Source organism: Talpa occidentalis, unplaced genomic scaffold (genome assembly GCF_014898055.3).
Source record: "Talpa occidentalis isolate TD23 unplaced genomic scaffold, MPIMG_talOcc4v2.1 talOcc4.8, whole genome shotgun sequence".
NCBI classification, from domain to species: domain Eukaryota; kingdom Metazoa; phylum Chordata; class Mammalia; order Eulipotyphla; family Talpidae; genus Talpa; species Talpa occidentalis.
The window spans coordinates 109,450,805-109,701,440 of record NW_023605194.1 but is presented as its reverse complement, the minus strand read 5'-3'; the positions used below and the strand labels follow the sequence as shown (position 1 = coordinate 109,701,440).

Sequence of the window (250,636 nt, the reverse complement as noted above, 5' to 3'; positions counted from 1 at the left end):
ATCTGATTTTTTAAAATAAAATGTCATGGTTTATCATACATGTACATGCCTCACCACAGCCACCACCAACTAGTCCCACTATCCAATTCTTATCTTGAATTCTAGTTCATTTAGAGAAATGCTATGACACCCCCCCAAAAAAAAGAACCAAACTACTATTCCCGTTCCACCTGCTCCCCCATAGCTCCTTCTTCCCCAGCCCAGAAAATGGGAGGGGCACCCCGCCAGTTTGTCACCATTCTTCCCGCATCTTCAGGGTCAGACACACTTGCAGAGACATTCTGAGTCAACCCTTTGTTTGTCAAGGGCAGCTGGAGTCCATGGGTTTGACTTGAGGAAATGAACACGCTCCTGTTAACCGTGATCTTGAAGGTCCTCTGAGCCCAGTTCAGAGAAGCCCCTGAGGGGAGTGAGTAGGAATTGTTAACTCAACCTGCAGCACTTATTAAAGTACAAAGCCAACACACATTACAAAAAGGCAAAAGACTCAAATGTAACATCTTAAAATAGCATTTTTGTTTGTTTTGTAGGAACAGCTAGTTACAGAATTGTTCAGCAAATCATTTCTTGGAGGAAAAAGAGGTTTGGAGCTAAACACACATTTAAGGGAAAACAACAGAAAAACAATTGCCAAGAAACCTTAGCAATTGGTTATTTAATAACCACAGATCAAGGATGGGGGAGAGTCTTAACCTTTTTACGTTCAGAAACTATTTCTGATATTTCTAATTAGTATCCCTCCTTAGGAACAACCATTTTGGTAAATCACAACTTAAGGCTGAACTATCTCACTGTCTGGCTGTCTGAACTAATTTGCTGTTACAATATTTGTTTCCTTAAAAAAAAAAAAGGCTAATTAACAACAACAAAGTGGGTCAACAAAGTGGTAAATATTTAAACAAGTGTCACATTTTATTTGAAAAGTTATTTGGGAAGGGAATAAGATAGCTCACCTCTCCCTGTTTTGCACTTCCAGTATTAATCTGTGATTCCAGCTTTTCTGGAATGCACACTCTGTGATTTGAATTTATTTCATCCAACCTACCCCCCTCTTTTACAAGTAGTCTGTGGCAAAGAATTTCTTTTACGCAAGTAAAACTGATACTGGGCAAAACCTCAGGCACCAGAACTGCTATTGGACGAAAACAGGGGGTGCTCCAGGACCTCAAACTGTAACGGAGAAACCCATATACCCTGTTCTAAGGGTTTGTGCCACCCAGGAGCATAAAAGCAAAGTAATCAAAACCAAGTGTGCGCGAAGATATTTAACTGGTGAGATGCTCAAAGGTAGTAAGAGAGTGGGAGAGTAGAAGAGAGAAGAATTTCAAAATATAGACCCCCGATCAAATACCAAATTCAACCATTCTCTGGTGGGCACCAGTTCAGCCAAACAAGCAAGGCTCAAGAGAAGTGCTGCCAGGGGAAGGAATAATCCAAGGCATCTCCTGGCAGGAAACACAAGTAAGAGGTTAGGCAGGACGCAGAGTACTAGGAGAGAGCAAAAGTTCAGAAGATACTGCCCAGGCTGAGTCTGCCCGAGGGCCAGAATGGCTGCTGCTGTATCGAGCCAACTGCCAGAGCACTAACGTTGCAAAAGAGAGGAAAGACCCAGAGAAGCATCTGCCCACATGGCTTCTGGCCCTCTCCCCAGTTCAACATGGCCACCCAGCTCCTGCCTCCTTCCCAGCAGCCCCCCACCCAGGAAGTCCAGTTCAAGGCCTGCGGGGAGTGCCAATGCTGAGTGCCCAGATATATGCAAAGTCGGAACTGTTGCTTACTGCGGAGGCTGTTCCCTCATTTCGGTCTTCCTGCTGGGCCGCTGGCCCTGGGACTGCCTCCTCTAACAAACTGAATTTACACGTTTTTTAATTTTTTTAATTTTATTTTTTTAAGATTTATTTATTTTTATACAAGAACTGGGGCACAGGCCAGAGACATGGGAGGGTGAGAGAATTCACCAGAGACAGAGCAGGGAGCAGAACAGGCAGATCTACTGAAATACACTGCTGAGGGGAGCAGCGGGTGAGGCAGGAGAGGTCTGCTGCGCCATGTGGGAATCTCCCTGGCAAGCCGGGAATCGAACCTGCACTGCGGAGGCTTCGGACAGCTTCACAGTGCTGCGCTCAACCCACTGTGCCACCGGAGAGGCCCTGCACATTTTTTTAATGGCGGTAGGTATAACTGACCTATAACTATATTAGTTTCGAGTGTCCAACATACAACAAATACTGGACATTTACATAGCAGACATTTTAATAATGTAAAATACAAAAGCTAGCGGACATTAATAAACTAAACACTGTGAGGGCCCTGAGGTTAAGAGGGAGGGCCAAGGGCAAGAGAACGAGGGAATACAAGAGATGGTGGTGAGGAAAAAATAAAGAAAATAAAAAATAAATATTGGAAATAACTCAGTGGCTTTTGAATTTTTATGTTTGCCAATTAGGTGCAAAAATAAAAGCTTTTCCCTCTGGTTGAAATTTGAGGAACTCCCCCCCACATCCAGCCCGATTCTCCACCTCGCTGTGAGATCCCAGCCCTGCCCGAGAATTTAGGGCTTCAATAAGCGCAGATTAAAAATTGCTCACAACATGGCGAACAAGGTCACAGTCAAACAAGCCTTGAGTCTGTGAGGGGGTGGTCCTCAGATCCCTCCCTCCCGTCCTGACTTCCAGCCCACTTTTCTTTCCACCACGCTTGCACCATCACTTATTTTCTCGGAGCATTTTGTGTGCTAGAGTGCCTGGGTTCCAGCAGAGCTCTGGCCTGAAGTGATGAATCCACAGCTGCCATTAAAACTTGTGACAAGAAGGGGCTGGGAACCTGGCCACCCATGGAAAGCTGGCACAAGACATGCTGGCAGGCTGGGGTGGGACCCCAAGGTGAGAAAGACATGACAGGGGAGATGAAGCCAAAGGACCTGGGTAGGATGGGCGCTGGCCGTCATCACCCCCACCCTCCAGCCTAGAGCCTCCATTTGGTTTCCAGCCACCATCTTGAATTCACCATCCTCCTTCCACTGGGCTCGGCATTTTCCTTCTTTCTAACAGCACTTAGGAGAATCTTCCCCATCAGCTGATGCTAGACGGCTTCTGCAAAGTGTTTTTTACTTTAGAGGCAAGCGGCTGCCTAGCAATACATTCCATTGGACATTAAAGAATGTATTTCTTGATTTATAGTCCGGCTAGGCAGGGTTGTCTGAACAGCATGGAACCAATGGGGGTATCCATTTTGACGAATGATTAATTATTATATCTAAAGTGATGTTTTCCTATCAACTGATAGGCTAGAAAAATAAACTACAGCTTGCTAGGTTAGCACCACGGGTCACAGATGTTGCCTCCACATTTTCAGATTATATTATCCATTACAGATGGCACCTTCTCGTTTAGGAACATAATTTGTTGTTCTCTCAGACCAAAAAAAAAAAAAACAAAAAAAAAACCTGACATTTCACATGCAAGTCAAAGATTAGAATCACTGCACAGGACCGCATGTGGAAGTACATTAGGCTGTGGTGTCCCGCGTCAAGGACACACGAGGCTGGCGCCCCGAGAGATGTAGGAGGCAGTGACTTCTGCTCTTTATTATGCAAATGGGCAGCCCGAGAGCCAGGCTGTTTAACCTCATCAGGGGAAATGTCACTGATCATTTCAAGCTCCCGATGTAGCACAAGCATTAGTACCATTATGCTATTATTGTTATTTCTAGGCCGCAGGGAAGCCCCCACCTCTGATGACGCTTTCCCAGCCCCTCTGGGGTGGAGAATCAACTCCTCCTTGACAGCACAAAGTGAAGGAAAATAACCAAGTCTATGCTCACTCTTTAATGTCTATGGCCTGGGCAATCTCCAGATGCGGAAATGCACGAAGTGGGGAGAGCCTCGCAGTGTCCAGTTTCCACCCTTGGCTACTTGACGACAGGCTTCTTTCTCTCTGCTTCAGCCTTTATGCCATGGCAGGGGTGCTTCGAGAAAGCTTAGAGAATGACTTGGGGCAGGAGAAGGGACAGGTCTGGCAGTGGAAATGCGGAGGATTGAAAGAGAAACATGCTAAGTGTGGTTAGAGAAGGAAGGGGCTGGACAGGGGCTCCTTATTCATGATCCTGGTCATCGCCATCCTTCAGAACTGCAGAAAGCCCAGAAGCCTCCCCGGTCTGAGAGGTGGAGACACAAAGAGCTTAGAAGCAACAAAGCAGAGAAAGCCAATGAGAAGGGGAAAGTCAAAGGCAGGTGAGTTGGGCTCAGGTGAGAGAAGGTATCTCTGAGCTGCAGACTGCATGACCCAACTGGCCAGCTCCTCCTTTCAGAAGAAAAGACTCCAGATCTGAGAATTGACACAGGATGCTGTCGAGTCATTCCAGAGGAAACAAGATGGAGTCTTTTCCTCCCAGAGCCTGTACTTTAGTACGAGGCTAAGGAGGGAGATGAGCTCATGAAACTACTCAAAAGACTAGGAGTTTCTTTACAAGCCCTCAGCATCCCTCACGTCTGACCCTAGGTTCTTCAGGTATAAACTCTGATATCAGGATCCTAGTTCAATTAAATCTGACTTCTTGGGAGTAGGTCCACGTTTGTAGATTTTTTTTTATTTAAATATTCATTTATTTATTTATTTATACAAGCACTGGGTACAGTCAGAAGCGCAGGAGGGTGAGAGGATTCACCAGAGCCAGAGTGGGGAGCAGAACAGGCAGACCGACAAAATACACTGCTGAGGGGAGCAGTGGGCGCAGCGGGAGAGGTCTGCGCGCCATGTGGGACTCTCCCCTGCAGCTGGGGATTGAACTGGCGCTGCAGAGGTTGCAGGCAGCTTTGCAACCCAGCGCTCAACCACTGCGCCACCAGGGGAGGCCCCACGTTTGTAGATTTTAAACTTCTCAGACGGTTTGAAGGTGCTAGATGGGTGCTGTAGACGTGAATGAATGCAAATCTAACTGTTGAGATTCTTATTTTCTACTGCAGCCCCAGAGTCTACCACAGTGCCCGACATACGGCAGAAATTGAATACAGATTCACTACCTGAAAGAATAATGGGTGAAACCAGGCATTTCTGCAATAGAAGCAAGTCAGTATAGATTTAGTTAGTCACAGTGTCTGGAGGGGAGTAACCTCCCAAGCCTCTAAGAACCACACTGGCAGGGGCACATTTGTCCCTTGTGCTAGCAAGAGTAGAAATGCTGTGTGTTCTCAGTTCTTTGATGTGAAACAGGAGTCCTACTTGTGGCACCAGTGGTTGTCTCTACAGAAGAGCCCAGGAAGGCAGGCTGACGTGGCCGAGGCCACAGCTTCCCCCTCCATGGGCTGTGCTTCCCCTCCTCGGGCTGTGCTCCCTCTCCATGGGCCATGCTCCCCCTCCACAGGCCGTGCTCCCTCTCCACAGGCTGTGCTCCCCCTCTACAGGTGCTGCTTCCCTTCTATGGGTGTGCTCTCCTGCCACAGACAGTGCTTCTTTTCTAAGCTTGAGGAAACCCCCTTGGCCTTATCTCCAACCCTCTCTGGACGATGCTCAACACTGGTTTGGAAGATGCAGAGCGCAACATCAGGGAATAAAGGAATAAAATCGGAGGGTTTAGACTGAAAAGACTGAAGAAAACAAACTGAGCTGGAGACTGAATTGAAACCAAGTTACTTTAGGTCGCTGAGGTCAGAGCTGGGCGCACAGGCTGCATGGGTTTGTGCCGTGGAAGGTCATGAGGGAAGCAGGCTTGGCTGCTCCTGGATGTAGGGGGCCCACAGCAGGGTGCTGAGGTTATCTGATGCCAGAGTGGAGCCTGAGGGCTGAAGCTTTGTTCACCTAGCCCGGCCCCCTCACCCACCCTCCCACCCCAGCCCCAGCTCCAGAGTCTCTCTTAAAGGAAGCCCAGTAAGTCCTCAGAGCAGAGAACAGCCAGGCCCAGCTCCTACTCCTTCCCATAGTTGTGCCTCTGTTGCTCCTCCTCAAAGTGCTCCCTGAAGTCCTGGGGCCGCAGGCCCAGGTTGAACACCCCTGTTCCGAGCAACCTGTTTAGTCTAGATCCAGGATGGTTAGCTGACACCAAGTCAACAACCTTGTCCAGGTTGCCGGGCCGCTAGCCCTCTGTTCCCGCGGGAGAACTGTGTAATGGCGGGACTTTCAGAGGGAGGCCCAGCCGCCCTCCTGCTGTCTGCCTGCAGCCCGCAGGGGCTATTGTCTTTCCCCACAGCAGCCGAGCAACAGTCAAGGGTCATTCCTGGTGGCCTTTTCTTCCTTCCTACTCCTGCTCCAGGTCAGCCCTTATGAGTTCTGCATAAGGGGAGGGGGCCTGCGTGCTTGGCTGCTGGGTGAGAGGCGTCCCGGAGGGCAGCTGAAGGGCAGGCCTGGGAGTGGAAGTAGCTCTGAGGCAGTCCGTGGCCCCTCCAGGTGGGATGATATAGTTGACGTGGCAGATCCATGGGGAACAGTAGAGCTGAGGGTTGAGTTGTTTGAAATCTTGTGAAATTACTATTTTACTATTGGGCTCGGAGCCCTCCCCAGATGCAGACAGAATTTTCTGTATCTATGTATCCTCCCCCCTAACATGGTAGATATTGGATGCATAGTAGTTGCCTAACTGTAACCTCAGAGACCTGTCCTGGCCCTTGGTCTCGATACGTGCCCTTGCTACTCATGACACTCTGCTGGTCCCCTTCAGAGCATCAGAATGACATAGTTGCCTGTATATCATCTATCTCTGCTCCCGACTGTAATTTCCATGAGCTCAGGGCCTTGTCTACCTTGCTGGTCAGAGCCTCCAACGACGCCTGGGGCCCAGTAAGTGCTCACAATATACCTGCTCCATGGAGGAACAAAGGAGCCACAGCCATTTCATGATGAGGTGTGGTAGCAACGTCCACAAGAGGCGTGAGAATGAACCCAAACCCAAACATAGCCTTTGGGAAGCTCATCACAATGGCCGAAGCTCCTCAGAGGCTGCTGGAATTTCTTCCTCACAGAATCCACTAGGGAACCGAATGCAGTCTGTTTCCTCAGGCCTCCACCAGGAGGCCCTGGGAGCCAAATGGAGCAGAGTGAATGAGGTTCTGGGACTGGACAAGGGCTACCTGAACGCCTGAACTGCGGCAGCGGTGGTAGGTGGGGGTGGGGACCACACCCTCTCCCTGGGCTGCGCTGTTGAAAGGCTCCAGACAGCTCAGGCCCTGTGCCAAGCTTCTGGGTTCCAGTGGGAAAGCTGACCTTGGCCAGGAAGAACCAGGAAGAGGCACAAATGACTCATTGTCCCACATCCTCCAAGGTAAAAGCCCAGCAGCGTGTGTGGCCTCTGGGGTTGGACTTGATTGCAGCCTTGGCTCCCTCTGCAGCCAAAACAAAAAGCGCTCGGCCGGCAGTCCATGCACAGCCTAGGAACAGGCCAGCCGTCTCTCTCGCACCTAAAGTTTCCAAACACTGTACCTGGGGCATTATGATTTCTAAAAGTAGAGTGTAAGCAGCACTCTGAGAGCTTCAGGCAGCCTTCATTTCTGATCAAGGTCACTTGACAGCTTATGGACTTGCGGAAGAAATTTGATATGTTTTCAGATCACGTGGGAAGGTGGTTTCAGGCAAATGCGCTTTATTTTTATTCAGGAGCCCCGGATCCAAATCACTCACTTGTAGGACGTGTTGTTGCCTATAGATGTCCACTAGAGGGCACTCTTGGAAAATCTTTACAAATACTATTTTATTGCTCTGTCTAGGAAAGGCTGTTTTGAAAAGGAACAAAACCCAGCCTGTCTAACTTTCAGGGCGAGACCTTTGCCTTCACTTGGAGCTGTTCCTGATCCTCCCAGAAGCACAGCTAGAGAAGGAAGCTGCGGGCAGCTGCTTCCCTTTTGTCCACATAGGATGCGTCTGACCGACCAACAGAGCCCCAACCCCTCCACTTCCCAGGGGGGCAGCCCTGGCTGGCCAGGAGAGCTACCTTGGAAAGGGCTGTGGGATGCAGAATGCAGGGGCATCTGACTGGACTTCAGCCTTTGCTGAGAGCCCCTGCAGGGAGTCTGCTCTTCTGGCCTTCCCTCAAAAGCTAGCAGAGGCCGGAAATCCTCAGAAAAGTGCCAGGAAGGGCCAACGGGGTGACGGGGTTGTCACACAATTAAAAATAGAGTTTCCAGGCAGGCAGCCATGGAGATCTGCTTTATATGTAAATACGTGTAAATAAGACCAGCTCTAGGGGTGAGAATGTTGCTGCGTGCGGTGTGTGTAGCTCGGGCTGCCTGGGTGTCCCAGCATCTCTTTCTTTTTCCTTTCCTTTTTTTTTGCTCATAGCCAAATTTAGAAAAAGAAAAAATGTTTCCACCCAAAAAGAAAGCAGCTCCAACGTGTTCCACTGGTGGTGGGCGGTGAAGGAAGAGCTGATTCTTAAAACTTGGATTTCTCTGCTCCATGAATAGAAGCATGTCAATGGCTACATTAAAACTGCTTTTTAGCCATGAAACCCCGTAATTCTGGAGCTTATGTGGTACACGCGACACGCCCGCTCCTGAACTCGCTCACCCTTTGGAGCTGACAGCAGTTGTCCAGGGAGCGACTTGGTTTCACTACTGAACAGAGCCTGAGGGGGTGAGTGTCTCACCACCCCGCTGCTGGGGAGGAAGCCCCCGCCAGAGGCGCTTGCTCTGGAGAAAGATGCCAGCAGGGGGTGGGGTGGGAGGCAGTGGAAACAGTTCACTGTCATCCACACGGGGCCTCACTGCGCACCTGTCACGGCCTGACGGGTGCTGGGTGGACTGGGCAGCTGCTGTTTGTGCTTCCTCCAAGATGGCTGCCCACGTGGCAAACCGAGCCCTGGGCCTTCCCTTGAACCCGGTCCAGAGGCGCAGCTGGAGGAGGAGGCAGGAGGCCCCTGAGGGAGCGGCTTCCTTCTGAGCTTGACTCAGGAGAGGAAGAGCTTAGCTGTCCTGGTGTTACAGGGTAACCCCGATATAAAACGGGTTGCCTGACTGCGGGTCCTCACCCGCGTGCTGAAAGCGGCCTTCGACGGCAGGCCCACACTGCAGGTTAACACAGGCTCATTTACCAGGGAAGGGGAAATGAGGAAACGTACAACTCAGGGAGAAAAGAGGGAGATAAAGTCTTAAATGCGTCCTACCCGTTCTGCCGACCTGGACTATGGCTGGTTTTATTTACAAACAGAGAAAATGGCTGCTTAACTCCACCCTTAGGTCCTGGCAACTTCCCTTTGGGGATCATGGGATTTGTGTTCCCCAGTGCCTTGATGGAGTGGGGGTGGCGTCCACAAAGTCTGTGTGGAGTGTGCTCAGGACATCCTTCCTCCCTAACAACTGGGCTGGGCATCTGTCCCCTCCTCCCTGCAGCCCCACCCCCTGGGAGAGCACCTAACGCGGCGCCCGAGATCCCAGCCGGCTTCAGGTTCGGTCTGGCAGGCAGCTGGTGCTCACCTTCATGGGGGCCATCTCCGTGGTGACCGTCCCACCTGCCCCCCTTCATGGGAGTCTGTGCTTGGGCTTCCCATTTCCTTTGTGCAAGGGGAGCCCAAAGGCTGCCTTTGAAAGCAGCCCGGAGGGTTCTGGAAGGAGTAAAGGGGTATGGCCGGCCAGTCCTGGAGAACGCGCTGGCCCGGGGCTCCAGCAGCTGCAGACGTCCAGAGGCCAAGAGCCCAGAGAATCCAGCAACGCCTGGCCAGGGCTCTGCGGATCCCAGTCTTCACCCCGGAGGCTTGCCACAGCCAGAGCGGCCTTCATCACGACACGCAAGCGTGGGTTGCCACGGCCAGGCTGGAAAGCACGGCTCGTGGATGGCGAGGCCTGCGCAGGGAGCACGCAGGGGCGCGTGGCACTCAGGACGGCATCGCGTCGGGGTCCAAACTGCAGCGACGCACTGTGGCTGCCTCCACGGGACACCACAGGCCTGGCAGGCAGTGGGAACAGAAAGAACACTGAGCTTTGGGAGTTTGGGGGCTTCCAGCCAACAAGAGTCAGTGAGCTTGTCTGGGAACTCCCGGCTCTGGCTGCCTCCTCACCAGCAGGCCTGGAGGGACACTGGCGGGAGAAAGTGGACTTCCCCAGACAGAAATGTGGCACCGGGCGCCAGGCTCCAGGCCCAGGCTCCGTGCACTTAGAGATGCCCCAAGGTCACCGCACTCACTTGACCAGGTTGCCTCAGCTGTAAACTCCACCCTCATTGCCACCCACCCCCCTCAATTTAGGTCCAGTCTTCTGTGATCTGGCAACTTTGGTCCACAGACAGGGTGATGCTGTGTGCTGCATGCTGGCCATAGGGGTCCCCAGACAGCAACCTCCTGTGGAATGAAGTTAAGCAGATGAGTGGGTTCCGTCTGTCCAGAATCTGGGAGTTGGACCCAGGAGGGGTGCACTCTGCAGAGACACCCCTCTTCCTGAGAGGCAGGAGGACACCTGTGACTAGGCTGGGCTGTGGACACACAATGCTGTCAGATTTTTGTGGCCTCCTGCATTTTCTGGAACAATCCAGCACGAGTGTGGTTTCCTCTTCCTTGGAATGGTGAAAAAGCTCAGTCTGGGGGTGTTTGGTAGACACTTCTGGGACTTGGGAGGGTCTGTCCATGCATAGGAAAAGAAAGAGGTTTTCTAAGCGTGGAATGCTGGCTTCCATGGTTCTTGGAGGGAAGAAGAGATGTGAAAATAAAATGCCATAGAGGGACGTTTCCCCCAAGGCCCTCATCCAGAGAGGGCCATGCCCCTCCTGCCTGGAAGCTCCAGCTCCCCGCTGGATACACTCAGAGCCAGCCCTGCCCTGCCCGCCCAGGACCAAAACCTTCTTTTAGATGTTTTTCTGTTGTGACTTCGGCTCTTCTTCTGACGCTGCAGAACCGGCTTCCCTCAGTTGTCCCATCACCTCGAACTGCTTGTTAACAAGGCCTTCGGAGAAAAAGCCGCAGCCAACTGGATGAATAAAGTGCTTTTAAAGGAGGGAGGGAGGGGGCCATCACACCCCCAGCTCAGGGAAAGCTGAAAGGCAGACACAGCCTGACCTCAGGGGCCTGCTGAGACCGGCCGGGGCTGCCAGCTTCTCTGGATCCTGCAGCGGGTTGCTGCTCAGCGCCAAGTGTGATGTGGACACTGGCCTGCTGGACGGAGACAGAAATTCATTTTCCATCTGTCAAGCTGCCTGACCCAGAGCCCGTAATGATTTTCTGTCAGGCGGGGGCCCAGCTGGATTTGAACCAGTGACCCAGAGGTAAAAGGCCTCGATGTCGGGCTCCCCCTGCACTAAGGGCCTGCCTGCACCCCGTGACACCTGACCCAGTGCTCTCTTGCATCTGCCCTTGCATTCTCCACGGCTAGTTGAGTTGAGTTTCGATTGGAGCCTAACTTAGCATGTGGGGCTGGCTGGGCAGTGTCCTGGAGGGCAGGTGGGGAGTGAGTCAGGGCCTTCCAGAATGGGGGAGGGGAGCAATTGAAGGGCACAGAGGCGGGGCCTGCTTGATTAGCTTGGGGCCCAAAGCCATGTGTTGCTCACAAGCCGGGTGCCTGTCCTTGACTTCAGGACCTTTGCACAGGTCAGGGAGTTGGCTCCCACATGAAGGCTGCTGCTGGGCAGGCAGGGGTATTGAGGTGTAGATTCTCTGAGTCGCAACCACTCTGGGTTCAAAATTGTCATCATTGTTTTTACTGATTGTTTTCATTACAAAAAATTCTAAGTTTGATTAATATGATGATTCCCATTCACCCAGTGATAATCACGAGTCACTGGCCAGTCTCCAAAAATAGTATTTCATAATTTGAAGATGTCTGTCCCTCAGGGTCAGGATTGCAACCCAGAGAGCCTGAAGGGCTATCCCATTATTCAATAAATACTTATTGAGGTTTCTCTTGTCTGACAAGTGTTCTGCTAGTTACCAGGGCTACAGAGATAAAACAGGAACCCCGATGAAAGAATGATTCATTTGGTGAGGGAGAGACATGTGGATCATTTTGCAAAGCCTGGTAAGTCATAGTATAGCAAGTGGAGACCTTGAATGGACGATTAAAAACAAGAACTGTGTCTTATGGGTGTGTGTGTGTGTAACAGTGAATGGATTGGGAGTGAGGGTTGCAGCCATGGAGGGGCTGCAGCCATGGAAGGAAGGTCGAGTATAGACCTGGGAGGGGACCAGGCTTAGCTACATACAAGCTCTGACCCCTGGCACTGAGTGTCCTGGAGCCTCCACTTTCCACTCTGTGAAGTGGGAATGATCACATCCATGTAAAAAATCCTCATGGGGACCAAATGGGGTACTCCATGTGTAGCATTTATTTATTTAGCAGAGAGCCCAGCATGTGACCAGCGAGACAGCCTAGGTAGAAGATTGCCAGCCTGCAGGATGAGCTGTCTGGACCACCTCCTGGCCTGGCGAGTCCCTTGGGTGGCCACACTCGCCAGGAGTCTCCTTGATGAGACGAAGCACCAGGTCCCGACCACTGATTAGTTCAGGTCTCCTGGAGTGTACCATCTCATGTGCTCTTGCGTGGCCCGGCCCAGATGCCCTGCCTGCTCTCCTCCCTGCCTCCTGGAGCGGCCCTTTGTCTCCCCCTTACCCCTTCCGGAGAGCCAAGTTCTATTCTCCTTTTCCAAACTGGCTCCTCATGTGTGAGTCTCTCTAATAAAGCCTTGCCTGGCAAAACCGTCTAGTGCTCTCTCTTGAATTCTTTCCCTAGAGGGCAAAGGACCCACTCTTCGGGCTTGAGGCCTTATAACATCAGCTAATGCTTCCTGGATCAGAGAAAGGTGTTCCCGGAGCAGAAAAAACACTAGAAAAGTAATTTTAAGTGAGTGGCAGTGGGATGAAGAAGAAGGTGAAGATTACAGAGAGCTTTCACAGTTCGAATCAAGAGAATTTGGTGACTGTGAATGTGAAAAGCGAGGGGCAGGGGAGGAAGCCAGTCTGGCGGCTCTCATGACATGAGAAGCTGGTATGGGGCGCGCCGAGTATGGGGAAAGAGGTTACCGTCTTCTCCTTCTTGCGGTGGGTTAGAGACACCTTGAGCATCCAGGTGGGAGGCTCCTAAGAATTGTAAACAAGAGCTCAGGTCTACGATAGTTTTCTGGTTTACAGAAGATGGCGGATGCTGGGCCCAAAGGGGCTCCAAAGCCGGGCGTCGTGGAAACATCAACATTAAAGGGGTGAGTAGGATAGGGGGCAGTGGAGACAGGCTCTCCAGGGCTATGGTGGCTCTCCACGCGGGGGTGCCAGGGATACAGTTAGGTCTCGGGGCCAATGAGCCATGTTTCCCCCTAACCTGAATGAGCTTAGTATCTTGTCACATTTGAGAAACCGTCCAATAGCAAAATAGGATTAGTTGGTTTGTTCAAGAGAATAAACTCTTAGAAGGTTGTGTGTGGTCTCTATGCAAACCAGCGATGGCCATGGTGTCAATAGTTTGCATCCAGTCTTCACGGTATCAGAACTGTCAGGGAAATCCTCTATTTCTTGTGTATAAAAAGTATTCACTAATTCAGATCAACCCAACAGACTTTAGCCTGACTTCCTAGGGTTGGCGGCTCAGTGACAACACACATGGAGCAGATTGTAGGCCTCAGCATACAGCCTCGCTGTGGAGAGGTGTTATTTATGCAACCATGAAGCAACACACCACCCCGGTAGCACAACTCAGCTTCGTGGTTTTACTCAGAATGGGAATTGTCATCAATAAGCAGTCAGTTTCCTGGGAAATTAGTGATGTCTACGTAGGGAAGAGTTCTTTCATAATTCAGAAGCTCCATGTCCTACCTAATAAGAACATGATTGGGAAGGTCCATGCAGAATTTTCTGGCCACGAACCTGAGCCAGATACTCTGCCGGGCAAAAGGAAAACAGGAATGTGGCCCATATTGGAGGAGAAAGAAAGGCAAAGGTGTCAGAGGACTGGCGGAGGAGTCTCCAGGGGTGGCGGCAGGAGGCAGCCCAGGCTGGCAGGGGAAGCAGGAGCCTGTGGAGGCTGCCATTTCAGTCAGCCTTCCAGGAAGAAAGGATTTCTAAGCCAGGACAACGAAACACCAAGGTATGGATCACAGAGTGTGGAATTCTACACGAGGTGACGTGCTCTTAGGGAAATACTGGGTTTGGAAAAAGCACGCTGGGGGTTCGTCTTTCCTACTCAATGAAAGTACAAGGGCACCTGAAATTCAGATCCCTTAAATCTTCCTCTTTGATTGGGTCCTCAGCCCTGATGCAGAGGAAATAAATCTCAGCAAACACACCAGGGCTGCTCTGGATGTTGACATGATGGCTCGGTGGAGGTATGGGCATGGCTAAGTGGGGTGATTCTGGAACCCACAAATGTTACATCACAAATCAGAGGTACAGGAGTGACTCAAAAGAAAACTACAGCTATGTGGGAGGTATTATGAGGTCACCTGAAATCAGGTTAAATATCAGCCACAGGTGCACTGGTGGTTTCTGAAACATCTCTTTGTTTAATCATAGAATTATTTTCATCTTCCATTCATCATAAATAATTAACTTCATTACTTCATCAATCCCTTTGAAAAAATTTGGTATTTAGCATAAACAAACACTGAACATTAGCCAGAGTGTATTTGTTTTAAACACAAGAGGGAAGAATTAAAAAAAAAAACCCTCAAAAAATGTAAAACTTAAAAGGGAACAGACGAGATTAACAATGTCACCCATTTTAAAAAAAATCAAATTTCATGACAAGTGTTTTTTAAAAAATCCAGATGGAAAAACGAGTAAACATAATCTAACATATTTCTTTCATAAATACATTTAGGCCTCACAGATGCATAAAACAAATGGCTTGATGGTATAAAAACAAAATAAAATATTTTAAGATATGAATAATTAAATCCCAATAAACATGAATTAAAAATAAATTGTAATTTTATTTTTTCTTCTTTATGGAAAAATATGCCACAGCATTTGTGTAAAAAAAGAAATAGGCACAAACATATCACTAAAGCCACCAAAATTCACTATGCAAAGACTATTTGAAAACAAAACACCTTTTTTAAAGCAAAATATAAAATGTTACAGCATTTTCTGTTAAATTTTATCCCATAATCACACCTACTGTAGGTGTTAGACAATAGAGGTAGATAAGTTGGGAGGAAAAAAAATCAGTTGCTAATGCTAGGAAGAAAGGTTTAGGACAGCTCAGACAGGCAATTCCATTTCCTAAGAAGTTCAACGAAAGCTGTAAGACAAAACATGGAAACTTTTTGGGTTCCATTTGAGAGTATCAAAAGTACAAAGCAGAATTGCTGTCGTTTCCGACACAGTGAAATTCTTGACAACAGAAATTCTCAGCAAACAATTTGCAGGGTTTGGCACAAGCCGCACCTTCTCATGGAGGATAACTCTTCTGGAACTTGGGAGGTTCAGTCACATTGAAATGAAACAGAAATGACACAGATGAGACCTGGTAGAAACAGGAATGTCCAGGTACAGTACTGAGCAACTTGGTACGTTTCTAAGGAATGATTTTTGTTGTTATTGTGGACAAAACCACAACAAAACCGCTGCTGAGAAGTGGGTGCATTTCAGCGTGACCCGGGGAGCCAATATTCCCCCAGACCTGGAAAGAGAGGATGCAGGAAACAGAGAACAGGGTTCCCTTAGTTCTAGATATTGCTTTATTCTCTATTGGGTCCAGGGAACACTTGTCCAGTCACAGTAGAGGCAAACATCATACACACCTTTGACAGATGATGCCAAATTGGGAAATAATTTTACTTGATCTTTTGTTTAATGGATGGTTTTATATTTCCTGTGTCCACTTCTGTCCTCCAGGGTGGAAAGAGTATGTACATGTAACATCGCTGGGTTCATGATTTTCCATGTTCATTTATTCATAAGAGCAAAGGGATTGATATTTTTAATAGTTGCAAACACTGGTCAAGTCCGCCGAGGAAATCCTCATGAACAACGGTTCTCAAATGCCCTGTGTGCCTAATCCCGGATGTAACAGTCTGCTCCGGCCAGCAGGAATGACCTGTGGCCAGCACACCTGTGTAACAGGTAACACACTGGGTCTCAGTGCTGGAATGTGAATATAATCCATGTTGAACTGTTGCAGCTTTTAAGCTGATTGTAACATTTTTGTGTCTTGCGTTTGGCTGTCGTCATGAGTTTGCATGTTGGCAAACAGGTAAGAAAGGAATTAGGCCAGAAAAAGGAAAAACCTATGAAATATAATTTTAAAAATCCTGACAATCCAACCCTCTCGTTTGTGTCTCCAAACTTCACTTATTTATTCCAAACTCAAATATCAGGCCCTTCTTTGGAGCAGTTTATAATAAATTTCAAGCCGTGATCTCTTAGAATAGGATTGTGGCGTTTCTATGTGGAATTAGTGAAAGGAATGTCTAAAAATATGATATCAAGAAAGCAGACCACTTATGCTTCTCAGCATCTCTAACTCTGACCCCTGCCGAGTTGATGAAGAAGAGGCGTGTCACAGTCGTAGGAAAAAAAAAAAAAGAATCACACAGTTAATCAAAGCATTTGTGAGTAAGACTTTGGAAATTTTCACTGTCGCTGGGAGGGCGTTTTCCTGATGGCCTGGCCTCATTTCCAAGGTACAGTAACTACTGTAGAGTTGCATCGCACGGAAGAGGGGAGGAGACAGGGTGTCTGCTTTTGTTGCTTAGGATGACTGTCTAGCAAAAAAAAGAAAATGACACGACTCCAGAATACTGTCCCGCCCCCTAGCAGTAAGCAACAAAGTAGGTTTTGGAAATAATGCTTTTGTCAAATACATTTTAAGGCACTTAAACAGTTATATCTTATTTTTGTGTAAAAAAATAAAATATGCATCGAAGCAACATTCACAAGTACAAGTCTTCAGAGTGTGTGTATGTACAGCCTGTACATATGTACACCCGGCGTGAGCGCCTCCTTCCTCACACCGTCGGCCTCGTCAGCTTCACTCCCTGTGAGGAAGGAAAAGATGCTTTTCAGAGTTGGGCAATATCGGGGCAAAATGAATGCTCAGTGAAACTAGATCACTGGCGCTGCTCGGAGGAGGAAGTCCATCCAGACAGCACACAGCCAGGGATCCTGGCCACCGGGGACAAATGGACCCGCCCGCCCAGCTCACTGGCCAGCGACTGGTCACCTCCCTGGGGGCCTGGCAACTGAGCCAGTGCCCCCATACTAGGTGGGGGGTGCCTGCAAAGCAGAGGAGATGAGGATACCCTTAGGATTGATACCTGATACTTATTTTGGGGGTCAAATGGGACACATAGATACTCCAGAGCCTTCTGGATTATTCTAAGTTAGCCAGTGGTCCTCCGGTTTCTGTGTAAAGGGGAGATGAACAGCGTTGTGGAATTTAGTCTCCCTTTTGGAAATGCTTCTGCTAGTGCGTAGAATAAATCTTAGCATGTCTAAACATTTAGAGGAAAATTTTACTTTGATGAATCTGCTGCTCACTATGACTGTATATAACACGGATGGAGAAGTAGGATTTTCAAATCCTTTTCTTCTTTGTCAACATTCAGCCGTGTAAATTCTGTACAGCCGTACACGATAGTAAAGGATGAACAACGAAAGAAAGGAAGGCAGTAAGATGCTCGCTCCTCTGCCGGCTCTCCGTGGGGGGAGCGGAGGAAAGTGCATCTCACCTTCTGCCTCGACACCATCCAGGACTTGATTGTCGGCACCAGCACGCTCCCCAGCAGGATCTGGACCGGGTGATAGATGAGCAGGGGCACGGAGATCAGCGACAGGTGCTCGTGGCCTGCAAACACTATCTTCAGCATTGGGATTCCTGAGGAACAAGAAGACAGAATGCTGAGACATGCACCGGGTCTGCCATCAAATCAGGGACCCGCCCCGTTAACACTGGACTCCGACTAGGTCACGGCCTGTTTCCCCCACGTGTATTCACAGCACTGAAAATGGAGGGTCTTGCGGGAGTCACCAAATCTTCCCTCTTTCTTTCATTACCTCACACTCAAAACTCTAATGAGGACAGATTCACACTGAAAAGGAGGTCCGTGATTTGAGGAAGCCACTACCTCTTGCAGAGCAGCAGTCCCTCTAGGGAGAGGAGAGGAGACAGTGTGGGACACAGTTGCTTGACGAATGATGAAAAAGACAAGCCAGGCAAAGGTTAAACATGGACCTTTTCTTGCTTAGGATGAAGCTGTCTGCTGGTCTGGAGGGAGGCCTGTCAGGCACCACTTCACAGTCCCAAAGTTCGCTTTTGAGAGTCGAAAGGATAGGGTGAGATGATGTGGAGCACACACTGCTCCACGTAGGAGGGTACTTTAGCCAAGTGAGCATTAATGAAGGCATTGCATGTTCTCCCTTGGCCCAGGGTGTCCAAGTGCTTTTCCCAGTACTGGGTATGGCAGGTGAACTCTAAGATCAGTGCTGAATGTTTAACCCCAGAATGAAGGTCTTAAAGGAACTCAGGTAAATGAATGCTGAATAATACCCACCATTCTGTTACACAGCAGGCAAAGTGCACGCGCTTTGTAGGCAGCTGTCTACAGTGGGTCCCTACGAAGCGTCTATAATAGAAGACATGCTTGACGTTTGATGATTACAACCAGTTGTGTTAATATGGCCCAGCTGCCGGGGTTGCTGTGCACAGAAGACAGTTTTTCCAACAGAATCTCTTGCATAGCTTCGCTTTCTTGTTCCTCTGAGAACAGAGTCTGATTCAGGAGAACAGTCTCCTAAACACGCACGATGATGGCACATAGTAACTCGCTATTCTAACCCTGTGGTTTTTCCACCAAACCTTTATGCCAAAGTGTATGTCCTGGCTGCTTTCTTCATTATAGCCTCACGATTCATTGCCATAAACTGAAAACGTTCGGCTCCTCCCACACATTGCTTCCCTCTACACGCTTAGACTTTTGCAGTTTCCGTCTTCTTGCTAATACAAAAAGCAAAAGTGCTTGCTTTTAAAAAAAATACCACGCTTTTTTGAATGCTGAGTAAAGATAAACACATGCAATTTGCAGCAACATGGATGGCGCTGGAAGGGATCATGCTCAGCGAAATAAGCCAAAAAGAAAAAGAAAAATACCAGATGGTCTCACTCATAGCAGGAATCTAGAAAACCTAAATAAGGGACCAGGAAAATGAGTAACTATAAGAAAGTGAAAATCAAAATCAACAAAAAACTATGAACCAGAGACACTTTTTGGGGGTGGGGGGCGGGAGGGGAGGGATTGGGGTCAGAATTGGGGGGTTGCAGTTGTATGGGGAATATAAAAATAAAATTTATTATTTAAAAATAAATAAATAAATAAAAATAAAATAATAAAAATTCACAAAAAAAAAAAAACAAATGGTATTGGGAAAACTGTACACCTATGTGCAGAAAAATTAAAATAGGCAACTCACACCACACACAAAAATTAACTCAAAGTGGATTAAAGACTTGCATGTAAGGCCAGAAACTGTACAATATATATTTTTTAAAGGCAAACATTTCACAACATTGACTTCAGAGATGTCTTTTGGGACTCAACTCCAATGACAAGGAAAACAAAAGCAAAAATAAACAGGTAACATGGAACTAAAAAGCTTCTAGATGGAGAAATAAACTATCATTAAAACAAAAAGACACCCACTGAATGGGAAAAAATATTTATACATCATAGATCTGACAAGAGGCTAATAATCAAGATCTACAAAGATCACATAAAACTCAACAAAAGAAAAAAGAGCCGAGCCCAAGTAAAAAATGGGCAGAATGCCCAAAAATAGATGACTGGATCAAGAAGATGTGGTCTATATACACCATGGAATATTACTCAGCATTCAAAAAAGATAAACACATGCAATTTGCAGCAACATGGATGGCGCTGGAAGGGATCATGCTCAGCGAAATAAGCCAGAAAGAAAAAGAAAAATACCGGATGGTCTCACTCATAGCAGGAATCTAGAAAACTTAAATAAGGGACCAGGAAAATGAATATCTATAAGAAAGTGAAAATCATAATCAACAAACTATGAACCAGAGACACTTTATGAGGGGAGGGGGGTGGGGGGGAGGGATTGGGGTCAAAATAAAGGGGTTGCAATTGCTTGGGGAATATAAAAATAAAAAAAATTAAAATTAAAAAAAAATACAGTATATTTTTGGCAGAGAAACTAATCATCATTTAAAAATCAAAGTTTTTGTCACTCAATCAAACAAAATTCATATAAGCTTGTATGTTGAGATTGGTGAAATAAATGTGAAATATGACATAAAAAAAGAATAGAAAACTAAAAAAAAAATAATAAAAAATAAATCTTTTTTTAAAAAAGCTTTTTCTGCCTGTACTCTCATCCCATCCCACTCACCTCGCTGAGGTGGGACCCCACCTGTGCACCCTACCACAAAAAAAAAAAAAAAAAAAAAAAAAAAATACCACGCTTAATCCATTTAGAGTTGAAAAGCAGCGTCTGGTACTGAGTCCTGGAAAGCTGTGACCGTGAGAAAATAAGCAGGCCCGGACCTGCCCCTAGTGTTTCTAGGAGAGTACTTGGCCCAGAGGAACTAGAAGGAGCTAGGGGGTGACGGGAAGGGACCTAGAGCAGAGCCCAGAGGGAGCAAACACAGAAATATGATGTTTGTCCCTAAAAAATGATCAGGGCAGGGGTTTCAGACCCCAAATCAAGGCCCATGGTGCCGGGCTGCATCCCTGGGATTCTCCTGCTGAGGCTGTGGTGCTGTCGGTCTTCACGGGCCTACGTGGACTCTGCGGGGAGCCACAGGGCATCACGGGGGCTGTGGCTACACTAAATGAGCAAAAAATTCTATGGCAAGACACGTGAGGTGTCTTAATGTAAACGACAGAAAGTCACTGGACTGCGACGGGTCCGGCAGGCAGAGAGAAACTGCGATGAGGCTACAGTGCGTCCTCGGGCTGCCGTGTCTAGGGGAGCCCAAGGGAGAGCGAATGAACCTCACAGTAGCCCGGGGGTGCTGTCACCCTGTCCACATGGCACTGATGAGGCAATGGAAACAGCTCGAGGTCAGGAAACTTGTCCTGGTGGCGGAGTCTGGGTGGAGACACGGCAGCTTGGCTTCGGGGTCTCCATGTCAGGCTGGGTCTGACCGCTGAGGTCTTCGGCTCTAGATGCGTGACGTGGAGGGGGTTCTGGTTGGCAAGAGTTCCCTGGTGAAGTCCTTTGGGAGCTTCTTCCCTGGGCCTCTCCCAGAAGCACCCCCAGAGGCAGTGACCCTTGTCAACCCCCTGTGGCCCACACAGGATGGCCCTGAGAGCTCAGATGGTAAGAGGCGAAGCAGCTACTAGGAACACCCCACAGAAGTGTTCCTAGGACTCTGCGGGGAGCCACAGGGTGTCACGGGGGCTGTGGCTACACTAAGCACACAGTGGAGGGGCGCCGCCTTCTTTGGGCCCTGATACCAAGGTGCCCGCAGGCCTCTTCCGGCCCTGGGCCGGTGCTTCAGCACTTACACCTCATCCTACTTATTTGTTTTATTTTCCTACTCTTTCATGACAACCGCATTACACTGGACGTCCTCTCTTACTCTCGGCTGGAAACTGAAAGACTAACTTTCCAGATGGACCTTATGTGCGTGTTCTATTACATCAGAGGATAAGCAAACACGATGCAAGCACTGCCTAGTTTACAAACACAGCTTTGCAAAGAACCTGTCCTCAGGAATGGCCACGAGCTGTCCCCACGCTGGCTGAGGAAGAGCAAAGATCATTTCGAAAGAATGTGGATTCTGAAAAAATAGGCCTTGGGGTACATGTTGTCTTCAAACACACCCTCTGCATTCTGTTTCATGATGAGGTTGGGACCCTGCAAACATCACTTCTCGTCAGCAGCTCCTGGGCAGCTCTGCTGATGCAGGGTTGGGGGGCACTAGAGGAAGGCTGGACAGGGAGAGGAGCTTGGGGTTCTTGCAGCAAACACCCTCTAGGGGCGGCAGAAGGTGGCTCCAGCCTGTTGCTAAAGCTCTGAGGCCCCACTTCCAACTTCCTCCCTCTGTTCCCCCAACTCTGGCCACTTCCTGTGGTGATTCCTCTTGTTTCCCTTCACTGTCCCTCCTTCAGTTCCTGAACACTCTAGTCCTCTATATTATAGGTGAAAAAGAGAAGGATCCAAGAAGGCTTTGAGCTTCTGTAGACACCTGTCCCATTGAACAGGGACTTCTCACCACGCCATGTGTCTGCGATGCCTTTTTGTTCATCCTTCACTACATTCCCATCACACCACCCCGAGCAACCAATGCTAAAAATATGACTGACAATAACACACAAAAGGGGCCTCCCCGGTGGAGCAGCGGTTGAGCGCTGGGTTGCGAAGCTGCCCGCAGCCTCTGCAGCGCCGGTTTGATCCCCGGCTGCTCCCCGGCCACGGGAGGAGGGTCCCGCATGGTGCGCAGACCTCTCCTGCCGCCCGCTGCTCCCCTCAGCAGTGTACTTCGGTCCTTCTGCCTGCTCTGCTCCCCGCTCTGGCTCTGGTGAATTCTCTCACCCTCCAGCGCTTCTGACTATACCCAGTGCTTGCATAAATAAATAAACAAATAAATAAATAAATAAATAAATAAATAAATAAATAAACAAACAGACAAACAGACAAATAAATAAATAAAAACATACACACGAGAGGAGAAAACTGAGCTTGCAGAGACCCCAAGTCCCTTTCCCGTGTCCCTGCACGTCCCCCTCACGTGATGCACTTGTGGCACACCTGCACTTGGAAGGGAGGGGACCACGGAGGAGTCCTGGGTTACTATGTTACATGTTATTTGTTTTCAGAACCTTTGTTCTCAGTACTGAATTCTACCTCACTTTTCAACCATTTCATCATCCACTTTCCTTTTCAATGACTCGTGTCTCTTCCTAGTCCATTTATCTCAGTCTTTTTCCTCTTTCCGTCAGCATCTTCTCCACCTCCCCTCCACACAGCACACTTTTATTTTCTTGAAGATCAGAGGAGAAGTCGGGAGAAGTGGAGTGAGAGGTGACGTGGCCACACAGGCGGCCCTGTATTCTATTCAGAAGCGGCTTCCTGGAGGCCATCCTCAAGGCCCCCTGGCTGCCCCCCAAGGCCTCTGCTCTAGCCGACCTGACCCGGCTAAGCCAAACTAACCCCATGCTCCAGCCCAGCCTCGCCACACGCAGCATCACTGCCTGCATCCCTGGCTGAGCTGCACAGAACCTTCTCGGGCTCTTCTAAGATCCATTTCAAGAGCCCAAGGGCCTGTTTCCTCATCTCTGAGCTCGTGGGGGTGCTCAGGAGCGTGCTGGGTGAATGGATCTGCGTTTGCTCAGATCCGTCCTAAAGCCGCTGAACAGACCTCTTCATTTTCACAGGCCTTGTAACGAGGGGAGGAAAAAAGCAATCATTAAAAACAAACTCACTAGAAACAACTTTCTTTTTAAAGTAAAATTTAAATACAGGACTCTTTTCATCTGGCTATCTCTGCCGTCCTGCAAGTGAAGCAAATTAATTTTAATGCTCCCAGGTACAGATTCCGTGTCACCCTGGCTGACAGGATGCAAGCAGACTCTACGAGATGGCATCTGACGTTATGGAAGTGAACACCACGCACACATTTACAATTTTACAGGGACTTTTAGCTGTCATGCTGAAAACGTTTATAAAACATTAATCAAAAAATGCCTCTTTCATACAATGTGCCGTCTGAACGATGTTCGAAGGCTCAGATTGTAAATGGCTTCTTTTTCTGACGAAAGTAATTTCCACCAAAAGCATCTCCCCGCTGCCCTACAAGTACACCGTGTGGCTGGATGAAGAGCCCTTTCTCTGCACATGACTACCTGAGCCAAACACTTGGGAAATCACTCATGTACAGCACGCCGTAGTTCCATGTCACACCCGACACATCCGTCGAAAATTATCCAACAGGGTTTGACACTCGGCAGATTCCATGAGCAGAGCTTTCAACTGACAGCTGCCAAGTAGAAACATCAAGTAAGAAATTTCTTCTTCTAACAGCAAGAAAGAGGTTTCTTTTATCCTCTGCCCAGGACAGAGAAGACAAAACGATACCTACAAGAATATGGCTTTTTGGGTCCCGTTTTCAATATGTTTATTTTATGTTCACGCCATTAGAAAATTCCCTTTGTATCAGTGTTTAAGCTTCAACAGCCACTACTTTCTATTGGATGAACAGCTTTCCACTTTCTCTTGAGAAACAGACATTTTTCTTCTGTGATTAAATATGGACTTTTATTTAATCCTCACTGCAGTCTGCTTTGTTGTACAGAATCTTAAAAGGACTTTACATACTTCAAGAGTTTACTACTTTTAGGTGCACGATGCTGTCACCATTATATTTTTTCTTTAATCTCCATCTGTCCATCCATCCATCTGCCACCTATCTAAAAAATTACTTTTTGGGTCTTTGCTACCTGTGAGTTACTGCTTGCGGTACTGGGGAATATAAGGAGAAAAAGAGAGTAAGTCTTTGTGTTGGTGGGGCCTGCTTCTAGTTGTTTGCCCTGACCACACCAGCTTGCTTTCTCTCTAACCCCTTCTGTCCCTGGCTACCCAGTTTCCACAACTCAAAGTTTGGGGAGTCATCAATGACTAACCCCATTTCTACCTCTGCACCAGGTTACCAACTCCTGTGGACATGGCCATTCTCTGGCCCCCTCTGTTTTCACTGCCACCTGGGTAAGTGCGCTCCTCAGAACCTTGAGCCACGATTTCTCTTACAATCCCCTGACATAACCCCGTCTTCAGATCTGCCCTTCATCAATCCTACAAACCATGGCCAGATTAATCTTCCTAAGACCCACATTAATTAAGGCCAGTGCCCTGCTCAAGAACGACAGTGGTTTCCGGTGCCCATCCATCACGTCCGCCGCCTATTCAACTTCAGCGCAGAACAACTCCCACTCTACCCTCGTGCAGGGACTTCCGGCAGCAGCCCAGTGAGGTAGGTGGCGATTTTCCCACTTAAAGATGAGGAGGCTGAGCTTTAGAGCAGTTGGGTGTGTTGGCTGACAGCACACATCTGGCTGACAGCACACACCTGGCTGGCGCAGAGGCAGCAGGGGACCCCAGTCTACCTACTCTTACTAAGCTGTTAATTCCACTGAGTCCAACTTTCAGTTGCCAATTGCTGCACTAGCTCAGGCCTCTCACTTTTTTGTCTCTGTAAAAGCTAAGCCAGGCCTGGATCCTGTGCTTCCTCTCTAGGGGCCTAAGCCCTATGGCATCTCGGCCTCTGCTTCCCCATCCCTCCGCCGTGCACCCTTCCTAGCACTCAGCCTCGGTGCACCGATAGCTTAGCATTCAATTGTGTTGCCTTTATTTTCTTCTGTGTACGATGTTTTTCCCTGGACACAGGCTAAGTATTCTTCGTTGCCTTTACTCTCCCCTAGTGTTCAAGCATGGGAGTCGTGCCCAACACAGAAATGATTACTTGGGAATCGATGCTAACGTCATGTTTCCTGAAGAAAGAGACAGGATAGGAACAAACACCAGCGCTTCACTTGACTATGCGGACAATCCTTTCACCCACCCCTCTGGACAGGGCTAGACTGCACACGGCAAAACCATATTCGATATGGCAGAATCGAAAGAAACTGGACCAACTGCAAACACAAAATTTGAAATGAGTACTCCAGTGTGGCGCAGGAGGGGAAGATGTTACAAAACACCCTTTTGGTCTCCTGCAGTCTAATATTGCACTGACCTCCCCACTGAGCTAAGAGACAGGACACTCCCAGCACCTGGGTCACTTCCTGTCCTTCAGAGCCTCCTTCGCCGGAATTCACACGATTTGTTTTCCATTTAAATGCTTTCTCAGACTTTTCAGTGAGTTCTGGAGAGAGACACTGGCCAATCTGGAGTCCAGTTGCTTCTCCAGTTGTCATGGTGACTTCCTACTTTTGTTTGGTTTGCTCTTAGTTGGAAACATCCATAAGTTTACTATCCAAATGTCCTGCACATTGTTAGTGGATTCCAATGCTTCCTCCTTAGCGAGTCTCTCAGAAGAACCCACTCTTGCTGTTAAAATTCACTGGGAGAGAGATTTTCCCCAATCAAAATGTAGCTCTTTTAGCATCACTAATCACTAAGTGCCAATCTCTGTGCCCCTTTCTCTCTGTCTCACACACCCACACAGAAAATCTTTCTTCAGAGACAAAAGCTGAAATCACACACGGATTTATCTCAGTTGCTAACCAAAGAGGGCAATGACATGCCACTTCCAGAGCATTACATGACACCATGACGAGGTGAAGAGTAGTTTTGGGATTTGCTCAGAACAGGCTTTAGGGTTATCCTAGAGCAAGCTAATTTTCAGTAGTAATTGCTGTCATTTCACAGTGTTAACTTCTAACTGACGGCATCCAGCCGTGTGGCAGTGGAGAAGGTGCCGTCCTGGGTCGGCTGGCCACAACTACCACTTACTTCTTGTGTCACCTTCGTGGGACAAGTTATTTAACCTCAGTCTCCACATCTGTAAAACGTACCTACTTTGTAGTTGTTTTTTTTTTAATAGACAGTGGACAAAATCAGACACAATGTGCGGGAGGTAGCTGGTCTTCATTCGCCATGGCCCAGGCATTCTTCGGGGTGCAAGTGAAGAAATGGGCAGAGCCGCTGCCTTCCTGGAGCTTGCGCTTCTACTCACTTAACAGGTAGGGAAGTTAGGACCACGCCAGCGCCACGCAAAGAGCAGCTGCCACCGGGGATAAAATCCGGGCCCCGGCAGGGAGAGAATTTGCTCTGCTGGGTTAGGGAAATGTTGTCAGTGGACACTCAGGTTATTCTAATTTGTTCCTCGTCTGGAGGGGGTAAAAAGAAAGGTCACTCACTTCCAGGTGATGTGTGCGTGGTGTGCTGTTCATCAGAGGCCCACTAGGAGGGTCAGGAGCGGTCCTAACGTGTGGCCCCTGGAGCAGGCCTTGATTCATCTGCCCAGACCCCAGAATTCCATTCTGGTCATGATCCTGCTAGTGCAGGACTTCCCTCCCAGCCCACTGGGAACTTTCCTTTATGCAGATTCCCTGAGGAAGGGGGACAGAAAGTCACGGATCAGGTGAGTTGGTCTCATTCACTCCCTCCTAGGTGACTGGTCTTTCACTCAACTCCTCCAAGGTATGTTAATATGCAGATGGCACCACCTTACCCTGGCCCATGATTTACATTTCACTTGCTTCCTTGTTCTCTTGCTGTCATTGCCTCTTGTACTGCAAACTCCTGCTTTATTTTCTTACCACCCCACCACAGCATCAGAACGTGATTGTTGCTTTACCAGACAAAGAAACATTTCTGTCCTTTTGATACAAAGAGTCATCCGAAATGACAAACGCCAGTTAAGAGCTCCCCCATCCCTCGCTCAACCTGCCTGCTGGTTCATGGACCCACAAGGATGGGAGCATTTCTGAGTTGCTGAGCACAGAATCCCCGGCCCCTCTGGCAAACCCCCTTTAGGCCTCTGGCAGAAAAACTCAATAATCTAAATCAGTTTAACAGATATGTACAAATGGAATTTTAATTTCCAGCCACTGAAGCCTGAAAAATAGCATCGGGTTCTCTCTAGACAGCAGAGGGAAGGGGAGGGGGCTCTGACATCCACATCGGCTGAGACGCCAGTTGCTTCACGAAAGACTCAGACATTGTCTCAACTGAACAGCTCTCCCCACGGGCCCCCACGATTAGAAGATGGTAAGGCTGTGGTTTCCTTCTTGGGTTGGTCAGGAGTTAGCTAGCTATGCTAAAAAGATGTTTAGGTAACACTTTCCTAAGAGATTTATCCTTCCTCCTCATTATTTAAAACAACATTCAACATTTTTCCTTATCTAAATCGGATATGTCGACCTGGAAGGGCAAGAAAATGAGCCAATGATACACTCAATGTGTAAGGTGAGTTAAAGAAAGGAACAATCTTTTCAGTAATCAAGAGCTTCAGGGAAAAAGGTGGCAACATTCATGCTTCAGCCTTTCAGCGGGCCCTCCCCACCCAGGACGTCAGGCGCCACAGCTTGTGTTCAGCTTGTATCGTTGCTTGTATGTGGAAGGCAGACTCCAGAGTGGAGATAATTGCCAAGATCATTGCCAGGACTGCCTCAGTCACGGCTCTGACAGCATGCAGATACCAGCTCATTCACTCCTCACCTCTTCAGTGTGAATCAAGCCTCCATTAACATCTCCATTTTCCAGATGAGCAAACTGAGGCAGTGGAGGAATGAATAAAAATGTCCCCAAGGCCACGCACAGCAAGTGACAGGACATAACTGGGATTTGAATACAGACAGGCTGGCTCCAGGCTCTGTGCCTGGAATGGTAATTTGTCAAGGGACTTAGGAACCCCAGAGAAAAGCGCTGCTTGATAATGTTAACATTGCATAATAGAGGGCGAAAAACCTAAGGAAAATAATATTGACCCAAGAAAGGTCTGAAGAGAAGAGACGGGATTTCCACAACCGAGCTCTGTGTCGGGCCTTCTGCTCGCCCGGAATACAAGTCACTGATGACTATTTTCATTAGGAGAATGAAAGATGGTGCTTGAACCTTCAGCTACCTGGGCTGTAACCCCATCACTCTGCTGAAAGTTTCATGTACGTAAAGATGCAAGAAAAGACCCATAGGAGCAGCTGGTGTTTTTCTGTTTTGAGACAGGTACATTGTGATTGGAAAGGATGTTTAATGAATGGCATGAGCCGCTCACCAGATGCTGACAGTGAAACACTTAGCTCTTCCAATGGAAGGTTTCTGCCTCAGAAGATTAGGCACAGCCTCACCTGTCTGACAGTGTTGTCGGAGGGGGAATTTAGAATGAATGAAAGAACTGAGCCATGAGCCTGCATTCCAGTGCAGTCTTCTGGGAGGGGTCACCTTATTTATGGAGACCAGCTGGGCGGGGAAATGGATGAGATTACTATTCTCCTTTTCTAGATGGTAAGTGAAGAGTCATTCATCTTCTAATGAGGAGATCTGGCTAATATTTACACTTATAGGGTGTAAACACATCAAAAATAGAACGAGCATTTCATAGGACATAAATAACTCCAGGTCATCAGAATATATTTAACTCGGTCACAACGCAGGTCTGGCTCCATCTGACTCTGGAAAGCCTTGTCCGAGTTTACAGAATTTTTTAGATAAGTGGTAAAGGTGTGTAAGGTGAGACCCAAATGCACATTATTTTTAATACACATTTTTGTTTTGTCCACATGGCTGTTTGTCACCCTCTGGCAATAATTTTCTTGGTGAAAATAAAACTCAGGAGAGATCTTCTGAGACCAAAGAAGATTTTTGATTTGGGGACTAGAAATCAAAGTTATTCATCCTTAAATCCACTCTTAAGTAGGTTGACTCAGGTTTCTGTGGTTTCACTTGCTTAAATGAAGTCCTCTGAAGCTATGCCTGCCATTAATTTATTCTCAATGATATAAGATTGGGGAGTTAAGGCCTCATTTACAAGAATAGGAGTGAGAAGAAGAAATTAAGAAGACCCTGGAATCCATTTCTGGAAATAACGATGTTTTGCTAATCCCCTTGGTTTTCTTTAACCTCAGAGCACATAACAGATCTACGCATAACAAAGAGAAGTGTGATTTTCACAAATTTGTTCAAATATCCAATTTTATGAATAAATGAGTAGATATAACCTATCTTGGATTCTTTTTGGAACATGGTTGTGCCTAAGTGCTTGCAAACACAGGAAGAGTTCATTGCGGTGGCTCTTGAGCCCAGCTGTGCGTTGGAATTACCTGGGTGATCTTTGAAAGATGTGACGCCTGCTCTATCCTGAGAGATTTGGGTTTCATGGGTGTGGGAAGCAGTCACAGCACCACTGTAGTTGGACAACCCAGGTGATCTAGTGTGAGCCTTGCTGGGCTGAGAAGCCAGGGCTCGTAAGAAGCGGGAACAGGAGGACATCGGAGCATTCTGGAGGGTTCTGGAGGTAGACAGATGGTCCACTCTGTGCCAGTGCTTCCTGTTCACTTCTGCACTCACTGGCTTGTTCATCAGTAGTAATATTATTATTATATCAGTTAGCAGACGTGCTCCGGCAGTACTGAGTACCAGCACTAGAGTAAGCGGGACTAGTACTAGAGTAAGGCACGAGTGCAAGGAGGAAACGTGCAGCAGAGGCGGGCTTGGGCAGCGTCACCACGTCAGCATGGTTACGGCGCTCAGTTTCAGGAGAGATGCCAATCCAAATGAGCTGGCTTCCTGGGGCCCGGGAATTTTTTTAATTATATCCAACATCACATCTCCCCCTGCCTCCTGGGTGACTTACTTGTCAAAAACCTACTGAGTACACATGGCTTTAAAAAATGGGGTAGCAAGCTGTAGCTTCTTGCTGGAGTTGCTGCATGGGGCTGTAGCGGTGACAAGGAGGCAATGGGTGGCCCCTCATCTTGCTGCCGCTGGTTCACTTATTCTTTACCACAAAGAAGCACGGTGCTGGCTATCATCACAGCCTCACACGGTTTATAGTGTCTGGTTCAATCAGGAGGCTTCTGGGGAGAGACATGACCGAATAAATAATTGGAGACACCCAACTCTGAAGCACACTGGCTACTCATCCATCTCCGCTGGCAAGTTGAGATCGAGAGACAGAACACGGGAGTGGGGCGAGATGCTTCACTGCAAACCCAGTCAACAGCCGCTGCTCTGTGAGGCCCACCAGTACTGCTGGAGGCCAGCTTTGTAAATATTAATACTAATAATAATAGGCGAAGCCCTCGCTCCCGATAGCAAAAGCAGAGAGAACAGAAGCAGTGGGAGGTGGGCCCTTGTCAGCCCCTGGATGGGACCAAGCACAAGCTCCTGAACCACAGGCTGCTCCCCTCACTTCAGTGGAATTTTCCACTCAGCAGCATGTGGTGTCTGTGACTCTGGGTATGTGAGCTGATTATTATATGACACTGATCTCTTTAGAGCTACTTCTATGATAAGGTGGTTTTACTTTGAAATAACCATGGAACAAGAATTCAAAGCTCCCTCCACTGGAGTTGACGTTAAGAAGCAGAGGATGAAGGTGTGGAGCTCACCTGAGGAGCCCTTGCGTGTGGGGGACTCCACTGTCGGCGAGTCAGCTCAGCCCAGTGAAGCTGGCGAGTGCAGACCGGCCCCCTCTTGCTCCTGCTCCATCACTGAGGCGGTGCAGGGACAGCAAACCACCCCCCAGGCATGAGAGGACTCAGGATTGATGGCAGAAGGGGGTTTGAATCCTGACACCTAGGTGATCGGGCCATCTTATCCTATTGTTATCGGCTTCCATATCTGCTCAAGAGGAGGTGAACACACCCTCTCTCAGGGAGTTGGGGTTTGCAGTGAGACAGGGTTATAAAGCCCCCAGGACAGTGCCTGGCGTGGCACCTGCACCTCATGGTGCCCTGACAGTGACCGAAACTGTCCAGAGAGCATCCAGCCTCATCCTCTGTGACCACCTTCTTCCCTGTTCAGCCCTGGGGAGAACAAAGCCCGAGCCCCTCAGTGCTGTTCATGATGCTGTGATGATGGCAGCTGCTGAGGATGGTTATAGCGTCCCCCTCAAGGGCGCCCCAAGCTCCCCTGGCCCCCATCTGTTTATAAGTTCTTGACAAGTGCAAATAACTCCTTTTAAAAGGTAATCGACATTATTTTGACATGGAACATGAGTTTCAGGTGTATATTCTGAAGATCCCATTTATCTACCCACACGATGAAAGGATTTCCAAGATAAGTCTAGTTAACATGTCACCACACAGTTAACATTATTTCTCATGAAAAGAGCTTTTAAGATCTACTCTCTTAGCAGCTTTATTATTAGAACAGTGTTGTCAACCCAGCAGCACATCTGAATCTCTCTGGTCTGCTGTCCCCTTCAGATGCTGGCTTCTAGAAAGCCGTGACTCCATCTTGTGTTTCTTTCTGAAATCGTTCCACAGTATCAATTATACTGTGACACTTTTTGAAAAATTGTATTTTCTATTATAAAGGGATTCATAGAAGATAAACTTTCAAATTGTGGGTGTTCTGAAGTGCTTTTAATGTATTGAGGCTTTGCCCTCGTCTTCAGGCAGGACAACATGGTCTAAAGAAGGCCAAGTCCACTTCTGGAATCAGCGCCAGGTGTGACAGGTGCTAAATGGATGGCTTCTTTTGATCAGGCTTCATTTTGTGAGATGCCCACCGAGCTCCACATCGACGCTGTGGTTTAATCAGACTGGGCAGAGACTGTGGGAACTTGAGGAACAGATTGGAAAAGTGGGAGCAGATGTTTATCCTTCCTAGACACAACCACAGAGCTGGGGAATGAGGAAGTGGGTGATTCCAGAAAGCGGGCGCCAGGCCCACTGGGTTGTTTTGTAAAATTTAATGGCTTATTTATCTCTTTATAGTACTGGTAGCATGCTAGGAGCATCAAAGTCCTAAGTATCTCCTTTAGAAGTTAAAAAAAATCTAAAAGTGGGGCGCACCAGCAGGGAACCCCAGGGCCACGCTAAAGTTAAAACAAACGAACAATGACTCAGGTGGACCCAAAATGGCTTCCACGCTTATCAGAAAGCACATACTCAAAGCCCGACTGAATTCTCTACTTGGTCAAAAGCTTCGCTAAGGGACCTGGTGTGTGAGCCAGTGTCTCTGGGAGCCGAGAGGCGATTCTGGAAGAGTATAGTTAGGGGACTCTCAAATAATATTTTTTTTGTTTTTTGAGTATGTTCTAAAAGCAGACTCCAGGGTCTTCTTAAAAATTCTGAATCAGTAGGCCTGAGATAAAGCCTAGTAATCTTTTGCCATCACTTTAAGGCCACCCTTTGAGAAATACTGATCTTATGATGTCCCTCTGAAGGGCTCAAGATTCTACGGCTGAAAAATACTTTCAAAACTGGAGGACGAGGCCTCCCTGGTGGCGCAGGTGGTTAAGCGCAGCGCTGTGAAGCTGTCTGCAGCCTCTGCAGTGTGGGTTCGATCCCAGCTGGCTGGCGAGAATCCCACATAGCGAAGCAGACCTCTTCTGTCTAGCCCGCTGCTCCCCTCAGCAGTGTATTTCGTCTGTCTGCCTGTTCTGTTTCCCGGTCTGTCTCCAGTGAATCCTCTCACCTTCCCACGCATCTGGCCTGTACCCCGGTTCTTGTATAAAAATAAATAAATTTAAAAAAAAAACTGGAGGATGATCAAATACTAGAATTAGAAGGGCCCAAAGAAGCATCTAGCCAAAACTTTCTGTAGCTAGTGCACCCCAGGACTCACCCCAGAGCTCCACTTTCTCCTGAGGACCTTCTGCAGGGCTCAGCACCATTGCTGAGAGTCAGGCTGGACTGAGTTCCAGCTCCGTGACTGGCATTATGTGACCACAGTAAATTGTTTATCATGTTAGAACCTCGCTTTCCCTCCTACGTGGTTGTAGAACAGAATGGGAGTGTTGTGAGCCTGGGTGTGTAAGGCTATTAGGAAGTGACCAAGATCAGGCTGGTTAACCCTAGGTTCTAGATTCTTTTCAACAGATAAAGTGTGTTGGCCAAAGAATTTTAAGGCAGGTGAGGATCACTCCCTCCCAAGCCTGGTTAGCAGGTTTGAATGAGAGTAAGTAGCCACACATACAAGAATTTCTAACTCAAGGTGTAGTAACAGTCTAGCTGCAAAGTAGCAACTGCCCCGCAGACCCAGAGCCTGCCCTTTTGTGTGCTCACCAGCCCCTTGCATGGGTCTCTCTGAGCACACAGTTGCCTTCTAGAACTGGTGTCCAGCACCCTGTCCCTCGAGGCAGGACAACCCAGCTTGTCCTAACAGGAGCGGCTCTAAACCGGTAGGAATGGCACCTCCAGCTCGGCCCCAAGGATTTCATCTTCAGGCTATGGGTTTTGCTAGATTCTTTAAGCAAGTGGGAAGAGTCTCCAAAGTTTCTGGACAGTCTACATTTCCATGAGAGTCCATTTATTACATTTATCGTGCTAAGTGACAAGTCAGTAAATTCATCAGTTAAAACCTATTTCTGCATTCCTTATGCAAATTAGTACAATCTCTTGTGGATAGAGACAGAGAAAACATAAGCATTTGTTGTCGCTGCCTCAGGAGCATTTCCTCTCTGATAAAAGAGCAGCTCAATTCTCCCGGAGAATTTTCCACGAGAGCAACTGGCTGTTGCTGGTGCTGGTCGAGTCTCCCCAGCACACACAGAACCCCACCCTGTCAGCACAAAGTATTTGCAAGTAAATTAATTCATGTAACAGGCACTTAGCATAGTGTTTGCCTATTAAGCAGTCAGTTCATGTTATCTGTTGTTATTAATAGTATTATTACTACTATCATTAAAAACATGTCAAATGGAGAACTAAAATATTATATCAGCAAAAATGTATAGAAAAAAGCAACAGTGATTGTCAAAGCCACCACGGTATCTATTTGAGGAAGGGGATAAAATCTCAACAAGTAAAGTATAAAGTGGTATTTTTCAGATCTTGGATTATGACTCACTGCTGAGTTGCAAAATCAACCTCTTGGGCCTTCTCTAGCCTTGGGTGGAATATGAAACGTACCACATAAAGTGAGAGTGACTGTTGTTTTGTGAAACTTTTACATACCTGCAAGTGTGTACCGGACCACATTGTAAATATGTTTCTTACTGTAGCTGGGGTTAAAAGTATTTGCCAGTCCCTGAGAAGAGCAGGTGTTAGGGCTCTGGGGTCCAGGTGAACAGTTCCTGGCATATCATTAAGATGAATGGAATCCGGGGGCCAGGCTGTGGATTCCCCCAGAGAGATCTGATTATCTTTTTTTTTTAAAGATTTATTTATTTATATAAGCACTGGGTACAGTCAGAAGTGCAGGAGGGTGAGAGAATTCACCAGAGCAAGAGCGGGGAGCAGAGCAGGCAGAAGGACTGAAGTACACTGCTGAGGGGAGCAGCGGGCGGCAGGAGAGGTCTGCGCGCCATGTGGGTTGCTCCCTGGCCGGCCGGGTATCGAAACTCATGCTGCAGAGGCTGTGGATTCCTTCATAGTGCGCTGCTTAACCCCTTGCACCACTATGGAGGCCCCAACTTTGAGGTGCTTTCTCGTCCTATTACTAACGCAGTTCTGGAAGTTAGGAGGCCTGGAGTTGAACCTCAGTTATATGATCTGGGACATGTTTTAATTTTTTCTCCTATGCTCTTCTTTCTATTAAAATAATAGTTGCTGACTTGTTAATATTCAAGGTTGCTCAGGTAATATGACTTAATGGGTTGAGAGCTTTAAAAAAGCACTTAATTCCCAATTGCTTCGCAGTTGTAGGGTAGTTTTATTAAGATACTACTTTTTATGTGCCAAATAGAATCACAGATAAGCTTAAGGAGAGAAGAAAAACAGAAATACAAACATTTGTATTTCAATTCTCTTTCCTCTTGAGGAAACAGCCCAGATGTTATTAAATGATCTTTTCCGCCCAAGTTACAGGTGATCCTTCAACATTCTTGAAACGCTCCCAAGTAAAATTGAAAACAAGATCCCTTTTCTGATTTTGTTTCTCCTATGAGATCCTCTGGAGAGTATGAAGATCTTTTAACCTCTTTAGGAGGCGGCAAATGGCTGTCTTTCCTTTCCGGTGGCATTGAAATATTATTGACATAACCATTCTTTTCAAGAACGCTTTTCCTTTCTCATATGGCAGGGAAACTTGTTATCTTCTAGAACAATGAGCACAGACTCCCAGAAACTTAAAACTAAAAGAACTGTCAAGTACCATCTTATCCATCTTCTCATTTCACAATTAAGGAAATTGAGGCCCTTCAGCAAGTGATTGTTCCAGCTCTGGAGCATGAATCCAGATTGGTTACAGGTATGTGTTCTTTCTAGACTCCTAGGCCTACCTAAAAGCTATATGTGCGTGTGGTCAGTGCTGTTCCTCATCACAGCTCAGCTGTGTAACTGCAGCCACAGACCCACAGAGAGAGCTGCCTCACGCGTCTTCATACTCAAGCATCTGGATGGCAACACGGAAAGACGCACAAGGGGTTTTCAGTACGCGTTGATCGTGACACTCTGTTTAGCACTGACACAGCGATCTTACAGCTCAGAAGTGCTTTTGCAAAGAATAACTGGGAATCTCACGATTGACTGCCAGCAGCCTGTTGACATGCTCTCAGAGTATTTGCTTTCATTTTGCCCCTTTAAAACAGTGAAAACTAATACAAATATACACTCAAGGATCCCAGACATTCTGAAGCATTTGCTTTCTAGGAACAGTGAAAAAGTTTTCTACCGCTACTAGAACTCTAGATACCCAAGAGAAAAAGATAAAGAACAGAAAAGGAGAATGCTAACTGCACAGGGTCTGGGACTGAATTTCCTCCTTGACGAGCTCTTCTGAAGGTGCACTGAGCCACTGTTAACTAGGGGCCAAGATGCTTTCAAGCCCTGCGCCGTGAAACACCTTCTCGTTATTATACGAATATCAGCATCGAACTGGAGAATAACTTGGGAGAGTTCATGCCTTTTATGGTAACCCACAGGCAGGGATATTGTCTTGACAAAATATAAAATTACCTCCCGCCCTGAGCTGAAACTCTAGGACAGCGGCAACAAGCCTGGCAGTATTGTTTTAGATGAAGCGCACGATAGCTGCACTTCCTCCAGGCCTCCTCTCTCTTCCTGAACGAACTCCAGGGAATGGTATCACGTCAGGCTTTCCAGATGGATTATGTGAAGCCATAGCTCAATGTCATTTTCAATAGGAAGCCTCATAATTAAAGGTCAAATAGTCACTTCATCTGCAATCAATCAATAGAAAAAGTACTAATACGAAGAACTAATCAATCAATGGCAAATGCACTAATAAAAGCAATGAATCAAATTCAGCATGTGTGTAGATACGAGTCCATGAAGAGACCGAGACAGGGCAAAAGCAAGAACAATAAAATAAATTGAAAGTGTATGTAGAAGAGACGATTTAGGCCTCTCAACCAAGAGTTTTCATCTTTGGTTCATTAGTTACATGGGTAACACTTGGTCTGTGACAATTTATGCTTAAATACAAAAGCCAGATGGAATGGTGAAGAGTGCAACGTAAGCCTCACTGAATGTAGTCCATATACGTGTGTGTATGTGTGTGAAGTTACTAGAAGAAATATTTATGACAGTGATTCTTCAAAGGCCAAAAGGGATAAATATATTCTTTAAAGGCCAAATAGAGATAGCATAAGCTTTTAAATTTTATCTTTGTGTGAGAGAGGAGAGAGAGTGTAACTGAATGCTGTAATCTGAAATGTCCTCCAGCTCTCTGGAATATGAATTCTTTTCTCAGTGTGATGTTCTTTCACTTCCATGTCAAGAACATCAGGTCCTGGCTCACCCCCAGTACCAGAGACGGCAGGTCATCGACACCGAAACAAGCACTGGGCCTTGTGCAAGCTGATCATGGGGCTTTAAAGGGCTGGACAAGTCCATTCCAATAGGACTCAGAACTTGCTGCTTGTGGAAATAAGTGAGCTTCTGGGACAAGGGAGATCCCTGCCCTTCCCCAGGATAAGAAAAGCAGCAGCAAAGAGGCTAGTTTCCAAGATGCTTCCTAGGAGACTGCAGGGGATAGTAGGTATGGTCAAGGTGGGATGAAATAGTTGAGTTGGAAGTAAAATGCCCCTTCTGAGAGCCGAGGAGGCAGACGGGGGCGTGCTCCTGCAGTCAGGAGGGGCCTGCAGTTCACGTCTATCACACTCAGGAAGTAACTACAGACTCACACGCCACGGTTACTCAGATACTTATGCTAGGATCCTCCTGGAAGATCTAAGTACCTATTTCAAAGGCAAACAAAAATCCAAGTCAACCCAACCCCTTTTAGCAAAATGACCACCAGCATTCAGAAAACATCAAAAACAGGAGAGTATGGCTTTAGGATTAGGACAAACATTTAAGAGACAAAAGAAAGATTGACCAGCAGGTACCCTTCTTGCAGAAAAGGAGGCTGATTGTGCCATGTGTGCTCCTGGGCAGAGCTCGTGCCAGCCCAGCATGTCGTGGCAGAACCAAAACACCCACTTCGCTTTTCCTGACAACAGCACCCCTAGGGCGGGCGGGTGTGACGCCCATTGCAGAGCTGGAGTGTATTCAGCTCAGCTAGGCAGCCGCTCCCAGGACACGGGCTCGTGTGACCCCTGACTCTGGGCAGCGTATTCCAGGGACAACTCCACAGTTTCCAAAGCCAATGTTTGCTGATTCTTCCCTCAGAAGCAGCCCCCACACTGACCCTCCTCTACCTCCCCTGCCTTCTTCTTAACTCCAAATGCTAACATCCTACATGGACATATTTTCATGAGAAACTGTGCTATGATTACAGATTAAACTAAATCCCAGCCCACTAAATTTAGGCCCTCAAAAATTAGGGCCTAAATTAGTTCAATCAAATAATGGCATTTCAAAGCATCCTCACTTTGCTACTGTCCTTTATTTCACAGAGTGGACAATACCCAGTTCCCTTTCATTTGAAGAGTGACTTGAATTTCAAAGTAGTAAGATGTAACTACCTGAGAGTGACACTCAATTGGTTTTTGACTCTGTGAATCACTTACCCAAGGTGAGGGATTTGTGTGTAGAACAGAAAATGATGGCCACGGTATCCGCTGGGGTGAAACCCGAATTATTCCTAGGGGCAAAAAAAAAAGTGTTTTTACAAATCCTTTTATCAAAAGCCTCTTTAATACATCCTAAATCAAATGCAGTACCTACCTTCATGTTAAAAGCCTTTTGATCAATCCTGGTGACAGAGATAATATTTCTATATCTAAATGGACCTAAGTGTCTGAATTTCTTTTTAGAATTTCTGAATCATTTCTGAGTCACTTACCCATGAAAAGGAGATAGTTTTAAAAGTAAGTGGTAGAGGTCTCTTAGATCACACATAATCGGCCTTGGTGCAGGACTTTGTGAAAAATCACACAGCAAGAATCCCTTTTAGCTAAATCACTTGGTGATGACTTTATATTAACCCGTGAGCTGAAAGAGCCAACATGTTCCCTTCAAGGAGCAATACATCTGTCTTTTTGGCAGCAAACACACACTTTTGAGAAACATATGTTAGGAACAATGATATAACATCCTATGTTTTAGTGGAAGTAACACATTATCACCTGTTGAGCAGTTATGATGTGTCAGGTACTCTGGGAAGGCCTTGCACATAAAGACAACCACTCTGGTGGCTGATCTACATGCCTATTCACAGATGAGGAAACTGAGGCACTCAGAAGTTAAGTTACTTACCCAGGCCCCCTCTGCCACTAGGTGACAGAGCCAGGACTTCAATCAAGCCTGTTTTCTGGGCCTGTGTTCTTAACTGCTACACTTTATTATTACATAATATGTAAAGTATTTTTAAAAAAATCCCATTTAGTCAAAATCCATTAAAAGTTATGGAGGTCAGTACTGATAAATGTGCATTTAAATTTCCTATTTTACATTATAAATATTTAGAGAATTAAGAGTACAAAAGGCTAAAACTATAATTATTCTCGCATCTTGATAAGTTTAAAACTATTCCTTCCTGCAGAAGTAGGGCTTGAAGATAAAGTGAATCTATTCCTTTCCTGCCCTGAATTTACACAAGGGAGTAGCAAATGGAAAAATTCTCTAGGACCTGCCTATAGGGATGTAGATGCAAATGTTAACACTATACCCGATTTTTAAGGGTCTCTGAAGAAAGGGCATGTCTCACTCTTCTTATACAACTTGATACGTCTCACCCTTCATTGGGTTAAAAATCTTCCCTAGAAAGATCCCAGATGCTGTTCTCTCTTTCATATACTCATTGGAGGGAGAAGAGTCCTCTCAGCCTGCACATATCTTCTGAGGATATTTAAATCGCCCTTTGGTGCTCTCTAACCAGTTTGGATAACCTCCCACCTGAATTTTGATGTCTCACCTCAGCTGAGGAGTCCCTGAGGATATGTATTACTTGAGAGGTGGCCTCACTATCCTCACACTTTACTCTCATATTTATAGGATGAGACCGCGTTTCTTTCCCCAACAATGCACTACATGCTGACTTTTTCCCTTTTTTCATCACATAGGCCTAGCGTGGAAGGGGCTATGCAAAGTTCTGTAAATGCATGCATGAAAGGGGTACAGATACATACTCTCCCAAGGGGGTAGGAGAGAGAGCCAGAGAGCGCAATAGCCAGAGAGAACAAGAGCCAGAGTGCAAGCAGGCTCAGCACCCGAGAGAAGAATGACCTCCAGCTTGTCAGGGGGTTGGAGATGATGGAGCACATAGAGAACCTTCTTGGAGGAAACAGCAATTGAGCTGGGCTTTGACGAACAGATCGGGCACATGCAGATGTGTATTTTAGCCAAAGCATGTGGAACTGGAGTGTTGGACTATGGGGGGCAGCGGACAAAGAGTAGGATTGTCAGGCTGTCTTGGACTCAGGAACACTGGCTGGACACCAGGAGCGTGACCTTGATAAGATGGGGTGACAAGAACCACAGAAAGACATGGGAGGTGGAATGACAGGCTGGAGCTGTTCTTACGGAGGTGGAATTGTACAGCCTGGCACAAGACTAAAGCTGGTGAGGCTGGGCAGGAAGCAGATTCTAAGGCCTGAAGAATCTCAGTGGGGGAGCAGATGGTAAGACATGAAGATAGATGTAAAAGAACTTGCCAGCTGCTAACCTCTGAAATACTCCCTCCCAAGAGCTTAAAAGCACAGGCTTGGAGGTCAAACACACCTGAATTTAAATCCACACTATCCTTTGCTTATGTATAAAATGAAACGACCTGCCTCTTAAGGTCTTTGTGAGGATAAATGGCAAAGTTTGTTAAGAATCTGTCACCTGGCAAGCATTTGATGTTTGTGCATCAATACTTTTATTGTTATTATTGCTTTGAGAGAAGAGGAAGGATCAGAGAGAAATGAGGGGCCATGAGCACAGAGGACTGAGACGAGCGCTGGGGTGTTAATGGAAATAGAGAATGGAGAAAGGCTTTCTGGGGTCTGGCAAGAAGGTCCAGGAGTTGATACTTAAGTGTGTTGAATTTGTAGTAGGGAGAGGGTCTGTGTTTTCAAGAAATATGGTGAAAAGAAGAAAAGACTCATGGGGGATTTGGACAACGTGTGCATAGGGGGCGTGAATATGCAGCAGCTAGAAGTAACAAGTGAACCAGGGCCTCAAGGATCCTGGATAAGACGAGACTGTACAGGCTAGTCTGAAAGGGCAGGGGTTTCTACAGTCTGTCCAGGAAGCAAAGAAGATAAGGTGACTCAAAAATATAGATATTTTTCCCACAGGGAATGGGAAACCAGAGGTAAGTTACGTCAGAGCTGACTTAGTTGTAAAGTGGAAGGCGTTTCACTCAGCACAGAGTATCAGAAAATATTGAGGCCTAAGAACCAAAGAAATTATAGATGCTTAAAATGGACAGATTGAGGAAAACAGTATCCAGTCAACCCAAGAAGAATACACATCTACAGGAATGAATGTGAGAACAGGCCCAGTTTGAGGTCATTCTCCAGAGATGCTCACGGCTCTAGTAAAAAAGACCCCTGAGTCTTTTTTCTGCCCTTGTTTATAACCAACTGTTGCTGCATCTGGATTTATACAGTTTGGCTTTTTTCAAGAGAGTCTGGCAATACACTTCCCTGTGGCGAACTTTGCTTATGATCTTGCTCTTTCCCAGATTACAGCATGTTTCCAATGTGTCAAATTTCTCTGACTGAGAAAGCTTACACTAGACCCTGTGCATGCTAAGGCGGCAGCCACAAGGTGGCCAAGAGGACATCTGCAAAGTGCTTCTTCCTGTTTCAGGCCTGGAGAGGACGAGGAGGCCCATGTGGCCCGAGGCCCCACAGTGCTACTGACACAGAGTCCATCCCAGGAAAGAAGGCCTGGGACATGAAAATGGAATGTAAATGGTTAAAAACAACATTCCTGGGCCTCCCCTTGTGGCACAGGCAGTTGAGCGCCCCACTGTGAAGCTGTCCGCAGCCTCTGCATCGCTGGTTTGATCCCAGCCTGCCAGCGAGGGTCCCACATGACATGGCAGACCTCTCCTGTCTCACCCGCTGCTCCCCTCAGCAGTGTATTTCGTCAGTCTGCTGTTCTGCAGCCCCGCTCTGTCTCTCACCCTCCCGCGCATCTGGCCTGTACCCCAGTTCTTGTGTAAATAAATAAATCTAAAAAAAAAAAAAAAAAAAAAAAAAAAAAAAAAAAAAAAAGGAACAACATTCCGCCCAAGCAGGACTGGCCTGCACTCTGCCCGTGTCGCAGCTGTTGCTCGGCTTCGTAGATCCCGGGAACATCTTCAGGGCCGGCGCTCACAGACGCGTCCACCAGGAGGAGGAAGACACCAACACAGCAGTGAACATCCACACAGCACTTTCCAGCACCCCAACCCCAAACCACCCCACAGATTAGAGGCCGGGAGCAGCTGTGGTGGTAACCCCCCTCAGTCGCGCTCAGCCCGGGGGGTCTTCTGGGTGGAAAGTCAGGACAGTGACACGGAAAGGAAGCGAGGCCTGTGAGTGGCAATGAAGACAGTTATCCTCAGTGATTAACATCTCTGTTGCATCTGCTCATACTCCTGAGAGGAACCACATTACTATTTATTTTCTAACTCTACCTTATCTCTTTTTAATATTGATTTTCCTTTTATCTTGTTTGTATAATTCTTTTGATCACTTTGGCTTCCCTTGAGATGTTTACTTCCTTTTCTTCCCAACTGGCCTTTTTGTTCTCTCCTACAAAGCTTTCAATCCACATTTGCCACATGGTATTTACTCTGCCGTCTTTGGCAGCACCCACAAAGGAGATGGTGTCAGAGGGTTTTACTACAAGCACAGAATGTGGGGCAGCGAAGTTCCTCTGAGATGGCTCTGTCTGCGCCCCTGTTTGAAGAGGAGGAAACTTCCATGTGAAATCTTTTCCTTTGTTAACCTCTGCACCTGTGTTTTGTCTTCACTCATTTTAGGAGCTCTTGTCTGGCATTAGCTGTGGCCCCAGAAAAGCACCCGGAGCTCAGGGGCTTAGTTGCTTCACCTTGAAACGGTGGAGGAGACTGAGCAATAACATCAATAACTCCTGTCTTCCTTCCCTCCCTCTCACCCTCGCCCCCTCCATGCAGCCCTCCTGCCCTCCCAGGGCTAGGGGTGAGAGACCCGTTGAGACGCCTTACTGAAGTGTCCCGATGAGACTGAAACACCTTCACAAATATTTGAATATTTGTTTCCTTCCTTTTATCACTTTAGTGATACTTGAGATTCTATTACTCTAGTTATTAGTCTGCAAACTTTTATATATTTTTAAGAAGTTTCCAATTACTGTTTTCTTTTTCTAAGCTTTTTCAATCTTTCATTTTAACTTTGGCAGCTTCCCAAAGCCACGGAGAGTTTAGGGCACTAAAGCCCTTGGTGTGATAAATCAACTCTTACTTCTTAGCAGCTATGACAGAAAAATGTCAAATGAGAATGTATTATGGAGCTAGAAATGCTAATTCTTACTCCTCCATCATTAGTTTTGGAAATAATACAAATTCTTTTGCTATAATGCAAATTCTTTTGCATTCTATAGTAGCTTCTATACAGTAGTGCTTATTATGGCAGGCTAGGTTTTGCACTGAGGACTTTATGTGGAGATTATTTAAAACGATGAAACAGGTACATGGACTGTCTCCATTTTATAAATGCAGACACTGACAAAAGTTACAATATTATTAAACTGGATTGAAACTCTAGTCTGTCTAACTCCTCAACTGGGACTTTTAACCCGGTTACTATTGTGTACACAGATGAAGGAAAATACAGAAGAGCTCTCAAATGTATTTCAAACACTCATGGTAGAAAACATTCCAAGATGGGTCTCTCCTGATTCATTAAACTTCCACTGACAGAGGTGGGTGGTGAGACATACTGAAAAAGACAGACTGATGTCAGACTGAGATTTTTCTCTCTTGAAACCTGGATTGGCTTTTGATTTATCGAATATGATGCGAAAAAGAAAACTCACCCCTTCACTCCTTCTAAGTAGGAAGGGTCATAGTATCGGAAGGAAAATGAAACCCAACGGAGTATAAAGCAGTGGGTCTTCGTGTGAACTCTGTGTGTCACTAACTTGTGTGTATATGAACTTAAGGAATCCAACCAATTAGACACGTTACACAAATTCCCTAACTAAAACTAATACGAATTTTGAAAGTAATTGAACTAGTTCAGTGCAGTGCAAAAAAGTAGGGGCAATTGTTTTTGGAAATGTCAAATGGAAATGGATTTCAATTTCACATGTACTAGCTGCTGTCTGATTTTGGGGACGTTGCTAAACTACTAAACTTGATTTTTCAACACCTCCATATGAGTTCTCCTCTGCAAAACAGCAATAAGACTCCATAGCCAAATGGTCTTTGCTGTCAGACTTACACAAAATAACATATACAGTCCTTAGCCAGGGCAAGGGTCAATAAATGTTGGCATCTTTTATTCCATCAATAAAGTCCTCAAGCACTAGGGATCTTTCATATAAAAAAAAAATGCAAAAACCAGCTAACCTTGGCCAATTGAAAATTCCCCAAATTTTAATGGAATATTTGGGGCCCACACAACCACTACTCAGAGCATGATTAGGGCCTCTGCGTGTTCTGCTATTTGTCAAAGAGGGTGGACCAAGCAAGTTAAACATGTGACAGAACCTCAGCGAAGGCAGAATGAGGGAGAATAGAAGGGTCTCGAAATCACAAGGCCTGGTCAAAGTCAATCTACTCCAAGCCGAAAATTCTCAATTTCAATTCAACACCCCTACGTTCCCCCACCCCCTCCATCATCCTTCAGCAAGACCAGGAGAGTCGACTGTGAGACAGAACATCTGTGTCCCACCACATCTGAGAGGAAGAGCTGCCTGAAGAGGACTCTACCACAATGGCCAGAAAACAGCCAGTGAAAGACATACCTTCATTTGCAAAAGCAACTTTAAAATAGCTCCTACTCATAGATCTTCCCAACTGAGGCACATCTCTGAGACTTAATGGCTCTAGGCTTTACTCTTGCTTCATAAATCACAACCACGGGCTTGGAAAAATACTTCAAATGATACCGATGGATACATGTTTATAGATGGGATACAGTCATCCTAGTGCGATACCAGGGGCCCCAAAAGCCAAGAGCCTATTGTGAGGCCTGGACAGTCCACCCACTGACAGGCCTCAGGATCAGCCAGGCCCTTTTCCCTGTGGCGGCTCACTGCCATCCCCTGGTACTCACAGGCCTGGCACGCTGCCTAAGCCTATTGTTCCAGTGACTATTATTTTCAAGATGCCTCTATTCCTACTAGCCACCATGTCTAATGTGTGCGCATGTGTGTGTACACTTTGCATTATCATTTCTTCTGCCACCGAGAAACCCCCTCTGAGTCTCTCCTTGCTGCATTAATAGTCATTTTTCATGACTCAAGTCAAAACCCATCTTTTCCATGAAGCCTGATCTAGCACTCTCTGGAGGGGTTTTCTTTAACTGGCGGCAGGCTGGGTTAGTGTATGACTTGGTCAGGATATGGGTGTCGGTGTACTTATCTAGCTTTGACTCTCACACAGTTCTGGCATCCTCTCTCACTTGTGGCATTCACTGTGGTAAATTTCTCACATTAAAGGCTCAAGTAACAACAGTTGAAAACGTAAAACTGGTAGAAGAAAGCATAAAACTAAAGATGAGTCTTTAAGAAGGGGAAAGATAAACTAGGACACACAGTCCAATTTAGACATGGGAATGGCGCAAACAAGTATGAAGTACTTTTAGGGACCAGCAAAGATTTTACTGTGACCTAAGGCCTAGACAGCGTGAATGCCTGTGATGGGTTGTAAGATTAGAAAAAAGATGAGAGGACCTTGTGCTTCAGGCCCGGAAAGGAACTTCATTCTGCAGGGACTTGGTAACCACTGAAGACCTCTAAATGAGAGAGCATTATGAGAACCTTGAGTTTCTGGAAGGAGTACAAAATGCATAAGAAAAGTTGGGCCTGGAGATGAAGGTATCTGTGGCAATAGTCTGGGGAGAAAAGAGGCAGCAGGAACCTAAATTAGAGAAGTGGCTTTGGGAGCACAAGACATATTACAGGGGGGTATCAATAGTTTTGGAAGCAATGATGTAAAGGATTCCAGTCTAAGCAACTCTCTGGATGATGGTTTCATTATAAATAAAAAAATGAAATGAGAGAAAAAGAGGAAACTTTGGGGCAGGGAGGAAATTAATTCCACATTGAATATCTTGAGTCTGAGGTCTGTTAAGACATGTGACTCTCTCAGAATGGTAAGGCACTAGTGAGTGCTAATACACTGGGCCAGAGGGGCTAGGCTTGACCATTAGCAGCAGGAAGCACAGATCATCAGAATGGTGGAGGACATCTAACACCTGGTGTGAACAGGTGAGTCAAGGACAGACCCTTTGGTGACAGCTACGCCTTCCAGAGGGGGAAGGGGTATGGTGGAGGGTCAGGAAGACAGAAGACTGGAACAGGACAGTGGCACAGAAGCCAAGGAAAGAGCACGATTCTCATTTAGAAACTAACAGCAAGAGATGCCAAATCACTTACCTTGTTGTAAAGATGAAGGTTAAGAGCATAAAACTCAGCTGAATAGAAAATACTGAAGAAAAAAAAGATTGAATCTAAATTAGCACCGTAGAAGCAGACTCTGTAGCATATTTACTGGTATGCTTAGTTTTAGCTGAAACTTACGGGACTGCAAATGAAAGAATAAACAACAAATCAACCAACTAACCACACATTCCTAAGCTACAGACTCATTTAAATGAGCGGAACTCAACCTGTTGAAGAGATCCCCAGACAGACTCTATGATAGTCACTACTCAGGGTAAATCTAAAACCTCTTTCGTTTAATATTTGGTTATTTAACTTGTTCAATTTAGACAGAGCTGGTTTATACCAGAGTATAGCAAATAGCATAAACGTGGCAATATGCAATATATATTTTGGAAGAACTCATCTCGATTTTAATAACAAAAGAGTCTTTGATATTTTAATTACCAAAAGTTGTCTTTGGTATGACAGGAGAATAACAAGAGTCTTAGCAGTTGTGAGCATTTTACCATCTGCTGCTTCTTACAATCATGTCACTTTGGAAATATTTTAATAAGAGAGATGATGTAAAGATTCACATTTGAATGACTGCAACCAAAATTATTATACTTACAAGTTAATAGAATCATATAATATAAATCTTAATTTTAATTCAAAATAAAGGGTGAGATTAGCTTAAAGTTAAAATAAATCAGGGGAAAAGTATTCCATCTGATTTTTGAATTATGGCTACAGCTATTATGGCTTCCTTCAACTGGCATGAACTGTTATAAATCAAACAGAAAACAAAAGAGATTAGATAGTAAGTGCATAACTAATAGCTTCACAAAGAACGATACAGGTGAGAAAGTTCCTGGGTATATATGATATGAAACAAAGTATTCTTTTCTAATCAAATTAACATTCAAAATGAATTGTGAAAACACAAACTGCTATGCTTTGCTACTGGGGAGACCGAGGGGACAGGAAGACTTACTTATGAACAGTATAAGAATAAGGCTGAATTTATCCAGGTCGATGCTCGGGTTGGAGAAGGTGTCACAGAACGTGGTGTAGATGATCATGAGGAGTACGCTGCTGCTGACAGCCCCGAAAGGGGGTTTCTTTCTTTCGAGCCAATCCTTGATGTATCTTCGGACAATCTGAAATACAGAGATCAACAGGTTGCCTCTTTTCAGAGAAGCAGGGAGTCGAAGGGGGCAGCACAAAGCGATTCTGACAGCAGAAAGACAGAAAGGGAAGAGAATAATTTGGACGATGGCCACAGGGGATTTCAGATCATCCCTGCCATGCTGCTCTTCTTTTGGGGATTCCACATTTGTAGGGTAACTTCCACTGGTGTCCATAATGAGAGTATATTTTCAACCGCATTCAAATCCACCCTTAATCATGCCAAATGTTCCTTGCTAGCTGTCACCGAGACATGCCCATTAAGCCTCCCCAAAGTTTATCTCCTCTGCTGATCCTAATGGATGTGTGTAATTATCACAATCCCCTTTGCCTCAACAGACAATTCCAAGTACAACTTTGGGAATCTTAAAAATCTGACATCTTCAAGAATTTCAAGACGGTAGATAATCGAAAGTGATCCATGGTACATATTAATATTTAACATGCTAGCAATGCACCAGAAGTTTTTAATTAAATTATAACTCATGCTTGAAAAGCAAAAGTGCATGTGTTGTGGGAGTTTAAATAATTCAAACTCTGAATATCTAGAGTTTTTGTGAATCCAAAGACAAATGCCATTTGCATGCTTTAAGAATTCTAGAATTAGCATTTAAAAATGAATAAACTTGTTCTAACTTTCCGACAAAAGGATCAGTGAACATAAAGTTTTATAGCAATCTTCTCTTATTTTAAAATCAAATCAGATATTTAAAATCAGGACAGCCTGAGTATTGGTGATAACTTGCATTTGGATATAAAAGTCAACCACTCTATTTAAAACCTTTTACTTTTGAAAGAAGCTGAACAAGTCTCACGTTAAGGACTATAGTTGAGTCATATTAAGTTCTGAGTCACTCATTATCCAGCATAATTGGACATGAGATTTCACAACAGGCTGAATTACCATGAGCCATTAGCAGTAATGAGGTCAGGGAACTTCTCCTGACAAGGCTGATGGGGTTCTGTCATCTTCTGCTCTGTCACTAAAAAGTCTGCATTGGCAGTGGGGCCTACCTTCACAGACACACAGGCACAAAACAAGCTACTCTCAAGAGGACCTTTGGACAAACGGCTCTTGGATCAACTTCGTCCATTCTCAAGGACTCTGTAGGGGAAGTAAGGGTGTTAATAAAGGGAGCCCTGGCGGCAAGCTGACCAGTTAGCACAAGGCATGGGTTTCACAAAACCTTGAAGGTTAAGTAGGATGGGAATGAAGGAGAAAGAGTGTATATATATTGAACACACACACACGTGTGTGTATACATATGTATATTTTTTTAAATAAGTAGATGCTGTAATTAATGTTACAGCTAGATTTATTTCTAGAAATAACTCCAAACCATAGTAATTTCTCTAGTGTTCATTTCTTTCTTTGAAGTTACAACAAAGTAGCATAAAGAGAAATCAGAGGATCAGTCACACAGTACTATGGGCTGATCTATTTGGACACAATTTGGGATGATAGCACCCAAGTGTCCACATGGCCCCAGGTCCAGATGTGTCATCATGGAGTAGCTGCCAATTAGAAAGCTACAGAAGGAGTTCATTTAAAAAGTCATCTCAGAATGCACTGTATTTGGTGGCATAAATCTGATAGTTGTCTACATTTACCACTCAATTCCTTTAGGAAATAAGTGGAAATTACAGTTATTAAAATTGATGCTCTTCTCCCATGTTGTTTGAATATACAATGGTTAAAAACACAAAGTCCTCTCCCTGCAATAGGCCATACAATATGTGACCTTAATTCCAAAAGTAAAAATGTCTTCCTCTTCCACCACCATTGCCCCTCTATGACAAAGTAAACAAGTAAATACAAGCCGGTATAACTCAGAAGTCAAAGCCATTTTAAACACCAAGACAAATCTCTAATTTTCAATCAACTTACAAGCTACACGTTAACTCACTTCGTCTAAATAGCCTCTTTCTTTGTTACAAGGCTGTCAATATGGCAGGAAATGGGGGCTCCCAGGTGCTGGGTCCTCTTAGCCTCCATGCTCTTCTAAACACATCAGTGCATCAATGCTGGATACTTAATTTCCACAAAGAACACAACCAGGAAGCTGGGAACCCGACCGGACCTTGGAGTGCAACATAACCCTAGGGGAAAACAAATTGCCTTTCCCTGTTTTCAGTCTTCCAGTGATATTTTTCTGCGTTTTCTAAGTAATCTATTTTCTACCTTACCAGGTTCCACACAGCTTTTCCATCATACTCTAAAATTAAATTCACAAAGCTGCTTTTGCACTCTAGAGGTAAGAAAGTGTTAAAATGTTTTATAAACTACTGGGTAAAGTTGTGTTGATGTGGCTCAAAGATGCGCTCAGGGAAACCTTACTTTCTCCTTAGTTTAGCCACTTCCTTTTGCTACAATCAGTCTCCATTTGTCAAGAATCCATGTCATTTTTAAATTCTTTAAAAGACGTTGCCTTATAGAAATGTCTAACAGCCTTATAGGAAAGGAGACTTTGCTAGAGACAGATCAACACAACCTGATACACGTGCCTCAAAATTCTCTCCTGGGGGAGAAAAGTCAAGATGAGGTGGGAAAAGGCATCTGCAGGGGAAGCCAGGTGCCCCTTTCTGCAGAGTCCATACTAAGTCATTTGCTGTTGGCCCAGAGACACTCACGCATTCAAAATCAAGTGATAAATCCTTATCAACATGATTGGTTTTCTCTATGGAGAGCAAAGGGGGAAAAATCTTCCATAGGAAGCCTTTATTGCCTCATCTTCTGCATTTTGATTTTCTTCATTTTAAACTAAGCATCAGGCAGGTTAAAGGGAAACTCAAATCTAAATCCCTGTACTTCTGAGAAGCTGAGCCACACACCAATTATTTTGGCTCCGAGACTGGAAATCTGGAGAAGCAATGGATCTCAGGTGAACAATGTCTAATAGTGAGATGGATGAGAAACGGAACTGTCATTATTTCAGTTTTCTTCATTTTTTTCCCTAGGGTTTTTTATTTCTTTTCCTTCCTACTCTGTATTTACATTAGTAAATTGATTTTTTTGTAAATTGAATATATTCAATTTACATTAGCAAACTGAATATATGATGAATAATTTTTTGTTAAGTTGGCATTTTAAAATGTATTTTTCTTCAAGATGACTTTAGATTCTTCTACTTTTATCCTCTATTCCACTGAATCCATATATTTTCATAAAGCATTCGTTTGTTCACTAATATTCTGTGGAAATACGTCATCAGGAATATGAGATCAAATCCAATTTATACAATGGTTTTCTTTAAAATTATTTTTATTATATTGAGTAGATTCCAAATATCATCTGCACACTTTGTAAAAGCAGATAAATAATAACGACCCATGGACACAACAAGTACCCACTATCCATTTAACTTTCCAAAATTTTTCCCACTATTATTTCATTTATTCTCATGAGAAAGGCAGATAAATATTGTCCTGCTAAAATGAGCATGAGACATAGACGCCTCAATGACCTGCATAAAATGTGCAAGAAATGTCAGGTGGCGGGGGAGGATTCTGCCTGTGTCTCCTGAGGGGATACACAGAACTCAGGAGGACACACTCAGGAGGACACACTCGAGCCCCCAGGTCCTACGTCTGGACCCTGAATCTCACCTGAAAAAAGCCTTATGACTCTAGAGTCCTCTAGCCCAGGGGGCCAGAGCATGGTTCAGAGTCTGCATACCCCAGGGAGGTCAGTCCAGCTCCAGGGCCTGCTTGCTGGGACTGCACAGCAGCTCAACCCCTCCCTCTCCCAGTCCTACTTCTTTTACTCTTTAAAGGTGTCTAGCCCGGAATGCTTCCTTCAAAGAATGTTCTCAGCACCACCTCCCCCACCCCATCCCCCAGCCCCCACCTGGGGGCACAGACTTGTACCCTTATTACTTGTCTCCCAGCAGGAAGAAAGGAATTCCCTGTCTAATGTTGAGCCTTACTCTTCAAGAAACTTCTAGCATGGAAACCTCTCTTGGACTCCATCTCCCAGAGGACTGGACTTTGACAGCATGTCAATATTGCATGTCTATACATACACCGTTTTTATAGCCATTACTTCAGCAAGTTGACAGGGAATTTGATAATGATGCCAATGATAGAATCTGTAGAACACTTACCTGTGTCAGGCTCTATGATGAGAAAAACTTCTCATACATCTGCATTTCATTTAATCCTCAAAACAACCTTTAAGACAGCACTATTATTGTATGATTTAATAAGCTATGAACCTAGAGCTGGGGAGATGAAATGACTCACTCAAGGTCACACAGCAAAAAAATTAGAATCCAGTTGCCCTTAAACCAACATCTATGTATGTTCTTAACCATCCTAATACCCTATTGTCTAAATCTCACTCATTTACTGGAACATTAAATTCTGTCTTCCTTTATGCAGGTGACCATGATTACAAATCACCACCTTCTTTCTATATCTGTATGTGTATAATTACATGTGTATCATTAACTTATTATAAGAAGTTAAAAGACATGTCTTTCACTTATTAGTCCAATTCAACAAGAACAATAAGGCAAACTTTCCAGGGTTCAATTTTATTTTTTTTTTCGGGGTTCAATTTTAAAAGCAACAGAATGAAATATTTATTTCATCAATTCCACCCTTAAAATGATGGCCTCTGTCGAAGTAGTCTATGAAGAAGTCAGCCAAAGTCAGAGGCTTATTCCCCAAATGATTCTAATTTCTGAGACCATATTGGAAGTTGCAGAATAAAGTAATAACTTGCTAGATGTTTTAGAGCTAGTGCCATAGCCATGAGGAAGGGATAATAAATTGAAAAAAAATCAAGATTCTGTGCAGGTGTCTCTCCACAGCTATCTGCAAGGCAGATTGGTTAATTAAAAAAACAGATGAGGATTTTGTGATTGATGAAGCCTCATGTTACAGACTTATAATTCTCATTTAACTCTCTCTTCTTCTCTCTTTTCTCTCCGTTGTCTTGACATGACATAAGCACTCACAGTTTGATTTATAAAGAACAGAGCAGAGAGAACTAGAGACCTTACCTGTCCAATAATGAGGGGGACCACGACAGTCATAAAGAGCTGAGAAAAAATAGATCTAAAAGGCACAGAAGAGGATGAACCGAGCTGTAAGACAAGAAGATAAGAGGCGTTAGAATAACTTTGAATTAGTTTTCAAACACTGCTGTAAATAACAAAATAAATTATCTCCCATGCACCAAAACTTTGGTAGCTATAAAGAAAGAATAAGTGAAGTTACTTTTAATTTTCTAAATTTAATATAGAATAGACAGTTAAGTAGTTTAATACATCATTTTTATTGGGAGACTAAGATGGAGAGAAAATAATTATTCTTTTGCAACCAACTTAAATTTCTTCTTATTAAATACATTTGAATTGTAAAGTCATTCTGTGTTCACAGCCTCTGTAATCACATGGCATGGTGTTTCACTGATAACCAAAGTTTGTATGATTTCTACTTTTTACCTATCTGCAGGTACCTAATACAAACAGGTATGCCTCACTATTCTCTTATCAAGATAATATTATTTATGCAAATGAAATAGCATAAAACTTTCTTACTCCTTCAAAACAAAGGCAATAAATCTCATGTCCTTTAAAATGCATTCTTATACAAAGTCTAACAAATAGCAAATTGCTGAAACATAACTTGTTTTTCAATTGAAAAATTTTAGTATACCTCTCCTAAGTTTGTATGTCTGAACACTTACGAAACTTAATGTGTACATTAAAAATTCCCAGTTTTCAAGAAAAATACCGGATGGTCCCACTCATTACAGGAATCTAGAAAACCTAAATAAGGGACCAGGAAAAAGAATAACAATAAGAAAGAAAAAAATCAAAATCAACAAACAACTATGAACCAGAGACACAATGGGGGGGGGAAGGAGGGATTGGGGTTAAAATCAGGGGGCTGCAAATGTATGGGGGATATAAAAATAAAAAAATAAATTAAAAAAAAAAAGATAGGAGAGGGGAAAAAAATGCCCAGTTTTCTCCCTCCTCATGCTGTGGTTTTCTTTGCTTGTGAGTGCAATCTCAGCTTCAAGAAAACTCGAATGCCTGAAGCACAGGGTGGTAATAACTCTAAACAGCATCACACCCTCACGTAAGCCTGAACCACCAGGAACTGCCGCTTCCTGTCACCTTCCTAATGTTCAAAACCTCCTTAGCTTTTCAGTCCTCTTTGGACAAACAATTGCCTATTCCATAAATGGCGCTCTCTACCATGAGTTCATTTTGCAACTAGGTTCTCCCAAACCATCAATAATTATCTCTCCTTGACTCTTGAGACTCATAATCTCCCTTCCCCTGCAGACCAGGCCTCAGCTTCCTATTTGCCTAAGTGTAGAGAAACTTAGAAATTAGAAACTTAGAAATTTTTGTGAACGACAAATGTCATAGTAATGAAGGGTTCATACAATAATCAAATGTTTAGATAGATGAAGTCAATAGCTTAGAATGAAAGGATGTGGTTGGTATCAGCGTTTTTTACTAATTTCTGGGTTCTGTATGAACTAGCCTACCAAACTCTTTTCCCAGAGGTGTAACGACCCTGGGGTATTTTGCGAAACTCTGCCCCTGTCCTCTGCCTTCCCTGAACATACTCAAAATGCCAAGGCTTTCTGTCCAGCACCCCAACCCCCCACAGTCACTTAACACTAATGACTACCGGCTTGTCTGTCTTGGCCTATACAAATTTTAGGCTATAATATTTTCCTCTCCAACCAAAATACACTGAAGAAATAAAGAAAGTCAAGCAGAAAAAGCAAAAAGGGTGAAGACCAAATGGGACTCCTGGCATATTAGACGTCACTTGGCTATTAACTCTTTCTATGTAAAACCAAGGTAGTAAAATAACAATTTAATTAATACATTAATTAAGAGAAAATTAACAATTACACCTGATATTAGAGCAACTATGTTCTGGAACAAAGTGGTTTACAAATAGCTTCTCAGCACACATATTAACCCTAAGGCTGCTCCTGGGGCAAAGATTGAAATTAATATTTTACAGAGAAACTGAGGCACTGGATGCATAGAAAACAAGCTTTGAAAAACAAAGTTTTCAAAGTTCCAAAATTCAAAACATCCAGCTGAATACGCTATGAGTGCATTTATAGTATTTGGATTCAGGGTCCTCGTCTGCAAGGAAAAGGGAGATGGCCGTCCCTGGGACCCCACGGTGATCTCACATGTCCCTGTTCTAGATCAACATCATTAATGCATCTAGTGTGTTCTGGAATGTTTGAATGCAAACCGTATAGAGCTATGTTCGCCCTGGAAGCCCACGGCCTACCCCAGCACAGGGCACGTGTCTGCAGATGAATAAACTTGATCAGAACAAACAAATGAAGCAAATTGAAAAGTAGAAGTAAAAGTGGCAAACTTATTTAAAATCATATCCTTGTTTTCTTCTAGAGGAAGACAGGCAAAACGACTCTTCATCTCAAAACAACTCTTAGTTTTTTCTCTGCTTATCACTAGTGATACACCCAATGCAAAAGTACACCCAAAACGGAGGGCCACAGTCATAGCAGGAAGCATGTGGAGGACAGCAGGTACACGTGTGTGCATGCGTGTGCACGTGGTGAGCAAGATAGCCTGCGCCTGTTCTGTGCCCTCCTTCTCCTGCACTCCCTACTCCAGTCCTCAGTGCTGCTCTGGAGGGGAAGACCTAACATTGATAAAATCCTAAGCTTGGAACAGATTGCTGGTCCCAGTCCCTCCTTTTAAAGACATGAAAACTGAGATCCAGAGACACGACTTGTAAGTCCCGCCTCTCAGACCCGCACTGCCATGTCAGGATGGTCATGCTCCTCCCGGGGGAAGCAGCCCTGCACCAAGCCTCCCCGACAGTGACAGCAGCCCTCTGGCTCGGGCGCTGGCTTAGCCAGCAAGGATGCCCAGAGCAGTAAGCCCGAAGGTGGACCAGAGAGAAAAGTTAAAACAGGACCTCATTTAGTAAGTTCACGTTTGCAGTTCTTTTTATTGCAGAGGTAATCTAAAAGATTAAATTTGGGGATAAGAGAAGTAAAGGAAAGCCCATTGCCCTTGGGTTGTTAGGAATATTTTCATTTCTCCATGCGTCACCTGCGAAACCATCTCCAGGGTCAATGCCTGGAAGCTGTGTGGAGAGGCCTCTGGGTGAGGGGAGGGGTCCTCGAACTCCAAGGCCCCTCTGTACTCTCTGAGGCCTGTGATCTCTGATGGACTTGATTAGGAGCACAGGTTAAAGTAGCCCTCCCCGGCCTGTGTCAGATCAGAGGCCCCAGCAAGCCAGCCAGGGATGTAATTAACCGGGTACACGGAGCCAGGTCAGGTCGGGGGGATGCTGGGGAGGAGGTCCAGCAGGACGGCTCCCTTAGAAGTGCCTCTGAAAAGAAGGAAACCTCAGGACCCGGGTCTAATCTGGCATAGAGCCTCCCCTTTGAGTGGGCCACCAGACCTGTCGCTGCGGTCAGTGTGAAGGTACCCTGGGGGCAGTTTCTGCTGCTATGAAGTAGGCCTGGCATCCAGAAGAAAGACAAGTGAGCATCTGGCGTAGGGAGCATATGACAACATGACTAGAAAAGAACCAGGCCCGATCATCTCATATGCAGAGTTGATTTTAACTCAAGCCAAAGGAAATGCTCTGCCTGAGACCTTTGATTTTTCACATTTTAATGAGAAGCCTGTCATGGTTCCTACTGTAAGGACCAATGTGTTTATGAGAAGCATCAATAATTTGCATATTTGGATCAAGTTGTCGGTTCAGGCTATGCTGGTTCAGGCCAGTGCTTGCGCTGCCCTGGCTCCTTAGCACATTTAAAGGTAACCCGTCTCAAGGTGCCAGGCCAAGCTTTATGATCCAGTATGCATGGCCCTCAGTCTGTGGCTAATTTCGTGAAGGAATATGGTGTGTCAAGCAGAAAACTCAAGAGGAGATTTATTTGTTTTCATATCAAGTTGAGAAAAAATGATCTAGTGAAAGTTTAAAATGTGGAAATGCAGGGTCTTTGGATTCATTCAAATAGATATTGGTGTCTCCTGAGTCAGGGCCCCAGGATTCAATATCAACAAAACACAACCGCCACTTTCCTCCACCCACAACCCCCCCAACAAGGTGCTTTTTGGACCTTGAGGTCTTTGCCCATCACTACAAACACGTGCATGTTTGGGGTATCGACGCCTTTTTATGGAATATCCCTTCCTCCCCCCCCCCCCCAGAAAATCCCACTAGACAGTTCTAGTCTCAGACTTAATAGTTCAAGTATCTTTTTTTTTCTTTTAGCAATCCTTTCCAAATCCTCCTTCCAAAATGCAACTTGGCCAGCCCCTTGGGTGGTTCTGGGTTTCCACTGTGGCTCTCAGAATCCTGGGTTGTTCCTGTTTACAAGTCTGTCTCTCCCAGTAGACTGTCTGCCCCTTAAGGTCAAGGATGCGATCTCATTCATATTTATATTCCAGTGTCCAGAAGTGTCTACTTTCTGCATCTAGGGCGGTGGTTTCTAAACTTGAGCACATCAGAAACATCTGGGGGGCTTGTTGAAACTCTGACGGCTTGGCCCCACCTTCAGAGTTTGATTCATCTGGGGAATGAGGAGAAAGGACAGGGAGATGGGGAGAAAGAGCATTCCTGTCAAGGTCCCAGAGGATGCTGATGCTGCTGGACTGGGGTTCACATTGGAAAGCCAATCTCATACCTACTGGGTGCCCCCAAATGCATGTATGGACGGGGAAGCTGGGGGACAGGCAGAAGCAAGAAAAGAGAGGAAGAGAAAAAAAGAGGTAAGGGGACTTTATAAGTAGTGATTGATGGTACAACCTTTCTCAATTGGGGATCCAGATTTGAACCCCAAGAAAATTAGCTGAGAGACTATTTTCTCAACTCCTTCAAAGGTGGTACATGATGAGTGCCAGGGCAGAGGCACAGAAGGGAGGTGAGCCCGTACACAGGATGCCTGAGGGCTTTCGGGCATAATTCTCTAACCAGGCAGAGAAAGGCTAAGTGGAAGAGGAGTTGGCTACTATCAATTCACTCAATTTAGAAGTTATATGATTTGGAAAGAATCTGGGCCTTCAGTTAGTAAAATATTATGGGGCCAACCTAGCAGGACTCAGGAAGACAAATAAGGAACAATTCTTGACGAGGAGCTGTGACCTGTCTGTGAAATCATAGTTATCAACCTACAGTTCGAAGACAGATGGTGTGTTTAAATCACTCCTGTAAGTGAGCTGACCTGTAAATCGTCATTAATGCACCGGGTCCTCACTGGCTCTGCTGTGTAATCAGCCTTTTATCTCCTACCAGGGAAATCCATTAGCCACCAGCGTCTCCACTATTTGTTGTCTCTTCTCAGCTATTAAGACATTATTGTATTAAATAATTCACCCTTAAAAAATAATAATTCACCCTTGATGATTGGTCTTTGCTTTCATTAGCACCACAGTCAGGGAAAGCAAGAATAGATGTTTAGAGTTTACCCTGCAGAATGGTGAATGTTAAATCTCTTTAACGAGAAAATCAGAAAGAAGCTGCTTCAGACACAAAGTGGGATTTGTTCACTTCCTGCCCAATTTTCACCCTCCCTGCCCAGCGCCCAGTCTGGGGGAAAAGGAATGAAGGAAGGGGCCTGCTTAGTATTGGGTCCAAATCACATGCACCCACAAAGACAGAAGGGCGAGTGCCCTGGGCCCTGATCCCCAAAACCCTTCTAGAGTCTACCTTTCCTCAGAATCCATAGCTGAGTCTTCACCCCTGCTGCCCCTCTGACTACTGACACAAATTCGATGAGCTCGGTGTAAGAATGACTGATTTTCATGAAAATTAAGACTGTGGTTGTTAAACAACCATATTAATTCAGTTGCAAGTCTCAAACTAAAACTACGTTAATGCATGGAAATATATATTTAGTAGAGAAAATGATCCTTTTTGAAATCGCGATGCATGCTATTTTTCCTTCTCTGAGAAGTGAAGAAAATAGGCCTTAAGTGATTTTTTAAAGATGAAAATTATATGTAAAACATTTCTTTTGGTTACATGCTAATTTAAAATAAGTGATGAAAAGATCACCTTTCAATAACAGGTGGAAACTGTACAATGGCAGTTTCTGGCTACTCAAACTACACAGGGTGTTCAGTGAAATGGATGCAAAGGGATTGCAAATTGGCTGATCAGAGCCCACAAGGCTGGCTGTGGGGAGAGCCGCATGCTGGACACGGGGCTGGGCCGAGAGACCAGAGCCAGCTCCCCTCCCCTGACTACAGGAGTTGGCTTCCTCGTCGTAACTACCGCTCTGCACCACGCTGCAAGTTAACTCCTGTCTCTCCCGCAGTCTGCTCTATTATTTGCTGCTGAATGTAGCCTATAATAGCGGCTGCTAAACACAGTTCTAGCAGTGCCCCACCCACGAGGAAGGGAAGGCTACACTAAATTAGGATGTTAGACATAAGGAGAATCAGAACCACACATATGAAAAACCCAGAAGCAAGGAGGAAGATCCCCAGAGAAGCATTAGAAGTTACCATCTACTGTCTTTCTCCCTAAATTAAAAGTTTTCTTTCAGTACAAATATTCATTGCAGAAGAAAGCATTTCCATTTAATGAAATGTTTTCTATTTTGGTAATCCCCTTTGAAATGTTCTTGCGATGCTTGTAATTTCTACCTTGGATTTTAATTATCTGTGCATGTATTCTGTTTTCTTTATTAAATCATAAATTCTTTGGAAAAAGATCAATGTCAGATTGATCTGGGTAATATTCAGCGCACACAACAGGCATGAAACACAGGATCAAAGAGGGGGTGTTTATTTAATACTACTGAAAAAAATTGAATTTTTTCCTCATAGCAAAAACAAGCTAAGATTTTCTGAAGCAGGCCGAGACTCCAACTTCCTAACTGTTATTTCTCGGAGGAGCCATCCGAATCAGGCATCACTCATCTACCTTTCTATCTGTATTGATACTCGATGTCACACATGTGATGCCGGGCCTAGCTGAACTTGAGATCTAGTGGACCCTTGTCACATGCAACTTTGTTCAGATACAAAATTCATAATGAATTCTAAGGGATGAATTAATACGAGCACTTTTCAAATCTGAACAGAGTCTTTACCCTTGTAGGTCAGAACTCTGTGCACGGAGACATCCCTATTGACAAAATAAACAAAGATGCTCATTGCTGTTCTGCCAGTATCAGACGTAAATTATTGAAGAAACTTAAGCCATGTCGGTGAAAGCACTTCAATCTCAAGAGTAAATGGTGACATTTCAGGAAACACGGCACTGCTCTCGCTGTCATCATGGCAGATGCTGGGTTTGTTTACATGCCAGACTAGTAATATTCTAGATTATAGATGATGATAGAATCCTAAGGTTTCAAATTTTAAGGCTCAGCCAGTCAGGGATTAAAGTCTGGAGGAGCTAGACTGTTGCTGCGTTTCAGTAAGTGCTTCTGCAAGGCCTCCAGTCCTTTCCTGGGATTATTTTTATTTTCTTTTTATTTATTTATTTTTAAAACATTTATTTATTTATTTATTTTTAATTTTTTTTTTTAATAATAAATTTTATTTTTATATTCCCCATACAATTTCAACCCCCCATTTTGACCCCAATCCCTCCCCTCCCTCCACCCACCCCCCCAAAAGTGTCTCTGGTTCATAGATTTTTGTTGATTTTGATTTTCACTTTCTTATAGTTATTCATTTTCCTGGTCCCTTATTTAAGTTTTCTAGATTCCTGCTATGAGTGAGACCATCCGGTATTTTTCTTTTTCTTTCTGGCTTATTTCGCTGAGCATGATCCCTTCCAGCGCCATCCATGTTGCTGCAAATTGCATGTGTTTATCTTTTTTGAATGCTGAGTAATATTCCATGGTATATATGTAAGTGTCAAGTTTAAAGAACTAGCATTTGCTGGTTCTTTACAACACACTTCCATTTTGTATTACCATAATCGTCATTTGACTGGGGTAAAGCCAGAGGCAGCAGGGGTTCGAGAACATCCACTGTTCACAGCTGGGAATGGCTGCAAACTGAACCAGAACCGTCCACCTTCTCAGCACTCCATGTAGCCTCTCTACAAGGCGGGGTGGGGGAGGGAAAGCAAAGTCAGCCCCTTTGCAAAGGCTTTGCAATAAGGGATGTGCCCCTAAGGGTAAAGCCTGTGGCAAGAAAATGCCAGCTTTAAAAGTAACTTAACCCAGCTCTTTAGACAGATGTGTCCATCCATCTGGCCGATCATCATGTGGTTGTAACACAGTAAGAAAGAGGTTTGGTTTCACCCCCAGTTCTTAGCACAGAGCTTCTAAAACCCTTGTAACTTCCTGAGTGACGGGGTGATAAGACTGTCTTTTGTTAAAATATTTGGGTTTGGTTCCAGTGCCTAGCACAGAGAGCTCCCAGGCTTGTGAATGGATCCACATACAAGGAAGGTGGTGGACCCCAACTCCCCTTAAGAAGAGCAGGGTAGAAGTCACATCCAGAGCCAGGGAACTGAGACCTCGGGTAGCACTTTTGAGTATCTTGGAGTCTGGAATCTCTAGGACCCTGGCTCAGCTCACAATTAAAGACCCAGATGACACCCTTCCCCTGGCCCCCAGGCCACATCAGGATCCATATGGCATCGAGCAACTTAAAATATGAACACCCCAGCTGAGCTGTGGGTTGAGCTGCTTCCCAAACAGAGCTGTTGAAGTCCTCATCCTGTTATTTGAACACGGGTCAGTGCAGATATATTAGTTTAGAAGAGGCCACACTGAAGGCAGGTTGCCCTTTGTCCAGTGTGACTGTGTCCTTCCAGGAAGAAAAAGAACACTGTGGTGATGGAGGCAGAGGCTAGAGAGTGGCCTCCATGAGCCAAGGACCCCAGGGATGCCAGCAAACACCAGCAGCTAGAAGACAAGAGCAAGTATTCTCCCTGACAGATCCCAGAGGAAGCGCGGCCTTGCTTGATGTCAGATTTACAGCTTCTAGATTTCTGTTGTTTCAAGCCACTGGCTTGTGGTATTATGTTCCAGGAGCTGCAGAAGCTAAAACAACCCTTCTTTATTGATCACCTTTAATATTTTTTTTTAATTTTTCTCAAATTTTATTGATTTGCCACTTGACCACCTGTTACTATTGGACTGTCCCAAAACTTAGTCCACTGACAACTTTCCTTCTCTGTTCTCACTTCTTGGTGATCTCACCCAGTCTAACTTCAAATCCACCCTGGCTGATTGCTTCCAATTGTGTGTTTCTAGTGAAGACCTTGCCCCTGAATTCTACACTCACAGTTACTTGCTTATGTGACTTCTCTACTTTTATATGTAAAAAGCATCTTAATCCGAACATGTCCAGTACTGAATTCTTGATCAGTTCCTTCAACCTACTCAGCCCTACAGTTTTCCCCTATCTTAGTAAATGGCAGCTCCATCCTTCCAGTTATAAAGACTAGAAGTCAAGTTTAACTCTTCTCGTTCCCTCATAACCTTCATTCAATCTTTCAGGTCTTTCAAGTTTATTTCCAACTGCTTCCCACCAGATTACTCAACCACCCTGGTCCATGCTAAGAGCATCTCTTGCTATGACACTGTACTGGCTTTCTAACTGGTCTTACAATTCATTCTCAACCCAGCATCGAAATCATCCTTTCAAGGGCCTCCCCAGTGGCGCAGCGGTTGAGCGCTGGGTTGCGAAGCTGCCCGCGGCCTCTGCAGCCCTGGTTCGATCCCCGGCTGCTCCCCGGCCACTGGGGGAGGGTCCCACATGGCGCGCAGACCTCTCCTGCCTCCCGCTGCTCCCCTCAGTAGTGTACTTTGGTCCTTCTGCCTGCTCTGCTCCCCGCTCTGGCTCTGGTGAATTTTCTCACCCTCCCGCGCTTCTGACTGTACCCAGTGCATGTATAAATAAATAAATCTTAAAAAAAAAAAAAATCATCCTTTCAAGTGGTATGTTAGATCACGCCATTTCCTTGAACAGAAAGCCTTTTAATGATTTCTTATCTCTGAAATGAAAATTCACAGCCCTTACAAAGGACTTCAAGGCCCTGCATTATGTGGCCCCTGTTCTTCCTTGGACCTCATCTCTACCCACTTTCCCTCCGTTTCAGTCACAGTGGCTTCTGGATTGTTCCTTAAGGATCTTGGCACCTCTGTACTTGCTGCTCCGTCCACCTGGAAAGCTCCCTTATCTCCTCAGGCCTTTGCTCGAATACCACCTTCTCAGTGAGCCCAACCTTGACCACACTACTTAAATCAGCCCTCACCCCCCACCCCACTCTGGTACTTCTTATTCCTTTTCCTTACTTCTTCTCTTTGGCATGTATGACCCATTTTACACACTATATTTTAACTTTACCTCTTAGTTATTTCTTGCTACTAGTGTATAACCTTCATGAGAGCAGAGACAGATCTGTTTTGCTCACTGCTAGATCCCTGGCACTCAGGAAAGGGTCTGCCATGTAGAACTCAACAGTGAGTGATGAGTAATGTTAACTTTTTAAAGGAATTTTACAATAAAAGAGAGCACAAAAATGGAGTGCAAGTAGATACAGTAAGATTTACTTTTTAAGATGTATAATAAGGTAGAGTGGGCACATGCTAACTGAAATGACCTAACAGAGGGGGGAAATTTTATAATTTTCTGTGTGAATCTGTGAATCGTATTGTCACGTAGGCAGTGAAAGCTGGCACAGCTAGAGGGACAAATGGCTTTGGATGAGCACAAAGAGACTTTATCTATAGAAACAGGAGAGGAGGTGAAGAAAATAGATACAGGTAGGTGAGAGCTTGTAAAATTTCCCTGATTGCTTCCAATTTCCCCATCAGCTAATTTCCTTTCAGTCTCATTTGAGATGAAATAAGAGAAGAGGCATCGGAAATTTGAGAAGCAGAAGGTATAAAGTGATTCTCTAGAAAGAGGGAATGAGAATTATGAGCAGGAGGTGGTAGGTTACCAGGCGCTCTTGCAGTTGGTGGTGACGAATTTCAAGTGTGGCCAGTCAGCAGGATAGGGTGTGCTCCTGCAGGCTCAGGTGCACGTGCAGCAAGCCAGACTGATGGCGCTTTGACAGGAGAATATGAAACAGGAAAAGCTGTGCAGGCTTGCTGGTGGTGGTATAGGTCATGAATCAATTAGAATGATGGATCATGAGATCTAGGCCAGGTAAGATGGGATGTGAGCGTACAGAGGTGAGAGTAGCATTGGTCAGTTACTGGCATGGGTGCACTGTGCATCTCTGCCTCCTCTTCCTGGAAGGACACCGTCCACAGAAGACAAAGGGCGACCCACCTTCAGTGTGGCCCCTCCTAAGCTAATACACCTGCACTGACCCAGGCTCAAATCACAGGGTTAGGGCTTCAACATATCTGTTTGGGAAACAGCTCAACCCAAGCTCAGCTGGGGCATTGACAAAAAAAAAAAACTATATCTTTTGTGGATGCATTTTACGGTATTCATAATTTAAGTTGCTCAGGCTCTCGTTTGCTCAGTAAATGAGGCCTGGTAACCCAAGTGTTGTAGCAATTCCCATCTTTTGTAAAAGCCAGAGGTGCTCTAGACTGTGCATGTGATCTGGACTCACACGACGTGCAAATATCTCTTGAGGCTCTGGGATCCTGCCACTGAGCATCCCGGGACAGCCTGGCAGGCTCAGAAAGGAAGAATTAAACCAGTAAATCAGGGGCCTTGGGGTCTCTTGCACTATTCTTGTAGTCCTATTGTTTTAAAATGTTGACCCAACCAAAAAGCTCACAACCTGTGTGCTGAGTGTGGGGGAGCCTTCAGGGTGCGATGCCATGTGGATCCTGATGTAGCCTGGAGGTGGGGGAGGAGCAAGGGCCTCATCTGGGTCTTTAATCGTGAGCTAAGCCAAGGTCCCAGAGCTTCCAGACCCCAAGACACTCAAAAGCGCTATCTGAGGCCTCAGTCCTCTGGCTCTGGATGTGACTCCTACCCTGCTCTTCTTAAGAAAGTCCCACTAGGGCCTCCCTGGTGGCACAGCGGGTTGAGCGCAGTGCTGTGAAGCTGTCTACAGCCTCTGCAGTGGGGGTTCGATCCCCGGCTGGCCGGGGAGATACCCACATGATGCAGCAGAGCTCTCCTGTATCGCCTGTTGCTCCCCTCAGCAGTGTATTTCGGTCCGTCTGCCTGTTCTGCTCCCCGCTCTGTCTCTGGAAAATCCTCTTACCCTCCCACGCCTCTGGCCTATACCCCAGTTCTTGTACAAAAATAAATCTTAAAAAAAAAAAAAAAAAAAGTCCTACGAGGAGAGGCCACTCTTCCATGCTGGAGAAAACCTAGCAACAGTCACTTCCTGCACATTTACTAGCTGCCAAGCTTGATACCAGTCCTCTGACCACTGCCCGCAGGACCTGAACCCGGTGGGCAGCCTGTGTCTGCTCCTGGGCCTGGGATCCCAGGTCTGAGAAGAACCAGGGATGAGGCCAGCTCCTCCCACCAAGTCAGCAGGTAGCAACAGATGAAGTGTTTTCTGCCAAATGACTGCAAATCAATAGTTACTTCCGCTTCAGTTGGACTCACTGCAATCTCTGAACTGGGAAAGTCTGAATGAATGAGGTTCATGGCACTGAGGGAAGCACTCAGACCTTGCCAGAATGGGGCTAGCAGACGCTAGCAGGGACGGCGAGCAGGGACAGCGAGGCTGAGGCCTGGGGTCTGAAGATAATGTCTTTCATGAAAGATGCAGAACTCGGCTGTCGAGTGGCGTCTCTGCCCCTCTCCACTTCCTACCCAGCTTGTAAGAAATGGAGGCCTTCATTCTATTACTCTAATTGAATTCCAACTTGGGTAATTATACCATAATTAAATAAATTTTCCCCACAGTTTTAATTCAGTGACAAATAGTGCTAGTCAAACAGCTACATTTCATTCCCAGAAACGCACCCCCACTATATTTCAGTGATAAGTGGAATGATTTATAATTGGGACATATGTGTATGAAAAATGCACAGTACATAAAATATTTTAGGTATCATTCATGATTACATATGCTTTTCTCAGCATGAGATAACATTAATTTCTATTATATAATCTTTCATCTAATTTCTCATATGCTTAGTGCCAAAAGAAATAAGACAGTTAATTAGCATTTCTTATTTTCAGAAGAACTTGTATGTAGTTAACCCGTAGCTTGTATTTTCTATTTCGAAGCACATTTCATTCTCTGGGAGACAGACTGGGGTAGGTGTCACCGCTTCCCATTCTACAGAGGAAAATATGAAGACGGTATTCCCCAAAGGGAGGAAGTCAGTGACTATCCTTTCCAGCCTGGAGCCTGTGTCCTCTGGCCCACGGGCCTTTTTATCAAACACCACGTGTCACTAGCAATCACTTTAGTGATTATGAGAAAATAATCACTGAATTTAGTGATAATGAGAAAACAAAGAGTAGCACATTTGCAACCCGTGTCACAGGCCATTCATTTGTAGTAAGGAGCGATTTAGCCAGGAGTCAGAGGCCGGGTAGCTGGGTCCCCTCGGTAGTCAGCTTGATTGTGAGGACAATTCAAAACGAGCTGCAAAGTGTGCAAAGGACCGAAAGGACTCAACTCTCCATTTTAGTGACCTTTCAAAAAAGGGCAGCAATGGCTTGTAACGGGAGGTATTGGAGACAATATCAAAATACTCACAAAAAGCAGCAGGAGCACGGGTGTCACAACGATGCCCTGAAAGAAAGAAGAGATGATGATCACTCATCAGCCTGGAGAGCAGGGCACTTACTTTGCCATTTTAAACTTCTCCTTCTTCCTAACGTTGGATGAAATGCAGAAGAATTAGAGGGAGCCCCAACCTCTGCTCTCCGGACCCCAGTGCAGCAGTGTCTGCGTTACAATTAACACAGTGGACACCATGAACCGGACCGCTGCCGACCTTCCTCAGACTCACCTTCCCTTTTTTACACCCAAGTTCTTTTCCCCTGTTACATGTGGATTATTCGGGCGGAAGCTGGAAAGCTTCCTCATGCCAAGGCTTTCAACTCTAAGTTGGATAAAGTGCCCCCTTTCCAGAGAAGACAGGTGGTTCGGTCCCAGTTGGGGTCCTCTCCTGTGCAAAGACCACGTCAGTGGTGATGAATGAGATGTCGTGATTTTGTAATGTGAACGGATCTCCCCCAGGAAATGAGCCAGGATCTCAAAACTCATTTCACTTGATTAGACTCCACGTCTCCATGGCGGAAGGCAAGTCTTTCATCTAATTCAGCCACACAGGACCACCTCAGTCCCTCTGCCTTCCCTAGACAGAAAGGAGCAAAAGATTTGTTTTCTTCGATGACAGGGAACAGTTTGAGGCTCTTGTCGATGAGGCAAGATACAAGCTTTTAGGTTTCCTGAAGGTAAATCTTTAAAACTGGGTGTCTGAGTTGGGAGTTAACCTGACAGGCTTCAGTTTTAGAGGAGCAGGTGATTATTCGCCCTTGTTCGTTCTTCCTTTAGCTCTCTACACTTTATTATGATTTATACAAGAAAAAGCATTTCATATTTGTATTAATGAATTCTACTTGGAACTTTAAAATTCCAAAGACTCTGTGTGTGAGACAGCGGGAGGTGGGAGCAGACTGGCAGACAGATGGACAGCAGACAGACAGTGAGACTGAGACTATGCCGTGCCCAGGATCCAGGTCTGGCACCTCACTACTTCAGAAAAAGCCCTCTTGGTATTTGAATGGAAGTTCTTTTGTCAATAGAGTAACTAAATTCCCCTGGATGTGACCCAAGAGGGAGTGGCTCCCCTGATCTGAGCACTGCTGCCAGGGCTTTCCAGGCCTGTGCACATGTGGATATCTACACACGCATGAACATTTCTGTATTGTGAGAACTTTTGCCATCGGCAATAGGCAACAGAACATTTCAATATAAATGTTATATATTTTAAATCTATGTATTAAAGCATGTATTGTGACTTATCAATTCTGTTGGTGTCTACGAAACAGGTTCCTCTCAGCATATTTAGGAGAGCGAACGGGGCAAAAACCTAAACAATTGTCATTTTTATTTATTTATTTTTTAAAGATTTATTTTTATTTATTTACACATGCACTGGGTACAGTCAGAAGCGCAGGAGGGTGAGAGAAATACCAGAGCCAGAACGGGGAGCAGAGCAGGCAGAAGAACCGAAGTACACTGCTGAGGGGAGCAGCGGGCGGCAGGAGAGGTCTGCGCGCCATGTGGGACCCTTTTCCGGTGGCCGGGGAGCAGCCGGGAATCGAACCGGCGCTGCAGAGGCTGCGGGCAGCTTCGCAACCCAGCGCTCAACCGCTGCACCACCAGGGAGGCCCCAATTGTCATTTTTAAAGCGCTATTGTCCTTCGAGGACTTGGAACATATCCAGACTTTAGGAGGCATTCCAAACTTTACAGGCCATGTGGAAATGAAAAATATCTGGTTGTCTTAGAGTATGTGGGAGCCATCCGATTTCAAGTCAATTTGTTCAAAAGTTTATTGAGCGCCCACTTATTTGTCTGGCACTGTTCCATTCATTAAAGAATTAGTGGAAACTGATCCAACAGAAAGTAGGTAAGGATATTCCAGGAAAAAGGAAGGGCATTCACCTCACTGTACAAAGTCAAGCAGGGAGGAAGAAATGTCCCAGCCCAGCTCACCAAAGGCCTGGATGGTCTCGAGGGGAGCTGCAGTTGATCCCATCAAGGACGACAAACTACTGAAGAACTTAAAAGGAGGGAATAATGAGCTAGTAAATAATTTAGTAAATGGAGAATGGATTTGACTTTGCTATCTATCAATTCACTGAAATTAGGATTAAAAAAACAAAAAAGAAACACGTGTTAATGTCAATTATGGAATAATAATAGCACTAACAACACTTCTGAGAAAGAGGCATGATATCTGATCGCTCAAGGATCTTCACGCAGGAAGAAGATAGAGCACTGTCACCACTCTGGGGACAACTGTCTTGTGTTAGAGGAGTTGCAGCCACGTTGGTGTCATATAGTACAGGAGGACCCGTGTTCATACTGGGCCCATTTCACTGTCCTTTGCAATAGTGGACTAATGACAGCTTCAGTGATAGTGACATTATCACCACTAGTGGCATTTGGCTTCAGTTCTTTCATGAGCATTTTAAAATGTGACCCTCCCCTAAGGAAGGAGTTAGGTTACATAATCATCCCATTTTATTGATGAGGAAACTGGAGTTCAGAAAAGTCTAGCAATCAGCTCAAAGTCACACAGCAAATAAATGGAAAAGCCTGGACTGGAGCCTGTTTTTCCTACTCCAAATCCAGAGCTGACTCCACAATGTGTCTGGTCCTTGGGAAGCAGATTTCATTCACCAGTACAGTTTCCTACAGAGTTCCGCTTAGGATATATAAACAGTGATTAGTTGTTCTATGATCTTGGTCTCAAGTAGTTCACCACTTAGAGATTACTTCATTCTGGAAGGCAGAACACCATTATCTGCAGGTTTTCCTGCCTGACTATTTCAAAGGTATAGTCCTCAAGACACAAGAGTCTCTTTGCAGTACCTCTAAGGATGTAAGATGTTTGTTCCTAACATAGGTAAAAAAAAAAAAAATTCCCTAACAAATACAATGCATTTCCTAATTCTGGATTCAATGACCCTCAATATTTTTGCAATCATGGCTGTTCAAGTTCAGAAGAACGAACTGTTCGAGGACACTGAAACCTGTTGTTTAGTTGTATTGGAAATGAATCAGCCATGACGCCACTAAGAGCGCCATTACTAAGTTTGGGTGAAGTCATAATTATCATGGAAACACTTGGCACCAGTATTTCTGGAGTGTGCATCTCATATCAGCTGATACGCTAAGGATTTTGTGTCAGATATGTCACCCTCACAGCCCTGAGCAAGGAGCTCTTCCTATCTAGCAGGGAAGGAAACGGAGTCTCAGAGAGACTGGGTGAAGAAGAAAGAGACCGAACCAAGAATCACCATCTCTCTGACTCCAGGCCTGTGCCCCAGAGTGGCGCAAATGAAATCTCTGCAATTGCATGCTGTTTCCTCAGGATGAGATCTTAAAAGTAAACCTTTGCAAGGACTCAGACTCAGCATTGTTGAAAAATGTGAAACTGGTTGAGAAATAAGCCTTGGTAGGTGCCAATATGGCTAACCCATTCTTTTAAAGTCAGGTTTTTGCAAATATCAATGGAAAAAAGGCTAAAAATTTAAAACCATAACAGCGACTATTATTGGAAGTTGTCAAGTCAGATGAACCTGTTAATCTCTCTTGGGTATAGAGAAGGTTCAATTTGATTACCTCTTTCTTTCTGTTTCCCAGGTAAATCAGATACAAATGGATAAAACCCAGGAGGATGAAGGAGCACTTCTATCAAAAGGTGCTATTCCTTCCTCACAGATTCAAGGTCAAGACCCAGTTTTAGCATCCTTGCCATCTGGATGGTGTGTTAAGCTTTCTGACTGCGACACCTGAAGAAGTCAAGTGACAAAGTGACTGTCTGTCTTTGATTGTATCTTAAAAACTCTTTGAAAAACCCATTTACACCTCTGATGTGAATGACTGGGTGAATATATTCCAATGACTTTAGTGGAAGGAGGGAAAAAAGTGTCAAAACTGAGGTAGATTTACTTGCATTAAAACACAGGCTATATAAAAACCTCCCAAATAACAAAACAACAACAAAATTGCGAATGCACTTCTCTCAGCACTTGTTAAGAGAAAACAAAACAAAACTGAAGTGGATTATCATTGTGAAAAAAAAAAATAGAAAATGTTATTGGGAGGTTTTGCTGCAACTATTGTGTTTCCAGATACTAAAACTGACTTCTTGGGCTTCTCACTCCAGGATATTCTGTAAACCTTGGAAAAAGTTCTTTCCATTTTTAACTAGAGGGCGACAGCTCAATTTTCACAGAAGAATCTGGGTTTTGCAGGGGCTCGCACGGCTACCCTAGAGCAGGGCTCATCTGCAGCGAGCCCCCTCTGCCTCTCCCCCTTCCTCGACCCCCAGTGACATGAGATTGTAATGGCTTCACCTTTGCCAGAAAACCTACTATGAGGACGCTGTGTCTCTGAGGCACCAGCGCTTTCCCACAGTGAGCAGCTCTTTCTTAAACTGAACACAGGCCACACCCACCACAGCCCTGCCTTGTCTACCCCTCTGAGTGCATCTCACGCCTCCACCTTGTGATGGTGGCCTTCCCACTCTGGTGCGCTCCCGGCTTGAGTGGTGTAAAACCTCTGCACTGTCGAGCTGTTTTCTTGGGATTAAATCTTACGAGTAATGCTGAAGTGAGCCTTTTGGTTCCCACGCTAAGTCTTCTCCAGGCTAGAGGTCTTCAGGTCCCCCTACTCTTGCTCCTCTGGTAGGTTCTGAGCCTTCTCTTAACCATCACCTCCCCTGGATGAATCTAGTAGTCCACAATATTCACTTCAAAACTAACCAAAACTTGGAAATAGAACCAAGAGAGTTGGTTGCATGTCCTTGCGATGTCACCCTGCAGCTTTATCTGCGGGGCCAACTCAAGGACAATTTCATTACCTGACAGACACACCTCTGTTTGACTTCTGTTTACTTTTGATTAGCCTCCAGATTGTAAATGCACATTACTTCACAAAGGTTTTTTCCAGTAGAGATAGAAATCATTTCTGTTTATACAAAAAGTAACCACAAAGATTATAGTTTTATCATTCACAAGGGATTAAGCCAGTCTTGCATCTAACTGAGCAAACAGACTTCATTCTGCTTTTCTGATGGACTACACCCCATTTCTAGAATCTCCTAAAAGCCAACTTTACCCTGTGGCTAGCTCCCTCATTACTCAGTTAAATAAATGTACGTCATGTGTTCATTATTTATAAAAAAGTTATGTTTTCAACTTTTGAAAATCATACCCTGACACCTCCTTTACTTTAAACTTGTATTGACGTTAATGCAAAGGTCACTTTAAAAAGGAAAAAGATTAACGCCAACGAAAACTCAAGGGCTGTCTTCACATTTTGTACTGTGGCTAGTATACAGTAATATCTTAAGATGTTAGACAAATGTGCTTCCTTTCCTCAGCTGTCTCTAAGGTGCTCGGTCCTTCCGAGGAAGCTAAGGCCGCGTTGGGGTGAGGCCCTCACTTCATCCAGCGACTAGCACCGCGCCCAGCAGCGTCTGTCCAGCCCTCGCCCGCACCATGGCTTCGGTCTCGGAGCTCGCCTGCATCTACTCGGCTCTCATCTTGCACGACGACAAGGTGACGGTCACGGAGGGTAAGATCAATGCGCTCATTAAAGCAGCGGGTGTAAATGTTGAACCTTTCTGGCCTGGCTTGTTTGTGAAGGCCCTGGCCAATATCAACATTGGAAGTCTCATCTGTAATGTAGGAGCTGGTGGGCCTGCCCTAGCTGCAGGGGCTGCCCCTGCAGGTGGTCCTGCTCCTTCCACTGCTGCTGCTCAAGCTGAGGAGAAGAAAGTAGAGGCAAAGAAAGAAGAATCTGAGGAGTCTGATGATGACATGGGCTTTGGTCTTTTTTTTTTTTAAATTTTTTTTTTTATTTATAGAGGCATGTTTTATTTATTTGTTTGTTTGTTTTGTTTATACATGCACTGGGTACAGTCAGAAGCGCGGGAGGGTGAGAGAATTCACCAGAGCCAGAGCGGGGAGCAGAGCAGGCAGAAGGCCCGAAGTACACTGCTGAGGGGAGCAGCGGGCGGCAGGAGAGGTCTGCGCACCATGTGGGACCCTCCTCTGGTGGCCGGGGAGCAGCCGGGGATCGAACCGGCGCCGCAGAGGCCGCGGGCAGCTTCGCAACCCAGCGCTCAACCGCTGCACCACCGGGGAGGCCCGGCTTTGGTCTTTTTGACTAAAGGTCTTTTGTAACATGTTCAATAAAAATTTGAACTCAAAAAAAAAAAAAAATGTTAGAGAAATGTTGTGAGATAGTTAGTTCTCTCAGGACCTGTGAAGTCATGGATCTGGGTCAGCAGCTAGACTCTGCTTATTGTGGGTCTACTTTCCTTCTGCCAACACTTACCATTTCTAATCTGTAGCTACTTCTCTTCACCAGACATGATGGGGGGATAGGGGAGGATCTGTGGAGAGGGGGAACTAAGGCTGCTGACGAGCAGGCAGAATGTGTGGAGTTTAGGATCCTAATACAAGGATCCTAAATACAAGGAATACAAGGAAAAGATAAGGACACAAAAGAGAACTGGCAGGTGCATTGCTGACTCACAGTGAGAAATGTTAACACTGAAAAACAGTATTCAAATTCCTGACTCTCTTTTTACTTTTTAACTGAAAAAAGGAAATCGCTTCAGACCGTGTAAACTCATAGACCTGAAATAAAACTAATACCTGTCAACTTGGCTTTTTTCTCTGCAGATTAAGAGTGCTAACAACGTTTTTACTGAGGTGACATGGCATTGTATAAGCTTCGGGGGCTCATCACTGAGAATCAACCTGTGTATATACTATATAGAGTTCACCACTCAGTAGCCATCTACCCTTCACCTTCCCACTGTGCCCTTTTCACCAATTTCACCATTCTGCTTTCTCCCCGTTCCCTTCAGGTAGCTACTAACTGGTCTTGAAGTCAAAGAGTTGATTTTGTTTTATTTAGTTCACCTGTTTGTTTCCTCTCTACACCACATATGAGTGAATCATACAGTGGTTGTCTTTTACTGTCAGGCTTATGTCACTAGCAAAACCCCCTGCAGGTCCATCCATACTGACCACAATTTGAAAAGCAATTAAAGTCAAAGTGAGATATGGGAGATATGGTTATGGGAATTTTCCGTATTTTCTAAGAATCTTTCATGTGAAATGCAATAAATATTGTTCCAAAGGAGCTTCTTGAAAATGCTTATCTATTAGACCAACACACTTTTGGAAAGGTGCCACTATGGTTCCCATTTACACAGTAAAAAATTGAGGCAGGCAGACAGACAGAAGAAGTTACACAAAATTCCCAAACAATATGATCAGAATGGAAGCCAGCTATGCATATGGCTCGAGAACCCCTGGTCAGCCCCATTACTTGTTGATGCAATGGTTAAGAGCTCTTCAAGAGATCAGATACCAGTGAATTCCAGCTGAAAGGGAAACCAGGGATAACCAGCCATCTCATTTTACGGACTGTAAAGTTGAGGCCCAAGGAGGTGATATTTCTCACCTGAGCCTCTGAGTTCATTGAAACACCAGGACTAGCGCTATAAAGGTCTCCAACTCCCTGGCTAGTTCTTTTTTTTTTTTTTTTTGGATTTTATTTTATTTTTTTCTTTTTATAGAGGCATGTTTTATTTATTTATTTATTTATTTGTTTGTTCGTTTGTTTATACATGCACTGGGTACAGTCAGAAGCGCGGGAGGGTGAGAGAATTCACCAGAGCCAGAGCAGGGAGCAGAGCAGGCAGAAGGACCGAAGTACACTGCTGAGGGGAGCAGCGGAGGGCAGGAGAGGTCTGCGCGCCATGTGGGACCCTCCTCCGGTGGCCGGGGAGCAGCCGGGGATCGAACCGGTGCTGCAGAGGCTGCGGGCAGCTTCGCAACCCAGCGCTCAACCGCTGCGCCACCGGGGAGGCCCTCCCTGGCTAGTTCTTCACTTCTGATACCACACTGCCTCCTACGAGCCCGCTGAGCAGAGCAAAACTTACCCATGGAAGACCTAAAAGCAAGCACTCGGCATGACGTCATTTGTCACGTGCATGACATCAGAAAAGGACACAGATGATAAGCTAGACCAGATGATAGGAGGGTCTTTTGAAGGAAAGCAAGTACTTGAAACAGGCACCCCTACACTATCCCCCCTCAAAAGACACTCACGAATTTCCAGCAAAGCCATGGAAGGGCATTTTGCAAAATTATGCCAAAGGGAGGTAGAGACAAGCAAGATGGAGGGGAGCGATAAACGAGGGTCAGTGAGGCAATGAAAAGTGATTTGTGGGAGATGTGGGGAAGAAGCTTTGAATGTGGGGTGTTAAAGCAAACTGGAATAATTATACACTGCTTTCCTTTTAAATAAGCATTCAAAAATAATGGTTTGATGAAACTAGCCATGATAAACACCCAACAAACACGACTACCAGACTGTGTGTGTGCACGTGGCGAGTGCGTCTGGCACAGCTCATCCCTCCCTCTTGGACATGTGAGAAGGAGCACGCGCCATCGGGGGCCTTGAGGGAGGACCAGCACTGCCGGAGAAGTGGACAAAATGAAGGGCGACGGCTGCACCCTGCTCGCCTCATCTCAGACATCAGTGGTCTGATTTATTCTGGTGTTTATAATATTCCCTGGCCAGAGTTTTTCCTACATCTTAGAAGACTGACCCTGAACTCTGTGACTCAGGGAGGCTGATATGGGGAGAAGGCGGTGGTTCATCAGCTGTTCTCATGGAGGTCACACCTCCGTGAGCATCATGGCAGGTGAATTCTCCACGGTGACCAAGGAGAGGCAGTAGGATTCTACTATCAGGCCAGCTCTGGGAAGGCTTTTCTTTCCCTATGGATGCCCCACCATTAATGTCTATTTCAAATAGGTTCCTTCTTAAAAACCTATCTATTTTTAATAAATATTAGTGACCAGGAGAAGAAAAATGCACAATATGATACTGGGGTCTGAAGAAGATGGATCCTGGACCCTGAGCCAGAGCCTCGTAGAATTCCAGGAGGAAGAACGGTGTCTTGTCAATTTCCAAGAACTAGTAAATAGACCATTTTATGAACATTGATTTTTCATATAAAAAGTCAATAATTAATACAAGACATAAATCACTTCTGCATAGTCAAATTGTACCTTATGACCTAGCAAAATGCAAAGAACTAGCTAAAAAAAAAAGTTAGCGTGTGCTTAGACTTTCATCCCTGAAATTCCAATGGTGAATTATTAAACATGGTGCTGACTCAATTTTGGCTGTATAATTATATAGAGATGATTCTTCCTCATAGTCCCATGAAGACTCTTCCCAATATGAATACTTCCAGACCTATATATACTATTGGATTTTGCCACCAAGAAGCTTTTAAAGAAGGATTTCACTCAAAAATGGCTGTTGGTATACTGACATAAGATATTTGGTATACTGACATCAGACATCAAATACCGTTTATGTCTATGAACGGATTTTCACTAACAGGTACCTATAAAACATCATGATGTAGTTTAAATGTAATCTGGGGGCCTCCCTGGTGGTGCAAGGGGTTAAGACACAGCACTACAAAGCTGTCTGCAGCCACTGCAGCACAAGTTTGATCCCTGGCCAGAGAGCAGCCCACATGGTGCAGCAGACCTCTCCTGACTGCCCACTGCTCCCCTCAGCAGTGTATTTCAGTCAGTCTACCTGTTCTGTTCCCCGTTCTGTCTCTGGTGAATCCTCTCACCCTCCCACACATCTGTCATGTACCCTGGTTCTTGTATGCATGAATAAATAAATCTTTTTTAAAAATTTAATAAAAAATAGGGCCTCCCTGGTGGCACAGCGGTTGAGCACCAGGTTACGAAGCTGCCCGCAGCCTCTGCATCGCGGGTTCGACCCCCAGCTGCTGGGCGAGGGTAACACATGGCGCACAGACCTCTCCTGCTGCCCACTGCTCCTCTCAGCAGTGTACTTCGTCACTTTGCCTGTTCTACTCTCCACTCTGGCTCTGGTAAATTCTCTCACCCTCCCACGCTTCTGACTGTACCCAGTGCTTGTATAAATAAAATAAATAAATCTTAAAAAAAAAAAAAAACTTTTTAAAAAATTTAAAAAATAAAATAAATAAATGTAATCTGCTGACCACTTCAAGATCGTTGGAATTTAAAAGTGCCAGTTATCAAGAAGTGGACATCTGCTAAGACAAACCAATGAATTTAACGAAGAGTCTTTAAAAACCTTGAAAATCTGTGTAGGCACCATAATTTTTCTGATTCCCCAGTAGAGGGCAACTTCTACACACTCTGACAGTTTAAAAAAAAAAATCTATCCCTAGCACATCAGCAAAACCACTAAAATAAAATCATACCGTTTATGTCTATGAATGGATTTTTACTAACAGGTACCTATAAAATGTCATGAAATTTTAAATATGCAATTAGGAATCGAGTATATTTAATAATGAGTAATTAGCATTTTACAATTAATTTAAGTGTTATTACAGGAATTTTAAAAGTAGTAATAACCATTTAGGTCACTAAGACAGAATTAGCAATCACTAAAATAAAAGGCAAATAGATAAGAGTACTGCTCTTTCAGAAATACTTTGATTGGATTTCATTATGACCAAATTCCAAATACAGTTAATGTGACTGTATCATCTTTATAAGAATAGGCAAAAGAAAAAGAAAACGAAGGCCATAATACAAACATCTCAAAATTTAATTAATCATCTTAAAAAGTGACACAGCACTAACCAGGGGACATGTTTTTAAATAACATCAGATCTAAGAATGCAGAAGAGCTTAAAAGAAACTTCTCTGAAGAGGAAATGCAAATGGCCAACAGGCATATGAAAAAATGTTCAACATCACTTGTCATCAGGGAAATGCAAATCAAAACTACCATGAGATACCATCTTACACCAGTGAGAATGGCACATATTAAAAAAACTAGCAACAACAAATGTTGGCGAGGGTGTGGAGAAAAAGGAACTCTTCTGCACTGTTGGTGGGAGTGCAAACTGGTCCAACCACTGTGGAGAGCTGTGTGGAGATTTCTGGACCTACTAAACATAGAGCTTCCATATGATCCAGCAATTCCACTCCTAGGTATTTACCCAAAGGACACAGAAACATCAATTCCAAAGAACACCTGCACCCCTATGTTTATAGCAGCACTGTTTACAATAGCTAAGCTTTGGAAACAACAATGCCCAAAATAGATGACTGGATCAAGAAGATGTGGTACATATATACCATGGAATATTACTCAGCATTCAAAAAAGATAAACACATGCAATTTGCAGCAACATGGATGGCGCTGGAAGGGATCATGCTCAGCGAAATAAGCCAAAAAGAAAAAGAAAAATACCGGATGGTCTCACTCATAGCAGGAATCTAGAAAACTTAAATAAGGGACCAGGAAAACGAATAACTATAAGAAAGTGAAAATCAAAATCAACAAAAAACTACGAACCAGAGACACTTTTAGGGGGGCGGGGGCGGGAGGGAGGGATTGGGGTCAGAATGGGGGGCGGCAATTGTATGGGGAATATAACAATGAATGTAACTGGGTAGATATACTTCTATATGTGCAAATATAATAAAATTCTACCACAATACATATTAGTAATATGTAGAGTGGGACACAATGTGATGGCATCATGAATTCATTCACTCAGCATTTATTGAGCACCAACAATGTTTTAGATATTGTTTTATAAGTTGAGGACACAGTGTGACAAGTCTGACCAAATTCTCTGTATCATGAAAGGCTTCTGAAAAGGAAAACATGTGACAGATGCTTACTGGGTTTTCTAACTCACCTTTTTCTTTTTATTAAAAAAAAAAAAGGCTTTGTTTTTAGTACAGAGAAATATTACAAGGAAAAACAAAATGGTTTACATAATCTTAATAGGCAAAGAAATCTTGATCTTAAATGAGGTAATACACAAATCTAATTTAAGAATTTCTAAGTATATAAAAAAATAAGAATTACAAAATAAAAAGGAAATTTTTCGAGCACCCCACTCCACCTAGAAATGTTAACAGTTTCTTGTGACTCTTTCCAGGAAGAAAATAATATTTAAGTATCCATCAGGCCATTCCTCCACCCACCTACCTATCTCACCTACCTACTGACCTTGTTTTCTTAAATTATTCAAATTTAAACAGCTTTCTTAAAATAATCTCATTGTGTGCAGCATTCTGTACATGGCTTTATTTTTTCTCTCCTCTATATTTCTTGGAATACTTTTCAAAAACATGTAAGTGGAATTCATTCTTTTATTTGACTCATTTTATTTTTTTTAATGTGACAATAGCATTTTAATTACCTTTTTCTTTTTCGTTTTTTTCTCTTTTTATTTTATTTTATATAGAGAGTCTCTTATAATGCTCCATTGCTAAGTACTTCAAAATTCTAGTTTTAAAAGTGGTTATATAATTTGGCTTAAAATTGATAACAGCTGTTGTGGGTGATCTGAATTACGGTAGTTTAATCTATGAAGACCATGACCTTCAAAAAGAAGTCTGGAAAAAATACCTTTAATTAAAGAGCAGCAAATAACCAAAAAAAGGAATCAACATCTGCACTGGGTTAAAAAAAAACAAAAACAACAGAAACCACCAATCCCATCAGATCAACACACAATGTAACAATCTTCTAAAGAGTGAAATGTCTTTGGTTGTGAATTAGAAATACTAGTAATTATTTTCACTAGCAAATTTTTATAATAGTTCCTGTTGTACAATATCATGTTGTTGAGTGCCATTTAAAACATTCAATCAAACATGTAAAAACTGTTTTATCACATTCTATTTATAATACAGCTTACACCATTTATTTACTTCAGTGCTGTGTTTGATTTTAAGATGTGATCATTTTGCAAATTTTTTAATTTACAAAAAATATTATGCAAAATAAAATAGAAGGCAGTAGGTGGTGCTGTGGGACCTTCCAGATAAACCAACACTGCAAAGTTGTGCACTTGATAAATTACTTATGTGGCTGATTCTGTATATATTTAAATATACATTAAACATTTTTCTAGGCAAACCAACTTCACATAAGTAACAAAAGTAACAATGAAAAAGCTAAGTTTTGTCAAACGCACTCTTGTAGGAAGACAAGATCCCTTTCAAAATTACAAAGTAACTTAAGCTACCAAAATGGTCTTCATATATGCTTCTCCATCATTATGCTTCATTTATCATTAGTTACTTTTCATATGTCTACAAATAAGGAAATTAGGAATTATACATTCATCAAATAATTTTCTACTAGGTGGTTTCTTAGGTCACTGTGTATATTGTAGCCATTTGGGTTCTATTTTCCTGTCCTCCTTAGATGTGGCTGCTCATAAAAGTGGTTATTTCAAATGCCTACAGCAGCCAAATGTATACGCTAGTTCAAATGCCTACAGCAGACAATGTAAATGTGTGAATCAGGCCACTTGTAAGATGATAGGGAATGGGAACACCTAGGAAAAGCTGTAGGTGCTTTCAAATTCAGATGAAAAATAACAAACACACACACACACCCCACTATGCAGCCAGAGAAAGCACATCTGTGATCTGCATGTGGCCTGTGGGCCACTCAGCTATGACTTCTGACCAAGCCCGACATCCCTAACCATTTAACTAGGAGTGACACATCTTAAAAGAAAACTGAACACTTTTAGTTCAAATGAAGATGTGCAAATGACATTTCTGCTGTCCTTCCAGAATGACTTTTTTAAATCACTTATGTATGCCCCTCCTTAAAGAACAAAAATGACTAATGACACAGGAGTCAAGAGCATTAGTTCTCCATGAAGGGCTATGGGTTCAAAGAAAACCCTAGATTTAGCCACCTTTTCCATCTGTACGATTTTCCTCTCCTTGCAGGTACTTTAATGACTGTGAGATGGAAAAAATATAGTGTTTAATACTGAATGGATAGAAATACATGATAAACACAAATGAAAAAGGGACAGAATTTATTCTGGCTAATAGTGATGGCGGGACTTCCATTATAGGTCCAAGGTGTAATTAAAGTGAAAATGAATGTTTAGCAAATTCAACAAAACTCATCTAAAGGAAAGCTGTTCTTCAAGTTTGTCATTGCGAGCTTTCGATGATGTATCCTTGCAAACATTTCTAGCCATCTGCAGAAAGAGCTTATGTGTCACCTAAGAAAATAGTATAAAATCATTTCTTTTTTTTTTTTTTTTTGAACTGTAGGAGACCACGGGGATTAACAGTCCTCCTGTTACCTCAGCTACACCTCACAAATCTGTTCTTCTTGAAAGATAAACACAAGGAAGCTGCTGTCTCTGGGTGAGGCTGTGTCATTCAGAGCGAAGTGACCCGCTGCTCACAGGAAAACCAGCAGGGAATCACAATTTACTTTGAAAAGGAGAATAAATCTTACACCAAGAACCACGGCAAAAATATCATGTTTCAGGAATTTCCAATATTAGCTCAACACCTGCAAGAGTCTCTACTAATACTAAAAATTATTTGGAATTTTTGGAGATTGGAATGGGTTCAAACACAGGCAGAAGAGGGGATAAGCTGCAGAAATCAGTGGGGGCCACAGCACCTGTGTTCTTCCAACTCCCGCTGTCTACCACCGGAACGGCCACATCAGGTGAGAGTCTTTCGAGTTCATAAACATCTTGTTCTTAAATTGTATGTTCCCCTCTAGGGGAGCAGTTCTGAAGAGGGTGGTATAGGCTTCCTAAGACTATTCTGGGGACCAGTGAAATAAAATCTACCTTCATGATAATTCTAAGCCATTATTTGCCTTTTTTCATTCTCACGATAGTACATTATCACGGGTTATGTGACATGTGATACAGAAACAGATTTCATGCAGAAACAGACACGAGACTCCAGCTGTTCTCTATAAAGTTGACACTAAAGAGATTTGTCAAACATAAAACATGGTACTTTTCCCACTAACTTTTTTGTGGTCCTCAACAAACAAATTTTAAGAATGTAAAGGGGTCCCCAAAAACCTGACTCTACTGTTCTTGTGGTCAGCTGCTCACCTCTTAGTCTAAATCAATTCTGTCTGTGCTTTCCCTAAATACTTCTATGAGACTGAAACCTCTGTTGGAAGGTGATTCTGTCAGAAGCAGAAAGGTTGAGCATTTGGAACAGAAGGCACTTTTATGGACAAGGTGGGCCTCGCTGATGCTAACTTAACACCCAAGTAAAATGACCCAGGTACAAAGGCCAACACCCAAGGAAATGTGCTTACCACGTTTAGAGGGAAAGAAAGTTAGGTCCCTGAGAACAGGACAGAATGAACACCACTCTCATGACAGAGTCTCGCAAATTCCTCATGAAAATCTCACCAGTTACACCACTAGCCTTCTCATCTGCTAGTAAATCAAAAGAACAGAAAGGGTAATCAGACAAAGGATCCCTTGACATGGGCTATTTGGAATTAACTTTCCTTGACACTAAACCTAGTTTTCAATATTATTACCAAAATGTCAGCAAAGTTGGGAGATGTTGGGTATGCGGGATAGGGCAGGTAGTCAGATGTGAGGACATTCCAAGTCTCCCAGTGCTGACAAATGCCTTGTGCTTGGAAGAATGATTATTACTCTAGGAGACTTACTCCTTCTGGAATTTTTGTTATTTAGGGAGGAGTTATTTCTATTCAGAAATGGTAAATTCAAAGACCTGAAGCCCCTCACTCTACGGCAATCTATATGGCTGGGTGCCGGCGCTCTCTGCTGGGCCACAGGCCATCAATTATGAATAGGGGCGCCCAGCTACAGCAGTAGCCAGCGTCGTGGCTGTCAGGGATTTCTTCCGAGGAACAAAAACATTTAATTGTGTCTTCTTTTAGAGACCACTGGCAAGGTGAACAGGGGAAGATCTTGGAAAGGAAAGATAAGTAATACTCAGTACATACATTAACTTCTTGGAATAAGGGGAAAAAATGGATTTTTAAAGAATATGTGAAATGAAACCAGGGGGGAAAGACTAGGAAATAGATACAAGAAAGGCTGGCATTAGTTCATCCAAGCCACCCACTTGAGCATACAAATTCATTGCCTATATCTTTGAGAAAAAAATAACTAATGGGGGTCACCTAGCTTCCAGCTCTCTGAACCAAATTCAATGTATTCAGTGTTTACAACAAGGAGTAGTCACGTTATTTGAAATAAAATGTCTTGTAATCTCCAAACCTGGCTGGCTTCTGAGGTGTGAGTTTTCATTCGAAATGAATGAAGCGTGTTTACAGACCGACCTGGGAGCACAAGGACCAGGAAGATTACCACGCAGAAAATGCAATCTAAGATATCTTATGGAATTTTCCCTATTATACCAAACACAACAAAAGCTTTCACTGGGATTTCAATAAATTTACTTCTACACATTGCTGCAGAAATTTAGTTATTCTCCCTTTCTCTAGTGGATAGCTGGGGTAGCAGCTGGTGTGTTTTGTATTTAAAATGTGAAAAAGAACTCTAGCTCTCTCTCTCAGTACCTACATAAATGTGCTCAAGAAAATTTAGAAAAATGATTTACTTTAAGTAAAATGACTTTATTTCCTTTCCTGTAAGGTATCTGACAAGCTTTTAAAATCTAAGAGTAAGAGTTGTGTTTCAGAAAAGCATACAGATTTCTTCTGGAGGGAAATATAGTGCCTGGAAACATATCATTTAAATTTATGTAAATTTAAACACACATGCTTGAATGTATGTCCTCATTCTTCATCACTTTCTGGGTAGACTTTTTTATGCCTGATTTTTTATAAAATAATTTAGGTGACATGTAAAGGCTGTGAGGTAGCCAGTCAAAGATAGCATAATTTCATATTATTTTAAAGAGTGCAACAGTCTCATTTTGTCATTACCACCCAGGTGAGATCATGCGTCATATTATTCAGCCAAATTCTGTAAAATTGAAAGCATATTTAAAAATAAATGCTAAACCATTACAGAATGCCTGAAACAGATGAGAAGCAAATCCATTTCTTTATTTCTTAGATTTGAAATGGGAATAATTTGCTGATCATTCACACAAATTGTAACAGTGAAAGAGACCTATAAAGACTGAAATATTTTATTTTCTTAGCTCTTAGGAAAAAAATCACTTAAATGATTTCTGCCCAGTTTGAATATGGAAAAATTCCAACATATTTAAATACACGAGCCTTCACATGGAGGCTCATATCACAAGACATGTGACACCCCAAATTATTTGTTACTAATATATAAAATACTAATATAGGCAAAGCTATAGTTCCACAATTATTATCATTTAAATTACTGACTTCCATATTTCGGCTTACACAGAGTTCATTGCACAGTTTGCATATTCTGTGAGAAACTGAATTGAATAAGAATTACATAAAATAAAATATTAAAAAAAAGAAACTGAATTGAGACCATTTCATATTCGTCACTATGAATTTTGAAATTCATTTTTTATTACTCACGTAAAATGTGAAGAAAATTTTAGTCACCTGTCTACTATGTGACAGGCACTTTGCATAACTTATCTCACTTAATCCTGAGAAATATATTATTGACTATTGCTCCAAGGAGGCAAATAACCGGCCCACAGCTACAAAGAGATCCTCAAGTTCCTTCACCGACTCAGCAGCATTTGACATCCTCCTTCATAAAATGGCTTATTCCTTAGGCTTCTGGAATATGACAGCTCCTCTTCTACCTTCTTCTAGATCTTCCTCGCTCACTTAACTCAGGTCTTTTGTAAGACCTTCCTCATCACTTTATTGAGTGCATGCTCATGCGCACACGCACACACACGCCATCTTCTCTCTCCTACCACTTTCTAGTCCCTTCATTTGCTTTATTTTTGCTCACAAGACTTTTTGCTTCTTGACATTATAGTTAGTTATTAGCTTATTGTCTGTTTTCTTCATCTAGACCCACCTCCCCCCCAAAAAAAAGCTTCACAAGGTTGTGATCTTGTCTCTCCTGCACACACTCCCCCCCAACATTCTCAGTGTCTATAATAGTGCCTGACACAAAATAAACCTTCGATAAATGTGTTGAGTGACTGAATGGCTAGAAGTTGTGGAGGGAGTTGGGATTCAAATATCGGTCTCTCTAACTCAAGTTCTATGCTTACTTTCACCATACCCGGCTTAAGCTTCTAAAGTGTAAACTCCTAGAGCCCTCTCTTTGCTCTACAAAAGCCTGTAACCAAAGAAAACTGCTTTTCTGAAAGAGTGAGAGGTCACGTAGTCAGAAGAGAGAAGAGAGGAACTGCCATAGATATTTTAGTAAATTAAAAGATGGTAGCAAACAGTTTCCCAAAGTGCTGAAACCATTTTCCACACCCACTGGCAATGTATAGGTGTTTCAGTTCCTAGACATCTGCAGTAGTGCTTGATATTGAACTATTTTTTAAAATTTTAGCCATTCTGCAGCACAAGTAATGGTATCTCATTGTGGCTTTAATTTCTATTTTTCTAATGGCTAATGATCTTGAGTCTTTTTCACAAGCCTTTTGAAGATGTGGCTGTCAACTTTAATGAAATGTCTATTCAAACTTTCTCCATTTTAGTGGGCCACCTATATTGATTTGTATGAGTTATTTATGTCATCTAGAGACAAGTCCATTTTTGGATGACTGGCAAACGATATGTGTATTCTCTGTTCTCTGAGTCATGGTTTGCCTGTTGTTCTCTTAATGGTGGCTTTTGTTGAATGGATTATTTAATTTTAATGGAGTCCAGTTGACCAATCTTTTCATATATAGTTATATTTTTCTGACTTCAGATGTTCTATGTTGAAAGTGACTGGAAAAACGATAAGTTCATTCTGAAATTTTATTCAAAAAGGGGAAGAAATGATTTCACAGAGCAAGTGTGAAAGGGTGTAAATAAGTGATACTAACATTGCTTTCTGTTTGCACCCAAGAAAGTCTAGCTCTTTCATTTAGTCAGTTTCCCTTGCCATGACAATATTCATTTGAGAAATATATCAGGTCTTTTTTTTTTTACTGGAACAATCCTCCTAGTGAAGGTATATGGGACATTCCTGATTTATTATAGATAGACACTATTTATTATAGACACTCCTGAATTATTATAGATATGATATAGTGATACAAAATCAAGACTTTCCATTATTGAACATATACTGAATGCCCTTACACAATCCACACAAAGATGACTTTTAGTAAGCACTCAAATATTAAAGGGAAAAATTATCAGTTGGTAATTAATAAAACATTAATTTTATTAAAAATAAAATGTATAACCAACATGAATATTAGTTAAAGGAAAAGAAGATTAGCAAAATATTTTGTGCCTTGTTGATGGTTCAATGAAAAACACTATGGACCCCAAAACTAAAAATAAACCATCAACTAGAAATCATATGCTTTTAGCAAACAGCCCCACGTAGATTATCGGGAAGCCTGAGTTCCCTGAGTGCAGTGTCAGCATCTCACTCTTTTCTGCTGTGCTTCCCACACGGTGGGTATTTATTAAATGACCGTCTAGTGGACTTGCTCACAGCAGCAGGCCTCTCTTTGTGTGACTTTCCCCACCCATCAATCCAGGCATAGCTCACACCTCCCCTCACTTGAATATACAGATGACTCTGGATTCTGGATCCAGACGACTTGTGTTCAAATTCTAGCTCCATCATCTTTATGGCCTTGCCAAGTGAGTAAGCCCTTATGAGCCTTAGTAGTCTCATCTTTAAAATGGAGATAATAATTGCACCTGTTTCAGAGCGTCAATGAAAGGAAATGAATGAATATGAAGTATGAGAAAGGTGCCACGGAGAAGCTCTAGGATACTGCTGCTGCTACTAAAATTAGCCCTTCTTCTGTGCTTCCTGCCTTCTGTGCTTCCTGTATTGACATGGTCTTCAGCTATCAAGAACTGAAGCTTTACTCTTTGATTCCATATTCTAGTATTTTTCTCTTCCGACCAACATATAAGCAAGGTGTTGGTTTTTTTTCTGCTACTCATACTAAAATCACGGATTTGCTAACCTATAAGGTATTTCTTCAGTTTTTGAGTTATTGGAAAACTATACTTACAGATCTGTGAACTGTTAGCTATCACACAAATACCAAGGTTCTTAAATTAATTATTCTCCTAATAGTTTTTGTCTCTGCTTCCATATGGGAAATTTTTAAATTATAACTAAAAACCAGAACTCACAGAGTCAACAAAAGCCTCCACTTGACTTTCCCTATTACTGTCCAGTGCAATGCTAACCCACAGAACTTTTCACAGTGATGAAAATGCTCCACAATCCACACTGTTCTACACAAGAGCCACTGACTACTTGAAGTTACTAGACATTTGAAATGCAGCTAGTGCAACTGAAATAAAATTTTATATTGTATTGTCTAATTAATTTAAATTTAATTAACCACACATGATTAGTTACTAATGTATTAGTGTAGGGCCACAAGCCTCCAGATGTTTATGTGGTCCTTCTTGGTGGAGACACTGAACGCCACTTCAATTTTCAAATGACTGTAGTGGTATCCAGATGAGGGATTCTACTCCATCTTACCTGGGTAGAATCACTGAAAATGAAGCTGTCAGTGGCTCCATGGAGGAGTGTTTCTGCTCCACTGGGCTATGTTGATGACAGTTGACTAAACAATTCATTGATTTATTCAACATTTATGCTTGTCTACATCTAATCTCCTGTTCTTCATGTTATTCTACCCAATCTACACTACAAATATGTCTAACAAATAAATATCCCCAAAATGGCTTCAGGCAGACAAACATTAAAAACAAAACAAGCAAAAACAGCAGAGTCAATAACAAATGGGCCTTCAATCAAGGAACTGAGCAGTGACGAAGTCAGTTAAAAAATCTATCACTCTCAAACCCTTTTAATTCCACTTCAGCACATGAACTCTCTGGCTCAGTACTAAAGACTTTACCCTCACTCCCTTCACCCCCCAAAAAAAGACTTTACCCAATTTTTGGAAATATCTAGAAAGCTTCTCTTTCAGCAGGCATTACACTGAGCTCACATTGAACACTGCCAACTCTTTAGAATCATTTCTTCATAAAGATGTCTTTGAAGCCTCTTACCTCAACATCACGACAGTGTCAGGGGTGACATGTGTCTTAGAATTTTTCAAGAATAAAAGGGGGACTCTGAGCAGGTTTTAACACTAAATGAGAACACGGGTAAGAGAAGAGAAATCAATCCTTGTCGTCAAAGTTGTGCTTCCGGGGAGCTACAGACAGGGCCCAGCATGAGACACTTTGGCTCAGAAAGTGCCCCTGTGTTGACAGCTGCGTAAGAGTTTGAAGGCTTAGTGTATGAATGTCCTGCCGCTGATAAGGTTACATGTAGGGCTTAACTTAACCAGAACTGCCAAAAAGCTCCAAAGTGTTGACAGTCAATGATGTGAAATTAATCCACCAAAGGCTCTGACATTAAATTAGCAAGTTGTTATTTTTATATAGGTAGTGATCCTGCCCTGACTCTGTCAAGCTTAACACTTTCAAGGAGAAAGACCTCATTAAATACAACATGTATTTAATACAACACGGGCGTCTTTCCTACTTCTTAAGCAAACCCTCTAGATAGTAACCTGGTATTATGTAACATTTTTATCAAGTTTAATTTCAATTTCTATCACAGGCAAGAGTACTACAAAAGGAACATTTCTCCCATATGAGAGAGTCTGAATATGCAAAAGATTCTGGAAGCAAACTAGAATCCGTGAGAGATAACTCCTACCAATATCGAGAATCACATGTAAAAATACACTTCATCTTATAAAATTAACAACCAGCATTTTTGAAATTCTAAAGCTTTTCTTAGGCATCTTATTTTTAAGTAAATCATGGCAAGCTATTTTGAAAGCTACCCTACTGATACTCATCCTTGTTTGTTCTTGAATACTTAACACTACCTATCAGGGCACTTACTCTGCTTCTTAGTTTGTTTTTCTTATTATAACTTACTAGTCATGATTACTGTCACTAAATGAGGCGCCAGCCACTGAGTGCAGGAACTGCCTCATATTCCTCCAGAAGGTAAGCTGTAGTAGCCAGGAACTCTTAGTAAGCATTCAAAAAATGTTGGTTAATGTTATTATTAACCTATTCGAACAAATGTAGTTAAAAAGAACAAAAGGGCTTTATTTGTAAACATCATATATCAAGGAAAATGGAGAGAAGAAAGGCTGATTAAAGAACAGAGTTACCCTATATCTTTGCTGGTGATGTTGACATGTAAATTCTATCCTAAATGATGTTTCTATGAACATTCACTTTGTGATTTGTATAACACGAGGCCTCTAGAGCAGACAAATGAGGCCTATTCCTAAGGCCTGATTACTGATAGGACGTAAAATGAGTAATGTGAGAGGCATTATCTTTATTATTACAGTGAATGATTTATTCTATAACATAGCTCAGGAATTCTAATATTAACCTATCTTGCAGCAATCAATCATATTCAATTTTGACTTTCAAGTCTTTGTGAAACATCAAGTGATACTGCTAAGCATACAGCTTAATTGTATAGACTGCTGATGTGGCCAGTAACGCCATTAGGGCTGCAAAGAAGCCAAATCAGCAGTATTGAGTCAGAAAAGAAAGAGGTTGGAATTCTGAAGAAAAAGAGTTAACCCACCCATTTAAACAAGATAAAAACACCAAAAATAATTTGCAAAACAATTTTCTTCATACATTTAATAAACAAGTGTCAGAATAAACAAAAATCACAGAAGCTGAAAGTAAAAAAAAAAATCAATTAAAATAAAGTCACAGGGCATGGTAGAGAATTATTTCTGGCAGTTATTTGATATAATATGGTTAATATTTCTAGTCAGTCAAATTAACACAATTTTGCCACTGTAAATTTAGTCACAAAATGCACGTTCCCCAAAGGTTTGTCCCAAGAATCAGAGGAGTAAATTCCTTTCTGGCATAGAGCAACTTGACCATTTTCTCCTAAACATAAGTAATGAAAGAGAAAATATCCCTCAGAAAAAAATTAATTTGCTCTACATTCACAGTCAGCCTTCTCTTCCCTCCTTGATTTCTCCTTCAAAGTCCTTGGCCAGAAACCAGTCCATTTATCGCCCCATTTGTATCAACAGATACGCTCCTATTTCTTATCAGCCTGCCCGTTCGTCTCGTGTGTTCTCCGCCATGCTATTGATCGAAAGACGGTCAGGCGAGGTGGTGCCGGCTTAAATTCCTAAAGGGAGTCCCCTGAGGAGACTGAGAAACTGAAGGTCAAGTCAGAATGGTCTCTTTCACGTTAAAACTGCAGGGCACATGGAGGCGGCAGAATTCTCAAGCATGCAAAACCCATGCCAGCATTTGGTCTTTTTGTCTTTTTTTAACTCCCCCACCAGCTCAGAGGTGCTTTTCAGGAAAGAAAATGTGACTGTGTAGTAGCAGCAACAATTACTTAAAACCATTCTTCATTTCTTTTCTCTCTCATTTATCTTTCCAAGGGGTTCCTCCAAAAAGAGACAAGTCACAAGGCAAATAAAGACACTAAATCATATCGTGGCTAGAGAGAAAAGACGAGTAAACTACTCATCAAAGGGCATTTTTCTGGTGACTTCTGAGATAATCTGTGCACTCTGAAGAAGGAATAAGGAAAGTTAACTACATTTGGCAATTGTGTACTCAAGTATCATAAAAGTTCCCTGGATTTGATTTATTGAAAGAAACTCCAAACTCATTTAGCAGAGCTTTTTATGCATGTCAGAGATGGACATGGTATGCTTGCTTCAGGGAAGTCACGGCTCATGATGACCCAGCAGGATGGGTGCTCGGAGATGAGACGGACGAGTCAAAGCCTGGAACAGTGTACCATGGCCTCGGGAGTGCTTGGAGGTTAGACAGATGGGGGCCCAAATCTGCCTTTCTCTTGGAAAAGGCAATCTCCTCTTTGAAATTTGTTTCACCCACATACAGCACAGACCTTGGACGGTCTATACTGCAGAGCGCCCTTGCTAGATGGTCACTAGGTATCAGTTTACTTTCCTTCCAGTATACAAAGGTGAGAACAATTCATCTGATCTACAGGCAGTGAAGGTAATGGATGAAGGGACCAGAAAAAGTCCCCAAAGAAGGGACGGAAGAAGCTGGGCTTTGGGGAACAAGCAGGATTTCCAAAGAGAAGACTGGAAAGTGAGGGGTTCCCAGCAAAGGGTATGTGGTGAGGGGATAATGGAGCTGACAACGCACATGGTGTAAAAAAGAACAGCACATGGTGTGATGAGAGGCAGCAGAGCAGGGGGGTTAGAGTGGAGTCACCAGGACAGCCAGCCTGAGCTGGACCATGCTGTCCACTAGGGGCGACCACCACTACAAAACTTGCTTACTTGGCACCACTTTCCTGCATTCCCCCACATTGCGGCTCTAATGGTGGGGGGCAGCGGCACTGGGGAGCACGTGGAGGAGGCAGTTTCTAGGGGGCTCGAGGAGCAGGGGCTCAGGAACAGCCCAGGTCATCGCTACCATGGCTAGAGTTGTCATTACCGGAGAGATCAGGTGGTGGGCGAAGCTCAAACATCAGAGAAATGGAAGAAGTGGGTAACAGAGTGGTATTTAGTTCTCATTCTACCTATTCACTCCCAGGCACCCGATTACTGACTTAGTGCTCTGGAAGCAACATTTTTTTCTCAAGTGGATGAATGGTTACTCCTGTCAGACTGTTCTATATTCTGCACCAGCATCTCCAGGGAATCTCCTAAAAAGCAGCGACTCTTGCTCCTAAACATCTTATTAGATAAATTTAAGGTGGAACTGTGGGTGTGGTGTGAAAAAATACAGCCAAATAGGGGTGAACCTATACTCCCCTCAATCACATAAAGCGTTGTAAAGCAATGTTACCTCAATAAAAAAAGAATACAATGAAAACATTTTAAGTAAAAAACTTTTTTAGTGATACTGCAGTGGTGAAATTTACCAGCCTTCCTTGTAGTTTACTCAGAAGTCCTGTCAATATACTTTTTCCCTTATTACCCACCAAATAAAACGACAGTGAGCCTATCTAATACTAACAAATTCATAAAAGCACCAGTTCTCTTTTTCTTTTTTATCTTTAATACCTTTTTTTTGTATTAAATATCACAACACTGTCAAAATAAGTTATTTGGCCATTGTTTACTATATCCTCAGTTACACTTAGCAATGTAAGTTATAAAATGAGAAAGCCAAATAATTGATCCTGGTTTCATATCATTACTAGGAGGATCTAAATTTTGATTTGCCAGAGTCAGTTTGATCTTTCAGTGGGTCTGTCTGTCAATCCGCCCTATCAGGGAGGCCAATTTACTTTGCAAATAACTGTTTCATCTATTAAAATCATTTATAATTTCTTAGGGCACCTAAAGATTTATGGATCATTATTTGACAGGAAGTCCTACCGGAAGAGCATTTTAAGGAAAATGCTGATTAGAAGTTATCATATAGGGCCTCCCTGGTGGCACAGCAGTTGAGCGCTGGGTTGCAAAGCTGCCCGCAGCCTCTGCAGCACTGGTTCGATCCCCGGCCGCTAGGCGAGGGTCCCACATGGCACGCAGATCTCTCCTGCCATGCCCGCTGCTCCCCTCAGCAGTGTATTTCTTCAGCAGCCTGCCTGTTCTGTTCCCCGCTGTGGCTCTGGTGAATTCTCTTACCCTACCATGCTTCTGACTGTACCCAGAGCTTGTATAAATAAATCTTAAAAAATATATATATAGGGCCTCCCCGGTGGCGCAGCAGTTGAGCGCTGGGCTGCGAAGCTGCCCACAGCCTCTGCAGTGCCGGTTCTATCCCCGGCTACCAGCGAGGGTCCCACATGATGCGCAGACCTCTCCTGCCGCCCGCTGCTCCCCTCAGCAGTGTACTTCGGTCCTTCTGCCTGCTCTGCTCCCCGCTCTGGCTCTGGTGAATTCTTTCACCCTCCCGCGCTTCTGACTGTACCCAGTGATTGTGTAAATAAATAAAATAAACCTTAAAAAAAAAAAAGCAAAGATGGTAAATGGCAGAAAGTAGATTCTTTAAAAATATATATATATAAAAGAAGTTATCATATAACTTGAAGTTATATAAAAAAATAAATTGAAGTTATCATATAAAAATAAATTTTATGTCCTTTATAGATAAATTTAAGATCAGAGCAACATAAGTAAGACCAGACACCAGGTTAACACGTGACATATTAAAAGTCTGAACCTCATCCTGAGAGGAAGGAGGAAACACTGGGGGGTGCTAATGGTAAAATTTCATTATAAAATGGTCTAATACAGTAACTCAACTTTGAATATATATTAGAATCACCCAGGAGTTTTCAAAAACCTAACAATGTCTAAACTCCACTATTCCTAATTTAATTGGTCCGGAATGTGGCCCATGCAATACATTATGTTCCCACTACTTACTTTTTTTAAAGATTTATTTATTTATGTATACAAGAACTGGGGTACAGGCCAGAGGTGTGGGGACTGCAAGGATTCACCAGAGACAGAGTGGGGAACAGAACAGGCAGACTGACTGAAATACACTGCTGTGGGGAGCAGTGGACAAGTCAGGAGAGGTCTGCTGAGCCACGTGGGTTGCTCCCTGGCCAGTCAGGTATCGAACTTGTGCTATAGTGGCTGCGGACAGCTTCACAGCACTGCATCTTAATCTCTTGTGCCACCAGGGAGGTCCCCCATTACTTACTTATTTTGTTTTGTTTTGTTTTTTTCTTCAAAGATTTATTTATTCATACAAGCAATGGGTACAGTCAGAAGTGCGGGAGGGTGAGAGAATTCACCAGAGCCACAGCGGGGAACAGAACAGGCAGATCGATGAAGTACACTGCTGAGGGGAGCAGCGGGCGGCAGGAGAGGTCTGCGCGCCATGTGGGACCCTCACCTGGTGGCTGGGGATGGAACCGGCACTGCAGAGGCCGTGGGCAGCTTCGCAGCCCAGTGCTCAACCTCTGCACCACTAGGGGAGGCCCTACTTACTTATTTTCTAACTACAAGTTTGCCATTTGTTTTCTCTTTTCATCCACCAACCACCCCCTGCCTCTGGCAAACACCAATCTGTTCTCTGTATCCACGAGTGAGTTTGTCTTAGATCCCACACATAGTGTGATCTTAGGGTATGTCTCTTTCTCTGTCTGATTTATTTCACTTGGCATCATGCACTAATGTCCACCCACGTTGTCACAAATGGTAAGATTTCATTCTTTTTTATGGCTGAAAAATATCCCATGTGTATGGATCTCTATATCACATCTACATCTATCTCACCATTTCTACTCCTTTCTTCCATTGATGGATACTCAGCTTGTTTACATACCTTGCCTATTTAAAATAACGCTGCAATGAACATGGGTATGCATATATCTCTTCAACTTAGTGTTTTAATTTTCTTTAAAAAAAAAAAATTCCTGAAGTGGAATTGCAGGAGCATGTTATTCTATTTTTAATTTTCTGAGGAACCTCCACACTGTTTTCCAAAGTGACTGTCCAGTTGACATTCCCACCAGCAAGGCTTCCCTTCTGTCCACATCCTTGCCAACTCTTGTCTTTTGATCATTTTAACAAGTGTGCACTGATATATTTCATTGTGTTTTTAATTTGCATTTCCCTGATAATTACTGATGTTGAGCCTCTTTTCATGAACCTGGCAGTCATCTGGATGTCTCCTTTAGCAAAGTGTTTATCCACATCTTCTGCCCATGTTTAATCGCACTGATTTTTTTTGCTATTGAGTTGAATCAACTCTGTATATTTTGGATGTTAATCCCTTATCATATATACATGTGTATGTATGTGTGTGTGTGTCTGTTTGTGATTTACAAATATTTTCTCCCATTAAGTGGGTTGCCTTTTCATATTGCTTAAGGTTTTCTTTGCTGTGCAGATGCTTTTTATTTTGATGTAGTCCCACTTGTTTATTTTTGCTTTTTTTGTCTTTGCTTTTGGTGTCAGATCCTATCAAGTCATCCCAAGAATGATGTCAAGGAGTTTATTGCCTATATTTCTCCCAGTTTTATGGTTTCACATCTTACATTCAAGTCTTTCATCCATCTGGAGTTAATTTTTCATGTGTCCAGTTTATTAGTGTGTGTCCAGAATATTAGTCCAGTTTCATTCCTTTGCATGTGACTGTGGAGGCTTTAGGATTTTCTACATATAATAATATTTCATCTGCAAATAGTTAATTTTATTTTTCTCTTTCCAATTTGGATATCTTTTATTTCCTTTCCTTGCTTAAGTGTTGTGGCAATCAACAACTTATCTGGGATACTACCTTCCTCAACATTAGTATGTTCTCTCTCTCTCCATGTTCTCATGCCTCCCTCCCTATGCCACACACTCTCCCTGTTTCAGAAACATTGGAGAATGATTATATTCTGATCTTCAATAAAAATATAATTTGCAATCCAGTCTGACTTCTAATTTGCAGAAACTGTAATGCACAGAGATAACAAATCTTTCTTTTGACTGAACCACACTTTTTGCCAAGGGCACAATCAAGCAAGGATGACCAGGCCACCAAGGGCAGCCTGGTCTGACATGACCTCATGAATCCAAAAAAGAAATTAAATTACACTGTAATGGTATAGCTACATTACGGAGAACATGAAAAAAGGAAGGTGTTTGAGTATTCCATCTCGCATGGATTGCATGATCTGTATGTTTTCTGATCTAAAGATTTCTAAGAGAAGAGTAAAATAAATGAGGTTTAAACAACTCTAGAGAATATAGATTAAAACAGAACAAATGCCAAACTAAATTGGCCTAAAGTCATTAAGCAAAGCAGTGCCTGTTGACTGATTCACATTTAGTTTGGGATGGGACTGCACATCAGGTCCACAGAGTCTAACTCCCTGTACTTCACGCCTTAGCCCTGTCCTTGGCAACTGAGCCCAATGGGAAGGCCCATGATAGCAGATCAGATAATCTGCAAAGCAGATAATCTGCTTCTCACAATTGAGTATTAGAACAGTCTAGTAGCCACCTGAGCCCCCATAATGTAGCCTCCCCAGACCCACAAACAGAGCCTTTCGGGTTATTGACCCGAGCCCAGAGGCATCATGGAGGCTCACAATGAAAAGGCTTTGACCCAACTTCTGACCTCAATGTCCGCTTCCTGGGGAGAGTGTCTGAACTGGCCTAACAGAATTGCAGACTTAGGAATGCTGTCCAAATTACTTTCATTCTACCTTCTGGCTCACAAAACCATTAGGATCCTATTTGTTCAGATATATGCTGTTTCAACAGTTCAAAACAGTTCATATTAGTCTTGGCTGCACAGAGGGCTGGGAGGTTCTCAACAATGACTTAGCCCTTACTTCTAGCAAAAGTGACAATCTTTCTTTAACACATGGAATATATGTATTTGCAGCTTCAGCTCTACTCTTAATTGATGAATACAACACCTTTTATTGATGCAGATTTATCAGAAGCCCCTGCAAGATCATCAGTATAAACAGGTCTTTGAGAAACAAGACCTGCAATAAAAAAAATTATTGGTTATCTTAATATTGTAATTGCTGTTGCTGGTAGGATAAATGTATAAGCAAAAACAGGCCAGCTGGTCTAAAATGAAACAAATACTTTATCTCATTTATTGATCTGTGATAACTAAGATCAGAGAAGTGAAAAATAAGCTTCAGAAATAAACCCCAATCTTGACCTTTTAATCATAAGAAAAAACGTTAGATGGACAATGTTGATACTACCAATTAAGCACTTTGTTCTAAATCAATGTATTCCATTCTACATTTTTTTCTTCTCTCCAAAGAGCATGGCAATACAAGACTATACTCTTCCACTCAGTATTTCTAGACCTTTCTGCCCTCAAGTATTGAATCAGATATAGTACTCATAGCTAAGAATGTAAAATTCTTGATAGTTTGAGGAATGGGTCCAGCTATTGTCAAATTATGCAGCTCAGAGTTCTTCAGGGATTTATGCTACACAAATACCTGCTTGCCAAATATCTATGTGAGGGCAGGTATTGTGTGTGTGGACGAAAGCATGAGTAAGCAGAGAGCTGGCCTCCTGTGTCTCAGAAAGAGCTGGAGCAAAACTCACTATCCACTGAGAAGAAAACTATGCAAGGATATAAACTTAGATACAAGTAGACAACTAGTCAAGTAAAATTTTGCCCAAATCCAAGTGTACGCTGTTACAATTTCTCAAGGTCAATCTCCAACCCTATCAAAAACAGAAAAACAAAATCAACAGCAATAAGATGAAAAAAATCCAGATCTTCTGGGCCTATGTCAATTTTCATACAAGGTCCACAGGATGGCTGAGCTATCCCTGCGCTCGTTAATCAAGTAATACGGTGGAAATGCATTGTGCTCGCTGTATTTGCCAAAGGACGATTATGAGATTTCTGGGAGAGTTTTGCTTTATACAAGTTATTTACCATAAGTGTGCAAACCACTATGTTTAGATTATGTGTGTTTTACTTTTTAAAAAACCAGACCCATTCTGCTAGCCTTTCTTTTTAGTTTTAAAACAATCCAAGTCATAACATTTAGCTGATTTTGATTCAAACAAAACCTTTTGACCACCTAACTCTGTAGAGGGCATTAAATTAGTCCTGCTGAATTCAAAAAGGATAAACACATGCAATTTGCAGCAACATGGATGGAGCTGGAAGGGATCATGCTCAGCGAAATAAGCCAGAAAGAAAAAGAAAAATACCGGATGGTCTCACTCATAGCAGGAATCTAGAAAACCTAAATAAGGGACCAGGAAAAAAGAATAACTATAAGAAAGAAAATATCAAAATCAACAAACAACTATAAACCAAAGACCCTCTATGGGGGGTGTGGGCGAGGAAAGGAGGGATTGGGGTCAATATAAGGGGGTTGTAACTGTATGGGGACTATAAAAATAAAATTTAAATTAAAAAAAAAATTAGTCCTGCTGAAAGGTGCAAAGAGGCATCACATCACACTCAGAATAAAGGAAATGTATCTTTTAAAAACTAACCCATTTGATTGTTATTTGTAATTGTTTTAACACTACACAGAAATAAGCTAGTACCTTTATATTATTAATATCAGAGGGCCCCTCCACTACTTTTCCATTTTTAACATTATGTATAGGGAATAAAGTTAACAATTATACTCACACAAAATGTTATTAGCTGGTATCTAATTTCCAGAATTTCAAAAATTATTAGAGAAAACACATCCATTTAAGCATTAATCAAATTTAAACAGTTCCAGAATCCTTAAGGAGTGAAGAAATGCTGGTCTTCGTTTCAGAGAACATTTCATTGTCATTCATTTATAATTGGACAGATTCATGTTTGGTGGGGCCTGAATCTATACAATTTGGGGGCTCTTCTCTATGAAAGGAATGCAAAATTAGCTCCAGGCCCTTAAGAGGGACCTTCGAGTTTAAGCTTCATTAGCTTCTGAGCAAATCTGTCTCCGGTTTTCCGCTAGCAGTAATAAGCTTTTATTAATGACATGATGGAAAACAGAGCAACAAGTATCTGAAACTTAAGTTCGGGGCGGAAACATATTTATCTGAAATGTAATTATAGGAGCTATGTGGACTTTTGTGAAAATGAGCTCCTAAGGCACTCCCCCCAGAAACCTGCTCTAACATAGCCACGCACAGCATCAGGAGAAGGCTCAAGGTTAATCACTCATTTCCCCTTTCAATCTGTCTCAATTACTGTTATGGGATGCTTCAATTAGTCATTCTCATTCTCTCCAGGGATAGGGAGAGACTGCAGATAACTCATCTCAGATAGACTTCACAATTTGAATCCCTCCACCCCGCTAAAGAAAAATCTTCACTAGAGACCAGCAAGATTTGCTCTCATCCACTCTGTACTCTGTCACTGCCACTCTCTCATCAGACAAACAGAAGCCCTAAGTCTTCAGGGACTCCAGGCCTGCTCTTACCCTCCCCCCACAGGAGCAAGTTCTGCTTCTACCACACATTCAGGCCAGGACAGCCCTAGGCAATTGTTCTTAAAACTACCCTTGGAAGGCTCTTTCTAGAAGCTAGCCCCTGAGACAGAAGACCACATTATCAATCACTTAGACAACATTTATACCTTTTCCTGGGCCTGCTCTCTGCTTGTCAAAAGAGTTCTTAGCCCTAAAGTCTAAAATCTGCAAAAAAGACATTCAATGACTTTTCAAGAAGCATGTATGGGGTCAATAGTTTACAGATAACTATGCAGAAAGTGATGATTTCTGAAGCTGAAAAGAACAATACCTCCTATCATGAGAGAAGGAATTCAATCTCTCTGAATTCAGGGGATAAGAAAAACTTCTAGTCCATGGAAGGCCTTGTTACAAAGGTTGTTTTTACCTTTGCACAAAAATCTAAGGAGTCTGGGCTATGTTATCACACCATGAAGATGACACATCTCGTGTGATTTCTGCAACAGTATAAAACAACACACCTATGGCTAGAGGAAGGTGTCGAGGGACTTGTATTCTTGTAACTGGTTATTCGCCCATAGAAGTGCAACAGGGTGGTCCCCAGGAAAGGGGGAGGTTCCCTGCCCCACCCAAGGGAGGGTGGAGCTGAGCAGCAAAAGAAGAAGCTGCAGGAAGAGACTGAGGAAGGAAGCAGGATGGAGCCAGGAGACCTGGAAGAGGCGCATGGAGCCTAGAGACATGTGAAGAAACTGCACTTGTCTTTTGGTCGTGGACTGGGTGACACAGATGTGGGTGAGACCCGTGGGGAGGTGACCATGGCAGCTTTTATCTTGATGTTGATTTTGCTCTTTTCCTTCCGGGCTTGTCCGGTTGTTTGTGACCCTTCTCTGTGGGTCCCCACTGGAAGATGCTTTAGACTTGTGGCAGGCTTTGGGCCTTGCTCTGCGCCATTCCCATATGGATGGACTTTTACCCACGAGGGGATGGGTAACTTTGGGTGCTTCATTTAGAAACTAGACTCTTTGCCTCACCTGTATTGTTTCCTAGTTTTTATTAAAGTTCCTTCCCATTAAAGTCTCCTATGTTTTGTGTTGATGCGGCGGATGGCAGAACCCATTTAGAATAGGCAGGTTTGCGGGGCTTGGGCTGCCCCTCTCCCTGTCCTATAACAGATTTGGCGCCCAACGTGATTTAGGATAGAGCCATCCGTGGTTAGTCAGCCCCATGGGGAAATTGGGCTTCCCTATCTGTGCCACCATAGATATGGTGGAATAAAAATTAAAAGGGGGGATTGCAACAGGGTGGTCCCCAGGAAAGGGGGAGGTTCCCTGCCCCACCCAAGGGAGGGTGGAGCTGAGCAGCAAAAGAAGAAGCTGCAGGAAGAGACTGAGGAAGGAAGCAGGATGGAGCCAGGAGACCTGGAAGAGGCGCATGGAGCCTAGAGACATGTGAAGAAACTGCGCTTGTCTTTTGGTCGTGGACTGGGTAACACAGATGTGGGTGAGACCCGTGGGGAGGTGACCATGGCAGCTTTTATCTTGATGTTGATTTTGCTCTTTTCCTTCCGGGCTTGTCCGGTTGTTTGTGACCCTTCTCTGTGGGTCCCCACTGGAAGATGCTTTAGACTTTTAGCAGGCTTTGGGGCTTTGCTCTGCGCCATTCCCATATGGATGGACTTTTACCCACGAGGGGATGGGTAACTTTGGGTGCTTCATTTAGAAACTAGACTCTGCCTCACCTGTATTGTTTCCTAGTTTTTATTAAAGTTCCTTCCCATTAAAGTCTCCTATGTTTTGTGTTGATGCGGCGGATGGCAGAACCCATTTAGAATAGGCAGGTTTGCAGGGCTTGGGCTGCCCCTCTCCCTGTCCTATAACAGAAGGACTAATTTGCTCCAGGACTGTGCTTCGTCGTCTGTTTCTGACTAGTCATTCGCTCCTGTGGGCTGTTGCAGGATTCACACCATCACAGTACGTTCATCAGTTTGCAATTGCTTGTTCTCATGACCGTTTCACCCGAGTAGGTGATAAACTCCCGGGTGCTGAGGTTGCGAGCACTGGGGCTGTTTTCATCTTTGTACCCTGAGTGATGAGTGGAAGGCTAACACATAGTAGGTACTGAGTGAGCGAACTTACTAAGGAGTCATGGGATGGATTATGTCAAGTGGTGAGATCGAAGTATTTTAAAAATTGAGTTTGAATTGTTCTCTTCAATTAAATGAGAGTGGCAGGAAGCCCAATATTTTAGGCATTAGCATGGCCTATCGGAAACCAATAATAAAGTTACTTTCTAGAGTTGGCACAAAAGTTGTTCTCAACGGACAAAAAGCAGTCCTAAGCATGGAATGATTTTTAACACATAGCAATGCTTCCTTCTGTTAGGGGGAAGTGATGTCCTGAGTTAATCCCATACAGGATTAACTTTGTGGACTCCACCCGGACTCCAGACTAAAGCCATCAAGACTCTGGGAAAGACAAATCCCATCACCACCAAGGGAGGGTGGCTGGGACCTGAGGGTGGAGTTGGGCAGCCAGGTTGGGTATAAAAAACCAAACACTTGGGCCTTGGGCTCTCGCTGGCTCGCGATCGCACGCCTCCTGGCTTCACGGCTCCTGGCTGGCGGCCAGCTCTCAGAGCGCCATTTGGGATTCCTGATCGGCGGATCGGGTAGGACTCATTTAAAACTTTGTCTCCCACTTTTCTCCCTGAGCTGTACATTTCCTCATTTCCCCTTCCCTTGTAAATAAACCTTTTATGAGCCTTTCACGTGTGCCTGCAGTAGAGCATTGATAAGTCCTTTTAAGCGCGCGGGTGAGGACCCACAGTCAGGCACCCCGTTTTGTATCGGGGTTGCTCTACAACACTTCCAGAAGAACATTTCAAAACCCAAAGATTTAAACTACTCCAGATGTGTTTAAAATCACCTCATTTATTTCAGACTGCTTATGATTGAAACCTCATAGCCTGACTTTTCTTTTGGTAACATTCACATTTTTTTGCACGTGAGAAAAGTAAAAAACCCAGTCTTGCCTTGTGAAATCTACTCTGTTGGGAGTCAGGGCTATCTCCAGACAGAATTTGGCCGGTGAGGGGGGAGGGGCTAATCTAATCAACATCAGTGAGCCTATCCTTGGGAACTTCTAAACTCCTCTTGGCACCTCTTCCTCTCATCCCCGGCCCCAACCTGACCCCAAGCCTTTGACACAACTGAATATTCAGTTTCTCTCCTTATCCTTTGGGTCTCTGCCCCTCTGCACACAACATAAGTGAGCATTTTCCTCACGGTGACCACTCAAGACTGTGCTCACAATAATGAATCCAGAAAGAGGCTGAGCCACTGCACAGGCGAGTTGGCTCAAGCCACTCAGTCTAGAATCTTGGGTCATCCCATAACCCATCCCATCATATAATACTGACATAATGATTTTGATTCAGCCACTGCTCAAAGTGTTTTTCAACATATATATCAAATAATTTATTCCTTCTGACGCTGTATGACACTGTATTTGAGGGTAGGGCCCCTAGGAGATAATTAAGATTAAATGAGGTCGTAAGAGTAAGGCCCTAATCAATAGAACTGAGGCCTGATAAGAAGAGGTAGAGGCACGAGAGCTCAACAACGCTCTCTCCACCACGTGAGGACACAGGGAGAAGGTGCCATCTGCACACCAAAAATGGAAGGTCCACCAGGCCCTTTGCAGACCGTCCCTCCATCCAGTGAAGGCTCAGGCTGCCGGCCGCTCCGCTCTGGGCGCAGCATTTGTGAGACAATGGGTGCAAAGCACTTAGCACAGTGAACCAACCTTAATAAATGCTCAATAAATGTTAGTTGAATGCAACCTATGCTTCCTCAAATTCATTTTTGGAGGGATTACGATACTGGAAAGTACAACAGTATATGACATTAGTAAAATGTCTGAGTTTTACTCTTTTAGTTGTAAAATTGGTAAAGATATCCAGATTCTACTATTTGAAGGACTATTTTCATTCACATTTATACCTTACCCATGACAATCGGTCAAGAAACGTATGTGTTCACTGAATGAATGAATAAATACATGACAATTGAGTTCTTTTCATTATATGTATCTCTGTGTTCACAAGAAACTCTACTGACAATGACAAAAGACAATCTCCATGTGTTCTGGTTTCAACTACTGATTGTAGTATTGATGACTTATAGTGACTCTTAAAATATGCTAGTCAGGGGAAGGACAAAGAATCAGCAAAAGATAGTTCTTTAAACAAATCCTTTATCTAAGAAGATTCTGAGCAGGAGGAACCAAGAAACAGTCATTTTCCATTCCTTCTTTATCAATTACATTACTTGTAAGGTATTTAAATTTACTGTTTAAATCTGCCTACATTACAAATACTTTTTGCTTTCAATTTTAACTTTGGAGAAACAGAAGACAAAATTCAAAACACACCCAAAAAAATGTAAATAAAGGACTGTAAGATAGAGGATGAAAAAACAGGAAGGACTTTAGGAGAAACCACGCTCAGAGCAACTTAAAAGGAAAAGGAAGGACACACAAACCTTGATTTATTTTCCTGAAGGAGATGGTACTGAAATGAGTAGGACACACTCATTCTGCTAGTTAAATGGTGTGCTGGTGATTCCAATTTCTAATTGTTTATAAAGAGATGACAATGCCATAGTATGCCATCCTGACCTAGAAAGAAAATTTCTGTTTTGCTCACAAAAGGACTTGTAGACCATGCAAGCTTAGTCCATTATTAATTATCTCTTTTTCTCTCTCTTTGACACTCCTCTGATACGTAACAATATACAGCATGCAAGAGCTTTCAAATACTGACTCTTGCATGTGAGTGCTGCCAATGTGTTAAGAGGAAAGCGGTGTCATCTCTCACGATGGCCGAGCAAATCGATGTGTCTACAAAGGCTGTCTGGACAGTGGGTTATTCTGGTTACCAAAAGGAAAAACGCCTTTGTGACCATCACCAAGGAAAAAAAAGCGCCAAGTGAAAACACTGCTAAAAGCAAGCCCAATTCTCGAACACGTTGACCCAATTAGAGTTGAGAATTAAAGTTTGCCTCGGCCCCTCCATTCAGAGTGGAGAGTCTGCTCAAAGATTTGGGACTTTGGAGTTTTATTTCATGGAGTGGGAGGACAGTTGTGAGCAGCACAAAGGGCCCAAGAACTCCTCTCTTCTGAAAGTCAATATGGCTTCGGGAAGGTCCCCGAACATTGCAGCTCTGATCAGTAATTGTCATTAAAAGCGCTCATCAAGGGAAGGAAGTGTAATTAGAGCTTCTCGCCCTCGCTGGGTGCACTGCACAGAGAAGGCTGGGAAGGTTCATAAATTAGTGCCAATTCACTCTCCCTCTATCTACCCTGCAATCTGCTGCGAGAGAAGAAAATCGTATTTATACACATTAAGGCAAAAGCCCACCGGCCCCTACAAAATTAGTCTCCACACTAACTGTGGCTGTGTGAGGGGCTCCCTATTTCATTATGTGTCTCAGAAATAAAAGAGATAAAGTTTGCTGCCATCAATAACACAGAGCATATCTGCTGAATCCCGCAGATTCCAAGACATTAATAATTCAAAATCTGGTGGGGATTTTGTCATGGTGGAGAGAGACGGGTCTGCAAATGGAGCTCAGGGGATGCTCAATTTGATCTACTCCTGGGTAGATGCGTGACTGCTGTGCTCGTCCTGGCCCGGAACAACATCAGGTACTCCCGGGTCACTACGGTTTCTGAAATTTTGGATCTATATGGTGAAGTCGTTAACTGCAACATAATATGCCCCAATCTCACAGGAAGAGTGATCATCATGTGTGACATTTCGCCTTTTGGATGACAGGGGCTGGTGCAGGTATTTGCTCTCCCACATCTCTTAAGCATAAATGCCACCACTCACAAAGCCTTGAGATTGAATGGGCAGAGGCAGAAAACTGGAGAGGAAAACATGTTGGGTTCGCTCCCTGGTGGGAGACTGTATGTGTGTTTATATATATTTGTGTGTATCTGTACACTCACACACACACAATCCCTCACATATCGAGATCCCCAGATTTACTGAAAAGCTAGATGGTCCCAGGGGCAGTCACCCAAGGTAACACTAGCAAAAATATCCAGCAATATTTGCCCTGAAAGATCCCTTTAGAGACAAGCCAGACCTTCAATTCTGGATGGAAGCTCTTGAGCATCCTCAGTACTAAAGCTAGAACAATGTTTTGAAATCTCAAATCTAAGCATGTTATTTCTCTGTGGAAACTCTTCCTATTATCCTTACAATAAAGTCCTAAATCCTCCTTAAAGTCCCGTGAGACCCAGCATGACCTCACCACCCCTGTCATTTCAAGCCATTCCCTCGGCCTCATTTCAAGCCTTTCCCCTCTGCACTTTCTGAGTTTCAGGAACAAGAACCTTGCAGTTTTTTGAAAACGTTATGGTAAGTCCTGTCTCAGGGCCTTTGAACATGGTGTTCTTGCTCAGAAAATGTTCTCCAAATGACAAGTTCTAACTACTGCTCATATTTCAGCTCAAAAGTCAATTGCTCAGAGAGCCCTTCTCTGACCCTCCTCTTTCACCCAATAAAAACTAAAAATAATAGCTTATAATTATTCAATTGTTACTATGTATTAGTCACTGCACCTGTCTTTTTATAGGCATTTTTAAAAACATGGTTTCACAGCAACCCCATGAACTTAGTATTATGATTACCTCCATTGACAGATGTGATAATGACTCCCAGAAAGATGAAGAAATAAAAGCAAGATCACACACTGGCAGTTGGTGGGGGAAGAACTTGCTGTATCGGTTTCCTGACACAGCCTCTGGTCACACGCTATACTCTCTGGTACCACCACATCATCACTTGCTTCATGTCTGCCTTCCACACCAGACAGGATCTTCCATAAAGGCAGAAAAGCGTCTCCCTTCCTCACTATATAATGGCTAGTGCACTCGGAACGCAGAGGTGAACAGACATTTCTGGCTCAATGAGTGAGTGCAGGACACATTATGTCATTTTTAAAACAAAGAAAAGAAAGACTAAAAATGTTCATAAGTTCTGCCTAGCCAATTCAAGTGCTGAATTTGGAAAGCTGAAGTAGTCATAACTTATTTTAAGTACTACATGAAATCCCATCAAGTCTATAGTAAATAGAAACTGAATATAAAATGTGCTTAGTGTGTTTGTAGGGAAAAGTCACGCAGTGTACACATCTAACACCACATTGAACCTTACCAAGAAGAGCAATTACTCAGAGCAATTCTCGAAAACTGAGTTTTCCGTAGCTTTCAGAGTAGGCTTGGTAGCCCCCAAATCCAATTTCAAGGTGTAAACACATTTATAATCACATTGAAAAATTATCTATAATTAAGGTAAAGTTGTTTCAAAGACCCATTGAAGATCTACCTTACTGTTACAGTTAATCCTTGTATCTAAGTCAGTATTATTCTGCATTATGTTAGGAAATGTAATCAGCACGACAGCAGATTTTCTTAGACCTAATATGTAAGGCCCAGGTGCAAATTTTCTTGAAACACTGACACTGGGGACTGGTCAAGGTCAGCCCTAGATTTCAAATTCCCATAATCCATGGTAATAACATGAATGAAAATTCGATTTAAGCCTTTATTTCAACATCATTAAATCTCTTATTTACCAGGGCTGCAACTGAACAACAAAATGAATGGAACATGCTTCATATTCTTCCTTTGCACCTTTCCAAAACAAAGTAACTAATGAGTATTAAAATGGCCAAAGGCTTGAGGCAGTTTGGAAATTGTTTCAGGGAGCACAAATGTTATACTTTAAATCATAGATTATAAAGGTCAATTATGCTAGATCAGCACTTATGAGATGATATCAAGAAAAAAGTCGGTAATTTTAGCTTTACCAGTATTCTAATTTAGTCCACCATGTATATACACAATAAATATGAACCACAGGGGCAAATGAAAATATGAAAGACCTGGGAAAGTTTCATACATCTTCCTTTTAAGTATCCTCCCTTCCTCCCTCGCCCCTTATTTTTTATTGTAAACATTGGTTTACCTCATTATTTATGTGTTAGAGACATATAGGATCTCCCCCCTCAGGTGTTGTTACCACACCGTACCCAGCACCAAGACACCGTAGTCCACCCATATCCCTGTTCTTATTTATGGGATCACAGTCCTCATATTTTTATTCACATGAGTAAAATAATCTAAGTTTTTCAAAATCCGTGCCTTATTAGACAAAGACAAATTTTGTTCAGTGATCAGAAATATTTACGGGGAATACGTTCTCTGCTCAACATTTCTTCTTCCATGAAGCCCTCCCGGAACATCTCCATCTTCCGCCCTAAAGCTCTGTGCCTCCACTCCATGCTGTCCTTCCATCACACATTCCCTAGATGAAGTACACAGTTTCTACTATCTTTTATTTCATATATTGATGTGTCCATGTCTCCTTTTTAAATGCAGAACCATCATTCAGGGTAGGTTTTTCTTTGATTTTATTTTGCCTCCCCCAACTGGATGCATATAATATAACATCTCACTTCACAAGAAAGGAACATGAATGTCCGTGAGCCAAGTGGAGTCTGGTACCAATACAGATTTGCTCCCAACTTACCCCAACATCAGACATGCTCTTTCATGCTAAAATGTACTAATAAGTGAAAAGACAAAATAGCAAGTATAGATACAGCGCAGAGCCAGACTGTCTTGTCAGAGAAGGGATACTACTTGGGTTAGTCAATATTTCAATTCATTTTCTAGCCCTTGAAGTCCCCTCAGCCCTGTACTTACAGTTAGTCATATATGGGCTTTCATTTTTCTCTGCTCAATTTGGACTTTATAGAACTTACCACTCATGAAAACCAGATGTCCTCATAAAAATAAGCCAAGTTGGCCACTGAATCCAAGACACAAATAATTCTTGCCTTTGTTTAGTATTGTGGATTATTCTTAGGACAGATCAATCTACAAGGTTTTTCCCCTTCACATCCTTTCAATAGAAATTCTTCTCTCTGCCCAGATCTAGTACCCAACAGGTGGTTTAATCATATCTGATTAAGAGAATTGATAAGGTAGCCAGACTTTGGTATCATTCGATATGATCTTACTCTGCTTAATCACTCTGAATAGTCCAATTCTTTGACCATACGGCAGAGTTATTATCACATCAACTTTTAAATAAAGAGATAACTAAAATAAATCAAAGTAATTCAAAGGACTTAGAATACTGAAAGATATACAGATACCGGGAGAAAAGTAAATTTCAGTGGACAGAGTATATCTAAATAAAAAATTTCCTTCAGTGATGGACATATTACCAAAAGCTTTAAGTAAAATACATTATTTCATGCATTACAGTATAAGAGTCAAAAGCTCATGGGTGGAGAAAGGTTGATAGTTTTAGATTACATTACTCTAAATAAAGAAGGAATTGTTGCTGACATCACCTTAAATATACCACATATTGACATGCTTTTGAAGGAATTATAGTTGTGTGGCAAAGTCAAAATCAAATTTAGTTCAATCAGCTACAGCATATTTTTAAAAATAAAAATACATTAGGAAACAAATATATGAAAAGGCCTTTATCAATGTTGCTCTTTATGCACCAAATTTTCAAGTCCCTGCTCATTTTCAAGCAACAATATGTACACTGGTAGAACTGTGGTGTTTATAAATATATATTCATAAAAAGAGTAATTTTACACACACATTCCTGACCACTACCTGTTCAAAGTCCCTTGGGGGGAAAAAAAAGCAGGGAAGGAACTGTCCCTTTAGAAACTCAGTACTAAATGTTTAAACTCATAAAAGGAAAAATCACTGAGATTTAAACATAAATGACAAAGGAAAAAAACAGAAAAAGAAACAAGAGAATTAAGTCAAACACTGTAAACTGAATTCAGACTTTAGAGTATTACAGGGCATTAATCTAATATATGCCAAATTAGATTTTCAAATTCCATAATATTTGATTTCTTTTCTAAAACTGGTTTACCCTCAATCCCAGAAGTTTTTCTTTCAAAGATAAACTACAATTCTAGGTGAGTTTTCTGTTCAACTAGGAGCTCTGTTGTTTTTTTAAGTATTTATGAATCTTATTTATGACTTTACCCTCCCTAAACATTACTTCTGACTTTCATAAAGTTAAGGCTGATGTAAGAACTAAAAGATGGTTTAATGTGGATTAAATCACAGTCACTTAAAAACAGGGCCCTTGTATAGTTTTTCAACCAAAATCATGTCAGAAAAGTTTTCAGACATTTAAGAATTTCTTCCAACTTAAACTTTAAGCAACACCAAAGCCATAGAAGAATTTCAGGGTAAGAGAAGTTCTGCTTTGGAACACAACTCTCAAGAAGACATAATTATCACAGGTAATTTTTCTGTCTTTGCTGTGGTACACGACCTTTAGCTTGAACAAAATGACCGCATTCCAAGTCTGCAAGAGGAAGAATTTGCACAGCAGCCTCGGATTTTCAGCAGTCAGACGGTTGGGCATGGGAGTTGTATGCATTTACCTTTCCTTCCCTTCCCAGACTGTTTAGAGGCCTCTCATTACTAACGCTCTTAAATTTCAAGTCGCAGGCTCACCCAATGGCAGCCCGGCAGTCCATCCATTGCCGAAGTAGAGTTGGAAAGTCAGTCTGCGGGTTGTTTGAGACTGAATAAGAGATCACAGCAGGATTCCTGAACCTGCGGTCACTGTACTGAGCAGATCTGAGGGAGCTTCAAAACAGGCAAGCAAAAGAAATGCCTTTAAGAAGTCTCTGGAGTATGATTTAACAATACAAAATACGAGTGGAAAAATAAAGCTGAACGCAAGGCTGGATAAAGCAATAACAAAGGAAGTTGTCGATTGTGGGCAGAGAGTCTGGGGACCAGTGTTTCAGAGGGGCAGTCGTGGAGCACAGCTCGCTCTGGGAGGGCTGAAGTGGTCATGCCACAGTGTTCGGCAGTGCCAACAGGCCATTGCCATTTTCCGCAACATCGTATAATCAGGACTTAGCCCTCAGGAACACCTTGAGTTTGTGAAAATAGGTGCCCATGGATGTGCACAAGAGCAAACAGCAAACCCCTCTTCTGCTGGACCTTCTTAAAGAAAAAAGATTCTATTTTGCATTGGGGAAAAAAAAAAAAAAAAGAGCAGATTAATTTACATAAATCAGTGTTATACAATTTGATGGGTTTTTTTTTGGGGGGGGGGCAATGAAATATCAATTAGGATATAGAGAGGGGCCGTGTGAGAAAAGGTAATAATTCACACTTCACACAATGAATAGGTGGCATCCTTTACAACTCAACTACGTGGTTATCTTTGTGATCAAAGCGGTAGTAAGAGGAAGTATGGGAAAGATTCTTCATCACTGAAGAAGCCAGAACAGACAAATTAAGAAGAAAATCAGAAACACCAATGGAGAATCCACACAAGGTTACACTGCCGGTAGCAGCAGTGGGACATTTGTTACGAGAAAAGTAGACAAGCCTTGGTTGGTGATCAGAAAGTTCTGTAATTTGATATAATAAGGAAGAACTTTATGGACCCCAGCATGCTGGCATGCCTCTCCTTCAGGAAAGAATCTCTGGGTGGTGTCAAATAACAGGAAGGATGAAACGTGGCTTTATAAGGGCTATTTAGAGATAGAAACAAAAGACAAGTCCATCCTGAAGGTGAAAAGGAGAGAAAAATAGCCACATGGGGAAAGCAGAACTCAGTAAACACACACATCTCTCATGGACCTCCACGAACAGATGAGACCCGCAAGCCCCCACCCCTGCTTTTCGTACTAGCTTTCTGTTCTGAAAAATGGCTCATTCATTCTGCAGATATTTAGTACAGACTAGATGCCAAGTTCTAGGTAAGCAGCAAGGATCTGGGGTGAAAATGCAGAGCAGGACCTTCCTTCTGAGAGCTCACGCTCTGCCGGGGTTGAGCCAGGACGGACACTAGAGAAATGGACAAGTTAACTTCTGAGAGTGTTAAGAACATACAGCAGGTGGATATGATAGAAAGGTCGGGGAGGCTGTCAAGGGAGGCCACTGAGGTGCCACCTCCATTTGAGCTGACACCTGAGTGACAAAAAGGGCCAATCCAGTGAAGACCTGAGGAAAGAATGTTCCAGGCACAGAGCATGACTAGTGCAAAGGCCTTAAGGGAAAAGAGGTTTAGTGTTTTGAGGACAGAAACTCTGTGTTAGTGAAGCATGCAGGGTATGGGTTGGGCTGTTGGGTGAGATGAGGTCAAGGAGGAAGACAGGGCTAGATGATAATAGAGCCTTCCCAGCAGGAGATGGAGTTCAGATCTTCTCCTAAGGGCAATAAGAAGATATCAGAGGATTTAAAATGAGGAAAGACCTAGGAAAGAGTATGGTGGCACAATGTGAGGTTTGCAGTTTAAAAAGATTACTTCAGCAGATGATGAAGTCAGAATCTCAGGGGGGTCAGAGTACTAGCAGGAGGACCAATTGGAGAATAATTACAACAGTTAAGAGGTGACAGTGTCTTGTATGTAGGTATTGACAGTGAAAGTGAAGAAGAGAAGTTGATGAACCCGAGATATAATCTGCAGGTTGATCCAGCAGGATTTGCTGATGAGTTAGATAAAGGGAGGGGAGATGGTAGAAAGAGAGAAATCAAGGAACACTCCTAAATGGGCCGAGCCCATCACTGAAGCAGGGGATACTGAGGAGGGTGGAGGCGTGTTGAGAACACTATTTTGCGTGTGGTAAGCTTGAGGTCCCTTTAGGCATCCAAGGTGATGACAGGAGGTAGGAAGGGGGACCAGGTAAGCACCAGGCGTGGTGGAGGAAGAGTCTGCACACACATTGTTTATGGCCTGTCTGCTCTGAGTTAATTTTCCAGCCCCAGGACACATCTGCAATGTGGGGAGCCAGGGCTATCTGAAGACCAGAATCAGCACAGGCGCTTCGAGCTGTGCTTAAGGCCAGGTGTCTGGCGGAGCGGGGGGGAATAAGGAGTCTGGGGGCTGAAAATGGTTCCTGCAGCAGTGAAGGCCTGCTTACTACTGAACTGTCTTTGTTCAACCCACTATAAAGAACCAGCTGGAAGTTAAATGTTCAGGCAGCGTCTTTAGGTGTTGAGTAACCCCTCGTCCCCCTCCATCTTCCTGATTGCTGGCTGTCTGATTAAAGCGCACCTTAAAGATTCAATTCCCATCTTACTTTATTGGCATTGGGTGGTGTCAGGTGGCCCAAGCTCTGGACTTCCAGTTACACAAGACAACAAATAGGCATTTTGAAATATGAGTCTGGCGTTGGGTAGAAGTCAGAGCTGAAGATGTCAATTTGGTAACACGACCGTTTTGAAGTTGCATAAAACCATGAGGCTTAGCACTTAAGCAGAACAAAGAACCCGCATAGGAAACTAGGAAGGAGCAGTCAGTGAGGCAGATGGAAACCCAGGAGAAGGAGCAGACATGGAGGAGGAGGAAACAAGTCCAATTGTGACCAGTTGTGCAGCCAAGTGTTTCGGGAAGATGAAATCACCATTGGCTTTGAACAGTGGAACCAGTGCCCTTGATAAGAACAGGGTCAAGTTCTAAGGAGAGTCCGAGGTCAGTTGGATTGGAGCAAGCTGAGGCAGGGAGGCAGCATTACAAGAGCACACCGGGATAGCTGTTTCAAGTTCTGCTTGGCAGATGAGTGAGGCATCGGAGCAGTGGCTGGGGAGGAAGTGGAAGGTATTTCAAGCACACGATCCAGCAGAGGCCCACAGTCAATTCCATTCTGATTTCTTGGCTTTAGTACAAATACTGGGGGCGGAAAGCAGGATACTGACTGATTTATGGAGTCACTGATAGAATTAACAGTTATTGAAACATTTATGTTTCAACTTTTGTGGTAGAAGTTGGACTAGAACGAAGGATACGGCTCAGAATTTCAGCACGTGAGATCTTTTAAGGAAGCAAAACCCTAATCCTAGACCTGTGGGATTTTTCATAAGCTTTTTGGTTCCAAGGAACTAAAAGAACTGGGCTAAGCTTCAGAGCCACTGAACTTGCTGTAGTTCATATATGATGACAGATAGATGGATGGACAGACTGTCAGTTAGCGCTCCGACTCTCCCCACAAACATATGAGGTTTATGAGCCTGGCCTTGCAGCAGAAAGGTGAAGGGAAGGGGGGGGGAGGGGAGGGGGAAGAGGAGGAGCAGGTTGGGGGGGCAAAAGGGGGAGGGGAGAGGAAGAAAGAGGGGGAGGGGGGGGAGAATACACAAGAATTAGAAATAATTAACATGTAAAAAGATTGCATGAAATGTACACTGACATTTAGAGAATATACACTTCTACATAACAGTGTAGAGAAGTTAGCAGTAAGAAAAACACCCCAAAAAAGACAAAGGGAAAACGAGGCAATCAATGAAAGGGAAGAAATTGCAAACATTTATGACACCAAGACTCTGCTTGCGGAGTAAGGAGTCAAAGGTGCACCGACAGGGCTAAGATCAATCAGTATTCTCCTAGGCCGCAAGCCCCTCTAAGAGCAGACAATAATCATCTCCAGGTTGGAAGGGCCTCCTCTCTCCTGACCTCCTCACTCCGTCGTCGGGGCTGGTCACCCTGGGACCCACTTTGCTCGGCAATCCTCTCATCCTCCTGGGCGCCGTGCCCCTCCTCCCCCCAAACTATGATCACTGTCTGGCCTGGTTCATCTTCTGGATGATGATGGATGACTTAATTACAGAAATAAAGGCAAGAATTGGATACATGGAGGGAAGATGAATATGAACAAAAGGGCAGGCACAGAGCCCTTTTCCTGTGGTCCCCTGTTAATAAGCTTCGTGCTTCCCTGTGCCTGGGGGCCCACAGCGAGGCCTCAGGTGAGAGGCGGGGGGAAAGATGAAGTGAGGGAGGAAAAGCTGGCTGCTTGCGCCCAGGTGCCAGCACCACACTGGTCAGGTTTCCAAGTTTGCTGCTGGTGACAATCCTGAGTTGTCTGCAGATGAGGAAACTGTGGCCAAAAGAGTTAAGAATTTTGCGCACATTCATTCACACAGTCAGCTAGAAAGGATGGGCATGTGAAACCAAGGCTGCCCGACTCTAAACACCACTCCTTTCCCAGGACAAAACACCATGGGAAGGGTTACATGTGTTTAAAATATATTAACAAGAAATTATGTGAAAATAAGAAGTCAAAATCTATAAATGTCATGCATTGGTGATCTGGGGTGCTTTGAATCAGCAGTTGGTGGTTCGGGTTCCGATGGTCAACGAAGATAAAAAGCTTTATGAAACATTTTATAAACCAGGTTAAAGGGTAATAACTAAATTATCATGCTGATCTGTTTGCAAGGAAATAAAATTTACACATACACACACACATTATTTTCAGAACTGAGACTAAGTTGCAAAGAAGATATACCATTAACATTTGGGTGTATTATTTCTTAAAACAAACAAAAAAAGACACCCCCCTACATCAGCACAGTAAAACCCACTAAATCAGGAGCTTATTTTGATACTGATACTATCATCCAATCCACAGTCTAATCAAGTTTCACTAATTATCTCGATCTTTTCCTAATCTAGAATCATGTATTGCATTTAATTGCCAAGTCTCTTGATTTGAAATGATTCCTTCATTTTTCCTTGCCTCTCAGAACCTCAGTGTTCTTGAAGAGTAAAGGTCACCTGGCAGCGCATCTGGGCTTGGGTTCACCTGGGCCGCCATCTTGAGTATGCGCAGGTGACCTGGTGTTGCAACCACCCAAGTGCGCCTGCTTTCCTCAGTGTCTCACGTCTGGACGTGACCGTGTCGTTCACTGCAGTCACTGGCTCAGGGGAAGTCTTCCAGGATTCTCCTCGGTGAAGTTACTATGCTTCCCTTTGTAATGAAAATACTTTGTGAAAATGCCACCCCGTTCCTTTATTAACGTTCATGAACTCATTTTAACATCTATTGTGAGTCACGTCAGACTTGATTGTCAGTATTGGTCCGAGGATATGTGCAAATGATTTTCTTTTTTTTTTATTGAGGTCTAATCGATGGACAAGATTATATTAGCTTCCGGTGTACAACATATAACATGACATTTGTGTATACTGCAAAGGGATCACCCTAAAAGTCTATCTCCCATCCATTCTTAGCAATTTTTTTCAAATTCACAGTATTCTATTATAGCTGCAAATGATGATTTTCTAACTGTTCCACTGTTCCTTTTATGTTTATTGCTTTGAATTCTTCCCATTCGTTTGTTTATTCTCTCATTTATTTGTATCAGCGTGGTTTCCTGTATTTCTGTTTTATTCCGTAGGTCGTCATCTTTTATTATCATGATTTATTTTGATGCCAAATAATTCCAGATTTAAGTAATACATGTCTGTTCAAGATGGCTCCTGCGTATCTCTGAATGGCCTTGTGGTTTTCAGGCCTAATTATCCCAATCCTCCTGCAAATAGCTAGTCTCCTGGCCCTATCAGCCCTGACGTACCCTCAGTCTTATCCATCTCCCAAAATCATCCCTGTCACCTCTTCAGAGGCCAACATCCCCTTGCTCCTGACTGACTCCTCAGCCCTGGACCCACAGACCACCCCAATTCCAGTTCCTCTGGGGAAGGGAAGGGAAACAAATTTATTTCTTAAAGAAAAGATGAGGAGGGCCTCCTCAGTGGCGCAGTGGTTGAGAGCTGGGTTGCGAAGCTGCCCACAGCCTCTGCGGCGCCAGTTCAATCCCCGGCTGCCCGGCCACCAGAGGAGGGTCCCACATGGCGCGCAGACCTCTCCTGCCGCCCGCTGCTCCCCTCAGCAGTGTACTTCGGTCCTCCTGCCTGCTCTGCTCCCCGCTCTGGCTCTGGTGAATTCTCTCACCTCCGCGCTTCTGACTGTACCCAGTGCTTGTATAAACAACAAACAACAAACAAACAAATAAAAATTAAAACATGCCTCTATTTAAAAAAAAAGAAAGAAAAGAAAAGATGAGGATAGGGAGGGAAGGAGAAGAGGAAGAATAAGGAGGAGGCGGAGAAGCAGCAACACCAGCAGAGGAAGCAGCAGACACAGAAGAAATATAATCAGAAGCACAGGTGTCGGTGGGGCATAGACGCAGGTGTAGGAGGAGGAGGGAGGAGGAAAAAGGAGGAGGGAAAAGGAAGGGAACAAGACAGAGGAAGAGGAGGAAGAGGAGCTCAGCCTCACTCTTGAATGATTGTGAATAATTTATAGCCAGTCACTGGAAAACATTCTTCCGTTTTCTAGCCACTATTACTGATTTAGAAAAGTCAGCTGTCAAACTAATTGTTGTTTTAGAACTGGCTTTTTCTCCAGTTGTTATGAAAAGTTTGAGTAGTAGGAATAGTGGATAAGAGCACACACTTGGGATCTAGATATATGGGTTCAAATCCCAGCCTGACCACATACTAGCTGTGTGATCTTGGGGAAATGTAATAACCTCTCTGTGCCTTATTTTCCTCTTCAATAACATGAGGCTAAAAGTGAATTATTACCTATAAATGAGTCAATACATATTCCTATGGCATATGAAGATTACTCGGCATAAAGTAACCACTATGTAAGTATTTGCTGGTACTATTGGAAGTTGCTGTCATCTTTACTATATTGAATTTAGTCTGATACATAACTGTGGATTTAAATGGATTTATCCTACTTGGGTCTTGGTGAACTTCAATCTAAGGATACATATTTTACTAATTCTAGAAAATTCTCAGCCAATCTAATGTTTCTGCAACTCCTATCTAGAACTAACTTTTACATTAATGTCTAGTCTTGGCAAGTAAAATAGTTTTTTTTAATTTTTTAAAGATTTATTTATGCATACAAGAGCTGGGGTACAGGCCAGAGGTGTGGACGGTGAGAAGATCCACCAGAGACAGAGTGGGAACAGAACAGGCAGACCGACTGAAATATACTGCTGAAGGGAGCAGCGGGCAAGTCAGGAGAGGTCTGCTGCGCCATGTGGGCTTCTCCCTGGCCGGCCGGGGATCGAACTCATGCCGCAGAGGCTGCGGATTGCTTCATAGTGTGGTGCTTAACCCCTTGCGCCACCAGGGAGGCCCTAAAATAGTATTAATGAAAAGAGTATACATTTATATTCCACAAACACCAGTGGAACAGATTTGGAGTTTCCATTTTTAACAAAAGAACTTTTTATCCTGCCTCAGACAACATGATGGTGTCACTTGGCTGGGTCTCTGCAGTGATCTCAGGTCCAGTGAACTGCCTTAAAGTATCTCAAGGCACTGCACATATACTCTGCACCCAATTGTGAAGGCAGATCATATGCTTGTGTGCACAACTTGGGCACTGGATGATTCTCACATGCATTCCCAGATGTGTAACAGTCCTATCAGAATAGACTGGACACCACAGTGGTTATTCTTATGGAATCTGGAGCTACTATAAAACTGTAATTTCAAATCTTGACTGCATCACATAATAGTTGTATCACTCTGTGGGTTTCGCATTTACAATATAGGAGTAGTAACAGTTATTGTGAGGAAGAAATATAACGCATGCTGAGGGGCTAGCACAGCACAAATCCATGGTAGCTCTGCTTGATGCTATTCTTACTGCTCTTACTAGTCTAAGCATTTTCCATTTTAATTTAATTTATATTAGGAAACTACCATCTATAAAGATCATATCTACTTATATACATATCAACAGTGTGGATTTCAAAGTCTTTCCATTTTTACCAACAAAAGAACTTGTCAATCTTGTTAAACTTTGCTCATTTCAAAAAACAGAGAAATATTTTCGTTTGTGCTGATACACTTGGCAGTGCTGTTGTACATCTCTTCGTAGGTTTATTGCTTGTTCATCATTGGTTTGCTGTGAATGGTCAATTAAAGACCTTTGCTCATTTTTCTGTCGGTATATGTATTTGTTTCTTTTTATCTGTCAGAATTGTTTATATATAACAGACTAAAATATCATGAACTGTTTTTTGCTTCCTTGTTACAGTGAACTGCAGATATAAAGGCTTTCCTTTACTGAGAACGAATTCACTGATGCATCACTGTCAGAATAAACTGAGCATGCTGTCTTTACTGATGTGTCTGCACTGGCTTTGCCAGCATTGTGTAAGAACAGCACAAGGATTATCTTTCTAGATCAGATCCCATTTTGGCTAACCAGTACAAAATTATATTTCTAAAAGAATGGTCCAGAGAATATGATTTTTTTAAAGTAAGAGACCATTATTCATAATAATATTTATAATTGTTTAGGATATGTCCAGAGTGTACAGAAAGCTTTGCTACATCTTAGTTTCTCCTAAGTTCTGAAAAGCTTTAAAAGTTACTTTCCTGTCCCTATTAAGTAGCTTGATTTCTTTCTAATTTTTGAAGAATTTAAGAATGCACTTTCATCTTTCTTTACAGATCTGCCATCTTGGTCCATATTCACCTTTTCTGTGCATTCAAGATTTGATAGCTTTCTATTTTCCAGGCAGAGTCGTAATCTTTCACTTTGTTCTCATATGTCAATTCCTCTTCCCTCCCTCCTGCTCCTGTGATCATTTTATAATGAATTGGTAACCACAATAATGAAATTTACTGAGAAAACCAAATTTCGAAATCCTGCCATAACTAATGGAGTCAGAGAAATGATGAAAGGGCTTTAATGAGGTTTGAGATATGGTTGGAATATTACAGCTAGAAAATCAATTTGGAAAATACTATCAGCTCCATCCACAGGAAAAATTATTTAAACACACATCTAAAGGACAGAAATAACTTTGAAGGCAATGAAGAACTAATAATTGTTTTAAAAATAGAAAAACAGGGCTCTCTCTCACTCTCTCTCACATCTCTCACTATCTTGCTATAATTATAAGCCAAACTAAGTAAATACCAGATAGTGTAGGCAGTCAAATTCTGAAGTAACTAGTAAATAGCTAAGCATGTGACTATTATAACTAGTTTACCTTTACTCTATATACTCTAGGAGATTGATACATACTCTTGGAGTTATATTATGACTTTTATAATATCACTTCTAAAAAAAATGCATAATTTTGGTCATCCTATAATATACATTATGTCTTCCTCCGGAGAAAAACTGAATTGGTACAGTCAGGAATAATGAATATTTTGGAGAGAAATATATCTTCCATAAAGCCACTTATACCACATACTGCAAAGTATACATCAAAAAAAATTACTGTTCAAACAGATTATCAGGTCATAGAACAATCAGAATCTGTAGTTCTCTTAAAAACACTCTAATGAGACCTGGAAAATTGCTTCCAGTCTGGGTTATTTAAGCATTCAACAGATTGTCTGTTTTTAATCTTTGAGAATTAGATAAAAGCTATGGCCTTTCTCTCTGGAAAAATCCATATACAATTATAGAATAAATTTTGAATATAAATTTTCAGAACTTACCAGGATTCCAATTCTCAAGGGTAAGGAACGCTTGTTTTTACAGGAAAATTTTTTTTAAGACTATCACTAAATACCTAATATGTGAACTAATCTCCTGTTTCTGCCTGAGGCACTCCATCTATTTATTCTGGAGCGCACAAGATTAAAGTTTCACATCCTCACCCACAGCTCTCATTAGCTCTTTGCAGAGAAAAGCCTTGCATCCCCCTGAAACTCATTGCAGTGGCAGCTCCTACCTGCCCCACTCTGTTCTCAGGAGCATCCTGATTGGCTAGACTGGAGACCTGATGATTTGCCAGACTCCCCTGGGCAGTTTCAGCTATAACAAGTCAATGCCTACCCACCTGTCAGGGATCCTCCTTGCTAAGCTCCTTCCTTGGCACTTCACTGGGCATCTTTTTTTTCTCATCTGCAAAGCCGGTTCATTTGGGGTGCGGATCCCTTCCTACCATCACATTGCCTTTACAAAGGACCAAGATAACCCAATGTGTTAAGAGTAATTCATACTACCACAAGTGAGGCTGAAATTATAGCTGAAAAAGAAGTCAGCTTTCCATCTCCAACCCTCTTTCGTAATAGTTTCACTACTAAGGAAATAAAAAAGAGGCTTCTGAGACTAACAGACCCACACTTATTCAAATCCAATCAGCATATTCCAAAATCAAGTATAAATTTTTAAAGCAAACAGCTACTAATAATTGCATGCCTAGCAGCCATTCCCATCTTTTGCTAATAGAACTGTTTTCTTTGAGATAACAACATGTCCAATATAGGCTATAATGAGAGTAGCAAAAACTAGTAATTTCAACTAACCAACGCCTCAAATGTAGCTCAGCATGGCTATCGATTCCTCTTAATCCTAGGAGCAGAGGGCCAGGGCCTGAACAGCAGAGTCTCTTTACCACCAGGATGTACAATACATGCAACCATTTCCCATGTGTGCCATGAACGGCAGAAGGTCAAGAAGCACAGGTCCCAGCCAAACTTTGTTTCTTTTGATAGATACTAGACCTGTCTCCTTTTCTTAAAGCTAGCAATAACCCGTGATTAACTTCTGATCAATGAAATATTAGAGAAATTCTACTGAGAGTCTCTTAGGAATGTTTGCTTTTACCTATTAAAAGGACAGAGATCAGAGGAAAGCTTCATAGTGATGTGTTTCCCCTTCCATCCTACTTGAACAGAGACACAATGCCTGAAGCAACAGCAGCCTTTTTGTGACCATGAGGTAACAAAGTATAAGGATAAAAGACCAATAGCTTTGTAGAGTAGAGTAGAGAGATGGAGTCCAGGATTTGATTACATAGCTGAACATCAGAACCAAGATTAGCAATTGTCTACTTTCCGTCTTCTTATCAATGAGTATTTTTTTAAAGCTATCTTGTTTAAAGTAGACTTATATAAACTGGTGGACGGGAGATTTTAAGTCAGTTTTTCTTTTAACCTGAAGCACACCCGATACCTCTCGACTTTGTAGGAACATCAGCGCTACAGCTCCACTTGGCTTACTTAATGTCCTCATTTTACTAATGCCGTCACCACTGCGAAACTTACTAGTGCATAGTGGGTTCAACACTACTCATTTTTACCATACTCATAGCTCCGAAGCAGGGTATCTTTCTCTTCTTATGAGGGCACTAGTCCTACAGGATTAGCTCTCCCTCCAAATGCCATCACACTAGAGGGTTAGGATTTCACATGACCTTGGCAGGTGGGGGAAGGGTTACAACCCATTCCATACACAGATCTTGAATTATTTAAAAAAAAAAAAAAAATCTCTGAACTGAAAACCTGGAAGCAAATATGTATTCTTAAAGCCAATTTAACACTTTGAACATTTCCAATATATGGCTGACACTCAGTGAGAGGAATTTTGAACAGGGTCTTATGGGTAAACAACTGATCTAATGAAGTATGACCCAAGACATTAACCAGTATATGTCAATAATTTACATGTCCAATTATTAATTTAATTTACCAGTAAGAGAGTGCAAAGTGATATCCTTTGCTGTGGACATAAGCAATTAATGTTAATATTTCATAGCATCACTGCGGCTTCCCACAGGAAGAGGCCAATTTGATATATTTGAGAATGAAAAATTGCAAATGATAACAGCTTACTTCACTTTTAGAACATGTAATATTTTACAAAGTATCTCACACATATTGTCTCATCAGATTCTCAGAGTAATCTCATAGGGTTAGATAGTAGAGGCATTGTTATTATTTTCCCCACTATACAGATGAGAAAATAGAGATTCAGTAGATTTGAGATCTTATCTATAGTCCTAAGTCAGTACATAAAGATTCAGAAAATGAACTAGGATATTCTGATTGCAAATCTAATACTTTTCTCCATATACCAGTCTGCCAATTAAAGGTAATATATTTCAAAATTTCTCCCCAAATCTCTACCAAGCCAATCAAAATTGGAAAAAAGCTGCATCAAGTCTCAAATGTAGCTTTACTGTTTCTTAAATGGGTCTATAAAATTAAAATGAGAATATAGCAAGGTAGTGTTTTCTATAACACAAACTTCTGCCCAGTGAAAAATGAAGTAGACAAATTGAGGGCCTCCCTGGTGGCACAAGGGGTTAAACACCGCACTATGAAGCAATCCGCAGCCTCTGCAGCACAAGTTCGATTCCAGGCCAGCCAGGGAGCAACCCACATGGCACAGCAGACCTCTCCTGACTTGCCCACTGCTCCCCTCAGCAGTGTGTTTCAGTCGGTCTGCCTGTTCTGTTCCCTACTCTGTCTCTGGTGGATCCTCTCACTGTCCGCACCTCTGGCCCGTACCCCAGCTCTTGTATGCATAAATAAATAAATCTTTTAAAAAAAAAAAAAAAAGTAGACACACTGAATTCCTACAACACACCAGGCCTAGTCTTTGGAATTTAATCTTTAACAATCCCCGGGAGTTGTTAGTATATTGTCCTCATTTTACATTTAGAGAAATTCAGGTCAAAAGGTATTAATAAGTTGCCAGAGTCACTCAGCTTTTAAGTGATGGAAATCAGATTTTAATCCACGTCTTTTGGACTCTGAAGTCCTTTGTCTTAGCAGCCAAAAGACATTTTAAATCTATATTTGTATAGTCAAAATACATAAGTTCCATAATTCAGAATCTCTATAGAGATAAATACATACATACATACATATATGCAAACACACACACACGAACACACACACATGAACACACGTATAACACAGGCCCATCTGGATGTTCATAGCTTCCTCACCTTTAAATGCTTATGTTTTCCTCCTTGACATACATTAAGCTTCTCTGGGTCTCCCAAGGTGAGCCAAGTTCCCCCAAAGCTAGTGTTTCCCTATTATTATCAACCTCTAGGACCCAATGGGCTGCCATATAACAAGGGGAGCCAGTGAGCTAGAATCAGAGCAGAAATAATTCCAGGAACTGTGATAGTTCCCTTTAAAAGTAACCCTGATTTAAGATTACATAATCCACGTTTGAGAAACCTCAGTTTCATCTTAAAAAGTCAGCACTTCATGGCCTCCCTGATGGCGCAAGGGATTAAGTCTCAGCACTATGAAGCCATTGGCAACCGGTGGGGCATGAGTTTAATCCTCAGCCAGGGAGCTACCCACATGGTGTAGCAGCCCTCTCCTGTCTCACCCGCTGCTCCCCTCAGCAGTGTATTTCAGTAGATCCGCCTGTTCTGCTCCCCGTCTGTCTCTGGTGAATCCTCTCACCTCCTCCTACAACTCTGGCCTACACCTCAGCTCTTGTATGCATAAATAAATAAAATAAATCTTTAAAAAAAAAAGTCAGAACTTCAGTGGTAAATTTTGTGAGTGGCTTCCATTTTAAACTCTTCTCCCCAGCGGGGGAAATGGTGTACAGCACTGGGGAGACTAGCCAGCTGCTCTCATTCGTCTTCAGTGGCTTTCCTCACCACACAGGTGAGAAATAAAAAGGATTTTTAGTTTCTATTGCTTGAAATTGTCACTTAAACCTTTGCATTGTCTGTTCCTGGGTGTCTTGTTTCCAGCTAGAGCTGTTAAGTCAGTGACTTGTTTGAATAAAACTTTGAAAATGAAGTTCATTTGGCTTGTCAAGCACAGATAAAAGGAAAAAGGGAAGAAAACAGTTTAAATGTAAAAGACATCCTTGCCTAACTCCTGAACTACTTTTCACAACAAAATGAATAATTCAGCTACCTGAACTTCCAACAGCACAGGGCCGCATGCAGACCAGCGGCGTTTTCACTTCGAATTTGTCCAGTCTTTAGTCAACACACCTCATCTGCATTTCTAACACCTGCTCCAGTCAGCTGTGAAGTAGGCTGTTATCTCTATGGTGCTCTTTTATCTTTATTCTGTCCATCTAACAAAAAAATTGCATTATGAAAATAATTACTTGGCCGAAGAGAGTTCGGGAATCATTCCCATGAACTTCTGGAAGGGATTTTTCTTTATCTCATCAAAAGATAATTTATGACAAGCTATCAGTTAATGGTGTATATTAATCCTGTATAGCAAAAATAACAGCGTCTATGGCCCTCTACAATGAACATCTGTTTTTGGTACAAAGAAATGTAAAAAATGAAATGCAAATGACTGATGTCACTTGTAAGGGACACAATGCCTTTTTTTAAGCTTGTTACTGTTTTGCTGTTATTAAAATGATGCTCTTCTAACTTTGTCTGGCTAGAAGCACCTCTGTTTAAGCTCTGGGTCTATCAGTGCAAATATCAGCCAAGTGTTGACTGTCAGCCAATGTACTGTCAATGACTCATGTTATTAGTCCTATATAAAACAACTGCATGTGCAGGATTTAAGCAAAATACTTAAAAACTGAGGTTCTCTAATAGAGCAAGGACCTTAAGAAAGGATGAAAAATAGAGCTGTTGGGGAAAAGAACTGGACTAGACATGCACAATTTCTGGTGTACCACACTTCATAATACTTACTATAATGTAATTATTTTAGGGACTCCCCTGGTGGTGCAAGGGGTTAAGACGCAGCACTATGAAGCTATCCACAGCCACTGCAGCACGAGTTCAATCCCTGGCCAGAGAGGTGGCCCACATGGCAAAGCAGAATCTCTCCTGGCTCACCCGTTGCTCCCCTCAGCAGTGTATTTCAGTCAGTCTGCCTGCTCTGTTCCCCACTCTGTCTCTGGTGAATCCTCTCACCCCCCCGCATCCCTGGCCTGTACCCCAGTTCTTGTATGCATACATAATCTTTTTTAAAAAAGTAATTATTTTATATATTGTCCCCATCTCTATCTGCATGTAAATTCCACCTGGGCAAAGATAATGCCTGGCTCGCTCACCACTCTGTTCCTGACGTCTAGCTTAGTTCCAGGCACACAGCCGAAATGAGTAAATACGTCTTAGTTTTCATAATTCATTTGAAAAATGAATTTTGAAATTTTCTACTAGACTGAACTGAAAGGATTTTGAAGGATCATTGAAATTTCTATACTTACTTAAAATATATGAATATGCAAGGAATACAGCCTCATAAATCTAGATGCTTACAGAGTAGTATTTTCTATGTATGCTGATTTTTTTCAAGATAGCCACGATCACCCCACTATGACACATAGACACCTCAATTCTAAGTATTTTAAGTCATTCAAGCACATATTATTTTTCTACATTGTTCAAAAAGTTTCACCTAATGTAATAATCATTTTTTTAATGTTTTACAGCTATAGATTGCTGCGGGAAAATTGGGGTGTATATCCTGCCAAATAATATAGCAGTCCCCTCCCATGCTAGTGAAGTAGGTCAGAGAAGGTGTCCCTAACTGAGGAATGCGTCCAGAGATACTCACGCTGGATGGTTTTGTCTCTTGCTCTCAGTTTGCCATCTTTCACCCTCTGCTTGACACTCCTTCCTACAGGTCTCTGCTACTAATAAGTTATAATTTACCTGCCAGGATGAAATAAAGCTATCTTGCTTGTAAAGGAAAAGAAAAACTCAGAATATGATGAGCATATTCAACTCTATCTTTATCTTTGGTATCCAACTACTCCTTGTGGCCATTCAGGTGAAGTCACTAGGTTTCTCATGGCGAGCAGGTGACACAGCTTATTGAAGTCATTATTCCATTTTGACAGTCAAGTTGGAATTTGTTGAGTTCCTAGAGAGGGAAAGTCTTGAAAGAGATTTTCAGAGGAAAGGATTTTCTAAAGTCTTTAAATGCTTATTACAGATTAAGGGTCAAATCCAGCACAGTCAAACACAAAAGGAGAAAATTTAGGATATTTATGCAAGGAAACTCTTAAGGACCGAGGGAGTGAGGAGGCGAAGTTTGAGGCTTCGAGAACTGCAGAAACGAAATTCGGGATATATGGAGGGTTGGGAGGTCAGATGCTAGGTCTTTGGTTGGAAGGGAGGGTGAGACAAACACACCAGCAGTCAGATCCTGGAACTAATCGGCAACTTGCTCGGGTTTGGCCCTGGGGAGGCTGTGAATTCCTGGAAATCTGGATCAGTCATGACATCACTGGGGAACAATAATTCAGCACTGGTAAAGGAGGCTTCTAGATAACAACATTCAATACAGTTCCTGTACAGGGATCCTGGAGAGCCCAGGTGCTCTGGGAAGGAAACACCACGGCTTTGTTCCCAACTTTTCTAGCCAACTCTAAAATTCGGCCAGGGCCTGATATCAAATTTATGGGTAGTCAAAACTCACTGAGAAAATAATTTCTAAGAGCCTGTATGGATGTTCGACCTGGGCTTCCTACAAGAATCTACGTACTGCTCATCAGTACAAAGCACAAGCAAAAACAGAAGCAAAAAGTCAGATGGGGGAGCAGATACCTCCTTAAAGTCTTTATTTACAAGCCCAGAATCCATACTGTCATTCTAATGAAACAGTGAACTACTGAGAAACCCACAAAAAGAAACTAAGCAATATCTCAAAAAGGATTCATTTAATAATACAAAGGAAGCGCAAGCTTTTGGACAATTTTGGGAACCTAAACACTGGACTTCCTGAACACACACACACCCATCAGAAGGAAAGAATGTGAGTCAGAAGGCGCACTGAAGAGTTCAAGTGACAGATTATTGGAAAAGAAGGAAACTTACTATTTTCTACAACTTGAACTCTCCTCTGATTTAAAATGGAACCAGCTACAGGATAAAAAGGAAAGTAGCGCATACGAGAAATAGTGCAACTGAATTCTAGCTGTGATTCTTCTCATTACTAGCTGGATAAGTTTGGACAGATTGACCTTTTTGACTCTTAATTTCCTTATCTATTAAATGACAAAGCCAATGACATCTAATATGTATTATTTACTAATGTGCCAAGCTCTCTAATCAATATTTAACACAGGGTATTTCATTTCATTTGCACATCATGCAAGCTGGGCACAGCCGCTGTTCTCAGGAACCACAGCCACAGTGAGGGAACGCAAACCTGGCAGCCTGGCTCTGGAACTAGCCTCCCTGGAAGTCTCAGTTCACAATACTGCGCCTGCCTCACAGGAAGTGCGGCGCTGGATGGCAAAACGTAGGTAAAAGACTGGGCTAGAAGATGCTATACACATACAAGCAATCAGGGGGGCTGAGCACCCCATGCTCAGCCCTGACCACTATCACTTTCTGGCTGGCTGAGAGCACCCATTTGCCGATGGGTCTCCCAGCTCCTGTCCTTAGTCCTGCAACCCCTGGTCACTAAGCGACATCATGTCGCAGGTCTACTCAGAGCTCTCAAATGTCTTCCCATCTGCAATGGACTGAATTGTGTTTCCCCCAGATTCATAGGTTGAAGCCTTAACCCTCAATGTGATTCTGTTTAGAGAAACTCAGTTTAAACGAGGTCAGAACAAAGAGGTCTGAATCCAAAAGACTATTGTCTTGTTATGGAAGAGAAGGGACACCAGATCTTCCTCCCCCTCCTCCCCCTGCTCCCATGTGAGGACCTGGTAAGGAAGTCACAAGCCAGGAGAGATCTCCCACCAGGAACCAAATCAGCTGGCACCTTGCTCTTGGGCTTTCCAGCCTCCTGAGCTGTGAACGGTAAGCCTTTATTAAACCACTCTGTCCATGGCATTTCATTACAGCAGCTCGCAGCTCAAGTCACTAATGCCCTCTCACTGGGATACAAACTCAAAGGCCTTCAATAGCCCCACCCCACCCCCAGGCCCTAATACATAACCTGGCCCCTTTTATCTGTCTGCATTTAGCTCTATCAGATACTCTATTCTGGCAACTTCTCTGCACAGAAGCTTTGCACATTGGGTTTTCTCTATATGGAGCACTACTTCCCCAAATATCCTCAGGGTTTGTTTCCTCATCTCCTTCATGGCTCTGCTCAAAGTTTCTAAGTGAGACCAACCCTTACTATCACCTCTTAAAATAACTGTAGTGGGCCTCCCTGGTGGCACAGGCGGTTGAGCGATGTGCTGTGAAGCTGTCTGCAGCCTCTGCAGTGCGGGTTCCATGCCGGCCGCCCACTAGAATCCCACATGGCGAAGCAGACCTCTCCTGTTTGGCCCGCTGCTCCCCTCAGCAGTGTATTTCGTCAGTTTGCCTGTTCTGCTCCCCACTCTGTCTTTGGTGAATCCTCTCACCCTCCCGCGCATCAGGCATGTACCCCAGTTCTTGTATAAATAAATAAATAAATCTTTAAAAACAAAACTATAGTCCCTCTAGTTTCCTCTCAATCATCCTCCTATTTTCCATCTTCTCCACACTATTAATATATGCATATATTCATATAGTAGTTAAAATAGTTTGCAAGTAAACATATATAATTAATATTTTACATAATTACTATATTACATATTTTATTTGTAAATATATAGATTTGTTATTTCCCTCACTAGAATACAAGCGCCCTCATTTTTGTCTCTTTAGTACTTTTCTGTCACCTCGATACTGAGTTAAAACTCAGTGAAGTATTTGCTGAGTGAAGAAACCATCAGAAACCAGAAGCAGCCATGTGGGTGAAGAGGTGGCATGGGGTGCAGTAGGGCAGGAAGGCAAGGGGTAGATCATGTAGGATCTGAGAAGCTGTACCAGGGGGTTTGGTATCTATCCCAAGAAACACTGAATGATTTTATGCAGAAAAATGACAAGATCAATTACACCTTTCAGGATCACTCTCTCTGCTGTATGGAGGATGGAATGGAATGCACCAAAAGCAGAGGAAGAAATCCAGGGCCACTCTGCAGCTTTTGGTGTCTGTCCATGAGAGGATGTGTACGCCCTTCAGATAGGCTGATGTGAAAATAAATCATCACTCACCTTGTCTCAGTGCTATTAGTAAACTGCCATCACTATCTCTCAAAATTTAAATGTTTCTTGCCCAAATCTTTCCCTCCTGAATAAGCCCTGAAATAAAAAGGTACTGGTAGAATGACTTGTAGCAAACTTGAATTACTTAGACCTCGATACATAATATAGTCACGACTTGGAGCTTGCACAAAACATCCCTGAACAAGGTCCATAAGGTTACGAGTAGCCTAATTTTCTGAGCTTCTTTTAGCTATAAATTTGCCTAAGAGCTGGGGTAGTATGGGAAAGAAGATAAGTGAGAGAAACACTGGTGATTTAACCTCCAGTGTTCCCTTAAGGACAAACATTTGTCACCTTGACAGCTCGGTGAAAGGTTTGCAGCGAGTGTGCTTATAACAGGACTCTCCCCTCTCCCGCCTCCCCCGGGACGGGTGATTTCTGAACAGACATTATCTGAACAGATGATGATGACGATGAGCCACAGGAAGGGCCAGGGACAGAAAAGAGGTTGAGACCCACATAACTCAGAGCCTCAAAGTAAAATGCTGCCCCGGGGACCGTCACAAAGATTTACCATTTGCTGCTCTTCTTCCTAAGGTTCCACTTGAGGCTGGAGTAATCAACCCTATAAATTATCACAAAACATTCAAACAGTGTCCAATGTTAACAGCAAGGGTCCCATGGCTAATAATTATGAGAGTGTTAGAGGCTGAGTAGGTCCTAGCCATTAGAGCTCCACTTCCTATAGAAATCTCTCATCTGCAGCATTTAAAATTCCAATGTGAACGTCTGGTGCAGCTTAAATTAGGCGCTAAAACAAGGCTGATTTTTTTACTCTTGATGAATACAAGTAACCCAACTTAGCATTAACATGTTAACTCCCTCGCATCATAAAAGAACAGGCTCTCTGCTTGGGCTTCTGAGCTAAACTACCATGCTATTTTCAAAAGAGAAATAGGATGGGGTATTTTGAAAGCCAAGGATTTTTTAAATTTACTTTAAGTTATACATTTATGAGCATTTTTGGTCCTAATTTAACTGGGAATCAGTGGCTTTTATTTATTTGTTCCTTTGATGAACAGAATTTTGTCCGTGCTACTATTTTACACTTTTCATTTTAAAAGTGAAAATTTAATTTTAACTAATTAAAATGAATTTTAATTTGAAAACTGAAATTGTAACAGGGTGGTCCCCAGGAAAGGGGGAGGTTCCCTGCCCCACCCAAGGGAGGGTGGAGCTGAGCAGGAAGAGGAGAAGCTGCAGAAGAGACTGAGGAAGGAAGCAGGATGGAGCCAGAAGGAGACCTGGAGGAGGCACATGGAGCCTAGAGACACGTGAAGAAACTGTGCTTGTCTTTTGGTCGTGGACTGGGTGACACAGATGTGGGTGAGACCCGTGGGGAGGTGACCATGGCAGCTTTTATCTTGATGTTGATTTTGCTCTTTTCCTTCCGGACTTGTCCGGTTGTTTGTGACCCTTCTCTGTGGGTCCCCACTGGAAGATGCTTTAGACTTTTAGCAGGCTTTGGGGCTTTGCTCTGCGCCATTCCCATATGGATGGACTTTTACCCACGAGGGGATGGGTAACTTTGGGTGCTTCATCTAGAAACTAGATTATTTGCCTTACCTGTGTTGTTTCCTAGTTTAATTAAAGTTCCTTCCCATTAGTCTCATGTGTTTTGTGTTGATGCGGCGGATGGCAGAACCCATGTAGAATAGGCAGGTTTGCAGGGTTTGGGCTGACCCTCTCCCTGTCCTATAACAAAATCACTATGAACTCAAACTTGAAGCCATCGTCCATCCATTCCAGTTGAATCTCTCTTCACCATCTAGCCATAATCAACGCATAGAACTGTCAGAAAGGGCAAAATTATTTTTAAGAAGAAAATAAGGTTTATAACATAATAAACTCAAGCAAGCATAATTAATAGAAAAGTAAGCTCACAGAACATATCCCCAAATGTATGGGATGGGGAGGAGAGGCAGTAGAGAAGTGGAGGCTGAATCAGAAGTTTCCAAAAAGAAAAGCAGAGGACATTCTCTCGGGACAGATCACCTGACCCCTTCCTCGGAGACAAAACGTGGAAGCATGGAAGCTTATGCCCCCCAAAAAGCGGGATCTCATCCAGCACGTCTCCCAGACTGTCAGGGTGCTGGCTGAGGATAAGCAGAGGCACCCCGAGACAGGCGATGCTATTGCCCAGCTCAGGGAGGTCCCTTGCCTACAACTGCCCACCTATTCAAATATTCATAATACATTGATCATCTACTATATGCCAGCGTTATACCTACCATTACATCTATATCTATCGAAATCTATCTAATCTATGCACATGTGTGCGCATATATATTGGTATATATGCTTGTGCATATATATGTACACGAATGTCTGTGTGAACCTATATGGCGAGAGAACAAGGAGCCTAAGAGAGCTGGTCCCTGCGCTTGCTGGGCTCTATCCACTGTTAAGCTGATCTTCTCCTCCAGGGCTATACTCAATTTTCAAGTCGTTCTTTTACTAACCTCCAGGACTCCCTTTCCTGATCGTTTTAGTTCATCTGCACTGGGAGGAGGGAGAAAGCACCTACAAGCAACTATTAGCAATGCCTATCTAAGCACCATCTGGGAAAGAAGATCTCTGGTCCAAATGAAGGACCTCTCTGTTTCCAGGGTCAACGCGGCCTGTGGCGGAGCCAGACACATCCGCTCACAGTCGACTGACAGAATCAGACCTGGGCAATATTTCCCTACCGCTCCTTCCTCTGATTCCATCCCCACCAAGTAAACTTCTTAAAATACTTTCTTATGTGAATTTACATATGAGGAGAGAATGCATCCACCCAAGGGTCTCAGAGTTTCTTGTATTTTTCCAGCTCCCAATGAATGACTGGCAATCTGCTTTGCACATCACTGTCAATGAGTGTGACTAATGTGAGTCCACCCCCGTTACATGTTTCTGAATCGGTTCCTGAAACAAGACTAGAGCAAATTTACAAAGCATACGCCACCTGTGTATCTGGCGATGAGAGGCTCAATATCTTAAAAATGTGAGATGAGTCAAATAGATGTAAAAAAAAAAATATTACTGCTGGAAATGATTCTGCTCAGGGCTACTATTATGCCAGAAATGACTAAAGCTAAGAAAAGAAGGTCTTTGAGGTATCAAAGAGTGATTTTCAGCAAAGGAAGAAAAACTTCCTTAAGAATTCTGTGGCATTCATTCTCTCTTTCTTCAAAGAGAAAAACTTCTCCTTCCAGTTTGTTTATATTTTCTAAAAACACGTATTACAATATATTCTTTAGGTGACTCACTACTTACATTTCTCACATAAAAATGAAGGGCCAGCAACCATAGGCAAAGTAACCAACCCAAAGTAAGGAATCACAACTCATGCATGGCAGCATATACAAACATTAAGTCCAAATGGAAACAGACCACAAGCAAGTACACAGTAGCCTTATTCTTAATATTTTAAAACTGGAAACTACCCAAATGTCCATTAACACCAAGATGGAAAAATGGACTACCACTCAGTAACAAAAGGGAATCAACTATGGATATACCTAGGAAAATGACGACAGAGATACATACTACTCTTTGAGATTTTCACTAGTTTATATTTTGGTTGCTAAAAATCCTAGTGATTATGGCACCAGGTTGATGACAGCCTAGAAAAAAAATAGCCACGATGGAAAATTTGTATCAACACTAGGGATTGTTTGTTGAGATTGTTCCATAGGGAGCTCTTCGTGGTACTTTTCAAATACAACTGGAAAATTCATACAAAAATAGAGCAATAGTGTTCTATTGCAAAAGGAAGTTTACTTCCTAATCTGGGTGTTTTCTACTGTTATACACATCAGCCTTTTTTTAAAACCACTTGTCTGCACTAGTGGGAGTTTATATTCAATCTTTTTTAGAGCTGAGAATTTAACCTTTTGACTTCAACAATTGTTTGGCTTGAAACTACATGATATATAGATCCAAAATTCTACAGACATTTAATGATATAGAATCAGGAGTCAACCATCTTTGAAGGAAAATACCTGGGAATTAAAGGGCATAAGGCAAGAAACCTCTACATTTCTCTGTTTTTTAATGATTTCTACTAATTTTTCCACTTCAGTTTGTAGAAGGAAATGAAGAGAAAAACAAGTAAATCTACATATAAACTTTATTTATGTCATATATACTTGTGTGTTTATGTATTTGTACCTATATGTATATTTTACATACACTATGTATAGACGAACAGAAGTGACCTTTCCTATTATTGATTTTAATTATTGAAAAATCATCCTGCTCCAAATTTTTATACCTCAGCTGTTAGTGATCTGGAATTCTGAATAACTATTAGACTGCTATAATAAATACAGAGGGCACAAATATAATTTTTAGGTTACCCTAAGAAAATGGACCAGTTTTCCCTTTAAAAAATCATGTCTGAGGGGCCTCCCCTGGTGGCGCAGTGGTTGAGCGCTGGGCTGCAAAGCTGCCCGCAGCCTCTGCAGCGCCGGTTAGATGCCCGGCCACAGAGTGAGGGTCCCACATGGAACGCAGACCTCTCCTGCTGCTCCCACTGCTCCCCTCAGCAGTGTACTTCGTCAGTCTGCCTGTTCTGTTCCCCGCTCTGGCTCTGGTGAATTCTCTCACCCTCCCGCACTTCTGACTGGACCCAGTGCTTGTATAAATAAATAAATAAATCTTTAAAAAAAGGAGGATTCCTGCATTTAGAAAACTATTTAAATAAATAAATAAAAATAAAAAATCATGTCTGATTAAGGTTCCCATCACTTCGAATATTCTAAAATTCTATCCTCCATCATATAGAGATATACCACTCTTCAAAGTTCCTTCAGCCCAACTTAAATTTTTATTCTTTTCAATATCTCATTTAACCAACTTTAACCTCTGAGAAGTGCTATGATGAAAGACAAAGCAAAATTCTGCATGATGAACCTGCCAAAGGCCACCGTAGAGGCCACTTGATGCTTGAAAGAAGGAACTACACAGGCTGGCATTTGCTAGCCAATATTACAAGTCCAACATTCTCATAATCATGTTGGCTTTTTTCCTTTTCTTTTCCTTTCTCTTCCTTTTCTTACTCATATCTATCTTCCAAGTACTTCTCCTGAGCCTCAGATATGGATTTGGCCTAGTTTTCATATACCTTTAAATTGGTTCTTCTATTCTTCAGGCTAACTTTTATTTTTACCTCTTCTCTTGGCTACGAGACAGTTTCATTTATGATGTTGCTAGAAACTTAGCTCTCATTTGTTAATTTAATTATATTATACATATTCCAAGTTGTTAAAGGATAAGCATTAATGATGAAACACTTTTCTCTAAGGCTAAAGACTGTCCACAGTGTCATGTAATGGCACTTCCTTTTTTTTTAATTTCCTTTTTTTTTTTTTAAAGATTTATTTATTTATTTATACAAGTACTGGGTACAGTCAGAAGCACAGGAGGGTGAGAGAATTTACCAGAGCCAGGGTGGGGAGCAAAACAGGCAGAAGGACTGAAAACACTGCTGAGGGGAGCAGCGGGCAGCAAGAGAGGGCTGCGCGCCATGTGGGACCCTCGCCCGGTGGCCAGGGATCGAACTGGCGCTGCAGAGGCTGCGGGCAACTTTGCAGCCCAGCGCTCAACCGCTGCGCCACCGGGGAGGCCCAGCACTTACTTCTTAAGAGCCTCTTACTTATGACTCTTCAGCTCTTTAAATGTACAGAGTAATCACACAGCAATTTTTCATAGAAAACTTTTTGATATTTAAAACAGATTATTTCAATAATGGCTTATGGGATGGTAATCTGTATTACAATAATAAATCTGCTAATCTAGTCACAGCAGTTATTATAAGGAAAAAATCTTACAAATTATCCCATATCAAATTTAGATGTGAAAATGAGCTTCCACCCCCATTCTAAATCAATGCTGAATATAAATAGCAATACAAATTTCTTTTAGCATGTGTCTTATTGAGACTTAAAAGTTCACAATCTAAAATGACTTTAACATAATAAGGAATAAAAATCAGTGGCGATTTTTAATTTATTTACTCTACTATTAGAAACATTACAGAAAAAGCTTCCCAAGGAATGGAAATAGTAGATGATTCTAGCAAAAGAGAAAGAACATGTAAAAGCTGTAAATTCAGAGTATAACCACCACTGAGCTTGTGAAATATGAATCAGTGTTCTCATCATGAGCCTGGAGATCTATAATGCTTGATTTCCATTTCCAAGATACCACACTCACATCCTGAGATTTCCCCCTCCTGGCCAGAGGCATCTGTTCAATTATAAAAGTTAAAATCAAAGTGAGCAAGCTTTTCAAAATTATAAATTTTATTTCTTAAAGGTCTCTATTATCTGAGACCCTGTTACTAAGAGAGCAATTCACTTTTCTACATAATGCCCCAAATAAAAACATTTTACCATAAAGTTGGGTGAATATTTGCAAATTAAATTGAGAGTGAGCAAAAGGAGGTTTCTACAATTTTCATTCTTCTATGCTTGTCTCCATTTTACACTTCAAACAAATAATTTTATCTTAAGTAATTGCATTAATGTCATGTGTAATATCCTAAGATAGAGAAACAATTTTTAACAGTCATGAATACTGATCTAATTAGTTCAGGGACAAGCATATATGTCATTATGTAACTATGAGATTAGTACTATGGAGCTGGACTTAAATGGGGGAAAAAAATCCCAATCCAGTAGGGATAGCAACAAGAGAAATTCATTCTTCACCCTATGATACCATAATCAAATGAAGTACTTTCAAACTGTTAGTTGTACAAACTGAATTCCCATATAATGGACTTTTTAACATGCATTACATATGCGTTTTGACAATAAAACTAAAATAAAATACATGTGAAAAATTTATCTGACATTGTGATTAGGGAAGGGCTTATAAGAATCAAAGATATAGAAAAAACCATGAGGGAAAAGAAGGAAACATTTGACAGATATAAAAATTTAAACTTCTACAACCATACGCAAAGTAAGCGATCACAACTCATGCATGATACCATATACAAACATTACGTCCAAATGGAAATAGACCATAAGCAAATACACAGTAGCCTTATTCTTAATAGTTTAAAACTGGAAACTACCCAAATGTCCATTAACACCAAGATGGAAAAATAGAATAAAAGTAATAAAAGTCAACAAACTATGGATATACCCAGTAACAGGGATAGATCTTAAAAAGTATTATACTGAAAAAAGGAAGCCAGAAAAGAAAGAATTCATACAATATGATCTCATTATATGCAGTTCAGAAGCAAACAAAATTAACCTATGTTGATGGAAATCATAAAGTGTCACTTGAAAAGAGGGTGTTGATTAGAAAAAGGCACAAGGGAAATTTCTTGGGTGATAGAAATACTTTACATATTGTTTCAAATTTGGGTACACAGCAACAATTTTTAAAACTCAACCAAATAAAACTATTTTACCATCAAGTTTTTAATTTTATTGTGTGTAAATTATACCACAGTAAGAAATTTTAAACTTTAAAAAAGTGGATCATACACCTAAATATTACAAACAATTACAAACCTTCTAGAAGAAAAGACATAGGAGAAAAATCCTTGTGACATTGGGTTAAACAAGATTGCTTTGATAGAATACAAAAAAGTCATAAAAGAAAAAAATAGATGAATTGGATTTCATAAAAATTTATAATCTGCTCTTTGAAGATACTGTTAAGAAAGTAAAAAGACAACGCACAGACTGATAAAAACATCTGCAAAATATGTATCTGGTAAATGGGGTGTCCAAAATATATTTTAAAAATCACGATGCAATTATAAGAAAACAGATAACCTCATTTTTTTAAAAAATGGGCAAAATATTTGGAGATTCCACTAATGCAGATATACAGATAACAAATAAGCACATTAAAAATATATCCAACATCATCACCCATTAGGGAAATACAAATTAAAGCTATGATGACATACTGCTATACACCTATTAGAATGGCTAAACTTAAAAGTACTGTAATACCAAAAGCTGACCATGATGTGAAGCAAACTGGATTTTTTATGCAACCTGGCAGGGATGTAAAATGGTACATTTTATACCTTGGAAAACTGTTTAGTGATTTCACATAATGTTAGACAGATACATACCCACATCACTTAGCAATTGTAATCCTAGGTTTCCCCCAAAGAAATGAAAACGTATGTCTTAAAAAAAAAACCTATACACAGATACTCATAAAGGTTTTATTCATAATTGCCCAAAGGAAGCAGCCCAAAGTTCCTTAGCTGGTATTTGATAATGTAATACTACTTAGCAATAAAAAGGAATGGGGTACTGATAAACACATACAGTAACACAGATGAATCACAAAAGCATACAAGTGAAAGAAGCCAGACTCGAAGACTACATACTGTGTGATTCCATTCATAGGCCCTTCTGGAAAAGGGAAAGGTATAGGGACCACAAAAAATTCAGTGGTTGCTAATGTCTGGAGATGGGGAAAGAGACAGACTACAAAGGGGAATGAAGGAACTTTCTGAGGAGAAAGCAATATACTTTATCTTGAGTTAGGTTGTTACATGACTGCATGTATATTTGAAAAATCTCACAGAATTATACATCCAAAAAGGGTTAATTTTTCTGTATAAAAAAGTATACCTTAATAAACCTGACTTAAAATAATTTTAAATTTCAGTTCACCAAAAATCAATCCATCTCATTCACTAAAAAATAAGGTTAAATATAAATACATAGGGAAATATTTGCAACACATGTGACAAAGTATTCATGTCCTCAAGATATTTATAAAGAACACTTTCACACCACAATAAGCATTCTAATAAAGGAAATTAGCTAAGGATAGGAACAAATAATTTATAATAGAAGAGTCTCAATAGTCAATATAACAAAATAAAAGATCAACTTCTCAATCAAAAAATTAAATTATCTAGAATAGATGAGGAAAATTCATATTAATATTTCTGTATATGTATATTATAGGATGATAATCTGGTTCAAAATTTCTGGAGAGTAATTCAGCAGTATCAGAAATTTTTAAAAGTTTATAACATTCTAATCTGTTATTCCTCATTTAGGAATTTTTGCTAAAGATAATTAAAAGGGAGAATCACAAATATTTATGCAAAAAAAAATTGTGGCAGATATTTTATAATTATAAAGGAATACAAGCAACCCACAGGTCTACCAATGGGAAATGAACTTAATAAAAACCAATACTCCCTCCAAAAGAACACCATTCATTTATTATATATCATATAAAGCAAAATCAAGTTGACAGTAGCAATAAGAACATAGGGAAATGTTCACATATGCTGATAAAAAGGAAAAAGCAGAAAATAAAATTGTTTATAGAAAGTAATAACATTTTTGTAACTATGTGCTACACAAGTACATACACCAAGATGTCAATAGTAATATTATCTACTTGATCCTATTGATAGTTTTCAATAGTAAACATATAGTATAATGATAATAGATTTAAAATCTTAATTTTTAACACCATATTCCCAAAGAATAAGTTATATAAGGTAAGACACTTTCCTAAGTAATCATTTGATATACTTACAAACTAAATGTAGTATGTGATAAACTAAACTGCTTTTTAAAAACACCCGAGTGATTAGACACAAACTTAAAATAAAATTCAGATTTCTTTGGAGTTGCAATAAAAATGGAAGATTGTTTAAATGATAATCTACTTTACTTGAAGTTTTATAGTGAAACACAAGTAGTCCTCAAACTTTGTGGGGTCAAATTATCACCACTTAGAGAATCAGGTTTCTGGGGAATCACACTGTGAAAAATGTCATTTAAATCCAATGTGAAAAATGTCATTTAAATCCAAGAAGCTTAAATTCTTATGTGTCAAGAACCTCATAATAGCCTATTTGCATTTTAGTTCTAGAACCTATCTCAGAGTCCGGTACATAGTAGGAAGCCCACAAATGTTTCACAAATTTGCTAGAAAGCCAAAACAATAGCATGCAATGAATCAGGACTAAAAAATAAAAAATTCTCTGATTTTCAAATTTTCATCCAACTACAATCTGCCATTTCCAAGAACACAGACTTGTTCTTAGGAGCACTAAATTTTTACTTGAAAACCTGAGTCCATAATGGCCTTTGGATGTCTAACACTGCTTTCTTCACAAAAGTCAATATTTAAAGGGAAGTTTCTCTTTGGTTGGCAGAATCCGTAGTGTATACAGTCCTCTGCTTCCCTTCTGCTTCTTTCTGCAAGTCCAGATTTATTTTGATATGGCAGTGGGGTCGGAGTCAATGAGGAATATTAATAATGGAAAATCACTAAACTCCTCCCACAGATGCCACAAGGCTTGATACTCTCACCTTAAGAATCTGTCATGCAGATGAAGACAGGAAACTTATTTGCCCAGCTCACCACTCTGTTATCCCCACACCCCCAAATGTTAGCTTAATATACTGATCATCGTAAATTTTTAGTTTGAAGAAATAAAAGCAGAGAAATGAGATCTACCACATTATCATCAATTAGTAGTTAATAGATAACTCCTAAAGGCCATTAACTAAGCAGTTCCACAGTAGGTTGAATTTAAATTAGGGAAATTAGTCTTGGTTTTAACCAACTACTAGGTTCATGATATTTAAGAGACCTCTTATACCCTGCTCCTTCCCAAATTTGTATTTATTTATTTTTACCTAAATGAGTACAGAAGCAAGTAAGTACTTTTCCAGTTTGGGGATGATGACATTTTAAAAATTAATAAAAATAAAAATTGAAACTACATGGCATTTGTTAAAGGCTAATAAAATAACTTCAGTCAATTGGCTAGTTCTACACCAGTAGATTTCTTTAAATAGTAATGAAATCATTGCTTTAAAAAAATCCATCATTATTAAAATAAAAAAAAAAAAAGTGGCCTCAGCCTCCACCAAAATTAGATTTGTAAGTTGCTGGTCATTCCTATAATTAAATCTATGTCACAAATTTGCAAGAAAAATGGTCACTGTGACTAATGCATTTACTTGCTACACAAGTCCCGTCAGACTGTGCAGAGCATCATGCTGCCCAAGCGGAGTAGGTAAGGATTCTATACATTTTTATTAAGTAACAAAGACCATTTTTATTCCCATGACTATACTTCAGATATGAGTTTGCTTAGAACCAAATCCAGAGGCAGCTACTGCAGGGCTTTCCTTACGCACCAGAGCGTATTTTTAACCTGATAAACATGTTCGGTGCACACACATCCTGCTCTTCTGCACAAGTGATGTGTACACAAAATGCTCTAATGAAAGAGCAGGACCATGTGCAGGTGGCCAGAGTCCCTGAGCTGGAGGGTCTCCTTGTGTCACTCCTCCAGGTAGTTTGGATGTACCTCACGGAAGAAGTGTTTGGGGAATGACCTTGGGGACAGGGCTTCCCCAAGTGTAAGACAGTGCTGCCCAAAAGTGAATGTCACAGCAAGGTGACAAAGGGACGCAAAGGACAGAGAGCGAGCGGGTAACTTATTCTCCTCCAAGAAACCTCTTCATCCTCTGGACTGCAGTCGGGAGAGTTCCTGGCTCGGTACCGATGCTGCCTTTTTGTCAAAAGTGGGGCAGAGGCCAGACCCAGAGCCTTGGGCAGACAGCAGCTTTTCTGAAGCTGAATACTAGCTCTTTCCCAATTTTATTTTGTTTCAGTTCAAGAGGAGACTTTTTCATTTACAGTGTGGACATAAAGATTTGCTTGAAAATAAATTTAAATTTAAGGTGTGAGTTTTGCTTAATTATTGGTACTGAAAGCTGCTTAAAGATTCAGTTGCTTGTTAGTTCCAATAAGTCAACTTCATGAAAATAAAAATCTATTTTATAAACAAGTCTTGAACTCTCAGGAGAAAAACCGTGATCTCGACTGAATAATCTGGGTTTAAGACTTTAAGCAAATTAAGAAAAAAAAAATCAACCTAATTTTAGTATTACACAAAATTAGTATTCCATAAACATGAATTAAGTTACAAATTGACATCCTAGATTTAGGAAAAAGGAAAACCAGATTAACAGTTGAGTCTGGAATATCCTTGACCCTCTTCATTAATACCTGAGATCCTGCTCTGATTTTTAAAAAGCAGTGCTGCCCAGCAACCAACAAACAACAAACTTAATGTGTTTCCATTCTGACCATTCCAAGCTGGACTGAGCATATTTTTGTACAAGAAAGGAAAAATAAGAGATGGTGACAAATATATAGCATACAACCCAAGTTATAAGATGTGGCATTTGTATTTGAGATTTCTTTTCTTTCAGCAACTACAACAGAGTCTGTTAACTATTCAACTCATCCTACAAAGCTGGGTTGTAATGGCGGACCTAGCGAAACAAAGAAGCAAGAACAATAGTTGGGTAAATTGTTTTTTTTGTGTTTTGTTTGTTTTTTGTTTTTTATAAAATTCTTTTTTTTTTAAGATTTCATTTATTTATTTATACAAGCACTGGGTACAGTCAGAAGCGCGGGAGGGTGAGAGAATTCACCAGAGCCAGAGTGGGAAGCAGAACAGGCAGACTGACGAAGCACACTGCTGAGGGGAGCAGTGGGCGGCAGGAGAGGTCTGGCGCCTTGTGGGACCCTCGCCGGTGGCCGGGGATCAAAACAGAGCTGCAGAGGCTGCGGGCAGCTTTGCAGCCCATCACTCAACCACTGTGCCACCGGGGAGGCCCTGGGTAAATTGTTATGTGCTGAGTAGTTCTTCAACTCAAGGCACTGGGTTGCCTTTTAACCCAGTGCATAAAAAGAAACAAAATTATTAATTTTAGTAGTCCCAGCAACTAAGCAATGACTATTTTAGAAAAGAATTATATGAAAGAAATCCATTTTTGATACATTAAATGAAGACACAGAGAGAATGAACAGACTCTCCTAGCTTTTGTACACAATGCGCTGTGCATTTTCAAAGCTAACTTAACTTTGCTTATAACTTTCTGCTGCTTTCTCGAAGTTCTTGCATTTACGTTGCCATGATTGCTGTAATGCTGTGTGACACAGTGACTGGGAACTCACTGTGGTGTGATCAACTGTGTCACCTACTATCATTTCCCTGTAAGATCACAAATTACCAATAAAACAAAAAAAAAATAGGCCTAGGAGTCTAAAAAGAAAAAGTTCTATCTTTTCCTTTTAAACCTTCACCTATAATTCTTCAAGCATGGAAATACTGAAAATAGCCTCTAAATCTACAATGCTAAAATCTAACAAATTGGGGGTGGGGGGTGTCAAAGTGGTTTTTCAGCACAGTTGGATCTTTCTAAATTAGAAAAAGAATTTTTCAAAAAGTTGTCAATATCTAATTATTAAATAATTCTTTTGATGAAGAGGCAACACGAGATGTTTACACTTGAAATACATGACTTTACATAGGAAAATATACGTCTGTGAATAACATTTTAGTTATTTAGGTTGACTATCAAATTTTATTAAAATCTCATGGAGCGGGAAATCTCAGAACACTTATTATGTTTCACAATTATTGTAAACCGAACAATTTAAATGAGAGAAGGAGATAATGACATTAACTTTTTAACTTAAAGCAATCCTCTGTGGCATGATTTTAAAATATTCTCTTGGTCTGAAATTTATGTAAATTGAATTCATCTATCATTGGTTATTACCAGCCTAGCTACATTAAAAAAAAACAAACCAGTTTTCTGTAACAATTAGTTCTTAAAAACACTGTGTTTTAATTAGACCTGGGACATTATTAAACTCACTATAAATATGTAAGGAATTTTATTTGGTATACCCAGATGTCTGAAAATCAACAAGAATGCCCTCAGAGTTCTTTCTTCAAAAATCCTTCTAATAAAAGCCTTTCATTCAAAAATTTAATGTAATCTGAAATAAATACCTTTTATGCATTCCATTAGGTAAAGACAAAAGAAACAGCCCCTGATAACCAGTGAATAATGAGGACCTTGGTGTATTTTAGAACTCTTTAGATAACCAGTTCCTTCATTCTATGGATGGCCAGGGTCATGCCAAAAAAATTCATGGGAGAGTTTATGCAAAACCCAATTGGTTATTCCTCCCATGTCATGCAAGTTTTCTATACAGATGATTCTGTTTAATCCTCACAACTGTATAGTTTAATCCTCACCACAACTGTCATTATCCCATTTTATATATAGGGAAGGTCATATGGGTAGGTTAGCATTCCGTCAAGTAAGGACTCAACTGCAAATAGTGTGACTCCAGAAACTGTGCTACTTCCCATAACCCTGAATTTTAAAGATTGGTAAGTATTTTCCAATTATATAGAAATTTTCCTCAAAAGACTAGTAACAATTCCCCTTTAAGAATAACCAAAAAACTCACAAAAGCTATCATTTGGAATTTTCCTCCCTTTAAAAGAAGACTTCTTCCCAAGTCCAACTCAAATACTACTTCTCCCTTGAGGCTTTTCGTAGCATTCGACTGCGATTAATCTCTCTGAATTCTTGACAACTGCCACACACTGCTCATACACAGAAAGTGCTAGCTACCTCTCAATACCCATTCTCTTCTTCCTTGGTAACAGAAATCCAATCATTAACTCTTAACAAATTGCCACACATCCCAATCTCTCCAGCGGTTAGGTGTCATCCTATGACTAAGTTCTGTAAGCTATTACTGTAAGCATGGTGTTGGAAATTCCAGGAAGGTTGTTTAAAGAAAAGAGACTTAGCTGTTAGGTGAGTTCTTTGGTCTTTCCCCAAGGTGAAGGCTTTGCTATCCAGATATCTTTTAGGCTGGAGCTCCAGCAGCTATCTTGTACCATCAGACAAGCTTAAGGAAGGAAGATCTACAGTACCGAGGGTGGTGGACAAAGATCAGATTCTTGGTGAACACTGAGACCATGAAGTCACTATCCTACACCTGATTAGCCTTCTACCAGATTTTACAAAGTAGAGGAGAAAAATCTTTGTCTTGTGTAAGTCACTATAATGTAGTGGGGTTTTTTTCTATTAAATAAGCTGAACCTAATTCTAACTGACTTAGTTCAAACTTATACACATTTCATAATCCAAGATTTGTTGTAACTACAGTGAAGAGGAGAAAAAATAGAATTATTTCTCTTATTACAATAGGGCAAAACATCTCTAATCAAACATTTCATTCTCAAACCCTCTGTGGTAATTTTCAATTTGGGGAAATATAAAGGAGGGGAATGAAACATGAAAAAAGACACTTCTGCCTCACTGCCGTTCCTCAAGCCATTCCCCTCCTCTCTTCTCTACTCCTTAAGCTCTATCATACTTCAAAGCCCCACGCCATGAAATTGCATCTATCCACCTTTGAATTCAGAATGCGTATTTCCTGTGCCATTTGACATCACATATCATCTAGTTACATCTTTTGATTGAATTGTTAACTATTACATTGCATTTGTTTTCCTATGTGTCATTTCCACTTAGAATTTAGTAGAACAAGCCATGCCATCTTTCTTTGCCCTCTCCCATTGACTAGAAAACTACCTCTGTATGGCATGAGACCAATACAAACTTGTGGGTGATTAACTCACTTAAGAAATTATGGAAAGGAAAAAAGGAGAAAACTAAGGATCAAGAGTGTGCAACTTCTTACAAGTGGAAGAGCATAATAAAAATCCTAAAAAAAACCCTAGGACAAGTTTTATTTCACCTGATCTTATCAAAGAGTTGGGCCTGGAAGAACAAAAGTCATGATATGTTCATGTTCATACAGTCAATGCAAAGCTCAAATCATACTTAGTAAACTTATCAATCAATTAAGAGACATATTTTGCCAGTTATTCAGAAAATTACCTGAACCTTATTTTCTGAATTACCCTACATATTTTAAAGGGTAAGAGAGCCAACTCAGTAAACTATACTTTGATAGTAGATATGTATGATTCTAAACCAACCAAGAAATTGGCTCCTAATAAGATCATATTTCACAGGTGTTATTCTGTCGATTATGACAACATATAGAAAATAATGCTTGGACACCTGAAATAAAGACCTCTAAACAAAGACCTACTACTGAGTCTAAAATGAGTAACTCAAGAGGTCATTTTCATTGTACTCTATAACCTCTCTTCTAAAACTCAATGATGATACAACATTAGGAGTAATACTGTTCTTTTAAAAATAAGATAAACTAAGGATATATTTTGCAGAAGCTGCATTATTAAAACCTCTTTAACAATAGGACATTAAAAACTATATACTATTATGCAGATTTAACATATATAACATGTTTAAAAGCTTCAACTACATTTGAATACATACAACACAAATAACACTTTAAACAGAAGTAATTGATATTTCACCTATGTTCATGAATTAGCTTACATCACAATGATTTAGTCTTAATTATTTGTAAATCACTGTACTAATTATCTGTTAATGAATTACACACCTAAAAACATAATATTCTGATTTATTGTCATAAATTTAGCAAAGTTTAGGGTATAAATGAAAATATTCAATTAATGGAAAACTCCATTTCTTTCTCATTCTTTTATAATATAATCAAATGTTTATTACATTGTATATTTAAATATTATTCAAAATGCTAAAATAGTACTTTCCTTCTAATCATATTGTTTCCACTTAGGGAAGGGAACCAATTTTTAATCTTATTATAAACAATTTATAGTTGATATCTCAAAAAAGCATTAAATTTTCTTGCAAATTACTCATTAGTTATTTCCTCATTCCAAATTTTTTCACATAGAATTCTTCACAATGTCCAAGACAGTAGCTTCTTTGACAGTGAAATGTACAAAATAAATGACATGTCAACAAGTAAATTAGCATTCCCTTTCCGACCAGCTGGGTCATGTTTCCCTTATCAAAATCCTGAGCCCTGTGATATATAATAATAATAATCTAAGGACCTCATTTGATGATCAATACATTGACATAATCTCTATAAGAAGACATGCAGTATTTTAATGGATTCTTTGAATCCAATAAATGAAATATTAAACCCAAGCCTCCAAATTATATTACAAGAGGACATTTCCTTTATTTAATAACTAATTTTCTTCAGTGCATGAATGATGGACACATGAAAAAATTCAAGAACTTCTATATTTAAACAAACAGTAAAATAAATCCAATTGTCATTATGTCTTTCAGACAAATATCACAACAAAAGTTATAACAGATAAGTTTTGAACTATGTTTACTTACCAAAAAACTTCCAAAGGCTGAATTAAATATTGCAGCTGCCTAGAGAGAAAATAAATGGGGAAAAACAACTCATTGAAAGTAAATGAGAAAAGAAAAAGCAAAGATTCTCATCCTCCCATCCCCCACTATTCAAAACCTTTAAACAGTGACTCTATAAAGCAAAGTTAGTCACTGCTTACAAAAACTGCCAGTGGCCTGTAGTTTACTAAGACAGATGAGCTGCTGCTTAGGAATTCATAAATAATGGGTCTCAAAAGCAAGCAGAAAAGGCTTGCCATGAGATGCTTTGCACCTATATGATAGCATCAAAGAACCATCACCAACAGTAAATAGAAACCTGCTGTTATTGATTTTGCTACTAGACTTAAAACAATCAGGTTAATTTATTCATCAAAACAAATTCACATTACTGGGAAAAGGGAAATCAGAATTGTAAAGCAAGCATTAACTACTCTCTATCAGGAAGCATAAGTGCTATAAGTCACAGCACAAGGTGAGAACTGTGGTTCTCAAACAACACACATTAGGAACAAAGATGTTAAGATTATGGAAGTTACTGCCATAACATTACTCTAAAGTAGAAACAAGCAAGAGAAACTTCCATTTGGTGTTCAACATTCAAAGAAGAAATATTTGACTTTGTGCTTACCGAAATATCCAGGAAATACACTGTAGATATAATATAGCTCTTAACTTTTAACTCAATCACTATATTCCATGAAACTATACCCGAATCTTGAAAGCTTCTATATTACCCAAAAAGGACAAAAACTTGCATAGCATCCAATTTGATGAAAAAAAAAATAATAAAAGGCAAAAAAAGGAGGGGGTAGAGAAACCTATTGACATCTCCTGTAGATCCAGAGCAAAATTAAATTAATCATCATGGACATTAGCATCCACATCGCAGTAAAAAGAGGATGTCAGTTTAGCGAGTTTGAATAAAGTCCAAAGCCAAGCTAAGAACTGTAGCTGAAAATGCCTTCTGCTCCAGAAGAGGATGCAATGAGAGTGCATGGGTAATGAGATCCTTGGCTCCAGAGAGCTTAGCTCTCCTATTCAAGTTCATAATTAATTCAAAGCTTTGATAATTTCATTAGATTTCTCCTTTGCTGGCCCTATCAATAAAAGATGGCACCGGACCACAGATTCTCTGTGGCATAAACATCGACACAGGCACAGAGCAGGGAAACCTTTGCTTCCTGACAGGGACAATGGCATATGGTGTTCTGTGTTGTACAGGGAGCAGTGGAAAAAAAAAAGATTGAGCTAAATAAAACATTACAGTTGACAACTGCAAACTATAGCAACATATTTAAGACATCTTCCTGGAATTCCAATATGGATGATTCAGGAAAAGGTTTACTGTATAGAGAAAAGCAGTGTCAATAAAAGAGATGTGGTGAGAACAACGGCTCTGCCTTTCTTTCTACAAAATGCACTTCCCACCAACCAAGTGTATTTCTAGACCCTATTTTGTATTTAAAATGGGGCCAGTCTTTCTTTTTGGTAAAGGAATGATGTCTCTTCCTGGGTGCTCCTCTCTTTCAAATTCATTTCTTTCCTGTGTCTCTTACCAACTTCATACTAGGTAACTGATGGTTTTGCCCAGCATTTTAAAATTTGCATTCCTAGAAGTAAAAAGACTCAGAAGTCAAAATAAAATCAGTATCAACTACTCCTCAGATCAAATTGCCATCCTCTCCGCCACCAGTTCTCTTCTTATACCCAAACAGAAGTGATATATTTCATTGGATGACTGTGTTCTGCACTTTATGAGAGCAATGAAGGCAATGGGCCAACTTATGGTTTCTCTGACAGTGGTGCTGGATTTGAACTCACCTTCTGACACTATCACCCAGTTTTCCTGTGCAATGAGATCTGGCAATCATTTGTAAATGGCTGGTTATGGTTCTGGGTACATGTCTCCTTTAGTATCAGAAAGGAGAAGACAGGGCTTCCCCGGTGGCGCAGCGGTTGAGTGCTGGGTTGCGAAGCTGCCCGCGGCCTCTGCGGCGCCAGTTCGATCCCCGGCTGTTCCCCGGCCACCTGAGGAAGGACCCACATGGTGCGCAGACCTCTCCTGCCGCCCGCTGCTCCCCTCAGCAGTGTACTTCGGTCCTTCTGCCTGCTCTGCTCCCCACTCTGGCTCTGGTGAATTCTCTCACCCTCCCGCGCTTCTGACTGTACCCAGTGCATGTATAAACAAACAAACAAATAAATAAATAAATATGCCTCTATTAAAAAAAAAAAAAGGAGAAGACAAAGAAGATGATGGGTATATATACACACACACACACACACACACACACACACACACACTGGTGTGAGAGCAAGCTAAGATATTTTAGGCAAAAAAGCAAGTTTCAAAACAGTGTGGATGATTCCTCCAATGTTTTCCCCCCAACTACCAAGCAATTCTCCAATATCAGCTCATGTGCTACAATGTCATTCAATTCTGACACTATCTACCTGGAGAGAAAATCAGCTCCTACAGGTTAAGGACTCACTCTAGTGAAACTGCCCTCGTCCACACTTCAGATGCCAAATGAAAGGCCAGGTTGTCATTTGGACTTCTGGTCTACCAGTGAGAAACTGGAGATTCCCAAGACTCCCTCCTCATTTTGGAGTAATTTGTTAAAGCAGATCACAGAACTTGGCAAACCAGTTTATTTACTAGATTTCTAGTTTATTTTAAAAAGATGTTACTCAGGAAAAGCCAGATGGATGAGACACATAGTGCAAGGTATGTTCTCGGTGCTCCAAGCCAGACACTGTCCAAATCCCATCCGTTTGGATTCTGATGGAGGCTTTCATTATATAAGTACAGCTAATTAAATCATTGGCCATAGGAGATTAACCTCTATTTCCAGGCCTCTCCTCTTCTAGGAAGTCCAGCCCTCAGGTCACAGGGCTGGTTCACCAGGCAACCAGCACCTATGATTCTTCAAATATATGAACACCGTGGAGCCCATCCAAGTCTTCTTTTATGACATTCTATCTAAACCTTTCAAAATGCTGGCCTAGCACTGTTCTTTTTTCTTCCATCAGACCATGCCCTTTTCTGGCCTAGCCGCCTCTATGCTTAAAGTTTTCTCATAGGTGTAGATATATATAAAGAAAAAGAGTCTAGTTTTCTGCTGTAAAAACACAAGTTGGACCGAGTTTGAGATAGAAGGGAATTTGAGATTTTAGGCTAAACTGTCCTGGATTATTTAATGCCAAAAGAATTAGTCCTAATTCCTAAATATATGACTAGTTTTATAACCAAAGTGGCCTGAAAACCATGAGACCTTCCAGAATGGCCATGAAGGAAGAAGATGGGGTGGGGACCCGGAGTACGTGAGGAGCGATTTCATGTTTGTGATCCTCAAATTCACACCACTTGCTAGAGATTATAATAACCACTTAATGTTCGTTTAAAACAAAGAGCATTTATTGGGGATCAAAACTTTGCCTTTCGGGAAGCACAGAGTATAAATCCAAACAGTACCCCTAATAACGCAAAACTTTAAGTGCACAGCTAAACTAAAACAAAATCAAAAAACCCAGGAACCAGACACACAGCCAGGTGCTAGACACACAGCCAGGTGGCTAGACATGTAGAAGCTGTCCAAGCCAGAGCAGCCAAGCAGGAGTTGATGAACCAGTAAATGAGAACTTGTGCCCAGGAATTGAGAATGACAGGCTTTGGCCAGTGGTGGGTGAGACCTGGCACTGAGAACCTGCAGCAGGCAGAGTAGAACATTGGAAGGACTGGCCACTGCCACTGCACAGGCTGCCCACCAACTAGAAAACTCTACTTGCAAAGTCAAGAAAGTAACCACAGGCCTCTATCAAGAGCGCACACAGACCTGACCTTACATTGGCAAGGGATTCTAGAATCCCAAACTAATGTTAGATTCAAAGAAATGAAAAGGCAAAACTGATCAAAAACCAGTGGAAAGAAGTGAATGCAACTTCTCTTTGGGGTCATTTCATTAACCCAGAATAAAGTGGATTCCCACAGAAGACAATTCCCATTACACAGGAGTTTACAGTAACAAATTACAGTGTGAGAAAGCTGGATAAGACCAGTGCAGTTAGGAAAGGAGAAGAAACGGGTCTGTTTACAATACACTAGAAAAGAAAACACTAGGTAAGTGAAAGACCTAGAATTGGAAGGCAAAACTGTAAAACCAGTAGAAGAAAACAGGAGACAATCTGTACACCTTCAGTGAAAGAAAGGAGTTTTAAAAGAAGACTGAAGAAGAATAGAAGAAAAAGGGAAGAGTGAGTGAGTTTACCATGCAACCAAGCTGCTGGGCAGTGAGAGAGAAATTGCTAGAAGCTTCTAGATGGGGGTTGGGGGTTAGTTTCTAGGCCTGCCTTCCTCCTGCCTAGAGCAAAGAAAGCTCTCTTGTTCCAGGAGAGAAAGGCCAACAGCAATGCAGAGGGCACACTCTAATGTCACTGAGTCAGAGAACAAACACCAGCAACCCCTCCCTCCAGGCAAGTTGCGAGATGAGTAAAGTAAGTTCCTTCTTGTTGAAGCCACTTTTAGTCTGGCTTTCTATTACTTGGAGTCGAACTGATATGATCACGTTGCTGAACAAGAGAGGAAATAATAAAGAACAATTAAGCAGGTTGTAGAATCAAAAGTGCTTCCTCTCGGATCTAAATGTGAGGTGGCCTGTTTTTTAGTTAGCATAACCTCTGGCTCCCGCTGCACATGGCCTGGCACAAAACTGGAAAATAAGGAAAAGAAAATGGACCAGCGGTGTTGACCGTGGGCAACCAAAGTCCATTGTCTTTCCGTGGAAAAGTGCCTTGACTGTGTAAATTTATATCATTCAGCCTCCAGTTCACACAAAGGACTGAACTTAATATTTATCTCCTTTCTAAGTATCCATTCAGATAACAAAAAACACAGAGCTACAAGAATGAGTTCCAATGCTGGGTCTTCATTAAATATGGAAATGCAAAATATCTTCTTTTTACTTGAAAGCCATTTTGTAAAGTGCTATGGAAATGCAAACAAACGAAAAATTAAGAAAAGTTTATGCTGTCTGTTTTAAAAGCCAATTACAACTGGCTTTCTGAGAAGCACCCTAATGGCTAGGACATTTTAATATTGCTTACTGCACTATTTTCACTGAGTAAATCTTACCGTGAGTGAAATTTGAGTTACGCACGCCATCTTATATTTTAGTACATTGGCCCACACCGCAGAAAAGTAAGGACAGAACAGCAGTTATAATGGGAGCTGATACCCCACACTCAACATTAAAGAAACACTCCTCACTTCATTCCAACATTTGTGGTGCTGTGCTTTTTAAGCAGCAATGGCTGAAAAGTGTAATTTTACTTCAAAATCATCGCTAAATATTTTCCCTCCACAAATAAATCTAAATGGAGACTAGAATACTGCTACAGGCATATACCAATTGAAGGAAAGATTGATTTTAGAACATGTACCATTCAAATTAACGACCACTTTAATTCTTGACTTGAGAACTATTGCAGAAATGAGCAGAAGTTCGTATATATGCAAGTTAAAAGTAAATGATATCCAGCTGTTTTCCTGCATGTAAGCTCCATTTCTTGCCAATTTCTACAGGTCCATATCTTGATAGCAGTGGAAAAACTATTTAATATCCTTTATCTTGAAATGAAGGGGGCGGGAGAGAGGGAAGGAGTAGCTATTCTTGTTTGTAACTATTCATCTCAATTCAGGCCAGGAAAAAATATATTCAAGTTACTGTTTCTGTGTGCTAAATTGAATCAGGTGTCCTCTCCTCTTAAGAAAATTAAGTTGCTTTTGTGCAAGAGTGTTTTAATGAGAACAGAGTCCGCCGACAGTGATAAATGGGAATGACACCAGAGAGAGCATGTAAGCAGGACGATATGTGCATGTTACAGTCTTGCAGCCTATTTTTCACTGACTATTCTGAATGACTTCGCTGTTTCTTAAGGGGCCTATTAATCTCAAATTTAGTTATTACACAACGTTTATTTGAACATATATTCTGCGGATGATGACAGTTAATAAAGGAAATCTTTCACAAGCTGTATTTTTACATATTGTTCCAACTACAGCTCCCAGTCATTGGATGGTATTGATGGAATAACCGACATTGTGCTGAGGTTTTTTTTTTAAAAGGCACATATATTCAGATTCCTTTCTAAGCACACAGGGACTCTTAAATAACCGTTAAAATGCATACAGAGAAGGAAAAGAAAAAAAAAACCCTACTACAAAAAGGCAGGAGTAAAAGGACATCTTAACTGCTCAACAAAAATTGTTTAAGGTGCAAACTCACCCTTCCAAGACAATCCAGACAGCTTTTAACACTTTCAAAGCTTTGGTGCATAATATGCAATAGTTCTTGCATACCAATCTGCATTTTCACAATATGCATGCAGTAAGGGAGGGAAGACAAAATCAATATTCTTGAGGTGCAAAAAGAATTAAGTAACATAGCTGCTCTGATTTTCTCCTTGGGATGCTGATAAAATATGATGTACTTAAAATAGCGGTGAGCCTATATTTCTTACTTCTGGTAGGATGCTTAAAGGTTTGCAAGAATTATTTTTGCATGTCCTTCAAAACATTTATTAGCTCAAGTAACTTCATCAATTCACTGTGTGGTTCTTGTTACAGGAGAAATTTCTCACTGCAAGCATAACTGGCACATAAGAACAAAACCTAGTGATATCAGCAGCAAATATTTACACAAGTTCAAGATTTCAAATGTGCCTCATAATTGGGATGAACATAAACTTAATCAACACTTTTCAATTGCATCCTGAAATCTCAGCCTTTGGAAGTGTTCGATTTCAATGACATCAGAGTTGTCAAGGGGAAGGGCTCTTAGATGCTATGACAATCCCCTTACAAATGAAGAAATAGAACTTCAGAGACATAAAGGCCCTTTCTTCCAGATTGTTGGTGACAAAGCCATAATAGAGCTCATCTTCTAGATGTGCCCTGTACACTTGCCATCTATTTTGCATATTATTTTTCACAGATATTTGTAGCTATAGGGGAAAAAAAGGCCTACACTAAAATATGAGTAGTAGTTACACTGGAGTAATAGGATTATGAATCTTTTTTTAAATTTTGTGCTTTTCCTTGATTTTCAAGATTTCTGTACTGACTTAGTATTGATTATGGAAAAAAGTACACAGTGCTACCTGTTAAGTAACATTTTAGAAATTCTCTCTTTCATCTTTAGGCAAACTTTGAACAATGCTGTATTACATATTACAGTGCTCAGTGTCTGCTAAAAATCAGATGAAATTGAGGAAAATACCAAGAAAAAACACCTACTAATAAATCATGTGTTATATTAACACTGATCACTTCAGAGGAACAAACGGTGGATGTAACTCAGAGTCTCAACTATTAACGTGACAATACATATTTATCCATGAATAACTTGTTAAGCACTTGTAAATACCTAATACGAAGTGGAAGGGAACTTAAAACATGACACCTGCTTCACATTACACATTTTTAAAATGCCAATTTCTCACTGTTCCTCAAGTTTAATTGTCCTTCATCTTTTGTGCTTCCTATGTCCTGCCTAAAAGGAGTAAAATAATGTCCCTGTAGTTAGTCACTCATTCAACACAAAATTTATTAAGTGATTTACTAAGCTGAGCACCGAGAATACACAAAGAAATATCTTAGGCGCCTAGGATGAGCCTAGAAGATGGACATCCTAACCAGTGTAATCCAAGATCAACGAGATCAAAGAGCAACGGCAGCACAGAAATGAGCAACTAAAGTGTCCTTTCAAGTGGGCTTTTGTGATACCTCCCACTGATAGACAGCAAGCATTTCTCTGATCAATTAATGGAAGCTCTATTTAATGCCAACACAAGCAGTAAGCTCTCAGCACCCCAACACAATTCCCCTAACACTTAGTTTAGAAGGGCATCCACAAAATGTAAGTGACAACCTATGTCAAAGCATCTAATGTTTCTTACAAATTTTAGACTCTAGCTACCCAGCTCTGTTATTTCTGCACTCTTCCATCCCTTAGGTCTGGGAATCTCAGAGCTTCTTAAGAGGGCAATGGATCAATCCCTCTGCAATAACTCTCTCATCAGCTTTTCATTAGCAATAAAATAGCTTTGCTACCATCTTCTGGGAAATAACTTACCATACATTCACAGAACTGCAGTGGACTTCGGCAGATCATCTAATCAAGGCACTTTTCTTCCAAAAGGACTATGCTGAAATCACGTACAAATGGAACCTACCTTTATTAATCCTCGTGTCTTTAAGATCAGAGATGTAAAATCTCCTTTAAAATTCTACATTTAAAAATCTGTATTTTATATCACATTTTTCACTAGCAAGTCCCTTCTTTTTCTGAAGTAATTTTTCATTTGAGATCATCCTTTCTTAAAAATTTATTTATTTATTTATTTATTTATTTATTTATTTATTTATTTATTTATACAAGCACTGGGTACAGTCAGAAGTGCAGGAGGGTGAGAGAATTCACCAGAGCCAGAGCGGGGAGCAGAGCAGGCAGAAGGACCGAAGTACACTACTGAGGGGAGCAGCGGGCGGCAGGAAAGGTCTGTGCGCCATGCAGGACCCTCCTCCGGTGGCCGGGGAGCAGCCGGGATCGAACTGCTCGATGCTGCAGAGGCTACGGGCAGCTTCGCAACCCAGCACTCAACCGCTGCGCCACTGGGGAGGCCCTGAGATCATCCTTTTAAGATAGGACCCCTGGGAAGATCACACATGAGTTGTACTATTGCTATTGCAAGGACTATGTTGTTACATGTCTGCACAACTGGCTCTCAGAATGAGCGGAGGAATGCCAGTTCATAGTCACAGGGCTCATGAAGAGTTGGGGGAGAATGGCAACTTGCAGAGGGCATGGAAGTTCTGTCCGTGCCTTTTCTCCATAGGCTTCTCTTCCCAATGCTTCTCTTCTGTCTGGCTGCTGATTCATAGCCTTTGTAATAAGTCAGTGATCTAGATAGTGAATGGTTTCCCTGAGATCTGTGTGTCACTTTAGCACAGCAATCAAACTTGAGGTGAGGTATAAACTTCTGGTTTACAGCCAATTGGTCAAAAGCACAGATAATAATCTGGGCTTGTAAAGGGCATCCAAGGTCTGAGGAAGGATTGATGGGAATCTCTGATCTGTAGCTGGATGGTTAGAAGCCCAGCTAATAATGTGGGGGGTGGTGCAGTCTGATACCTTCTCCAGGTAGACAACTCAGAATTGAATTCAATTCTCAGACACCCTGCTGGTGCGTAAGAACTGCTTATAGGTGGGAGGAGGCCTACCCATAATCTCCCTCCCCACATTGAAAAATGAGCTGTAAGACACCACCAAATATGAAACAAGTTTGTAATATCTCTAATTTCTAGCCTTTAAATATTCTCACCATGGCCAATTTCAAGCTGTGAACATGACCAGCAAGACGTCCCTAACACCTGATGGCAAGAGATGGCACAATTCTAAAAGTAGAGAAAGACACAAAATGAGCACAAAAAAGAAATTAAGAAATAAAAACCAGAACAATACCAATGGTGGTCAATGAAATTAAAAAATGATTCTTGGGTTGGGGGGGAAACCATGTTAATACTGATACATCTTTAGAGCAAAGATGGCAAGCTTTTTACTGCATAGGGTCAGTGCCACTTTCATGCCACTGATCTAACACCAACTAAGCGTACGCTACACAGTTCTGGTCCTAACCTGGCATTAGCTCAGACACACAGTTTGAAATCTCAGTCCTACACAAGGCTACCCTCACTTCAGATGGGAGTCACACTTTCAGAATCCCAGGCACCAGTATTTCCAACCTAGTGGCTACAAATTTGGGGTAAGGAAGGGTCCCATGACCTCCTATGATTCAATCAGTCAACAGAACAATTTACTGATCTCACTGAAAGTGCTACATTTACTCAGGATTACAGTTTTCTTATAAGGGTACACCCAAAGGTCTGGGATTTCCATTTATATCTTTATGATTGCAGTTGCAAAAATAAACAGGACAGAGAGATGTAACATCATGTCCTGATACAATCACCTTGGGACAATTACACTAATTCTCCCACCTTTCAACACAGCATTTGATTCTCTCTTCATTAATGCCAAGAATTCGTGAATATATAATCACTAATGTAATATAAGCTGAATTTTTAAGTGAATTATAAAATAAGCTTGTTTTCATAATTTAATTTTATTTTTTTCAAAATACAAACTAATTAAGCATAGTTTTCTGTAATTACTACTAAATGTTTTCTTTTTTTAAAGTTAATTGACTTTCAGTGAGCTTCTCCTATATCATTTACTAATGAATAATGTGGTCCTTTTTTTTCAATGTAGCTTCTCAAATTTTTACAGGGGGGCAGAACAGAGTAATTCTTTTTATTCCCTATAAATGCAAAGTGAGATTTAAAAAATAAACCTTCAAGGCATTACATTCAGCAGAATTTAAAGTTTAAATAACACAAATAACAGAGTAACACAGGAAGAAATATTAGAGAACACCTTCCCAATTTCCTAATTTGACATATAAGGATCAGACAGGGCGGGAAGTGACTTGCTCAAGGTCACACGGTCTGGTCAGCGGCTGAGTCGGGATCCCTAGAAAGAGGTCCCGAGCATTCTTCTTTCTCTAGGCCATTAATCTTTATTTGGCTCTACTCTTCTATGTAGGTAAGATATATGTGAATTTCAAAAATACACAGAATGGAAATTGTATAGACACACTAAAACGTAAAACACTAGTCAGCAAGCAGTGGAGCACTAAATCGACTTCAAATTTTTATTAAGGTTATCCTTCTGTTAGTGATTGACCGTATATTAGCTTAGTGGGCCATGCAATAGCTGTAGCGCCACAACTAATGGACTGCCAAGAGATGATTTAATAAAGAGGCCCAGCTGAACAACGGTGTGTAAGTAACTCTGACAACCTGAGGCTTTCTCCTGGTCAAACGTTTTATATCTGTAAGTGACTTTCTCTAAAAAAAAAAATTACCTGAGAAGATACTCTCAGAAGGTTTCACTGTAATAACAGGAGCCCAAACAGTCTTATATAAGTTCAGATTCTCCAAGATCCTAAGGTGTGATTAAAAAAAGGAAAAAAAGCTTTAAGGTCTTGTCCCCAGACCCTTCTGCAGGCACCATTTATAACATGGTTAGAGAGCTAGTTAAACAGCACATTCAGCAAATACACATTGTGTTTCTTTGGACTGAAGCGAAAAGAAATAAAGCAACTTTTTACATGTTGCCTTCTAGGTTTTACTCTGAAATGTGAACAATAGCGTATAGCGTTTGGGAAGGGGTGTGAAATTAAAATATTTATTAAATATATCTTCCCCTGACACAGCAGAAAATATGACAAGAACTCCTTATCTTTACAACATGGATCAACCTGCATTGAGAAGAGGAGACAAAAGCAGCATGGAGAGAAAAATATCCAAATGGGTAATGATTTTTTTTTTTTAAATATCATGCATTTCATTGATGAGAGTTCAGGAGAAAAGATGTCTTCATGTCCTTCTTAACCTTACTCAAGCATTGCAGTCAAGAGTAAAATCTTCAAATGCCCAGAAATACCCCTACACATTTTTAAAAGCTTATCTAGAAAATAACACAGATCCAAGAAAAGATAGAGCTGAAAGCATCTTTATCAGAATATTATTTTTTTAATAGCAGAAATTCTCCAGGATGAAATAAATCACTGCATAGTCACACATGAGAACAGCAGTCGTTAAAAAGAATGTGATAGAAGATCTTGGAGACATATTCACAATATATTGTTCATGGATAAATAGGATTACAAAAAGTATGTATTATGTGATCTCCTCTTATTATACACGTGCACAGATATAAAGGTCGGGAAGAATCACATAAATATATCAATGTGGTGATCTGACAAGTGGGATTATGATTTTTTTGTTTTGTTTACCTTATTTTCTAGATTTCCCACTAGGAATACATACTGCTTATGTAATAAGAAAAAATAAGTGATGAAAAAGTTTCAACCAGTACAAAAGATAAAATTTTCGACTGTCCTTCTGGAATATTGCACGTGACTAGGAGATGCTATCATACAGCATGTGTTAAGACATGACTGAGTGTGACACCTTTCTTGAAAAAGACATTGGTCAAAAATAATGTTTATGGGCCTCCCCTGGTGGCGCAGCAGTTGAGCGCTGGGCTGCGAAGCTGCCCGCAGCCTCTGCAACACTGGTTCAATCCCCGGCTGCTCCCCGGCCACTGGAGGAGGGTCCCGCATGGCGCACAGACCTCTCCTGCCGCTTCCGCTGCTCCCCTCAGCAGTGTATTTCGTCTGTCTGCCTGTTCTGTTCCCCGCTCTGGCTCTGGTGAATTCTCTCACCCTCCTGCGCTTCTGACTGTACCCAGTGCTTGTATAAATAAATAAATAAATCTTTTAAAAAATATAATGTTTATGTGAGAATGTGAACCTGACCCCAAAGAAAAAAGTCATTTTTTCAGAATAATGGCAAGTTTATGTTATTAAAAGAAGACACCTTGATAGCCATGATCCAAATAGTTATTTGGGGGAAATTAAATTGAAAATAAAAGAAGATATTCAAATAATAAATAAAGAGAAATAAATGAAGACAATTATCTGAAATGACTTTGGTTTGAAAGCAAGATGGATGAGGGTTTAAATACTTAAAGCCACAGATAGAATCTTAGGTAAAATAGACTTTTTAATTTCCTTTAAAACAGAGCTTATTATTAATTCATTAAAAAATGTATTTCTTTAACTACTCTTAAAATGGCACAGGTAAAGTCTAGTTCCGATTCATGAACCATTTTAGAGGTTGCTCAATTTCTCATGTAACAAAAACAGAGCTTCCCAAACCTGATTTTTCACATGAAATATTTCCACTAAGAGAACATTTTTAAACATTTGAAATTTGTTTTTAAATTGCCAGTTCAGGGCCTCCCTTCTGGCGCAAGGGATTAAGCACAGCACTATGAAGCAATCCGCAGCCTCTGCAGCATGAGTTCGATCCCCGGCCGGCCAGAAAGAAACCCACCTGGCAAAGCAGACCTCTCCTGTCTCGCCCGCTGCTCCCCTCAGCAATGTATTTCAGTCAGTCTGCCTGTTCTGTTCCCCACTTTGTCTCTGGTGAATCATCTCACCACCCCACCCCTCCCCGCATCTCTGGCCTGTACCCCAGCTCTTATATGCATAAATAAATCTTTAAAAATTTAAAAAAATAAATTGCCAGTTCACAGGCTCCTATAAAATATAAGGTAGCCATGCTCACTGTCTAGATGAGGTTTGTACCTCCCCTCATGGAGTGAGTTATTCAAAACATGAGGAAAAAAAAATCTCCCTCTCTCGACAAATGAAAATAAAGAATGACTAAGAGATAGGAAAATCTTTGCCTTTAAAACTGTGGTTAGGTCATCTTAACATAGACTCTTGATTTCAAATGTGTTCCTAGAAAAATTTAAGGATAAAATGAGGTTTACAGGCAGATTATTTCAGCAGCCTGTCGAAATGCCATTTTCAGATTCAACACCAACTAATGAATTTAATAATAACTTCATTCTCCAATCACTGATATCACTGCTTAGCACTTTTTTTAAGTTTTAGTATTCATTAGAAATTAGAACATATAAGGCACTTGTTTTTCTGCCAACTCTCTTCTGTATTTCCTTTACAACAGTGACGTGATCATAGGAAAGCACTGTTTAAATATGAATGGTCTCTGTAACAAAGTGCCTATTGCATCTAATCATTCATAAAACACCCCGTTGGCCAGGACAGAGTAAGGAGGATGGAAGCACTAGATAACAGTTGAATTGAAAGACCTCTGTTGCCATTTCTTTCCAATCTTTCTCTGCAGTTCTTAAAGATCTCAGTTTAACTGAAGATTTCATCAGACAGCAAGAGAGTTAACAAGTACAGAAAGACCCTTTCAGAATATAAATGAGGTTATTCAAACTAGCCCTCCCTCCTTGACCACAATTAGCTTAAATTCAAGATGCAAATCATGAAAATAGTTTTAAGATTTTTCTTGTATGTCCTTTAACCTGTTTCCTCCTATTCTCTTCTATATTTTCTTCATTTTCTCATCTTAAAGTTGAAAGAGGTTTACATTTCTAGAAAAAAAAAAATGGATGCTTTTAAAAAATGTATTCCCTTAACTACTCCTTACATCTACTTTCTAATCCCCAACTCACTTAATTAAATTCAGCGTGAATTTAAATTGCAATTAACATCTTTTGAGGGATTACATGTTCTAATCACAATTATGCAGTGAATATTTGAAACACATACATTTTGTTATATTATCTGAAATGTAAATTGGAGTCCAAAAAAGATGTGTAATAAAAATGTATAGTGCTGAAGACTTTATTATGGAACCTAAGGGAATAAAAATGAGATCAAAGAGTAAAAGCACTGAAACAAGAATGAAAACAAAATTTACCTCCAAAATTACTGGCAATGGCCCCATTTGGTTCCCACTTAACCTAGCTTCAATACAGTTCCAAGAGCTTTCATTAACCAAACTGAATTCCTCACACCCCCATCCAACCCCCAGATCATTAGTTCACAGGGTTTTAAATGAGATGATACATCAAAATCTTTAAGAGTAGAAGACAAAAGCTGTTTTTCTGATCCAGGAATTTATGATGAAATGACCCAACTTCTATTGCTTTTCCTTCAAAATAGCACTTCAAAAACAGAAGGAAAAAAAAAGCTGACATTTACTAAGCAGCTTCTATGTGCCAAACAGCATTATTTCATTTAACCCTCCAAATGACCTGCTGAGGTATTATTCCATTTTATAGAGGAGAAATATAAGTCCGAGCGATGTTAAGTGGTTGACAGAACTAAGCCAAATGAATCTGTGATGAAGGTTGGACTCTTACCCAGGATCTTGCACAAGGGCAGTGTCATAAATGTGACACCTTAGGAAGAACGTCCAGGACACAGCACCTGCCTTCAAATTTCAACACAGCTACAATCCTCTCAGATAGGCCACTGGGATTTCAGTGCCTCAGCAGACACCGTCTACTCTAGTGATGACTTGAGAAAATACCCCAAGAAGTCCCATTCTTGGGCACCTCAGGGTTCTTTCTGCAAAATGCTAGGGCTTGCTGACACCGTGTTTATTCCACAGTCTCCCAATCAGTGTATAGCACTCAGAGCAGCTTTCTCATAGGCAGAGAACTGGTTTATTCCTCAACGCCAAGTATCCTTTAGGTAACTTTCCTCCCAGGTGCTGTCTGTACACTTATGGGTGAGCTCCAGGGTCCAGTTTCTCTTTAAAGAACTAATGCAGGGCCTCCCTGGTGGCGCAGTGGATTGAGCACAGAGCTGTGAAGCTATCCGCAGCCACTGCAGAGCTGGTTCGATCCCGGCCAGCTGGGGAGATACCCACATGGTGCGGCAGACCTCTCCTGTCCCCCCCTTGCTCCCCTCAGCAGTGTACTTTGGTCCTTCTGCCTGTTCTGCACCCTGCACTGTCTCTGGTGAATTCTCTCACCCTCCAGAGCCTCTGGCCTGTACCGCGGTGCTTGTGTAAATAAATAGATCTTAAAAAAAATAAAAAATTTAAAAATTTAAAAATTAAAAAAAAGCTTTATGAACAAGCTTTATGAACAAAAAAGGAGACTAGTTAGACTAATTCTTATTTTTCCCTTTGAGGTAGTCATTATCGATAATATCAAGTCACTAAGCTGTTTACCCAGTCAACCCTGAGAAGCAAGGTTGAAAAACTCCTTAACCTGGGTTTTCTCTCATTTATCCATGATCCATTGTCTTAGATCTATGTGACATGACTATGCTTAATGTGCCAAACTAGCTGCACACAGATAGGGACACAATTCAGTGACTGGGACCAAAGGGCTGTGTTTCTGTATGTAGATTACCCCCTAGAACAACCCTGATATGCAGGCACTAGGGAGTGCTAGATTTGGCTTATGTAGGTCTGAATCCAGCTAGAGGACTTCAAACACATTTAATCATTTCAAATATGTTCCCTCATCTCAAAAATGGGTGTAATGTTAGTCTCTACTCATTAGTATTTTGTGAAAATTCAATGATTACGCATTAGTATAGTAAATGCTTAATAAATATTATTAACTATATCATCATCAGTAATATCACAATACAAAGTGGTAAGAACCATTAATCAATGATAAATTAGGAATCCAGAAACTGAGATAACATTTTTGGTAAATTTGTAAAAGATAGAGACAAATATATTTAGGTGGGAAGAAAAAAGAAGATGGACAGGGGGTGTGAGGCAAGTCTTTTTAAAAATATAGTTTATTTTTTATATTCCATGAGTGAAATAAACCATCCAGTAACTGTTTTTCCGTTTCTGGCTTATTTCACATAACATAACCCCTCAAGATCCATCCACTTGGTTCTGAAAGGCATTCTTTCTTTTTGTTTTTTTTTTTTTTTAACAGTTGAGTGGTATTCCATTTCTGGACTTTTTTGTGCCTCTCGTAAAATAACAATGTGGAGAGGGTAGAAGTGGTATAAATGGTCGGTGGAGGTAGGCAGGTGGTCGGCACAGTCAGAAGTTACTATTGGTGTGAGGTTGGCCATTTAACTCAGCAACTTCACAAAGCTGCCCACGGGCACGTGGGATAATGCTTCCTTGGTTAAGAGTAAAGGAGATTCGAACACTGGGACCCACAGACAGACATCTGGATATTACCATCAAAATCAACGCAAGTCTTCATTCAGCAGCATTTGATGAATTCCTACTGTAGATAAGGAACTGGGATTTTTTTTAAAAAATATGTAATTCCTGTCCTCGAGAACATTTCAGCCTACAAGGTAGAATTGAATGTGTCAAAGCCAAATCTACTTTAAAGAAAACAGGCATTGGACAAATGCTTATTTAAACACAGATTTTCCTCATATTTATTTAAAAACAGCACGCATGTTCTGCCCACAGGAGAGGATGCAGCCCGCACTAGTGGTGGGAGAACAACCGGGTATAAAGCGGTGTAGGAATTTGACTTTTCTACCTATCTCATGGTCCTATGGCTGCCTCTGATATCTTTTCTTCAATGTCTTTAATTTTTTTTAAAGATTTATTTATTTATACATACAAGAGCTGGGGTGTAGGCCAGAGGTGGGGGTGGGGGGAGAGGATCCACCAGAGACAGAGTGGGGAACAGAACAGGCAGATCAACTGAAATACACTGCTGAGGGGAGTAGCGCACAAGACAGAAGAGGTCTGTTGCACCGTGTGGGTTGCTCCCTGGCACGCCAGGGAATCGAACTTGTGCTGCAGTGACTGGCAATAGCTTGATAGCGCTGTCTTTAACCCCCTGCACCACCAGAAAGGCCCTCCCTCTTCTATGTCTTATCATCAACTCTTGTTCAAACTTAACATTTTGGGGGCTATCGTGGAGGACTTCGAGTACCCAAGTGGTGGGGTGCTGTGGTACACACACGGGGAGAGTCTGATTCTATGCCTCTAGACCATATAGAGTCTTGTCAACCAATGCTGCCTCAACAAAAAAATAAAAACAGAAATATTACAAAAAAAAAAACAAAAGCTAGATAAAATGAAATTATAGGGAAGAAAAAGTTATTTTTCAGGAATGTGCTTGACTAGGCCTCCTCCTGGAACACGTCTTGTTATATGGCTGATTCTGAGATACAGATAGACATGTTCTATAGAGCTGTGTATGCATAGGTATATTCCTGGATGCACATGTATATTCAGGCATATATATATACACACTCGGACACATGCACCACACACACTACACCATGTATGTAACCAACTAAGTGGATTTTGTAACGCTATAAAAGAACTCCTCTATAACATAAAGAAGTGTTACTTAGACATAACTGACTCTTCCCCTGACCCCAAAGATGTAGAGTCAACTGCCTTTTCAGGAAGGAGTCTCTTTTTAACACCAGTTATCGGCCTCAAAGTTTGACAAAGTTTTCACTGGAGGTTTAGAATGATCAGAAAGAATCAGGTGAATTCTTTCTCATGAGATAAATGGTAACCGTCCTATTAGTCTATGGTGTCTAACTGATTTTCTGCATCTGCTGGTCTATAGATATTTTTCTCAAGTTCCTCCTGGTAAATCTGCACAGCCTTAGGAATGCTGGAGGGTCTGTTGGTATGAGACATGCTTTGGCTTCATCTCAAAGACCACCTGGTCCCAATCCCTCAAAGGTATTCAAAGTGCCCATTATGGATATCACTCCATGCAATAGATCAGTGATCAGTGCTAGGAAAGCACAAATCACAGGTGATATATTTAAAACTGTTCTCCACCACATATTGCCATTTTAAGTTAGTTTTAAGTGAACAAATGTATCAGAAACAGTTACACATATAGCAATATCTAGAAACTTTCCTAAATGTTGGCATACACTAAACAATATCTCTAGAAACTGACTCAACCAGATTTTCTTTTCCACTCAATTTTCTTTTAGCATTTCAAGTATGGCTTGCTATAAAACTAATTGCTTAAGAACATATGCTAGGATTTTGCTTGAGGAGTCTTTCTCTCTTTAAGTAATGTGTATTTAAGTATTTTTCAGTCTCAAATTGTGGTTGAAACTGAAGTCACTCCCCTTTGGTGAAAAACAAAAGGTAGATAATCTCAGGGAATACATAATCTCCTGAAATCCACTGTAGTACAAAGCCATACATCTTAAAATAATGGTCTAGTAACTGAAAATGATAACTCATAATGGCAGTTAAGGATCATTACGGCAAATACTTCTGAGTCAGACTAAAGGATTTCCGTTCTTTATCCTCTCATTTAAAATTCCTTTTACACCCATTTTACAGCTGCGACAGGGGCCAGGGAAAGGAATTTCTCTAAATCTGGATAGCTGCAGTTAAGAGAGGCAGAATTTGGCAACGTCTGTAGACACAGAAGCCCACACGCTTTCTCCTCACTAGCTTATGGCAACAACATTTAAAACCTCATCCGAAAACAACTTATGGTGCAGTTGAAGCCACCTCCTCTTACCAAACTCCTAAACCCAAGAAAAGATCCCTCTATCCTAGCCAAGCATCTCCTCACCTCCCTTTCCCAAATGCAGCGTCACGCAGCTTTCTAAAGCTACCTCAAAAGCAAAGAGAAAGCAAAGTGATGCTAACGTGAAATATAAAATCCTTCAGCACCTTAGAAAACTAAGTTTCCCCTATTTTTTAAAAATAGGGGTGGTGGGAAAATGCACTGCTGTCGCCCTCCACCTGGGCGGATGCTGTACATCTCCACTGAACACAAATCAACCCAAGTGCCTGTTTCTGGAAAACGCTTCCATGTACTGCAGGCCCACCGAGGCAGGGAAACAAGCCCAGCAATTAATTAAGAAATGAATGGCTTTTCAGAGTGCTACAAGAAAAAGAACTTCAGCTAATAAACTTTCTCTCTCTCCTTGCAGTGCAATCTTCCTACAGACTTCCTCCCCTCATTTACATATCTGTGCTGGCCCTATTCTTTTTTTTTTTTTCCTTCCAAGCCCCTTTGCCCTTTCAATCATGAAGCATATTACTCCACTGTCAGTGCGAAGCAGTTCCTAACAACAGGGAACCCAGCTGGGATAGGAAGAGGGCAGCAGGCTCATGCATTAACATAATAATCCAACTGTGTTCCCATAGGCCCTCAGGGCAGACAGCATATTAGGTAGGCCTCCTGTGCAGACCCTGGCGGAAGCTGCCTGATCACCTGCCTGTCAACCTGTGGCAGCCAGAGCCGGCTCAATAGCACCAGCTCCTGCCAAGTAGTGGTGCCCAATTACCTTCCTACAAAAGACAGAAATGCATTTTTCTCTGTCTGCTTAATGTACTCAATGCAATTCCTTATTTACGATTTGAATATACCTTTCTGCATCGTTTCCAGGAGATTGACTTACTCCCTTTTAACTTTTGAAATTCTGGTCGTCTAAAGGCAATAGCACAGTAGGCAGAAATGAGACTCAACACCAGATTTCAAGTACAAAAGCCTGGGTCACCGATGCTGTAGAGAGTCTTTTAAGGAGATCGTGGTTGGGAGGGATGGGGAAGACCCAAAATGGTGGCCATCACCATCATTTCCTCTGGTGGGAAATCCTATACCAATGTCTTCTTGAAGTATAGTCTGTAAAATTCTTATCCAAGCATGTTCTAAAGTTCCCACAAAGCCCAGGCCTTTGTACTCGCTGATCACCTCATATGGGAACTGTATGGATCACTATGATTGACTGAAGGAGAAGAAAATCACAAAAGACAGGACAAAAGTATTGTTTTAAACCCTAAATTATTACTGAAGACATTTTTAAAAGAAGCTGGTGTCACGTTTATGCTTCTTTACTGTATGCATGTATGAAATACATGTTTTATTTTAACACCGCAGTTTCTGGAGTCTTCAATTTAGTCTATGTGGGGTTTTCCTTCCTAGTCACAATAACCATTAAATAAGAAATAGCCAGGGGGTATATTCCACTAAAAAGATGTTATTTATATGTTACACCAGATCATCCTTAAAACACCATGAGCATACTTGAAATTAGAATTCATTTCTGTATATTAAACATAGTTATCTCATTTCTTAATGAAATTGCCCCTTACAAAGGTTGCAAAGAAGGTGCATACTTTGACATTTAATTTCATATGGGAAAAAATACTGTAGGAGTATTACAAATAGCATTATTTAAAAGAGCATGACACCGCCAATTTGGCCACGGAAACATTTTCCATTGATCAGGTATTTCTTCTATTTTTTAATTTTTTTTTTTTAATTTTTAAATGTGAGTCAAGGATTTCTTTTTAATAAGTGAGTTTCTATAATGTTACATTTTGGGTTTTTTAACAGCCATTTTAATTAAAAAAAAAGAATCCTTCAATCAAGCCAAAGTGCATTTATCTAACATTTCTATGAATTTTAAATGATAGGGAACAAATCAGATTGTTAAGCCAAACCATCTGATATTTTAATATACATCCTAATAATTAAGTAAAAGTTCAGTATCAAGGGCCATGTCTACACGGCCGGGGTCACCCTGTCACCGTAGCACTGAGAGTCTGTACAGCACATTCACAGATGAGGGCGACCCTCCCCCAGCATGTCAGCCTTGGGATTACCTCCCTCCATATCAGAGAGGGGTTTTTTAAAGAAGGTAAATGCCCTCTTTATGAGCAAACTTGTTTGCTCTTGACTAAACGACCTGGGGAAAATACAAATAAAAGAGAAAAAGAAGACTAATTTTTTTTTTTCGTTCTTCTGTGAGTAAGCCTGAGTTATTTAATGGCCTTTCAACACCACATCATGATACAGTATATGCTGATGGAAGTATAAATACAAAATACTAAACTCAATAATAAAAATTAATGCTCATATATGTGTTAAATAGCGAAATTACACATATCCCCTTTTTGATTTTTTGGGCATTCCTAACTTCCTTTATTCTTCATAATTTCTTACTTTTAACAAAATGTAATGCATCTTCCTAGTCATTAAATACAGAAACTTGATTTTTTATTAAAAAACAATAAACAACAGCCACGTGCTGACAGGTTAACTGGTAGCCCAGATTTTACCACTTTTCTTCCTTCTAGGGTGGGGGCAGGAGGCGTCCACTCTGGAGCAAACAAAGAAAAGCAGTGATGGCAAGCAGAAACCTAGCTATCCATTAGTAAAACTCGATTTTAACTTCAACAGCGACTTACACAGCTAGAATAATTTGATCTCTGAAGGATGGTAGAGGAGGGAATAAGGGACAGCATTTTAGAACCATTTCTAGCACAAGTAATTCCATTCTGGATGAGGTTAAAATTTAAAAAACAAAACTCAACATGAATGAAGGAAGTGTTATTTCAAACTTTCAATGGGAACAAACAGAATGGAAAAGGCTGTGAAAGAAATCAGATTTCAGGGGAAGCATAAAGTGCCAGTTTTTAAATCTGCCCTTCCCCTCCCCATAGCTGTTTTCTTTAGGCTGTACATTCTTATAAATTGAAATACATCACATCTTCATTTTGATTCTACCGGAGCATTCCCTTCCCTCCAGAGAATTACCTCGAGAGGACCCTCTTCTCCCCAAGGAAAACTGTTTGATTCTAAGGACTTTATCTACCCAGTTCAATTTGGTAGTGTAGATATGGCTTCAGAGGTGGTTTGCAGCTGGAATATTTTGACATTTCTGCCACAGATAAGATTAAGTATGAAATATCAAAATTACACGTTAAAATAGATGCCATTTTACTTTGTTTCTTTCTGAATAGCCCTTCAGCTGTTGAGGCACATACGTTTTTCCCCAGGCAAAATCCCCAGGCTAAAATAACTGAGCCTCATATCTTCAGGAAACACAGCTTCCCAAACATTATTCTCAGGTACCTGATTATCTATCAGCTACAGTTTCATTTCCTATTAATCATGTAAATCTTACTTGAAAAAGAAAAAAACTCCTCCCCCAAAACAGTTCTTTTCTACCAACTGTTCATATTGGATAAACCTATGGCAATATTTAATTTTCAATTGCTTTTTATTAAGCTGTTATTTGTTTTAGCAGAGTTAGAAGTCACAGAGGTTAAGAACTGGTTATTTTTGTACCCCAAAATAACTTACCTTCCATGATCGCCCCTCTAGTGCACGTTATCCCACCCTTGCCGTGCGGGAAGAGCCCTCCCATCCCCCTGGGATCTAATCTTACCACTTTGCAACCTCACACTCTCAGGCAATTTTACAATCATTTTAAACAGTAACAGGTGCTTCAAGGCTATCACTCCAACCTCAGGTAAGGAAAAACATTACCTGAAATTAAAACTAAGTAAATTTAACAAATCAAAACTCAGTAAATTTAACTAACAAATTAAAAGTTAATTAAATTAACTGTTGTTAAGATCTTTCAAGCCATCCTAGATTAAAAAAACGAAAAATTTAAGATTTACATTTAATCTCAAAGTTTTTGAAATCAAGAGAAATTAAAATGCATGTTGAATACCGCCTTCTAACAAAGCCAACGTGATTTATCTTGTAAGCAGTATTCTTTTTTTTTTAACCCAGCAGTTAACCATGTCTTTCTTTCTTTTTTCTTTTTTCTTTTAATTAATTAATTAATTATACAAGCACTGGGTACAGTCAGAAGCGCAGGAGGGTGAGAGAATTCACCAGAGCCAGAGCGGGGAGCAGAGCAGGCAGAAGGACCGAAGTACACTGCTGAGGGGAGCAGCGGGCGGCAGGAGAGGTCTGCGCGCCATGTGGGATCCTCACCCGGTGACCAGGGATCGAACCGGCGCTGCAAAGGCTGAGGGCAGCTTCGCAACCCAGCGCTCAACCGCTGCGCCACCGGGGAGGCCCAAGCATTATTCTTTAGCACATAATTCTATCACAAAAAGTTACAGACATTTACTACCTCAATACCCACTCAAATATTAAAGCATCATGCATTAAGTTATTCAAATAATTTTAAAAAGCAAGCTTACTTGCCTGTTCTTACAACTTAGCTTACAACAGATGCTGGGACAGAAATAAGAACTAAAAGATAAAGAAAAAAAGAACAACACATGACAGGTGTAGGGAAAGGAAAAATGTCAGGCTTTTCTGCCCTCCCGCCATCAGGATAGATGATGGATCCTTGCGGTCCTGAATGCATGCCTGATGGCGGGCACCTGGAGTAGGGTGTGGGCATAGGTAGATGGGATTCACCTGGGCTAAGACTGGGCTTTTAAGGTCGGTGTCACAGGGACGCCAGCAGAAGCCAAGAAGCCGAGAAAGAAGTAGCAGAAGCCGAGAGGCCTGCCAGCCTCCCCGCCCCCCAGCACGCCTGCCTGCCGTGTACCTGGTAACTCCAATAAAAGACCTGCAAAAAAAACCAGGACTCTGACTCCTCTTTTACCCGGTCTGCTGGATTAGAAAACCTGCACTGTGGTCCATTCCTGACCCTTACAACAGGCTAGAGGAAGCAATGGGAACAGAAGCCTGTGAGTAAGGAAGGGAGAGTAAATAAAGAGTGGGAAGTAAACAGCTAACACTCTTTGATAATATGTGTTTTTTGTTTTTGTTTTTTTTAAAAAAGGATTTATTTATTCATGCACATAAGAACTGGGATGTAAGCCAGAGGTGCAGGGGGTGAGACAGAGTGGGAAGCAGAACAGGCAGATCTACTGAAATACACTGCTGAGGGGAGCAGCGGGTGAGCCAGGAGAGGTCTGCTGCGCCATGTTGGTCAGCTGCAGTGGCTGGTGATAGCTTGATAGCACTGTCTTTAAGCCCTGCACCACCAGGGAGGCCCAATAATATGTTTTCAAAGCATAATTAAACACTCTCAACACACAGTGTGGAGGGAGAACCATTCCACCAAGAGGTGACACCTACAGTAATGGCCCACACAGTAAATGGAAGGTAGCAGAAGCGGAGGGGGGAGCCAATACACAATGCAACTCAAAATGAATATATTAACAGGTCATTCGCCAGTAACATTGTGACTTTGTGAAAACAGAAGTCCTTTAGGGGCTTCTGCTTCACATATACGTATTTTAAATATGTGTGTGTTTATATGTGTGTGCCCAAGCATTTGTGTCATGGAGAAGAGAAGGGAGACACAAGTAGCTCCTCGGAAAAGGGAACAAGAACAGACCCCGGGACCACAGTAGAGTGGAACGCTGCTTCTCCCGCCGGACCTTGGTCTTGGAAACATGACTCTCACATTTTGCCATATAACCAACTCCAAGGAATCGGCAATAATGCTGCCGTATTGGAAAGTAGTGTTACTCTTGCTTAAAGTAAGCCATTAACTGAGCTTAGAAATATTTTTGGTACAGTGGTCATAACTGACTCAACTGGCACTACAAAAGAAGAAAACAGATCGAGAAACTGCTCCGTGATGGTAAATGGTATCGTTCACACAGAGTGGCCAGCAACAGCAACAGGTAGAAAGGCGAAATCACAGCTCGCCCTTTGTCACTAAAGTAACAATAAACTCTGCCCGCCTGAAAAAAGAATACAACTGCTTCCCTAGTTTGTTGTGCAAGAAGCCAATTTTATCCTGGCTTCAATACATAAGTCTAGAAACAAAGAAATAAATCAATTAATCCTTACAAACTGCTCCCAGGAGCTACATTTTCCTCTAGGAGTTGAAAAGCAGCCTTAGCCACCACATGGAGAGCATGAAATCTCTGCACTGTACTTTGCTACACGTCTATCTTCAATTAGAGTTAAAGCCATTTTTACAGTTTTCATGCCAAGTTTATATTATTAGATGTTAAACAATGCGCTATTAGCACTTAGAAGTGCTAACGCTGCCTAATGATCCTCTTGATAACATCGGTTTAGGATTATATGCCAAAGAAGGCAAGAATAAGGCTATTACTTGATTTTGTTGTTCCATAATGATATTGAAAAGAACCGAAACCCAGGGGCAAGGCCAGCCAAAATCTTTGGTCGTTTTGATACTCTCATCTAGAGGCTAAGTCATCAAAAGTTATGATTAGATTTTCACATATCGCCTCGAATAAATTCAGCTAAAAGCTTTTAGAGGCTTTAGGATTAAGACAAACCTAAAATAGCAAATGTATTCCTATTTCCCAAGTTATATATCTAAACTATGTAAAACTACCTATACCACAAACAGGTAAAGGACAACAAGAATTTTTAATTAGCATTTCATAAGACCGATGTGAAAAGACAGAGGTCAACAATTAATAAGGTTCAGCTTTCCCACTACTGGGGATTTATTCTGAATCCATTTTACGACCAGGAAGCTCTGGTCCAAAAAAATCTCTACAACAGTTAGAAGTTGAAGTCCCAGTACCCGAAAAGTAATGGTGGGAGTTTTAAAAAGTTTTTTTTTTTTTCCCCACATATAAAATATGTAGTTCCTAACTATTCATTTGTCATTTTAACTTAGAACCATAACACCCACTTATTTCTCCCCAAATGATCACACACCGGAGAGCATATCTCTTCTGGATAAGAAGAACAACTCAGAGATTTCCATTCAACACAGGAGGTCCTTTTGGTCTCTCTTTTTTGGTATGCATGCTTCCCAAAACTACACAAAAGAAAACCTATCCAAAAGAGAAACAGACTCACTAAAATTTAAGGTTACTCCAACAAAAGGGTTAATTAGAGAAACAAATTTTCTCAGACTGTTAATAATGGGAATGACACACACTATCTGCCCATAAGTCATTCTCAGGTATCTTTGATCTTTCAGTTGCCTACAGTAGCCTGGCCTCTGGGACTCACTCAGAACCAGACATCTGGCTACTTTGTTGTTTTAGACTAATCTCCTCCCAGGAGAGCTCAAGAAGTGACACCAGGCAAGGAGGGTCCTGGCAAGGGAAAAAACATTACAGTATTAGCAGATTTTCTTTTTGAGTGGACGAGAGTATCAAAATTGTCTTCGAATTTCTACAGGGGTCTTAGGATCGCTTCTGTTCTGTGGTTTTACTCTGGCATGATTTAAATAGGATGTATATATTCTGTCTTGAAGGCCCATCAATCATCTTTAAGAATTCACTGAATGTTAATCATCAAATATTACAATGTGTAGAAGAAGTTGTGGAGAAAAATACAAATAAGATTAATTCTTCACCCATCTGTTAGGGTTGGGTGATGACTGATAAAACAAAGATTTTAATTGTCAGCTGAAGGATTACACCAAAATTGTGGGATAATGTCTGCAATTTGCAAAAGACAGTGTAAGACTCCCATTATATCAAACTCTCTGTTCTGTTTTCTTGTTTTGCCTGGGATTTTGGGAAAGAATTTAAGCTACCAATCTACCAGATTTTATTAAAGTGTACTTCTCTAAAATGTCTCTGAGGCATCCAAGTGGAAGGAGCAAGAAGTGATGTAAGCCTCATAACAGATAAGTCCAGGACAAAATGCTATTTTTGAAGGGACAGAGATCATCAATATTTTCCCCAAGGCAACAAATAATCATCAACATCTTAATACCTTTTTAAGGATTATTGTTCAATTCCCACAATCTATACATTCTGAGAAAGAAAAAATAATGTACCATTTGTTACACAAATAGAAGTCAAACGGGATAACTGCTTAATCCATGAACTTTAGTATTTTATCCTAAAAACCCCTTTTATTTATTTCAAATACATTTGGATAATCTATGAAATCAAATGTCGCACTACAATGTCACGTTTCTGTTTTTATACAGGACAATAGAAAAGAGCAGATTACTAAAATGTCTAATATGTTCACCTCATATCGACCATTAGAAGAAAGTCCTTGTTTCATGTTTAAATTATCTTTGTAATATTAAAGATACATAACTATATAGTGACTTCTTCCTTGTGCTGTTCTCACAAGCTAACAATTCCAACATCTTATTTTATCATCACACTATCTGCTATTAATATCCATTGTAATTTCCACTACAGATGAAAACTGTCAGAATATGAATGTAAGAAAGACAATTTTAAGCAATAATAATTCATTTATGATTAAATAATATCCCAAGTACAGCAAAAGAATTATGTCAGAGTGAAATAAGCCAGTCACAGAAAGACAAATACAATTCCACTAATATGAGGTTTCTAGAATAGTCAAATTCATGGAGACAGAAAATTGAAAACTTGGTTGCTGGGGGATGGGGAAGGAGGAATCGGGAATTAATATTTAATGACTATGGAGTTTTACTTTGGGAAGATGAAAAAGTTCAGAGAGAGACGGTAATGCTGATTATACAATGCAAATGTACTTGATGCTACTGAGCTGTATACTTCAAAAAGATAAACTGGAAATTTTTGTTATGTATATTTTGTCACAATTTGTAAAAAGAAATTATATTAGAAACATAATAATATGAAAAGTCAAAGATAATAAAAATTCAGAGATCTTTTCTTTGTAATGTCTCTTCGTGACCAAAGAAGTATAATGTTTATCAGAATCATAAATAATCACTTTAATTTATAGTCTTATCATCTTCATTCAAGAAACAGAAAAAAAATGTTAGCACAAAATCAGTCCCAGAACATATTAATAAAATGGATTTCAGAAAGAATATTTCAAAAATTTCCCCAGATATCTAGAAATTAGATTAGGAGTTAGGAATGTTGCTGCTAAGTAACAAAACTATTAATATTAATCTTCATTTCCAGAAGAATCAAAAGAGAAAATTTAAAACAACAAATGAGATATTTTTTACAATATTGCACACTATTAAGTTATAATGGACCCAAAAGTAATTCAGCTCTTTAAGTGCCTTCTAAATATCACATTACTTTGAATTATATTCAGTGCAGTTCCAATATTAAGTATACTTTATTATATTCTATTATTTAAAAAACATATTTCTTTCTTTTTCTTTTTCTTGTCCAGCTACATTTATCTTTCATTCTTTAACATTCATTTCTCTAACCGATATTCTGTGGCTTATCCTTAGATGGGGGAATACATTTTTTTCTGATCTATTAATTGATTATGATACATGCCTCCAGTTGGACCAATCAGATCCCCCAACCCCCGAGTGTTTTTCCCCAGAAGCATGAAAACCCCAAGTGCTCACAGGAGGTTGTAAAACCAGAGAGCTTGTGATATTCAAACCCACGAGACAGACCAGCAGAGAGAGCTGGAATGGGTTAAGGCAACCACATTTCTCACCTGCAAATGGGTGGGTGATTCTGCTGCAGAGGATATACTTTCAGAACCACTGGTAGGAAGGAATAAACACTAATTTACAATCTGGAGACACCTTTCTAAACTTAGGCCCATTATTAACTTACTGAGTCAGTTGGGATAAACTGAACAAGATTTCTAACCTTTAAAATTCTCTACCTATAAAATGTAGGGTTGGTAGAAGGTACATAATTATCAACAAAGAGAGAGAGAGAGAGAGAGAGAGAGAGAGAGAATGCATGATTCTCTTCTTGTTGAACTTTGGCTTGTCATTTCTCTGATAAAGTCTATTCCAAAGTTATCCTATGTGATGCTGTCAATTGTCCAAACATTAGTTCATGACGATTGGCAATAATAAGAAACTTACTCTGCAGATAGAAGTTAAACCCAGTGATAAAGAATTTTTCTTTCCCTCATTGACTGCAGAGGAGGAGTTACGGGGGTGGGGGTGGGGGAACCAGATTCTAAGCATGAGCTGAAAGTGAGCTCACTGGGAACTGACTGCTTAAGTTGACACTGAAATCCAAGGTGGACCAAGGGTGTGGATTACATCTATAGAAATGCATCTCTTACAAGTTCTGAATCAAACCTTTGGTTGTTGCAATTTTATTATGAATTTTATGTCTAAAAGCAATAACAGTACAGTAAGTAAAATCCCTATTCATTGAGTGATATTTTTAGCACTTGGTCAGTGTACCATTCCTACACCTTTTACTAATGTGACCTCCGGAAGACTTCACACAGCACATTCACATAGGTGAACTTAGTCACTTAACAAGATAGCAGCAAATGACATATATCTGTTTCCAGGAAATATTTTACATAAAGTAATCAATCAGGGGGGAAAGTGGTAATCTGTTTTAAAGAAATAGCATTTAAAGAAAAGATAGGCACATGTTTTAGGGTTTCAGATACAAGAGAAACCTTTGCTGGAAAGGGATAACTTGCTGCTGTGTTCTTGGGTGGGACTGAATTCCTGATGGTAGAGTTTGCATCTGCGGAACCAGAACAAACGGAAGGCAAAAAGCCTGGCATGCTTGAGGTGTAATAGGAAACCTCAGCTTTGCTTTCACCTTTTCATCCTGCGGGAAATAGAAGTAACTGAAGAACCTCCCTCTGTCCAGGGTGGCGGAAATCTTTTCTTTTCGCTCTGTAACTTCCATGAGGTTTGACACACAGGCTTGGCCCGCCTCTGCCCCTGACCACCCACACCCAGTGTCTGGCATTTCATTCCCATTTGCTATCTCGGGGGCACTACAGAGCTATCATTCTGCCATCAACTCACTATAAGAAAGCAACACTTGCAGATACAACACGATTGCTCCCTCAGCCCGCCTGCATGTCTGCGCCATGTGTAGGTGTGTTTCATCGACTAGGCCACTGGGACAGCATTTATGAGCACCAGCTTCCTTCCATCAGACCTGTTCTCTCAGGTCTTCCAACCAGTTTATCATCTTAATCCACTGTGGAGACCTATTTTTAAAATGCAGTAACTAGAAAACCTCTCGCTTCCCAAGACTTACTCTCCGCCCAGTACCCACAAGCCTGGCTCAAGTTATAGGGGTCTCTCCAAACCCCTCTTACTAACCCTCTGGCTCCTTAACAATCACCCACTGTCAATGTCCTACCAGTTTTTTCCATTTCATTACCAATCTATTGTGGGTAGGCTGGATTCCCTTTGTACTCTACTCCCACTCCTCAGCACCCTGCAAACTGCCAGTGCTCAATAATTTGTTTTAATAGTACTCTGATGTTCATCTCTTACCTTTAATGAGGGGACAACACAAGATCTTGCTATTCTATCTTTGTAACTCATTTTTCTTGTTTTATTGTTTTGCTCGATATATTGTTCAATGGGATGAGAGTGTTCTGGAGAAGGAACCGACACTTCCCAGCTGTGTGACCTCATGGGACCTCATCTCTCAATTGTAATTTTCCCAAGTACACAAATGAGGATAATATAATATCAGCCAGTCTCATCTACTTCATCCCATGTTTGGTAAGTTAGAAAGGGGATATATAGGTAAAGCATTTCACAAGACAGGCAAAACACTCTGAAACATATTTGCCACAATAGGAGATGACCTAAGACAGTCTCCTCGCGCGCATGTGTGTGTGTGTGTGTGTGTGTGTATTTGAATTCTACATAAACTAAAACTTGCATACAGAAGTTTTAAATAAGGAAAAGAAATTCCTTATTATTCATTCAAAAAAAAATAGCTGTCAAGTATCTACTAATATCTTCTGATAGTAACATCATTTTCCCACATGAGATATTCACTTGACTAGCTAGCATAAGATCATCCAAAATTAAAAAGGGGGAAAAAACAGACTAAAATCCCAACTCAGCTACTAAAATATCTGTGTGTGTTTTTCATCACCTAATAGGTCTCTAACATGCAAGTCAACCCTATAGTCTTTTATTTCCTTCCAGACCAGATCAACTGAATACAAGTCTTTTATTTCCTTCCAAGCATTAGAAATCTTTCAGTTCCTTCCAGGCACTAAGCCAGCACTTCTGGAGGTTGCCACCCTGTGAACGGCTGTGGCTGCTGATGCTCAGACAAAGCAGGCTAGGTGTGAGACACTGAGAGAAGCAAGAATTTTATAAGAGACAGCTCATTGCATGATATCTCTAGAGAAGCTTATTTAACAGAAGACAAAGTGAAACTGGCTGTGAAGTATTGTCTTACTAAGACCGATGTAATCAAGATTTGGACGCCACTAGAGTCAAACAAATTCCTTCAAAAATATTCACTTAGTCAAATACATGGCCCTGGTATATGACAACATTGCACTCAGCACAGAGGATAGAGCTGTGAATAAGAAACAGAGGTCCTCATAAGGAAAGAAGGCAGAGAACAGACAAAAACAACCCCTTACCTCTGACCAAGAAAGGTGGTTACCAGTGGGGAGGGGGGCTGGAGTGGGCAGAAGGGGAGAGGGCATTGACTGGACGGTGGTGAGTGGTACCTGAAATTCTGGTGGTGGGCGTGGCGTGGCGTGGTACAGGCCCTTGTGCAGGTGTGATGCTATATTCCTGAAACTGTGTGTAAACCAATGTTCCTCAAAAAAACAAGTTTTTTAAAGACATCTTCCTGCCTGCCATCTAAGGAAAGCCTCAGTGAGACATACCGGTGTTTACAGTTTTCTTTGCTCCCTGTGCCTGACAGATAAGTAATGCAGAGCCCTGGCAGAGAAACTGGCAAAGCTTCCTGAAGGGAGGTTTCCAGTCATGCAGAAAATCAATACCTACACAGCTCCTTAGGGATCGTTTTTCACCTCATTACTGGCCTTGCCGTCTATTGCCAGGTCAACCTTTATTTTTCTCATGTAGGTTGTCCAGGTAGGTAAGCCAGGTCAAGCTGGAGGGGCCATCTGCCTACCTCCAGTTAACTGAGAGAGGCAGTAAAGGGAGGCTGCAGCACTAGCACTGAAAGCAGAGCACTGGGCCTGCCTCCTAGCGGTACCTCTTTTGTGTTCCATAACCCTACACGAGTTTCTTAATCTCTCCTCGCGTCAGTTTGCTCATCTATAGAAGGGGGATAAATAACCTCCCTCCCAAAAGGTTGCTAAATGGAATGAATATGTGCAAAGCACTGCGAGCGATGACCAAATCAGGGCGCGCCCCTGGAAGCAGTCTTCTGTTTGGATGGCAAGAGCTTACCGTGGTCCAGCAGGGACCAAGCAGGTGAGCAGCGACCTGCTGCACTCAGGAGGAGCAACTGACCACAGCTGTTCCAGGGCTGTCCAGCCGCCGGCTCTGTGCATCCCAAGTGGTGCCCTTATTAGCAATAGCAGAAAAATGCCAGCATTTCTTCTCTCTAAGAAGCTTTGTAAGACCTGAGGTCAGGCTCCCTCCAACAAGTAAAAGACTCCTTCAACTAGCAAGCATCTAACTTCATGAACTTCTTTTTCTCTGTCTATACTGATAATCAGTTCATAATGAATTGGGCCAAGAGTTGTAAAACTTCATCAACCTTTGGCAAACTGTTTCTTAAAGCAGGCTTTTTTCCTTTTACCTTCAGAAGTGCTTCAAACAAAATGTGAAAATAATACATGTACTTATATATAAATATGTACGTGTTTATACACACATACACACACACACACAAACACATGCTTTACTTCATATAGTTAATTTCTCAGACTGATTTTTAGAATTACACATCAAGGTCTGAGAAACTACTCTCTTCCAACCAGTGTAAAGTTAATGTAACTGTAATTAGACTGGAACTTTGCATCACACTGTCTCCAAGTCTGTAAGCGAAGGCTCAGTAGTCTCAGTAAATGAGCAACACTGTGGAGTGTAAACTCTTGAATAACTCCCACATAAGCCCTTTGGACAGGATCTAAAATGTACTTGCATCAGTGAGAAACGATATCTCATCTAGAAAGAACTCTGCTCTTTCTACCCCCTTTGTTCTGGCACCATTTCAATATATGAGAGACAGATTAAGAACATCGGATGGTAGAAATCCCCACGATGTAAGTGACTTCCTCATGTTCAGAGCAACTCTGTTGGGACCATTTTAGGGCTATGGGGAAACTGGAGTCATCTCTAGCTTCCTGAGTCCTCCTTTGCATTTTTTTTTTTTTAAAGATTTATTTATTCATGCATACAAGGGTACAGGGTACAGGCCAGATGCACGGGAGGGTGAGAGGATTCACCAGAGCCAGAGCAGGGAACAGAACAGGCAGACTGACGAAATACAGTGCTGAGGGGAGCAGCGGGTGAGGCAGGAGAGGTCTGCCGCGCCATGTGGGACCCTGGCCGGCCGGCAGGGATCGAACCGGCACTGCAGAGGCTGCGGACAGCTTCACAGTGCTGCGCTCAACCACCTGAACCACCAGGGGAGGCCCCCCTTTGCCATTTTTATCACAGATACTCAGGAAAGGGATACAAAGAAAATCAGTTCCTGTAAAGAGTGATCAAAAATTGTTGGAAAGCCAAAGGCATGCCCCCAAAACATCGGATTAAGGGTGAGTGTCACCACAGAGGCACAAAAAGTGTCCTCCTGTGGGCAGAAGAAAAGATGAATTCTGACGCAGCCCAGACAGAAGTCTGCTGACAGGGAAATGAAACCTAGGTCTCTTCATGTTTTTCCCCCCAAGGGTTTTCATCTGAAACAACCCTGCCCACACAAGATGGACTAAAAAACAGAAAAAGAGAAACCCCAAGATTATACAGCTAGCTGGGGATGAGGCCAGGGAAAAGAGCTAAGTTATCTTAGATTTAATTTATTGAGAATAAATTTCCTATTTTCAGTAATAACTTCATAAATACAACTGTATCGGTAACTGGCAGGGAGGTGATGTAAGAAAAATCTCAGAACCTAAAAAGCACACATGCCCCACATTTGGAAATAAAAGGTAAAAATAATCAAATTCTCTATAATAAGATACAACAGCTGCAGTGGCAAACCGCGTGCAGAGCCAGCATGGCTTAAACACTCCCCGCCAAGGTCAGGACAGGGCTTAATTCCGGAGGCAGAGCTGGACCCAAAGGTGAGGGCCACAGGACTTCAAGTGTAAAGAGAAGACGGACTCAGAACAGGAATCCAGTCATGCCAAACGAGGGCTTTCAAACGAGGTCCCTGGAATGAGAAATGAGCCAGGCAAGGAGCAAAGGAGTGATGAGAGCTGTAGGAAGAGAATCAGGAGAAAAGCGTATTAGAGAAGCAGAAGGGAGTGGACAAGGTGTCAGAGGCTACAGTTAGGCAGAGCAGAACGAGAACTGAAACCAGCTCCTGAATTAGAAATGGAAGACGATTTGAAAGGCACTGCGGGGCTAAAGGAGAGTTCTAAGTCACACACAAAACCTTGGGACAGAAACGAGGCATGTTTCAAACAAGGTTTACAACAGTTTAGAAGAGTCAACTCTTGCTCGTGCGAAGAAGGCTAGCCCAACCTAGAAGGTGCGACCAAAGTTAAAAGGTACAGGTGGAAGAAGAGTAGGAACATGAAATCTTTTTGTTGCTACTGCTGTTACTTCTGTTCTGTCATCTGTCAAAGAGGAAAATCTATTACCATTTCCCAGGGAGTTTAGGAGGCTGGGAACATGTACACCTGACAGCTTGCAAGAGAGCTCCACACCACAGCCTTTTTTTGGGTATAAGACACCATCAAACTTGCACTGCACTCAAAGGCGGGAACCAACCCCATTTAACAGAAGAGAAAGGCAAGGCCCAGGCAGGCAAGGGATTGCACTGGGGAGGCAGTGACTGACAGATCAGATTTCCCTCTCACTTCAAGGCCTCTCTCTGCTGATTAGATCTACTCTAAATGCCTTTATAAATGTTTCAATGAATCTTATCTTCATGCATTGGATTAGCCAGATCAACTCCCCACTGATAATGCAAAATAACCCTGAAATGTTTCATGCCTCCCTGATAAGTCAGAAATTGAACTTTCTGTCTCCACTTGGGCTGTGATGATCTTGATCTTTCACCTCCGGCACAAGCCTTCTCATAGCCGTGGTTTTAAAGTTAGTAATGAGGGCTTCATTTACTTTCCAAGCAGACAGAAACCCTTTTTTAAATACACTCAGGCTGCCATGACCTCCGTCTAGGACTTAAAGAGTTCACCACATGTAATAATTTTCTTTGCTCAGGAGACATTCTTAAATTTCCTGCGTAGAGATCTGGGCAGTAACCCCATTGATGAATTAAACACTCACGTACTTTTAACTTGTTACCTTTCTACTGCATCTGAAATCAAAACTTGTCTTTCAAATGTATTTGGAAACAAACCCTGGAAATCTGCAGAACGGAGGCTACCAAGTGGGGAGAGAGAAGAAGAGTAGGAACACGGGGGCCGGGGGAACCCAGTAGCTCCATGGTCGATGGTGGGCACTTGGGTGGCAGGCGTGCTGCAGCAACATTCGAACAAACATATGAACCTGTACTCCTCAAATATTCACAGTGTTGTAAACCCTCGTTACCACAATTTAAAAAAAGTATTTGGAATCCTGCAGGACTAATAAAGGGCTCTAAAATCCTCCAAGCTGCTAACTAACATATGATTAAAATGCCAGTTAATGTGTTCAATGGTGAGAGTAGTGCGCCTTCCTAAGGAGGCCAGCTGTGTAAACACCTGCAAGAAGCATAGTCCCGATCCCCCACACTGAAGCTGAGTGGGGCTCAACTCACTTGGGGTGCCTTTTGTTTTTTCCTCCACCAATAATTTGAGGATTGGAGCCAATATAAAGTCATTTCACTCTATTTTGCCTGGGTTGTAAGATTTATGACATAGAGGTTTTGAACGGTGGAATGTCCACACTGAACTCCAGCTTCTCCAAGGCAAGCACCAGATTTCTTTTTCTTTTTTTTTTTGTTCCTCATAGTAGAAAACAGTGTCCGCGTAAAGCGGGTGCTTAATTACGGACTGACAGCACGTTTGTTTCTCAAGCTGAAGGGTACACGCAGCAGTGCTGATTATTCCTCTTGAAACGCACACACACAGATACATACATGCACTTTACACACCTTTTGTAGATAGGGTGGATTTCATCATTTTAAAAAGGAGACTCCAGAGGCCCATCCACCACATAGTCTAATCCAACAGGTGTAGAGTAAAAATAGAAAACGTTTTCCCCCTCATCAGCCCAGGTCATGCAATTGCAGTTCATCTCTGGATTTCACTTTGAGAAACACAACAACTAACAAGCAAACATACATGCCTGCAGCCAGTGCTCTGCTGCTAGTGGTGAGGGTTGCTTATTTTCATGGCTGAAATAATCATGTTTTGGGGCCTCCCCTGGTGGCACCATGGTTGAGCACTGGGCTGCAAGGCTGCCCGCAGCCTCTGCAGCGCGGGATCGATCCCCGGCCACTGGCGAGGGTCCCACATGGCGCACAGACCTCTCCTGTCTCACCCACTGCTCCCGGCAGCAGTGTATTTCAGTCATCTGCCTGTTTGCTCCCTGCTCTGTCTCTGGTGAATTCTCTCACCCTCCCGTGCCTCTGGCCTATACCCTAGTTCTTGTACAAAAATAAATAAATGTTTAAAAAAAAAAAAGCACTCATTAAAAAAAAGAAGAAGAAAAGAAACGTTTATGAAAGGAATCCCTCTGGTAGGGCAGATGTTACTTGAATTTAAACACAGTAATTCTTCACACAAATCCTGTCAGTTTTAAAACCTTTGGAAGGTTTTGGGAAAAACAGTAATTTTTTTTCACCATAGGACTTAACATATGGAACAGAAATTTAAACCAAATGAGTGTATACAGTTTTAAGCAAGGAATTAGTGTTTATTCTGTCTCCCATGTTAGAATAAAATAGAAAACATTTTGACCTACCTTTTTGTTATTAGCAATGAAATTAGGGTTTACCAAGTCGTATTGCCTTTTCTATCATTTTAAAAAGGAACACACACACCCATAATCTAGCACCACCAATCAGACCATACCGACAGCACCTCTATAGTCTTGTAGTTTTGAAAAGTTGCATTTAAAACACTGGAATGCATAAATAGCAATTACATAAAGAGCCTAACCATGTTTTTGGTATTTAAATGAAAAAGGTTTAAAATATTAAAGCTACAAAACAAGACTGTCAATCAGCTATAACTTTAAATAATCTCATTTTAGGGCCTCCCCAGTGGCGCAGTGGTTGAGCGCTGGGTTGCGAAGCTGCCCACAGACTATGCAGCGCCAGTTCAATCCCCGGCCACCGGGCGAGCGTCCCACATGGCGCGCAGACCTCTCCTGCAGCCTGCTGCTCCCCTCAGCAGTGTACTTCGTCAGTCTGCCTGCTCTGCTCCCCGCTCTGGCTCTGGTGAATTCTCTCACCCTCCCGCGCTTCTGACTGTACCCAGTGCTTGTATAAATAAATAAATAAATCTTTTAAAAAAAAAAAAATCTCATTTTAAACACCTAAAGGATAATCCCACATCATTATATAATACACGCAATTCCTTCTGCTATAAAAATATTATCAATTCTAGTTGACTCACTGACACAAAACCACTGAATTCATACAACCAGAAAACATTTTTTAACTTGAACAAAACATAACGAGGTTACTTCTCACCAAAGTACAAGCTGTGAATTTAAAGGCATTCAACTCTTTCAATCCATGACAAAATCTTCTGCTAAACAACAGTTTTATCCAAAAATGCATTTAAAATGATAGGTGTATAAATTAATGGAAAAAAATTCCTCCTAAATTATACAACTTTGCAAAATAAAAATAAAAGAAACCAGGCCTCCCCTGGTGGCACAGGCAGTTGAGTGCAGCGCTGTGAAGCTGTCCACAGACTCTGCAAGACCAGTTGGATCCCGGCTGGCCAGCAAGGGTCCCACATGCTGCGGCAGACCTTTCCTGTTTCGCCCGCTGCTCCCCTCAGCAGTGTGTTTCGTCAGTCTGCCTGTTCTGTTCCCCGCTCTGTCTCTGGTGAATCCTCTCACCCTCCCATGCATCTGGCCTGACCCTGGTTCTTGTATAAATAAATAAATAAATCTTTAAAAAAATAAATAAATAAAAATGAAAGAAACCTTTTGAATGACACTCTTCTATCTGATACATCCCCCAAACCACTAAATAGAAACATGCTACATAATCACATATCCTTTTGAATGCAGAAGAGCATATACTAAACAAATGAATACATATTAACATTGTATATATAAACATACGAGAGCATAAGATAAATGTAAAGAAGCATAGTAACATGAAATTTGCAAGGGAAAAAGGTTCTATATGTCATAAACACTGCAAAGAAGACTTTGAAAGAACAGGGGAGGATGGGACTGTGCCCCCGTAATCTTCCTACATGACAGCACCAAGCCACTATGTGCAAGACAGAGCAGAGAATCACAGCGTAGCATCAAAACCTTCACCAAATGGCATCTGGAAGTGGCCTTGACTTTTGGACCTTCTTATTTATGTGCACCAATAAACTCACTTCCCATCTTTAAGGTTTTTTCCTAATATATCACACAAGAGACTAATCTCCCCTTACATTTACTTCAACAAATTCATTACCTTGTGACATTATTTTAGAAAAACACTGAACTTAAAATTATCTAATATCTTTACTTGCAGATCATTTTCTTTCAGTATCTAGCATAAATAAAAATAGTCTATTCATTCTACATCAGAAGAACTTACTAACTGGACTTTGCTAGCTTTGAATCTACAGCTCAATTTTCAATATTTGAGAACAGCTAATATCTTACCACCCAGCACTACAGAAATGCCTGATAATGGTTATGTTGTACAACATAAACATTTAAAGAACCAGACTGATGACTTAACAAAACAAAGGAGATATTCATAAATTCAACATTCTTAATAGGCAACATTAATGTAAAAAAATTTAAATGTCTACTGGGGAATGAACATGTAAATACGCTTCACAAGAATCTAATACTATATGTTAATATCAAGAAAATGGGTGAACTTTGAACTTATGCCAAAATTCATTTGTGAACAAACAGGATTTTGAGCCTTAGAAGCTTTTAGGGAATCAGATTAGAAACAAAGAAAGAAATGACACTTTTTAGCCAATTAACAGTGTTCTCAAATATACCAAAAGAGACTTCTCAAATTGTTTCAAGGCATTAGGGAGATAATCAAGGTAGGCACTAGTCCAAGACTCTATCTCACTAATTTTGTGGCAACTATCTGGCATAATGTAATGCTGGTTAAATCCAACAATCTGTCAATTCCACTGCTACGCCATGAGGCTAAATGTAGAGGGCAATTGTGTTTTTTCCTCTCATTCAAGATTAATACCGCCTACCCCATCATCACTCTCAGTTATTAAGAAAATAAAAAAAGGGATCAGAAGAAGATTCTGAAGGACATCCCTTTGCACGATTCAGTATCCACACACTCTGCCTTTCCAGCTATAATGATAAATAAAAGGCCCAAGTTCCCACAGAAGCCCACATAACCCAATTTCATTCTCTCCTGCTTGAGGAATAAAGCATCCCAGCATTCCCTTATCTCAACAGCTACCTCCCTACTATACAGATCCATCATGATGGAAACACGCTATCATTTCTACATTTAAAAAATCTTAATTTATCCCCCAACACAGACCCATTTCTCTTTTCCTTTTTATCAATAACGATCTCAAATCAATGAGCTATGCTTCCTATTTCTACTTTCTCTCTTCCCATTTTTTCTTGATCCCGTTGCCAACAAGCTTTTGCCCGTACATTTCATCAAAAAAAAAAAAAAAAATGACTGGTCAAGGTTGCCAATGACTTCCATGTAGCTTAATTCAATGGTCAAGTTTCAGAATTCACTTAGACAACTCACATCAGCAGAATTTGATACAACTAATCACACTCAACCTCCTCATTCAACAGTATTCTTTTCTGAATGTAAGAAAGCGGACTAAGAATACAAAATAATAAGAATATAAGTAGAAAAGGATGAACAAGATATTACAAAGCAAAGTCCCTCAGTATAAAATGGCAGGGCCGCACAACCAAGAAGAACCACCTATAAGTAGCTTCTGAAATGGCCAATTTTTTTATTTCAACATACAAATGCTCTTCTTTTGCCACAAGTCCTTACAGCAGCTGGCTCTTGAACTTACAACTAGAAATCAGGACTCATTTCTCCTTTTTATATCATCTTCACTTGCCATGACAATTATAATTCTTTTCCCATGAATTTAGTTTATTACAAATTTTTTAAGTCCTGAAGAATGATCACAGCATATAACTTAGATGAAAAAGTCTGTTGGGTTCCTTGTCCTCTATTTCCCAACTTCCCACTGAAGTAGAAAACTCACCATCTCTGTTGCACTCATTTCCCTTGCTCTCCTCTTTGAAATTCTAAATTCCACACAACATTACCAATTTTATGTGAACACAAAAATATGTGATATGTGAACACATCCCCTTCTTTAATAAGCTGCTATGGGTTATGCATTTTCTGTAACATGACTTCTTCATAAAGTAATAGATATAATATTAATATGTAATATTATATATTATATTACATTACTAAATAATATATATTATCTGAATATATTATATAACCTTATAATATATGTATTATATTATAAATATGATATTAATATATAAAATAATATATAAATAAAACCTTAGCACCACTTATATTTAAATGCAGTGAGCCCCATAACTGACCTCATTTCCACCAACTGCCTTGGTTAGAATCACTGCAGAAGACACAGGAGGAGGCATGCAGCCTACTGTCTGCAAACTGCAAAATAAAAGAAAATGCAATTATAAGTGGGTTTTTTCAGTCACACATAGTCTTCACTACATTCAGCCTAAGTTGCGCTGAGCAAGTAAAACACAGCTGATGCCTGTGCTCTGTTGCCTTAAACAACACTATAGAGGCAGCCTGGCTCAGACAGAGGCTGCAGATGCCTGGATTCTAAGTTTTCATTATGATCTCCAGGCTCCAGTGGTTTTATTTTTTCAGTTATTTAAACTCCTACATAATTAAAATCAGGTTACAGCAAGTGTGGTCATGATGGCCAAGTCAGAGAGCCAGCCACCTTTGGACTCCTGGCTCAGAATTTTAGCTATTATGCTATGATGCTGGAATATGGCTAGTTTAAACCACTTTGAATAAGCTTTAAAGATCATTAAAGCCTTTTAATAATCATAGCAATATATATAATGGAAGAAAAGAACCTAATAAAAATTGATCATTAATTCAGCCCTCCTACAAAACATAAAACAGAATAAGTGAAAAGGGAAATGCTTGTTCCCCATAAATCTCTTCTTTCGTGTCTATTCTAAAGGCACATGTTACACTCAGGAGCTACTATATATACTTAGTAATACAAAAATTAAAAATTTTTGCAAAAATGCAAAAATTAAAATTCCTAGTTCACAGTCTTCATGATGCATGTGTGTGCTGGCTCTACAGTCTCCAGTCCTTCCATGCTTCTCCCATCACATCTCTTTAAAATTCCCAGAAAAATGTCTCTCCTAGAACCTTAAAATTAGGCATGAGGTGCTTTAAGTTTCTGTCATAAAATTCCTTAACAAACCTCCTTGATGAAACACAATCATTTTAAAGACTAATAAAATTAAAAATGTTTTTATTTCTTCTTATAAGAGATCACACCTAAGCCCCTTTGTATATAGTTGCCACAGAAACAATGTTACTAGAGAGTCCCCATTAAAAATTGGAGCCTTCAGGGCCTCCCCTGGTGGCGCAGTGGTTGAGCGCGGGGCTGCAAAGCTGCCCACAACCTCTGCAGCGCCGGTTCAATCCCCCACCACTGGCAAAGGTCCCATATGGCACAACAGACCTCTCCTGCTACTCCCGCTGCTCCCCTTAGCAGTATATTTTGTCAGTCTGCCTGTTCTGTTCCCAGCTCTGGCTCTGGTGAACTCTCTCACCCTCCTGCACTTCTGACTGTACCCAGTGCTTGTATAAATAAACAAATAAATCTATAAAAAAAAAAAAAGTGGAGCCTTCAAACTGTTTGAACATACCCTTTTAAAAGCCATTCATTGATAGGTGTGATTGATAAAAGCTGGAGAAAAAGCCATATTGCTGCTGGGAAGAATGCCAGTGTAAAGATCTGAATAAACAGATGCAGTTTTATATGCACCAATGCACTGGTCAGCTCCTGTAAAAATGAAGGACACAAAGTAACAGTGTAAGAAAACCATTTATGAAGAGAAACTAGTACAGAAACAACATTACATGAATCAGGCTATTTTTAAATTGACACATAATTAACATGTGACATTTTAATTGTTTCTGGTATAAAACATAATGAGTCCATATTTGTATACATTACAAATGATCATCACAATAAGTCTAGTCAACATTCATTTGGACTTATTTCATCACTAAATCTTTTACCTACAAGACTTGAGCATCACGGCATCATCGCTAATATTAAAATCTAGAAACAACTTACATGTCCAAAAATGGGAGAATAATTAAATAACTTAAGGTGTAACCAGCAGGTAATGACTTATTATAAATCATGTTAAAAATGTATTGACAGGACATGGAAACATGGGGTCCTCCCCTACTTCACCAGTAGAGGGATATTGTCACCCGACCTATGGAGAAAATCTGGCAACTCATCCCTTCTCTCAGCAACGAATTCCTACACACCTAGCACCATTGCACAGACTTGGCAGACCTGTCACAGCTTAAATGGTACATCTCATTTGACTTAGCAATTTCACTTTCAGGGATGAATCCTTCACACACACTCCCAACATGGGAAATGGCCTATTCTGAGGTTACCCGTTGCAGTATTTTGTAAATGCAAAACCTTGCCAATGATCTAAATGTCCACCACTAGGGGACTAGTAAATTATATCACGACACAATCATAAAATGGCATCCTTTTAGCATACAAAAAGAAATAGGGGCCTCCCAGGTGGCGCAGCGGTTGAGCGCTGGGTTGCGAAGCTGCCTGCGGCCTCTGTGGCGCCAGTTCGATCCCCAGCTGCTCCCTGGCCACCGGAGGAGGGTCCCACATGGCGTGCAGACCTCTCCTGCTGCCTGCTGCTCCCCTCAGCAGTGTACTTCAGTCCTTCTGCCTGCTCTGCCTCCCGCTCTGGCTCTGGTGAATTCTCTCACCCTCCTGGGCTTCTGACTGTACCCAGTGCTTGTATAAACAAACAAACAAATAAATAAATAAAAACATGCCTCTTAAAAAAAAAAAAAAAAGAACCTTGTCTCAGGGAGCGCTGAACATCAAGAAATTGGCAGCCCTTTGTGTTTGCTATGAAACAACCTCCAAGATATGTTTTTTGAGTAAATAAGGTAATGTGGCAAACAGTATAAAATACTTCAGTTAAAGGGGGAATACACAGATGTATGTTTTGTATAGAATATCTCCAGAAAAATCTAGAGAAACTGTTAACATTGATTATCTCCAAAGGACACTAGATATCTGGTGGGGATGGAGGAAAGGAAGGCTTCACATCACATATACTTTTGTATCTTTTCACTTATGTTCATTAAATTAAACAAGATGTAAATCACATACATACAGAAGGAAAAATTAAATTATAATATTAAATTACATGAAAAAGTTTTATCTACAATGTCACATGAAAAAATAAGATTATATGTGACTACGTATGTGCCTATGGATTGTGTATCTATATACACATATTTACACACACACATTTTATTTTTTAAATATTCTATACATAAAACATGTTTAGAAAAAAATCCTACAAAACAGATTTTAGGGGCCTCTCTGGTGGCGCAGGGGTTAAAAGGCAACCTACGAAGCTATCCACAGCCACTGCTGCACAAGTTTGATCCCTGGCCAGGGAGATACCCACATGGCACAGCAGACCTCTCCTGACTTGCCTGCTGCTCCCCTCAGCAGTGTATTTCAGTCAGTCTGCCTGCTCTGTTCCCCACTCTGTCTCTGGTGGATACTCTCACCCCCCGCACCTCTGGCCTGTACCCCAATTCTTGTATGCATAAATAAATAAATCTTAGAAAAAAACATTTTAATAGTAGCTATTTTTTCTTCTTTCCAATCTTTCTATAATCAATAACTAGCACTTCCATAATCAGAAAACTTGCAAAGACATAAAATGCATTTTAAAAATAGTAATCAAGCAGACATATGACAATGGAAAGCAAATGGCATTGTGTCAGAACAACAGAACAGTAAAGAAGGCAGCAAGAATGAATCGCAACGGCCTATCATCTTGCGTTATGAGTCCTCGTGTAACAGCAGGAAATAACAGGCATGAAATGTCCCTAAGAAAGATTTTCAAGACAATCACAAAAATCGAGTGCTATGCACTTTCCCTATCTTATTCATACAACCATAAAGAAAAAATAAGTTAATTCTAAGAAAGAAAAAGCAAGGAAACATGATAAAATCCCAAATAGAATTGTTCCAGATATATCCATATAGAAGTCAGGGCCCAAGTTCTCAAATAAATGCCATCATGAATAACTGAAGAGTTGGTTCTGCATGACATTTTGTTTATTCACATGTAATACAGGTCAAATTCCATTAAAATAAGCTTAAGGAGACACTCGGCAGACTGATTACACCAGATTCTCACCGACAGCATCAAGAATTGCTTAAAAGCAGGCGCTCTGACTGGGATGCAGAAGTATTTTCATTACACATCAATTTCCCGTCTAACCCTTATTTGACCTTTATTTGATTCACTTTCTGAAAGTCAGTCTCATAGCTCTGGGCTGAAAACAAGCAGTAAACCCAAAATTTAGAATTTGCTATTTTACTTGCAAACTAATGGAACTTTAAAAAAAATCTGTTTAGAAAAATAAAGACAAGCCTGTGTAAAGTTCCCTAATCAGGAGCCTATTCCAGACCACACGATCCTGCTCATCTTTTTTCTATCCCAGTGCCAAGCACAGTCAGTACCTGTAGCCAGGACTTGACAGGTACTTGTTGATGAGACTGGTCTGCCTCAGCCAGCTAAAGGGACAAAACTCTGAAACCGTAGGTTTGCATTAAATAAATATAAAGATACATTTCAAATATGATGTTATTTTGGAAATCAGTTCAATAGATACTTTAAAAACTAGCAATCACTAGTCATAAAACTAAAGATCTAGCATGAAATCTTTTTGACATGAAGTATTAACATGATTTTTTATCATTTTAATAAATTAGAAAAAAAATCTTAGAATACACATCACTATGTCAGTATGTAAATTATACTACATGAAACGTTCAGTATAAATCAAATTTAATGGGACCAGTATAAACTTTATTTTGTTTTCAAAGACCCTTAAGTCAATAGTAACGTCCTGTTTCATATGTGCAAAAAATGCACTATTCTAGGACCTACAGGATATAAAAGTAGTAGTCCCCCACTGTATTTAAGATTATTAACTACAAAACAAAGAACAATAAACCGCTACCACCTAACTGAAAAATTATTTGGTTGCCCAGGAAATTAGCAGAATTTAGATATGGTTTGACATTACGCAATGATGTAATCTAGGGCCTCTTAAGTTAAATGAATCTTGAAAATGTCTTAATGTCTGTTAGTTTGAAAAAGGCCTTTGATGGAGGAAATGGCTTTGATCGCTCCTTAGATACAGAGATAGAGCACAGGATCAAGGCATCTCATCATTAGATCCAAATTAGTTGGATGGCTCTGAAGGTCTCCTTGGTGCTGACAGAAGAATTTGATCCCCAGGGAAAATGTATGACATTCTTCCTTCTTTAGTTCCTGCATCCCACAAAGTTGGCTCCTTTACAGAATAGCATTAAGCAGGAAGCTAAGGAGGGGAAGATCAAATCTTGCCAGATTTCCTAGGGCATAAGTAACAGCTATAGCCATTGGGCTGCCACCAGGGGACATGTAGTTAGAGCAACATCTCAAACAGAAGACATGGGGAAGGCTCCGCAAAGATTATCAGCCAAGGTCAGCAGGAAGACCTCCAAGGAAGATCAGCACCATGTCAGTGGCAAATGTCTTTCTGCATCACCAGGCCCCACATTCAAAGGCCAATTGTAGAACTCAGGTGTTGACAGAAATGTCTGTGTCCTGTAAGCACTCATCTTAGCCCTTTCCTATCAATATAACATATAAAAATGGGAACTTGACATATTTAGGAAATCCTGTCCCCTATCAGTTACCTACAGAGCAGGTAATCAGTGAGACTGTTTAGCATTCTCGAAATACAATTTATCAGTCATAAACAATACACTGGGATCCAATCTACATCAAAAATGCCCGAATGAAAAGCTAACCACAGAATGTACAATTTTAGTAAAACCCTTTTTTTTAATCCTAGGATTATAAAAGGAGGTAACTAAATTTGGTCTTCATTCAAATCATACTTCATATTTAAAAAACTAAACTTAAATAAAGGGAATGCATAATGCTGAAACAAAATTTTAAGCTTCCCCCCCACCAAAAAAAAAATCCTTCCTACACATACTGAAATTTCTCTGTCTACATAAGAATAAGCATCTTAGAATGGCAAGCTCTATGTAATTTCTTCAACAGCAAATCGGTATTATTCCACTCATTCCTTCCTCTCTTGTATATAAAATATGTCTGGATTTCTTCCATTTTAAAAGAATCCCATGTTCAGTGCACTTGGATCGATAAATAACATTACTTCTATGTTCTCAAGATAGACTGTGACTTAATATGAAAAATACCAATATTTCTCTTAAAAGAGCTAAAATAACAGATATGCTAGCAAAGAGTAAACTCTCTTGAAAGATTCAACTGAGTTAGAAGTTATAACAGAAAAAGCATCATTTGAACAACTTCTGGCCTGAGAAGAAAAAAATGACCCACAAAAGTTATGCAACCCCCAACTAAACATCAGTTGGTCTCGTGTGTCACCCTGGGTACCACTGACGCTACCGCTGTTACCTTAGGAAGATGCTTCAATTTAAGTGCCCTATTAAAACTATATCCTCAGGGTCCATAACACTCAAATATGAGGTGTCTACCACAGTAGGTACAAAACACAGGTCCAAGTTATCTCCTGTTGCGTGAAGCCTTCAGACCACAGCTACACACAGCTTTGCAAAAGGATTCTGAAATTTCAAAACAGTACAAAATACATTTTTCTCCCTGCTTTTCAAGTGGCCCTCAGTAACAATACCTCTGTTTTTAACGACAGTCCACTGTTGAAGAATATCGTTGCCACAGCAATGTAGGAGACAGTTATTTCGGGTTTCAGCGGCCCTAGAAAGAGAAATGAGTTTCCGTTAGATAAGAATTTCCAGTAGATAACTTGGTGTGATGGAAGAGTCCACTGGAGGAGCATGAACAGCGCTTTAAGTCTTAGTGTGCCCCTAGCCCATCGCTGTCCTGATAGTCCAGCATTTGCTCTGATGTGGTCTAACTCCAGAGAGGATTTTCCAGAGGACGAGGACTGGGCTGTCCAGCTCAGCACAGTCTCCTTAGACCAGGAGAACAGAAGGAAACTGCACTGTCACACAAGAGCACAGGCTACCTGTTTTCCACACAGGTCCTAACTATATCTACCCAGTAGATGTGATTTTTGCTTTTACAACAATGAAAATTTCCTGAACCAAAGGGGAAAAAAACCAGAAGTCGCCTTCTCTTTAGCAAATAGGATTTTACTCCTAGGAAACCAGAAATGAAAGCTTGTATTCATGCATGCATTCGGTTCTGCCCCAGAGTATCCATTCCACGAATATTTATGAAGCACTTACTGTGTGAATGAGATAATGCATATAGAGTCGCAGAGCTCTTAACGGTATCTTGTTAAAACGGTAATTATTATTAAATTGTGCCAGGCCCTGAGCGCACTGTGGTGAGTCAAACAAGCCTGATTCTTGCCCTCGGGAAGACCCTGTCTGGAGTGAGGTTTCATCACCCCAGTCATTTCAGCGCTGTGAGGACAAAAAGGGCAAACCCAATATTTATTTATGTTCATGGCTTGCACACAATTGACTTCAAGAATTAATGTGTGAACCTGAAAATTACATTCTTTTAAAAGACAGGACTCGGAAAAAAAAAGGTCATTTTATCCAGGCAGACCTGTGGTTCTCCAGACACTTGGCAACGTTTGGAGTTTTGTTTTGTTTTGTTTTGTTTTTTTGGTTGTTATCACTCAGGAGAAGAGGAGAAGAGTGTATCATTGGCTTCTGACAGACAGAGAAGTGGGGAATTCTGCTAAACATCTGAAAGGCCTAGGATTACCAGAAAGAATTAGCACGCCCAAAATATCAGCCGTGCCCAGGTGGACAAACCCTGACATCTACCAACATTTTAAAATCTGAGATCATCTCATAGCTGACATCCTATTCAGCCTTCTAGTCCTGGACTGAATACAGGAATGTAGCTCCCTGCTTTCACCCTCCCACCCCCGCCCCCCAACACATATATACGCCCAAGTTCATGCCTACCCAGAACCTAGGAGAATGACCTTCTCCGGATATAAGGTCTTTTCACATGGGGTTTTATTGGATTAGGATGAACTCTAATCCAGTAACTGATATTCTACAAAAATGGAATTTGAACAAAGTTACAAACAGTGCAGCATTGGCCATGGGAGGACAGAACCAAAGACTAGAGTTAGTTAAGGCAAGAAATGCCCAGGAGAGCTGGTAACCACCAAAAACTAGAAACCCCCTGGAAGCTTCCATGGAAGCAGTGCCCTGCTGACATCGTGACTTCAGACATCTAGTGTCCAGAACTGTGACAGAATAAATTTCTGTTTTTTTCATGCCAATGAGTTTGCGGTAATTTGTTGTCGCAGGCCTGGGAAACGAATACGCCCCCTTCAACAAAAACAACAGGCCCACAATTATGTTCGTCCATTCCTTGCAACCCTCAAACGCACCTACAAATACCACTCAATTTCAAGCTAAGGAAAAAATCCTACATTCAGTATTTATTGAGCAACTACCATACTTTAAACACTTGCAGTGATCTCCTCACAGGTCACAGTAAATTCTTTACTACACTTGGCATTTACACCAAATATTCTGTGAAGAGCTGAGAAAAGGGAACAAAAGCTTGAAGCCAAATCCACTGGCATTACGTTTCAGGGCAGTAAAGGCTGGCCAGAATTTTTTTTAAGTGGTACATTATTTTTATACTTGCGAGTGAATCTGTCTTGGCAGCTTACATTTAAAAACAATATTTCTTCAACAACTTGAGGAAGGTGATTCAGAAGCAAATTTTAAGGCCAAAAAACTACTCTTGTTTTGAAAGTAGACATAGCCCAGGAATTTTAAGTATCTTGCTTTTTAAAGCTCATATTATTTATTTTTCCTCCAATCACCTGTTTTTGATGAGACCTTATTTTTAATCGATTGTGGCTCTGCCCACAGCGGTGATTCTAGCATTTCTATACAGGATGAGCTAGAGCTGGCAACACGGCTGCAGTCAGGAGCAGGGTCTTGTCCACAGATGCATCTTCACAGCCAGCACACCCCATCTACTTTGGGGCTAAAACAGAATCTTTGACTAAAATTTACAGCAAAAAGACCATTCTAAAGAGTAGACTGTGACAAAGATTTTTCAGCAACCATTCCTATCCTTGTTCCTAGATTTCTGTTATCTCAGTAAGTGGAATGAAAATGTTATTTAGCAACCTCCCTGGTGGTGCAAGGGGTTAAGCACCGCACTATGAAGCTATACACAGCCTCTGCAGCATGAGTTTGATCCCCCGCGGGCCAGCGAGCAACCCACATGGCGAGGCAGACCTCTCCTATGTGGCCCGCTGCTCCCCTCAGCAGTGTGTTTCAGTCAGTCTGCTTGTTCTGCTCCCCACTCTGTCTCTGGTGAATCCTCTCACCCCCTGCACCTCTGGCCTATACCCCAGCTCTTGTATGCATAAATAAATAAATCTTTTTAAAAAATTAAAATTAAAAAAATTTTTTAAATGTTATTTGGGATTATTTTGGAGGTTTGCTTTTATTTAAGAGGGCTTACAAGTGGGACATTCAAATAAAAGTTCAATTAAAGAGGCAAGACTAGCCTGCCAGGCTATACTAAATAATCCCACACAACTGTTTAACTTCTGTTTTTAGAAAAAGTAATATTTGCAAATGGACAGCGCTGAAAGCAGTCACCTGAGCACGCTGTTGTCTAGGATTAGCTGATTCTGCTCTGTTCCTGCGAGCTAAAATTCAGGGCACGGAATGTTATTACACAGAGCCTTTCTTAATAATGGTTGTTCATTTTTAATGGTTTTTTTTCCAAGAGAATTTATGTGGATTTTGCAACTAGTATAAGGGGGAAGTGGGAGGTATCTGGTCTCCAGCCTTTGCTCTTATATAAATTAGCTAATTTAACCTAGAATGGCTCACCTGACTTCAGGTCTCAGTAGCCTCAACTGTACAAGAAGCATGTTGGTTTAAAATACTTTAAAGGTCTCTTACAGTTCTGCACATTCTACTCTTAAAATTGTACAAAGAAATGAATTATCTTAGATCAATGGCATAAGTATTAGTACAAGTGGGGGAAAAAACATTTCTATGGTATAATATACCAAGACTTTAAGAAGCAGAGTCTAAGGGAACAAATAGGATTACAGAACTCATCTCACACATGTCACAGATGGAAAATGATTTCCAATAACCCTAGCCCCACCCCCCACCCCCAGCATCCTGGGAATGTAAGATAAAAAGTACCTGACCAAACTTAGCCCCTGCAGATTTAAACCTAAAGATCATACATCACTTGTAATTTTACCTTAACACTAAGCAAATAAAAAAATCTAACATCTGAAACTATAAAGTGTGCAAATAAAGCTAGTGAATATATACATGCCAGATCACCAAGAAGACAGCCTCCAACTTTAATTCTTACTATCTAGCTAGAAATGGCACTAAGATGACAGAATGTGACATACCAGCTTTCACAAAGAGGCAATGCCAGACACTGATACCTTCAGAAAGAGAAACCATGACACATCACAGCTTTATTTCACAGTTACTTACTCTACACACTTTACACTAAGTTGAAAATAGGACAGAAAAATACATAAACAAAAAGGTTTCTAATTCCCACTATCTTTGTTGAAATAATTCCCTTTATAAAATATTCCCTGCAGCTACTTCTGAAAGGAGGAGGGTAGAAGAGAGTAGAAGGAACCACGGCTGTCCTAAGAGATCATTTCATTCACTGCCATCATTCTTTACCAAAAAAGGTACAAAGAGCTTCAACTCTCCTCCTGGGCACTTCTTAGCATAAAAGTATGTACTCACTTCTGTCCTTATTTGCCCCTGTTGAATGACTGATGTATCAAAACTATCAATAAGTCTAGACACTGACCAACAAGGTGAAAAAGACAATGAACTGAAGACCTGCAACGAATGTTCATGTAAACTGGGACATGGTTGTCTAAGGGTGGAAAGGGAGGGGGAGATATAAATGGTTAATGATATTTCCAGCCATTTCCACCAATGCCTACCCTCATACTACAAGGCTCCCACTATTCAGAGATCTGGGTGTGATTGTAGCCTGCCTACATCTCCTCGCCAAAATACACAGGACACCCAGTCCAACACAGGCTGTGTCTGTGAGGCTGCAGTGTGGCAACTGAGGCCAGGGCACACGGAAGTGGTGTCCTGCAATGAAAAAGTGCAACGTGTCAGTCAGCCTGGGAGTTTCTGAAGTGGCAGCCACTGCAGCAAAACCTTGACTCTCCCACATGTGGGCCCCGAAATCTGAGTGGGAGGAGAACAGGGGGTGGGGGGGGCCTTTTTCTGTTTCTGCCCTCACCGATTAATGTTTTTTTAAACGCTGGGGGAGAGGCCTTGTCAGAAGTCCACCCAAGATAATGGTGCCCCCTCCAAAGCAGACGAGGGGCTCCTGGCGCCCTGCGCCCCTGGGTAGGATGCTCCCCGGCAGGCAGAGGAGTAAGTTTCCTCCTAGTTGCCTCCCAACTTGCCACAGAGGACGCGCACGGCCGGCCGGTGGCACAGGTACTTGCTTCCAGTTCCCTCGCCCAGTTCCTGCTTATAAACCCTCTCTGGGGGTGTCAGATTAGAGACCAGCGAGGGAGCCCAGGGCTGGGGGGGCCCCCTGGGAGCGGCAGACACTTTCCACAGGCGGGGTCCCCTCGTTGCCGGGACTCCAGAGCGGTCCAGAGGCGGGAGTCGCGCGGAGCCGGGGGGGGCAGCACTTACCCCCGTTCACCCCCACGGCCGGCTGCAGCTTTGCCCCGGCGATCGCCAGCACGATGCCGACCATGAACCACTCCTTCCTCGCCCTCTCCAGCAGCCGCATGTCGGCTAGGGAGGGCGGGTTTTGTTTATTTGTTTGGCTTTTCTCCTTTTTAAGCCGCGATCGCGCAGTCCCCGGGCCGTCTCCACACTTTGCACGGCGCCTGCTGACATGCAGCAGAGCAAGTCAAATTGCCACTTGTAGACGGGAGCCCGGGGGCCCGGCCGGGCGGCTCGGAGGAGGGCCGGGCGCCGTAGTACCCAGTGACAGGAAAGGCTCGCTGCGCGCCGCCATCACTACCGCACTCCTCCGAGCCCGCGCGCACTCCGCCCCGCCGCGCGGGTCTTCGCGGCTCCCGAGCGCATCTGCTCCGCGGCGGACCCCCGGGCCGGGCCGGCCGGCGCGGAGAGGCTGCCTGCGGGCAGGGCCCAGTCCTGCGGAGGCTTAGGAATGGCTGGGGCGGGGGCGGCAGACAGGCGCCGCGACCGCTTGCCCTTATCGAGGTCCCGCTCCGATCACCTTTAGGCAGAGCCGCCCGCGCCCCCGGGGCACATCCCCGGAGGGACCCGCCGTCGCTTCCCTGCGAGGCAGCTGGAAGAGCCGGCGAGCGCTCGGGGCAGGTGTCTCCGCGAGAGGCGGCGGCGGGGCGCGGGTGTTTTGGGGGCGCGCTTTTTCCAGACATTACGGTGCTTCCCGGCGCCGGCGGTGACGTGGGCCGGGCCGGGGCGGCCGCGCGCTGGCGGGGTTCTCCGCTCCCGGGGAGCCCGCGCCCCGAAGCGGCTTCCTCGTGCGGGGATCTCTACCCGGGTGGGGGGGGGGTGGAAAGTTAAGCACCCGCAGACGTCAGCGTCGCAGGGTCCCCGCGTCCTCTGCGCCCCGGAGGGCGGGCGGGACCCGCCCGGTCGGTCACCTGTGGTGGGCGCATGGCCCGAACCCCTGTCTGTCTACACCCGCAGGGATCCCCCAACTCCGCTGAGAGGTGGGCCCCGGACCTTCCTTCGGGGGCGCCGGGTGAGTGCCGCGCCCCCTCCAGGCTGCTCACCTGGGCAGAGTGAAGGGACCAGGCGGTTAGTGCGGGGAGCGCCAGGGCGCGGTCTCGGGGCGCCCCCAGAGCTTGGAGGACAATCCTCGGAAGAGGGGCAGAAGCCCCAGGGGGAAATGAAAAAAAGACCAGGTGGAGGCGGTGGTGACCGGGCCGCGGCCGGCCTGGGCTCCGCGTGAGCCTCCCCCAGACATCCCTCCCTGGGGTGTTTTCTGAGGACTGAGGACTTGATCCAGGAGATGAACTTTAACCCTCCCGTGAGGCCCCCGCATAAATAAGTAAATAAAACACAGTTTGGCATTTGGAGGTGGCCTGGCATCCAATACTTAAAATACTCAAATACTTGAAACTTGAGGTTTGGGAAGGATTTCTAGGATTCATTGATTCAGACCCTGAGTTTATCTAAGGTTGAAAGCCCCTCAGTCTGTGATTTCCTCTGTTTAGTTTTATCTTAATGATAGGACTTGATGACCCCAAACTGAGCCAGCTACGCAGTTGTTTTCCCAGCTGTAGGTTGGACTCCGTGCCACGTGTCATACAGCAGCAAAATAAAGAATCGTCACAGCAGTGTTCACAATAGCAAAGACATGGAAACAACCAGCTTGCCCCATCAAGGGTTGCCTGGATAAAGAAGTTGTGGTGCATAGACTTTGTGGAATGACTCTGGTATGAGAAGATCCCATCTTGCCTTTTGTGAGGACATGGGTGGAATGTGGTGATTATGCTAAGCAAAATAAATCAGACAGAGATAATTATCAGGTGGCTTCTTTCTTATGTGGCATATAAATAACCACAGCAAAGGAACTAACAAATCACAACAAAAACAACTCTTAAAAAAGACTCAGAAAAATATAGTGGTACTAGAGGGGGAGGGAATGGGGGGTCGCTAGAGGGCATCACCCTCCTAGTGGGAACTGCACTAGAGCTTAGGTGGCAGGTGAAATTACACATACACTGAGGGGAAGATGCACCCCCAAAAGAATAAGAATAAGAAAAAAAGAATTAGAAAAAAGAATTAAGAAATAAGAATTTATATAAGAAAAAAGAATAAAGAAATAAGAATTCAAAAAAGAATAAGAAAAAAATCAAATGTTTAAAAACGTGAATCCTGTGATTAAAAGGAACTTACTAAGAAAACACATAGGACATTGAACATTTTAACCTGGAAAGAAGAGAACACGTGAGGTGTGATTAAAGTGTAATGTTAATTGTCAGGCAAGAAGAGGTTAAGTACAGAAGCAGGAAAGATAAGTTACAACACAATTGGTTTCTTCTAGCAATTTCTTACTTGATTCAGGAGTCATACATCTGTCTTTGAAGGTATGTGTTGTATTAAAAGAACATTCGGGCCTCCCTGGTGGCGCCAGGGGTTAAGCACTACACTGTGAAGCAACCTGAAGCAGCAGGCCAGGGAGAAACCATAAGGCAAAGCAGACCTCTCTGGTCTTGCCCGCTGCTCCCCTCAGCAGTGTATTTCAGTCAGTCTGCCTGTTCTGCTCCCCACTCTGTCTCTGGTGGATCCTCTCACTCCCCATACCTCTGGCCTGTACCCCAGCTCTTGTATGCATAAATAAATAAATCTTAAAAAAAAAAAACATTAAACAGTCTGCTTACCGAAAATGAGCCAGTTTACCTTTTATGGCTACTCACAAGTTTTTGTTTACCAAGAACTCTTTGATCTATTTAAAGCAGACTCTTAATTCATGGCACGGTTTTTTGTTTCTTTGTTTTGAATAGAACTTAAAGAAGAATACAATGCACTGTGAATCCTATTCTGTTAAGGCCTATTTTAGTTTCCTGTAGTTACTGGAATACCTGAAACTGGATACCTTAAAATAACAGTAATTGATTCTCTCATAGTGCTGGAAGTCTAGAGTCCAAAATCAGGTTTGGTGGATCTGTCTTTGTGTTAGGGGGAAAAGGCTGTCCTAAAGCTAATTCCATACAGGCTTTGTGGACTCCACCCCCACCCCAGACCAAAGCCAAAAGACACTGGCAACTCCAAATCCCATCACCACCAAAGAGAAGGTGGCTGGGACCTGAGGGTAGGGTTAAGCAGCCAGGTTTGGTATAAAGCCAGACACGTGGGCTTTGTGGGGGGGGTCCCCCATTTTGGCTCTCCGCCACCTCGTCTTCACGCCACTTTCTCCCGTGGCTGCATCACTCTAGTCTCTGTGCCTGTCTGCACATTGCCTCCTGGTCTTCTGCTCTGCCTTCACTTCTGTGTGTCTCTTATAAAGACATCTGTCATTGGGTGTAGGGCCCACCCTCATAATCCAGAATGATCTCGTCTTAAGATCCTTAACTACGTCCGCAAATACCCTTTTTCAGAATGAGGTGACTACTGTATCGAATAGCATCCTCCCAAATATCCATGTCTACCTGAAACCTCAGAATGTGGCCTCACTTGGCAATCAAGCTTTTGCAGACATAGTTAGTCGAGATGTGGTCATGTTGCATTCAGATGAATCATAAGCCCAATGACTGGTGGGAAGACACACAGAACTTCACGAGCCGAATTAAAGTGATGGAGGACAGCAATTGAAAAAAAAACTGAAAAGGAGGTACTATAACAGGATGGTCCCCAGGAAAGGGGGAGGTTCCAGCTTTCCTGCCCCACCCAAGGGAGGGTGGAGCTCAGCAGGGAGAGAAGCTGCAGAGGAGACTGAGGAAGGAAGGAAACAGGATGGGGAGCCAGAAGGAGACCTGGAGGAGGCACATGGAGCCTAGAGACATGTGAAGAAACTGCGCTTGCCTTTTGGTCGTGGACTGGGTGACACAGATGTGGGTGAGATCCGTGGGGAAGTGACAATGGCGGCTTTTATCTTGATTTTGATTTTGCTCTTTTCCTTCCGGGCTTGTCCGGTTGTTTCTGACCCTTTTCTGTGGGTCCCCACTCCAAGATGCTTTAGACTTGGGGCAGGCTTTGGGGCCTTGCTCTGGGCCAATCCCATTTGGATGGAGTTTTACCCACGAGGGGACGGGTAACTTTGGGCGTTTGATTTAGAAACTATATTCTTTGCCTTTCCTGTATTGTTTCCTAATTGTATTAAAGTTCCTTCCCATTAAAATCACGTATGTTTTGTGTTGATGCGGTATATGTCAGATCCCATTTAGAATAGGTAGGTTTGCGGGGTTTGGGCTGCCCCTCTTCCTGCCCTGTAACAGGACCACAAGACCAGAAACGCAGCTCACACAAGGAGGTGGGGGTAGAAGAGATTAGCATGGCCATTGACACAGCTGTGGAAACCAATATCCTTAGGGGCCAATGCCCAGATTACAAAGCATAAAATCCAACCAGGTATCAGATGCTGTAGGGAGTGTCTAGAGGACAGGCCCAAGAGTAAAGATATGGAGATTGAGCCCAACAGACCCCAAAGGTAAAAATATGGAGATTGAGCCATTTGCGGAGGCTCCTGCCCCTTTCAGATTCGACATAGTTATCCAAAATCAGCAACTAACCTGAAGGCTAACAAGGAGTGACCCCTCCCAAACAGAAGACTATATCCGTGCAGTCTCTGCAAAGGCTCAGGGCAGAAGTCCATCTGCCCCCCTGTGAGTATGCAGGTGCTTCTTTTCACCAACTCTCTCCCTCCACAGGGCAGCAGCCTTCCTGCCTGCCTGTGACCTGTACCATGCCAGGACTTCACTGACCTCCCTCAGCGAGGCAGCTCTCCTCAATACCACCCACCTGCAACCACGCAGGCCTCTTCTAACAAACCTGTCCCTTTCAGGGCAGCTCTCCTGCTTGTGTCTATACAAGTGTCCTTTATTCTTCTCTCCCTTCCCCTAATAAACCTGTTCTTTAAATATAACTAATGTGTCTGTCTCGTGGAGAAACTTGCCTGGGGAACTCGCCACATGCCGCTGAAATGGGAGCTCTAGTGAAATCTTTCCCAGAGTGGACCTGTTAGGGGGAAATGATGTCCTGAGCTAATCCCTTACAGGCTTTGTGGACCCCACCCCCCACTCCAGACTAAAGCCATCAAGACATTGGGAAAGACAAATCCAGTCACCAACAAAGGGAGGGTGGCTGGGACCTGAGGGTGGAGTTGGGCAGCCAGGTTGGATATAAAAACCAAACATGTGGGCCTTGGGCTGGCTCGCTATCGCCCCTGGCTCGTGGCCCTCTCTCTGATCAGCGGATCAGGTAGGAGTCATTTAAAACTTTGTCTCCCACTTTTCTCCCTGAGCTGTACATTTCCTCATTTCCCCTTCCCTTGTAAATAAACCTTTTATTACCCTTTCGCGTGTGCCTGCAGTAGAGCATTGATAAGTCCTTTTAAGCGCGTGGGTGAGGACCCACAGTCAGGCACCCCGTTTTGTATCGGGGTTGCTCTACAACAGTTTGGCGCCCAGCGTGGTTTCCAAGTTACAAGGACCCCACAATAACTCCAAAAACCACATCAGAAGCAGAGGTTGGGCCTCCCCTGTGGCACAGTGGTTGAGCGCTGGGCTGTGAAGCTGCCCGCAGCCTCTGCAGTGTGGGTTCGATCCCCAGCCACCGGGCGAGGGTCCCACATGGCGCGCAGACCTCTCCTGCCGCCCGCTGCTTCTCTCAGCAGTATACTTCGTCTACCTGTTCTGCTCCCCACTCTGGCTCTACTGAATTCTCTCACCCTCCCCCCCTTCTGACTGTACCCCAGTGCTTATATAAATACAAAAATAAATCTTTAAAAAAAAAAAGAAGCAGAGGCTAGAGGAATGTATCTCCAAAATGAGTATTATTGGCTACCACCAGAATTGAAGAAAGAGGACTGAGAAAGATGTTCTCTTAGACACATGCTCTTCCTCCTGAAGGAACAGACCCTGCCACAACTTTGTAGATTCGGGTTTCTCCTTTCCGCCTAATCAAGACCTGAGTGGTAAACCCAGGATTATCAAGTTAGTTAAGCGGTTAAGAAATGTGGGCTTTGGGGCCTCCCTGGTGGCACAAGGGGTTAAGCACCGTACTATTGTTACGGAGCAACCCTGATCACAGCCTCTGCAGCACGAGTTCTATCCCCAGCCAGCCAGGGAGCAACCCATATGGCACAGCAGACCTCTCCTGACTTGCCCGCTGCTCCCCTCAGCAGTGTATTTTGGTCAGTCTGCCTGTTCTGCTCCCCACTCTGTCTCTGGTGAATCCTCTCACCCCCTGCATCTCTGGCCTGTACCCCAGCTCTTATATGCATAAATAAATAAATCTTAAAAGAAAAATACATATAACATATTATAAAGAAAAGAAAAGAAAGAAATGTGGGCTTTGACGAAAATGCATACATTGTGCAAAAATGAAAAATGATGTAAAAAATATATAAAATAAAATGTAAAAAAAAAAAGGGGGCTTTATATCATTCATTTATTCAAGAAGACTGACAAATATGAAGCTGCTTTCAAATTTAGGGAGTGTCACTATTTGTCAATATTTTGTGCAAGTCCCAGGCTCTGGCCTTTGACGCAGAAACACATCCTGTCTGCTTTTGCATTCCGGGAGCAGGGCTGGTTTTTCTAGTTCTGCTGGAAAGTCTTGTCCCCATAGCAACCTTATCAATTCCCTTATCTAGTCAAGTCTCCCAAACCTGCCTGCTGGGCAAGGAGTAGGGTCTTAGTTTTTAACCTTAGACACCAGGTAAATGCTTTTCTGAACTTAATAAATATCTAATTAGCAGGAGGTGAGTATTATATGAAAAACAAGTGAAAAGTTTGAAATTGAGTCTCTATTAAATCTTAGGTTCAAAGTCAAACAATTCATTCCTTTCATATGCTCCAAGTTGGCTGCCTAGGCTGTCATAATTCACCCCATACTGACCAACATTTTCATGTTCTGAGGCCGCTAACTCAACCCACCCCTCCATCAAGAATTTGTCCTTTCTCAACCAGGGGCTTGTAGGAGATCTGAGGTGTAGAACTCCAGACAAGTTACAGAAAAGGCCACCCAGCCATACTTAGAAATATAATTTAGATGGTAGTGTTTGCTTCAGTCATTCATCCCTTAAATGTATTTATCACTGATGAATAATATGTGCAAATGATATATAGCAGAGTGATACTATTTTCTGTTTTTCTTTGGACAGACTAGTAAGTCACTTGTATTCCTTTAAATCATTTGAAATAATTGCAAATTAAATGAAAAGCTCCACCACAACATACTTAACGACAATTGTTTTGATCAGAGAATGCTTTTTATACTAGTGAATATTGTTAGCCCCAAAATGTTACTGTGAAAGGAAAAGCTGACTTATTTTTCTGTATTCTGAATATAACAAAGATAAAGACATATAATGCTCTACTAACTGCAAAGGAATATTCCAGTGCATGCATAATTTGAAAACATATTGTAGCTGGCTAGCTAATTTCCCAAATAAATATCCGGTAGTCTGCGTCTCTAAGTGTTGCTAAGATGCATCATGGAGCAGAATTCTATTTTCCTCTTTGATATGGGATCTCCCCAACTCACAAACTAATATTAAACAGTCATGAAAATTCCAAGTCAAATATCGGAGCCCTTGTTTCACGCTCAGCCAGGTGTATAGCCACATCTCTTTTCTCTGCACAGGAATTAGGCACTCAGCTTCCACTGTACTTGTGTTCCTGAGGGCTGCGATTCCCCCGGTTCAAATGTGGTGCTGCCCTCCTGGTAGTGACTGGGTTTCTCAGCCCGGAAGACCTAAGGCTACTTTCTTCCTTTAACCTGTAGTGGGTGGACGTGTCTCTGCCTCAGACCTTGTGCTCCTGTGGTTTGTGGAAACTCTCCATCTAATAGTTTCTCAGTCTCTTAAGTGGAAATCTGTCTCAGGAAATTAAGGACAAAGAGGAGAGGAGACAGCAGTGGATGATGAGCTATTGGGAGGCACGGTAAATAATGGAGGGAAATGCAGCCCGAAAGAGAGAGATCATTTAAGGCTATTAGATGACAAATCCACTTCAATGCAGCTATTATACCTGTAAATATAGAAAAATGATAATGTTGACAACTCTTCATCACACAATCTGTGTCATTAATAAATGATGAAGGATAGAAAAAAATAAAAGAAATAAAGCCAACACTCTGCATAACAATATCACAGAAGCACTTGGAAAAACTAGCTAAGCTAAAAACAAAGACAGACCTGGGCTGGCTCCATTAGGAAGAATGACTAAGGTTAAAAGGGAAGATTCCAAAGCATGTGTGTGTACAAAATGGTAGGAGTAATGCAGGTTTTGTTGTTTAAAATAAATATGTCATTATGGAAAAAATATATATATATAATGAGTACCTGGATAACTTTATTTAAGGTTGGTTTCCAGGGAAAGGGTAGCTGCTTGCATTCTCCAGGGCAGGCCAGAGATCATTTATGGAGTGGTCGCCCACTTGATATTTCTGAGAAAAATGCCCAACATAATAATATTCTCCAGATGACATTTTTATCTGTTCCTAAAAAGTTACATATAGTTGTATCTCTGTCCTCTGAGATGGGCCATCAACTGGAGTTAAAAATTCAATTTAGAAGCCCCCTGGTCACTCAGGGGTTGGGTCGCAGCACTATGAAGCTATTGGCAGCCACTGCAGTATTGCATAAGTTCAATCCCCAGGCAGGGAGCTGACCCACAGGGCGCGGCAGGCCTCTCCTGTCTTGTCTGCTGCTCCCCGCAGCAGCGTATTTCAGTCAATCCACCTGTTCTTTCTCTGGTGAATCTTCTCACTCCCCCCACCCCCGCACCTTTGGCCTGTACCCCAATTCTTCCATGCATAAATAAATAAAATCTTAAAAAAAAAACTGAAAACCAATCTTTTTTTTTTTTTTTTTTTTTTTTTTTTTTAATTTTTTTTTTTTTTTTTTTTTTTTTTTTAATTTTTTTTTTTAAGGTTGGTTGGTTGGTTGGTTGGTTTATTTATTTATTTATTTATTTATTTATTTATTTATGCAAGCACTGGGTACAGTCAGAAGTGCGGGAGGGTGAGAGAATTCACCAGAGCCAGAGCGGGGAGCAGAATAGGCAGAAGGACCGAAGTACACTGCTGAGGAGAGCAGCGGGCGGCAGGAGAGGTCTGCGTGCCATGTGGGACCCTCCTCCGGTGGCCGGGGAGCAGCCGGGGATCGAACCGGCGCTGCAGAGGCCGCGGGCAGCTTCGCAACCCAGCGCTCAACCGCTGCGCCACCGGGGAGGCCCCTGAAAACCAATCTTAAAAAAAAAAATTAGAGAAGGAAGAGCATGCTATCACTTTCCCCCTTATGTGGTAAACAAATTCACAAAGTGTGTTTTCACTTCTTGTGTCTTTTGGATGTATTTCTCTCTGAATTGTGTGTCATATACCTTGTACCGTTTGTTCCCAGTGGCTGAATTTCCTTATCCTGCCTTTATTGCTACATTTTCTTCTACATTCCTAAGTGCCTGCCTACTTATCCTCCTTGAAACAATCTCAACACTGTAGTCCTGTCATCTCTTGTGGGGCCATGTTAGAGAACATGGGGTCTGTTAGAGATAGAAGCTGGAATGAAAAGGTGAGTCCTGTTACCAGATGCTTAGGGATAGGGATATTCATTAGGTCACTAGAGGACTTGGTCTTAAGTGCTTCTTTGTGGCTGCAATAGCACATCTTCCTTGCAAATTCATGTCTTTGTCTTTACTGGAGTGGCAGATGATGTTTTCCGCATCTCTTCGTCAGCTGGGGACCAGCTGCATTGTCCCAATGGCTTTCAAAAGGAGACTAATGGGCCTAATCCATAAATACTGACTAGAAGCCAGAGTAAAGGCAAGGGGCTCTGTTTATTGGCCATTAGTCATCAATAAATGATAGCAGTGTTAAACAATAAACACAGAGCTCTGAGAATATCATTAACATTACTTACCAAATAAATGTTTCGGTGATACATCAGCATTTGGCAGCCAAATCCCCAAAGGGCCCTAGAACGGATTTGTCATTTGTTGTATTTTAAATGGAAATATCTTTTTAAAAAAGCTATTTCTGGTTCTCTGCTCTGATGGACTTGCAAGAAGACTGGGATTTTTCTCAAAGAATAAGATCTTCATTTCCTCTGATTATGTGCCATGTCTTCATTGGGTTAACTTTAAGAAGAACAGGGACGGGCCTCCCCGGTAACGCAAGGGGTTAAGTCTCAGCACTACGAAGCTGTCGGCAGCCACTGCAGCACTTGTTCGATCCCTGGCCAGGGAGCTACCCACATGGCCTAGCAGAGTTCTCCTGTCTCGCCCACTGCTCCCCTCAGCAGTGTATTTCAGTAGATCTGCCTGTTCTGCTTCCCACTCTGTCTCTTTCACCCCCATACCTCCGGCCTACACCCCAGCTCCTATATGTGTAAATAAATAAAATAAATCTTAAAAAAAAAAAAACAAAAAAAAACTAGGAGTATCTGACAGGTATGACAGGTATTTTGCTCAGCATGGCAGGGTCCCTGGGCTTGAGGTATGCCACAGAAAGCATGCCTAAACTTCCGAGTACCTCAAGACTGAGAAATCACCAACCTCAAAACAAGACAAATCTGTTTTTGTATTGTTTTCTAGAAGGGGAAAAGTAATTTAAAATACTTCATAAATAGTCTGTTTTCCTCCCCTTAATAAAGAAATAATTTATCTTCTCACTTGGTACCACATTACAAACAGCTGACGTCTATCACATGTCATAGAATTTTCCTACCTGTTGAATTTCCTAAAACCAAACACTCCAAAAGCAATGAAGAGGGAAAGAACAGACATGTTTCAAATTATTCCATTTTCATGCTTTATGACTTTGTCATGATCATTTTAGTCATCTACCTAAAGATTTATTTTGAAGGCTAAGTGGTGATTGCAGGTGAATACATTTCTAAAACCAATTTGAAAGGCTTTGCTTAAAATGCCTAGGAATAAAGAGAGTGCAAACACGGAGGCTTCAAATTCCACATCCACCATTTGGGTAAATGATGTGATCACTGTTATTGATCTGTTTCTTCACGGGTAGACGGAATAGCCAAGGAACGGGTTAATACTGGGCAAACTACCATTCTCAAAAACCATAGAAAGACATGTTACCTTTCAGAACTGCACAGGAAGGTCATCGAAAAGCAGGTGCCACTTCCACTCCCTAATGAAATACGTCATGGTTAATAACACCTACTTCATACAGTTGTCATGAGGGTTAAATATAGCGAAGCACCTAGAAATAGAGTTAATAGTCAATATTCAACAGATACCCAATCTTGTATTTTGCCATTTTTGCCTTACCTAAACAGAGGGAAGTTCAACAATGACCCCAGACATTAATAGTTGTGGGATGAGTTTAGGAACAGAAAGAGATGAAAGTCTCAGACTTTTTAATAATAAACAGCATGATGCAAGATACCTAATGCCTTTCTAGAATCTTTGCACAGGGCAATGCCATACAATTTTCCTGATTTAAAAAAAAAAAAAATACATGTAGAATCACCAAAGTGTTAACAACTTTCCTCAAGTTACTTAAGAACAGAGCCAAAAGGAATATCAAAGACTTTCAAAATTCCTTTTCTTGATGAGAGAAAAAGTCAATTAGACGTTTAATAATAACAAGTATACCTCCTGCACTTGTGAGAGACCCAGCACGACTAACTCACCCGATTCGCTTCAGGCACCATTTTAAGTAGCTTAGCTAAGACAAGGGAGGTAAGGGGAAGAAAGAGCAAGTTCATGTAGTTAGGAACTTCACTAGGGAAATTGAATTCAAATTTCTGAAAACAAACACTTTTTTAAAGATTATTTGTGTGTGTGTCAGCAATCAGTATTTACTTTTAGGTTGTATTTTTCTTCCTTGAATTTTTTATTTTATTTTTAAAAAAGATTTATTTATTCATGCATACAAGAACTAGGGTACAGGCCAGATGCACGGAAGGGTAAGAGGATTCACCAGAAACAGAGTGGGGAGCATAACAGGCAGACAGACCAAAAACACTGCTGAGGGGAGCAGTGGGCGAGACAGGAGTGGTCTGCGCACCATGTGGGTATCTCCCTGGTCCGCTGGAATCGAACCTGCGCTGCAGAGACTGCGGACAGCTTCACTGCGCTGCGCTCAACCCACTGTGCCAGCAGGAGAGGCCCTCTTCTGTGAATTTTTAAACAGAGGCGTCATTCCGTGTTTCAATCAGGAAGGCAAATAGGGCAAAGGAGAATTCCATGGTAGAGCAAAGAAAGAGGTTATGAGCCAGCAAGTCACATGCAGTTGCCATGGTCATAGTTGTTTGAGAAGTTCTCTTGTTTCAGTGGAGATCGCACTGCCTCTTACTAAAATTCCTGTGTTTTCATTGCTGAGTCTGGAAGCTTTCTTCTAAGCTACTCTGGAATCAGGTCCCAGTTGCATAGTTGCCTGGGGTATCTACCAGGGTGATATCTCCCAAATTCATTTTCTTCCCAGCTCTCCCTGTAGTCATTGTTGGCATGACTCACCTCAGAAGCTTCATCACTGCCCAGTCTGCGCCTAATCATAGCACCCAGGACACTAAATGAGTGTGTGATCTCTAATAGTCCTGGACCACCTTTTACGTGATAAAATCTAAAACACATCAGTGCCCTATGACAATGTAGAACATCCCCCAGTGTTCTGTCAGTGGGTAACATGGTATCCATAGAGCTCTCCACATGGCCTCATGCCCAGACCGTGGGCACCTGAGAGATGACAGTTTTGCTTCTGTCTCCAGGTTGAAGATTTTACAGTCTCGGGGTTTCAGGCAAACCCTGATACGATGGCTTTCATATGCCCCAAGGACCAGAGTTAACCACAAAAGCAGGCTTGGATCGTGCTGCAGTTTATGCACAAGATGTCTTTTATCTTTTCTTTCTTTTTTTTAAAAATTTCTTTATATATATATTTTTTTTTACATCATTGTTCATTTTTCTTTTTTTTTTTTTTTTTTTTTTTACAGTGTTTGCTTTCTTTTCTCAGGTGTCGTCCCCATAGAATTTCCAACACCAATCCACCCATGCATCATCACCATAGTCCCTTAGGCTCCTCCCACCCCCATCTCAATCCCTCTGCCTCCCTTCCCCTGACAACTATCATTGCTTTCTTTTTGACATAGACTGTGATGCTCCTGGAGGTCCTAAAACCCAGCCCCACCTGGGTCACAAAGAACCCAGGGCCTGACCATTACCTTAGATGCTTCCAAACATCAGAGCAGTGCACAGCAACATTTAGCCTTGTTTGCAGTAAGGACCCATATAGGTGATCAGCCTGCTGCTTCCTGGCAAAGTGCACTTCAATTTCAAGCTGATGTGCTTACTTTCCAGGGTTGAAAACGCTGTCAGCACTTTTTATTTTCAATAGAAGTTGCAGTCACTGGCCTTTTAGAATACTTCATATTTACAAAGGTGCATTTTATCAGAACATCCTAAAGTGCTGTATGAGTATCATTTCATTTATCCTTGTAACAACTCTGGGAGGGAAAATAACCTACACTGCCCTCCCCCATCATCACCGCACCCAGTGTTCAAAGGAAAGCACACAAAAGCCCATCACAGAGGGTATCTAGGGGAGCAGAATAGAACTCTACTCCCCAGGGAAGTACGGGCATATTAGGATTGTATATGAATAGTCAGCCTCTGGCAAAAGGTTTGGGGGGAGGGCAGAGGGCATAATTCTATCGCCCCTAAGAGAATAACACTTTCTTGAGAGCAGAAGAATAGGTTCTGGGAAGAGGAGACTTCTGAAATGAGTCTGTTCCGTTGAAAGCCGCTCCCGCTGCCCCTGCCCCAGGTCCCTGGACACCACGGAAGAGACGGTGTGAGCCTGCTGCAGGCCTTGCTTCTGTGATGCCCAGATTCTAAATCAAAGGTCAACTGGTTTTATTCTATAGCACTTACAAACGATTAGGGTAATTGATTAGGCCTACCTTAAGAATCTTTATTTCCTAAGATTAAACCAGCTCGATTTGACTAGAACGACATGGGAAGGGTGATGCTGATAGAAATTTATCTTTTTATCACCAAGAAGTCAGGAAATGAGTATTTATCAATAATCACAGAGTACCAGGATCTCTGAGATCAGTTCATCTATGCAAACTGCTTAGCACTGAATTTTGAGTTCTGATTTCCACACCGCCTTCCAAGAAATCAGGACTCAGAAAGAACAACTTGCTCAACAAGTAACTTAGACACTGGCAAAGCAAGCTGTGGAGTCCAGCTCCAGCCCACTCCTGTCTCATTTCCAGGTTTCGGGAAGATGTGCTTGAGGGTTGATCTCATATGCTAATGTGAAGTTACTTAAGAACATAGCCGAGGGCCTCCCTGGTGCACAAGGGGTTAAGTCTCAGCATTATGAAGCTAGCAGCAGCCACCACAGCACCCCCATGAGCTACCCACATGGTGCAGCAGATCTCTCCTGTCTCGCCCGCTGCTCCTCTCAGCAGTGTATTTTGGTAGATCCGCCTGTTCTGCTTTCCACTCTGTTTCTGGTGAATCCTCTCACCCCCTGCACCTCTGGCCTACACCCCAGTTCTTGTATGCATAAATAAAATTTTAAAAATAATAAATCTTAAAAAAAAATATATACCCAGGCAGTGATCACAGCTGGGTGTAGAGGTTTTTTTCTATCAACATTGAACAAAGAAAGCTTAAGTGAGGACTTCCAGGTACAATTTTGAGCAAATAGGATCCTATTGAACATGCATTTTATTAAATTGTTTATCACTTTTCTCTCTTCTATTACTACCTATTACTATTCCTATAAAAATTATTAGAATTTTTTTCTCAATGAAACACATATTGTGAAAATCCCTTCAAATCTACTACTTTACACACAGATCTAGCACATTCTCTTTAGTGAACATATAGCATTTCATGGGATACAGAACCACAGTTTACCCTAAAACTTTAAAAGGTTAAGTTCTTTTACCTCCTCATAAGGAAGGTTTCCTTTGTGTCTTATCTTCTGCCTCTACGAGCAAAGCTTCACCAAACATTCTTGTCCACACACCCTTTTGTGCTTGCTGGTGGCTCATTTTTATGGAATTGCTAGGGAAGAACCACTAATCTTTTTTTTTTAACGATTTATTTATTTGTGCATACAAGAACTGGGGTACAGACCAGAGGATTCACCAGAGACAGAGTGGGGAACAGAACAGGCAGATTGACTGAAGTACACTGTTGAGGGGAGCAGCGGGTGAGTCAGAAGAGGTCTGCTGCACCATGTGGGTATCTCCCTGGCTGGGATCGAACTTGTGCTGCAGTGGCTGTGGAGAGCTTCATAGGTTGCGTCTTAACCCCTTACACCACTAGGGAGGTCCTGTACCACTAATCTTTTCTTTTTAAAAAAGATTTTATTTATTTATTTATACAAGCACTGGTTACAGTCAGAAGCGCAGGAGGGTGAGAGAATTCACCAGAGCCAGAGCAGGGAGCAGAACAGCAGAAGGACTCAAGTACACTGCTGAGGGGAGCAGTGGGCGGCAGGAGAGGTCTGTGCACCATGTAGGACCCTCGCCTGGTGGCCGGGGATCGAACTGGTGCTGCAGAGGCCATGGGCAGCCTCGCAACCCAGCACTCAACTGCTGCACCACTGGGGAGGCCCTGTACCACTAATCTTAACAGCTACGCCCAGACTTGCATTCTCAAAACATTTTTGCATGTTCCCCTTGCATTTGACCCAATATTTATTTTTAGTGTTTATACACATGCACATGATTGGGGGTAATTACTATAGCTCATTGCCTTATTAGTTATGCTAGAACATGCAGTTAGTACTCAGGTTTTACCTAGCTCAATGTTCCTTTCAAATATATATTAAGAGGAATTGAAACAGGCCTTTAATCCCCATGATTCCAAAGCTACACCAGATAGCCAAACTCGGGGCCTGTGCTGGGCAGTAACTTAGTTCTACCAGTTGCAGAAAGTTAAGAATGCACTGTCTCCATTCAGCAGAGGAAAACAGCTCCATTTAGCCAGGCTTGCTGTCTTATTTTCACCCTACTCCCATGCTATTTGCCTCTAGCCCCAGAAAAGAGCCTGAAAGTGCATTTAAATCATTGACTAGAATTCCTATGCTCTAATTTGAATTATAACTTAAAAAATAATGTGGAGCGGTAGCAAGCTTATGTCTTAAGTGCTGGAGAAAAAATCCAGATCACCCATCAAAGAAATGCCATGCACTGGACTGATACAGGATGAATTATTTATAATCTAATTACTATAATTAGACTTAACATACCAAACACATTCAGGCTCCAGTTTCATAGCAATGTTCTGACTGATGTTCTGAAATACATCATCATTGGCACGAGTTTGTCCAGGTGGAAATTGGCGTCGCCTTCATTACCCCCCTAGGTGCACCCAGCCTCTTCACTCTAGACTATATGCCAAGTCCTGCAGGGTCAGCTGAAGGAGGGCAAAACCTGTGATTCAGCACCAACCACCATATTTTCAGCCACTTCTTCAAATTAAAGGAAATTAAATTATCCTCTGCTATAATCACAGTGCTAATGTCTCAAGGTGACTTTTTTAAAAGCCTACTACAGTGGTTATTTGATCCACAACATGCATAGCTATATCTCTGAATATGATTGAAAAAAAAAACAAAAAACAGACTGAGATATAAACAAAGCACAAACTTTTTAAAAAATCTCCTGTCTTGTAGCTGTGTAGACAGGAACAGTGAGGCAGCCTGAGTGAAACACCAGGAATATCCCCATACCTGCCAGTCCCCGGTGAACTGTATATTAATGCCTGCCTGGCAATTTAATGGCACCTCTAGGCATAAACAAAGGTTTATTAAATAGTAAGCAAAGTATTCCTGAACGCTGGATGGCTTTTTAAATTTTCCTATTCTGCCCTTGGAAATTAAGAATGCCTACATTGTCATGATAAAGGACCTCGATTAAATCAACACTTGGCCTCATCTTATTTAGGTTTATTTAACGTAGTCCAGCAAATACAGTCTATATTTACATTCACAATTTTTCTTCAAGAAAAACAATTACAGTATTGACCAGAGTTCCTTTCTTCAGATTCTTTTCTTCATTGACCTCCTACTTCCACCTCCCTTCTCTTCTTTCACAGCTTCCCCTGCATGATGGCAGAATTACTGCAGGTTTATTTCCATGAAGAGCAATCAAATAACAAAAGCCAATTAATCTTACAGAGACTCTCCTGACTCCATCTTGGACAGTAGCTTTGAAGAATGTGATCTCGTAAAATCTGTATCCAAAGGGCATCTGGTGGTCAGCATCTTCTTCCTTTCTCAAAAAAGATATTCCGAGGCTACTGCCAATACCACTGGCCTTTTATAGAACCCCAGCAGGTAGGATGCACTGTTATCTTGAGAAATATTGACTTGGAAAAACGTGGCATGCTGTATTACTACCATCATAAGTTAGGGGTTTTGCTGTAAAGAAACAGCGAAACTACCTAATGGTGGGGCCTCCCTGGTGGCGCAAGGGGTTAAGACACAATCTATGAAGCTATCTGCAGCCACTGCAACAAGAGTTTGATCCCCAACCAGGTAGCTGACCCACATGGAGCAGCAGACCTCTCCTGACTTGCCCACCGCTCCCCTCAGCAGTGTATTTCAGTCAGTCTGCCTGTTCTGTGCCCTACTCTATCTCTGGTGAATCCTCTCACCCCTCACACCTCTGGCCTGTACCCCAGATCTTGTATGCATAAGTAAATAAATCTTAAAAAAAAAATACCTAATGGTGTTATCCTTAAGGAAAGGGGTTGTTCTATCCCTTTCTTCAAATTTCAGTACAACTATTTCATTTTCTTTTTAAGATTTATTTATTTATTTATGCAAACAAGAGCCAGGGTGCAGGCCAGAGGTGTGGGGGATGAGAAGATTCATCAGAGACAGAGTGGGGAGCAGAACAGGTGGATCCACTGAAATACACTGCTGAGGGGGAGCAGCAGGCGAAACAGGAGAGGTCTGCTGTGCCATGTGGGTCAGCTCCCTGGGATCAAATGTGCTGCAGTGGCTGTGGATAGCTTCATAGTGCTGAGACTTAACCCTTTGGGCCTCCAGGGAGGCCCCTCAGTACAACTGTTTTAAAGGGACTAGAGCTCATTTTTTTTAGCGTTCTAAATATCTATCTATCTATCTATCTATCCATCATTTATCTGCCAAAAGTTAACCCAATATAATAAATCAAATGATTCAACACCGTGACGAATGTGGATTTTGCCTTAAATTATGAAATTATATTTAAATTATATTTAGTCCTTTATCAATGGATATTGCTCAGTATTCAACAGGGCGGTTCTCCAGTAGCTGGAAAGTTTATTTAACAGTGAACTTTGACGTATATTTTTTAATAGTAGACGTTTGGAGCCGCTGGGTCACGACTATTTCCCTGCACTTCCCGGTGGATGTTAGCCTCAGTGCAGGCAACTCACCTTGAGTTGCTTTCATGACATGGTTAGCAGTGGTGACTGGTTCAAGTACAGTTTTCTGACGGAAGAAAATATACTTAAGGGTCTGGAGGGACATTTTTCTTTGGTCCTACCAGTTAATATTTTTAACATAAAATCTATTTGATTTTTTTGTTTCCAAAGGAAACACTATTTTCCTGTATTAAAAAAGATGCTTCCAATCTTTTTTTTTTTTTTTTTTTGATGTTTCCAATCTTCATCCAGAAAACCCAGCTTAAAATTTTAATCCTGGGCACAATCTACTATGATAAGTAATACTTACCCTGGTCATCTATTTCCCCTCCCAAAAGTGTATTCTTAATCCCCCCAGACCTTCAACAATGCAGAGTGTGAGCAAAACAATGTCATTTTATGAGCTCTGTCCACTGGTTTTAGTAAAAATAATTGCTTTCCCAGTTAAAAAAAAAAAATGATAGGAAGTTAAGAAATAAAGGATAGGCTGGTCTCCAAAAGAAGAAAATTGCCCTAACGTGAGGATAAAGTTTAATTAGGGAAGCTCTGTGGTGCCGCGTCTCATAAAACTCATTTTATTAAATTTATATCCCATATTTTTTTGCCACACTATATTGCTTTCTGCACTTAAAATCCAGGCATGAGGATATGAAATTATTTTCCCACTCACTTGAGTGGCTGCAGGGGACACGGTCCTGATTTCACCAGGGTCTTGGGCCTCTCACCCTTGTGTACCTTATTCAAAAGTTTCAGCCAGTTTGACCTCTGAAAAGATACAATTTCCTGTTAGCTTCCTCGTTTGACTTTTCTGTTTGCATATTAGGACTCTGCTGGGAAGGAGAGAGCTTTACTCTGAGCTCAGGAGCTGGAGCCAGTAACAGAAGAAGTTTTGTTGCCAACTTATTTCACAGCTGGAACCTTCCCTGACTCAGGACTTAACATCTGAAGCCCCCTTTTTTCAGGTTCCAATGAGTTTCCAGAGTTCTCTTGGTCACCTTGAGTGTTATCTGGTTACTTCTGCTAAATGTGCTTGTCTCCAACATTACACTGTGCTTTTGAAGGATAAACCCAGTGTCCCAGAAGTCTTGGTTTCCCTGGGGGGCTGCCAGCATGGACCCTGTCCTCGCCTTCATTTACACTCACCCAGTCAGACCAGAAATTCTTTGGCCAAATTTGGTCCTGCTTGAGAAGAAGCAGTATTCCTAATTTATACTTGAATTGTGTTTGAAAGGTTCATTCATTCGCTCGCTGCTTGGAACGCATTTACTAATGAAAATCATGTTGAAAATCATGTTAAAAATCAGAGGTTGAAATGCAAGCGTGGGTGTTTGGGGTCACTGCTAAGAGGAAGGCAGGCAGGGTGGAATATTGATTAAACGTTGTTTTTATTGCAGTAACAATGGTTTATAACATGATATAGTTTCAGGTGTACAGCAGGTGTACTACATTATGGTCACCACTAAAAGCCTAGTTTCCATCCTCGACACACAATTAGATTTCAGTGAAACAAAAATTAATGGACAAGCAGAGACCCTTATTCTCCACCAAACACAGTGCTGAGGAAGGAGCAGAGCGCCACACTGAGCCATGCTGGGGCCCAGGGCCAGGTTCACCCCTAGTAGGTAAGGCACAGCAAACACCTCAAATGCTAGAACTGAAGGAAAAGTAAGTTCATGGAATGAAGTATTGAAGAGAAACTTGAGCAAATTCTGGAAGTGAATACCTTGCATTTATATTTTGTTGAATTTAATTTCAAAATTTATAACATTTTTTTAATGCAAGAGCTACAGAGCATCTCTGGACAATGATGGCAAAGGCATAATCGGCCTCAGATATATATATATATATGCTTATATTTATAAAACTGAAATTTGTTTCTCTTCTTTTATTTTCTTTTTTTGCATAGAAGAACTTGGGTGTAGGGCAAATGTGGGGAGAGGGGTAAGAGGATTCCAGACAGGAGAGGTCTGCTGTGCCATGTGGGTCAGCTCCCTGGCCTGATCCAAATCAGGCCATAGCAGTTAGAGCGTAAAGACTTAACCCCTAGGCCACCGGAGAGGCCCATTTGTTTTTCTTATTTAATTATTTTTATTGAGGTAACATTAGTTTGCAGAGTTGTTTATGGTTTGGAGGTATAGGTTCTTCCCCTTCAGGTGTTTTTACCACACCACACCCACAACCAAAGCACCCACAGGCCTCCACCATAGTCCATTAGACTCCAACGGATACATTTTTCTCTATCTTCCGCCTCCCTCTCTGGTGGCCTCAGTTCTACAGTCAGATTTGTAGAGTTTGCTATTGGCTTTGTTTCTCTATATTCCACAAATGAGTGAAATCATCCAGTATTCGTCCAGAGGGCAGAGTGGAAAAGCGTATGGTACGAAAGGGTGTGAGGTCAGGCCATATAGAGATAGACAGAGCCAGATGGAGAAGTAATTTTAAATGATGAGCACTAACTGGGGCTTCTCTTGGTGACTGCCATAGCATGAGCCCTTGTAACTTGCAATTAAAGAAAAAGAAGTTACTCAGTTTCCAGTGCAGGTAAAATGGGAAGATAGAGCTTTGCAGCTACTAAGCCCCCTTGTTTTTGTTAGGCAATTGATGCTATGATCAATAGGTGGTGCTGTTGGCCCAAGCTAGTTTGGTTGCTGTTGGCCCTGGAGAAGGGCAGGAAGGTCACAAATGGAGTGTGAAGGAGACAAGGCAGTGTCTTCACCGCTAGGTAACATGTATGGGACGCTGGTAGACTGAGGAGACACCCTTTTTCAAATTAATCATTCTTGTAAAAATGTTTCTCAGGATGAACGAAATCAGTACCAATTTTCCAAAAGGACAAGGACTTCTTAAAAAATGAGCATGAAAACAGTTATAAAAAAAATAAAGTGCCCGTGCTGGTGCTTTTGCTTCGCTTATTTAATTTTTAGCTGAAAAAAAGAGAATCAGAGAGAAGAAAACTGCAGGAACTTGCAGACCACAATTCAGGATGCCAGACCATTGGGATTTCTCTGATTTCATTTCTGGCTAACCATGTGCACTAATCTTGTGGGAAAATGTATGAGAAGTCACTGGCTCAATTCTAACCTTTATCTGAAATTACATGCTCTGTAAAATGCAAATTCCATTTTTACTTTAAAAATAAACACCCCCACCCCCCCTCTCTCTTCTCCTGCTTGCTTTGGGGACTCTGAGCTTAGAAAGCCAAAGGCAGAGTGACTTCCTCTTCAGAAGGAGGACAGGCTGAAAGAGGCAGACGCTGATCAGTCTCCAAGCTTTGCATATTCATATTCTTCAGTTGTTCAGCATTAGAAAATTTCAGTAATGAGCATGTGGAAACTCTAGCAGCCTTTGTATAGCTTGGGGGTTTGCTCTTCTCATGTTCTCTGTGTAGAACTGACTCTTATCAAATCAGGAGGACCCCCGCCCCCAACTGAATCAGCACTTGTACATTGAAGTTTCCAACATCACCCACAAGATTTTTAAGGGCTTGTCAGAAGAATCTTCACAGTCTCTAACCATGAATAAAAATGATTTCAGATATCATCTCTATTGCACATTTTATTTCATGGAATTAATTTAATTGATTGAGCTGAATAGTTGAGGGCTGTTAAGTGGTTGCTAGTAATAAGACATTTTTAGGAAAATATACCAAGTACCCTCTGAAATCCTGGTTTGATTTAACTAATTGAAACTCTTCTTAAAATTAATACAGTTATACCTTGATTAAACAAATTTCTAGCACAAAAACCAAGCAAACTCCCTTATAATGAATTCAGCCTTACTAAGAAAAAAAAATCTGCAACTCTCCCAAAAAGTTGATTTGCTTGCTGTTTATTTGCACATTATACTTGTCATGTGATTATCTCTGCCTATACCCCCTGTGATCAAATAACAGTTGAAATTTAAGACTAGCTCTAAAGTTAGTATTTTCTAACTTTCTTTTGGACACACCATCCTGGCTTGGCATTTGAGCGCCTGATTATTATTTGGATTTCTGTAAAAGATTCAAAGACCAGTGTATGAGCTAAACTCTAGGAAATTTTCTGGAGAGAATTATTATTTCTTCTCTTTATGAAGAATTATAAGAAAATACCAGAAATTTCTACTTTCCTCCCAGCATTTAGGCAGCCAATGGATCCTGACCTACGTCTTTAAGGGTGACTCATTCTAGAATAATGGAGGGCATTATGGAATAATGGAGATCTTCAGCATTTTTCTATACTTGAGTAATAATAATGCTTCCAAAGGTTGCTCTTTGTTAGTAGTGGCTCTGGCAGTAGGGGCTCCAGCAACAATCAAGGAAAAATCTAACTCTCAGTAGCTATTTCTAGCAAGAGTTTCCAGTTTGCAAGCAACTCAGAGCAGGTTTATCACAGTGCACAAAATCATCTATGGTATTTGTTAAGAATCCTGGACTTCATCCCAGAACTAATGAATCAGTTTCCAGCTCTGTGGTGAGCTGGAAATATGCATTTTACAAACTCAGAGTTGCATCTGTGCTTATGTCTCTTATTGGCAGCTGGCTTTTAAATTTATTTTTTTAATTTATTTATTTATGCATACAAGAACTGGGGTATCTGCAGCCACTGCAGCACGAGTTCGATCCCCAGGCAGCTAGCTTTTAAAGAGAGCTGCCTGGCGTAGGGGTTAAAGACAGTGCTATCAAGCTATCGACAGCCACTGCAAAAGGAGTTCAATCCCAGCCACTACAGTACAAGTTCAATCCCCCACTAGGGAGAAACCCACATGGCACAGCAGACCTCTCCTGCCTCACCCCGCTGCTCCCCTCAGCTGTGTATTTCAGTAAATTCACCTGTTCTACTCCCCCACTCTCATACTGCTCCCCTACGCGCCCTAGTTCTTATATGTATAAATAAATAAACTTTTTTAAAAATGTCTTGAGTTGCACTAGGGAAGGCAACCACGGTTCTGTTGCACTACCAGCTCTTTGACCTTCATGAGCCGTCTCCGGAGGACGTTTAGTCTACCTCGACCTTCTTATTCTCAGGGCCCTCAACCTGTGTCCTCTTCCATCAAGGTCTATGGAGCAGTGCTTCTCCATTCCTGGATTTCTGGACTTCCTGAAAATTTTCCTGACCTCCACTCTTCCCTCTTTCAATGATTGTATGAGCTACTAACTTCCTGGAATAATTTAATCCTGTGAAATCTCTAGATTATTATGACTGATACAGGCTGTTTCCAAACTTTCCTTTTTGTAACAAACTATGATCAAAAACACAGTTTACACCAGCCTAGGTAGGTTTTATGCCCCAAACTCTCTCATCCAGAATCACATATCCACCTGTCATCTGACATTATAACTGCATGCAAGTATAATAGATATCTTAATCGGAACATTCCAGACTGAGCTCCTGAGACTCTCCCCTCCCTGAAGCCCTCCCCACCTTGGTTTATGGCACTTCCCTCCCTATCATTGTCCAGGCCAGTCACTTTGGGGTGACCCTTGGCACCCACCACCAAAGTGTGACTGACACTTACTAAATGTGATTGTGGTCAAGTATTAGTTTCTCCAAGCTTCACATTTATGATCTGTAAAATGGAAATAAGCAATTAATGCCTACACTGCAGGGGCCTAGAGAGGACAAGTAACTATGACTAGAAAAGTCTTTTACTACCGAGTCGATATATTAATATTAGCATTAATTGGAATGTGGCGTGTGCATGTGGAGGGAGTAGAACATAGCTCTCTTTTGTTCAAAGGGCTGTTGTATACTAGAGAACTGAATTTATTCTCAACTGCTTTAATGTGCAAAACCAAAAACATGAGTTTAATTTATATAAGTAAGGTGGATGTTAATGTGACACTATAAAGTCCCCAATTCTAATATATCTTAACTTTAATGTGTTTCCAGAAGTGTGTGTCTCCTACATGATGATCAAGTCTTTAAAAGATGGAACCCCTTCTATCTGTCCTGTCCCCATGCCGTGCCCCAGCTGCTTTTACCTCTTACAGTTTCATTCTCCTTCATTTCTAATGCCCACCCACAGGAAAGCACAAGTCCTAGATTGTTGGGCAGTGGTTCTCAACCACAGCAGCCCTCTGCACGCCTCGGGTGTTTTACATATGATTAGTCCTGGACCTCAGTTGTGACAGTCTTTGAGTCTAGCGTGTAGGTTGGACATCAGGCTTTCGCAGGCTCCCAGGTGATTCCGCTGTGCAGCCAGAATCCAGACACCGCTGCAGAGGGTAACCTGGTGCAACTCAGCTGCCGGGCTGAAGGAGCTGCGGACAGTCTGTTCTCCTAACTCCTCCTCTCACACATCTTGTGTTTTGCCATCCCTCCAGCTGCTATGAAGGAGGCAAGCAACAGCTGCAGGTGAATCTGGAACAGATGTCAAACTGGAATTTCATTGCAGCAATTACTACCCCCACAAAAGATTTCCTTTCTGCTAAAAAGAAACTCTCCTTCACATTGATATTAACTGAAGTCAAGCTCCAGTTGATCCCCCTGGGGACATAAATGTCCCAAGCAGCCCTGGAGGGGACAGGCAGCGCATCTGTGTACGGATGTCTAAGGGAACACAAAATTGCCTGCAAAAATGTTTCTATACCATATGTATTGGCCTTTGCAGAAAATTTCTCTTTCCTTGCCCCAGAGTTTTATGGTCTAAAGAATTTCACTACTGCCTTCCCTTTTGAGTCTCTCTGACTCTCAGAGTTACTGAAGCTGTTTCTTAGGGCACACCAGGTTTAGGGGATTGGCTTGATGGTCGTTTCTTTTTCACCTTCTCAGGATGCTTCTCAGGAAGCAGACTTAGTCTTCAAGCCCATCTCCTCTGCTCACAAATCCCCAGCTTCCTGACCAGTGTTTCCTCCCAACATTTTAGATTGTGAGCTATTAGGAAAAATGGACCCGTGAAAGAAATGAACCCTCCGCTCCCAACCCTTGAGTTTCTCAAACATGTGTAGATGCCCTTCCTGTCTGCCCCATCCAGAGAAATGGCTCAGGGTGCACATTCAGAGGAGAGGCCTCTCCTGTCGCTGGTGATTTAAGAGATAACTTCCCCCCAAATCACCAGGCTAACTGATTGATCGATTGATTTATATTGAGGTGATGTTGGTTTACAGCACTGTGTATGATTTAGAGGTACAGGTCCACACCTCTGTAAATGTATGTTATCCATCAATAAGGCACCCCTAGTCTTCCACCACAGTTCATTTTGCCCCCTCCCCCATTGCTCCCCACACTACCCTTCCCCTCTGGCAGCCTCAATTCTGAGTCAGATACCAAGGGTTTGGCTTAGCCTGTCCCTTAATTTTGTTTCTTTATACTCCACACATTAGTGAAATCATCTGATGTTTGTCTTTCCCCTTCTAACTTACTTGCTTGGCATAATCTCCTCCAGTTTCATCCATACTGTCATAAATGCCAAGATTTCATCTTTTTTTTAACCTGAGCAGTAGTCCACATGTGTATATAGACCACATCTGCTTTATTTGCTCATCTGTCATTGGGCACTTAAGTTGTTTCTGTAACTTGCCTTCAAATAAATGACGAGCGTTGCAATAAGATTGAACTGCCCATCCACACCTGGAGTCAGCAATTTGCTAACTAGTTAAACTGCAAATTGAAGGTAGGGGATATTATTATTCTTGTACTTGAAATACTAAACTCATAAGAAATTTAGAGTTCCTAGGAAAGTAGAAGGTAAGAGAGTAAAAGAATAAGATTGTCCAGTGAAATGATTAATCCATTGGATTTGAGGATTTTGCTAACAGCAAAAAGAAACAACTTCAGGGAGGTAAGTTCAGAAATTTTAGGCCTTTTAATGTGAGAAACTTCAAGTATGTTGAATTGCTGACACCTCACACTTTCTGAGACGAGCTGCTCAAAATATTTATCCCTTTATGAAACTCCTTAAAATATTATTTTGAAAAATCCTGTCCATTCAGTATATTTGCAGAGGTGAATAATATTTCAATATGTTTGTAAAATCCAAGCGCTTGGCCTATGGCCTCACCAAGGTGGATAGTATCTTGCTCTCTCCAAAGAAATGTATCTCTCTTACTTAAAAAAGGAATCTTTCATTTTAGACTCTCTGGAAAAGTTTAAAATAGAGAAATATTATTTTCCTTAGAAGGTCTGATAAATAATTCAGAGTAGCTATAAATCTTAATGAAAAAAATCTTTTTTCTTTTTCAGTGACTCTCAGTCTATAATGGAACATAGTTGTTCTTTTACTATTCCACATCTAATCACAGTACTTTCTGGAAATGGTCTCTGATTTCCTTTTCTTTCTTATTCTTATTCTTTGTGATTCTGGTGATATTTGTTCCATCCCTGACTCCAAATGTGGACATGTGACCCAAGTCTGGCCAATCAGATCAGGATGATGATTGGTTCATCATGGGAAAAAGGTCCAATTAGGTCAGTTAGAGGCAACAAGGTTAATTTCAGGACTTTGGTATCAGCTGGTACATTTTCAAACAAGTTACCATTATTGGTAACTGGGACTCAATCTTTGAAAATCCTGGGGACAGATGAAAGAAACTTGGCTGAGAGTTATCCCGCCAGGGGCAATGGAACTGGCTGTTTATAACCCATGTCCCACCAGTCACTGGTTGGGGCTACTGTTGGTGGTGGGAGGGGCACTAAACCCCTTGCCTTTGGGTCTCAGGTAGTCAGAGAAAGTCACAGGCAAAAAAACACATTTGGAAGTTGTCCTATGCTTAATGAAATAGTAAGGGGGTTATGGGTGAAGCACTGGGTCTTTCCTTTGACTACAATAAATTATGATCTAAGGACAATATCTTACTCCATTTTATCATAAACACCTAGTAATGTTACTTATTCATTTGTAAAATATCTATTGTACCACATGCTCAGATACATGTGGGAATCAAATAAGAGAGACTATCCCATCTCTCAAGAAGTTGGCAGTCTATTAAGGATACAATCAAGTCATCCAGAAATGATGTGCCAATGCTAAGGGAACAGAAGATTCTGGGAGAACATGCATGGTCTGTGGGAGAAGATGAACCACAACATATTTCCTAAGCACCCTCCTCAGGTTTCAACAGCAAGGAAAACGTTGGAGGGAGATGAAAAAAAAAAAAAAATAGCCCATGAGGTGGACAGGAAGCTGTTACTTTCCTTAACATACTGTGCACTGTTGACTTTCATAGTGTGTGCGTGTTATAGATACAGATTAGGAAGTTAATGTGGAAGAGTAACGTCATTTTAAAGGAGTAAACCTGATAGGCATCAACATAATGAACAGAACTACAGAATGTATTAGTAATCTAAACGGCTGGCTCTAACGTGTGGCTAAGGAGATTCGGGGACACCAGCTCACTTGGATGATATGGATACACGTCACACACGGGGATGGCTGGAACCCAACAGCATCTAGAAAGTCTTACCCAAACATGTGGCACCCTGGCGGATCAGAGGAAAGGACTCTTGGGGCTGTGACGGCAGGAAGCTCCAGGAGCAGAGGCTGGGCACCAGTTATGGTTCTCAGAACTAGAGCAAGTAGAAGGGAGGGGGACAGAGGAAGCGACCCTTGGGGAGAGGGAGGCCCAATGGAGCAAGGCGGAGGATCCTGGAGCACCGGTGGGGGGCAGGGTATGAAAACAACATTGGTAGAAGTTTAAACCTATAACCCCCAAGGCAGATAAATGATGCAAAACACTTTGCCTCCATAAATATAATTTGAAGGGGAAAAAAAACCAAAACAAACCAGAAATGAAGCATCTGTCATGGTTCCAGGCTGCCCGGGAAGAAGCTGCACAAACCCACCATCGCATGCCTGGCAGGGGGGATGCTCAAGAAACACAAATGACTCAAATACATTCTGTTTGAAATGAATAACCTAGCCTATCACAACTAAATGAAACTGACCATTGAGAATGCCCCAGGGCTGGTGACACGGGTAGCGGGACAGAGGTGGGAGAAAGAAACTAGACTCTTGGTGATGGTTGTGATGGACAACAGACAGGCGTCAAATGATAATGCTGGACACCTGGAACCTGTGAACTATTGCAAACCAACATAGCTTCAATAAATATGCATCAAAAAAAGGAGGAGAAGGGGTTAGGGGAAGGGAAAAAGAAATAGAAAAAAGGAGGAGGTAGGGGGAGGGCGGAGGAGGCTTCATATTATCTGTCCCTTATTTGTTCACTCACTATTATGTTTCCCGGGCTTATTAATGTAAGATAGGTAGTGCTTACATTTGCGCTTGTAATATGCATATTCAACTATAAGTTTTTACACTCTTCTGGGTAGTCACTCCCTCCACTCTGAACAAGACAAAGACACCGGCCTGCTTCTACCACACACTGAAAACCTCTCTAATATCTCGCCTGCTTCTGAGACAGCAGCTATACAAAAATAAACAACTGGTTCTTTTAATTCCCAGTGTTGACATAATTTCCACTTTTACCTAGCTAGCTACTGACACAATCCAATAATAAACATAGGTGGAAAACTTTGTCTACGCTGGGCATTGAGAAAACAAATCTTTAAGGTGTGTGTGTCCCTAAGACGTTCTTCATGTAGTGCAGAGAAACAGGATTATCAACAGCAAGGTCAGTAAAATATGCTATTGAACTTGATGTAAGGTATGGAGGGAACACAATTTCAACCTAGGAGAAATGGACTCAACTATCATGAAAGACCAGTGAAAGGTTTGTTCCCAGCAGGGAGAACAGCAGGTGTGAAGTCTTGGTTGGCTTTGACAGGTTGGGGCAGACACTACCATGAGGAAGAAGATGAAAAGTTAAGTACCCATCAGGCCTTGCAGAGTCAAATGGGCCACGGAGAGCCATTTGGATTTTATTCTTCAGGCAATGGCAACCCACATTTCAATAGTAATTTGAAAAGATTGTTGATGATTTTAAAAAGAGGTTGGAAACATTCTGCTTAAAGTAAAAATCGAGCAGATAGAGCTTTGCTAATGTATGACAATGCTATCTACTTTCTGAATCTTGTCTTCTTCAAACATTTTCATTGCAGTTTATTAGGAACTATGCTTCTGATTTTAATATGTTGGTCCTCAAGAATGCAATTCAATTCCTTTCATCAGATGTTTATTGAATACCTATTACGTCTAGTTTTTATAGAAACTACAAAAACAAATTAGACATTGTTTCTCTGTGTGGAGCTTAAGGTCACGAGAGTATTAGAAACAAAACCCTACTCAGACATGAAGCAGGGAGGCCTGTTATGAATTAATTTACCAAAATTCATTTACCTTCCACTATGCTGAAATACATTTATTTCCCAGTAAGATATTTATGGAGAGAGAAGGAATATATACAATTTCCTCACCTTAATACAAATCTAAGAAAAATTGCTGTCCTTCTGGCATGTCTCCCCAGCATCCTGCATATGTAAACGGAACCTTCTCAGACACTACCTGACACAGCTCTGCTCAGACCCAAGTCTCTGCCTCCACCTCCCACACCCCTAGGGTGTGCTCTCAGCGTCTCTCTGTCACTGGGGCTTCCATGTGCCCGCTGCTGTGGGAACTGCCCAGGAATTGATTCTCTATCCAGCATCACGTCTGGGTTTAGAGAAATTCTAGTTTGTGGGCTGCTCCAACATTATAGCAAATTGGGCCTCTGGACTGAGAAAGAGTCAAAGCTTGTAGTGCTCAGGGTTGGGGAAGCTTAGGGAGAGCAGGGAAAGTCTCACTTGTTAGGAATAGTGTTCAAGCTGCGTTTATGGCTTAATAGATTTATTGAGTTTTGTCAGGAATGGTGTAATAGGGCCAAGACTTTAAGTTGACCTGTGTTAAAATCCCAACTCTGCTATTTATAAGCTGTGTGACTGTCAGCAAGTTACTGAACCTGTTTCAGCTTGTTTCCTCATCTGTAAAATGGGAGTGATTCACATGCCTCATAGTAATTCCTGGGACACAAAAACAAGTCATATTTTGAAGCCCCCAAAGCACAGTAGGCCCTTTATATGTGCTGACTGAAACTACTGTCTTTACAGAAATGCAGATGAGATTGCAAACAAATTTGGGGAGCTCTGAATATCTATAAATTAGGATTGCCCATAAATAATACCACACTAAATTTATCACTCTTAACCAACATTTAGTTGTTAAAAAATTACATACATAGAACAGACAGCCTTTCGAATCTTTCAGCCTTTTAATACAAAGACTATTTTTCAATAATGATTAGCTTAGAGGTAATGATAAAGTGCAAAATAGATAGTACAAATGATTATGCAACCGACTATGGTCAAAGAGAAATTGCATATTTATTTCTCTACCCTAAGATAGTAAAAATGAAAAAAGAAAAGGCTGTATTTTCACACTTGTTCCAATTCTCTAACATCCTTTTTAGTTTCAAGAATGGAAGGGTAAGTATAGTGAAATTTACACATTGAAACCAGCTACAGTGTGTGAGATAGTACTGGATTTCCATGTATTCAAGCACGCACCTAATTGTCAGTGCATCAATCATCAGTTGGAGCTGCCATTATTACCTGTCTGGACCTGTGTCAATGCCTCGGGACTAGCTCCCCTGCACCTCCTTTTGTTCCTACTACTCTCCATTCTTCCCACAGAAGTTATCATGTTAAAAAGAAATCATTATAATTTGGGGAGGAGGTAACTGGAATAACATTGTTCTAGGATGCTACATTTTTTGGAAGAAAGGTTAATGTTTTTTGGAAGAAAGGTTAATGTATCAATTAACTTCAAGTTTTTTCAAGTTGTTAAATGAACAAGGTACAATTGTATGGGTTACTACTAAAAAAAAATGGAAAGAGTTAATAGGATGAAAAAACAAAGAAACAGAAAAAAATTAAATCAATTTTTAATCAAAAGTAGAATGAAAAGATAGTTGGTATCCTTATATTAATATCAAAGTTCACTGTATCTTAAAATCATCCTTGAAAGTAAGAGATGTCAGTACATAAAGTGACAAGCATGTGATTGCAATCAAATGCCAATCATTTAAAACCCAATGAATGGTAAGTCTCAAACTTTATTTTGAATACTCATTATGCTAGTTTTAGATGATCAAGTCAAATGCTAACACAGGTACCAGATAAGAGGAACCAGACTAAGAATACATGTTGAGTTTTTCTGAGTAACTACCCATATGTCCCACATTATTTCGTATGCCCCTATATTCAGGCAGACTTGCTTCAAATTTAAGTATATAATACATTTCTAAAGTCCAAAAAGTCACTTCATCAAATTCCAATGTTTGACTCTAATAAAAATGTTGAGCCAAAATACATTTTATTTTCCTTTTATTTTATTTTCCTTTTATTTTAACTGAGATGATAGTCCTACTTTTTATCACTGATGCTGAATAAGAATTTCTTCATTAAGATTAATTCCATAGGGCCTCCCTGGTGGCACAGCAGGTTGAGTGCAGCCCTGTGAAGCTGTCCACAGACTCCGTGGCGCAGGTTCGATTCCCAGCCGGCCAGGGCGAATCCCATAGGGCGAGGCAGACCTCTCCTGTCTCACCCGCTGCTCCCCTAGTTGTGTATTTCAGTCCGTCTGTCTGTTCTGCTCCCTGCTCTGTCTGTGGTGAATCCTCCCACCCTCCCGCACCTCTTGCCTGTACCCCAGTTCTTGTATAAATAAATAAATCTTTAAAAAAAAATCTACATGTGAGGGCCTCCCCGGTGGCGCAGCGGTTGAGCGCTGGGTTGCGAAGCTGCCCGCGGCCTCTGAGGCGCTGGTTCAATCCCCGGCTGCTCCCCGGCCACCAGAGGAGGGTCCCATATGGTGCGCAGACCTCTCCTGCCGCCCGCTGCTCCCCTCAGCAGTGTACTTCGGTCCTTCTGCCTGCTCTGCTCCCTGCTCTGGCTCTGGTGAATTCTCTCACCCTCCTGCGCTTCTGACTGTACCCAGTGCATGTATAAACAAACAAACAAATAAATAAATAACATGCCTCTATAAAAAAAAAAAATCTACATGTGAATATACTCAGCTTTAGGTAATAGTGATTCGATGCTAAAATTACCGTGGAATTATGTCTTTTAGACATAACAGATTATGTCTAATAGACTTTTATTTATGGAATTAACCTTTTTTTTAAAGATTTATTTTTATTTATACAAAAGCTAGGGAATAGGCCAGAGTCGCGGGAGGGTAAGAGGATTCACCAGAGACAGAGCGGTTTGCAGAACAGGCAGACAGACCGAAAGCACTGCTCAGGGGAGCAGCAGGTGAGACAGGAGCGGCCTGCCTCACCATGTGGGATTCTCCCTGGCTGGCCGGGAATCGAACCAGCACAGCAGAGTCTGAGGACAGCTTCACAGGGCTGCGCTCAACCTGCTGCGCCACCGGGGAGGCCCTCCACATGTAAAATGTGAAAATACAACCAGCTGAAATTTCAGGAAAAAGGAACGAGAAACCAAATGTCTTAGAATCTCTAAATGTTGACCATATTCTGACCACAGCTCACATCTATGGCTTCCCTTACCTCTGTGACAGCAGGAATTTGCAGTCAAGAAAGGCATTCAGAATTGCGTGTTAACAAGGTAAGGCAAGGACCATGGCCTCTTCGCCAGCTCACCCTCCTCCCCTCAGTGAAGTTTTATAAAATACTCTGCAGATACAGAGCATGAGAGAGGAAAAAGGAGAAACACCCTGTGGGATAAACTCATAATTATTTCTACTCCTAATCAAAGTCTTGGCATTTACATGCAAGGTTCACTACTCTGACCCACCCAGGCCCTGAAGTTATTTCCCTTCCTTCAAATTAGAATTGGCTGATCAAATCCAATACTGATTCTGGGGCTCCCTAGTGGCACAAGGGGTTACACTTCCGCTCTGGAAACTATCCACAGTCACTGCAGCATGAGTTCCACCCCGGGCCAGGGAGCTACCCACATGGCTCAGCAGATCTCTCCTGTCTCACCCGCTGCTCCCCTCAGCAGTGTGTTTCAGTCAGTCTGCCTGTTCTGCTCCCCACTCTGTCTCTGGCGAATCCTCTCACTCCCCCGTTCCTCTAGCCTATACCCCAGTTCTTGAATGCATGAATAAATCTTTTTTGAAAACCTGATTCTGTATCTAAAATGATGTTTTCTTTTTGTGCAAGTGATTTGGTTCTGCTAAGAAACTAATTGCTGCCGGTTCAAATTGCACAAGTAGCAAGAATTCCAGCTACAGCCTCATGTTTTCTCACCATTTTGAAGCCCTTAAGGAACCTAGAATTTTAGTTCTTCTGAAGCTCATTGCTTACATAGTTCTCCAATATCTTCCAAAAATTTATTTTTGCAATTCCCTTTTCTGTTTAAGTTGCTGCCTGTCGATAGGATATTTTATAGAATCTTAAAATATTAGATTAAGAAATATAAAATTGCACTTCTTGTCCTGGAGAGCCTCTGTAGGTAAATGGTTTTCAGGCTTTTCTGCCCTCTTGCCGTTAGGATCACCCTGCCTGAAGGGGCACCTGCATTTGTTACATTGTTATAGTTGTGTTGTTTACTACTGTGGCCATGACTGCAGTATTGAGATATTTGCCAAGAGAAACAGGAGAGAGGCAGAAGAGGCTGGAGAGAGAAGGGGAGAAAGAAGCCAGAGAAGGCCAGAGTGAAGACTTGCTGGGGGGCCTCTGGGCCCCGGCACCCCCTGCCTGGCGTGTACCTGGTTGCTGCACTACATGTAAAAGCTCAATAAGAGCCCAAGAAAGCCACCGAGGGCTCCAGGACTCTCCTTTACCCCGAATCTGCTCAAATCCTAAAGAACCAGCTCTGTGCCCTCCTGCCCCTACACCGACTCCTCTAGATAAGCCTGTAAGCTTCTCTGTATTTCAGAGATGTACTATAAAACTTGGGTGGCAACATATATCCTTCTCAAGTCAATTAAATACCATTTCCAATCTATAAATATTCACTGCAGCTCATGATAGTGAACGAGTTTGGTTGATGGTTCAGCTGATGGATCACTTAGTCATAGCACTTTAAATAAGAGATGCAATGAATCTTACATAAAAAAAAGTAGGCACCCCAGAAAGTTATATCCATAGCCATATCTAAATCTACACATAGAGTTCTGATATTAAGAGAAATAAAGATTCATCATGGACAATTTGAAAAATTAAATCTCTCACAATGTGCCATTTTAATTGAAGTGTTTATTTTTTTCAGTTTTCTATGCATCTATCTCTATCTTTTGAACAAACAGAACCTTTGTTACCATGTTTGCTTTTTCTTGAATGACATATTTTCTCATGTCATTAAACATTCCCTAAAAACATGCTTGCAGTGACTGTTATTTAATAAAATGGTTTACTAGAGTTTATTAAACCATTTCTCTATTACTGGATATTTAAATGTGTTCAATTTTCACTGTTACAAACAACATTGCTTTTCATGTTTGTGTGCATTTTTTAAATTGTTCTCTTTTTAAAACATTTATTATTTATGCATATAAGATCTGGGGTGTAGGCCAGAGGTATGGGGGGGTAAGAGGATTCACCAGAAACAGAGTGGGGAGCATAACAGGCAGATCTACTGAAATACACTGCTGAGGGGAGCAGAGAGCCGAGACAGGAGAGGTCTGATGCGCCACGTGGGTTAGTTCCCTGGCAGCGGATCTAACTCATAACTAATGCTGCAGTGGCTGGAGATAGCTTGACAGCACTGAGATGTAACTCCTGAGCCGCCAGGGAGGACTTAATCATTTTCTTAAAAGAGATTCCTAGAAGTAGAAGGAAGCAAACTCTTCAAAATCCTAATTTATTTCAAGCAGAGATAGTTTAACGTGGACAGATACTTAAAATATTAGGAAAGGCTGAAGCAGCAGACTCCAGAGTGACTCCCGGGACTATGGCGCAGCTCTAGCCTGCCAGGAGGCCTGGGAGCTCCACCAAAATCAGAAAGAAGGGCAATACGGGACAGTGGGGGGACTGCAGACTTCAGGAATATACCGTCTTAGTGGACGCTTCTGAGTGGATCTGAGGAAATTCTGCTTCTTGTATAGTCACAGCGACAGAGAAGGAAAAGATCCACGCCTCTGCTCTCCATGAGAGCCAGTACCTGAGCTATAAGAGAGTCTGGGAAATGCAGTTTTTAGCTTTGCAAACTATGCTGTAGAAGAAAAAAGCTGAGTCCCAAGATATTACAGACACACAGAAAAACTAGCCCATGCTCTTTACTATGTCCAGTGAAATCAGCAGTTTGTAGACAGAAAGTGGAGAAAACTTGATATGGGAAAGGTAAGGGAGCGAAGAGAGCAAATGTGTAGCCAGATGACTGTGCCAGTGACTCGTCATGTTGTCTGAACTAGTCCATTGAGGCCACGAGAAACCATGAAAGATGAGGCTATGAACACGAGATTCAGAAGCGAGAAGGGCCGGAACCCTTAGTCTCTCTGGAGACGAGGAACAAGAACTAGATGGTTTATATCTGGAATGGACAAGTATTGGACAGGGAAGTCAATCCCCGTGGAGATTATCTTTGATACCAGATGTCTCCCGAGGAATAGCTGAATTTGTGGTTTTAATGCCACCAGGAAACTCCTGCAGAAGAATGGGTGCAATCAATCATCTTCGAGGCCCTAGGACTTCTCCAATGGCTGGTGGATGCGGAAGGGAAATGTCTGTTCTAAGAAGCAGAACTGGACGTGCACGCTGGTAGCAGAAGGAAAGCATCCAGGAGCGGGAGGCTGACCATGCAGGGCCAGTAGCTGACTGTGCTCTACACAGGGCTTGCTCTGCCTGTGGGATGGAAGAGGTTGGTGCTGGGAATTCCCTGCACAGGGATCTGGCATGACTGACCTGCAGTTCTGTAAATCACATATTTGTGTCATCTTTTTTGTATTGGTTAAAAAAGTATTAATATAGTTTTAATAAATAAATATTTTTAGATTATAAAAGTGACTTCTCAGCTCAACTGAATTGGAAGAGTAGTACAAAACTATTCAGTGCTATCAGCGTTACCGTTTTCAACTTCTGAGATACTGCGCATTGTTAGTATGTTCTTATTTATTTATTTATTTTTGTGGGACCCTCGCTGGCAGCTGGGGAACAAACCAGCGCTGCAGAGGCTGGGGGCGCCTCACAGCCCAGCGTTCAACCGCTGCACCACCAGGGGAGGCCCAGTATGTTCTCATTTATGAAGAAATGACATTATACTTTAAAAAATGAACGGGGCCTCCCAGGTGGTGCAAGGGGTTAAGACAAAGCCTATGAAGCTTACACAGCTGCTGCAGCACAAGTTCGATCCCCAGCCAGGGAGCGGCCCACATGGCACAGCAGACCTTTCCTGACTTGCCCGCTGCTCCCCTCAGCAGTGTATCTCAGTCAGTCTGCCTGTTCTGTTCCCCACTTTGTCTCTGGTGAATCCTCTCACCCCTCGCACCTCTGGCCTGTACCCCCGTTCTTGTGTGCATAAATAAATACCAAAAAAAAGACAAAAAAAATTTAAAATGAACGCATACACCAGGTAAACACAATGTAGACAATGCCTGAGTTGGCTTTGCCCGTGGAAACCAAAGAAGGGGTGTATGGGCACATGGTATCACAGGGTATACAGCATTTGTGTTTTGAAGAGGGGAAATTTTAATATTTTCAAATAAAGGATACTTGTCAAGATGCTAGGGTATTTTAATGTCTTAGATGCATATCCAGAAAAACTAGTCAAGCAATAAGCTACAACATCGATCACAGCACATGCATGTATCTCTCATATATGCATATAAAGGAAAGAAAGGGAATATATGCATATTAAGAGAGAAGGGAAGAAAGCAGCAATAACATATCCAGATACAAATATTATATTTCTATGGTGGATTCATGCCCTTTTGTATTATGAAATTTACAGGCAAATCATATGCCGTATGTAAAATTTCAAGAAAGAATGTTTAAAGGTAAATGAATTGTCATTGTTCTAGTGTCCTTCCTACATATAAAAAAAAAATCAAGAGTGGATGCTTACAAGGAATCTAACATGTTTTATGCACCCAGCTCATGTTTATATAGCTGCGAAGTTTTTGTAGTCTTTGCAGTCAATCTTTTAGCACTTGTCCCCAGGTTTTTCTGTTCCCTACAAAAGGCATGCTGTTTTGTGTCTAATTCACCTGGGGATGGGGAAGGAAGGAGGCTTCCAATTCTTTAGATGCAAAAGATTTGACATGGGCTGCAGGTCTCACTTCCTGGTGGCTTCCCAGCACATGCCTGAGCCATGACTTCATTGAATTCCAGTTGTATGTCTGCAAATCTCTCCTTTTGTAAGACTTCCCTTTATCTCTGACAAGAGACAGTGAAGTTTGCTTTCCGCCAGGCTGCTTTGATTTCCTCCCAGTGCCTCCAAACGTCAACGGAGCATTCTAGGGGCAATCCCACGTGTCTCTCAAACAAAGTAAAGAAGCACATGCAGTGAAAATCAGACTGGAGTCACTGTGTTTTCCCTCCCAACACCTTTTTAAAGGTCTAGTGCATGATTAAAGGTTTCCTGCATGATTATGCATAGAAAACCACCCTGAAGACTTAGGATATTGAAAAATACACACCGAAAAGAAAATAAATGCAATTTAGGTAGCAGGAATAAAATGCATTCACATATATTTTTTTAATACCCGGACATCAGTGAATCCTCAAGGGATGACAATTTTTTTTTTTTAAGGGACACAGAGACAGGGAAACAAACTGCAGTCTTTAGAGAATCATTGTTTTCTGAAATCCTTCTGGGATGGGACTGTCCAACCAAAATCTATTACAGAGGCATGTATCTCTTAGGCACCTATAAATATCTGTCAATGAGGAGGTTAATAGACAAGCCATCTGGTGCCCTGCATCTTTGGAATTTGATAAGATCTGTGTTGTTATTGCTCAAGAGATTTCTGTTGCCTAAACCCTGACACTCAGTGTAGATGCTGATGGAAGAGGAGAGTCCAGCTAACTGGGAGAATTCGAATGTGCAGGTGGGGAAAACAAGGAAACTGGTTTCTTTTGACAAATGCTCAGCCCTTGGTTAACTTCTCATTAGCAGTCTGCTCACATCTCATTCCCATTAAGAGTATTCCGTTTTCTTTGTCTGAAGTGTTGAGTGGTTATGAATAGTAAGGATAGACTATCTGTAATTATTTTTTAATTATTAATGGTTTTGTTAGATCCTTTCACTTTTACATTACATTTCTGTTAATGTAAGTTAAATCAAAATGTACTTCAGTTTCCAAGCTGTTCCCCAATGTATTTTTCATGCTTTCATAACATTACTTCAAATTTCTAGGAGGTGTCTGTGGGAAAGCTTGTCTTTATGGAGTCCCCCTCACCATGCTAATAGATTCAGGGGCTGCTTTCTTCTGCAAATTCACTGGACATAGCGTTCGTCATCACCAGATTTCTAAACTACCCAATGGTCCCATGTCAGGGTTATGCTATGTACAAGAAAGCAACAACAAAACCCTCTTTCATCTTAGCGAGCATCTTTCAAGCTGAACGCAGGAGCATTCACTTCAGTTGATCTCTGATTCACTTCAGTTGATCTCTCAACTGAAGATCATCTAGAAATGAAGATTCTCAATCCATTAGAAAGCAAAGGAGAGGAGAAATTGAGTGTGAAAGGAACAACTATCAGAGGAAGAAACTAGTGTCCAGGGTTTATGGTGCAGCTAAGTACCTTGAAGAGGCCTTCAGTCAGAACAAATATTCTAGTCCAGAACCTGAGGAAGATAATGGCACTTCAGGGGAGGCGGGTGAAGAGAGAACTTCCCTGGAGAGAAGGGAGTAAGTCCCCCTTCTTAGCAATTTTTCCATCTCCACACAATGTACTAGTGTACTAGTCCCTCTGAGAAATCATCCTGGTTTTGTATTTACTTAGAGGCCTGGTTTCAAATTTCAATAACTCACCAGAATTCAAACACTAGCACTAGTGGGAAAACGAAGAGAGAATGGGTGACATTTCTAAAAAAAATTTTTTGAACTACACACAACACTCGGCTCCAGGAATTCTTGCACCATCATAGTTGGTGACTTCTGAAGAAGAAAAGGCACTCGATCACCTTTGAGGAGTGCTAAGAGGAATAACCTATGCAAGAAAAGCTCCAGATTGAGGAGTGGCCCAGTCACAACCCCACACCCAAGGAATCTACAAAGGGGGTGCCTGACCTTAGCCAAAAGTATAGAATTAAGCAGCTCTCCTGTCCCCCCACCCACCCCCACCCCGTGAGTGTACAGGTGCCTCCTTTTCCTAATAAGCCTGTCCTTTCAAAATGCAAAAACAAACCACAACAAAAACCCTTCAAAGCATAGAGTTAACATACTCTACACCGAACACAAACGCTACTAAAAATGACTGGATAAATTATGCAGAGGAATTTCTGGATTTCTTTCAAGTAATTAAGTTTCGATTTCCTGCATTTATTTTAGTTCCAGGAAGCGCCAGGCGCCCTGATTGCCGAGGTCTTCATTGATTGTGCCAAAGCTTTAAGTTTGATTTCGTGACTGGACTTAACTTTGGAAAGGGGGGAACAGAGGGACCCAGGAAATGCACTGAGGCGAAAATAACACTTTCCTCGGGGCAGGTAAACACAGGTGCGCGCTGGAGGACCCAGCACCGAGGTCTGCCCCGCCCCACCCGCCCCCCAAAACGGCGCTGAAGGTTGGGGTGGGTGGAGGGAGGAGCCCTTGTGCACGTCTAAGTGTGCGTGAGCGCGGGCACATGGGTGTGAGCGTGCGTGGGTGTGAGCGCATCCGTGTGTCTGTGTGTGTCGGTGCGTGAGTGTGTGAATTCGCGCTCCGGGGAGAGCCGAGTTGGCCGAGGAGCAGCGAGCCCTTCCCCGGGGAAGATTTTAATGTCTTGGCGCCTGCAGTGCTCGCTCCAAGGGCTGCTCGACTTCAGTGAATCTCATCATCTGTCCCCGCGCGCGGGTTCCTTCCACGCTCGACGTCGGAGAACCTACCAGACGCAACCGAGAGGGCGTTGGAGAGCTTCGCGGGCTCCTCGCTGGCCCTGGTGGGTCGCGCCCCGCGCCCCCAAACTGAACTCTGCTCCGTTCCCTGCCCCAGGAGGACAGGGAACCGTTGCTTTCCTTTCTGCTGCGCCCGGGTCCATCCTCTGGTCTCCAAGCCCGTCGCAGTCCTGGGCGCAGGGTTGTCTGGAGAGACCCCCGCGTGGGTCTCAGACTTCAGGGCCCGCGCAGCCGCAGGGCGCGCCCGGTCCCCAGAAGCGCGCCCTCCAGAGAGGACGGCCGCTCGCGCCCCAGGCCCAGACCCCGCCCTTGGCCCCTTGGCCTGGAGAGCAGAGATCGGGGCGCGGAGCTGCCAGCCTGAATTTCGGTCTAGAAGGGCCTGGGAGGCAGAGGCTTCCGGAGACGCCCGCCCCGTGCCTGCGTGGGGGAGACACTGAGAAAAGGCCGCGCCAGCCGGCATAAGGGGTGCTGGCATCTTTGGGCCAAAGAGGGCTCCTTCAAATCCTAAGTGACGGGGCCTTGCAATTAGGGAACCCAGCAGAGACGCAAAGTTAGAGACAACAGGGCGATGGTAGGTGCGCAGGGAAGAGGAGAGGTGTCTTTGCTCAAAAACCATCACCCCTGGGTGAGGACCCCTTTACGCCATGTCGCAACACGCAAGCTCAAGGGCGCCTCCTTCTCTGGCATTTCGTCCTGTTGCCAGCTCTGTGGGCACTTCCAAAAATCTCAATTTCAGGGATAATTCCCTCCTTCTATCCTCCTTGAAACAGGCAGGCTATGGAGGGGGTTTAATCATCCCGCCCCTATCCTTCTGCCCAAAACCTAGGCTCAGGGTTCTGTTTCGGTTCAGCATCCACCGCAGCTTGACCTTTAGGACATGCCATGGGGGATCCGACCGTTCCTCTTTCCTCCCCCAGGCTCGAAATAGTGAGTGATTAGGCCGGGTCTGTCTTTCAAGAAATCTTCCTGGGCATCCAACCCAATTCTGTCTTGAAATACAAAGAAATCACACTGTCCTTAACAGATTAAAATTTAACAAAATACATCCGTCCGGTAAAATAAGAACGCAGGGCTTCAAATTTTAATAGTAAATTAGGGCTCAGGTACAGGGGAGGGACAGTGATTTCTCCCCTCAGGATGATCAAGGGCTGGTCTGGGCTGTGGGTAGGGGCCAGGGGGTGCCAACTGCAGAGACCCGGCTGCCCTGGGGGTTTGGGTGCAACCTTAAAAGAACCCTCACCCCCCCCCCCCCGCCCCCTGGGGAGACGGGGCACATCTGTCCGCATCTGACAGCAGACTGGGCAAGAGCTGTTGTCAAACAAAGAGACTTGGCCAGAAGAAGGCTCTCCCTGCACAGTCACACTGTTGATCCACGTGCCATTTCTCTGCTTTGAAACAAACATTTCTCTATTTTCTGTTTATTGGGTGTGTCTGAAGGTGGCCAGGGGCATCGTGGCAAATAGGTGCATGGACATAAGAGTGTGTGTTGAAGTCACAGGGAGCAGGTTCTGGGCTATTGGGCCATTCACTTCCACCCCTTAGGTGGATTCTCAACTCTCCAGTTGTTTAGAGGGCTTCGGCTACCTCAGGGCTGGAGTCTTTCTTCCTCAGAGAACTCCTTCCACACACATGGAGCACTTTGCAACAACGCCTGTGGGCAAAACCCAAATGAGTTTTATTGCTATCTCCACAAAGATGTTGGTATTCTGGGCACTCTTGAAAGAGAGTGCAAGATTGCAAGTCGTGGTGATGAGGGAAGAATTGCATTTTCCCTCAAATGCAACACAATCACTGCTGTTCATTTTTCACTTTGAGTGGGAAAACGAGCAATCCAGGTCTGTGACTTTTTTTTTTTTAAGCTATGTGTTTTCTAGAGGGAAGGGAATAAAGTTAACTGAACTCTTGAATTACTCTACAACTACATACTAATTGATCTCAACTGGATAATCAGAAGAAAGAGCTTCCTTTTTTTCCTGTCTGGGATTACAGAGTTGAGATGAAAACAGTCATCTTCAAATTAATTTAATGATAGATGGATTTTAGCCATCAGGAAAATAGTCACTTGGGAGTTGTCCTGCATAAAATAGTTTCGGTCGATACATTCCATATCAAACAAAGTTTGTCCAGTCCTTTCAACAGTGCCCCTTTTATTCCATGAATTTATTAGACTATCTTATTTACCATATGAAGTGGTGACAAGTGTTTAGCATTTTGGAGATCAGTTGTCAGTTGGTATTAAAATCAAGATTAATTCATATTAACGATATGCATTTCTCAATACTCCCAGGTGACAACATACATTAAAACAACTATTGCAAGTAATTAAGCTCAATGAAGGGGGAGGGGACAGGGAGAGGTTCAAAACACCCCCAAATATTTGATTTTGCAGTCCAAGTTCAGCAGACTGTTGCCACAATAATGCTTGGGAAACTCCTCGGGGTTGCATTTTCACTTTACATCTAATTAGGCACCTAATGAAAGAGAAGAATTTTTCCCCCATGTGGTTTTTCTCCTTGATATTCTTATGCCTTTATCTAAACGCATAAACACACTGTTTAGGAGATGCACTAGCCAGACTTTCTCCCGTGATTCATTTAGTGTTACGATCTGAGGGATCTGAGTAGATGAGGACACTTGTCTTCCTGTTAGTTCCTGTCTCCACTCTCACTTAGAGCCCTTTGGTCTTTACACAGTACTTAGGGAAAATATACCCAAAATATTTTTATGGATTTTATTAGGCTTTAGAGATGTTCAACAGTTTATACTAATTAAACCATCCAAACCCTTTTGAAGATTAAGCAAATTGGACAACCCTTGTTAATTAGAACATAATTTCAAGTTTGAAATTATATCACTGATGAAGTAGTCTAATTAGTATGACGATACGTTAATGGACCAGTGAGACGCAGCAACAGTGGAGTTTGTCGTGAACCTCTCCAAGGCCTGCACTAAAATCCTCCCTCTTACACCGACATTAATAAAAGATTTCCACAGACTTCAGCCTTTTCACGATGACATACAATTTATAGTACACACAATGCATTAGCCCATAGTGCTGCTCAATTTTTTCACTATTATGAAAACTAATAAATTCGTCAAGCTGAATTAAGCATACAAATCAGATGAGGCATAGCAGATTACACAGTGAAGCGCGGTGTCTCCCGAGCCTAAATGAAATTTCAATCTAATAATTCCTTCCTGGCCCAGTCATAATTTGTTTAGAGATGTTGTTCTACTTCTTTCAAAGCGCTATTCGCACTATAATTAAATGATACTCAAGCTTTTAACTTTGATTTATTTCATTTCTCAAAGCTTGAGACAGCGAGAGCTGTACAATGTCATTTCTTTATTTCCTTGAAAATTACCCTGGTTGTTGGAGAGGTAGAAATTAAACACCTAAGCATTTGCTTGAACCTTCCGGCTCAAGCCACATCCATTCATGTCAACACCCCCATCCAGCCCCGTGTCCAGGATTCTCAGAGCTCGTGCTCGGGAACACTGCTGGTAGGAATCCCCTTCGGCTACTATTTATTATTTTTCTCGACTAAGGGAGGAGAGAGACAAGCCTAAGAGCGGTGCAGGAAAGGGTAGGGTGGTTAAGGACCATGGACAGAGCCCACCGCGCTCGGGGTGCTGCCGCCTTCCCAGCGCTCCCTGGACTCCAGAGGTCGGTGCTCGCGCCCCGAGCCGGCCATCCCGCCGGGCTGAGGTCACCGGTGACCTGCGGTCCCCTGCTCCCTGCCGCCGCGGGACTTCTGGGCGCTGACCACTCGATGGCTCCCCTTCGCCAAGCTCCTTCCCACTCTGTTGTGTCCCAGCGAGAGCCGGAGCCTCTCAGGCCTGCCGCCTGCTCTCGCACCTGCTCGCCTTCCCCAGGCACCGTGTGCCTGCACCTGCTCCCAGCTGGTCCCATCCGGCCGGGCCACCCGCAGGCTCCAGCATCCGAGTAGAAGGACCTCCTCGCTCTCGCCAGCACCCAGCTCCTTCCGCGCTCGGGGGGCGGGGGGCGGGGGTGACAGCAGCCCCATCGTGGAGGCAAGTAGACAGAAGACCATGGGTGGACGAGAGGAAGGTGGTGTGCGTGTGTGTGTGAGTGCGCGTGCGAGCGCGCGCGTGTGTGCAGGGGAGAGTGAGAGTATGTGTCCACTTCCAGAAAAGTGGTCCGCTCCGGGACAAAAGTGGGCGCAAAGTGTTGGCTAAAAATAGATTCTGCACGGAGACACTGTGGCCATGAAGATAAGCGGGGCTGGTGCGAGCCCCCGAGGGTATGTGTGTGTGTGTGTGTGTGTGTGTGTGTTTGCGCGCGCGTGTGTGTTCAGCAGCACATGCGCTCTGATCTCTGGCCCTCCCTCCCCTCAGCTGCCCCTTTCTCCTTTGATCTGACTAATGAAGAATAATAAATCCAGTGGCAGCGTTGGCCACTGGGTCCGCCCAAGTCCTAACTCCAACTGAACTGGGTACAGAGGAGGATCCGCAAGAAAAGAAAAGAGGGTGGAGAGGCGTGTGTGTCGGCGGCGGTGATGAGGGGTACTGGGGGTGGGGGTGCGCGTGGGGGTGGGGGGGAGTCGCCTGCGCATGGGCGACCCGGGCCGCTCTGTGGCCATCCAATCCGCGGAGAGCTGCGAGAAACCGAGTGAGAGAAAGCCCCGCAGCCCGGCCGACCCCATGTCTCTTCGGCACCAGGCACCCGCCGGGCCGAGAGGGCGCAGAGCCGAGCGCCAGGCGCCGCGCGCACCCGGCCGGCGCGCAGAGCCGAGCGCAGGATTCGAATCGGCGGCCGCGGCCGGGTCCTCCGCAGGGGGCCGGCGCGGGGGGGGGTCGGGGTCACCCGAGCTACTGGGAGGGGCGGTGCGAGTAGGGGAGCAGGCCTGGAAGTCGGCGGTGAGCAGGAGGCGGGAGTGGGGCAGGCAGGCAGGTAAGAGGCGCTCCGGGTAGTCTGGGGAAACCCGCCGCGGGCCGAGCCGACCTGCAACTTTCTTTTGGAGAGTTCCTCTCCCCGGGGAGGCCGAGCGGGGCGGGAAGAGGCGGGAGGCGGGTGGAGGCCGGTCTTAGCGGGAAGTGCCCAGCGACTGGCGCGCGGGACCTGGCCGGGGGTGGGGTGCCGCGGGGAAGCTCCAGTGCGCGCTGCGGGGTGCCGGGAAGGGGCGGCGGCCTCTGCACGCGGGCGGGGGCTGCAAGGGGAGGTGGCGGGCGTGGTGGGGGAGCGGGAGGCGGGCGCCTGGAGGGCTGAAAGCGCCGGAGCCTGGAGGGAGCGCGAGGGAGAAGGCGCGACGCCGGAGAGCCAGCTGCAGCCGGCAGTCGCCACCAGGGGAGGGCGGAGGCGCGGGCGGGAGGGAGGGGGCGTGCGGGGGCCGGCGCGGGGAGAGCCGAGTATAACTCGGCGGCCGCCGCGCGCCGGGGCAGTTTCGGGCACCCAGGTCTGCAGCCGGAGCCTGGCGGAGCCCAGCGGCCGCGCAGACGGACGGCGGGAGGCAGCGGAGGAGCGCGTCGCCCGGGCCGGGCGAGCCGAGCACGGACACGGAGGCGAGGGCGCGCGACTTGGCTTCGCCCTTCGGGCCAGCGCTCCTGCCCAGCCCTGCGCGCCAGGGTCCCGGCGACCTGCGGCACCGGCGCGCGCCCGACGGACAGGCGCCCGGGAAGATGATGATGATGTCCTTGAACAGCAAGCAGGCGTTCAGCATGCCGCACGGCGGCAGCCTGCACGTGGAGCCCAAGTACTCGGCACTGCACAGCGCCTCGCCCGGCTCCTCGGCGCCCGCGGCGCCCTCCGCCAGCTCCCCCAGCAGCTCGAGCTCCGCGGCGGCCGGGGCCGGCGGGGGCGGGGGCGCGGGAGGCCGGAGCAGCAGCTCCAGCAGCAGCGGCAGCGGCACCGGCGGGGGCTCCGAGGCGATGCGGAGAGCGTGTCTTCCAACCCCACCGGTGCGTATTTCTGCATAATCACCGCTTACAGGCACGTTCTGACAGCCCCCTTTATCTGCTTGATGTTTTTTTCATGTTGGCACAGCAAATCACCCCACACCTCCAACCAATTTTCCTCCCTCTCTCTTATGTATTCTGCGGGTCTTTCCTTCGTATTAATTTTTATGACCTGGGATGCTGCCTGCGCGCGTCGTGTTGTGTTGTGTTTGCAGGCTCACTTTCCTCCTAGCGCACTCCCGGCTGCTCTCGGCGGCCGCCCTGCTCTCCGCCCCTGCTATTTCCAGGATCACTCATTACAACCGTCACCAGCGCTAGTGTTGCTACTATTATTATTTTAACGTTCTGGGAATGTGGTAGGCGCGCTGGAGGTGCGGAGCTCTGGGCCGCCGGTTCCGGAGAGAGCGCGCGCAATTCCCTGCTGAGCGTAATGTGTGCCTTTTACTTGCAATTGCAGAGCAATATATTCGGCGGGCTGGATGAGAGTCTGCTGGCCCGCGCCGAGGCTCTGGCGGCCGTGGACATCGTCTCCCAGAGCAAGAGCCACCACCACCACCCGCCCCACCACAGCCCCTTCAAGCCGGACGCCACCTACCACACCATGAACACCATCCCGTGCACGTCGGCTGCCTCGTCTTCCTCTGTGCCCATCTCTCACCCGTCTGCGCTGGCGGGCACGCATCACCACCACCACCATCACCACCACCACCACCACCAGCCGCACCAGGCGCTGGAGGGAGAGCTGCTGGAGCACCTGAGTCCCGGGCTGGCCCTGGGCGCCATGGCGGGTCCCGACGGCGCGGTGGTGTCCACGCCGGCGCACGCGCCGCACATGGCCACCATGAACCCCATGCACCAAGCGGCGCTCAGCATGGCCCACGCGCACGGGCTGCCCTCACACATGGGCTGCATGAGCGACGTGGACGCCGACCCCCGGGACCTGGAAGCGTTCGCCGAGCGCTTCAAGCAGCGACGGATCAAGCTGGGGGTGACCCAGGCCGACGTGGGCTCGGCGCTGGCCAACCTCAAGATCCCGGGCGTGGGCTCGCTTAGCCAGAGCACCATCTGCAGGTTCGAGTCCCTCACGCTGTCACACAATAATATGATCGCCCTGAAGCCCATCCTGCAGGCGTGGCTGGAGGAAGCGGAGAAGTCCCACCGCGAGAAGCTCACCAAGCCAGAGCTCTTCAACGGAGCCGAGAAGAAGCGCAAGCGCACGTCCATCGCGGCGCCCGAGAAGCGCTCGCTGGAAGCCTACTTTGCCATCCAGCCAAGGCCCTCCTCGGAGAAGATCGCCGCCATTGCGGAGAAGCTGGACCTTAAGAAAAACGTGGTGCGAGTTTGGTTCTGCAACCAGAGGCAGAAACAGAAAAGAATGAAATATTCCGCGGGCATTTAGGAGTCCCTCGGCCTCCCCCCAGGGACAGCCCCCCTCTGTTCTCCCTCTCCCTCTCTTCTCTCCTGCTTTTTTTTTCTTTCCACTTTGGCGACCAGAAACAATTCCAATAAATGTGAATCCAGAGGAAGGCGGATTGGCGAGCAAGCCAACTGGCAAGTCACTGAGCCCAGGCCCGGGGAGCATGTGAAACGGTTTCGCAAAGGCAAGAAAAAAAGCAAAAGAAGGGACCTGTCGAGTGGTAGCGAAGTTGTCCCTTATGACCCCACTTTCCCCGGAAAAGGCACCTCGGCTTCTTCAGAGGGAGTCTGGATCTGGCTGTTTGCAGCAAGGCAGACGAGACAGCCTGTTAAAAGGCCGCGAGAATGAGCAAGTAAGATTTGTTTTTATTCTTAAAGACAGCACCCTTGTTGAAGTTGAAAAGTACACTTTGCAGCTATTTTTCAGAAATAGAATTTGATTCAGAACTGAAACTTTAAACTAGAGTGGATGCTTAATGGGATAGACATCTCTAAAGTATTTTGAATTTTAAAAAAAGATGGCAGATTTTCTGCATTTACACTGTATATTCTATACATATATATATATTTTTATTGTGGTTCTTACCCCCTCTTCCCTCTCTGAAGTGTTCAATGTCTAAGAAAGGAGTTGCGCCTGCTGTGTTCACTGATCTTGAAAGCTATTATTAGATTATTGCCGAACAACCCTCTGTAAATTATTAATTTATCTCTCTGGCAACTTAATTTTGTGCACATTCTAATTAATTAAACTTCTTTAGTCTAAAAGTGGGGGAAAGTATGGGTAGTGAAGTTCAAAAAAATTTTTTTTTGATGAGTTCACTGAATTTTTACAGCTTTCCTCTTTTACTGTGTTCCTTTTGGCCCATTTGTATATTCTCACTTGAATGAAGATTGTTTTCTTCTTTGTTTTTTGCTGGTAGTGTTCTGATTTGTGAGTCCACACTCAGTAATGGATGTCTTTATCTTGTAGATCTGATTCAGTGTCCAAAGTATTGTTTACTTCGTTACATATTTAATGGGGATTCCCACATTGCTTCCACTACACAGCTTTCTCACTCACCCACACACTAACACACACACACACACACACACACACACATGCTCATACCTCTGATGGTAGGGAAGTGAAACAGTTGGAAGCCTGTCATGCATCATTTTCTAATTTTGGGTGCACTTGCCTTTCCAGATTCTAAGATTTCACCAAGCTATTTCCATCCTCTCATTTCCCTGGCTTTGTTTACTACATTGTAACATTTCTAGGATCCTTCAGTTTTTCCTTTTGGAGGTTTGTTTGTAGAAAAACTAATTTGAACTATAAGAAAGACAGTGCACTGCTTGTAAATTCACCATTGTTTGGTAGAATTCTTTTTGAACAAAAAAATTAGGCACATGATGACTGGAACCTTATCTATTGTAAATATTTCATTCAAAATGACGCACATATAGATATATTCTTACAAATTTTGCTGTATTGCTGTTCCATTTGAGGCTCTCCGAAGTCTTCAGTTCTGTATAGGACCTGGTTTTTTTTTTTTCGTTTTTGTTAATAGATGGTTTATTTACTATGGTAATGTATTAAGTTATTTTTGGTGTTGTTTAATTGTCTTTCACTGAAGAGATGATTTTAATGTTTTATTGGCAAAGTATGCTGCTTTTTTCATTAAAATATGCTATTAAAATTAAATGGCTTTTAAAATGTGATGTTGTTTTAATTCATTTAATGAAAATTATTCTGATGGGGAATTTTTAAATCAAAAGCACATTTTGATGGTTTACTAGGGAAAGGTTGTTCCTAAAGTCATACTTGGATTTAGTAGGGGTGGTCGCTCTAGGAAAATACAAATAACAAGGTTTATAGTGGCCTATTAATAGTCAAAGTTCATCTCAGGATGCTTTGATTTTCTGCCCAGATGAGATCTTGATGTTTGTCTCCAGATACTTGGCTTGGAATACTTTCTCTAGATCTGCAATAATTCTGCAGAGAGAATATTTGTGAGTAGTGATACTGCGTGGGTAAAAGGAAGAAAGGAACTGGGCTCAGTTTTTCAGCATCCCTAGGAGACCGGGTGTGGCAAAGACCAAGGCCTATTTGGGGGATTAGGGCACACTGATTGTGTCCTGGGGATGGCCCACCAGAGTTCTCAGTTCAATCACCACTCCTGGGGAGCTGTGCCCCAAAGCCAGAGCAGAGGAGGAAGCATCTAGGTTACTGGGTTATGGAGTAAAGTACCTCCCTCCTCTTTCCCATAATCTCTGAGGAAAATCACATTCTGCAATAGGCGGTGTGGACCCAGAAAGCAGTCCTGGGTTGGTTCAAAATAACACACTTTTGCCCCCTTTTTATGACTCACCAGAAACCAGAGTTACTGGAAGTCTCTCTACTGGTGGTGGTGCACAAAGAAATTTGGCCCATTTTCTTCTTCTGGTTCCAGTTTAAAGACATCTTCATCCATTTTAATAAATTTTGGACTTCCTACATCAGTTGAGCAATGTATTAGGTTTCCAGAGTTTCTTCTTCAGGAAAATTCTGATTTAGATGTTTACATTATTAATGATGTAAATATCACACAAATCTGTTGATCAAAGAAGGAACCAGATCATGCATGCTCTAAGGTAATTCTGATAACCTGATCTGTGATCCTTGCTCTGGAACTATCTTGGGATGTTTCTTATTTTGAGGATGAGTTTATAAAATATTCCATGTGTCAATGAAAGCTGTTATAGTAGCTCAAGTTGGGATTAAATGCTGTTGGAATGCTGATTATGAATTTCAGATGTAACAAAAAGTTGGAAAAGTTGGATGGCTGGGGGAGGGGATTTCTTTTTCTATAACTAAAGAAGATACCTGAAGAAACAAGAAATCCTTGTGTCCATTTAGAAATAATTGCATCGATGTCTAAGGAGATACTGAAAGGTGTTTAAAAGAAAGTTGTGAATTCAGATATGGTGAGATGTTAATGATTTATTTTATTGATATGTTTTGGAGGCTGAAAGTGCATTCTCCCATTTCTTGGATTTTTCTTCCCATACTTAGATTAAGTTTTCCCGAAAGCCTTTTCAAACAGCCAGTCTCCAATCTCATTATAGTGAGTACAGATTTCAGCACCATGGATAGTAACCACAGGTGCCAGACCTCCTCCAAAGTGCGTTTGCCCACAGAATTCTAGCCAATGGAGAACTTAACTGCGTGCTTACTTTTTTCAAAGTGGAGAAAATAAAATAAATTGCTTGAATGTGTAGCAAGTCAGGTTGGATGATCTGGATAAAAAGTAAAGAAATAATACCTCCCCCTTTCCATATGTGGCTATTATCTAAGGGTCATGGATCTCTCTATTAAGAGAAAGGGGAGTTGTTTTCGGGGGGAAGATGGACAGGTGTGATAGTGGTTTCTTTTTACAACATTGGCATCTTTAAATGAAGGAAACAATCTTTCATTTAAGTAGTAGATATTGAGGAATCTTATTTATAAATAAAACAGGTATTTTTATGTTTTGCTGTACATGGTAACTTGCATGAATATATATGACTGTTCAAGATTTTCATGACGAGAGTGACATAAAAAACTATTTACTTCAACAGCTGAGAATGAAAACCCATCTCTCCTTCCTTCCTTCCTCTCTTACCCCAATTCCCCAGGTGTTCTGTCTCCTTTGTTCCTAGACTTTTAAAACCATATGATATTTTAAATTCATCCTCTCTATGTTATTACAAGAGTATAAATCTATTCTTCTTACAACATGGACATTATATCCATTATTTAAGGCTGCTTCAATATGTTGGTTTTATGGGGGAAATAGAATTTTAAAAGGAAATAAATTCTGAGTGTTTTTATTAAACAGTTGCAAAGAGACAAACCAAAGCAAACCAGAAATTTGGAGAGAAAAACTTAGTTTTAAAGAAGAAATTAAAGGTAAGACTAGAATGAACTTCATATAAACTATTGAGAATTACCTATTTGGCATTGACTTTCAAAATCCTCAGCTGGGTAAATAGCAAAATGAGACTGAAGACCTTTTCAGATCAACCAAATCCATTGGCATTCACGACTCATTTCCTGATTTTTTTTCCCTCAAGGTGTACAATTGCTTTTTTATTGGAGAGATGTTGAATGAATTGACTTAGCAGCATACTCGTCATCCTCAATATGACTTTTCAGAACCATGTAGCTTTTAAAAAACTTCTCTAAAAGCAAATGGTCCAATATTTTTGTTCAATGTGATCATCTGAAACTAAACTGAAATGGAATAAGTGATGAACGACAAAGGTCATGTAAGGCTTTGGCTAATATCTAAGTATACTCTACACCATCTGGAATGGCGCTCCCTTCCTATATTAAAACAGTTGGTCAAACTTTTATCAGTTAAGTTTCATTGACACATAATGGGGGGAGGGGAATATGGAAATATGAAAAAGTAAATGAAATAATTGGGGTTCACATACAATATAATACTATCTTATTTTCTATAAAATATATTTTAAATAACAATCCACAACTTTTTACTATCCTCTTACATCAAGGACAGAAATGCTGGGACCTCTCTTTGTTACAAGAATTGAAATTTGGGTGGTAAAAATGCTTCTTTTCAAACTTTAAATGAATCAATTCATTTTGATCTAACTGTTGGGGAAAGCCTTGAGGGGATGGTGGAAAAAAAAATTAAGTTCATGAGGTTTTTCAAGGCACATTGTTCATAGGATGAAACTCAATTTTTCCAATTGAATCATGACAGGAAGTTCAGAAATTCATCGTTTCAGCTGTTTGGTGAAAACAATTTATATTTCTAGGTAAATTGATCCACATTAGAACTCAAACATGCACTTCACTTTTCAGATGGCTTTGGAGGGAAGGTCTGTCACAGAATAAGGGGGGGGGTTGATTGGTATCTTGATAAGACAAAAAGGAAGACAAAGGTTCCCAGATAGTTATGATGATAGAAATATTCCTGAAGTCTACATTTGTCAGGGGACAGATTTATGGCAATAAGGATAAAATCACTAAATTTTTCCTGCTTTGCTCCTTTAAAGGAGCCATTCCCAGTACTGAAAGGCTATTATGAGTGAATTAATAAATTACACAGCGAATTATTAAATCCAGATAATTACAAGGAATAAGTAAGTAATCATTAGTTATCTCAGCTAATTACTGTGGGTCAGAGCCAGCCAGAATGTGAAATCCTCCTCGGGAATTGAAATTAACTTTGCACAGTGAGTCTCTCTGCTTGACATCCCCAGTCTGTAGGCACATGGCAGCTCCCTTGTGAGTCAGTCTTTCTATTTAACTTGGAGAGAATAGAAATAAAATTAAGTGGCGATGTGATAATAGGAAGCTGCTCAGAAAGCAAACTGTGGGTTTTATTCTGTACTTTCAATGCCTGGAGATGAAAAGCTTTATTTACACCAGTTTCAAAAAATGTAAAGCACTCTTGTTGAGATGGGCTCCCTGAACACACACACACACACACACACCTACAGTCTTCTAGTGTGACAGATCAACAGCACATGAATAAGGTTCAAGAAGAAAGAAGAACAAACGTTTTAAGGTTTATGTGTGTGTGTATATGTGTGTGAGAGATGGGGGGGCAGCAGTGAGAAAGAAAGAAAATGAAAATATTACTCTTTGCTTTTATCCTACACCATGGAAAGCCTGTCGAAAAGTGCAGCCTGGTCTAATAATGTTTGTTTTGTTTGGGTAACAATATGCTTTCATCTTGCCACAGGAAAAACCAGCCTAGTGCAAATGTCGCCTCTGGTTGCTCTTTCACCAGATGCTTCAAGAACTGATGTCACCTTTTTTTTTTTTTTTCTTCCCTTCATATAGCATCACTTTCTGAAGCCAGACCTCACTGCCCTCTCTCTCTCTCCACTACTCCCCCCGCCTCAAAGGGCAGACAACCAAGCTCAGTGCCTGTTCAAAAGTGTAAAATGCATCTGTGTGATGTCCTGATTGTGGGTATCACAGGGCTGGGAAAAACTGGACATAGGCAGAAAACTGCTGTTAATATATTGAAATGAGGGGGATCTAAGAGCTTTTTTTTATCAATTGCAATTAGATGGACAGTCTTTCGGCTCATTCCCTGCTCTAGTCTGGGATGATAATAAAAATTTAATGAAGCCTGGGACGAGCAGAGAGCTCTGTCTAGGGACCGTGGAATAGAATATTTTAACTGTACATTTATACCAACTGTCTGGCTTCAAAGACGTGACTGCTTTTAATCTCGAATTAGAAAACCACAGACTTGAAAT

General features: G+C 42.3%; 3 protein-coding genes and 1 pseudogene across 8 annotated transcripts; 3 read left to right on the top strand and 1 right to left on the bottom strand.

The window, feature by feature from the left end:
• Positions 1-14,812: 14,812 nt before the first annotated feature.
• On the bottom strand, positions 14,813-197,148 carry SLC10A7 (solute carrier family 10 member 7). Of its 6 annotated transcripts, XM_037497387.2 has the most exons (12): positions 196,833-197,148; positions 191,825-191,907; positions 186,715-186,851; positions 185,386-185,461; positions 144,697-144,735; positions 66,156-66,191; positions 52,565-52,648; positions 47,365-47,530; positions 46,383-46,434; positions 38,390-38,463; positions 17,565-17,710; positions 14,813-16,871 (listed from the first exon to the last, which is right to left on the bottom strand). In XM_037497387.2, exons 1-12 carry the CDS (start codon positions 196,930-196,932, stop codon positions 16,842-16,844), a joined length of 1,023 nt encoding a protein of 340 aa, XP_037353284.1. In that variant the 5' UTR covers positions 196,933-197,148; the 3' UTR covers positions 14,813-16,841. The 6 variants fall into 6 exon arrangements, with proteins under 6 accessions (XP_037353284.1, XP_037353285.1, XP_037353286.1 ...); XM_037497388.2 differs by lacking the exons at positions 14,813-16,871; positions 17,565-17,710 and adding an exon at positions 29,162-30,380 and having other exon boundaries at positions 196,833-197,140; XM_037497389.1 differs by lacking the exons at positions 14,813-16,871; positions 17,565-17,710; positions 38,390-38,463; ... (2 more) ...; positions 52,565-52,648; positions 66,156-66,191 and adding an exon at positions 133,647-133,810 and having other exon boundaries at positions 196,833-197,140.
• Positions 71,596-71,991, top strand: LOC119234449 (60S acidic ribosomal protein P1-like). Its single transcript, XM_037497391.2, has one exon. It carries the CDS (start codon positions 71,644-71,646, stop codon positions 71,989-71,991), a length of 348 nt encoding a protein of 115 aa, XP_037353288.2. The 5' UTR covers positions 71,596-71,643.
• A 35,398-nt stretch (positions 197,149-232,546) lies between the features above and the next one.
• Positions 232,547-232,788, top strand: LOC119234765 (selenoprotein K-like; annotated as a pseudogene).
• Positions 232,789-242,462: 9,674 nt separating this feature from the next.
• On the top strand, positions 242,463-246,089 carry POU4F2 (POU class 4 homeobox 2). Its single transcript, XM_037496832.2, has 2 exons — positions 242,463-242,980; positions 243,435-246,089. Exons 1-2 carry the CDS (start codon positions 242,702-242,704, stop codon positions 244,374-244,376), a joined length of 1,221 nt encoding a protein of 406 aa, XP_037352729.1. The 5' UTR covers positions 242,463-242,701; the 3' UTR covers positions 244,377-246,089.
• The last annotated feature ends 4,547 nt before the right edge of the window (positions 246,090-250,636 follow it).

Coding starts and splice junctions, on each gene's coding strand:
- POU4F2 (XM_037496832.2), top strand. CDS start 242,702: ATGATGATGATGTCCTTGAACAGCAAGCAGGCGTTCAGCATGCCGCAC. Junction 242,981..243,434: donor CGTGTCTTCCAACCCCACCG/GTGCGTATTTCT, acceptor TTGCAATTGCAG/AGCAATATATTCGGCGGGCT.
- LOC119234449 (XM_037497391.2), top strand. CDS start 71,644: ATGGCTTCGGTCTCGGAGCTCGCCTGCATCTACTCGGCTCTCATCTTG.
- SLC10A7 (XM_037497387.2), bottom strand. CDS start 196,932: ATGCGGCTGCTGGAGAGGGCGAGGAAGGAGTGGTTCATGGTCGGCATC. Junction 185,462..186,714: donor AATGAATGGCTTTTAAAAGG/GTATGTTCAAAC, acceptor TTTATTTTGCAG/TTTGCAGACAGTAGGCTGCA. Junction 17,711..38,389: donor ACACAAATCCCTCACCTTGG/GTAAGTGATTCA, acceptor CTTGTTCCTCAG/GAATCCCAATGCTGAAGATA.